Genomic DNA, 288,358 nt, shown 5'->3' with positions numbered 1-288,358 from the left:
AGTCGTTAGTGCCGATGCTAGAAATGCCAATTCGCGGGCCCGCGGGTTCGAAGCTCGATGTGCTTCATCGCGCAGTGCCAAGTGCCGATGCGCGAAATGCTAGCCGTGGGCCCGAGGAGACGACGCTCGATGTGCTTAGGCGTACAGTGCCAAGTGCCGATGCGCAAATGCCTAGCCGCGGGGCCGAAGAGTCCACGGTCGATGTGCGTAGTCACTGAATCCCAAGTGCCGATGCGCAAAATGCCTAGCCGCAGGCTCGAGGAAACGACGCTCGATGTGCTTAGTTGCACAGTCCCAAGTGGCGAAGGGCGAAATGCTAGCCGCGGGCTCGAGGAGTCGACGCTCGATGTGCTTAGTCGCACAGTCCCAAGTGCCGATGCGCGAAATGCCTATTCGTGAGCCGGAGGACTCGACGCTCGATGTGAAAAGTCGCGCAGTCCCAGGTGCCGATGCTGCGAAATGCCAAGACGCGGGCCCGAGGATTCGACGCTCGATGTGCTTAGTCGCACAGTCCCAAGTGCCGATGCGCGAAATGCCTATTCGTGAGCCGGAGGACTCGACCCTCGATGTGAAAAGTCGCGCAGTGCCAAGTGCCGATGCAGGAAATGCCAACACGCAGGCACAAGGATTCGACGCTCGATGTGCTTAGTCGCACAGTCCCAAGTGCCGATGCGCGAAATGCCTATTCGTGAGCCGGAGGACTCGACGCTCGATGTGAAAAGTCGCGCAGTCCCAGGTGCCGATGCTGCGAAATGCCAAGACGCGGGCTCGAGGATTCGACGCTCGATGTGCTTAGTCGCACAGTCCCAAGTGCCGATGCGCGAAATGCCTATTCGTGAGCCGGAGGACTCGACGCTCGATGTGAAAAGTCGCGCAGTGCCATGTGCCGATGCAGGAAATGCCAACACGCAGGCACAAGGATTCGACGCACGATGTGCTTATTCGCACAGTGCTGAGTACCGATGAGCAAAAGCCTAGCCGCGGGGATCGAGAGTCGATGCTGGATGTGCTTATTCGCCCACTCCCAAATGCCCAAGCGCGAAATGCCTAGCCGCAGGCCGGAGGATTCGACACTCAATGTGCGTAGTCGCTCAGTCCCAAGTGCCGATGTGCGAAATGTCTACTCACGAGCCCGAGGATTCGACGCTCAATGTGCTTAGTCACGCAGTCCCAAGTGTCGATGCGCGAAATGCCTAGCCGAGCGCTCGAGGACTCGACGCTTGATGTGCTAAGTCGCGCCGTCCCAAGTGCAGATGCGCGAAATGTCTAGCCGTGGGCTCGATGAGACGACGGTCGATGTGCTTAATCGCTCAGTCCCGAGTGCCTATGCGCGAAATGTATACTCACGAGCCCGAGGATTCGACGCTCAATGTGCTGAGTCGCGCAGTCCCAAGTGCCGATGCGCCAAATGCCTAGCCGCAGGCTCGAGGAAACGACGCTCGATGTGCTTAGCCGCGCAGTCCCAAGTGCCGACGCGCGAAATGCCTAGCCGTGGGTCCGAGCAGTCGACGCTCGATGTGCTTAGTCGCGCAGTCCGAAGTGCCGATGCTCGAAATGCCTACTCGTGGGCCCGAGGATTTAACGCCAGTGCCAAGTGCCGATACGCGGAGTGCTAGCCCGGCCCGAAGAGTCGACGCTCGATGTGCTTAGACGCGCACTGCCAAGTGCCGATGCGCAAATGCCTAGCCGCGGGGCCGAAAAGTCGACGTTCGATGCTCGATGTGCTTAGTTGGAGTCGAGTCGCCCAGTCCCAAATGCCGAAGCGCGAAATGCCTAGCCGCGGGCCGGAGGATTTGACACTCGATATGCTTAGTCGTTCAGTGCCAAGTGCTGATGCGCGAAAAGCTATCCGCGGGCCCGAGGAGTCAACGCTCGATGTGCTTAGTCGCGCAGTCCCGAGTGCCGATGCGCGAAATGCATAGCCGCGGGCTCGAGGAGTCGCCGTTCGATGTGCATAGCCGCGCAGTCCCAAGTGCCGATGCGCGAAATGCATAGCCGCGAGCTCGAGGAGTCTCCGCTCGATGTGCATAGCCGCGCAGTCCCAGGTGCCGATGCGCGAAATGCCTACTCGTGGGCCCGAGGATTCGATACTCAATGTGCTTAGTCGCGCAGTCCCAAGTGCCGATGCGCGAAATGCCTAGCCGAGGGCTCGAGGATTCGACACTTGATGTGCTAAGTCGCGCCGTCCCAAGTGCCGACGCGCGAAATGACTAGCCGCTGGTTCGAGGAGTCGAGACTAGATGTGCTTAATCGCTCAGTGCCAAGTGCCGATGCGCGAAATGCTAGCCGCGGGCCCGAGGAGTCGACGCTCGATGTGCTTAGTCGCGAAGTGCCAAGTGCTGATGCGCGAAATGCTAGCCGCGGGCCCGAGGAGTCGACGCTCGATGTGCTTAGTCGCGCAGTGCCAAGTGCCGATCCTCGAAATACTAGCCGCGGTCCTGAGGAGTCGACGCTCGATGTGCTTAGTCGCACAGTCCCAAGTGCCGATGCGCGAAATGCCTATTCGTGAGCCGGAGGACTCGACGCTCGATGTGAAAAGTCGCGCAGTCCCAGGTGCCGATGCTGCGAAATGCCAAGACGCGGGCCCGAGGATTCGACGCTCGATGTGCTTAGTCGCACAGTCCCAAGTGCCGATGCGCGAAATGCCTATTCGTGAGCCGGAGGACTCGACGCTCGATGTGAAAAGTCGCGCAGTGCCATGTGCCGATGCAGGAAATGCCAACACGCAGGCACAAGGATTCGACGCACGATGTGCTTATTCGCGCAGTGCCGAGTACCGATGCGCAAACGCCTAGCCGCGGGGATCGAGAGTCGATGCTGGATGTGCTTATTCGCCCACTCCCAAATGCCCAAGCGCGAAATGCCTAGCCGCAGGCCGGAGGATTCGACACTCAATGTGCGTAGTCGCGCAGTCCCAAGTGCCGATGCACGAAATGCCTAGCCCAGGGCTCGAGGACTCGACGCTTGATGTGCTAAGTGGCGCCGTCCCAAGTGCCGATGCGCGAAATGTCTAGCCGTGGGCTCGAGGAGTCTCCGCTCGATGTGCATAGCCGCGCAGTCCCAGGAGCCGATGCGCGAAATGCCTACTCGTGGGCCCGAGGATACGATGCTCAATTTGCTTAGTCGCGAAGTGCCAAGTGCTGATGCGCGAAATGCTAGCCGCGGGCCCGAGGAGTTGACGCTCGATGTGCTTAGTTGGATAGTCCCAAGTGCCGATGCGCGAAATGCTAGCCGCTGGCCCGAGGAGTCGACGCTCGATGTGCTTAATCGGATAGTCCCAAGTGCTGATGCGCGAAATGCCAACTCGCGTGCCCGATGATTCGACGCTCGATGTGCTTAGTTGCACACTACCAAGTCCAGAAGCGCGAAATGCCTAGCCGCGGGCTCGAGGATTCGACACTAGATGTGCTTAGTCACGCAGTGCCAAGCGCCGATGCGCGAAATGCTAGCTGCGGTCCCGTGGAATCGACGCTCGATGTGCTTAGTCGCACAGTCCCAAGTGTCAATGCTCGAAATGCCAACTCGCGGGCTCGAGGATTCGACGCTCGACGTGCTTAGGTGCATATTCCCAAGTGCCGATGCGCGAAATGCCAACTCCCGGGGTCGAGGAGTCGTCGCTCGATGTGCTTAGTCGCGCAGTACCAAGTGCCGATGCGGGAAATGATAACTCGCGGGCCCGAGGATTCGACGCTCGATGTTCTTAGTCGCGCAGTCCCAAGTGCCGATGCGCGAAATGCATAGCCGCGGGCTCGAGGAGTCGCCGCTCGATGTGCATAGCCGCGCAGACCCAAGTGCCGATGCGCGAAATGCATAGCCGCTCCATGTGCATAGCCGCGCAGTCCCAGGTGCCGATGCGCGAAATGCCTACTCGTGGGCCCGATGATTCGATGCTCAATGTGCTTAGTCACGCAGTCCCAAGTGCCGATGCGCGAAATGCCTAGCGGAGGGCTAGAGGATTCGACACTCGATGTGCTAAGTCGCGCCGTCCAAAGTGCCGATGCGCGAAATGCCTAGCCGAGGGCTCGAAGATTCGACACTTGATGTGCTAAGTCGCGCCGTCCCAAGTGCCGATGCAAGAAATGCTAGCCGCGGGCCCGAGGAGTCGACGCTCGATGTGCTTAGTCGCGAAGTCCCAAGTGCCGAAGCGCGAAATACTAGCCGCGGTCCTGAGGAGTCGACGCTCGATGTCCTGAGTAGCACAGTCCCAAGTGTCAAAGCTAGAAATGCCAACTCGCGGGCTCGAGGATTCGACGCTCGATGTGCTTAGTTGCACAGTACCACGTGCCGAAGCGCGAAATGCCTAGCCGCGGGCCCGAGGATTCGACACTAGATGTGCTTAGTCGCGCAGTGCCAAGTGCCGATGCGCGAAATGCCTAGCTGCGGGCTCATGGAGTCGACGCTCTATGTGCTTAGTTGCGCAGTCCCAAATGCCGATGCGCGAAATGCCAACTCCCGGGGTCGAGGAGTCGACGCTCGATGTGCTTAGTCGCGCAGTGCCAAGTGCCGATGCGGGAAATGATAACTCGCGGGCCCGAGGATTCGAGGCTCGATGGGCTTAGTCGCCCAGTCCCGAGTGCCGACGCGCGAAATGCCTAGCCGCTGGCTCGAGGAGTCGACACTAGATGTGCTTAGTCGCGCAGTGCCAAGTGCCGATGCGCGAAATGCTAGCCGCGGGCCCGAGGAGTCGACGCTCGATGTGCTTAGTTGCGAAGTCCCAAGTGCCGATGCGCGAAATACTAGCCGCTGTCCTGAGGAGTCGACGCTCGATGTGCTTAATCGCACAGTCCCAAGTGTCAATGCTAGAAATGCCAACTCGCGGGCTCGAGGATTCGACGCTCGATGTGCTTAGTCGCACAGTCCCAAGTGCCGATGCGCGAATGCCTACACGTGGGCCCGAGGACTCGACGCTCGATGTGCTTACTCGCGCAGCCCCAGGTGCCGTTGCGCAAAATGCCTGGCCGAGGGCTCGAGGATTCGACACTTGATGTGGTAAGTCGCGCCGTCCCAAGTGCCGACGCGCGAAATGCCTAGCCGCTGGCTCGAGGAGTCGACACTAGATGTGCTTAGTCGCGCAGTGCCAAGTGCCGATGCGCGAAATGCTAGCCGCAGGCCCGAGGAGTCGACGCTCAATGTGCTTAGTTTCGAAGTCCAAAATGCAGATGCGCGAAATACAAGCCGGTTTCCTGAGGAGTCGACGCTCGATGTGCCAACCGATGCGCGAAATGCCTACTCTTGGACCCGAGGATTCGACACTTGATGTGCTAAGTCGCGCCGTCCCAAGTACCGACGCGCGAAATGCCTAGCCGCTGGTTCGAGGAGTCGAGACTAGATGTGCTTAATCGCCCATTGCCCAAGCGCGAAATGCCTAGCCGCGGGCACGAGGATTCGACACTAGATGTGCTTAGTCGCGCAATGCCAAATGCCGATGCGCGAAATGCTAGCTGCGGTCCCATGGAGTCGACGCTCGATGTGCTTAGTCGCAAAGTCCCAAGTGTCAATGTTCGAAACGCCAACTCGCGGGCTCTAGGATTCGACGCTCGACGTGCTTAGTTGCACAGTCCCAAGTGCCGATGCTAGAAATGCCAATTCGCGGGCCCGCGGGTTTGAAGCTCGATTTGCTTCATCGCGCAGTGCCAAGTGCCGATGCGCGAAATGCTAGCCGCGGGCCCGAGGAGACGACGCTCGATGTGCTTAGGCGTGCAGTGCCAAGTGCCGATGCGCAAATGCCTAGCCGCGGGGCCGAAGAGTCGACGGTCGATGTGCGTAGTCGCTCAATCCCAAGTGCCGATGCGCGAAATGTCTACTCACGAGCCCGAGGATTTGACGCTCAATGTGCTAAGTCGCGCAGTCTCAAGTGCCGATGCGCAAAATGCCTAGCCGCAGGCTCGAGGAAACGACGCTCGATGTGCTTAGTTGCACAGTCCCAAGCGGCGAAGCGCGAAATGCCTAGCCGCGGGCTCGAGGATTCGACGCTCGATGTGCTTAGTCGCACAGTCCCAAGTGCCGATGCGCGAAATGCCTATTCGTGAGCCGGAGGACTCGACGCTCGATGTGAAAAGTCGCGCAGTGCCAAGTGCCGATGCAGGAAATGCCAACACGCAGGCACTAGGATTCGACGCTCGATGTGCTTAGTCGCGCAGTGCCAAGTACCGATGCGCAAACGCCTAGCCGCGGGGCCCAAGAGTCGACGCTGGATGTGCTTATTCGCCCACTCCCAAATGCCCAAGCGCGAAATGCCTAGCCGCAGGCCGGAGGATTCGACACTCAATCTGCGTAGTCGCGCAGTCCCAAGTGCCGATGCTAGCTGCGGGCTCACGGAGTCGACGCTCTATGTGCTTAGTTGCGCAGTCCCAAGTGCCGATGCGCGAAATGCCTACTCGCGGGCCTGAGGATTCGACACTCAATGTGCGTAGTCGCGCAGTCCCAAGTGCCGATGCACGAAATGCCTAGCCCAGGGCTCGAGGACTCGACGCCTGATGTGCTAAGTGGCGCCGTCCCAAGTGCCGATGCGCGAAATGTCTAGCCGTGTGCTCGAGGAGTCTCCGCTCGATGTGCATAGCCGCGCAGTCCCAGGTGCCGATGCGCGAAATGCCTACTCGTGGGCCCGAGGATTCGATGCTCAATGTGCTTAGTCGCGAAGTGCCAAGTGCTGATGCGCGAAATGCTAGCCGCGGGCCCGAGGAGTCGACGCTCGATGTGCTTAGTCGGATAGTCCCAAGTGCCGATGCGCGAAATGCTAGCCGCGGGCCCGAGGAGTCGACGCTCGATGTGCTTAATCGGATAGTCCCAAATGCCGATGCGCGAAATGCCAACTCGCGTGCCCGATGATTCGACGCTCGATGTGCTTAGTTGCACAGTACCAAGTCCCGAAGCGCGAAATGCCTAGCCGCGGGCTCGAGGATTCGACACTAGATGTGCTTAGTCACGCAGTGCCAAGTGCCGATGCGCGAAATGCTAGCTGCGGTCCCGTGGAGTCGACGCTCGATGTGCTTAGTCGCACAGTCCCAAGTGTCAATGCTCGAAATGCCAACTCGCGGGCTCGAGGATTCGACGCTCGACGTGCTTAGGTGCATAGTCCCAAGTGCCGATGCTCAAAATGCCAACTCGCGGGCCCGAGGATTCGACGCTCGATGTACTTAATCGCGCATTGCCAAGTGCCGATGCGCGAAATGCTAGCCACGCGCCTGAGGAGTCGACGCTGCATGTGCTTAGGCGTACAGTGCCAAGTGCCGATGCGCGAAATGCCTAGCTGCGGGCTCACGGAGTCGACGCTCTATGTGCTTAGTTGCGCAGTCCCAAGTGCCGATGCGCGAAATGCCTACTCGCGGGCCTGAGGATTCGACACTCAATGTGCGAAGTCGCAAAGTCCCTAGTGCCGATTGCACGAAATGTCTAGCCCAGGGCTCGAGGACTCGACGCTTGATGTGCTAAGTGGCGCCGTCCCAAGTGCCGATGCGCGAAATGTCTAGCCGTAGGCTCGAGGAGTCGACGGTCGATGTGCTTAGTCGCTCAGTCCCAAGTGCCGATGCGCGAAATGTATACTCACGAGCCCGAGGATTCGACGCTCAATGTGCTGAGTCGCGCAGTCCCAAGTGCCGATGCGCAAAATGCCTATCTGCAGGCTCGAGGAAACGACGCTCGATGTGCTTAGTTGCACAGTCCCAAGTGCCGAAGCGCGAAATGCCTAGCCGCGGGCTCGAGGAGTCGACGCTCGATGTGCCAAGTCGCACAGTTCCAAGTGCCGATGCGCGAAATGCCTAGCCGCAGGCCCGAGGATTCGTCACTAGATGCGCTTAGTCGCGTAGTGCCAAGTGCCGATGCGCGAAATGCCAACTCCCGGGGTCGAGGAGTCGACGCTCGATGTGTTGCTCATCAACCGCCTAGTACGCCTATTCCACTTACGTACGCTGCCGTTGTCGCGAATCCAAGGCCCCCGTCTGCAGCTATTCAATCGCGACCTACCAGCACCTTTCGCTCCCCTCCGCATTTAGCTGCAACATATGCCCCTACAAGCAGCTACTGGCCGCCTCAGCAGCCTGTGCGTCCACCTCGCCAATATCTCCATCAGTCTCAGCCCGCTGCGGTCAATCCATGGCGCACCCACGACAACTGCTCGTGCGGCCTGCCTGGGCATGTAGCACGGTTTTGCCGCCGGCGCGGATGGTATCCTTCGGATTCTCCGAGGGCGCAAAGCAGCGGTTTCGACTTTCCGTTCCGCTCCTGCCGCTCAGCACTTCGAAGCCTCACCTCCTGCTTCCCGCACCTTCAATACCCGTTGGTCTCCATCACCCCGTCGGCGTTCTCTGTCGCCGCTTTTCCGTCGCCCTGGAGCTATCCGAGAGGAAAACTAAGGAACGCAGTTCCGGAGGCAAGAACTGCGATCTCAACGAACTCCACAAGCCCTAATTTATTTCCTGCGAACGTCCTTGAAGTTTGTGCAGAAGATATTGCCGTTCATGCGCTTGTAGACACGGGAGCAGCGATATCAGTGATTTCGAACCAGCTTCATCTTCAACTAAGAAAGCTTCGTCTTCAACCTACTGAGCACACATCGGTCTAGAAGCCGTCTTCAACACGTCTTGACAAGATAAGCAGGACGTCTTGAAAACCATTGTAAACGTTTACAAGACGTCTTGAAGACGTGTTGGCAAGATATTGAATACTTCTTCAAGGCATCTTACCGAGATTCTGTCGGACGTCTTAAAACGTCTTGTAGCCGTCTCTAAGACCGTCTAATCCACCGCCAAATTTGGGATATCAGACGTCTTACAAGACGTCTTGTAGACGTCTCAAAGACGGCTAGGAGACGTCTTGCAAGACATCTTGGGAACGTTTTGAAAACGGCTACAAAACGTTCTGCTGGACGTTTTGAGGATGCCTTAAAAACGTTTTTAAATGATTTAAACCGTTTCCTCCTGTCTACTGGTCAACTACGGCATGGCCTTTTCTAGTCGCTCGTATTTAGCTAATTAAGCCCTAAATGTTGTTTTACAGTATTTATAGTATGTACAAAAGATAGTGACAGTGAAAATATACTTAGTCTAAAGTGGAGAGGATGTGACATCTGAACACGACGTATGTCTTTCAACAGAAAATGTATTCCATAAAGTTACAAAGTCTTCACTTCGAGAAAAAAAGTTAAGAAACAAATAAGCAATAAACATGCTATGAATATATATATATATATATATATATATATATATATATATATATATAGAAAGTACAACGGACTTGACCTCTAAACTTTAGTTCAACGCCCGATCTATTGTCAGCTAGGGGAAGCACTAGCACAAATATGACATTTTAAATAGCCTCCAGAAGCTAAAATTAGCTCATATTGCAATCCAGATGGTCTGTCTCCTTCCGTTGTCAACTATCCAACGAAATGTTGCCTAGCTTCAGTGATCTGGCTAGAAACAGCATACACTGCCCATTACGTCCAGGAAGGCCCAATATCATTTTACTTACCTTGTCAATACTGATATAACTTTGCAGATGGAATAATATCAAAGACACCATTACAGAAGTTTTCCTTGCGTGGATGTTTGGCACGTACACGAATTTAGATACACAGAACACCCTTCCATTATAACATTAATTATAAAAGAATTGAGTGCATCCCTGTTATCTGCTACATAGAGAAATCAGTGAGGATGCTCCTCGCAATATTGCTCCTATCCTCGCAGCTCGGCTTTACCGACAGCACCAATCGCCATGGCCCATTAACCCACCATAGCATCACTGAAATATTGGCAAAGCCACAAAAGCGATAAACACGTGTGAAAGCCACGTACGCTTAATAAAGCATGATTATTCCCACAAATGAAGCGCTAAAGTAGCCAAAGGTTTCAACGAATGTTTAATAAATCAGTAACACGCCACTACATAAGCAAAATGTTTCTAATGCACCTCCTAGGGTTTTGCATTGTGGCTGTCTGTTATCACAAATTGGTCACTTCACGATTCAGGGAGCTGGCTTAGACAGTTCCCCAGTCTGATGCACCCGCAGAAAATTGAGCGTGTTCCAATGATGCTTGACCTCAGATTTGGCACCTGCAATTCGAAGATAATACAAAAGATTAACAAATATGTTACAGTGAAACTTCGTTATAACGAAACTTGATATCACAAATTATTGTATACAACAAAATGACATTTCCGCTGAAATCTCCGAAGATATCCATGTTTTTATAACCTCGTTTCAAGGAAGCAAAATTATCCTGCCAGTAGATACACCAAACTTCAGTTTTCCCCGAAAAAATAAATGCCCAACCCTTGCAGGCTCGCTTCTGCTTTTCGCATGGTGGAGCACACATTCGTTGCCGATGTTTAAAACGTTTACGTATTTGCGTTGAATCCACTCTCGAACACTGGTCCTTGTCACCACTACGCGTAGTTGCGCATAAGCAGACTCTAGATCGCCATTACAATACTGCGGCACCGCACAGGCTAGTTAGTGCAGCTATAGGCGTGGCCTCGGAGATTGCGCCGGTGCAATTTCAGAGGCCACGCCTCCCTGTGTGTACCACGTGCGGCTCGCACACGACGAACATTGTTGGTATCGCAGCGTGCAACCTATTCAACCGCGTCGCCGTTTCGCGATGCTAGAGACAACCCAACTAAGAGCGGTAACGAAAGATCATCACATTGAAACATAAGGCAGCTATCGTAAAGGCAATCGTGTTAGATGCTAAGAAGTGGTGTGTTAAGGACGCCGAAGTTTCTTTTGCTGTTTTATTAGAAGTTCAGCGAGCACGTGGCCATGTAGTGGATCTGCTGGCCGAAAAGCCGACTTCTTCTATACAAGTTCAAACTTGTGCGCGATATCGCGCACATATTGCAGTGAACGGCAGTAATGAATATAATGACGTAATTTTGGCTCCCCCTTCAAGTGCGCTATAAAAAGATTTTATTGCATATGACTGAAGAGTTCCCACTCATTTATACCACATCCATGTTTGCAAACAGTAACTGTCAGAAATCCGACCTAGGTATCTTCCGTGTGCAGATGCAATAATGCCATCGCTGCGATTCGGTCTCATCTGTAGCCTCGGTAACAAGCCCCCGAGATACTACCGTGAAATCCGGATTACTGGCGATAACGACAGCCTTGTCCAAGAAATCCAGTGCCATGGTTGGAGGCTGCCACGTGCACGTCCTCCGCAACTACGTCGCAAGCGACATTTTTCGTTTTCAAACCATACACATGCTGCAAGCCCTTTCTCTAAATTGCATCTTTTGTGTATTAAACGTAGTAGCAGTTTGCGCCGAAAAACTATTCTACACCGTGTCCTTCACATGTACCAGTTCGCGATGCAACGTGCAGGCAGGAACATATATGCGCCGCGCGTTATAGGTTTTCAGAACACGTGACAAGGCCTCCTTTTGGGGACATGTTGAATGGCAGCGTCGACTCAACGATGCGCGGACAATCGAGGTTACTCGTCAACTTGAACGATGTTCTACGCAACGAATGAAACACTTCCGGGGTAACCGCACTCAGAATGTTCGCGACGTAATTTGAGCCAGGCGCGTAGCCCGGATATTTTTTTCGGGGGTGGAGGTGGGGGAGCTAAAGCACCGCGATCGTCCTGACTGCGGTGCTTCGTTCTTTTAAGCTCCCAGGCTTCGGAGAAGCGTTGAGACGCGAATGCCCATAATATCCGCACGTTCGAAGGATACGCGCCTTTGTTAATAGGCGACGTGCCAGACACAAAATGGAGCAGGGCGCAGGCCGCAAAAAAAAAACGACAAAATTTGGAGGGGGCGGGGGGCGGAAGCCCGGTCACCCACCCCCACCTGATAAGCCACTGCCCTGAGCGTCCTGACTGAGAGCAAACTTGCCGGGATCGCTGTAAAATGTTTGCTTTAATCCTGGCGACCAGATTTCTGACAATGACTTGCAAAGATTACGCCTGAGTGAGCCTAACCGGAAATGTTCATTCGTTCCATGAGATATCGTTGAGGCCTGCCACGTTGCCGGCCACACGCGCCCTCGAGCTCGCACGACCCTCGCCTATGTCCCTTGAGTAAGCAGGGCCATCGCAATTGTTCTGAAACCCTATGAAGTCAATGTCCCACGTTTCGGCCCACTAGTTGCAGCATGAACAGGCAGATGTGAAGATTTAGAAGATATGTTCCAAGCATTGCATACAGAACAGCCTGCGCGAATCGCGACTATCTTTACATCAGCGAGAGCAGTCATTCTGAAAGCGCTTCAAGCGTGAAGTCAAAGATATCAATCAGAAGTGAAGAAACAATGTCATTGCACTGCCGGCTGCACCGACGAGACTATCAAGGAAACTGGATTTGAAGGGAGTTTCTGGAACACCTTGCTATACAGACTACAAAAAACTACAGAAAAAACGCTGTATCGCAACGATGGCAATATCCCGCCTGCATACACAGAATATGTCATTTCGAGCAGTTCGTGTTGTGAACAAGGCTTCCGTGTGTCCAATTCTTATTACCACTTTTTCATCGGCGTCCTCTGTTTCTTTCTTCTTGTAACATCAACTCCAGAACCAAGAGAAAGCATAAGCCAGATGCAGCATTGAATTTGAATTTATTATCCTAGCTGTTGCAAAGTATGGAAGTCAATGTGAGCAAAAAAATTGAAGACGGCGAAATTCTACGTATTAATCATTCTTGTGGTTTAAATTAGGACAAATAGATTTGTCCTACTTTAAACAAATAGATAGCACAAAAAAATTCGGTCCAAACTATCAGGACACAGAAATACATATGCCGCACATACAGGCCACACTTAGAATTTATTTATTTAAAGGCGCAAACGATCGGACATTACATCCGTGTGTTATTCTGAAGGCCAACATCTTGTTCTGTCATTACTGAGGCCGCAATGAAGTATTCGCCTTCTTCTGTCATCCTCTCCTCAGTGGTAAGCTCAAACTACTCAGCGGTTGGTTCAGCTTACCGATAACAACATACTCAATAAAATGTCAATTAAATGACAAACGCCAAGGGCTAGTCATATCACTACTTCAAACCATTACGTTATTAAGTACCTGGAATAGCATGTCAGGCGAATAGCCAAGCTAACATCTCCAGCATCTCATTAAAGAATGTTTCTTTCTCTCTATGTGACACAGAAAGCAGATTAATAACGTAATTAATGGTTTGAAGCATGTGATATGACTGGGCCATTGCGCTTCTGCCAAGTGCTATCTGCCACATGCAATGTTTTTTTGTTTTTTTTTATCGTTCAGTCTAAAAAAAACCTTGTAAAATGAGAATATACGATATGTTCTCAAACTACATGGTCCTTTTTATTTTAGCTGAACTAAATTTTAAGAACATGTGGCAGACAGCACAATTGTGCTGTCCAAATTGTTCTAAATTACTCGATGAGGTAGCCTATTACTTCTACGAAAAATCAACTTTTAATTGAACAATTGACAGTTACACTAATCAATTTTTATTAATTACCTCACTGCACACATATTTTAATTCTAGCTAGTGCCAGGCATATCAACTTGGAACAAATTCTAAGGATGGCAACGGTTTCGAGATATGCGGTATCAAAGTTGCAGTAAAAATGCACAGTTTCTTAGCTTAGTTTTTAAGAAAACACTGTTTCATACATTGAAGCACACACTAACTGGAACGCCAATGATTTCGGTGGACACATTCAAAATTATTATATCGAAACTAGCGTAGTCATCAAATCTCGGTCTAAGTCGATATGCATTGCATGCCCACTAGCTCCAATTCGTAGATTAAAATATGTGCTGCAAAGTAGTTTGTTTATTAGCGCAATTAAGTAAATTATTCGAAAAGCATATTGGTTTCTCGTAACGTAATGGCCGCCTTATCGAGTAATTTTGATCAAGGTTTATAATTGTGCTATCTGCCACAGGCAATTTTTTAAAAATTGGTGCAGCTAAAAGAAGACACCACGTACATGGACACATAATCCGCTCTGGAAGAATAATGCGGCCTGACTTGTAGACTATATTTCCGCATGTCTATGGCACAAGAGGAATAAGAAATAACCTTTCAGCGTTGCAAATAATTAGTCTTGCGATAACAAAGGCCCATTGTTATGTGGATCACAGGAAACCACTCTTTCGTGCATCGTTCTGTTTTCCAGCGCTTCAGCTTGCTGATAGAACGCTGCAAGTGTCTGATTTTGCTCATAGCTTGACGCTACGCGCGAGTAGGTACACATACCTCAATTTATTTATATATCCAGGTACCTCACGGGTTCCCACTGGAACATTAAATGAACAAGCATTTACCATATGCCGCTCTACCATTGTCGCTACCGTATCCACCAGCTACCGGTTGGTTTGCTTGCATTGCCTAAAGCACGCCACGCGTACAACTGGCGCAGCTTAGCGAGCATGCGCCAACCAGACTTGTGCCTGAGACCATAGCGGCAACGGTATAAATCGATATATAGCGCTACGCTAAACGTTGGTTACAACCCTAAAATAATTTCTCTTCCAGAGAAGTGCGTTGGAGGAAATAGCTACCAGCGATCCCATAAGGCTCCGATAAAATAACGGGTAAACAAGAAACAATGCAACAATTCACAACAGCGTCACCCGCCGCGGTGGCTCAGTCGCGTTTTGCGCTGCCGAGCGAGCACGTCGATGGAGGCGAAATGCAAAAACGCCCGTGTGCTTGTATTGCACGTTAAAGAACCCCAGGTGGTCAAAATTAATCCGGAGCCCTCCACTACGGCGTGCCTCATAATCAGAAGAGGTTTTGGCTCGTAAAACCCCAGAAAGAAGAACACAACAGCGTGGAAACGCGTAGATAGCCTGGCGATATTTCTTTAACCAGAGAAACAAACAAGGAAACAAGATATGGGACGTGCTGTAGGTGCGCAAATCCCGTCTGCGGCGGCCGCATTCGAATGGGGGCGAAATGCAAAAATGTCCATGTGCTGTGCATTGGGTGCACGCTAGAGAGCCACAGGTGGTAAAAACTCATCCCAAGTCCCCTACTAAGGCGTACTTCATAACCATGCATACCGCGCTTCCGGCACGTAAAGCCCCAGATTTGCATGAATTTTAATTACAAGTTCACCTAAAGTTTCGTTTTCAGCCCGCGAGATTTAGCATATTCAGATTATGACTTGCGGAAGGAACGCCGATGCGAATTTAAGCCATGCACAATTTATGGGTTAAATTGATAGCGCGAAAGAAAATTATGCGCAAAGCGGCGTGTTCCCGAGTCTGCATCCAAGAGCAGGCACCCACAAAGATCGCAATATTTTAGAAGTGCCAACCAGCAATCAATAGATTCGAAGCGTGGGTGAGTGTAGCTCGACCGAATGCGCAGTACACAGTTACATCCCCGTCACTAAACGCAAATGAAAAGAATAAAACAGGTGGGTCCAGGACAATACGAGTTGAAACATAACACGTTGCAAGCAAGCGCAGTAACACGCAACAGCAAGCGCGCGATTTTACGTGAGAACAATGGGGATCAAGACTCGAGGCGGGAATATTTTTGAACGGCGCTACCGCGTCAGCCAGGAATTTAATAACAATAAACATGCCAAACAAATTATGTCGGCTACGCAAGTTTGCCTGATCGCGTTCGTGATCGCCAACAATGCGGAAATGGTGGGCCACTGGAAGAGCAAGCAACGTAGTTCTCAGTAGCGCACCCAGGATCTTTGCCAGGGGGGTTGACAGTTTGCCAATACCATCTAAACAGCATTAATTTCGATTTACTCACTGGAAATTGTCAAAAAATGCGCTTTTTGCGAGTGTGCAGACGATTGCGCGTCTTAGTTGCAGTACTCAAATGCGTAAGGAAAGGGGTTAAACAAAAGGGGGGGGGGGGGCGGTTAAGTCGGCCTCAGGGTGGGGTTACAACCCCCGAATACCCCCCCCCCCCCCCCGTCGGTGCGCCACTGGTAGTTCTGTATCGCCAAACGAGCGACACTATAAGCCGTAAAGTTTCGGCATGCGTACAGCAGCAGCTGTGATAAGCCTGTCATGAGTAATTAACTCTCCTTAACGTTCAAAAATTATGGGGTTTTACGCACCAAAACCACGATCTGCATTATGAGGCACGCCAAATTGAGGGATTCCGGAATAATTTGGACCAACTGGGATTCCTTAGCGTGCACCTAAATCTAAGTACACGGGTGTTTTAGCATTTCGCCCCCACAGGGACACTAACTGTCCCGAACGCATTCCACGGACCATGGATGACTGCAATATAATTAGGAATTAAATTTGTAAGTGCCGCGCTATATCTCGCACGTTGTCAGGATCATCGAGAAAAACACGAAAACGCGTCATGAAATAGTTATTCACAATGTGGAAAAAGCAAGCATTATTTTATCTGTGACAAACATGTATCAACGTTCAATTTAAGACGGCGGCAAGCTCACAGTATACTTTTCGAGCCCGTCGCGCAAACGTGACATGCCCATACAAAGGGCAATTGGGGGTAACAATTCTCAGAAATTATGCACTTTCGTGCGGTACTCACTTTTTTTGTCCGTATCGACGAGGCAGGATCCGCTTTCCGAGTCAAAGAAGCGACGCCGCGTACTCCGAGGGTCAACAAGGGTCCTTGGTTAACGCATCGAAGACACAAAATAGAGAGCACGCTCTGCCAGTTTTCAAAGTCGAAAGCAAAGGCGCGAACCGACTTGCCCGAGCAACCGGCGCCGCTTCCCACCGTGAAAGATGTGAAAGGGAAAAGATTGAAAGGGTAGGTCGCGAGAGAGAACGGCCAAGGGAGGTTGAGCTCACGCGACCAAACCAACGCCCTCGCGCATGGCTTTCGTCTAGAGTGTACTTTCGTCACGTGATAGTTGGAGGCGTCGAGAGAGAGTGGTTGTGAAGAGGAAGAGGCGCTATGCAGCCAGGGCCGCCGGGCATGGGGGGAGGTCGAAAATACCAATCTCATCCTCCTTCCACGTCTGCCAGTCGCGGCGCCGTTAGCTTTTCGTTAGTAAAACCCCTTGATGTTAGAAAGTAGCGACACTCTCCCCCGCGCGCGCGCTTTCCTCCTCAATTCTCCTCGGATTTCTCCCCCTCACCGGGCCGGCGCGACTCTGAACCCTCCAGTGGCTCGCTGCAGCCGCATTAGAATCAATGCGCGCGCTTGTTTATTCGGCCCTTTGAAGCGTTGTATGAGAATTTATCCCTTGTGAAACTGTCATGACGAAAGTACGTTTCCGATAGAACGTCGTCGTGCCATTTTTTTAGGACGCTTCGATAAATACAAGCGGAAGCGCTCCGAAAAAATGAGTACCAAGCAGTGGCTGAGCTGTTTACCTCTACGTCGCCACTTGGGTTGTCCGTAACGCGTAGGTGTATTGGGTGCATACAATATTGTCACGGTAATAACAACACAAGCAACAACCGGTCACACGGCAGAACAGCTCCGATCGAGCAGAACGTCTTCGTCGTCGTCTTTGTCTCTCTCGCCCGAATCCTTCACGGCGCGCAAAATAAAGCGCAAGCAAACTACAACTGCACAACACACGGAAATGTACTGAATTGACGTGTCATTATTCCCCCCCTGGAAAAGCATCGTCTCGATGCCTTCGAAGTAGGGAAGGTAGGTGGTCAGCGTGCGTAATATGGCTTCATCCTAGCCACATGGACGATGTCCGGTTGTGGTGTACGGCGGGAGCTTCGCGTGGTGCTCTCTGGAACAACTGTGTAGTTGACGTCGTTGAGGCGTTGAAGAACCCGGTAAGGCCCGAAATAACGCCGGAGAAGTTTCTCCGACCTCCCGCGCTGGCGGACGGGACTCCAGATCCATACTTTATCTCCGGGGTGGTAGGTAACGTCTGTGTCGGAGGTTGTACCTGTGAGCATCGTAGTGTTGCTGAGAGCGAATGCGCAGGCGAGCTAGCTGACGAGCTTCCTCGGCACACTGAGCATATTGGGCAGCATTCACTGTGGTAGATGCGAAGGCGTCGGGCAGGAGCATTACGTCTAACATTGTGGTAACCTCGCGGCCGTGAAGCAAGCGGAAAGGAGTAAATCCTGTGGTTTCTTGAACGGCGGTATTATAGGCGAAGGTTACGAAAGGAAGGACGCTGTCCCAGTTCTTATGATCCACGTCGACATACATTGAGAGCATGTCAGCGATGGTCTTGTTGAGCCGTTCGGTTAGGCCGTTCGTCTGTGGATGATAAGCTGTTGCCCGACGATGAACAGTGCCGCTGAGGGTCATCACTTCATCCAGGAGTTGGGCTGTGAAAGCAGTCCCTCTGTCGGTAATAACCACTGCTGGTGCGCCATGGCGGAGGACGATATCATGCATGAAGAAATTGGCGACGTCGTTAGCAGTAGCTCGTTGAAGTGGTCTTGTTTCACAGTAACGAGTGAGATAATCTGTCGCAACTATTATCCATCGGTTGCCAGCCGAAGATTTAGGAAATGGTCCAAGCAAGTCCATTCCGACTTGTTGAAAGGGTGCCCGAGGTGGTTCGACAGGTTGTAACAAGCCAGCTGGTTTTATAGGCGGCGTCTTGCGCCGCTGGCAGTCTCGGCAAGTCTTCACGTATTGCTTAACGGTACGGGACAGTTTAGGCCAGTAGTACTTGTGGCGGATACGCCCGAGAGTACGCGTGAACCCCAAATGGCCAGAGGACGGTTCGTCGTGACAAGCATGCAGGATCTCTTCTCGCATCGCAGATGGTACCACCAGAAGATCGGCTTGAGAGCTGGAGTCAAAGCTTTGCTTGTATAAGACGTCGTTGCGGAGAAAGAACGACGAAATTATGCGTCGGAATGGACGTGGTGGCTGTGTAAGTTGGCCCTCAAGGTAGTCGATGAGCGGGCGAAGCTCCAGGTCATCACGCTGTTGCTGAGCCAAGTCAGACGCTGTGACGACGCCGAGGAAACTGTCGTCTTCAGCTAGCTCAGGCGAAGTCGTTTCTACAGGAGCGCGGGACAGACAGTCGGCATCTGTGTGCTTGCGTCCCGACTTATAGACAACCGTAACGTCGAACTCCTGAAGGCGAAGACTCCATCGAGCAAGGCGGCCTGAGGGGTCTTTGAGACCGGCAAGCCAACACAACGAATGGTGGTCACTGACTACTTTGAAAGGTCTTCCGTACAAATATGGTCGGAACTTGGATATCGCCCACACAACAGCTAGACATTCTTTTTCTGTAGTCGAGTAGTTGGATTCGGCCGATGACAAGGCACGACTAGCGTAGGCGATCACTCTTTCTATACCTTCTTGCCGCTGCACAAGGACGGCGCCGAGACCGACATTGCTCGCGTCTGTGTGTACTTCAGTGTCGGCGTCTTCGTCGAAGTGACCGAGGATTGGAGGAGTTTGAAGTCGTTGTTGTAGGTCACAAAAAGCGCGATGTTGCTCGGAGTTCCAAACGAAAGCGACATTGTCTCGTGTGAGGTAATGCAAGGGCTCAGCTATTTTCGAAAAATTTGGTACGAAGCGACGGTAATACGCGCAAAGTCCCAAAAAACGGCGAACCTCGCGTTTGTTCGTAGGCGTTGGAAAGGCTGCAACAGCTCGCGTCTTTTCAGGATCCGGGCGAATTCCATCGCAGCTTATGACATGACCAAGGAATTTCAGCTCCTCGTAACCGAAGTGGCATTTTTCGGGCTTGAGTGACAGGCCTGCAGTTCGGAGCGCATCAAGCACTGCACGAAGACGCTGAAGATGCTGCTCGAAAGTCTCCGAAAAAACGACGACGTCGTCCAAATAAACAAGACACGTTTGCCACTTAAGACCGGATAAAACAGTGTCCATCATTCTTTGAAAAGTCGCAGGAGCAGAGCACAGACCAAAAGGAAGAACCTTGAATTCAAAGAGTCCGTCAGGAGTAATAAATGCGGTCTTTTCCCGGTCACGGTCATCGACCTCTATTTGCCAATAACCACTACGCAGATCCATGGATGAAAAATATCTGGAGTGTCGAAGTCGGTCCAGTGAGTCGTCGATGCGAGGTAGCGGATAGACGTCTTTCTTTGTAACGTTGTTGAGTTTGCGATAATCAACGCAGAAACGCAGTGTGCCGTCTTTCTTTTTAACTAGCACCACTGGTGACGCCCATGGACTTGTAGATGGCTGAATGATGTCGTCAGCAAGCATTTGCTTGACTTGTTCACGAATGGCGTCTTGTTCTCTTCGAGACACACGGTAGGCATGCTGTCGGATGGGTCTTTCGGTGGGTTCGGTTATAATTCTGTGCTTCGCAACGGCTGTCTGCTTGATTTTTGACGTCGTGGCAAAACAGTCGCTAAAGGAAAGCAAAAGAGAGCGAAGACTATCTTGTTGTTGAGCCAATAGTTTAGAATTCACATCGAGTTGAATAGTAAACTGGTTCTCATCGTGTTGGGCGGAGGAAAGTTCTGCGAGTGATAGGCTGGTTCTCGCGTCGCCGATTTCTTCGAAGTAAGCGACAACAGCGTGCCTCGTGAAGTGCTGGTATTCGCGACTGAAGTTCGTGATTAGGATTTCAGCAGGTTGTTTGGTCAGTTCGAGGAGGCCGCGGGCGACGCATACTTGACGAGAGAAGAGGATGGACACATTGGTTTCAACAACTCCAAGGGCATTTCGGTCCTTGTCGCTCACTACGGTAACCAGTACACTGGAACGAGGTGGTATGGTCACGGAATCATCAGAGACACGCAAAGCTATCTTGTGCAATTTGCATTCGTGCGAGATTGCGTTACGAGAAAATGTTACCAACAGCTCTCGAAGATTTATAATGGCCCCATATTCTCTAAGAAAGTCCATTCCTAAGATGAGCTGCCTGGAGCATTCCCGCAGAATGACGAAGGATCCAATGAAGGCAGAGCCGCAGATATGCACTCGGGCAGTGCACCTTCCAACCGGCGTCACGAGATGACCACCCGCAGTACGGAGTTGGGGACCATTCCATGGTGTGGTCACCTTTCGGAGAGTAGCCACCAATTCACCACTCATAACGGAGTAGTCGGCGCCGGTATCAACGAGGGCGGTGACCTGGTAATTGTCGACGGTTACTGTAATATCGGCGGAAAGTACTGCGTCGTTATCAGAACATGGCGTGGCGGATAAATCGTCGTCGTGAACTTTTTGTGTCGGAGGGTGTTTGTCAGGACGATCAGCAGCGGCCCCACCCCCGGAGGTCGCTGTCCTCAGCTTTCCTGGCGTGGGCATGGACTTGGGGACCTGTTGCGAACATCAGAAAACGTAGAGTAACGGCTAGGCGAGATGATGCGCCGAGGAGAAGGTGAACGTGATTGGCGTCTTTGTGCGGGAGAACATGGCTGTTGAGAGGCCAGGAACTGCTCAATCTCGCGTGGGCGCTCACCATTACTTGGTCGAGGCGCGTTAGGGTGAAATCCCTGAAGGCCCATCCTCCGATAAGGGCACTGACGATACAGATGGTCCGCTTCGCCGCAGTGGTACCAAAGTGGCCGATTATCCGAGGTGCGCCACACGTTTGATTTCCGTGTGATATCTCGCGGGCCTACGTACTCATACGAGTTTACATTTGTAGCGGGAAATTGACGTGGCGGCAGAGCTGAAACAGGGGAAGGCAAACGTCGTACCGTAGATGGTTGAGGGCCCCGTAAGGCTTCGGCATATGTCAGGACTGGAGCTTCCGCTCGCGTTGGTGCCAATGGTTGGGTCACGGTCCTGATTTCGTCACGAATGATGTCACCAAGCGCAGTAACAGTCGGCTGACAAGCAGTTTTGCGAACTTCCTCAAGCTCTTCGCGCACAACGCTTCGCACAAGCTCTCGGAGTGCTGCTAAATCATGTCCGCAGGTGAAACATGACACGGCGGCGACGGTGCTTTGGCGATCGTACTGTTGGGATCGTTGCTGCAGCGCTCGCTCCATTGTCGTCGCTTCAGTCATGAACTCGGCGACGGTAGCTGGAGGGTTGCGCATGAGCCCAGCGAAGAGTTGTTCTTTCACCCCTCGCATTAAGAGGCGAACTTTCTTTGTCTCGGCCATACCTGGATCAGCACGTCGGAACAAGCGGGACATGTCCTCGACAAACATGGCCACTCTTTCATTTGGCTTCTGAAACCGACTCTGCGGAGCCTGTTCGGCCTTTTCTTTCCTTTCGGGGCTGCTGTACGTCTCGCGAAGCTGTCGTCGGAAATCTTGCCAGCTAGTGATGGAGCCCTCATGATTCTCGAACCATGTGCGAGCGTAGACTTCAAGGGCAAAGTAAACGTAGCGCAGTTTCTTAGAGTCGTCCCATTCATTGACTGCGGCGACTCGATCGAAGTGCTCAAGCCAATCCTCCACGTCCTCGAACACGTCACCATGAAATGACTTCGGAACGTGCGCTGGATAGACGACACTCGGGGTAGAAGTGGATTGGACTGTGTCGCTCTCTTGCGTCTGACTCGTACTTGCCCCTGTGGTTGACATTCTTACTGGGCTCAATGGGCCGTATTCAGGAGGTAGTCCCTGCAAGCGGCGGCTGTGGCGAAGTTCCCGGTTTTCCTCCGGAATCGCGGGAATGGTGGTTGGGACTTGAAGCGTCGGGAGGTCAAATTAGGGCATAGGATGATACCCAGCACCTCCACCAATTTGTCACGGTAATAACAACACAAGCAACAACCGGTCACACGGCAGAACAGCTCCGATCGAGCAGAACATCTTCTTCGTCGTCTTTGTCTCTCTCGCCCGAATCCTTCACGGCGCGCAAAATAAAGCGCAAGCAAACTACAACTCAGTGGCGCACCGACGGGGGGGGGGGGGGGGGGGATTCGGGGGTTGTAACCCCCCCTGAGGCCGACTTAACCCCCCCTTTTGTTTAACCCCTTTTCTTTCCTTACGCATTTGAGTACTGCAACTAAGATGTAAGACGCGCAATCGTTTGCACACTTGCAAAAAGTGCATTTTTTGACAATTTCCCGTGAAGAAATTGAAATTAGTGCTGTTTAGATGGTATTGGCAAACTGTCAACCCCCCCCCCCCCCCCCCTGGCAGAGATCCTGGGTGCGCTACTGCTACAACTGCACAACACACGGAAATGTACTGAATTGACGTGTCAATATAAGCAGCGTAGAGTATAAACGAGAATTTGGTTCACAATCTTCGCTGTAAAAAGGCTCAGAGAAGGTAACCAAGAAGAAATGTGATAGTTTACTTAAAGTGAATTCGCCAAAATGAGTGGGCCAAAAGCCTTTGTACCAATGCCACTGTGCGAAATACGTACTGTATTTGCGAAACAGCCAACATAGAACTTTACACACGCGCCTGTATTCCGTCACTACGAAACGACGAGAAATTACATTCCATCACCTCTGGGAGTAACCTAAGTCTCTCTCTCTCTCTAAAAAAAGGCTGATTGCTTACACGGAAACTGCTAAGACTGGCACTTGATAATTAACTTACAGACTTCAAGATGTCAAGTTTATCGGAATTGAGGGAGATTATCAGAAGCGCGTGGCTTGTACTTAATGAGCATGCGCGAATGATACATAATACATAATACCACTTATATACCTATATATTGCGGTTCATGCCTTCGCAAAATAAAGTACATAAAGAAAAAAAATGTTCGCAGTATTGAAACCTTGCAAAGATACAATAAGCACGCAATAAGAGTAAAATAGTTCCTTGGCTTCACAAGTATCAGGCGCAAGGATTGCACGCACACACACACGCGCGCACACACGTACATGCACACACATACACGCAAACATGCACGCACATACACAAACACGCACACACACACACGCACACAACTACAAAATATGAGTTACAGGCATTAACTCACAAATTGCATACATTTGAAAACTAACGCACGCGCGCAAACACAAAAAGCTTTGTCACGGCTCGAAGAGTCAACGAAAATTTCAGCCGACTCACTTTAAAAAAACTATATGCACAGTTATCGGTGCTCTGTATTAAACTGAACGAAGAGTCCGGCTATGCGAAGAGCATTAAAATCTCCATGCAGCTTCATCCACAAATATGAGAAAAGCTGCAACATTCACCTCGCAAAGAACGGCGTGCTTAGAAGGGGCGAAATCCCTTCTCCCGATGTTATGGAGCCACTGCTTCCGACGCACGACATTCCGTTCACCTCGGGGGATATAAAATAAGGCTTGCCCTTTCTCTGGCCTGCTGCTGCATTGAAACGCGCAGCAGCAAGGCATTTTATCGGAGAACGAATCTCAGATTCCTACGAAAGGATGGAAAAACTTGGGAAACACACGTTCGGAGCGGCAGGGCGACCACCACTTGGACTGCTCATGGCGAGCGGGAGAAACTAAAGGCGCGCGAAAGCAAGTTTCGCGCCGTTTTCGTGACGTCAGGGTCACCTGACGGGGTAGTCTCGAGCGCCGCAGCCATTCAGCGTGGCGGATGCGCTGCCTCCGCGAAAGAGGGGGAGAAAAAGAGGAGGTTGACCGCGCCGGCGAGGGTGTTGCGGCGTAGATCAAAGCGTGTCGCTACTTTCTAACATCAAGGGGTTTTATTCGTTAGTACAGAGAAAGGAAATTCCGCAAACGCGCTCGCGTAGAGCGCCCGCACGGAAATGCGCAATGCTTGCAGCGTTAGCTACGGATACTTAGGAATGGTGAAATCGACATTCTCGGCAATCGCTACACCGATTTCGATTACTTTTCTTGCGTTTAAAATAAAATGTAAAATTAAGTATGGGCTGGAAGCAGATGTTGATTTAATGTCGGCGCTGTCTTTCGAAAGAGTCTCGAAAATTGGAAAGTATCAAGTTTACAACTCTGCGACATAACAATACTAAGCGATACCGCAATTTTGTAATGCGCACCTAATAACACCTCCGAAGCAGAAAAAAAGATGTAGTATACGCGGCTCTGAAAGATACCGCTAATTATCGAACGTGATTTTTTTTGCAAAGCCCTTGTAAACGTGGTGAGAAGTGCACGTCGACTGCAAACTTACTTCCAAAGCAAATTTGCCCGCCTTAAGCAGTCTAGGTCGACGCAGGCATAATACCCCCCCGCCATGCAACGGCTGCGTATGGCTGTACTGACCTGCTGACCAACCGTGTTCAGTCCTGATGACTGCAATATCCGTTTTGGTGCAGTGTTACGAGTTTGTTAAGTTCGCGCTTCTATTGTGAAAAATATTCCAAGTAAATATACAAAGCAAGGTCATTCAAAACATTTCAAATATGTCGCAAATAAACGTTGCAGTATTAAAATTTCTGGAACGCTTACTATAATATGTGGTGCACTTCTAAAATCGCCGTCCTGTGGTTACAAATAATTGGGCAAAACGAGCACGTCTAGATGAAATGCCATGATATGCTGCTCTCCCCCCAAAGTGCACATCATTATTTATAGCGCCAATTTTAGCTATAGCTTTTGAGTGTATACAGATATTTAATTTGAAAGAGAGATGAAATGAACGATTCAGTCTCAACTTCGGAGTACACGACGATGAAAAGCGTTATAAGGAATTGATGAACTTGCGATACTATAGTTTTTTACTACTTGATTGAACAGCTGACAGCGGAATTGTGATGCAGCTCAATGGGCAGATTTCGGTAGGAGCGAGAAACTGTCAAATAACGCGCTGGCGTGGAGGTTGAACTAGCATCGTGCGAAAAATGCCAATTGTGACAGCCTGCAGAAAACCGCACAGGTAAAAACCCGAGCGATCTTCTGCCACAAAAATATATCATCGGACTCACCTATTCATCTATCTGAAACTAACGCTCACATTAAATTTGCGCAGCAGCTCAGCGTAGGCTCAAGTTTTTCTGTTACCCGCCACGGTAGCTAAGTGGCTATAGCATCGCGCTGCTGAGCTCGAGATCGCGGGTACGATAGGATCGATACGCAACAACGATCGTGTACTTAGATTGATGTGTATTTAAAGATCCCGGGTGGTCAGAATTAATCCGGAGTCTCCATCTACGGTCTGCTTCATAGTTTAGGCACGTACAACCCTTGGATTTATTTTTCACTTTTTCTGTTTTCTCAATTAACGTGGTTAAAGGCCTTAGGTCTTGCATGTATGCTGCCTTCAATCTAGCACAGTTTTTTAACGTTTACTTCAAGTTCTTTTTCTTCGCGAAATACTTATCGACGCTACGACTGGACGTACAGCGCAACAACACATGTGCAGCTAATGGAAACGTACACCTTACAAGGTGGTAAAATGACAGACCAAAGGAAAGGCAGTGCATGTACATGTTTTTAAGAACAAGCTGTGTGACCAGTATGGGTGGTAGATATCGAACAACCGTATAAGCAACCGTATATCTAGCAACCGTATAAAGACGTCTTGTAGCCGTCTTGAATAGTTGTAGACGTTCTAGTTCATTTTGGATGGTCCAAGACGGCTACAAAACGTCTTGTGTTCAGTGGGATATTTTGCCGTTTCATTACGCACCACAAGCGCTGCGCCGATTGAACCCTTAGGGAAGTGTACCGTGCGTGTTGTTATAAGTGGAACTTTATACCGTGTCGAGTTCGTTATTCTGCCTCGCTGCTCCCATGCCATGATTTAAGGATGGGACTTTCTGTCATCTCATCGTGCCGTTATTGATTGTGCCCGTGCTGAACTCGCTCTGTCGCCATTTGGCACCAACGTTTTTGAAGATACTGATGACGCTTCCGGTCGTGTGTTCGTCACCGCCGACACCGAGATTCCTCCATACTCTGCCGCACTTCTACCCGTTTTCTGCGTTGGGTTTTCCGACTCTACTGTTCTTTTCACGCCGTCTAAACTTGTTGCTCGCCGTCACCCCTTCTTACTCCGCCCTTTTGCCCTTCTTGCCGTTCGACAAGGTTCCAGTGCACTCTATGTCTCGAACCTGTTTCCTTGCCCTGCTAGCCTGCTCCACGATGAGTGTTTTGGTAATGCTGATGCAATCGAGCCAAGCTTCCTTTATGATGTGCCTGACGACCCGGCTTCTCCTCAGGTTGACGCTATGGCCTATCAAGTTTCTCCTCCGACACTGCCGTGTGACCCAACATTTTCTCAATGTATTGATCCCAACCTCAGTCCACGTCAGCACGCCCAGATCTTTGATCTCCTTGACCACTTTCGCACGTCATTCGACCTACAACCATCTCGCTTAGGCCGTACTTCCACTGTTGTGCATCCATCGACACCGGCAACCATGCGCCTTTACGCCAGAGGCCGTATCGTGTACCCGCCACGAAGCGTAGCGTCATCGCTGAGCACGTTGGAGACATGCTCCAACGCGGTGTCATACAACCTTCGCACGGTCCATGGGCTTCTCCTGTAGTGCTTGTCAAAAATAAAGATGGCACAATTCGCTTTTGTGTGGACTACCGGCGCCTCAATAAGATCACCAGAAAGGACGTTTTTCCACTACCCCGCATTGACGACGCGCTAGACTGCCTCCAGGGCGCTGAATTCTTCTCATCTTTGGACTTACGATCCGGGTACTGCCAAGTGCCAGTGGATGAGTCAGACCGTCCAAAAACGGCCTTCATCACACCCGACGGTTTATTTGAATTCACCGTGATGCCATTTCGCCTGTGTAACGCGCCTGCCACATTTGAAAGAATGATGGACAACATCTTGCGCGGCCTCAAATGGCAGATATGCCTGTGTTATCTCGACGACATCGTTATCTTTTCACCGGACTTCTCATTTACTTCGACTTGAACGCGTCCTCAAATGCGTCGCTGATGCTGGCGTCCAGCTTAACTTGAAGAAGTGTCGCTTCGCTGCCCGGCAGCTGGTCATCCTCGGCCATGTCGTGTCGAAAGAAGGTGTACTCCCTGATCCGGCGAAACTACAAGCTGTTGCCCAGTTTCCACGACCTTGAAAGACCTGCGCAGCTTCATTGGGTTAGCGTCATGCTTCCGCCGTTTCATCCGCAATTTCGCCACCATAATAGCACATTTAACGCAGATTCTTGGTGGTGACCACAACCTTTCGACCTGGTCACCGGATTTCGATGCCGCATTCACGAAGCTGCGTCGTCTCTTGACGTCTCCCCCAATCCTGCGCTATTTCGACCCAAGCGCTCCAACAGAAATCCACACGGATGCCAGTGGCGTCGACCTTAGTGTCATTCTCGCTCAGAGAAAGGCTGGCTTCGATGAGTACGTCGTCGCGTTCGCCAGTCGTGCACTCACTAAACCTGAATCAAACTATTCTGTAACTGAAAAAGAGTGCCTGGCTATAATTTGGGCCATAAACAAATTCCACCCGTATCTGTAAGGCCGCCCATTTGACGTGATTACTGATCACGATTCGCTGTGCTGGCTGTCATCCTTAAAAGAACCATCCGGTCGTCTTGCTCGATGGGCGCTTCGACTGCAGGAGTACGACATTCGAGTGCTGTACCGTTCTGGCCTAAAACACTCGGATGCGGATGCCTTGTCTCGTTCGCCACTAACAGACGACGTTACCTCCCCGAAGGCCCCATTGTCCGAGTCTTCCCTTGCTGCCACGGATATCCTTCTGGAGCAGAAGAAAGACCCTTGGATTTTGTCAATGCTCAGTTTCTTGTCCACCCCATCGACAACCACTACAAATCGCGCCTTACGTCGCCAAGCACATCACTTCTCCATTCGTGACGGGTTCTTGTACCGTCGTAACTACCTCCCGGACGGCCGCAAATGGTTGCTTGTCATCCCTCGGCATCTACGTTCGGATATTTGTGCAGCGTTCCACGACGATCCCCAGTGCGCACATGCAGGTGTACTAAAGACATACGCGCGTCTACGCCTTCGTTACTACTGGCGAGGGATGTATCGATTCATCCGTCATTATGTCCGCTCCTGTCTCGTTTGCCAACGCCGCAAAGATCCCCCTCGTAGTTCAACCGCTCCATTGCAGCCTTTGCCTTGCCCAGCACGTGCCTTTGATCGAGTAGGTATCGACATTTATGGACCTCTGCCTACCACATCAGACGGCAACCGCTGGGTAATCGTGACCATCGACCATCTTACGCGCTATGCAGAAACTTCCCCTTTGTCCAGCGCTTCTGCACGTGACGTCGCCTGGTTTCTCCTGCGCCACATCATCCTTCGCCACGGAGCTCCCAGGGAATTACTCAGTGACAGAGGCCGCGTCTTCCTCTCCGACATCATCGAAGCTCTTCTCAAAGAATGCCGCACCATTCATCGCACCACTACTGCATACCATCCGCAGACCAATGGCATGACCGAGCGATTTAATCGAACTCTTGGTGACATGCTGGCCATGTACGTTGCATCGGACCAAACCAAATGGGACCATGTTCTACCATTTCTGACCTACGCTTATAATACCGCCACGCAGACTACCACGGGATTTTCGCCCTTCTTTCTCCTGTACGGACGTCAACCTTTTTCCACAATGAACACTATCCTTCCGTACCGCACTGACAACACAGAAACCACTACCTTGTCTGAAGCTGCAGCACACGCAGAAGAATGTCGCAAGTTATCACGTATATTTACGTCCGAAGACCAGCAACGCCAGAAGCACCTTCGAGAAACTTCCCATGCTCCTGCATCCTATGCTCCTGGCTCGTTAGTGTGGCTTTGGGTTCCAGCCCCTACCCCTGGACTGTAACCGAAACTCGCGTCGAAGTACCAGGGCCCATACCGCGTGATCAGCCAAACGTCTCCAGTCAATTATATCGTCGAACCCCTCTAGCTATCTTTGGATCATCGCCGTCGAGGACGCGACATTGTGCATGTCCAGCGTCTCAAGCCATACTATGATCCGCCTGTGTTGTGCTACCCCTAGGTCGCCGGGACGGCTTCCTTTCCCGCGGGGGAGATAACTGTACTGTGAAATAGGGACCAGTGGGGATGTGGCTACGGGAGCGAGAGCGACGACGAGGAAGATAAACCTTGTTTCGGTGCTCGATCGGCTGTGTTATCTCTCGCTGCTCTATCGTGCTAGTCGCGAACGCTTACTTCCAAAGTGCTTCGTGACATTATATATATATATATATATATATATATATATATATATATATTGCTTTGCCTGCAATGAATATTATATCTGCGAATGTGAGTTTTATGTGCAGTATTCACTAATAAGTGTGTGTAAGCACGTGCGCTTATTCCGGTCAGGAGTTCTCACTTTTTCAGTTAGCGCATTTAGAATCGTTGTTATTTTTTCCCTTACACATATATCGTGAATATATAAGTTCCTTTGATTTAATTGCCTAGAAATATATTCGCCATTCTTCGCGCCACGCAGTTAATAAACCTGGTTTATTTCACTCTAATATTGTTTTCTTCGATCATTGTCCCTGATTAATATCCACCAACAAGAAGCGCGTGTAAAATGACACGATATCAACAATAAAATGTTCTAACGTAGCTTCATGTTGCAGAGATACCAGTTACTTTTAGAAAACAGTGGTAAAAACAGCAGTTCATTTGGCTAAAACTACATTTGGTACCGGCCGTCAAGAGTCATGGGCGCACCAAAGCAACTAAAACATTAAAAAAATGTACTGCCCAAACGTTCTGCGAGAAAAACTTGGCGTACGCCAGTGTCCGCGTGGCGAACGCGCGCTCGCTAGCAGACGATGCGCTTGACAACGACAGAAAAATTGAAGACCTCGCGTTGTGTACTCAATGCCTCAAATATATATATATATATATTTGGCAAAATGGTGTAAACATAATTTTGCAGTTGAAATAAAGCACTATATTAAGAGCGTCCTATGCGCAATCGGCCTCGGCGCCCGCAGTGAAAGTACGTTGAATATGCCGCGGAGTGCGTCTCCACCCCAATCCAGTTAAATCCAGTTCGCTCGCAGCGCCCTCGCACAATTTTTCCACACGCGGCTGATGATGATTTATTGGCATCCCCTTTGAAACGGGGCGGCGACAAATAGTCACCTGCCTGCTGAACAGGTATACTGTACATGTTCTTTATCTAGCATTTTTGTATACCTCTCATTATTATTTTTCTTTTTCAAAAATTTACCTTGTACCGCTGCCTATGATTTTAAGAGATCAGGTCGTATCCATCTTTTCCCTGCTCTTTTTCCACCAGTACTCTAATCGTCTCTTGCTGATCTCTACGGCTGATCTGTTGATGTTTCCTTCCACTTTGAAACCAAGCGCTTCTGGGACTCGTGTAACAGCGCGAAAAATAACAAGGAAGGGACGACGATAGAGATAGAGTCGTCGTCCCTTCCTTGATATTTTTCGCGCTGTTACACGAGTTGCAATGAACCAACTAGCCCAGCAAGCTACTATTCCGCTTCTGGGAGCTGCACGTTACCTACGGTTCTCGCTGGGTGGATCCCGTCGCATTCCATCAGGATGTGCTTTGTGGTCTTTACTGTAGCACACACATGTCTCATCTAGTTCCGAATATTTGTTCCGATATGCTTTCGTCCTTAGGCAACCGGCTCGACCCTCAAATAGCAAGACAGTGCCCTTTGTGTTATCGTACTGATTTTCCCTTCTAATTTATTTCTTCTCATTCTTGTAAATCTCCATTGTCCTTTTTGTTTCCATTCTTTGCATCCAATTCACGGTCTCTATTTCTCTCACCTTCTTTCTGATGACTCCTGGTTGTCTATTTACCGTTTAGATTATCCTGTAAGGTTGTCAACTTCCTTGACCTCTTCCTCCATTCTGTGTCCACGCCTTTCATGTAGAGATACTTGTGCACTTTAGCCGCCCATTTATTTTCATCCATGTTCCTGAGCCTATTCTTCAAAGCTAATTTGGCTTTGTGCTTCTCTGACTTCAAAAGAGGCCCAACCCATGTCACCCTGCACTGCCTCATTTGTGGTATTACCACGGGCTCCCAAAGCCAACCGGCCTACTGATCTTTGGTTAACTTACAAACCCGCCAATATATCCGATTTTACGCATATAATGGCATTTGCGAATGTTAGCGCTGGCACCATTACTCCTTTTCAGATTCCACGCACCACCTCATACTTATTGTGGCCCCACAGTGCTCTGTGTTTCATTATTGCTGCATTCCGGTTCCCCTTTATTTTGAGATTATCTTGGTGGTTGCTTGAGTAATTCTTTCCTTCGTTTATGTGTACGCCGAGGTACTTATATTGCTTCACTATGGGTATTACTTGCTGTTGAATTGACACCACGAAGTTACTCGTGTGTTCATTAAAGAATATAATTCCTGATTTCTCTGTGCTAAACTTAAGGCCTAGATTTGTCGCTGCATTCCCACAGTTATTAGCAAGTTACTACGCTTTTTCTCGTGCTGAAGTTATCCCTAAGAATGTCTGTGATGTACCGCACCGCATCATCTCCTTCGTAGATGTTACCGTCTTCACCCCTTATAGCCGTTTGCGAGTTTTAGTTGGAGCTCCGAGTGCTTTTATATGGTTCCAGAATATTTTTGGAGCGCCTTTGTCTCTTTTGTGAATGTTATGCACCCAACATTCACTTGCGCATTTAATTTTCTCTTGCACGAGCTCACTTGCAACCCTTTTCTTTTCTCGGTATGTATACCATCTAAGGAGCACCTCTTCTTCTTGTAATCCCAATTTTTTGGCTTCTCGATGAGCCCTAGATGCAGGCGCGGATCCAGGGGGGATGTCCGGGTGTCCTGACCCCCCCCCCCCCCTCAGATTTCTGTATCGCCCCCTCGCTGATAGGGGGATGGCCCTGTCACAAAAAAATATGGCCACCAGCACTCTTCAAAATTATTTTTCGTGGGTACCAGTGGTAATAGCCATGTAGAAGTAAAGTTAGCTCGCTCACAAGCTTAGTTGTACTCCGTAGGGGTGTGGTGTCGCGAAGTTGCCGTAGTTAATTTTTCTCATGAACACCTTGGACCTCCTGGCGCCGGCCGTGCCTTACTCGTCCCGTCGGTGGCGTCGAATGAACGAGGGGACGTCCCTTTTGCTAAGCACGCCGATGTCCGCGCGAACGCCTTCGCGCCTGATCAACTTAGTTCCACATTGGGATGTCATCGGTTGCCTCATTTGCTGTCATCGGTCCTGCGACCAACCTCCTTAATGAAAGAGATCTCTCGCTGAAGTGTTCATATATAAATAATAACAACTAACAGGTAAACTAAGAACTACGCATAGGCAACTTTATTTTAAACTGTAGCACTCATTGTGATCACAGTTACACGTTGACAATATCCAGTACGAGCACAATACCGTTCGTACGCTACAAGTTTTTTATTGTAACTTCGCAATTTTATTGTCGTACATTAAGCATAGGAAGCTCAAAGCCGCCGGATCCGTTTATCTGAGTGGGCGTTCTCGCGGAGCGGGGCGAAGCCTCGAGCAGCGGCTGCGAAGTGGGGGAGCGTGACGTCAACGGCCAACGCCAGCGCACGGGCCTAGGATGGCGTCGCGTGGTTAGGGAAACGGGAGCAGATACGCGCCTTGTGTAAAAGGATGACGTCGCGTGGGAAACAAAACATGAAGACGCTGGCTAGTGCTCTCGGCTACTACGCCACATCGTTCTTATTGTAGGTGGCGTCGTGAGTTTTCATTCGCATATCGTAAACAACCAGCGTAGTGGTTGCCGCGTTGGAGCGGAGCGTTACGCCCGTATTCAAGAACGTTCCTCTAGTAACACAACACCTCGACTCAAGAGGAGAGATAGCACCGCCATGCCTCCAAAGAAGTGGTCACTGAGGTTAGAAGATAATCTAATAATAAGAGATAATAATCTAATAATCTAATAAGAAGAGGTTAGAAGGTTAGAAGATAATCTGTTCTCATTGACACAGTGTATTGAAATAGCAGAAAAGGAACACAGGCCCCTATGGCTTGCCTTTCTGGATATCAAGGGAGCCTATGATACTGTAATCCAAAAGGATTTGTGGGACATACTGGGCACTCTAGAGGTGGAAGATGGAGTAAGAAATCTTTTAAAAGATATCTATAAAAGTAACAGGGTGCTTATAAAATGGGAAAACAAGGTATCTGGGCCTATAGAGATACAGCAGGGGCTTAGGCAGGGGTGCCCTCTGTCACCTCTGTTGTTCATGCTGTATTTGCAAGGATTAGAGAAAAAATTAGAGAGGAGCGGACTTGGCTTCAACCTTTCCTATTTCAAGCAGGGAGAATGGATTAAACAGTCATTACCAGGACTGATGTATGCAGATGACATTGTACTTATGGCTGACAGCAAGGAAGACTTGCAGAGATTAATGGACATCTGTGGTAGAGAGGGAGATAGCTTAGGTTTGAAGTTTAGTAAAGAAAAATCGGCAGTCATGACTTTTAATGATAATCAGGGCAGCGAGCATAGGATACAGGAGGTTACGCTAGAGGTGGTGGATAAGTACAAATATCTTGGAGTGTGGATAAACAATGGGGCTGAGTACCTAACAGAACATGAAAAATATGTGACGGCTAAAGGTAGCAGAAATGCAGCTGTGATGAAAAATAGGGCACTGTGGAATTACAATAGGTACGAAGTGGTGAGAGGGATTTGGAAAGGGGTGATGGTCCCTAGTTTGACTTTCGGCAATGCGGTCCTGTGCATGAGATCAGAGGTTCGAGCAAGGTTGGAAGTTAAGCAGCGAGGGGTAGGTAGACTGGCTCTGGGAGCACACGGAAATACACCAAATCAGGGGGTACAGGGTGACATGGGATGGACGTCATTCGAGTGCAGGGAAGCCAGCAGCAAGATAGAATTTGAGGAGCGATTGAGAGAGATGGCAGAAAAGCGGTGGGCAAGGAGAGTTTTCAGTTATTTGTACATGATGAATGTTGATACAAAATGGAGGAAGCTGACCAGAAAACTGTCAATCAAATATTTGGACTGCAGGAGGGGTGCAAACCAGGAAACAGCGGTTAAGAAAAAGGTTAAGGAAACAGAGAGGGGTCTGTGGAAAACAGGGATGCAGACGAAATCAGCACTGGGCACATACCGAACTTTCAAGCAAGAAATTGCCAAAGAAAATATCTACGATAATTCTAGGGGAAGCTCTTTGTTGTTTGAAGCCAGGACGGGAGTATTACGGACTAAGATGTACCGAGTCAAGTACCAAGGTATAGACACGTTGTGCTGTGCGTGTGGAGAAGAAGAGGAAACGGCTGAACACCTCATACTTTTCTGTAAGGGGCTTAACCCTACAGTGCAAGGCAACGGGGCTGATTTTTTCAAAGCATTGGGGTTTAGGGACAGTGAAGGCAAAATAGACTTTAAGCGGGTAGAAATAACCAAACAGAGGTTATCTGATTGGTGGATAAAATTAAGGCAGGGGTGAAATTTCACCCACCACAAAGTACAAATTATGTTAATAGCCATGGCTAGGTGGCGTATGCCACCGCCCGATTTAAAGGGTTCAGCCTCATCCATCCATCCATCCATCCATCCATGGTAGGGTGCCTCGATGCCCAGCGCCGCCGTCCAGGGTGGAGACAACCCCGCTGGCGCCGCCATATTGTGTCACACGAGCTGAGACTCAGCTACGCTTGCGTTCATAGAGTGTTACTCGCGGCGCGCTTCCAAGTGCTTTGCCTTGATGAGGATTTTTTTATCGGTGTCCCATCTGCATATCTTTATAACCAATAGCCGTTAACTCGTCGAAGGTCGAAGACGTAAATGTATGGCGCCGGGAACATGCCCCAAGTTGCCTAATTCAATCACATTTAATATGCCGTGTGTATGTTTAAAATACGCACTATTTTTTTTGCGCTTCGATGCTTGGTATATAAGGTTTGCGACCCCCTGTGTGTGGAAGTTTTTCTTTTTCGCTGTTGTATTTTGGTTTACACGTCACGCCTCCTTTACCGCAGCCAGCCACTCGCGCACGGCGGTTAGTTTCCCTTGCGTTGCGCGTGCTCTTCGCGTTCGTTGCAATTATTTGACGATATCTACGTGCAATTTTTGCTTTTTTTGCCCACAAAACTGTGTGCTGACAGGATTAAGCTGGTGTAAAAATAACTGCGATGTGAAAATAAGGTTTAGTTAGTGCTGTAGAGAAAAATGTAACGTAACTTGTCTGTGTCAATCTTGCGTAGTACACACAAGAAATCAAACGATGCACAAAATACATTTACTTATAATGGCTAGTACAATCAATCATGAAAGAGATATGTACATGAAAAATTATATGTACTGTGTGGCGCCTGAAGGTTATGTTGAAAGACGAGATAAAAAAATTAATTCGCAAGGTAGGCTCGACACATAATTCGGGATAGAGTTTTTTTTAATTCATTACATGGGGGGGGGGGGTTCAAGTGAGTACATCAACCTTATTACACACAATATAAATCGAAAACAAGAATGCAAACAAGAAAACGCAACCGCGGGTAATATTAATCAAGATATCCAGCCAGATATCCAGCCAGAATACATACATCAGCTACCATCGAATACGTCGCATCAGCCAAACACATCGATGGCGAGTACAGAACATTTCATAAATAACCATTAGAACACTGATAACTACATTGAAAAAATAAACAACACTGCATACATATCACGTACAAAAACCGTAAATGAAACTAAGACAGTCAAATACAGATTAGCAATGTTCTTCACTTCGAAAATATAGTCCATGATGATGTAGGGCTGTTGACTTTAACAGACGGCGCCCATCCTGTCGATTTCCCTCGTACTGGTCCTCTTGAAAGTTTTTCTAAGTACAGGTAAACAACAAAAGTGATTATTGATATGAAAAGTTGCCTTGTAAATACAGAGAACCCATTACAGTGCTGAAAAATAAATTTTAGCAGAAGCAATGCTGTATTACCTCGCTTCACACGTTTCGAAGAAATGCACAGGCTACAACAGACACCATGCCAGAAAGCGCCGAAACATTTTGGTCCCATGATGCCCCTTAACTCTACCACACCTGGGCATACCGTGCACAGGCATTTAAAGACCGTCACAGTACCCACTACGATCGGGAATGAGCACGAATGACCATCGGTTTACGATCACCACGCTACAAATATGTACAAGTCTAAAAACTCAGCTATGTAACGTAACACCCTGAGGTCCGCAAGATATCTCCTGAGAAATCAGAGAAAATCACAATGTTTCGCTTACCACGTACAAAACAGCCGCTCTCCCCAGACGAAGCACTGCGTTCTTTAGTCCCAAATAACCAGTACCGAAAAAAAAAAAGAAACAAGAGACACACACGATGTGTGCTTCCCGTGAAAAAGGAAAATAGGTGGCTTACGTGAGGATTCGTAGCTAATGTAAGACTATTTCGCGGCTAAGCATCTTCGTCAGTCCTTAAAATAAGGGTACAGACTGCGCCCATCAAAACGAAAAAAGCCTATGCGACGCGCGCTCGCAAACCATACGCTACTCAGACAGCATCAGTGCAGTGCTTACTTAGTTAGTGAGCGAACGTAGGTACGTGAGCGAGGATCAGAGAATACTTTCTTATTTAAATGGAAAACACGGTGCGGTAGTCTAAACATTCTTGACACTTACCTCGCAAATGCAGGAGTTATCCGTTGCCTTCCAGTGATCGCGCTTTACTTGGGCTTCCCATCTCTTCCGTCGCTCTGGGTCCCGGGGGAAGCGAAAACAACGCAGTCCTTTACGCGTCGATCCGGCGCACTTGGGAACACAACAGCCCGTCATGTCGACACGATGTACTTGATAGCTTGTCAGTCATGCGGCTGAACACTGTCTAGCAAGTAGAAGCGTCCGCGAAGCATCCGCGCGCACTGTGCCTCGAACTCAGCACCGGCACCAAGCAATCGCAACGGCTCGCTGTGACACAATATGGCGTCGCAGCGAGAAAGCGGCGGCGCGGGGGCGGTCAAAGGTTGGCACCACCCTGAACGGCGGCGCTGGCATCGAGGCACCCTACAAGGTGGAGTGGAGGAAGAGCTTCGGGTCGGAGGGCTGTTTGAGAATTAGGAACTTAGTCCTCCAAAGCAAACGAAGGTGTCTCAGCCGAACACAAAGAATCTTCTTAAGGAAATCAAGGTGTCCCAACAGAACTCCAAAGACGGACCCGGGGTTACGCATTTATAACGAACCTGCGACATATCATCCCAAATTTTATTTTAAGAAACAAAACAGGCTAGATATACCGGGTGTTCAAAATTAAGCTTTATGGATTTCTTAAAATTAGGCCCTGGGAGGCACGTGTAGACCACCTGCGCAAATAAGTTGTGTGGCCAGGGGGACACAAAGTGAGATAATTATCGCTGTCAGCAGCCGAATGAACTAAAATTGAATAATTAACTTTTTATTGACTGCAGTAAGTGTGTATGTTTGTATTCAAAAATTAGAGGCAGTCGTGTTTCTACACAGTTTCACTTGGAAGAATTCTTCTAGCATGTCTATGCTCCGAGATATACAACTCCAAATTTTAATTGTCGTTCGCATGATTAAGCATGCAAGAGAGTGAGGATCGGCGCAAAGCTCCTCCCTGATGTGACGCGGCTGTTGGGTGAGGCGTTTAGTCTGACAACGCGGCGGAGGCATTGGCAAAAATAATAACTGCCCCCCTTCCCCTCACGGCTGGCGAAATAAAGAAAATCGAAGAACCCGTAACCGCTGTCGTAACACGCGACCGCGCAGCCTGTAAAGATGGCGGCAGCTGCCATGCCGAGATAATGGCGCGAGCGGAGAAGCCGGAGGGCAGTGCGCGTGCGTAAGGGTGACTAGACGATCGGGCATGGTCCTTGTTTGGGCTACGCAAATAAAGTGACTGCTGATTTCCAAGTATAGTAAGTTTTATTGAAATCAAAAGCAACAACGGTACCATGAACAGCAGAAACCTTTTTAGCTATGCTAACGAATATTTCATACTGCCGCTTTAACTTTGGTGTTGTCGTGCACAAATGTCATGACAACACTTCACCCATCCTAGATGTGAATGCCCTAATAATGTTCAAAATGCCTCCCTTCCGCAGCAACGCAAAGCATAAACTGCTCTCGCGTCGAGTCGATAACTGTGCGCAGTACAATTGAAATTTGGAGTCAGATATATCTCGGAGCACGAACACGCTAGAATAATTCTTCCGACTGATACTGATACACGACTGCCTCTAAGTTTTCAATACAAACATACCTACTTACTGCAGTCGACAAAAATAATTGTTCAATTTTAGTTAATTGGGCTGCTCACAGCGTAATTATCACCTCACTTTGTGCCCCCCTAGCCACATAACTTATTTGCACAGGTGGTCTTCGCGTGCCTCCCAGTGCCTAATTTTAAGAAAACCATAAAGCTTAGTTTTGAACAACCTGTATTATCAGGCACAGCCACCAAGCACATGGCTGTATTGGGTAACGTCCTTTTCCTATAAGCGCGGAGAAACCGATACCTGGCTTCGCTATACGGCTTCTTCCTCTTTCTGGGGTTTTACGTGCCAAAACCAGTTCTGATTATGAGGCACGCCGTAGTGGAAGACTCCGGATTAATTTTGACCACCTGGGATTCTTTAACGTGCACTACAACGCAAGCACACGGGCGTTTTTGCATTTCGCCTACATCGAAATGCGGCCGCCGCGGCAGGGATTCGGTCGCGCGATCTCGTGCTCAGCAGCGCTGAGCACGAGATCGCGCGACCGAATCTCGTGCTCAGCAGCTGAGCTGACTGAGCCACCACGGCGGGCTACAGGTGTTGCTCTAGCCGTATAAAACGCGGGTTTATCGTGAGCAGAAACGATGAATTTCGGTAAATTATAAAGGCTACTATCATCATCATCATCATCATTGACAGAAGCTGACCCCCCCCCCCCCCCCCCCCTCAGAAAAAACCTGGATCCGCCCCTGCCTAGATGCCTCTTTACGCTCCTCTATAGCTTGTTTTATTTCCTTGTTCCACCACTTACGTGGTTTCCTCTTGCCAATCCAACAACTGTTTTGCCGTGTCCGCCTTATTTCATGCTGCATAACGTCCACCAGTTCCTTATATTCCCAGACTGCTGTAGGAGAATCCTCAATTTTCTTCTATGTTGTTTGCGATCTCTGTTATTTGCTCGTCATTCATTTTTAAAAACGCTGAGGCTATTGGTTCATGTTCTGCGCTAGTATCTCGCCCAAACTTTAATGCTAAACGTCTATATCGCTTCCCAGGCTATTTTTTCCATTTTCGTCTATTATCATTCGGTATAGTTGTTCGTAGACCATTTCTGAGACTAAGGCGTAGTCGATACATGACTGCCTGTTTCTGCATTGCCACGTTACCTGTCCATGACAGTTATTCTCCCTGTTAACTACTATAAGGTTCTGTTCATCACACAGATCCAGCACTAGAGAGCCGTTGTAATCAGTATATCCGTCTAAATCGTCCATGTGTGCGTTCGTGTCTCCCACTAATATCACCTAGCCCGATTTACTGAACTCATTAATATCGCTTCTAATGCAATCAACCAACTCCTTATTTTTTTCTCTCTGCTATATCACTACCTGTCCATAGGTAAGCTACTCCCAGCCACGTCTTTTTACCTTGCCATGTACCACTAATCCATAAATGCTCTTTACATGTCTCGTTTACCCTTCGCCACTTCATCCTTGCCTAATTAGTACGCCTCCACCTTTCCTTGACCCGGTCATTCTGTTGCACCCTTCCCATGCAAAATTGTCAATAACAGGCGGCTGCTCCAAATCTCTTAGATGCGTTTCGGTCAAGGCGTACACGCTAATCGCTTCATCATTCAGCTGCGTTTGAATTTCCAGCCATTTTTCCTGCTTGCGACCACCCGTCATGTTAATGTAGCAAAATTTTACCTTCTCTATTCTTATCCTTTCCGTGCCTTTTCCTGACTCCTGGTCGTCTAATTCTGCCCTTTACTGGTGTTTCGCTACATTCAATGCTTAATCCTGCTTCCTGATTTCCTGGGGCCCGCCTAAAAAAAGCTACAGCTCGCGCTGCGAATCGACGTCCGATCGGTGTTGCTACCCTTTCGCTAAAATGTATCCCGTCACGCACAAAAGCGCCTTCGCGGCCTGCTCGGTGCACTTCTCGGTTGATGTCAATGACCGTAAAATTCATTGCTTTAGCTAGAGTGCAAATTTCCCTGTTTACTGCAAGAATTTCCCTTTCAATTTCATAGCCCTGCCTTTCAACCTCTGGCACCGTGCACACCGCGATTTGCACTTCCTTTGAAACATTCCGCAGGTCGGTGACCCCTTTGGCTATTTGCTTTGTGATCCCTGCTCCTTGTCCCTGCAGTACGTCAATCACTCCGCCCATTATCTCCACAAGGTGTCTCTCCTCCATTGTGTCCCAGTCAATGGCATAGAAAGACGACTGGAAAACAGCGAATTAGGTTTTGATTTATCCTACATGCGTAACGGACAAATGGTGCAACAGAAGGTCCCTGGATTGATGTACGCAGACGACATTGTGCTACTAGCGGACAATAAAAAAGATTTACAGATACTTGCGAATATCTGTGGGAACGCAGCGACAAATCTAGGCCTTAAGTTTAGCACAGAGAAATCAGGGATTATGATCTTTAATGAACACACGAGTAACTTCGTGGTGTCAATTCAACAGCAAGTAATACCCGTAGTGAAGCAATATAAGTACCTCGGCGTACACATAAACGAAGGAAAGAATTACTCAAGCAACCACCAAGATAATCTGAAAATAAAGGGGAAGCGGAATGCAGCATTAATGAAACACAGAGCACTGTGGGGCCACAATAAGTATGAGGTGGTGCGTGGAATCTGGAAAGGAGTAATGGTGCCAGCGCTAACATTCGCAAATGCCATTATAGGCTTAAAATCGGATATATTGGCGGGTTTGGAAGTTAACCAAAGATCAGTAGGCCGGTTGGCTTTGGGAGCACACGGTAATACGACAAGTGAGGCAATGCATGGAGACATGGGTTGGGCCTCTTTTGAAGTCAGAGAAGCACAAAGCAAAATTAGTTTTGAAGAAAGGCTCAGGAACATGGATGAAAATAAATGGGCGGCTAAAGTGCACAAGTATCTCTACATGAAAAGCGTGGACACAGAATGGAGGAAGAGGTCAAGGAAGTTGGCAACCAAGTACAGGATAATCGAAACTGTAAATAGACAACCAGGGGTCATCAGAAAGAAAGTGAGAGAAATAGAGACCGTGAATTGGATGCAAAGAATGGAAACGAAAAGGACAATGGAGATTTACAAGAATGAGAAGAAAGAAATTAGAAGGGAAAATCTGTACGATAACACAAAGGGCAGTGCCTTGCTATTTGAGGCTCGAGCCGGTTGCCTAAGGACGAAAACATATCGGAACAAATATTCGGAACTAGGTGAGATATGTGTATGCTGCAGTAAAGATCCAGAGACCACTCAGCACATCCTAATGGAATGCGACGGGATCCACCCAGCGAGAACCGTAGGTAACGTGCAACTCCCAGAAGCGCTTGGGTTTAACGTGGAAGGAAACATAAACAGATCAGCCGTAGAGATCAGCAAGAGACGATTAGAGTACTGGTGGAAAAAAAGCAGGGAAAAGATGGATACGACCTGATCTCTTAAAATCATAGGCAGCGGTACAAGCTAAATTTTTGAAAAAGGTATACAAAAATGCTAGATAAAGAACATGTGTAGTATACCTGATTAAATCAAGCAGGCTAGGTGACTATTTGTCGCCACCCCGTTTCAAAGGGGATGCCAATAAATCATCATCATCATCATCATCATCATCACCAGTGCACAAGTATCTCTACATGAAAAGCGTGGACACAGAATGGAGGAATAGGTCAAGGAAGTTGGCAACCAAGTACAGGATAATCGAAACTGTAAATAGACAACCAGGGGTCATCAGAAAGAAAGTGAGAGAAATAGAGACCGTGAATTGGATGCAAAGAATGGAAACGAAAAGGACAATGGAGATTTACAAGAATGAGAAGAAAGAAATTAGAAGGGAAAATCTGTACGATAACATAAAGGGCAGTGCCTTGCTATTTGAGGCTCGAGCCGGTTGCCTAAGGACGAAAACATATCGGAACAAATATTCGGAACTAGATGAGACATGTGTATGCTGCAGTAAAGATCCAGAGACCACTCAGCACATCCTAATGGAATGCGACGGGATCCACCCAGCGAGAACCGTAGGTAACGTGCAACTCCCAGAAGCTCTTGGGTTTAAAGTGGAAGGAAACATAAACAGATCAGCCGTAGAGATCAGCAAGAGACGATTAGAGTACTGGTGGAAAAAAAGCAGGGAAAAGATGGATACGACCTGATCTCTTAAAATCATAGGCAGCAGTACAAGGTAAATTTTTGAAAAAGAAAAATAATGAGAGGTATACAAAAATGCTAGATAAAGAACATGTATAGTATACCTGATTAAATCAAGCAGGCTAGGTGACTATTTATCGCCACCCCGTTTCAAAGGGGATGCCAATAAATCATCATCATCATCATCAATCCACAATGGAGGAGACAGCCGCTCTCTCCTCCATAAGAGAAAGCTTATCTTATAATTCTAGGGGAAGCTCTTTGTTGTTTGAAGCCAGGACGGGAGTATTGCGGACTAAGATGTAGCGAGTCAAGTACCAAGGTACAGACACGTTGTGCTGTGCGTGTGGAGAAGAAGAGGAAACGGCTGAACACCTCATACTTTTCTGTAAAGGGCTTAACCCTACAGTGCAAAGCAACGGGGCTGATTTTCTCAAAGCATTGGGGTTTAGGGACAGTGAAGGCAGAATAGACTTTAAGCGGGTAGAAATAACCAAACAGAGGTTATCTGATTGGTGGATAAAATCAAGGCAGGGGTGAAATTTCACCCACCACAAAGTACAAAATATGTTAATAGTCATGGCTATGTGGCGTATGCCACCGCCCGGTTTAAAGGGTTCAGCCTCATCCATCCATCCATCCATCCATCCATGGAACGTGGGTGCGACGGCGCAGCTGCCTAGTGCCCGCCCAGTGCCTGATTGGAGTAGCCCAGTTGGAGTTGCTGAGCTGCGTTGTTTTTTCTGTGGATGTTTTTTTTTTCTTCGGTGTTATTTTTTTTCGCACACAGCCTGCAAGAGATTAGTATGCCTTGCAGTAACTGAGCCATGCCGCGGCATCGACAAAACCACTGTTACGCGCCTGGGTACCAAACAGGCTATGTTTATGTGAAGGATGGGCCGAAGTTGTCCTTGTTTGGCGTCCCGAAGGATAAAAATAGGCGGAAAGAGTGGGAAAAGAACCTCCATAGAACCTCCCCTGGACGACACGAGCGCAGTATGCGAGCTCCATTTCGAGCCACGTTGTCGTGCTCAACTCCAAAGCAGTTCCTGATCACTGTGAATTGTTTTTCTTTTTATGGTCTAGTTAGGTCAGTTAGCGAAGGAAACTGCGAGGAAGGTACACTGGCCTCCCTACTGGAAGTTGACTCTTCGAAGCATCATGTGACAGAAATTAGTGCAGTCAAACTGCAGCTGGCACTACTGCCACAGATGCCACACAAACGTGGTACCCCAGCATTGCACAGGCCTGCGGGTTTCAAACGACCATAACCAGCACGTGGCCAGAAGCGACTCGAGGCTCACTTACCACATTGCGGGCTACGTTGCGCGGAAGTGTATTGTCAATTCCAGCACAAAATGCCAAAAATGCATAAAGCTGCTCACTATGACGCCACCAGGCGAAAGTTTTCAACTTACCCGGCTAAGAGACTTCTGTGACCGAGGAGGCCTCCTTTATTCCTCCAGTCAGCTGTATGGCTTTGTGAAAATTCTAGAGGATCTTTTCACAGAATGCTTCTCTCAGAGTGAGCTACACTCTGACAGCGTTATGGATATGCTGGCAGTTGTTAAGAGTAAGCTTTCCCTCGAAGTTGGCTGCAATGCGCCCGCTCTTAGCCTCAGAGCTAAAATAATTACTTTTTACATTGTCACACGTCTCCATTTTTATATGAAAGAAATTAACTGTGACAAGGCAGGAAAGCGGCAGAGGCTCAAGCAGCTGAAGTTGAGCAGTTGCACATGAGTTGAAGTGCATGAAACAATGGCTTGCTGTACTTGCAAATAAAAGCTTTGTGTCAGCAACAGCCCTGTTAATTTCATTTTGCTTACCCTTATATAACTGTACATAAGCATAGGCCGGGGCCTTTGTCAAGTGAACTAGTTTTCACTTTTTGTTCAGGCCTCCCTCCATTTCTTTATGGAAAAAACAAACCTGATTTGGTTTAACAAATGTGTGCCGGTGTAATGATGGTTAATAATAAACGCAGAAGGCTACTGTGAAGCATGGAACAACTAAAGTGGAACAATGAAATATTTAAGCCATATATACATATTCATTTTGGCTAAGCAAAGGCACAAACCTGGTTAGCATGCCTGATTTGGTTTTTTTTTTTTTTTTTTTTTTTTTGAGCCCAGCTGGGAAGTATGCACGCACTGTTTTCTGTCTGACAAAATTTTACATTAGGTCGACACGGCATGAAACCGTTTTCAATTTTTTTTTACGATTGCCCGATAATTCGGAAAATTCGAAGGCCCCTTCCGCATAAGCAACATCCGTCAGCGACGAGCTCTTTGCACAAAAGGTCTGAGTTAGGATAGGCAGCCGTTTTCCTTTTCCACAAGGTACTATTATGGCAAATATCATGTGGCCTAAACAAATATAGTGCTTGCTAAAGATATGTAAAGACTGTCAAGTATGCCAAAATTAAAAAATGTCACAGTTTCGCCCTAAGGGCGAAGCAATGAATGCGATAGCAACACAGCAATGCCATACGAAGTAAGGTGAGCGGCTTTGGTAGCAATATGAATTGTAGTAAACATGAGCTGATTAAGTAAGCAGGTGTGCTGCGGCGTAAGTAGACCGACATGAAGAGAGACTCGAAGACCACGAGAAGGCGCGTGTGAAACGGTGGTGTTGATGAGAAGCGCTTCCCGTGGGCAGCGCGTGCGAAGGGACACACCTGTAGCGCTGCACTGCCGATCCGGGCAGCATTGCATGTGTAGCGTGCGTTGGAAAATGTGACCCGACTATTACTAACTGAATGAACAAGCGTGGTGTGAGCGCGCACAAACAAACACGAATGGATCACACTGAATGACTGCAGACAACGACTGTCAAAACGCTGGCAGCGAGCCCATACGCCGCAGCGGGCGAAGGTACGTGCGGTCTATCGCTTCAACGGAAACTGAGCAGCGAATGCACGGCGCATAAAGGTCAGAGCCGTGTGGAGATAAGAGACGGTGCGGACGAGCGACGAGCGCGGTTGTTGGCGGAGTAGATCTGCACGTATCTCTACGTGTATCTGAGACATGTCGTTCCTTTAATTGTTTCATTATAGTTGTGATTATAGTGCACCGGATAACTGAACGCAGCCGTTTATTATATACAAGCTGCAGAGTTGAGTGGTCATACATTTGGGAACGGCATTACATTTACGCATGAAATATAGGATAAGCGTATCGTGTTTTTCTCGGAAATCAGACTCGAGAATAATTTATGTTGTTTACACCCCCAGAAATAAGCCGAAGAACGCAGCCACCTGCTTTTTTTTTTTTTTAATATAAAGCAAATTCTTGGGTTTTACGTGGCAAAACCACGATAAGATTATGAGGCACCCGGTTTAGTTTTTGCCACCTGGGGTTCTTTAACGCGCACCTAAATAGAAGTACACGAGTCTTTTTCCATTTCGTTCCCATCGAATTCCGCGACTTGGGCCGAACCCGCGAGCTCCAGAATTAGCAGCGCAACGCCGTATCCACGATATAGGCACTAATTAGGCTATCGCGCAGGCTTTCTTTCTTGCTTTTTTTCTTTTTTGAAGTATCTAGTGGCAAAAAAAAATTCCACGTACGGCTTACGGCCAATGATTAGCTAAAATGGTTAACTAAAACCGTTTTCGGCGCTCGAGGTCCGACTGCAATGAATGACCCCGTACCAATTACTCCGAATTCTGTTACACGAGAAAGGTGGAAACTTGAATGGAATGTTGCACTGCAGTTTGCTCTTTTTTTTTTAATCTATACCAATGCTTCCCGTAAATCTAAGTACAAGGCGCCGGATGGGGCAGGTATGCTTTACTTGTTTGAAGCGGCAAGCAGGAAGGTTACATATGTCGCTTCGTCTGCGTTTCGCAAGACCTACTGATAGAAAACCATATGCGGAACAATACACACGAGAGATACATGTTGCTTGAAGAACGAGCAATATATTTTTTTCTCCAAAGCATCAAGTCCTCGACGACAAATCCCGACACACGAAGGCGATCTTGGGCCTCGATATCGAGCGCGCCTTCGATAGTGTCGCGCACTCTACTATCCTCGAACGCATCTCCCTACTAAACCTCGGCGAGCGCACCTACAACTACGTACGAGACTTTCTATCCAACCGAAGGGCGTTCCTCTCGGTTGGAGATATTCAATCGGAGAAATTCACTCTCGGATGCGCGGGAACCCCACAAGGCTCTGTCATTTCCCAAATGCTGTTCAATTTGGTCATGCTCGGATTAGCACAGGAACTACAGAAGCTCGACGGCATAGAACACACCATCTATGCCGACGACATTACCATCTGGACCACTACGGGCAGCGATGGACAAATTGAAACCGCTCTGCAAGACGCCATCGATGCCGTCGAAAATTATCTCGAAGGCACGGGACTCCGATGTTCCCCCGACAAGTCAGAGCTCCTCTTATACCACCCCACGCTCCGTGGACGCCCACCACTACGATCTACGCATAAACGCCGCTACGAGGAAATCCAACTCCACATGAGGGATGGTGGAACCATACCCGTGGTCTCCACTATCCGGGTTCTCGGCATGACCATCGAAGCCAACGGCGCAAATTCAACGGCTATATCCAAGATCCTCCGACAGACGGCCAATACATCGCGGCTGCTGAAACGGGTGACCAACCGGCGACAGGGCATGAAGGAAGAAAGCGTCATTCGCCTTGTTCAGTCGTTCGTCATCTGTCACATCACATACGTCGCCGCCTTCCATAATTGGTACAAAGCAGAAAAGACTAAATTGGACGTCATTATACGCGGCGCCTACAAGCTAGCCTTAGGACTGCCAAACAACACCAGCACTGAATTTCTACTCCAATTAGGACTCCATAACACCCTAGACGAATTAATCGAAGCACAGCGTCGGTCTCATCTGGAGCGTCTCACCCTCACAGAAACGGGCCGGCACATTCTAACTAAACTCGGCATCACCTACCACCGTCAACATGGAGACAAATACCCAATTCCACGCGACGTACAGACTTGGCTACATGCCGACCCTATTCCCAAAAACATGCATCCGGACTACAATAAAGAACGTCGGAAGGCAAGGGCTGCCTCCCTCATTAAAGCCTATGGCGACACCACGGGCGTCACCTTCGTCGACGCAGCTGAATATCAAGACGGGCACCGCTTCGCCGCGGCTACCACAGTAAGCGGCTCGCTCAAACATGCCGCCAGCATCGTAACCCAAAACGCCGAGACGGCCGAGGAAGTGGCCATCGCCCTGGCCACCCTTGATCCGGACTGCCATACCATCGTGAGCGATTCCCGCACGGCAATCAGCAATTACATCAAAGGTCGTATTTCAAAACAAGTGCTACGCATCCTAAACCAAGCCCCTCACTCACTTGAGAAGCAAATCACTCTCGTCTGGTTCCCAGCGCACGCTGGCGACGTACATCCGCACCTCACCAACCTCAACGAGGTCGCTCACTGCGTAGCACGAGGCCTTGTCAACCGTGCCGGAGACAGCGCAGGTGCACCCGCGGAACGCGATCGCCTCACCAGCTACAACGACCTCACGAAATCATTCTATCTCAACAGAAGAACCTTCCCCATCCCTCATCACAAGCTAAACAGAGCACAGGCAACCACCCTTCGCCTGTTACAGACAAACACGTACCCCTCACTAACACGTTACCACAGGATCTACCCGGACACCTACCCTAGTAACATTTGCAAGGTCTGTAAGACTGAGGCAGCATCGCTTCCCCACATGCTATGGGAATGTAAAAACCAATATCCGACAAATAATACCGTGACCCTCTCGTCGAGATGGCACGCCGCCCTGCGCAGCTCCCAACTCGACGACCAACTCTGGGCTACCCAGCAAGCCTGCGAGGCGGCGAAGAGGCAAGACCTCGATGTCCCCACGTGGGAGGCCTAGGCCCAGCCAGCTAAACTGCTGGTTTAAATAAAAGTTTGTTCCTCCTCCTCCTCCTCCTCCAAAGGGAATCGTACAATAGAGTGTTTTAGCTGAGCGCTTGCTGTCCGCTCCGCTCAGACCGGCATATGCTAGCAAATGCCACACAACCGCTTAGCGGGAACGCTATTGCGCTTGCGCACAACGCTCATACCGGCCGCGGAACGAAGACTGCATCCCTCGCTCCGCTACAAAGCCGACTGAGCGGAGCGTGACAGCGTGTTCACTTGGCCTCTTCGTCGTTTTGCAGCCGAGTTGATAGCGCGTCGCTCGCGTCTCGGCAAGACGCGCTTATCAAATACGAAATCTACGAAGTTACCTGCCGTATCTCAGAGCATGGAAGCTGACCGGAGCGGAGCGTAAGCGGCGCTCTGCTAAATCTGTCTAATAACATAGTAGAATGAAAGCCGACACTGCGGCCGCAATGCACGCGCAATCACCGAGCGGCATTAAAAATAATAAGAAATATATAAAAAGAAACGAATTTATTCTTTGGCATAAATACATGTCATATGCAATTATGAACCTTATATGACCGGTCTGAACGCAAATACCAGCGCGCGAAGTAGTACGAATGACCCTGCCGAGCAGTATCGCCAGTAGTTTCCAACGGCGCGACCTGAGGCTCTATTCTGGACATTCCGCCATTTTCTTCGAGGCGTGACGTAGGCGCGACGCTTACAAAATGGCGCTGATGGCCCCGTTTTGCTTTCGTAACGATACGCAAATTTGACGTTTCGCCTAAGAAACTGTAATGTAGGCATTGAACCTAGCATTCTTGATAAAGGAAAACTGTTTTCCTCCCCAGTAAAAATAAAGCCGTTAGCTCAAAGCGTACGATTATTCCATCAAAATCGTTTCTCGCTTCCGTCGTCTGCATGCGCGCAGGCTGTCGTCTGCTTCATTAGATAGGATGTGTGTCCTCGGGAAACTGAATGAGTCATCGTATATCGGCGCCCACGCGCTTGCTTTCTACCTTGAGACAACACACGCGACCTACCAGTGATGATGAGCGCACGCACTAGGCCGCGTTATCGCTATCTCGTGATCCGCAAGTGACTCAGCCCGACTCGTCTGGCTGAGAAGCGGCCGAATATCATCGATAGCGTTGCGCGCGCCACAGGTATCCGCTTGAGCGGCTCAAACGCCGGCACTGCCATCTCTTGTGCACTTCGCTGCTTACTCGCACCGCGAGAGGATAAAACCCCTATATTTATAAAAGTAGCGCCATCCACTTCCCTCCTCCTCCGTTCCACTATCGCGCTCGGCGCGACCAGCGCGATCGAGGCGCGATATCGACAGTGGCGCCGCCTGCGTCGGGCCTGCCGTGGCAGACGACAGCTAACGCGCTACCAGAGGAAATCCGAGGAAAACTTCGATCGCGCCCTGCGGAGGCGTTTTTGAGGCGCGATTTTGCTTCGTCAGTCAGTAACTGGTCTTAATAATGCCGTTTTGGAAGTAGCAACGCGACGATGCGAGACGGCGCGAATATCAAGTGTGCAGCAAGCGTTTGAGCACGCCGGATGGTAAACAAAAAAAGCCTTTTGCCCTCGCCTTGTCGGTTGCGGCAACTTAAGGCGCAGCAGCATGCCATCAGAACGAAGTTCTTGTCCCTAACACGTTTGATCCGTTTGTGCGTACAGAACTTTCGTCGCACAGGCCCGAGAATGGCAGTCGGAGCGCGCTGGAAAGAAAAAAATATACAAAAGCGCGACGCGAACTTCCACGTGACACGGATTGGCCAATGGGGGAGCGGAGGAGGCTGGGGCGACAGGAAGCGGCTAAGAGAGGGCGAGGAGGAAGCGCCGGGGTGAGCGCGGTGGCGGCAAGATCTAAGAATGGCGCTACTTTTATAAATATAGGGGCTTTACGAGAGGAAACTTCAAGGCGCCGTCTTGCGTACATTTCTTTTTGTAAATTAAAAAGTCACCGTTGTCATAGCCTTTGATGATGCGAAAAGTCATTAATATTGATTACAATACAAACGCAATGTGAAAAGTGCGAAATGTCGCAGAAAGTTTGCTAGTTTCAACCAATATTATTTCAAATAAACGTGTTTTTAATAAAAATGATGGTGCAAAACACAAATGCCAACACCACCCGAAAGCGATGCAAATGCTATGAACACGGGTTGTGAACAAAAGATCTTTATGGCCCGAAAGGACAGTGAAAATGCGGTGATACGCATGCCTCTCCACTGCCATTGCATATGGCCGCTCATTACCACAATTCGCGCGGCTCGTCGCACCACAAATTATGGCGGAAAATCTCTGCAATGGCGGCCCAGCGCAACGTCACGCAACGTCAAATTGACGTTTACGAAACGGCCCTTCCTGTGACGCTCCTCACGGGATATTCCTTCAGCCAATGAACAAGCTGACATGCCGGCTATCTTGGAACGCCACCACTACTGTACCACCACATATTCGCGGAATTGCAGATGCATTGTACGAGCTTCTGCACGCTACCGTCCAATTTCTTTTTAAAGCGCTAAAGTCGCAATATAGGTGCCAAGGACCACGAAAAAGTATTAGTCGATAAAACTGGCAGCTCCACGTCACGCTTCGTCATTCTGACGAAAACGCAAAATTGCATTTTGCAAAACTTCCGTTTCCCGGCACAAATTTCAAGACACGTGACCTCTGGACAGCCAATGAGACAGCCAAGATGGCGGATAATGGCGGCCGTTAGAGTGTACTAGCGGCCGTGCAGCCGCCATGCGTGTCCAGAATAGAGCCCCAGAATAGAGCCTCTTGATGCGGCCCAATCCACTTCGACCGCAGCGCCGCCCCAGTATTTTTCCACGTCGGGCGCCTCACTGCAAAGCATGCGCTGCCCCAGCCGCTCGTCCCACTCGACCATATTCTAGTACACTCCAGGCTGAACGATTGCGGCGCCATAGAAACTCTACGGCGGCGCCTGAGGTCTTTCTGGTAATTATTGTAGGAAACTAACAAAGGTGCACTGCAGTGTCGTTGTGTTTATATCTGTGTCTTTTTTATGCACCGCAATGTATGGATAAAATTAGGCGTCCCATAAAATTAAACGAGCTCACTAACGTAAAAAAAAAAAAAAGCGTTCCGAAAGGTTGACGGATTTCCTACAACTCCTTTGGGCAACAAGGGCCGCCAATGGCGGCGTCCTTAAGGCGGCGGTGTCATGGCGCCGAGCGACGAGTAGAGAAACACGGCTCGTAGACCAGCACGGCTCGTCCGCGACGATGGCCACCGTCGAGTACGACCTGAACACGTCAGGGGGCCTGATGCCCGTAAGTAGGGAGAGATGTCTTGCCGCGGGTGCTTTGCTCACCGTTTGGTGCGCGCAGCAAATCCAGGCGCTGATCGCTCCCCCCGCCAGCGAGGAGGAGCAGCAGCGCCGCAAGCCGCCCGCCGGACGCTGCCACCGTCCCGCGGGGCGCGCCGTCAACCACGACTGCTGCGACAGCTGCAAGGAAGGCGGGGACCTGATCTGCTGCGACCGCTGCCCTGCCACGTTCCACCTGCAGTGCCAGTGAGAAGACCACTCTCGATTCGGCATCGGTGGTCGATGGCGTAGCGCTCGAAAAAGACGGCGTGTCCTTTTTTAAACTCCCCAACAGATACAAAAGGGGGGCTTCGATATGGTTTTTGCGTGGGATCCCACAGGCGCTGATCGAGTGACTGCGACAAGGGCACCGTGCAACTTTTGCTAATACTAAACCATTCTGGTCGTTCTCGTACTATCTTGTGGTAGAACGCTACCTGGGCCGTGCTTTCCAACATTCATTATATTACCAGAAATTGTGATAGTTAAGGTGCACGATGCATGCTGGGATGGCAGTATTTATTGCATCTTGTTTCCATCAAAGTGCAGCCACAGAAACTGGGGATTGACCTTGTGGCATTGTGATGGGCTATATCAGCGGCAACATATGAAGGAATGGCATCTCGCCACTCATTAGTGGTAGACACATTTGCTTCTGTTTCCGTACAGAACTGGTGTGATATGCTAAACATTTAAGTTCGTAATGCATGCATGTACTGCGTTGTAGCTCTTCAGCTAGTAACCTTGATCTGCTATTTCGGTAAATCAGATATTTCACATTGTGCTGTAGTTATACTGCATTTTAGACTGATTGAAGCTAATCATGAGTGACAAAGTATATCTTTTCTCTGCCCGCATTTACAGGCAGTAAAGCTCCCGGCAAAGACTAGAGGAAACTCTGTTTCAACCGATTTTGAACTGCTCTGAGTCCAACAAATCGCAACAACACAGACAGCCGACAAGGCGAGAAAGCGAAAACTACCAACTGGTTTATTCTTGATGAAACGCTGCCCTTATGTTGGCTGCACTTAAATGAGCATGTGCACATGCTCCGCTTAGGCAAGCGCACATGCTCAGCTGACTGTAGCACATACAATGGCAACATTTCATCAACAATAAACCAGCTGCTAGTTTTCGCTTTCTCGTCTTGTCGGCTGTCTGTGTTAGTTGTTGCGATTTGTTGGACTCAGAGCAGAGAGTTGTCTGGTGTGTCTATTTGGGTTAGTTGTCGCGATTGGTCTCACTCAGGGCCAGTGGCGAAAAGGGGGGCACACTGTGCTCGTCCCCCCCCCCCCCCCCCAAATTTCGGTGTTAATATGGGGCCTGCCGAGTGCGCACTTGTTTCAACTGTAAAATGGCTAGCTTCGTTGTTGCTATGATCTGTTGCTGAAGAGGTGTGCGATGTTTTGGCACCAGTGACCCTCCGTTGGACGAAGAGAGCCTGCCCTCGGGAGAGTGGATCTGCCATCGATGCACCGTGGTGGCCTCGGGCAGCTCCACAACGGGCGACAGCAGCAGTGCACTGCACACACTTGTGGCGGCTGCTTCGCTGCTCAATGCGCAGCAGTTTGAGCTCCCACATGAGCTGTCCTGTCACATTGCACTGCCTGGGAGCAGCAAGCGTCTGCGCCCAGTTCGTGGACGGCGGCACGACCTCGAACCACCTGTGCCCCTGCCCTTGAGGGTCTGTTTCACCTGCCGCAGGTGAGCACTGGCTCGTGCGAGTCTTACCCCTGTCTCCATCAGGGTTTGTGCACCTTCTTGAAATTCTTGAAAACCCTTGAATTTGAAAAAGAGGCTTAAGGGGCCCTTAAAGCTTCTTGAAATCAAATGTGCACCTTGAATTCCCTGAGAACGGTGGCTGGGGACAATGTCTGAGCATTCAAAGCTACAAACTCAGCATTGACCTCTGGGTACTGTCGATGGACACTCTCTATTGGGAAACAATGAAGCAATCCTAAATATTTTATATTCAGAGAGTTGCAAAGCGATGCAATTGGCATGTTCACAGCCACTAATGAAAGGTTTGTTAATGCAATTTGTTAATGCTTGACACACTTTCCGGTGTCTATTTTATCAGTCCACCTATGTATCTCTCAAGATACATAAACTCAGTGTCGTGCGCAAAGAGTTGAAAGACAGTATAAAAAAAAGGAAAAGATGATTATTTTAACGTTACTTTAGAGAACTTCTTACTTTCGTCCCCAGCGAAATTCTGGCAGCACTTTTCTCGTAGAAAGAAGTGCTTCCTTAATATGTCTATAAATGGTGCTATTGTTACGAAGAAAAAAATAATTGCGGAATCATTTAATGTATTCTTTTGATGATGAAGATGGTAGAAGGCCATGCCCCAAAACAGCTCATGATATTCCACCAATAAGTGACATCTCGATATCTGAGGAAGGAATCTTGTCGCTGTTACTTAATATCGATCCAAAAAAGTCGTCTGGTATAGATGACATACCTAACACATTTCTTGCGAGGTGTTCTGAATGGTGCTCTAAGTTTTTGTGCATTATTTTTCAGAGATCATTTTTTCAACGTGAGCTTCCCAGCGATTGGAAATTTGCAGAAACACGGCTTTCGTAAAGGACTCTCAACTATCGCACAACTGCTGGAAACTGTTCATGATATTGCAGCTATTCTAGATAAACATGGTCAAATTGACATGATGTTCCTAGACTTTGAAAAAGCATTTGATCGCGTGTCCCATCCCAAATTTCTGGCAAAACTCAAACCTATACTGAAAAATTATACCTTAATTTCATGAATCGAGGCCTACCTCTTGTATCGAAATCAAACTGTCACTATCAACAATGTGTGCTCCGATTCACGAACGGTGAAGTCTGGAATCCCTCAATGTTCAGTGCTTGGGCCACTGTTCTTTTTAATATTCATAAATGACATCACCCTTGATATTCCGGTTGCTATTGAGGTTTTTGCAGATGGCATTAGCCGGTTCACTCCACAGCCATCCTGACTCCGTTTTCTAGACTCTTGAAATGCCTGGTGGACAGTAAGCTTCAGAACGGTGGCTTTGGCTGTAGCCGAAAACTGCTAACCATCATTCCGGAAGGTGATTAACATCACTGATAATAATAACAATTTTATTGCTCTTCAAAGGCAATACACATTCACTGCCACACCTAAGCACCAAGTGCTTGTGGGTCGGCAGGCTAATTAGCGAAGGAGGCCGAGTGACACTACAGAAATGTCTAAATAAAAAAAAGATTATTACTGGAAACAATACATACTACCTGTCTTTGACATCACTAAATGAAGTACAAGAGATATCAGCTGTTATTACATATTGCACACATACATACATATTTAAAACCAAGAAGAATAAATGTTGTACAGCAACAAGGTCAGTTTGAGGTTAAGAATGTTGGGTAAGGTAACAGTGAATAGGGCAATGGTAACGGCATTCACATGCATGAACATAAGCCAACAATTGCTTTATCATTAGATTTATTGGCTTTCTGAAGAAAAAGAGCACCAGTTCCTCGACACTTTTTAGTATTCCTAATGCTACCTATAATCGTTAAGTGTGTGTTCAATTAAGAACGTCGGTGCATGTCCACCGACCCCTTTTAATATTGCTGAAAAAATATATCTTGGCTATTCGAGTCTCCAGGACCACGAAACCAATCTTAATTACGGGAAACAAAATTTCGCCTTTGGCAAGAAAATGCAGAATTGCGGGAAAATGGGATTTATTTATTGTAGCTTACAGCTTCATTCAAGGACGTTGAGTAAGGGGGGATACAATCGGAAAATACAATGAAGGAAAAAAACAGGTAAAGGAAATCACACAAGTGCTATACAAGCAATACACAAACGAATGCAAGTAAAAGAAAATTATGTCGGGACACTAAGATACTGCAGTGCGAAAGCGTGAGCATAATAGAAACGCTGACATTTCTACATTGACACATTATTATACAGAGTGTGTACTTTCTCACGAAAAGCATCCCGTTAGATAATGTAGCGATATCATCGGGAAGGCAGTTCCACAGGGCGACGGCACGTGGAAAAGCCGATGAATTAAACACTTTTGATTTACGTAATGCTTTTGATTTACGTGCGTTCAGGTGTATGGAGCAGCAGACAGTGCGACGTGTCATTGTAGACATGCCGATGGAACAGACTTAACAAGGAGATGGTTTGGCGTATGTCTAGTTTCTGGAGGGAGATTTTAGCTTTAATTGGGTTGCGCTTGCATGACGGGCATAATATGGGAAATAAACCGTGCGGCCCTGTTTTGAATACTTTCTAACATACTAATTAGGTAGTCTTGATGAGGTGACCAGACAGACGAAGCAAACTATAGTTGCAGAAGAACGAATTAAAAGTAAGCTAATTTGCATGCATTAACCCTTCTTAAAACTGTGTTGCCTAGAGAAGAAAAAAATGGTTAGATTCAAGGTGTTCATAGATATGTGATGCTATAATGTGCTCAAGTAGTTTGCAGCAAATACAAGTTGGTTTTAGTTCCCCGTGTGTGTTTTTGTCGCCAGTTTTGAATATCGGTACAACTTTAGCCACCTTCCAGTCTTTAGGCAACTGTCCAGATGCCAATGATTGCCTGAAGATATGACACAAAAATTGACTGGAAATAGCAGAGGTATTTTTTAATATTAAAACGGGCAAAGATATAAGGCTAAATAGGACCATGTTTATTTTGCATAAGATATGGCTGGTACAAGTAGTATGGCGGGACATTAGGGTTAGCCCCACTACACCATCTCTTTCGTATTGTAGGTGATTGTCTTCTTTGTCCTACTCGTGGCACCGTGACATAACCCCCGGTGGCGAAAGCGCCGACCCGGTGCCCTTTAGATGGCGGCCGCATTGTATGGCTTGAGGTGACCGACGTGGACGACGGGGAAGCTATTTCATAAGTGACATCACTGAGCTGTCGGACGACGCGGTAAGGGCCAGAGTACCGAGAGAGCAGTTTTTCTGATAGGCGCACCCACCGTGAAGGAGTCCAAAGGAGGACGAGGTCGTCGGTGGAGAACCGGACATCACTATGACATCACTCCCGCTATGACATCACTCCCGCTATGACATCACATCACTATCATCAAGAAATTTCTGTTTTGCGACTCAGAGAGGCGACGGTGGACAATCTGGCATGCCTGGGCGGCTGTAGCTATGGCGTCGCGAGCGTAATCAGACGAACACTCGAGAGCAGTTGGCAGGAGGGTGTCGAAAGGCGATGTTGGGTCACGACCAAAAGAGGAGAAAGAAGGGGGAGTAGAGAGGGGTGTTGTGACGGGACGAGTTGTACGTGAACGTCACAAATGGTAGCGTGGCGTCCCAGTCACGATGATCTGAGGAGACATACATTGAGAGCATATCTGTAAGTGTTCTTTGAGGCGTTCAGTGAGGCCATTCGTTTGAGGGTAGTATGCAGTCGTGAACTTGTGTTTCATGGCACAAGAGCGAAGTAGATCTTCGATAACCCGAGATAAAAAGTAACGGCCTCTGTCTGTGAGAAGCTGGCGAGGATCTCCGTGGTGTAGGATGGCGCCTTGGAGCAGGAAGTCTGCGACGTCGGTAGCACAACTGGTCTGGATGGCTCATGTGATGGTGTAGTGGGTTAAATAATTCGTTGCAATGGCGGTGTACTTATTACCAGCTCTAGAGGTAGTTAAAGGGCCCAACAGGTCGAGGGGAACACGTTAAAATGGTTCGGTGGGTATACCGATTGGCTGGAGGGTTCCAGCCGAAAGCAATGCAGCCTTCTTATGACGTTGGCATAGGTCGCACGCATCGCCATAACGTCACACGGTACAGTAAAGTCCAGGCCAGAAAAATTGTCGCCGGACACGGTCGTAGGTCCTGGAAACACCCAGGTGGCCAGCAGAGGGGACATCATGGAGTTGTGCGAGTACAGTTGCCCAAAGATGAGAAGGAACGACTATCAGCAGTTTGTGTCCTTCTGCGCGCATACTTCGGCGGTATAAGATGCCGTCCAAAACGAGGAACAAGCTAAGCAACGGGTCTGACGGGTTAGAACGGAGGCGGCTAATGAGGTCACGCAAGGATGTATCACGTGCTTGCTCCTCGCCGATGTGGTGGAAGGCGGAGAGCGTGAACATTCCAGAAGTTGCATCACTGAAGTCTGGAGCGTCGACTGCGTGCCGAGACAAACAATCAGCATCCTGGTGTAGCCTTCTGGACTTGTACGCGACTGTGTAGGTCATGGGTTCTCAAAGTGGGTTCCGCAGGCCCCTGCTCGGGGTTCCGCGAGCCACTGATAAATTTTCCCTGGTCCCGCTCCCGACAAGTGTCTAAAACGGCGAACACGAGGTGCGCTTGATCCAAAGAACCTCCATTACCCATGCCCGAGTGTCAAAAAGCACATCACAGTGCGTAACAGCAACGCGCGAACTGCGCAATAAATACGCAAGCAGCTTGTAGCCACCCAACCTCTGAGAACGGGCTGCGCGCCTAAGCTTTCGCACTTGAATCTCGGAGGCTGTAACTTACCACCATGCGCCTTTCTCTTATTTGTAGATAGGGTAGGTGCCGATAGCGTGCGCACTGACCTATACGTTGAAGGGAAAAAAAAAAATGCGGAGCACCGCAAATGCGCACCGCAGAAGAGCAAGAACGGCGTAGCGTCCAACCGAAACGAAGCGGCGCAGTCCACATCGCCGTGGTCCTCAGCGGCAATCGTATGCGGCACGTGACTGACAGCAACGCCGAAGCGCTTCGTGCCTAATTGTGCCTTTAAAGCCTTTATTCTTGCTTTTATCGCCGCGCGTAACACCGCGTTGGCGGCTAGCCGCGTGCCTCCGTAAGTGCGTAGTCGCTATCTCTGATCGCGTCGATAACCACCGCAGTTTCGTCCGCAGCGGTTGCGGCAAATAGTAGTTTCGTTTTCACTCGATGCGTGCGTCGGCTGCGTGCCTTCACAATGCATAGTCGTCTCCCATGGCAGCATCGATAGCGACCGCTTTCGTCCGCACTTCTTGCAGCGAAAGGTAGTTTCGTTTTGACTTGGTGCGTGCGTCAGCCGCCTGCCTTCTGAACCGCAAGATCGCGTCGATAGCGGCCGCGGTTTCGTCGACAGCGGTTGCGGCAAGCAGTAGTTTCGCTTTTACTCAGTGCAAAGCTGTCAAAGATAAAAAGCACCGGCTACATCGCGATGGACGGACAATTTGTTGGCGAGCAGCTGAGTGGCGAAAAAATAATCGGGATGTGCGCCCGTTGGCGCAAAGTGCGTCTCAGATAAAAACGCGCGCCGCGAAGGATGTCGCGAGGCCTTCGCCGCTGTTAGCGCTAATCAGTCATGAGATGAAGAGAATTTCAGCTTCCGCACTAGTCTTGTGCTAAATAGAAACAAGATTTGACGATTCATTTAGTAAATAAAAGCGTGTTGACGTAGTGCAGCATTTGTTTGTTTTCTTGATACCCTCGATAAATTCGATTAAATCGGGGGGGGTTCCTTGGCACTTTATGGAGCTTAGCAGGGTTCCCTGGGATGAACGTACCTGAGAACCCCTGGTGTAGGTTAATTCTTGAAGACGTAGTGCCCAGCGACCTAGATGACCTATGGGATTCTTTAGTGTCGAGAGCCAACAGAGAGCGTGATGCTCCGTGGTAACAGTGAACGGTCAGCCGTATAAGTACAGCCGGAACTTGCTCACTGCCCATACGAGTGCAAGGCACTTGCGCTCTGTAATGGAGTAATTGCATTCAGCGTGTGAAAGCAGGCGACTTGCCTACGCAATAACTTTGTCACACCCACGTTGACACTGAGCTAAAACCACGCCAATTCCATAGCCACTAGCATCGGTACGGACCTCTGTTGGGCCAGATGGGTCGAAGTTGGCAAGAATTCACGAATCATCACGACGAGGTCTCAGAACGCCACCTGGAAAGAGCCTTCACGACAACACTTCGCCGCTGAAAGAAGACCAACCGACGCGACGTTGCAGCAGCGGCGCAAGCCGACGCAGCCGGGATCCGATGCCACGAATGAACTGTAACGCCAGACGATGTTCTACCGAGCTAGACGTGCTAATCGATGATCGTATCGTCACCGCTCTCGTTGACACTGAGCCGATTATTCCGTCTTCAGTGGCCCGTTCGTCGCCAAGTTGAAGAAGGTGAAAACGGCCTGGCAAGGACCCAACATCCAGGCAGCGGGAGGCCACCTAATAACGCCGGCTGGAATCTGCACAGCGTGAGTCACGGTAAACAACCGCACTTACTTGGCGAGCTTCGTATCCTTGCAGCACTGCTCTAAGGAGGTCATCCTAGGCATGGACTTTCTAAACCAACACGGTGCAGCCTTCGACTTAAGGTTCAAGCTTTCAACGCACAAAGCAATACTGCCGGATACAAACATCAGTTACCATGCCTTGAATGTGCTAGAAGAACAAGTCATCGTTCCGCCTCGCTCCAGCGTAATGATTTCCGTCGGTACCGAAGTGCCTGCAGACATGGAGGGCGTCATCGAGGGCAATCATCACTTACTGCTTGACCGTGAAATTTGCATCGCTAGAGGCATAGCTGAGCTCGTGAAGGGAAAGCAAGAGTGATGCTCACGAACTTCAGCCACGAATACAAGCACATCAACAAAGGCACCACGGTCACCTACATCGATGAAATAGTACAAGCCAGCAGTGCTTTTGCCTTCATGGATTCTAGTGCACCTGCAACGACAACTATAGCACCTGAAGCAACTTTTGACGTCAATCAGAACCTTCCCAGGCATAAGAAAGAACAGCTAAAAGCTCTGCTCCTGCAATACAAGGACTGCATCTCATCATCGTCAAAAATTCGACAAACCCTTGTCGCCAAGCACCGCATAATAATCGACGAATATGTCCGCCCACTCTGCCGGAGCCCGTACCGAGTTTCGGCGCACGAAGGCGATGCCATAAGGCAACAAGTTGACGAACTGCTGTGCTGCAACATCATCCAGCTGTCCAAGAGTCCGTGGGCGTCCCCCGTGGTGTTAGTGAAGAAGAAGGATGGAACCCTACGTTTCTGCGTCGATTATTGTCACCTCAGCAAAATCACGAAGAACGACTACCCCCTCCCACGGATTGACGACGCTTTGGATCGACTCTACAATGCAAAGTATTTTTCATCGAGGAACCTCAAAGCCGGCTACTGGAAAATCGAAGTCGACGAGAGGGACCAGGAGAAGACTGCCTTTATAACACGGAGTTCAAGGAGGTCATGCCGTGTGGTCTTTGCTCAGCACCTGCGACGTTCCAATGCGTCATGGATACAGTACTGGCAGGCTTCAAGTGGCAGACTTGCCTCGTCTACTTGGACGACGTCGTTGTGTTTGCCTCAAGCTTCGAAGAACACCTCCGGCTCCTTGAAACAGTTCTTCAAGCAATCAAGACCTCCGGACTCACGTTGAAGCCAAAAAAGTGCCACTTCACATATGAAGAGCTCTTGTTTTTGGGTCATGTAATCAACAAGTCTGGAGGCCCACAGAAAACTGTGGCCATCAATGACTTTTCTCTGCCCGCCAACAAGAAGGCAGTGCGAAGATTTCTTGGACTATGCGCCTATTACAGGTGCTTCGTCAAGGACTCTTCGCGAATCGCCAAGCCACTGACGTACCTCACGAAGGCCGACATCGAGTTCAAGTGGGAGACGCTGCAAGTCAAAGCACTTGAAGAACTAAGCGATGCCTGCAATCGCCGCCAATACTTGCCCATTTCGACGAAAACGCCGATACCGAAGTCCACACCGACGCAAGCAGCTAAGGACTCGGCGCGTGCTTGTGCAGACGACTGACGAACTAGAAAGGGTTGTAAGTTACGCTAGCCGGTCGCTATTGAAGGTGGAAGCAAAATATTCCACAACAGAAAAGGAGTGCCTCACCATCATCTGGGCTACATCAAAGTTTCATCCCTACCTCTATTGCAGGCCCTTCAATGTTGTCAGCGACCACCACGCCTTGTGTTGGCTAGCTAACTTGAAGGATCCTTCAGGTTGCCTTGCACAATGGAGTCTGAGACTTCAAGCATTCGACATCACTGTCGTTTACAAGTCCGGGCGAAAGCACTCTGATGCCGACTGCTTGTCTCGCGCCCCCGTCGAACTGCCGCAGCAGGACGACCAGGATTACGACACTTCCTTGGGACCCATCAGTGCCGACGAATTTGCCAAACAGCGAGCCGACCCGAAACTAAGGAGCCTTGTAGACTACCTGGATGGCAAGACCGTCATTGTGCCGAAGGTGTTCATCCGAATATTGGCGTCAGTTTTTCTTGCAAAACGACATTCTCCTAAAGAAGAACTTCTCGCCTCTCCGAGCCAACTACCTCCTTGTGATACCCTCAGCATTGCGTCCAGATGTTCTGCAAGCTCTCCATGACAACCCAACAGCCGGACACCTCGGTTTTTCCCGCACGCTCGCGAGAATACAAGAAAAATACTACTGGCCTCGCCTCTCTGCCGAAGTCGCCCATTATGTAAGGACATGCCGAGACTGTCAGTGACACAAAACACCGCCGACAAGGCCAGCCGGACTTCTACAGCCGATCGAGCCACCTCGCCGACGGTTCCGGCTGATCGGGATGGACTTACTGGGGCCTTTTCCGACGTCTACGTCCGGGAATAAATGGATCGTCGTAGCTACGGACTACCTCACCCGCTACGCCGAAACAAAAGCCTTGCCCAAAGGAAGTGCCGCCGAGGTAGCCCGATTCTTCATTGAGAACATCCTCCTGCGTCACGGTGCCCCAGAAGTCCTCATCACCGACAGAGGTAGGGCCTTTACGGCAGAACTAACTCAAGCCATCCTGCGCTACAGCCAGACAAGCCATCGCCGGACCACCGCCTACCACCAGCAGACGAATGGCCTCACTGAGCGCCTAAATAAGATCATCGCCGACATGCTGGCAATGTACGTCGACGTCTGACACAAGACATGGGATGCCATCCTTCCATATGTGACCTTTGCATACAACACGGCCGTGCAAGAAACAACGCACATGGCGCCGTTCAACCTGGTCTATGGAAGGAACACGGCAACGACGCTTGACGCCATGCTAGAAGCGTGAATTGCTGGGCTAGTTGGTTCATGTTAACAAGGCGAAAAAACCAGCGAAAAAAACCAAGACGCAGGACCAGAGGGAGGCAAACACGCACACAGTCGCCGGACTTACAACTGATTTATTCGAAGCATCCACGTACTTTAAATACAGCTCTTCCTGTTCAAGCGCACGTGCAGAAGAAGCCAATCAGCCACATGAAAGAATTCAAACTAACCCGATAAAAATCGACACTCTTTCTCCGTGATAAAAACGGAAGGATCGCTTACACAAACCCGCTCGTTCTTTTTGATAAAGAATGCTTCCAGTAGTTCACGCTCATGCTTGGACTTGCCCCTGCCGATGACGCTAGTACTGTGAAACAAGGGCGAGCAGCGGTCACAAGCCCTCACATGCAATGCCAAGTTGCTTCCTGTACCCGATCGTAGCGAGTTGGCGTGCTCTCTGAGGCGTTCGTTTAAGCATTGCCCGCCATGCTACCGGACGTCACCGATAAAGAAAATGTCGACGTTGCCACCTATTTGCAGTGTGCCGAAGAAGGTCGACAGCTCACCCAGATGCGCATCAAGAACCAGCAGAGGACCGACAGCCGGCACCTACAATCTTCGACGACGCTACGTCGCGTACCAGCCCGGCGACCGTGTTTGCGTCTGGACTCTGATACGCCGACGAGGACTTGGCTAGAAACTGTTATGTCGCTATTTTGAACCATATAAAATCATCCGACGTATTGGCACACTGGACTATGATGTCGTGCCAGACGGCATTTCGCAATCACAGCGGCGCCGCGCACGACCTGAAGTCATCCACGTGGTGCGTCTTAAGCCTTTGAACACCCGCCGACGAACTTAGGTACTTTGTTGCTTTGTTGATGTTTTTTTTTTCTTTCTGTACGTATGGTTTTGTTTTCGCTTTCGTGTTTGTAGCAACGGGATGATGCTATTTAAGGGGAGGGTATTGACACGTATACATGTTTATCTTTCACCGGTGGTCGCTTTCCACAGGCTCACAAATGTTAACCGGTATCGCTCTGCGCAGGACGCGCCGGCATGTATCGGGAAGTTTCTCGAACGTTATCTATGCTTCTATCCATTGTCTCTTGTCACCGACGCTCATGTAATCTGATTGTATGAGCGACGCGAATTGTCTAAAATTTCCCGGAAGACACGCGGGCACCAGGGATTAATCTGGAACCTTCGATGACTCGCGTATAAAAGCCGTCACGTTTTGCCACTAATCAGATTTTTTGCCGATCGCCGACTGTGTTCGCCGCTATCGTTCTGCTTTGAGTGTAGCTTGCTTTTGTGGGCACAGGTTCGCCCTATAAAGAATCAGTTTCCTTATACACAGTTTTACGACTGCTTTCTTCAACGTCACTACCACGTGACAATAGGTACACTCGAGGACGGTTGTACATTGTAGCTGAAATATTCGATGTTCACGTGAACACATTTCATGAAATGACGAAAAAAATAAATGCAATACATAGAGTAATGAAACATTCTTGATCGTGTTCGGGCAGCATATTATAAGACATAAGAAAAAAGTCAGACAAAATTCACGCATTTCTTCTTTTGGAATCGTAGAAAATTTGGCATGTTTCTCTTCATATTTATTAAGTAGGGGGGACGGCAGGTCATGCGTAAACGAGGAACAAGCCACCTCGGTGCTGCGGGTGCTTGAATTGGTGTATTGCATGCTTATGTTAGATGAATCTTTAATAAACACTCTATATTGTTTCTTAGCAATGAAATAAGCATACATTAAACAAAAATCGAACATGTGTTTGACAATGATTATCTTGTAGCGAGAAAACAATGTACTTGTAGAACTATTGCACGGGACGTTTGCAATATACCGAAATGCTCTTTTTTGCAATAGGTGAATTGTCTCTATGTTACTTAGGGTTGTGGTGCCCCAGACTAATACGCAGTAATTTATATGGGAAGAAAACAGGAAGATAAATCTGAAGTTTAGCTTTTCTGGACGAAAGTGTCTACATCTTGACAGAACACAAGGAGCACGCGATAATGATTTAGTCAGTGATTCAATATGACACGTCCATGTCATATGAGCAGAAAAAGTCACACCCAGAACTTTGTTTCACCACTACAGTTAAACCTGCTTATAACGAACCTCCATATAACGAATTCCTGGATATAACGAAGTTTTTGTATTCCCCGCCGTGACTCCATAGAAGCACATGTATTTGAGACCTCTGCGTAACGAAGTGGCAGCGGGAGACCCCCTCGAAATAACAAATTTTCCCCGCCGACAACCTAGAGATTTCGGCCCAAATTTTGTCATTTTTGCACGAGCAGCAACCGGAAGCACCTTTGCCGCGACGGAATGCGAAGTGGCGGCGTCGCACTTGGCACGCTCGAATTCACAGCGACTGCGAGGCGAGAGCGAGCGCACGTGTGCATGCGTGCGAGAGGTGGGCCTGCATCCCTCGACTCGGCGATCTTGCCGTCGCGGAGGTGACCTTTCCCCCACCCTTCATTCAAACCTGATCCCGCCGCTTCTGCAGCTGGCCCAGCCCGCCAAGCCAGCACTCTCCTTTTCCTGTTGATGTTAGCAAAGGAAAAAAAAGTTTTTTTTTTTTTCAACGCGCTGGCAGCACCACTTTTTGGTTATTGCACAAGTCTCTGCGCTTCACTTCACTAACCTGACAATAGGTGACACTATACGATGCTATGACGCCATCGTGTCGCTCGCTCTTCGTTTCCGACGCCTAGCGCTTGTGCAAAACGACACGCATCCACTCATCCAGTACCTGGTGCGACATTCCAAGGATGAGTGCTTCGATGAAGAAACGCAAGGTGTTAACCTTGTCTGCAGTTCGCTTTGAAGATAAGCCCACGCGGGCGCACACTTTTTCCACATCGCAGATTGCTTTCAAGATATGGCAGCCGCCGCCGAAGTAAACGCTTCTCTTTCTCGCCTCTACTGCCGTGCCTAGCGCGGAAGCGCGCTTCCCCCCCCCCCCTTCTCCCTCGCGCTTGCGAGATTGAATCGGCTGACCCTCGCAAGCTTTCACTCGCACACAGAGCGTACGGCGCGCGGCGACGATGTTGCTGTGTTTGGACTTTACACGGAACCTCAAAGCGACGTCCACAGTGACGGCACAAATGCGCTTCGCAATAAAATGTGCTTCTGCGCGGTTACTGCTCTGACGGCGACAGCGAATTTGCACCCCCTACCGGCAGCTTCTCCGCTTTACCGGGAACTTGCACAAAAGGCCATGCTTTTGTGCGCGGCAATCGGCAACAGCTGTACGAGCAGGAAATACGTCATGGTGGCCATGTTGTAAATTCACTATCGCTGGCGACTGTCGTCCTGCGTGTCGTCCTGCGACTGTTTGTCTGCGTGTAGAACAAGAAAAATAGTACGCACTAACCGCTTGGTGGGCAATGAGCGACTACGGCTTAAGCGGTCAGCCATGGGGTTCAATGGGGGCTGGGTGGGAGAATTTTGTGACTACCTTTAAACCACAATTACGCATTAAGCGTAACAAGGTTTGTGTTAACAAGGTTTGACTGTACTATCCTTATGTCGTATAGCTGTCTGCTAATTTGCTGTCGCAATCGATCCTTCGCCTTTCGGGCGAAACTGCGACTTTTTTGTTCATCGCAACTTTAATCTTGAGCGATAGTACATACGGTAAGCGTTTCCTTTTCGAATTTTCCTGCCGAACCTGCATATAACGAAATCCTCTTTATAACGAAGTTTTTCGTAAATTTGTCATATTTCGTTATATCCAGGTTTAACTGTATTTCAACAGGTATTCCCTCAAGCGTTAATGATTGGTTCGCATTGACTTCCGTGCCTTGGGATCTGAAAAAGACAGCTTTTTTTTTTTTCGTTTTTATTCGTAGCAGTGGACCATTGCAGCACATGTGAAAGTAGACTTTGGGTTCTGGCGACAATTTCAGTTGGATTTTGTCCAGAAACAAAAATACTGGTGTTATCCGCGTAAAGTAGGAATGAGGCATCATTGTTTATCTTAACAATACCATTTATGTAGATATTGAAGAGCATATGTCCTAAAATGCTTCCTTGAGGCACGCCACAAGAAATGGTTTTAGAAGAAGAAAAACAGTTAGCAATTGAAACTCATTGTTTCCTCTCAGACAGATAAGAACTAAACAGTGAATTAGCTACACCACGTACCCCATAAGCGCTTAACTAGCCGAGTAAAATGTAATGGTTTAGGGTATCGAAGGCCTTGCTATAGTCAATGAAAACACCCAGCGTAAGCTTCTTTTCTTCGATGTTCTTAATTATTAATTCTTTTTGAGCTATCAGTGCAGTCTGTGTAGATTTACCACGTTGAAAACCATGCTGATACTCTGAAAGTATATTGTGTTTGTTAAAGAAGCTATTTACGTAGCAGAATAATATTTTCTCTAATCCCTTAGAGAATACAAGTATTATTGAAATTGATCGGTAATTATTAGCATCATTAATATCCCGACTTTTACATATAACAGAAACTTTTGAGATTTTCATGAGATTTGGTAGGACAGTAGGACGTTCTGGTGGGCTAGTTGGTTCATAGCTTTTTGAAGTTTATAAACTGCGCAAGAAAACGAAGACACAAGAAGGAAAACACACACGACACCACGAGCGCAGACTGCCAACTGTTTATTTCTGGGATAGCAAGCAGCATATATTTCACTCATGATCCTGAACACGTGCCCCCTTTGTCATTGACACATGTGCCGATAAACACAAAAAAAACACAAAAAAATAATATATCTGCTGTGTAACCTTGTAAACAGGATTGCGACAGGCGATCACCAAACTAACCAAGAGCCGTTCTTGCTGCGTTCACAAATGAGGGAGAGAAAACCATGAGCACGTGAACGAAATGAAAATGTCAGATGTCACTTAACAAATAACCATGGTAAAAGTGTGGGATGAGGTGATAAATACGTTAGAAAAAACATAATCAACAAATAATACATCAAACAACAAATGTAGAGGAGATGATGTGATAAAAGGCATGAAGGATAAAGAAAAAGCTTTAAAAAATAATAACACGAGATGTAAAGATGAAGTCGACGAAAACTATGAATGTGGCTATGAAAAGCATAAAAACATGGTAAAAAAGGTAGCGCTGAGGCGTTGTTTCAGTGTAAAACCAACGATAAAAAAATCGCAAAATTTGAACGGCAAGAAGGATTTCTACAAGGCACATTCCAGAAAATTAACTTCTTCTGGCAATAACGAGAGAGACGGCGTGCTGATACACTTGTCGCCTGTTTTTAATATGTAAAAAGCTTCAACAATCTCCCTTTCGGTCTGGTCCCTCGATTTGAACAAGAACGTTGTGTTTTTGAGAATCGGTTTGCAAGGATTATTTCTTCCGCCCTCATCATTTCCTCTGCATCTATTACAGTGTTGGGCCAAAGTGCCTCCTGCATTGTTCTTTACATGCCACTGGTGTTCCCGTGCCCTTTCATTAAAACACCTGCCCGTTTGACCAATATAAATGCTGTCACAAGTCAAGGGAATTGAGTACACTACCCCACAAACACACTCGGTGTAGTTCGTTTCGTGCCTGGTTGAGCACTGGGGTCTAATCTTTTTCTTACCTGTCACCATTGGGCACACTCTACTAAGTTTGCATGGAGCCGAAAATACGACCTTGACCCCGTAGCGGCTTGCCACCTTTTTGATGTTGTGCGAAACTCGATGAATGTAGGGCATGACTTGCAGTTTATCTTTCTTAATATCCTCTTTCTGTTGTTTTCTACCTTTCAATTTTTGCAAGAGACTTTCACAGGCACCTGTGATTAAACTCTGAGGGTAACCAGCCGAAAGGAAGCGCCTAACTTGCTGATTGAAACTGAGATCTAATTTGTGCTCGCAGGATTTTTCCAGTGCGGATTTACAAGCTAGGGTTACGTTGGCCCTTTTAACTAGTTTGGAATGAGCACTTTCAAACGGCAGTGGGGCCTTCTTTGTCCTCGGGTTGTAATACCAACAGATGTGTTTAGCGTCAAAATGGAGGCTGAGGTCCAGAAATTGAAGGACATTATCCCTGGCTAGCTCGTGGGTGAAGGTGAGCCCTCCCGAAGCTGATTGAAATATATTCAAAATGCGATCTACGGCATCATTGAGGTTATCACTTGTGGACACGTGGAGTATGACTAAGTAATCGTCGACATAACGGAAAATCCGCACGACATGTTCCCCGGAAATTAGTTGCTGAACTCTTTGATCAAACACCAACAGATAGATATCGCAAAGAACGGGTGCGACTGCCGAACCAATGCAAATTCCAGCCTTCTGCACATAGTATTTTCCATCAAACTCGATGGCCGTGGAACTCAAATAAAAGCTTAACAGTTCAAGGAAATGTTCGGTGCTCACCCCTGCTGTGTTCTGAAAGGCTACTTCTCCAGTCTCTTGAATTTGTTGCCTAATAGCGGCGAACAAACCGTCATGCGGGATTGAGTAGAACAGGTCCTCGATGTCAATCGAAAACCCTGTGGTAGCCATCGGAAGACCTTCTTTCAGGTGTCTGACGACTTCCGTCGAAGATCGGACCAAAAAGGGGTCCTTGCCAACTATCTTTTGTAGGTTCGATTGAAGAAACTTCCCAATTGTCTTTTGCCAAGTGTCTTTCTCTGATACGATGGCACGCAGGGGGCAGTCCGGTTTATGGGTCTTACCGGAGAAGAAGATCTCGAGGTGGCACGTTACTTTGCTCTCAACAACCTTCCTTAATGAATCCAGGTTCATGCTTTTTAGTAGCTTGACGGCAAGACGTTTTTGCTTCTTCGGAAGGAAGTCAGCTTGCTTGAAATTCTTTTTTACGGCTTCAGTTGCCTTTCTGTCAAAAGTTGCGGCAGGCATAACGACGAAACCGCCTTCTTTGTCTGCCTGTAAGACGGCGAGATCGTTTTCCTTGAGGTGGCGCACCACTTTCCTTAAGGGGTTTTTATTCCCCGGCTGTTCACTAACCGTGCGTTGCAGACAGTCCAACCCGTCCCCCACAACGCGTTCCCGCTGCTTTTCCGGAACACGCTTGCTTGCTATCCCAGAAATAAACAGTTGGCAGTCTGCGCTCGTGGTGTCGTGTGTGTTTTCCTTCTTGTGTCTTCGTTTTCTTGCGCAGTTTATAAACTTCAAAAAGTCATGAGATTTGGGAAACAGCCAGACTGAAAGACTAGATTAAACAAGGAGCAAGCAGGTCAATTACGTGCCTAATCGCTTCTACCTGAAATCCATCGACATCGACAGCCTTACTGTTTTTTAGGGAAAGAAATGTGCGTACTATTTCTGCTTCATCTGTGGATGTGAGAAAAATTGTATCAGTATTATGGTGAGTAATATGGGTATGAGCAGTGCTTCCCAGTGTTTGCACAGCATTAGCAAAGTGCTCACTGAAGTGCTCGGCTAAAGGCACACTGGAAAGTTCGTTTCGGGTAATGGTTACTTCCATTAAAGTATTCTGAGCTGCATTGTGGTTCAGTGCCTGATTGATGGCTTTCAAAACTTGGTTTGGGTGCCGTCAATAGAGGTCAGAAAACATGTGATCATTGGAGGAGGCCTTTGCCTTTTCAATGCGTCAGCTAGTTTGTTTCTGTAAGTTTTAAAGGCTTCAAATTCCTTAATATCTCTTGTGCGCAAAAACTTCTTAAAAAGGCGACTTTTTTTCTTGATCATTTTGATATGCTCCCGCCCTACCCAAGGTTTTCTTCTTTTTCGGTTAGCTTTGGCGCTTACTTAAGGACAAGATTTGTTGTAATGACTAGTGAATATAGATAAGAATTCATGATAGCTCTCATTTGGGTCTAGCTTATCATAAACAGAAGACCAATCTTCCCTCAGCATGTGCGTGCGGAATAAAGCCATATTTTTGTTAGACATACATCTATGTTTAACGATATCATGGCAAGTTATTTCCTTTCCAGTAGCTTTAGAAAAAGCAGCAAAGACAGGACAGTGGTCACTTACGCCGGGGCATACCATGCCAGCTGCGCCTACATCAGTGTCTATGCTGACGATAAACAAGTCTAGTATGGACTGGAAAGTTGTCGTTATGTATGTCGGTGTAGTAATGACGTTATTATAGCCACAAGCGTAAAGTTTGTTAAGGAATTCTCAGGAGGTCAAATTATGCTTCAGAAGGTTTATGTTAAAGTCGCTGCCTATTAGAGACTGATGAAATGTGGAGTATTCTAATATTTCTTCAATAAATTCCAAGAATGCACTCATATCACCAGACGGTAGGTGGTAAAATGCCACGTACATGTTGATATTGCTCTTTATGCAAAGCACTTCATAATCAGCTGTAATGCACGTAAATTCCGGGACTATGTTGCAGAGCATGTGTTTTTTTTTACTTGCATTGCCACTCTGCCACCACGGGAGGCCACTTCGATTGATGAAATAGTGATTGTAGTTAATCATATTTAACATTCCTTCATGATACCACGTTTCAGTTGGCATCATCACGTCGAACAGGAAGTTGAATTCGTTAAAAAACGTGCTTAACTCATCTAGCTTAGGGGTGGCGGAACATACATTGAGGTGAATCGTAGTGAACATGCCCTGCGACTGTGCCGGAAGTTTAAGTTCACATGGCAGACATAATTCTTGATACAGCATCACGTGTACAAGAAAAGGTAACACAGAATATAACCACAAGCACCCTAGGCAATCTTGCCAAAGTCAGAATCTGTTTCGATGCACACCACTTGACCGGACTGTGTCTTGTGCGTGAAAATCCTTCCATTCTTCATCCACACAAACTGCCACTGATTCAACACATTTGATTAGTCCTGCGCCTACTGGCTGTCACCGCTGCCAAATGTTCCGTCGACCGCTTCCTTTTGTACTCTAACTGATGCACTGTGGGTACCTTCCGGGTGGTGCCGATGCATTGCCTGCCGTGACCCTCCGGTGGAGGGCACCGGCGCGGCAAGTCTCCGAGTTGCAGTGGGTAGCTGTCGGGCTGCTTCCAATGCTGCGCCGCTTTCAGGCTTCCAGTGAAGGACACCCTCGTGCCTAGTGGTTTCTTGCGGTGAGTCTCAGGCTATGTGCAGTACAACACGTTTGATTAGTCCTGCGCCTACTGGCTGTCACCGCTGCCAAATGTTCTGTTGACCACCTCCTTTTGTACTCTCACTGATGCACTGTGGGTAGCTTCTGGGTGGTGCCGATGCGTTGCCTGCCGTGACCCTCCGGTGGAGGGCACCGTCGTGGCAAGTCTCCGAATCGCAGTGGGTAGCTGCCGGGCTGCTTCCGATGCTGCGCCGCTTTCAGGCTTCCAGTGAAGGACACCCTCGTGCCTAGCGGTTTCTTGTGGTGAGTCTCAGGCTATGTGCAGTACAACAACACATTTGTTAGTCCTGTGCCTACTGGCTGTCACCGCTGCCAAATGTCGATGTTTGACAAGGGATGTCTGGCCCAAGAGGTAGTCATTTAGGTAAAAAATATCTCTATAAAAGAAAACAATAAGTTTCGGAGAGCTCCAGCTTCGCCAGGCAAGAGGTACTTATTTGGGGCAATCATTTTTGCAATTTCATTGTCAGAACTGGCAGACTTGCAAGGCTCACAGGAGTCATCGATGGAAAAAGTCTCAATGCAGCATTCTGTTAAAGCACTTATCTTGGCCAGGCATATTCACTATGGTAGCACTTGCTTTGTGAGGCCAAAATTCACTACAGGGAAGCATATACAGTTGCATACCTGCCAACTCTTCCAAATCTTCCGTAAAATGTATGAATTTGGACCCCTCTTATGATACTGCGAATGTCGACTCAATTTTTATGAAAAATTGGATTTATTCGCGAAATATATTTGAAATTCCTAATAAAACCACACCGTTGCTGGTGGACAGGGGCACCATTTAACATAGGGTGTTCGCATTCATTGTTTTCAGAGTAAGGACAACCTTTTTCAATCTGTAACATTGCTTGGCTTGGTGCACGTCGTTGGGTCGTCCACCGTGGACACTGGTTGTTGTTACTCTCAGCACAGTGATTTCTTGTCACTAGGCCTTCTTTCGTGAGTATACCCTGTTGTGTTTGCCTCGCTTTCTTTTTTGTGTGACCAGCTGCTGCATCCAGCTCAGTGTGGCTCTGGCACTGCGGCGTTTCGTAGCCGTAGCGGCTTACAAGTGTGATGGCGTGCTCGAAGCCTCATCAGTACTTCCAAGTGTTTTTGAGGTTGTACTCAACACAATTCCCGCGCTTCGTGCCGTCCAAGAAAGGGCCCAAGTTCGGCTTTTGCACCGCGGTTCTTGCAATGTGAACATTTGCATGGTTGCAAGGCTGACATCAATGTCCACATCGCTTCGAAAAAACACCAGGGAGACGTACGAGCCGCAGACAACCAGACAAGCCTGGTAAGTATTATACGAAGTGACAGCGACTTAGGCGGGATTCACGCCGAATACCTCTTCACAGCATGTTTAGTTGAACACAACAACCCGCTGAGTGTCAGTGATCACGCTGGACTACTTTTCCGGAGAATGTTTCCCAGGTGCGACGAAGCTAAGCGCTACGCTTGTGAACGAATGAAGACGATGTCAATTGTTCAGGAAATGGCCGCCAATGCCGTTGCATCGTTTACTGGATGCGCTAACACAACAGCCAATTTTGATCGCTGTGGATGGGAGTAGCACTAGGGATATGCACCTTTACCCCATTGTAGTCGAAAGCCGCGTTCTTTGCATCGGGACAATCCAAGGAGAAGGGACCAGTCAGGAGATCAGAAATCTGATTCTGGACGAGTTGAAGTCCCGGAATTGGCCTGTAGGAAACCTGTTGGCTATGTCTTCGGACTGCTAATGCCATGGTCGGCACGAAAAACTGCATCACTAGAGTGCTGAGAGAAGCTCAGCCAAGTTTGATTAGGGTTGGTTGCCCGTGCCATCTCATAAACTTGGCCGTCTAGAAAGCAACTTCACGTCTCCTGTTAAGGTTGATGAGATTTTGGTTGACATATTTTTTATCTCGAGAAAAGCTTGTAATCCAAAGACCGAACGAAAGAGTTCCAAAAGATGCACGACGTCAAGATAAGGAAGATCTTAAAGCATTCGCCAACGCGTTGGCTTTCTTTGGGAAAGTGCTTGAACAGGTTACTTGACCAGTGGAAATTCAGGGAAAACACGGGGAATGCGGGAGATACGATTAGCAAAACGAGAACAAGGTGAGAGCAGGAGCCAACGTTTCGACAAGTGGACTTGTCTAAACGTTTGCTCATCGTTTTGACCAGCCACTCAGCTTTTAAGAAAAAATTTTTTTGTATGAAACAAAAAAGTGTGACAAGCAGAGATCGTTTTTGGAGTCGTACCAAATCTCATAGACATCTGGACCAACCCCCAAGAGCCATGCACAAACCCCCAGGACTGCTGCGGGTCTTTGCCAAAAAAAGCACCGATGGCAATGGACCCTCACCAAAGAGGGAAGGAAGTAACTTTGTAGCTCAAGCTAAAAAGCAGAAAGTTCAGATTGAGGAATCTGAAAGTAGTCACGTGTCCCGTGAGGAGCACCTGTATTATTTCTTATCAGAGCTGAGCAGGGCGTGCTGTCTCTTCATATGAAGTTGTGGGGGATGCGCGACTCTCCCGCGTCCCCTGATGTTTTCCCCACATGGCTTTCGTCTCCTGTAATCCGGCTTTGCCGCGTAGCTTTACGGCTGCGGAGTTGCAGCGCATTACTAGAGATGGCGCTAGTGTTGCGCTGCTAACGCCAACTGACGGCGGGGGGGGGGGGGGGGGGGGGGGTTACGTGGGCGCAAAAGGGAGAAGACGGTTCCTATTTCGGGTTGTGATCGGTGAGCGATGCGGACGTCCCGCGCGTGCGCCGATCCACGCTTCGCAAGACTGCAGTGGCGCACCGACGGGGGGGGGATTCGGGGGTTGTAACCCCCCCCTGAGGCCAACCTAACCCCCCCTTTTGTTTAACCCCTTTTCTTTCCTTGCGCATTCGAGTACTGCAACTAACATGTATGACGCGCAATCGTCTGCACACTCGCAAAAAGCGCATTTTTTTGACAATTTCCCGTGAAGAAATCGTAATTAGTGCTGTTTAGATGGTATTGGCAAACTGTCAACCCCCCCCTGGCCGAGATCCTGGGTGCGCTACTGCAAGACTGTCTCGCATGGCTAGGAGCAGGGCACTGGTATGGACGAGCACGGATCGTTCGAACGCACCACCGCTCGCGTGGCCATACATGTGAACGACAACGCAATGGTGTCATAGCATGGGGCAAACATATTCGCTCGCTATCCGGTCGCGGTGAGTCGGACTTCCTTGATTTGTCACGTGCCCATGTGAATGTTCTACAGGTAGTAATTCGGCTAGCATGTATTAGTGTATGAAAGGTGCAATAAATGTCCTTTTGATTGTTTACTGTGTTGTCGTTCCTTTGTCCCAAGAGCACGTGTGAGACCCCACAAAGTATAGCACCGCTTGCTGAGTAGACGCATTGCCTTCTTCAGGCTTCTCAGATATTCATGTGCTGAGGGGCCTCTTGAACCAACTTCTCGAGGATCTCCTGACTATTTGTACGCCCAGGTGTGCTCAAGGGATGTCAGTCATTGCTCTCAGTTATCTATGGAGCCGCAGAGAATCAAAAAGGTGATGTAGACATAGTCATTGGCAGCACAACCTATTCTGTTGTTGAAACACTGAGTGCTACTGAGAGGCAGCAGTTCTTTCTGCTGTTCGTTGGGGGGGTACGCTCTGCGTGAGGCTAGGGCTGAAGGCAAGCTCCGGATCTAGCCACACACAGTCGTTCCATCGTACTCCCCAACCCGTAGCGCGTGCAATCGCAGCTACGTAAGAAATGTAGTCAAGAATTCGACGAAAGTATGTCTGGTCAGGTAACATGATGACGAAGAAATTGCGGTCACTGACCAAGTCAGTGGTGAAAATAACACAGACGTTTCGGGCCCGTACGGGTTCCGAAATTGTTGACTTCACAAGGTCACCGCTGCACCGGTTATCAGGTTACCTACACCAAGTGTTGGGCCCGCTCGCCGGCAAGACAGCAACGCACATTTAGAATTCTTCAGCCTTTGTGGAAAAAGTGCGCGACATTTCCTTCGATGAAGACGACGTTATAGTGTCATTTGACGTGAAGTCGCCCTTCACTTCAGTGCCTGTTGACCTGGTCGTAGCAACTGCAGAGATGTCCTGCTGGCCGACGACACACTCGCTGAGTGCACCCCTTTGGAGGTACAGGACATTTGCGAGCTTTTGGAGTTTTGTTTGAGCAACACCTACTTCACTTTCGGCAAACAGATTTACAGGCAGATCAACAGAACTGCCATGGGTGCTTCCATTTCCATTACTACCGCCAACTTTGTCATGGAGGTTATTGAACAGAAGGCCCTCGCTATTGAACAGAAGGCCCTCGCTGACTTCGCCCTCACGCCAGAGGTTTTCATCCGCTACGTAGATGACTGCTTCTGCATTGTGCGAAGGCAGGACGCTTCACGCCTCCCGAGTCTTCTCAACTCAGCAGAACCAGCCATACAATTTACTACAGAATACGAGTGTGACAACAGCCTCCCCTTCCTTGACGTCCTCGTACGGCGAAGTGGAACGTGACTCACATTTGCCGTGCACAGGAAGGCGACTCATACTGGCTGGTACTTAAAATTCAATTTATGTCACCCTGCTTGCCACAAGCAATCCGTTGTCTCATCTCTCGTGACGCTGGCCGCACGCATCTGCTCAAGTGACGACAAAATGCTGAAGAACGAACTGAAGACAATTCATCACGAATTATCCAGACACGGGTACCCAAAGACGTTTATTAACAAAATGGAAGCTCGTGTCCTCCATCCCAAGCCATCTCAAGGTAAGTCGTTCACAAAACGGGCTGGCGTCCCATATGTGGCTGGCGTCAGTGAAGCCCTTAGCCGCATATTCTCAAGATACGGTCTTAGAATAGCGCACATGCCATCCAACAAGCTGAGAAATCAGCTTGTTAATGTAAACGATCGGCTTGAAAGCAAGAATTACCCCAGTGTTGTTTACAAGGTGCCATGCGCAGACTGCAGCTGCAGTTACATCGGAGAAACTGGCAAATTCACAAGAAGATTAAAGGAGTACCAAAGGGACGTCTCCAACAAGAAAAAAGCCTCGAGCACCCTTGCTGAACACGTCGACAATTGCAGTCACTGCATCGATTGGGAAAACGCTGCTATAATTTCCAAGGAAAAAAATCCCATGACGCAACTTTTGTTTAAATCATTATTTATTCAAACGACGGACTACAGTATCAACAGGACTGATGGAAATCTGCCTGCCAACTACACCCGTTCTCTACGTCACATTTTGGCATAAAAACGATTTGCGGCTCTTGCCCGCTTTTAGTGTGATCAAGGAACCCGTACGGGTCCCGAAACATCTCTGTGTTATTTTCACCATCGACTTGGTCAGTGACCGCAATTTCTTCATCGTCAGCTACGTAGGGTTCGGGCGAATAAGTCAACTCGACATTTATTGCTGCGGGCAATAAAGCACACTTGCAGAGGGAAGTCCACTCTGTAATAAGTGATAAATAGGCTTGCCTTGTTGCCTGTGATAGTCACGCAAGCGAGGTCACTCACGGGTTACAGCAAGTAAAATCCGTTCCGGCAGGTTCGAGGTAGGGACACCAGACAGAGCGGGTCTCCCGCGGTGGCGCTCTTTTTACTTTTTGCAAGGAGAATGTCCTCCTCGCACGTCAGATACCTTCTTCCTCCGAGCCGGGGGGGAAGGGTATGCGCGTCGCGAGAGGCTAGGGAGAACTGGGAGAGTGCTTAGTGGCCCTCTCGCCTGTCTACCATGGCTCCCGATGTGTCCGCAATGTGCGAACGTGGCGACGTGAGTCCGCGGCAAAACATGGGCATGTGTGCTCCCCACATCCTCCTCTCCTTATGCCCCCCATATGTTGAGGCTGGCACCTAGGGACGCCCAAGGGATTCGGGCGCTTGTTTGCCTAAGTGAAGCGTGCAGTGTCGGGCTGGTGGTGCTGTAGCCCTCAGCTGGCGGACACTTGATGTCGACTCGGAGGCGGCTGGTCAACTGCACTGCTCGGGCATAGTCAGGGCTCGAAGGTGGCTCTCAGTGCTGCGCTCCAGGTGTCTGGTGCGCTAGAGGCATCTGACGGCCGCCGACTAGTGGTTCGTGCAGCAGCAAGGCCGCCAGTGCGTCAGTTTTGCCCGCGAGTACTGCAGGCAGTTCGCACGACCGTGTCTCGTCTTGCTCTGCTCCTGGAAATTGCATTTGTCAACTGCACAGAGCGACACTGTGATCAGCAGCATAGTTGTCTGGGTCCGGGAACACCGTCGACGCCCGTTATGAATGGAATGGCCGCTCGCATCATCATCAAACAGCACAAGATAATCACCGCACTGGCTCTCACAGCAGTTTTTGGTCAAACCACACACTGCATACCCACACGTCAAATGTTCACGCCACCTTCCCGTCGTGGCCTGTGAGGGTACTTTAAGACGGGAGTGTCGACTCGTCATCCATACTCGGCGCTCCGCTGTCACTAGACGTTCGCTTCCCCGGCAGGAGCTACCAAGGTGCCAGCACAACGCGGCTGTATGCTAATGCGGTATGCAACACCATTCGGACTAACGAATGTTCCTCGCAGTCGTCGGGTTATGCAACTAGCAGTCAGATTACTTCCGCCTGCTACGCAAGTTGTAGCGTGGCTGCAGGCTCGCCGTTTGGTTCTGACTGCTCCCTTTCACCGATCGCGGTTGAGGGAGGGCCTGATCGTTCTTGCGAGGCTCAGAGGAGAAGGCAGCGGCGCATGCGCAGAGTACAAGTCTTGAACGCGCAGTCACTTTATCGATAAAGCGTGCGCTTTGAAAAGGGGGGGGGACAAGCGCGGCGCGTATCTGCTAGTTTGTAGTGACTGCGGCTGTCCGTGCACCTGGGGAGTACTACATACGCGGGTCGCGCGCTTTATTTTGGCGGTAATCTGCGCGCGGTATCTTGATAGCGATCCGCAGACGGCTAATACCTTTGTACGCGCTGTGTTTTTGCCACTCAGTTTCCGTTGAAGCGATAGACAGTACAAAGATCACTGCTTGCTGCTGCTGGTGCCGCACTTTCATACGCCAGCGTTTTGACGGTTAGTGTCAGAGGTCATCGAGTGTGCTGTGTTTGCTTGGGCGCGCTGACAACATGCTTGATAATTAAATTAGTAAGCAAATGTTTGCAAGTTTATACGGCCAATAAAACTACTATCCTTACTTCATATAGCTGTCTACTAATTTTCTATTGCAATCGATGCTTTGCCGTTCGGGCGACACTGCGCCTCTTTCTTTTTTTCTTCTTTTTACGTTTAGTGCGAGTATAAGCGCTGCTGCGCATGGCGGCTATTGATTCTGATTGCGAGTGAATCCGGCTTAGCCTCACTTCGGTTACTGAGTAAATTATTTTTATTTATGACTGCTGCAGGCATGTGGGGATGTTTCCATCCCTAATAAATGTTGTAAATTATTAGAACAGTTTTTGGTTGGTTTTTTTTGTGAGTCGTTAGCATTGCCTACTGGAAACAGTAGCAATACTCAGACACACAACATTCATGTGCATTTCACACGCCGCTGATAAAAGACTCTGCTGAAGGGGCCACTGAAGACTGCAGGTTTTTCTTTTTCAGGGTCAAACAAGCACGCAAAGCAATTTGAAGAGAGGTGAACATTCTTCTTCTTTTGGGGTTTTATGTGCCAAAACCAGTTCTGATTATGAGACACGCCGTAGTGGAGGGCTCCGGATTAATTTTGATCACCTGGGGTTGTTTAACGTGCAGTAAAACGCAAGCACACGGGCATTTTTGCATTTTGCCTGCATCAAAATACGGCCGCCGCGGCCGGAATTCGATCCCGCGATCTCGTCTTCAGCAGCGCAACGCCTTAGCTGACTGAGCCACCGCGGCGGAGAAGGGAACATCATCATCATCATCAGCCTATATTTTATGTTCACTGCAGGATGAAGGCCTCTCCCTGCGATCTCCAATTATCCCTGTATTCCAAGCGTATTCCAACTTGCAGGCGCAAGTAGGAATACGCTAGCGCAAGGCAGAGGTAATTGGAGGTGAACATAGAGCAACATATTCATTCTCCAGGCATAACCTATCCTTACAATTAGAAATAATTGTTACTTGGCTAAATCCTTCTCTTTAAAAAATGTAACAAACTTATTCCTGTGTATATATTTAAATATATTGTATGTGTGTGTATAGTGTTCACAGTCGAAATTAAAAAAACCGTTGAAGTGAGAAAAAATGCTTATGAGGTAGCCGCCGCTGGCGCTTCTAATGCGCTTGTCGTCCTATGGTCAGGATTTGCAGAAATAAAGCGAAAGTGTGAATGTAAAGCCGTGCACGTCCGCGCTGATGCAGTAAGCTTTCAGCCACAATAAAATTTTTAGTGAAACGTTGAGGCAACTCTAAAGAAACCGCAAGTGATGTGGGCAACAGAACTCTGGTGATGACACTTTGGCGCGAAATGGGGGGGAGAGGGGGGGGGGGGCAGGCTTCGGATTTCCGGGGGGGGGGGGGCTCGAGCCCCAGAGCAGTCGTAGTCGGCGCCTATGCTATATATCGTCATTCTGCAGTGCGCGTGACTCCCGTGATGTTGACGACAAACGACCGATGTCGGTGTTATGATTTATGTGGTTCGTTTGCAATAAAAGCCACTTTTGGTTCGGGACTGGCTTGGAGCAAGAATGTAATGCACTGCACAACTTGTGACATTTGTGTGTAAAAAGTAAACAACCTTTATTAAGTTTGACACAATCTTGAAGAAACAGGTTGGTAAGTGCGCTCTTTTATTTTTTTTATAATCTCAGGAAACTGTTAGAGAACTGCGGAATTTTCATGTGGTAACTTTTTTACTTTAGTTCTTTCATTCAAGTTATCAAACCGTTTTGCAATCCCCCTTCGAGATAACCGGGATCAAGCTTGTTGTAATTGCTTCTGTGACTGGGTTAACTCGGTGTAGAGATAAGTGGTGGACATAATATAATGAGGCCTCATTCATTCAGTCACAGCCCACTAGATGGGACAGCCTAATTTGTGCTGCTGAACGCAGGAGCTGTCGGTGGGCCCCGCTGATCCAGTGCGACTACTGCCCACTGCTGTTTCATGCCGACTGCTTGGAGTTCCCACTTGCCTCCCTGCCCACTGGCCGATGGATGTGCCCTAACCATGCAGAGAACTTCTTGGTAAGTTTGATCACTTTTAATTGGTTAGCCTTTAACAGGTTGGTATTGACTACTAGCAGTAGGAGAGCCTCGCACAGGAGGTGGCCTCTGGAGCCTTCAGGGCAGCATCATCCAGTGCCATGTAAGGAAAGTGCTGTCAGTCACCAAAATGCCAAGGTCCAAGGATCTGGGCTTGAATTGGAGCGTCAAGTGGAGTGAGCATGACATTACAGCAGAGTACTAGAATAAAGATAAAGCAGCATTGGCAATCATGCACTTTGCATTGCAACATTGAGAGTTGAAGAATGCTAGACGGAGAGGTGGAAGCATCAGAACTTCAAAGGATAGCAGAGAGTAGGGCCGCAACGTTTACGGTCACTCATAGTGAAGCACTCATTGTTTGGTGAAATGGGAGCATGCTGATACTAATGTAGAGCAAGTGTTGGATCTAATGATGATGCATGGCAGGGCACTACTGCCACGACAAGGCACATACATTGGGCGCTCGAATGTGCTTCAGTTTTCTTTTTTTACAGACAAGCTGTGTACGGCTAGGTCCTGGCGGATTGTGTCCACGGACAAAACGCCGCGTAGAACACCAATTAGAAAAAAGTGGGCCAATCCTGGGGATAGTGCAGAAAGGGTCCAAGCTCAGTGGCACATACCCCTGTGGGCTCGGGGACGTGCCCTTGAACTACCGTATTTACTCGCATAATGATCGCACTCGCGTAATGATCGCACCCCTAAATTTTGTCGTAAAAATTCGTTTTTTTTTTCCCCCCGCGTAATGATCGCACCCCGAACTTGCCGCAGCGATATGTCGTGTGCCAAGTCTAGCTGATGATCATCATGTTTACCATCTGTCGAACGTTACGTAAATAACTCTTCAAGACTCACCAAGTGAACTGCACACACCAAACAGATTCCTATTTTTTGCCAACCCTTGGCGGAAACGTGCCGTATTAGCATAGCAGTAAACACAAATGCCGTAGTTTTCACGACATGCCTGCCATGTGTTTCTACATCTGTGGCAGCTGAACGTGCCCATCTCTGTTTCTGTCCTCTATAAGCGGACATGGCTATGCTGTTGCCGCAAATTTACCGATTTAAATGAAATAATTCGTTATTTCGACGGAAGAAACTGTGTTCACGCGCGTGACGCACTCACGACCTCCATGACTCACGAGGAAAAACGCGATCGCTTAGCTCCGTCAGCCGCCATGTTTGTTTTGATCACGTGGTTTTGATATCCCGCAGTGTTACAGCGGCAGCCGCCTGTTGGTTGACTTGTTGTCATCCCGCAGCAACAAGCTGCCGACGTGTTCCCATAATTCCTGAAAAAGCCGCGTCTTTTCATCATTCCGTAACGTGGTGGCGTGCTTTGGTGTTGCTTGTTGGAGTGCCGGTTCACGATGGGGCGATACGCGAGTTTCACTGCCGCGTTTAAGCTGAAGGCGGTTGATTACGCGCTCGAGCACGGCAACCGCGCTGCCGGCAGACATTTCGGCGTCAACGAAATCAGAATTAGGTACTGGAAAAATCAGCGTGAGAAGCTCATGGCTACCAACAGCACGCGCCGGGCTTTCCGCGGACCGAAAACTGGCAAGTTCCCTCACGTTGAGAAGGCAGTCCTAGAATACGTGAAGGACATGCGCAAAGATGGTTGTGCAGTGTCGTTAGAAATGATACAGACGCAGGCACGCACAATTTCCCGGAGGCTGGGAATTGCCACAAAGGACTTCCGCGCTAGTTCCGGCTGGACGACACGCTTCAAGCGGCGAAACGGACTATCACTGAGGCGGCGGACGTCGTTGTGCCAGCGACTCCCATCCGCGTACGAAGACAAAGTCATCGACTTCCACAGATTTGTGACGCGAATACGCGAGAAGAACAGCTTCCTGTTGTCACAAATAGGCAACGCGGACCAAACACCTTTGACATTCGACATGCCTCGAAGCACTACCGTCAACGAAAAAGGTGCTCGTAGTGTCCTTGTAAAAACGTGTGGTGCGGAGAAGCAGCGATGCACCGTGATGCTCGCAGTGACGGCAGACGGGCGGAAGCTGCCGCCATATGTTATTCTAAAGCGGAAAACTATTCCGAAGGGAAAGTTTCCACGTGGGATCCACATCCGCGCTCAAGAGAAAGGGTGGATGACGGCGGAAATCATGGTAGACTGGATTAGAACAGTCTGGGGACGAGGAGCAGGAGCGCTTCTGCTTCCTTCACTGCTTGTGCTGGATAGCTTTCGAGGCCATCTCGTCGACAGTGTCCGTGTTGAACTTAAGGAGCGGCGCACGGAGCTTGCAGTGATCCCTGGGGGTCTAACGTCGCTGCTACAGCCTCTGGACGTATCACTGAACAAACCGTTCAAGGACAACGTTCGGAGGCTGTACGCAGAGTGGATGGCGGCGGGCGACCATGATTTCACGCCAAGCGGGAAAATCAGGAGACCGTCCGTGGAAGTCCTCTGCTCATGGATTGTCGAAGCGTGGAGTAGCATCTCCGACGAGGTGGTCGCCAACAGCTTCAAGAAGACGGGCATATCAAACGCGCTCGACGGAACGGAAGATAACCTTCTGTGGGACTGCGATGACACTGCCGGTTCTGACAAGGAATCGAGCGGCGACGTCACTGACGCCAGTGATGCTTCAGACTCTGAATGAAAGTTAGGGGGTCAGTGAATGAAAAAAATTAAAGGGCAATATGCAATGCATGTAGTTCCTGCGTAATGTGTGCGTTTATTACAAAGGTAAGCCTTACTCTACTTTTATTTTTGGTTATGTTCATGATAGCTACCGTAAGAATTCTGATACGCGACTTGTTTGCGTTTTTGGTGCTCAAAATATTATTTCGCGGAAAATTTACCCCTCGTAATGATCGCACCCCGAAATTTGCGTCAATTTAAAAAAAAAAAGTGTGATCATTATGCGAGTAAATACGGTACCCTTGTCACACGTCGGACCCAAAGAGACAAAAACAATGCGCCGCGGAGCGATGAACGCTGTTGCCCAAACGCTAGTGGATATAAGGATGCGTGTCGAAACTTCAGTGATAAAACGTCTGATTGGTCTACCAACCAATAGCCGTGTCTCGTTCTCTCTTGACATAGCCGTTTCCCAAGCGACGTTATCAGTTGCCTCTTGGACTCAGTATGGGTAAGACCCATGTCGCTCGCTCCCAAGAGGAAGTGCGCCTTCAAGGAGCGCCGGTGCGCTCAACAGCACGAATGGATGCGAAAGCGACGAGGAGCCGAACGTGCAGCGGCCCAGTGTGCTGCTGCTGATGGTGCAAGGTGGTGTGAATCTAGTTGCCTAAACTCACTTTCACTCGCTCCAGCGTGTGGCGACGCATCGAAGTTATGTGTTGTCTTTTCAACCATTTAACATAACCACCAAACTAAAATATTTAAAATATAATTAAACAAAACCAACAGCTTCGCTGGTCTTCCATCTTCACATAGCGGAAGGGCTCTGATTGTTTTTTATTGCGATAGCAATTATATGGACACGTCAAGCGGATCTCTGCCGTCGCCGTGAGGTTCCGTACAAAGTCCAAGGGCGATAAAATCATCGCCACGCGCCATATCTGCGAGTGAAAGCGCTTGTGGGACGCGCGCTATCATGGAGAGCGAACTCACTGCGGAGAGCAAACGCGATGTCGCGCGAAAGGCCGTGGGGGTATGGGAGGAAGAGAAGGGGGGCGACGCTGTGCTGCAGCACCAAATGCGTAACTTGCAACTGGGCGCAAGGGGAACTGGCGACTCAGTCTCGCACGCGAAAGGTGGAAAGCAGAAAGGCAGCGCAGGAGGGAGGGGGGGGGGGGGGCAGCTTCTACTCTGCCAAGAATTGCGCTTGTACTTTGCCCGGCTGCGGCGGTCGCCCGCACTGTATCTTGAAAACGATCTCCACACGGCTCTGACCTTTGCATGCGCTATGCATTCGCCGCTCAGTTTCCGTTGAAGCGATAGACCGCACGAACCTTCGCTCGCTGCGGCGCCTGCTGCCAGCGTTTTGACAGTGGTTGTCTGCGGTCATCGAGTGTGATGACCGCAGAAAACCACTGATGATGGTTGTTGCTTGTGTGCGCTGACACCGCGCTTGTTAATTCAGTTAGTAAGCGAATGTGTCCAAGTTTATGCAACCGATAAAACTACTATCCCTACTCCGAATACAGTCCCGCTACAACGAAATTCACGGGACACACGAAACATTTCGTTGTGGCGGAACTTCGTTGACTCGAATTGGTATGTATAGACCGTATTTTGGCGATACTAAGCACCCCCCCCCCCCTCTATTTTTGCGAAAAAAATTGGGGGAAAAGTTTGCATGCGAATCTAAGCACCCGCCTATTTGTTAAGAAGAGCGCGTAGCCAAGGCCGCCTCGTGACGCCCGCGAGCCGCACGTAGCCGGAGCCGTCGCACTCCCGAGGTGGCATGGCGTCCGCAGCGCGATCTCGCCGCACAGTCGGACTGCAGAGCCGCGCGGACTCGTGACGCCCGCGCGCAGCCGGAGCCGAGCGTCCCGGTGATTTTTCGAATCTAAGCACCCCCCCCCCTCCCCCTCACTTTGGGCATCGCGATCACGAAAAAAAGGGGGTGCTTAGAATCGAGTAAATACGGTACGTATGCCAAACGGCAAAGCCGCGAACGAAACCGAAACCATCGTCAGGGAAATCTTCGCAATGGCGGTGGGCGCAAAGGTTGAGATGTACCGAAGGCAGTCGATAAAGTGTCAACTTCACGAGAGAATGCATTTTCCGCCGCTGTTACAGCATTTTTCGTACATTGCGGCTGGCGCCTAATCCAATGCGAATGTGTCCAAGTTTATGTGTCCGACTGGTTGCGAAACACTCATTTTGCGGCACACGCACCTTTGAAATGAAGCGGTTTGAATTATCGCAATTTCACTGCATATTTATGACAAAGTCGGCAGGCTTACGCTTACCGGAAGTTTTATTTCCCGAAGTCGGTCAGCCTGGATTTCTTACGCTTCACGGCAAGCAAAGGCGTTACGTGAGTCTCAAAGTCCGTTAAAAGAGCCATTGCATTGTTGTGGGTACGGATAACTTTTCTGATGAGGCGAAAATGAACCATTGCTTTCAAAGCAGTCACCGGAGTCGGTGTGTCTAGCGGATAGTCATTTTCCCAAACGACGAGACGTTAGCATCTTGTTGACAACAGCGGCTGCGGCGCGGCCGCTATCTTGAAACGCAACGTGCACAAAGTGAGCGCCCGCGCGGGCCTCATCTTCAAAGCGATCTGCGATGGGGCACTAGATGGGATCTGCGATGGGGCACTACCGGCACTAGTTGCAAAGTGCAACTAGTGCCGGTAGACTCGTGTGCGCTGTGCTTTCGACGTTTAGTTCGCGGTGAAGCGAGTGACGGCACGGAGGTCAATTCGTTCGCTGTTATTGCCGCGTCTCACTCCAGCGTGTTGACACGGAGTTTCCGCGGTCATCGAGCGAGATCTGTTCATGTTTATCTGTGTGCGTGTGACACCGTGCCCGGTAATTTAGTTAGCGAATGTTTACAAGAAAACTACTATCTTTAGTTCGTATAGCTGTGTACTAACTTGCTATCGCAACCGATGCTTCGCCTTGCGGGCGAAACTGCGAGATTTTTCCTTTTGCTTTCTGCCTCGGTGATCGTATGTGCCTTCACCTCGAGAGAGAGAAGTTTACGCTTCTTCATTGGCGTAGGCATTTCACCCGGACACACACCACAGAAAACGGCAGCGATTGTGGGGATCCCCTGCAGTGTCGCGCAGGCGCGTGGTGATCACGCGTGGCTATGGATTGCAGTGGCTTAAACCGGTACTTTGAATTTGATTTCGTTCACGAAAACCTCGTTGAAGCGGACATACGATCGTCACAGCTTTGGAAGGGCCTTCTAATTTGACTACTCGGCAGTTTCAATTTCAATTCAGTCACAGTTTCGTTCTCGAAAAGTTCGTTGAAGCGGAAATACCGAATAAAACGCCTTCGTTATGAAGGGGACTTTTTTTGTATTACTTTCTATGGGCAGCTGACGGGGAATCCGAAAATCTTCGTTGTGGCGGAAATTTCGTTGTAGCGGCATTCATTGTAGGGGGATTCGACTGTAGCTCTCTACTAATTTGCTATTGCAATTTTGCTAGGCACTCTGATGATGTGCATGTCAACTTTGTTTTTTTCTCCATTCTTCTGCTCCTGTTTAAGTTATTAGAGCTGTGTGAATATTAAGAAATTTCATATACCAGTCTAATAATTATATTTTAGTTATTCATACTCGATTAAAAAATTAGGCACTCAAAATTTTTTAAATATTCGAAACAAATTGAACACAATAATACCTTAAAGGGAAACTGAGACATCCACCCAAATGGGTGGATGTCTCAGTTTCCCTTTAATTACTTATCTCCACCTAGCGGGTTTCCGCTGAATTATTACGTCACAATAATACCTTGTTAAGTTGAACTCGCATATCTTGAAAAATCGGCTGTCGAAATTTTTTGTGGCACTGAACCATTTCTCATATGTGCCATGTACTGTATTTATTGCCCTGTATTTATTGCGACGCTTTTGCGCGAGTTCGTGACAAGTCGTGTTTTGTTTGACAGTAGTGCTTTTCTGTCAAAGCACGTTTGGTAAGTTGCATTCATTATTATTAATGTCTCTGAGGATACTTTGGAACAACTTTAAGTTTTAGGAACGTTCTGTTAGGCAGAGGGCAGTGTTGGTCTCTTCTGATCGTGGTAGAGGCAGGTAAATTTTCAAGTTAATTTGATGTTTGCTTTCAGAAAAACGTTGCAGCTGAACGCTCGAGAAAGGATGGCGTTGTAGCGCCCACCGATGCCGATAAGCGGGGATGCTTAGGTCGGCGCTCTTGGCCGGCGCTTTGGGGCCGGTTGCGAATGACGACAACAATAAAGTTGGGCGGCGCGTGCTAACGGTGCAAGCACGGCACGCGCTAGTCCGTTCTGAAAACCTGCTGAGCTGCTGCTCTTGCTCTGGCGCTCCACTGTGACCCCTCGGTTCCCGACAGCGTCAGTGTTTTTTTTTTACTGTCGATTCTAATGTTTAGACTATCACAGGCCAGCGCCTGCATTTTTGTCACATTGGAGAGCAAGCACAACACGCGCCATATGCCCCAACTGGCTGGGATGCGCGGAGGCGAACCCCATCTGTTGGTGTTGCAAGAAACCCAGCGGTGCGCGCGAGCCAGTGTACAGCAGCAGCGCAGTCGGGAGAAGAGCTTAAAAAAGCTGTTCTGCTTTGTTACACTCCAGGCAGGGACGGCTCGGCAGAGAGAGGCGCTAGTGTCTACAGGAGCTGCATGTTCAGCGTCCTTCTGGCTTTAAATGGCTTTGCAAAGTGATCATTTTGATGAAGGTCATAAATACTTCCATCGGCAGGATTCGAACACAGGACCTTTAGCACAGCAGCTCGATGTTGAAACCATTACGCCACAAACGCATGGACAAATGGAATCACTGCAATTAGCAGTGATTATGCATGCTTGAAGAGACTTATTACCCTTTGCATTTAAAAGAAAGTATAAATTTCTTTGGAATTTAGGCCAATTTAGGCCCAGATAAGGTGTAGTAAATGAAGCCACATCTCAAGTCCCAAGCACTAAGGTCACACAAATTTATGTACTACCCATCGTTCCCATATTAGCTGAACGATCGCAGTGCCAGAGTTTTCTCTAGCAATTGTAGGAAACTCGATGGTCGTCGCCAGCTAACCGCTGTGCCCCTTCTTCACCCCCTCCCCCTTCACCCCCTTTCTGGCTTGGTCCCTTTGAGAGTTGGCAACTGGAGTCCCACAGATGCTTTTTTCGAACTGTGTCATCATTAGTTCGGTCTCTAACCGTACAATCTAGAAGTGCATTGAAATTCGGGTCCCTCAGAAAGGGTTCAAAAGGTTCACCCAGTGCCTGCGCCCTCACTTGCAACACACAGCACTCATGTACAGTAAAAGCTCGATGATACGATCACGGCTAATACGAATTTCCAGATGATACGAATTTTTCTGTGGTCCCGGCCGAGCCCCATTACTTTGCAACGTGCTAGAGAACGGTTGTTATGAATCGATTTTCAGCCTGCGTCGGTTGATACGAATAAACGCCGCCCCACCGACGGCCGCGAAAGACAACAGGGCGCAGTCACGCGCTTTCTCTCCTCTTTTGGCGCGGAGGCGCGGCGCCAGACAGCGCGGACTCCGCGACTGGGCGTGAAGAGTTTGAAGCGATGGCGCTTTTGGTGCTTTTGTACTTTTCCTCCTTTTCTGCGAGCCGTCAGATGGAGTGGCTGCTGCGCTTCGGGCCGCGTTCTTCGTGTTTGCGCCATTTTGCCTAGTCGCAGCGAGCTATGTCTCGCAAGCGGAAAGCACTCTCCTTTAAAGAGAAATTAGACAGTCTTCGAAAGGTCGATGAGGATCCCAAGAGGAAGCGGACGGAGTTGGCTAAGGAGCTAGGCCTTGCAACGTCAACACTGAGCACAATTGTTGCACAGCGAGACTATCATGAAAAACGTGCTTTCGTTCAACGTCAACGCGAAGCAAGCGAATTCGAACACGCTTATTTCGAACATACCGCGCACCGACAATGCTCTTAGCAGCGCGCCAAATCACGCGGCGGCGCCTCCGACCGGCATTGCTCCGACACCGCCATAGAGCAAAAGCTCAGGAGAGACCCCTCAATGCCGCGCGCGAAGGAACGGGAAAAAAAAGAACCCGCGGCGGAAATTTCCTTCTCTCTCAAATTGCAAGGTCGCCGTTTCTGCATCGCGCCGGAACAAGCATGTACGTGCCGACTAGAGTGTTCTAGACAATCGTATTCTAGCACACACTAGTGCCGACGTCTCAGCCACGCGGATAAAATGGCAGTGAACCCTTCTCCTCTATTTTCTAGTCACATGTTGACCTTGCACGCTGCGGCAGCAGCGCAGAGGGAAGCAGCGGCGGAGGCACAGTCGGGCCAACGAAACTGCCACGCCCGCAAACGCTCGCTTCCGGATAACGGTAGAAAATGAAACTTCAGGGGGCGGCTAAAATAAGCTAGCGCCAGCACGGCGGCGGGCGCACACGGAGACGTGCGCACAGAGTCGAAGGTGAGAGAGCTACGAGGGAGTTGAGAGGGAGGGCGAGGGTATCCACCGAAGCGGCAGAGTTGACGCGGCCAAATCCGCTTCCCTGCCGCCCTCCTCCCTCACCTTCGACGGTCTCCGCGCGCACCCGTGTGCCGGCGCCGCCCGGTCGCTCCCTGAAGCTTCGTTTTCTGTCGTTATCGGGAAGCGACCGTGCCGGCGTGGGTAGTTTCGTGGCCCGCGCTTGCTATGCGCTTGCGCGCCGCGATATTTCACGACTCGCACCGTTCGTGCATCGTGCTATGGTGCACGAATACTTCAAAAATACGTCCTTTTAATTCGAACAAATTTTCTGGCCCCTTCGAGTTCGTATTATCGAGATTCGACAGTAGTTTTAATTGTGTTTCGATGATACGAATTTCGGCTAATACGAATATTTTTCGTGACCCCGTGAGATTCGTATCATCGAGCTTTTACTGTACTTAGTTGCGCACCGCAGTAGACGTGCAACTTTTGGATGACAATGCCGTAGTCGCCTTTGCTGTCTCCGTCTGCAAAACTGAACGTATTGGATATCTGAATGCCTTCTTCAACTGTGATACCGAGAAGAAGCGCTGTCGTGGATCATGCAGTTTGGGGCTTGTCGGAAGGTTCTGTTGCAGCAAGGAACCGCTCCAAGCATTGTTTGAAGGCCCATCAATTCTTGCTGATTTCGGCTGTAGCATGCAGTGGATCCATCCTGGAGCGTGTGGTGTGGCCCCTGTCATTAATTGTGAGCAGATGTCGATTCCCTGTTTGCTCCTGACACCATGTGCCATTGAGTGCCTTATGCACTACATGCCGAGCTAGGTGCAGAGGAAGAACGACCACTTGCTTATCTTTGAGAGACAGGTGAGGGTGTGTTTTTGTCACTCGGGCAGATGCATCTTTCAGCAAATACGTGTGGCACACTTTGCTGCGTGCAGTGCGATACAGTCCCCAAGCTTTTCCTACTTCGTATGTTGACCAAGTCATGGTCAAGTATCAGTTGTGATGCTGTGCAGATGGTTTCCCAAACACTGTGTTGTCTGCAGGAGGAGAAGCTGCTCAATTCGGTGAGCCTGACTGAACGGGTGCGGCTGTGGGACCGATTTGGGGGAGGCAGCCGGCTCAACCAGGATGCAGTGAAGCTGGCATTCCTGGCACGGGCACATCGGCCGCAGCCACCCTTCCGGCTCAAGCGCCAGCGGCCCCGGCTGTATCGTGCCCACATCCCGCGGGCCGTTCGCGACCACTACCGCCGCCGGCCACCGCCACTGTCCTTGTCTTCCTCTGTGGCGCAGCAGCAGCAGCAGGACGAGCAGGAGCTGTGGCTGGCCTCCCTGGTGGCTCTGCAATTGGCCCTCGCCGCACGCACGGCCACAGAGGTGTGAGGACAAGAATATTCGGCTGTGCCAGACTCTAGTTCCAAGGATTGTCCAGCTGCTACATTTTCAACTTACTGCGCCAAGCTGCGCCAAAACCATAAAAATACTTCGTATTGCGCCCGAGCTGCTCCAGAACACTGAGCACCGACGGTTCGTGTTCAGACCAATCTTAAAGGCTATGCGTGCTAACTATACTCAACAACAGCTTTCAGCATGGCCGAAGCTATGCGCATGCGTTCGCAAATTCCGCTCTTGTTTTACTGCGCGAAGTAGTTCCGACGCTTTTCTGGTGGTGTCGGTTTCAGTTTTACCAGCATGTTTAGCACATAAACATTTTTTTTATTGAAGTGGTTTCATGTGATCTCGTTTGGTTTATCATTACTATCCGTGAAATAGTGCCAAGGTAAATTGAATATGTATATCATTTTCCAAAAGCAAACTTAAGTATTGTTACGTGGTAGTGACGGTGAACAACCACTGTTGCTCAACGCAAGTCACAAGCTGTTTATTGGATCAACCTGTGCGCAGAAACACAAGTAGAACAATGGCGGTGGTGAGCCCACTTGATCATCGAAATCTCATCTGCGGGTCAAGCGCGCCGGCTTTTTTACATGACCTATCGAAGGTTCCAGCGTGGTGCTTGCATACCTTCCAAAAAGTACAGCACTATTCGTGTCGATATGCAATCTGTTCGCACAAGGTCCGGCGAGAACGCTAACAGTAAAGTAGGCTCCAAATCATGCAGGCGCATCTTGCGCTGTGCGATAACTTTGAGTCGTTAGCGGGCAAAATGCGGCTTCCGGAAAATGAATAAATAAGTACAATTATCAATATTGATATAGTTTATGAATACGACACTACAGGAACAAATACAGTGTAGACCGCTTATAACGCAAGTCGCGGGAGTCGCGAATATCCGCACTATAAGCGGTACCGCACTATAACCAAAGCAACAATTTTCAAGGCCTGCACATATGCAAAACATGTGCACCGAGCCGCCACGCGTATGCGACAGTCGAGGAATGCAGCTAGAACGTTTGCATTCAATTTACAGTCGAATCTCGTTAATTCGAACCAAATCACGCGGCGGCGACTCCGACTGGCATTGCTCCGGCACCGCCATAGAGTAAAAGCTTAGGAAAGACCCCTCAATGTCGCGCGCGAACAAAAAGAAAAAAAAAATGCAGCGGACATTTCACCCTCTCTCAAATGGCAAGGTCGCTGATTCTGCATTGCGCCGGAACATGCGTGTACGTGCCGACGTCTCAGCCACGCTACCGCAGCCACGTGTGAGAACCCTTCTTTCTCCTTTATGCTTCCTCTACTTTCTAATCACGTGTTGGCCTTGCACGCTGCGGCTATGGCCCAGAGGGAAGCAGCGGCGCTGTCCCAGGCCGGTCAACGAAACTGCCCACGCCGGCAAACTCCGCTTCCCGATAATGGCAGAAAACGAAACTTCGGGAAGCTGGCGCCGGGCCGACTGGAGCGGGCGGCGCCTGCACGGCGGCGAGCGCGCACGGTGACAGTCGAAAGTGAAGGAGCTACGGGGAGGGCGAGGGGAGCCACCGAAGCGGCGGAGTTGCCGAGGCGAAATGCGCTTCCCTGCCGCCCTCCTCCCTCACATTCCACGGTCTCCGCGTGCGCTCTTTGCCGTGCTGTGCCAGCACCGCCCGCTCCCTGAAGTTTCGTTTACTGTCGTTATCGTGAAGCGAGGGTTGGATGGCGTTGGCAGTTTCGCGGCCCTCGCTCGCTATGCGCGCCGTGATATTTCACGACTCGCACTCAAGATTCTGGTTTGAGCCTCACTGGCTGTTCGTTCACACCATGTGCCCTTCTCCTCGAGCACTCCTTGGGGCGCCTGTTTGAGGGGAGCGTTCGTCGTCTCCGCTGACTTCCGTACTGCCAGCCAGCCGCACTATAACTGGTATTTCGTTTCCCGCAACTGCACTATAAGTGATATGTGTAGACATGGAGTGCTATGGGAAAATTAACGGGAGTCTGAAAAGACTGCGCTATATCCGGTCCTGCACTATAAGCGGTTACGTTATAAGTGGTCTATACTGTAGCTGAGCTCTTTTCCAAAACAAATACAGTAGAACCCCGCTGTAACGTTTTTCACGGGACCGTAAAAAAAAAATGTAAGAGCCGGGAAACGCAAGAGCCAGGAAACAGGAAAAATTGAGAAATGGGAGTAGTGTTGAACTGCACACAATATTATTTTAATTCTTACGTGCGACAAAAACTAGTTTCGCCCGACAGCCGAAGTATCGATTGCGATGAGCTATACACAGTAAGAATAGTAGTTTTATCGTCTGTATAAACTTGTAAACATTCGGTTATTAACTAATTAACAAACACGGTGTCAGCGCCCACAGGCAAACATGAACACATCACACTCGATGAGCGCGGACACGCGCAGTTAAGCGCCGCTGCAGAAGCGAGCGAAGTGTGCTGTTGTCTATCGCTTCAACCCAAACTGAGCGCCGAGAACACGCAGCACGCACAAAGCCACGAGCCGCCGACGCACCTACACTGCGTAGAATCTGCCCCCACGCAGATCGCTTTCAAGATACGGCCCGCGGGACCGCGCGCCGCCGCGCAGTATGATGCCAGAGCACAACGCTGCCCGCTATCCCCCCCCCCCCCCCCCTTGCTGCCTCGCTGGTGCCTCGAGCGCAACGGAAGGAGGCGCGCTTCTTCCCTGCTTTTCTTTCGCGCGCGAGACGCGGTCGTCGGCTCCCCTCTCACGCTTTCACTCGCACATTCAGCATACGGCCGCGCGGCTTCCCTCTCAAGCTTTTACTCGCACATACAGCATACGGCGCGCGGCGACGTATGCTGTATGTGCGAGTGAAAGCGTGCGAGGGGAGCCGACGACTGCGTCTCGCGCGTGAAAGAAAGCATACGGCGCGCGGCGACGGCGTTATCGCACTTGGACTTTATACGGAACATCTATGAGCCAAAACCAATTTTAGGGCCGCAACGCGTCATAGACATCATCTTTAGATAGCAAAAGCAGATATCAAAGGCCATACTTTTGCTGGCGGAAACCGAAAATACGTAATAAATGTCGCCCCCAGCACTTCGGGCGGTCAATGCCATCGTCAAGCAACCAAGCCAAGCGACATGAAAAGTCAAAATGGCCGCTCGGGCCGGCGCGGTGTGGCAGTTCGCAACGTATGATGCGGGAACGGTCCCACAGTTACGTCGTAACAGCGGGGTTACCAATGCATTGGGTTCTATGGGAGCTGTGCCGGGACCGGCCGAAAACGACGTAACAGCCGGGAAAACGCAGCACCCAGGAACGTAACAGCGGGGTTCTACTGTAATGCCAAAGTCGCTTCTTATGTTACGCTAAGCCGCACACCAACGAACTCCCATGTCCTTACACAGGAAGTGCACTGCAATAATGTTATATAGCGAGCGATGCAATATACAAAGGAGCGCAGAAAGCGGTTTTATTAGAGCGAAAGTTTTATTGCGGAAAACCATGGGCCATCCAGGATCCGAGCTGTCAGAGATCCTACGTAAAGGAAACAATCCATTTCACAAATTCCATGCCATTCATTGTCCTTGGTTGTTCACTGTAGGAGATACAAAAACTTTCACGAGATTTCACGTCAAGTGCCAGGAATGCTTTAATTCATACACGCTGATACCTCCTGTGCTTCACTGCTAACAGGGGTTCTCGAGCATGTTCGTTCCAGGTAAATCTGCTAAGCTCCATGAAGCGCCAAGGAACACCCCCTGATTTAACCGAAGTAAAATGTCCTAATTAACCGAATCTCGAATTATCCAGGGTATCAAGAAAACAATAAATGAATGCTTACTTCGTCAACACGCTTTTGTTTACTGAATGAATCAACCTTGTTTCTATTTTGCACAAGAGCAGTGCGGCACCCGCCGCAGTGGCCCAGTTAGCTAAGGCGTTGCGTGGCTAAACACTAGGTCGCGGGATCGAATCCACTACTCACTACGCACTACCTGTGTTGACTCAATTTGACGATTCTACTCCCACGGAAGTCCGTACAGACGCCAGTGGCCATGGCATCGGCGCTGTTCTAGCTCATTGTCAACGTGGTCAGGATTGTGTTATTGCGTATGCCAGCCAGCTCCTTTCCACCGCTGAGCGGAATTATTCTATTACAGAGAGAGCCTCGCTCTTGTTTGGGCTGTCGCAAAATTTTGCCCTTATCTGTATGGCAGAACTTTTACCATCGTCACTGACCATAATGCTCTCTGCTGGCTATCTTCGCTCAAAGATCCCACAGGTTGCCTTAGACCCTGGGCATTACAACTTCAAGAATGTTCATATATGGTCATCTACAAATCTGGCCGTTTGCATCGAGATGCCGACTGCCTCTCCCGGTACCCTGTCAACCAACGGGAACCTGCACCGAGCGACTACAGTCCTTGTGTGCTTGCCATCTCCAAATCCTTCAACATTGCTGCTGAACAACGCCGGGACCCGGTCCTACGCAAGATTATCAACCGTCTCAACTCCCAGGTTCATGATGCCTCTCTCCGACTTTTTGTGCTACATATTGACACTTTACATCGTCGAAGTTTGCTTCCTGATGGTCCTGACCTCATACATGTGATTCCGGAACACCTCCGCTCTACTGTTTTGGCCCAGCTTCATCGCGGTAACGTGTGATTCCGGAACACCTCCGCTCTACTGTTTTGGCCCAGCTTCAACAGCGAGTCACCTCGGCTTTTCACGCACATACGATCGCACATGCCGTCGGTTCTACTGGCCAGGCATGTCCTGCTCGTTACACCATTTTGTGGCCTCTTGTGGCTTCGTCAGCACTGCAAAAAGCGGCCATTCCCGCCTGCTGGCCATCTTCAGCCTCTTGACATTCCATATCAGCTGTCTCGTCGTGTTGGCTGCGACTTACTTGGCCCGTTTCCTCGGTCTGTCTCGAAAAACAGATGGGTCACCGTCGCTAGACTATGCGACGCAATTCATGATCACCTGTGCACTTCTCACAAGCTGCGCGACCGGCGTTCCGGACTTCTTACTCCATGACGTCATTCTGCAGCATGGTGCACCTTGGCAACTCTTAAATGACCACGGCAGACATTTTCTTTCGAAGGTGATGAGACTGCTGGTTCTTCGCCTTTCTTTCCCTTATTCGACGGAAATCCTACGTTGCCCATGGACACGTTGGTGCCTTCTTCCGCTTGCCCCGGTACCGAGTATTCTGGAGAGGGCTATTGCTGAAGATGCACATCAAGTTGCCCTTGCTCGATTCAGCGAGTCGCAGATCCACCAGCAATCTCGATACAATAGCCATCGCAGGGCTACCCACTTTGCCCCTAGGTCTCTTGTCCTCGTCTGGTCCCCAGCGCGCCGTGTCAGGCTTTCTGAGAAGCTGCTGTTCCCGTACACCAGTGCAAATTGAGTGTGTCGCCAAGTGACCGGCGTAACGTACGAAATCGCTCCATTGTCTTCGTCCCCAACTGCTCAACCCCGCACCGACATCATGCACGTCGTCCGCCTGAAGCCCTACCATATCCTAGACACTGATTAACCCTGTGTATGCGGTGAACCTTTTCCGTGCCGTCGCACTTCGATTGCACCAAGTCGGTGCTCTCGCCGCCGGTGGGTGATGTCATGAGCCATGTACCTATCCTTCGAACGAAATAGAAGTGGCATACCAGACGAGAAACTGGACGAGTGGCATCCTGGCCCGCAATCTTTGTTGCTGTGGTGCCACTCGCTGTCACTTGTAAATATTGTATATAAATCCTTTTTGACATCTCCCCGTAACAATATACCACCTCATGGGTTCTAAAAGTGGGTTCCGTGGAACCCAGGGGTTCCGCTGTCCCCTCATCGGAGTTCCGCGAGCCACTAATTAATTTTTCCTGGTTCCACGCTCGCCAAATGGCTAAGATGGTGAACGCGACGTGCGCTTGATCTAGACCACCTCCATTACCCGTGCCCGAGTGTCAAAAAGCACATCACAGTGCGTAACAGAAACGTGCGATCTGCACAATAAATCCGCCAGCAGCTTGCGGCCACCCAGCTTCCCAAAACGGACAGCGCGCCTAAGCTTTTGCGCTTAAATCTCGGAGGCCGTAACTTACCACCATGCGCATTTCTTCCGTTTGTAGATCGGGGCCGATAGCGTGTGCGCGGATGTATACGTCGGAGGATTAGAAAAAGAAATGTGCGGAGCACCGCAAATGCACTACGCAAACGAGCAAAAGCGGCGCTAGCGTTCAACCGAAACGAAGCGGCGGAGTGCGCATCTGTCCGCATCGCCATTTGTCCTCAGCGAAAATCGTACGTGAAATGTGTCTGACAGCAACGCCGAAATGATTCGGGCCTAATTGTGCCCTTAAAGTCTTTATTCTTGCGTTTATCGCCGCGCATAACGCCATGTTGTCGTCTGGCCGCGTGCCTTCATCAGTGCGTAGTCACCATCTATGATTGCGTCGATAGCGACCGCGGTTTCGTCTGCACTTGTTGCAGCAAACAGTAGTTTTGTTTTGACTCGGTTACAGTGGCTAGAATGGGGAAATGTGTCGAATGCGCCGGCTCACGCGTGCCCCTTTGGGAGGAAACCGCCAGGTGGTGCTGACACACGCTTATACGTCGGCCGCGACGGCGACCGCAGTGCAAGGGCGCTGCGTGGAATGCGATCGTCCGCGCAAGCAGCCGAATAAGCAATAACAAAAAAGAAAGCTTCGTAATATATATTCTCGCTCGTGCATGGCGGCAAATGGCCATTGCCATAATTTTATTACATATATTTTTTACGCGTTTTACAGCGATTTGTTTTTAGGCCCTTTTACAGCCACGACACACCTTTCGCAATTCATTGGTCCATTGTCAGTTCATAACCACTGGCCTGGCGCTCTTTGGCCATACCTGGCCCTTGCGCCATTAAACACCATTCATCATTCATCAAATGGCGATAGAGTGGCTATGGTAGCCCTTTCGTAATTGAAAGGCGCCAAGGTAACAATCCGGTTGAGCGTGCGTCGATGGTAGAATGTAGCTTGCTTTAGACAATTTACTCCGGCTGACACCTTAACGAACGCTAAGCAAGAAAATTCCCAGTGGTAACTCGGAAGCAAACATTTTATTTTTTGACGCACTGTTTACGCAAACATCAAATTTTTTTAGGAGTGGCTCACAATCTGTTTAAAACAAACCATTCTCCGTCATCGATTACTTTTTGCTATGCGACGCACCTGAGCTGGTGCTTTTTTTCTCACAAGAAAAAAAATGTTTTAATTTTTTCACAAACAGTTGAAACAGAACGTTGTCAGCCTTATATTATTCTATGCTAAGTGACGCGACTGAGCTTCAGGTGCTTCTTTTCAGGCGAAGACTCTCTCTTTGTTGAGTGCCTTTGTGTGGATGGGAAAACGGATGACCAAAAATATTTTGGAACTTGGTTGATAAGGCTGGGGCCATACGGTGCAGAGCCCAATATAATGTTTTTGTGCAGACAGTAGACAAGCTCTTCCAAGCTGTCACTGTGCAGCTTGTTGTAACTGAACCACATCGAAAACAGTGGTTTCAAGGGCGTCTATACAAATGAGAAGAGTATCTCCGAAGGGTGAATGAGGCCCCCATTGACGCAGAACTTGGTGAACATCGCCACCTGTTCGTTGGCTTTGCCGGTGGCAACAAGGAGCTCGTCAAAACATTTCTTGCACACAGACTACAGGGTATATATTTACCCTGTCATGCAGAAGACTAGCCGCGAGTCGCTCATCTTTTCAGGGTAATCATGGTCGGGTAGCATTGCGGATTCAAAACGACAGACTGGTGGGCTGGTTGGTATGACATTATTTACATAGTAGCGCAGAACCACACGAACGGCGAAAGAAACAGACGGGACACAGCGCTAAGAACTGAGTGTTTGTCGCGTTAGGCGCCTGTGTCAGTTGAACTTGCTAGGTTGATTTGTTTGTGTGTCTTCCTTGTGTGTTGATATATATATATATATATATATATATGCTCTCTTCCAATAAACAAGCAGTTGTTAGCGCTGTGTTTCGTCTGTTGCTTTCACCGTCCGTGTGCTTCTGCGCTATATACTGCTTAAAAAACGCATTGTGGACTTCTTTATCATATGAGAAGCTTCTTCAACCTTCCCACTATCCAGCAGTGCGTGCAGTTCATGGTCTGCATCCTCAATGCTGAGGAGAAGTGTCAGATCGCCCCCTTCACAGTTGCCACTGCTGGGAGCTTTGACCAAATCGTAGAAACTACAACAGTTCACCGTGAGCAAAAATTGGGCAGCAGTACGATAGTAGCAACCAGACACGAAACAATGTTTTCGCACCATTAGTACACATATAGACTTGCTGCAGTACAAAAAGAAACGAACGGAACTTTCCACAGGTCAGGGCAGGCGGCGTCACTGAAGCAGCAGAGCCGGCGCGACTCGCATCGGGCGACGTGTCAACGACAGCGCGCGCCCCCTCGCGGTTACCTGCCGGCGGCTTCAATGCACCCCATAGGCGCTGCCTGTCACTCGGCACACTTCCCCATTCTAGCCACTGTAACTCGGTGCATGTGTCGGCCATGCGGCTTCAGAACAGCAAGGTCGCCATCTATGATGGCGTCGACAGCGGCCGCGGTTTCTTCCACAGCGGTTGCGACAAACAGTTTCGTTTTTACTCGGTGCGCGCGTCGGTCGCGTGCTTTCAAAACTGCGTAGTCGCCGTCCATGATCGCGTCAATAGCGACTGCGGTTTCGTCCGCACTTGCAGCAAACGGTAGTTTCATTTTGACTCAGTGCGCGCGTCGGCCGCGTGCCTTCAAAACTGCGTAGCTGCCATCCATGATCGCGTCGATAGCGACTGCGGTTTCGTCTGCACTTGTTGCAGCAAATGGTAGTTTTGTTTTGACTCGGTGCGTATGTCAGCCACGCGCCTTCAGAACAGCAAGGTCGCCATCTATGATAGCGTCGACAGCGGCCGCGGTTTCTTCCAGAGCGGTTGCGACAAACAGTTTCGTTTTTCGGGAATTTGTCGATTTCGTTATATCCAGGTTTAACTGTATATTGATCTGTCACGATTACTGTAAGGCTACACTGACTAAGCGTTCTCATCTTTGGCGGTATGGTAAGATGAGGCGCAAAAAATTTCACTAGACTATGACCGGCTACGTGTAGACGACAAAATATACGTATAGGATAAATTAAGCTCGCAGGTTGTCGCGCATCATAAATCCGGACCTACACGGACATCCAACTGACCCGAAACGAAAGAACTCCGAATTGTCTTGCTTAATGCAAGAAGTCTTGCCAATAAGTCCAATCAGCTTGAAGACATTCTTTTCCTTCACAACCCTCATATACTTGCCGTAACCGAAACATGCCTTACACCTAATATTAATGATGACGAAATTATTCCACCTTCCCACAAAATAATAAGACGTGATTGCGAAGGACGAGGAGGGGGCGTGGCAATAATAACAAAAAATGAAGTGCAAGCTTGAGGGCATTCGAAACCATGAAAGTGTCTGGTGTAAACTCAACTACAAAAATATTTCTACTTTGTTTGGCGTGGTTTACCGGCCACCAAAAAGCAATGTATCATACATGGAAGCACTGGCCGCTTACCTAGAGTGCATGCTCAAACCAAATCACAAGCTGGTGCTGCTCACTGGCGATTTCAACTTGCCAGGCATAGACTGGAATGCAGTCGCCATCTCAGGGCCCGATGATGTTGACACTGCACGCCTACTTCTCGATTCCTCATTTTTTTCATGACTTGAAACAAATAGTCGCTATTCCGACTCGCACCACTGCAACTGCGCAATCGATTCTCCACCTTGTATTCCTGAAAAATTTTCCTGAAGATCACTCAGTTATACTGTTGGTGGTATCTCGGACCACAAGATTGTTCAAGTTGCTTTAAAAATCAATAGCGCAAAAATGGCTCCCTCGGTGGCAACTTTTCATGACTTTTCTGCTGCAGATGATGAATCTGTCCTAGATGCAATGCATCTCGCTTTCTGATTTTGAGCATGGTGGCAATGTTTCTCATCTTTGGAACGAGTTCAAGAAATTAGTGTCATCATGCATTGACAGGTTTGTTCCTTTGCGTAGAAAGATTACAGAGAGTCGGAACCCATGGATTAGTCTGGACATAATTCATCTAAAGCAGCGCATTAAACGAAAAAGGAACAGTAAAACTATGTCAGCATTAACCACCCTTCTAGAACAGCTGGTTACTAAATTGAAGCGCAGTTAATTTTATGGCCAATCTCTTATAGCTTTCTTGAAGGAATCTCCTGAGAAATTCTGGCGCTACTTGTCAGGTTCCCAATCATGTGTGGATTATCTAAAGATTAATGGTAACATGTGTACAAACCTCACTTTAATTGTAAATGAATTCAACACTACTTTTCACCAAGCGTTTACAAGACCAAATGTTCAATACAGTTAAACCTGGATATAACGAAATTGACAAATTCCCGAAAAACTTCGTTTTAAAGAGGATTTCGTTATGTGCAGGTTCGGCACGAAAATCCTAAAAATAAACGTTTTCCGTTTTCGTCGAAGCACTCACCCTCGGAATATCATACCAGGTACCGGATGCGTGGACGCGTGTCGTTTCGCACAAGCGCGAGGCATTGGAAACGAAGAGCGAGCGTCACGATGGCGTCGTATAGTGTTACAGTAGAACCTCGCCGTTACGTTCCCGGGAGCTGCGTTTTCCTGGCTGTTACGTCATTTTCGACAGGTCCCGGCACAGCTCCCTTAGAACTCAATGCATTGGTAACACCGCTGTTGCGTCGCAACTGTGGGACCGTTACCGCATCATACGTTGCGAACTGCCACCCCGCGCCGGCCCGAGCGTCCATTTTGACTTTTTATGTCGCTTTGCTTGGTGGCTTGACGATGGCATTGGCCGCCCAAAGTGCCGGGGGCGACAACTATGATGTATTTTCGGTTTCTGCCAGCAAAAGTATGGCCCTTGAGATCCGTATTTACTATATAAAGATGGTGCCCATGACGCGTTGTGGCCCTTAAATTGTTTTTGGCTCATAGATATTCCGTATATAAGGGTACGGCCACGCTAGCGGCAAAAAACGCGCGCGTCATGTAGCGAGCGGCAAGTTGCCACGCGTCAGCGCCTTGCCGCGAGGCCACCGTGGCACGCGCGTCTCGCCGCACGGCAGCGCGATAAGATCTCCCGCGCTCTCTGACCAGGCGAGCAACACCGCGAGTGCTCGTTGTTTCATGCGAGAGACGACGATCGTTGATTGAAAACCCGGCGCGGACTGGAGGCGTTCCGGTTGTGATGGCTCCGTGACGTCACCCTCGTCGCTCTTGATTGGTTCTTCATGTCGCGGCACGTGGCATTTGCCGCAGAAATGGGTCTCGAACCCATTTCGCGCGGCACACCGCAAGACCCTCAATTCCTGCCGCTTTTGCCACGCGCGGCATGACGCATTGCCGCGCGTTTTTGCTGCGTGTTTTTGCCGCTAGCGTGGCCGTACCCTAAAGTCCAAGGGCGATTACGCAGTCGCCGCGCGCCGTATGCTGTATGTGCGAGGGGAGCCGACGACCCCGTCTAAATCTCGCGCACGCAAGAAAAGCAGGGAGGAAGCGCGCCTTCTTCCGTTGCACTCGAGGCACCGGCGAAGCAGCGAGGGGGGAGGAATAGCGGGGCGGTGCGCGGTCGCGCAGGCCGTATCTTGAAAGCGATCTGCGTTGGGGCAGAGTCTAGCAGTGTAGGTGCATCGGCGGCTCGTAGCTTTCTGCGTGCTGTGTGTTCTCGGCGCTCAGTTTGCATTGAAGCGATAGATAACAGCACGAAGGTCACTTCGCTCGCTTCTCCAGCGGCGCTTCCACACGCCGCCAGCGTTTGACAGTGCGTGTCTGCGCTTATCGAGTCTGATGTGCCACAGCGTGTACCAGCGCGTCGGCAACATCAGCTGGAAAAGGAGAGAGTGCTGGCTTGGCGGGCTAGGCCAGCTGCAGCAAGCGGCAGGATCAGATTTGAATGAAGGGAGGGGGAAAGGTCACGCCCGCGGCGGCAAGATCGCCGGGTCGAGGGATGCAGGGCCGCCTCGCACAAGCACGCACGCACACGTGCGCTCGCTTCGCATTCCATCGCGGCAGAGAAGGTGCTTGCGGTTGCTGCTCGCAAAAAAAGGACAAAATTTGGGGCGAAATTTCTAGGTGGTCGGAGGGGAAAATTCGTTATATCGAGGGGGTCTCCCGCTGCCACTTCGTTACGTAGAGGTCTCAAATACATGTGCTTCTATGGAGTAACGGCGGGGAATCGAAAAACTTCGTTATATCCAGGAATTCGTTATATGGAGGTTCGTTATAAGCAGGTTTAACTCTATGTACTAATGCAATACTCTGACCTACCGCTCGTTGCAAACTCAATGCCTGACCTAGCTCTTGCTCGTGAAGGAATACTTTCTCTTCTTTTAAATGTAAAATGAAAAAGTCAAGCGGCGCTGATGGCGTACCGAATGCCTTCCTTGTACGGTACTCACGAGATTGTGTCACATTGCCATTATGTTCTGTTTAACGCATCACTCAACCAAAGCTCCTTTCCCGCAGATTGGCTCACGGCAAGAGTAGTTCCTGTATTTAAATCTGGAAACAGGCTAACAGCTTGTAACTACAGACCAATTTCTCTAATAAACACATGCTGTAAATTGCTTGAACATGTAATAGCTCACCTTATATCTCACCACCTTGAATCGAAAAACTTCTTCGTTGAGTATCAGCATGGTTTCCGGAAGACTGTCTCAACAACCGCGCAATTAGTTTCGGTTATACATAATTTTGCTTCAGCTCTAGATAATTGTAGACAGATAGATGCGGTTTTTCTTCACATGTCAAAAGCTCTTGATCGTGTGCCATACACTTTACTCATTGACAGATTAAGGGATGTCGGGCTTCCTGAGAGATTGATATTGTGGTTGCAGGCTTATCTGAATGATCACTCACAGTTTGTGGAGTGTGCGGGTGTTAGGTCTACTGATCTACCGGTATTGTCTGGGGTTCCACAAGGGTTCCATGCCTGGTCCTCTGTTGTTTTTCATTTATATTGACACGTATACGTGTTTATCTTCCACCGGCTAAGAAATGTTAAACGTTATTGCTCGGCGCAGGACGTGCCTGCATTGGAAGCTTCTCGTACGTTTTCGATGCTTCTATCCGTCGTCTGCGGTCACCGACGCTCATGTAATCTGATTGTATGAGCGACCCGAATTGTCTAGAACTTTCTGAAAGACACGCGGGCACCAGGGATTAATCTAGAACCTTCGTTGACTTGCGTATAAAAGCCGACGCGTTTCACCACTGATCAGATTTTTTCAACGATCGCCGGCTGTGTTCGCCGCTATTGTCTACCTTCGAGTGCAACTTGCTTTTATGGGCACAGGTTCGCCCAATAAAGTCCGTTTCGTCATTCACAGTTTTGTGACTGTTTTCTTCACCGTCACTACTACGTGACATCTGGTGGAGGTGCTAGTGCATTCATGCAGCGAACGCCCCCGCAAAGCCGCGATCAAAGCCCGAAACGGGAGGACAACACCAACGTCGCCAAGGACCAGCGAGCTAGCCGTAGGCAGCAAGGACTTCTGCCGGAGTACGGACTTCTTCCCGAGAAGACCACAGTGATCAAGGCCAAGTCAATGACCCCAATGGCAGCCCCAGCGTCCCCCATCCTGCTGCAACAACCTTGGGAGCCACCGACCTTCCGTGGATCATCGGCTTAAGACCCTGAAACCAGGCTGGAGACATACGAGTGGACCGCGACATTCATGAGGACCTTCACGATTGTCATACGAAAGGAAAGGGCAGATGTTCTCTTAGAAACCAGAGTGCAATTGCCGAATGAGAGCATCGCGATCTTCACGGAGGAGATAACTCGCCTCTTCCGCCACACCGACCCCAACATGTCTGAAGAAAAGAAAGTTCGGTTCTTGATAGTGGGGTGTCAAAGAGCAACTATTCGCCAGACTGATGCGCAGCCTGCCCAAGACTGTCGCAGAATTTCTTTCGAAGGCCACTACGATCGAGAAGACGCTTGAAATGCGCGCCAGGCAATACAACCGCCGTGCCCTGACCAACTACGCCGATGCTCAAGCGCTAGGCGCCGACGACCTGCGCGAGACAATCAGAGTGGTCATTCGCGAGGAGCTGCAGAAGCTCCTCCCAGGTCGCAGCCTCAAGTGGCATGTAGCCCCGACATCGTCAAAGAAGAAGTTCAGCGCTCACTTGGAATTCCCGATGTGCAGCCGCAATCGCCGCAACCCCAGCCGGAAGCGCTGACCTACGCCGCCGTCGCCCGTCGTCAAGGCCCCCCTTCGCGCCAGAACCCCGTAACGCCGCAGTTCCTTCATCCACCACCGCCGCCATCAGCACGCCCGCCCGTCGTCCAGCGCAGCTACCAGAGGAAGACAGACATTTGGCGCGCCCCCGACCACCGCCCGCTCCGCTATCATTGCTGGGAAGCCGGCCATGTCTACCACCGATGCCCATACCGCGAGATGGGCCTACGGGGGTTTGCCGTCAACGCGCCACATCCACAGCTTGGCGAGCGACCACATGACATCGCCGACTACCTTGCCGGAGCCCAGTGGCAACCACGACGACCCTCACGTTCGCCGTCACCAGGCCGCTACATCTCGCTGCATCGCCGGCTGTATGCCGGCCCAACCCGGGGGGACGATCTCCCAGCCCTTACCCGGGAAACTAAAGGCAGCAACCGATGGAGGTGCGGTTGCTGTACGACGCAATGCCGAAGATCCTCCGCCGCCCACGAAGAAGATTCGCGAATCATCACAACGAGGTATCAGCACGCCGCCTGGAAAGAGCCTTCACGAGAACACTTCGCCACCGAAAGAAGACCTGCCGACGCGACGTAGCAGCAGCGGAGCAAGTTGATGCAGCCGTGATCCGACGCCACGACTTAACCGTACCGCCAGACGACGGTCTACCAACCTAGACGTGCTAATCGATGGTCTTAACGTCACCGCTCTCGTCGACACTAGAGCCGACTATTCCATCTTCAGTGGCCCGTTCGCCGCCAAGTTGAAGAAGGTGATAACGGCCTGGTCCGGACAGCAGGAGGCTACATAATAACTCCGGCTGGAGTCTGCACAGCGCGAGTCACGGTAAATAACCGCACTTACCCGGCGAGCTTCATAATCCTGCAGCAATGCTCCAGAGATGTCATCCTAGGCATGGACACCTCGGTTTTTCCCGCACACTCGCGAGGATACAAGAAAAATACTACTGACCTCGCTTCTCTGCCGATGTCGCCCATTACGTAAGGACATGCCGAGACTGTCAGCGACACAAAACACTGCCGACAAGGCCAGCCGGACTTCTACAGCCGATCGAGCTACCTCGCCGACCGTTCCAGCAGATCGGGATGGACTTACTGGGGCCTTTTCCGACGTCAACATCCGGGAATAAATGGATCGTCGTAGCTACGGACTACCTCACCCGCTACGCCGAAACAAAAGCCTTGCCCAAAGGAAGTGCCGCCGAGGTAGCCCGATTCTTCATTGAGAACATCCTCCTGCGTCACGGTGCCCCAGAAGTCCTCATCACCGACAGAGGTAGGGCCTTTACGGCAGAACTAACTCAAGCCATCCTGCGCTACAGCCAGACAAGCCATCGCCGGACCACCGCCTACCACCAGCAGACGAATGGCCTCACTGAGCGCCTAAATAAGATCATCGCCGACATGCTGGCAATGTACGTCGACGTCTGACACAAGACATGGGATGCCATCCTTCCATATGTGACCTTTGCATACAACACGGCCGTGCAAGAAACGACGCATATAGCTCCGCTCAACCTGGTCTACGGAAGGAACCCGGCAACGAGGCTTGACGGGATGGTTCCGCACGTCACCAACGAAGAAAATCTCGACGTTGCCACCTATTTGCAGCGTGCCGAAGAAGGTCGACAGCTCGCCCGCCTGCTCAAGAACCAGCAGAGACCAACAGCCGACACTACAATCTTCGACGACGCTATGTCGAGTACCAGCCCGGCGACCGTGTTTGGGTTTGGACTCCGATAAGCGGTCGAGGATTTAGCGAGAAACTCTTACATTGCTATTTCATAATATAAGATCATCCGGTGTATTGGCGCACTGGACTATGAGGTCGTGCCAGACAGTATTTTGCAATCACAGCAGCACCGCGCACGACCTAAAGTCATCCACGTGGTGCGTCTTAAGCCTTTCTACGCCCGCTGACGAACTTAGGTCCTTTGTTGCTTTGTTATTTTTTTCTCCTTTCTGTACGCATGGTTTTGTTTTCACTTTCATGTTCGTAGCATAGGCGCGATGCTTTTTTAAGGGGAGGGTATTGACACATATACATGTTTATCTTTCACCAGTGGCCGCTTTCCACTGGCTAACAAATGTTGAACATTATCGCTCGGCGCAGAACGCGCCTGCATTGGAAGCTTCTCGTACGTTTTCGATGCTTCTATCCGTCGTCTGTGGTCACCGATGCTCATGTAATCTGATTGTATGAGCGATGCGAATTGTCTAAAATTTCCCAGAAGACACGTGGGCACTAGGGATTAATCTGGAACCTTCGATGACTCGCGTATAAAAGCCGTCACGTTTTGCCACTAATCAGATTTTTTGCCGATCGCCGACTGTGTTCGCCGCTATCGTTCTGCTTTGAGTGTAGCTTGCTTTTGTGGGCACAGGTTCGCCCTATAAAGAATCAGTTTCCTTATACACAGTTTTACGACTGCTTTCTTCAACGTCACTACCACGTGACAATAGGTACACTCGAGGACGGTTGTACATTGTAGCTGAAATATTCGATGTTCACGTGAACACATTTCATGAAATGACGAAAAAAATAAATGCAATACATAGAGTAATGAAACATTCTTGATCGTGTTCGGGCAGCATATTATAAGACATAAGAAAAAAGTCAGACAAAATTCACGCATTTCTTCTTTTGGAATCGTAGAAAATTTGGCATGTTTCTCTTCATATTTATTAAGTAGGGGGGACGGCAGGTCATGCGTAAACGAGGAACAAGCCACCTCGGTGCTGCGGGTGCTTGAATTGTGTCTATACACACAATAGTGTCTATACACACTGGTCGGTGTCACAGGGTCCTCACTTATATTCAGAAATTCCTCTATCATGCGCCAGAGCTACACTGAAGACCCAATTATATCACGAAAAAAAAAAATGTGAGGCTATGGTAACCAACCTGCTCTAAATGTTTGACTGAAATTTATGTTTACGATCGGGTATCGTACTTTCATGATAAACAGCAGGCAGAAACAGGAATTATGCTCGAAATAACCTTCTTGCGCCTTGATACCAAGAGCTTTTCTCAATTTAAATGTATGGCACCATGCCGGGATCGAAATGCTGCCCAACTTATCTGTTAGATCCAAGTATAGGAGCTCATTAAGGACTGCACTGTACTTGGTAAACTATGAAAGCAGAACACGGGAGTCTTTTACACACTCTGAATCTTTGACTGCAGGAGTTAGTGCAAAAGGGAAGAACTAGAATAAAATTGCAGTCACCTATTTCTTTGAACTGCTCCAGATTTGGAGTGTTCTTCTCGAATAAGCTGTTCCAAATCTAAAATTTAGAGCAGCTTGCTGCAAATTAACCAGCTCCAAAACCAAGATTTTTCTGCACCAAAAGCTGTTTCCACATCTGCATCCTTCTATCAGCTCTCCTTGTTTGTCTCGACACATGTATGCTGTAACTAAACAAAGTTTGTATGCTTGTCACCAATTTCTGTCGTCATCGTGCTAATCGGTTATTTTTCCTCGTTCGTGCCCCAGTGCATGGGTGTCCGGAGTGCATGGAATCGCTATAGCAGGAAAAATGGAGCTTAACACCACAGTGTGAGGTTCACCTCTGCTTCGTGCTCTTGGCCATGGAGCAGGTGTGTTTGAGGAGGTGGAACATCGCCCACTCCAGCATCCAGCAGCACGCTCTCTCGTGCGCGGCCATCCAGGGGCCATTTGGCGCTTCTACGCATGAATGGATGCGCTCATTTCTTGCACGTCTTCACTGGGTCCAAATGCCTTGAAAGATTTACGAAACAAATGCATCATTTACAGAGCAATTCACCACACTTGAGGTGAAATAAGTTTTTATGGCTTGTTTCGGATATCCACTTCAGCGATACCAAAACTACTGGCGCAGTGTCTTGTATCATGGCTTTTGCAGACACCGAACCTTGCTTCCATAAATTTTGAACTGGTGGTACCAACACTGCAGTCTGTATACACGTTGCAAAAGCTCATCAATGCAAGCATTGTGCATACTCGTACCTTGACCTTAGCACGCTTCACGCACCACATTCAGTTGGTGTTCTCCTTCTTTTTTGTGAACGAACGACAAGTAGCTGTTTTAATGTGGAAATATTGACGGCAAGGCATCTGGCAGCAAAACAGTCTTTTCAGCTCGTCTAGTTCGCCCCCAAGTTCGCCATCTCTCTGTGTCACTCTGCAAAAAGTACATGATTAATTTGGCAAATTGGACGTGTTGTTGCATATTTGAAAAGGTGTTAACACAAGAAATACATGGACAGAGATGCTCGTCTCCGTCTCTTTTGCACTGCCGCCTTTTCAAGAAATATTTCTCGCGAACGTGGGACATTAGCTCTCGATGTTTCCTTGGGATTGCACGACCCCAGACTTCCAAGCATACCGTGTCGTTATGGGAACCTTCAAGGTAGTTATCTTTTCCTTGCAGAATGCATAACTACTGCTGCAGTTTGACTTAACACATTTCTGCCCCATCCTCAAATGGATCGATGGAAAGCACTCGCCTTTGTAGTAACAAGAAAAGCACACTTGCAATGTCTCAGAAACCAGTGATGTGGGCAGCTCGCATATATAAGAGATGCAGAAAGCCTGCAAACCACAGAGAAAACCATGACAGTTTTTGCCCGTCGGAGCACATCACTTTCCGCTCGACTACGATCTAGAGCGGTACTCTCGGCCAAAAACATTCGGAGCTACCATCATTTTCACGACATGTCGCTCGACTTGGCACTGAATGCATCGGCGTGATCGGCAGCCAGCATTTCTGGTGTTGCGTTAAGCTCGCTACGTGTGCACGGTGCCAGGAACGCTATTGGCTGACAAGTCTACGACAAGGCCAATCCAGAGTCTTGGCAAAGTTATCCTAGTATCTAAAGTGATTGCTCAAAAATATCACCTCTGTGTGATCGATATCTGTGGCCAGTTACTCAAAAATGGCGACAGCGATGCGCTGCTTAAATTATTGAGCTCATTAAAAAAATTCCCTTCTGTGAAGAAAAATTCAGCACGTCTTGTTTTTTCTGACCGCAATGCTTCACTGCATTATGAATGCCTATCAGTTGTCAGACTGCTCTTAAAATGTTTGATGCTGTCTGAGCATGAGCTCCGGCATCACAGCACGTTCCTATTTCTTGATGCAAAGTATTGCAAGAGAAAATCTTGGTGTGCAGGGCTCGGCCGTGAATGCGCACGAGGAGGAGGCAGCATGTTATACTAGCGTCACATGGGTCATTTTTGATTGCGATCGAGCCCGATTGGGATATAATTTTTCGGTCGCCATTGGCGCCTTTGCTCAAGCTACAGGAGGGAACCAATCGCGGTTGAGAATTTTAATTCAGATTGGGCTTGACCGCGATTGAAAGTGGCCGTGAAACACTGGTATTACATTCAGGTGCACCTTTATTTTGTAACTTTAATCTCGCAAAAGTTACGTGCGCATTAGAATTGGGTAAATGCAATAATCGGAGCTTTGCCTCCCAACGTCACCTATGCACACAACATCGCATGCGAGCGAGTGAATGTGTTGCGTCGGCAGACGTTGTTTGCTCAGGGCTGGTAACTTGTTTCACGGCAGCATGGCATGTAATTTGGGCAGTATTATGCAATTACTGCTGCTGAAATGTCTGTCACTTCTGTTTCTTGACAGTGTTGAATGAAATCTGGGAAAATTTACAATATATTAGACAATATTTAAAATATTCTCCATAAAATTTGTAGAAAAGTATGTAAACAATTAGAACATGCCTGTCGCATCGTCTGTCATGCTGCATTTCCTAAAACTACATTTTCTCCTCACCCGACTGTTATGCTGTCACGGCCGGGCAGATTCTTCTCCTAAAATGCTTTTTTCTCCGCCCTCTTAACACACAACTTGTTGGGAGCTTTTGTTTTGCGAGAGTACTGTGCCGCTCAGAAACAGTTTGTTTCTGAGCCCTGAACCGGAATGTAATGAAATTGAAGCACGTCAAAGTCAAACCTCAGCCAAACTGGTATTTCTACACTCTGAACGTGATATGCTGTCTTCGTTTCAATAACAAGGTGCAAGGCTTATGCAGCATCCTAACTGTAGGCATTTTGTAGCTTGGAACCCTTTAGAAAGAAGTCAGTGGGGAAATCACATAAAAAAAGGCAACTGTTTCAGCAGTGGATTGTCATTGTCCGCTTTGAGTGGAGTAATTTATTTGATCACTTTCTCACGAGTGTCGTCATGACCCAAACAGTCAAAACAGCTTGTGATTTCCTGGCTGCTAAATCAGGTGCTAAGTCAGGCGAGCAGCTTCCAGCGTACTGTATCAGGATGCACTGATATCTTTGCCGGCAAAACTGAGTGGTGGGAGATATGGAGACGCATTGCCACATGTGCACTGTTTCCCAGTGATTGCTATAGCCAGTGGTCAATGTTATCACTTTATTATCATCCTTGCATAAGATGCACTTACGCTATCCAAGAAGCTTTATGAATGTTGACACCAATTCGATAGCCAGACAGGCATGTCTACTCAGATTGCATGCACGACCTGAATTGTGTGTGAGCACCAGCTCTGGGATGCAGTCAGGCACGTGTACTAATTGAGCTGTGTGATTAGCTTCAACAACTGCCAACTATGCTCATTGCTATTGTTGTTGTTCAAGTTTGCCCAATTAAATAGTTAAATTCTTCATCCACTCTTCACTGCATTATGAATGCCTATCAGTTGTCAGACTGCTCTTAAAATGTTTGATGCTGTCTGAGCATGAGCTCCGGGATCACAGCATGTTCTTATTTCTTGATGCAAAGTATTGCAAGAGAAAATCTTGGTGTGCAGGGCTCGGCCGTGGATGCGCACGAGGAGGAGAAAGGCCCCGAAGGTAGGTAGCGGGGTGATCGCCCTTTCTTATTGGTGTCATTGACCTGCATGAAAGTGGAACGAGAAAATGCACAGTTTCCGATGGAGTGAACGAAGCTGTAGCCATTGACAGTGTGGTTGGGAGCCTTCAGGTCACCTGGATTTGCCAGGACAGTCTCTGGGGTTTACGGAAATGTCGTTCTACCAAGGTTGATACGACATTTCGAGCCCTTTGCTCACCACAATCAAATGAAAAGCTTGCCTTTGCAGCAAATACTCAGGGTGTGCGAAAATTCTCAACTTTCGAAAAATGAATCAAATGGTGTCTTCCTTGATTCATTCTGCGAATCGAATAGTCACTATTTGTACATACAAATATTTTTCTAATACATTTAGAACATTTAAAAATGCCGACTGTGCCCCAATAAACATAAACTTGGAGCAAAAGTAAGGTAAATTTTCCCCCCATGGGCATAGAATAAACATAAAACGTCACTAAGTATCCGTACTTTAAGGGCCCTGTGCATGCAAAGGATCTACTTGTTTGCTCCTAATTCATCATAACGCTTCATAACGTACTATGTAATGACAGAAACTTGCCAACTTTAAGAATACTGGGATGTGAGTGTCGTTTTATATTAATTTTGATAATGGCTATTCATTATTTGAAAGCTATTCGATTCGTATTCAATTCGGTCTCAAAAACCACTAGCAAATACAAATACTGTGCAACACCTCATCTTTTGCTTATGTTTATTTCTGTTCAAGCTCCATAGAGTTGTTAAGATGTCCCACAGATTGCCTGAATTCCTAAGGAATTCCTATATATATATATATGTAACGCAGGAGACATGGCGGTCGTGCGAAGCTCTGTTTATTCGGAACTTTCTCCTTCACCACTACTGCACCGCACCGTCCTTGTGCGGCATATGCGTTTATTGTGTACCACTCTTTTCACGGTGGGTGCCGCCATGTGACGGTGCCATCAGCTGCCTGTGTCTTTACAATGGATGTGCATGACGCCAGTGTGGCTCAGCTGTTATGGCAGATATCGTAGACGGTGGACGACACAAAGCTTCAGAGAACATGTAAGCGCTTTCGGTACACAAATAGTGCGTACAGCGCATACGGTGCTTGTATTAGAAGCGATGCTAAAAATGCGTTCCTAGCTATTCAAACTTTCCGCTTACGAATTAAATCAGGATCGGTGTGTTTTGCTGTTCGTTCTTTATTTGGCAAGCACTTTAAAGCAGCGGCTTGTGATGTCTCTGACTCAGTAAAGTTCCTCAATGTGGTCACTGTCTGATTGTTTATTTTCTACCTAATCGCTCGCGGGTGTGCTCAGTTGTGGTAGATATTTTTTTATTTGTTTGCTTATTTGTACATACTGCAGCCCTATAACAGGGCTATTGCAGGAGTGGGTTAATACAGGGGTGAACAAAAAATAAGTGAAACTGAACAAAGAATCTTACAACATTAGCAAATTCAAATATTAGTAGAACACGTAAAGCACTGGAAAATTATTTTCTTCAATACAGAAAGCAGCAAAACACTGAAATACATACACAAAGCATAAATCAAACGTAACTCAAGCAGTTACACACGCTGCTTTTCACAAAGAGCACTTTTGAATTCGCTTATCGGGAGTGAACGAAGATAGCCAGGTAAGGAATTCCATACTTCTATAGTGCAGGGAAAGAAGCTGTACTTGAAAGTATTTGTACGGGCAAAGAAAGGGAAAAGATTCAGCTCATGGAAGTTACGTGTAGAAGAAGGTTTGGCGAAAGATAAGCAAACTGTGTTCGAAGTACGATAGAACATGTTAATTATGTTGTGCAAAAATTTTAAAGATTCCACGTCACGACGCACAGAAAGTAAAGTTAGGTTCAGAAAAGGGAGGGCAGATTATGGTGAAAAATAGCGGTCATACCGGCGAAATATGAAGCGGACGGCTTTCTTTTGAACTGCTTCTAGTTTGATTATGTTGTTTTGGTTATGGGGTGACCACACTGTGGCGCCATAATCGATAATGGGGCGGACAAGTGTTTTATACATTAAGAGTTTAGTATCCTTTGGATCCAAGTTTTTTTAATGCCTTAGAACATGTTTGATCAATGTGTGCAGACCATGAGAGATTGTGAGTAAATGTTACGCCAAGGTATTTATATTGTCGAACTCTGGTTAAAGATGATCCATTCAAGCAATATGTCGCAATTACTGGTGCTGCTCTTTTTGTGAAGGTCAAAACAACGGTTTTTAAAAAATTAATGTTCATTTTCCATTTTTCGCACCAAGCACCGAAACATGCAAAGGAATCGTTTAGTCGCTTATGATTAGACGCAGAATCAATCACATCGTATAAGACGCAATCGTCGGCATAAAGACGAATGCTGGAAGAAACATTTTTTGGTAGGTCGTTCACATAAATTAAAAACAATAAAGGACCCAGGACAGACCCTTGAGGAACCCCAGAACTTGCCTCAAGAATTGATGACCTTGCAGAACTGAAGTCGACGTATTGGGACCGGTCAGAAAGGAAACTAGCAATCCAGTCGACCAGACGGGAATTCTTTAGTATGGCATTTAATTTTTGCAACAGGTGAGAATGAAGTACTGAATCGAACGCTTTAGAAAAATCTATAAAGATAGCGTCAATCTGTTTACCGAGATCTAATTGGTAAGCAATGTCATGGGTGAATTCGGTTAATTGCGTGATAGTGCTGAAACCACGTCTAAAGCCATGCTGAACATTAGTTAGAATATTATTTGACTCAAGGAAATCGATGACGTGTTTGTAAATATTATGTTCCAGCATTTTGCACGAGTGAGAAGTTAAAGAAATTGGTCTGTAATTTGTTAGGTCTGTCTTGTCGCCGGTTTTATATAAGGGTATTACTCTTGCAAGCTTCCAGGATGAAGGAACGATTCCGGTTTCAAGAGACTTATTGAATATAATTTCAAGATAGCGTGATGTCCATTGTGAATAACGAAGTAAAAACGAGTTTGGAATACCATCAGGGCCATCAGATTTTTTTGTGTCTAACTTTAAAATCAAATTGAGGATGCCATTAACATTAGCTCAAATGTCGGGAATGGAATAAACTGAATGATTATTGAAAGCCGGGCAGATGGGTGCATCGTTTGCGTAGACAGAATGGAAATGTGCATTGAATGCATTGGAGATGCGCACAGGATCATTTACACTTTTATCATTAATAGTAAAGGAAGACGAAGAATCTGTAACAGGCATGACGGAACGCCAGAATTTCCTAGGATTATTTATTAGCAATCCTGGCAGCTCGACATGACAGAAAAATTCTTTGGCTAAATTCATTTTCAGATTTAGTTCCTCTTTGGCAGATGTGAATCTAGTAATGGCATTGGGGTCGTTACTGCGTTTTGATTGTCTCAGCCGTCTAACGCGGCGTGATAATTGCAAAAGTTCTCTCGTCATCCAAGGGATGGCACGATTCTTTTTCTTACTTTTTTAACGGAACAAATCGGTTAATGCAGAGCTTTGTAATGCTTTCAAATTCTAGAACTAGTGTATTCACGTTACAATCTTTACTGAGTGTGCAAAATGATTCGAAGCCTTCTGATAAAACTTCAAGAATAGAATTATCGTCAGAACGATTAAAGTCGAAAAAAGTTTGAATTTCGGTACACGGTTTACAGATTGTGCAACTGAGCGATATAAACACGGCCTTGTGATCTGAAATTCCGTCAATAATTTCACACTCTGACAATTTATCAACAAGGTCTGAACTAATAAACACCAGGTCAAGGAGTGCGTTCTGTCTTGTTGCGCCATCAACTACTTTTGTGAGCCCAAATGATAAGGAAAAGTTAATCAGCTCGCTACCTAAAGAACTGTGGTGCGAAAGTGAGGGCCAATGAATATCTGGTGTATTAAAGTCTCCCATTAGAATTAAACTATTTGCATGAAAATTGTGCGTGTTCGTATAATCAGAAGAAAAAGGTTATCGAGGGAGGAAGCAGGTGGATGATAGAAAACGGAGACTATGATTGTTTTTTTGCCCAGGTACAATTTACACCAGACAGATTCGAGATTTGCTGGAGGAGAGATAACCAGGGTGTCTACCAACCGGGAAAACCGGGAAAACAGGGAATTCTCAGGGATTTTGAATATTCTGGAAAAACTCAGGGAATTTGTGCCTCTATCAGGGAAAATTACCGTAGGGATGGTCGAATATAGGGTATTGACGAATATTTCATTGAATAATTCTATGTTCGTTATTCGCTTCGATTCGAATTCATGGATTCAATATTTTCGAATTATTCAGCGGTCCCGAGTAGGCAGCCAAAAGCCACGGACGGTCGGTGCACATCTCGGAGGCTATGCTTCACGTCATGGCTGCCATACATCAACCATAAATCTCGAAGGCTATATGTTTTTGCATTAAAGAGCCTGAAATGTGCGACGCCGAAGAGCAGAAACGGCGCTAGCGCACAACCGAAACGAAGCGGCGGAGTCCGCACAGCTATAGTCAGCAGCGGAAATCGTACGTGAATGACAGCAACGACGGAACGCTTCGTGCCTATTTGTGCCTTTATTGCGTTTACCGTCGCGCATAACAACGCGTTGGCCGCGGGATTTCATAGTCGCCACCCATCATCGCGTCGATAGCTGCCGCGGTTTTTTTCGCAGCGGTTTCGTTTAGTTTCGTTTTGACTTAATACGCACGTCGGCCGCGTGCCTAAAGAGCTGCGTAGTGGCCATCCATGATCGCATAGATAGCGACCGCGATTTCGTCTGAAGTTGTTGCAGTGAACGGTAGTTTCGTTCTGACTCGGTGCGTGCGTCCGCCGGGTACGGCCACACTAGCGGCAAGGTGCCGCGCGTCAGCGCCTTGCCGCGAAGTCCACCGTGGCAATCGCGTCTCGCCGCGCGGAAGCGCGATATGATCTCGCGCGCTCTCGGAACGCGGAATCACCGTGAGCGAAAAGGGTGCGATGGGACAGCGTCCAGAAATCCCTCTATAGAACCGCGAGAGACGACAATCGTCGATTGATAACCCGGCGCGGAGCGGCGGAGGTCCGGTTGCCATTGGCTCCGTGACGTCACCCTCGTCGCTCTCGGCACCCTCGGCAAGCCTTTTGTAAAACCCCCGATTCCTGCCGCTTTTTCCGCGCTCGTCATGATGCGTTGCCGCTCGCGGCATGACGCGGGCGTTTTTGCCGCTATCGTGGCCATACCCTTAAGCACCGCAAAGTCGCCGTTCATAATCGTGTCGATAGCGGCCGCGGTTGCGACAAGCAGTTGTTTCGGTTTGACTCGGGTCAAAGCTGTCGAGGATGAAGCGCACCGGCTACATCACGATGGACGTGCGATCCGTTGGCGTTGAGCTTACTGGCGAAAAAATTATCGGGATGTGCGCGCGGTAGTGCAAAGCGTGTCGCAAATGATGGCGCGCGCCGCAGCCGTGCTGCGAAGGAAGTCGCGAGGCCTCGATCGCCGCTGCGAGAGCCAATCAGTCACGAGATGACGAGAATTGCAGCTTCCGCACTGCTTTTGTGCTAAATAGCGAAAGGCTCATCCATTATACTAATAAAATCGTGCTGACGTAGTAAGCATTTGCTTATTGTTTTCTGCATACCCTGATAATTCGGACATTTTTTTTTTCAATCCCGTGAAATTCGAATTAAGGGGAGACGCTCCTCAGAAATATTTCTTTTTAAATAATGATGCTGGGTGAATGAAAATTCTACCACTTGTAGAGCTTGATCTCTTCATTCGAAATCTACTTTTAGTTTTCGGATATCTCGATGGTTTCATGTCCTAAGTGCCATGCATAAGTGAGAAACAGTGCATGTTTGTGCAGCTGCTGGACATAGCAGTTAGCATGATAGAGCAGTACAAAATTATTTATCCTATCCCTAACACTCCATTGAGTGCTAATAAGCAAGATAATGTGATTCCCGTTACAGGCAACTTTTTAGGAAAATTTCGTATCTGGTGCTTCATATTCAGTGGCTGGTGCCCGAGTACATTAAAAATTTTCATCCTTAAAAAAATGAAGTGATTGTATTAAATTCTAGATAAGTGCATTCTACATATCCTAAAAATTACTCCCATCAAATATGGTCTTGATTGGAACACCATAAGTACATAAAATGTTGTGCACAAACGCCTTGTTTTGCCCAAAATATGAAGTTGAGAAAAATGTGATTGAAAGTTATAAAAGCTGTTTACTTCTGTTAATTATCATTATTACTTCCCGGGGAGATTGTAATGCGGCAAAGCTAACCTTAGAGAGAAAAAGCTTAGGCCTACCACCTTGCATGAGCCCAATGGCGTGCGACACCGCGATTTGACGCATCGCGCGCTTGACAATGTGTCATATCTGTGCATTTTCTTGCCACCTCGAGTGTTTTAACCGAGTTTATTATACTTTTCCAGATCATTTCTGGCTCTGATTTCATCATATGTGAAATAGGAGAGATCAATGTTGCTGAAACAACTAAAAACACAAAACCTGTTTCTTTAATGAAAATCGCCGTTTTTTGACCCGCCTCTCCCCTTAACTAGGTTTTGCTGTAATATGTGATATATACTGTTCAAACTATTCGATTCGAAACTATTTGACCAAATCACTATTCGCTTCGAACCTCAAATCCACTATTCGCCCGTCCCTAAATTAGCTGTAATTTAATTGAAAGGGAACGAAAGTTGCGGCAATGGAGGGAGGGAGGGGAGGCGACGTTTAGCTGCGCCACCAAGTGTGTATTAATATAAAAATGTGGTGAGGCGAGAAGGTGGTAAAGACTTCGGACGCTGCTCGACGAGTGTCCCGTTCTGATCTTGTCGAAAACTTCCGAGCCGCCCCCAGAGGCACAGGCAACAGTCACCAGCGCCGTGCGCGTTCGGTACGAACGCGGGCAAAACGTCGACGGCGTCGACAACAGTTCGGCGCATTGCTGGTGCTGCTGCATGTCTAAGTTTATACAGCTGATAAAACTACTATCCTTACTCCGTATAGCTCTCTACTAATTTGCTATCGCAATTGATGCTTAGCATTTTTTTTAACATACTTACTAAAGAGTGACAGCATCAGGCAACATGGTGTCAGCCCATCTTGATGTAAAAGAAAGTTCCGTTTCACTCAGGGAATTTAGCAAAATCACTCAGGGAAAACCTGGAAAACTTGGGGAATCTGAAAATGTCAACTTGGTAGACACCCTGGATAACCGAAAACTTCAGGTCAGACTTAAAAAAAAAGGGCAACTCCACCTCCCTTGCCAGTTTTGCGGTCTGATCGGACAGCTACATACCCGGGTGGAGTGATTTCAGAGTCATATATGTGATCGTGAAGCCAGGTTTCAGTGACGCCGATGAAATGAGGGGAATAGGATGTTACCAGAGAAAGAAACAATGGAAACTTATTCGCTAGACTTCTTCCATTCAAATTCAAGAAAGTGAGGTTGTAAGAGTTGCGGGTCTGTCAATGTGAAGATGAAGTAGCTGGGGGAGTGTTTGACAAGCCTGCAGAGAGACTGGAATTGTTCACTGGGGTGTTTGCAGCGAGACCTGAATCGTCGACTAGGGCGTTTTCCGTGTCATTCCACCAATAGCGGACATTATTTATGAAAACGTGGTCATAGCGTAACCTCACCACAGAACCACGGTTACGAAAAGAAGAGGTTGCTGTCCATAGCTTCTTGCGAATGGCACGCACGTTAGCTGAGAAATTCTCAGTAACATAAAATTTTGTCCCTTTAAGCTTTGAGGCAATTTTCATTATCTCTGTCTTATTCCTGAAGTCTAGTACTCGTAATATAACGGGGCACGATCTACCTTCACGTTTGGTGCCAATTCTATGACAGCGTTCAATTGGTGGGCATTCAATGTTAAGTTTCTCTGTGAAAAATTGGCGTACACTAGAAAAAAGCGTGTTGTTGTTTTCACCATCATTTTTGTCAAGTCCATGCAAAATTATATTGTTGCGTCTGGAACGATTTTCAAGGTCATCATTCTTTTTCATTGATTCCGAAACGGCCCGAGATAAAGAACGTACATCAGAACCACACCGATCAAACGAGGTACCAGGATCGGCAGTGTTCTTTTCAAGGGCGGCCACATGGGATTCCAGCGCGTCAAAACGCTTGCTGACAGTTTGCTGAAAATGCTAAATGTCAGCGATATCACGAGCCATCAGTTTCTGCCCAGCTAATAGTTCGGTCAGCATTCCAGAAATGCTGTTTGAGTCGTTATCGGTCTTATCAGTTTCAGATGAGCATGAAGCATCATCTGAGTTACTGGTATTACGAGTCCCCTTTCTCATAGGGCCAGGATTACATCACCGCTAAGTGCCAGCCTATTGACGCAGTACAGTGCATGTATAAAACAGGACAGAAAGCTCTGTGGGCAAGAGAACAGCAGCAAACAACGATCATCTGATCTAAAACAATGGGCGTGTTCAAAATAATGTACCTGCACGAGAAATAAGATGCGATTAAGCATCGTGTCGGTGCTGCTGCCGTCTTACCCACTGACGAGCGATGCCGGGTCCAGGCCTTTTAAGCGTTGTGTCGATGACGTCATTGTCGAAGAGCATGCCTTGATTGGGCCATCCGATGACGTCACATATAAGCAAGTGACGCGAGGATAGGACTACTATCGCACTTGCCAAAGCTGTCACACGGGGAGGTGACAGGGCAGTTCGAACGCAGACCATCATACGCGGGCACAGGCTGTAGCTTCAAATCCAGCGCATGTTCAATGGACAGTTCCATTTCGCAGCATCTCGAGGAAAATACGGCTTTGAAGATTCCAGGTAAACAGCAAAGAAACTGCACGAGAAATAAGACGCGATTAAGCATCGTGTCGGTGCTGTTGCCGTCTTGCCCACTCTTTGTTTTTGAACCTAGATATTCTGCACTTTGTCATTGACCTGCATGAAAGTGGAACGAGGAAATGCACAGTTTCCGATGGAGTGAACGAAGCTGTAGCCGTTGACAGTGTCGTTGGGAGCCTTCAGGTCACCTGGATTATCGTACTATCGCTAGTCACTTGCCTACTCTGTGGACCGTCACGAAACGTTCAGCTTTAACATTTGCGTGTAGTTGGTATAGTGGCCATCACCCGTGCTTTGACTCATTTATTCACGTGTGCACCCATTCTTTTATTCTTTATACGTTGGCAATATAGTGGGCGGAAGTTTGCATGTGAGTTGGTGTGGATGTGGGCAGATAAAGTGCAAGAAACTTACTATACGTGGAAGTGGCACTACTCTCATTGTCACTGTGTAACGAGCGGTACTCACTCTTGCCGATGTTTTGGGGTTGGTGCCCTTTATTTGGAGGATGGCGATATAATGCTGGCGGAAAATTTAATTTTTGTATCCTCGAGGAAAGCTGTGCATCGCAAAGGGCCGGCAGCACAGGCAGTGATTATGTAGCAACTTGGTTACAAATATTCATTCCACTCCTTAATATGCCAGTCACTATTTTTGCAGCCAACTGCTACACACCCATTTTGCAGCATGAATGGAGCACAGTGTGTTAGCTAATAGCCAGTGGCATTTCCGACACGGTAGCCGGGCAGAAGCAGTAATGGTGTTGCTTTTGCCTGAGGCAATGCATGGTGGCATGCCGCCGAAAGTGCCATCTCGTTCCTCTGGAGCAAACTACTCCGTGAAGAAGGACTACACGTAACTCCCCTACTGGTGTTTTTGGGCTCATAATAATGACGCGCGTGTGTGTGTGTGTGTGTGTGTGTGTGTGTGTGTGTGTGTGTGTGTGTGTGTGTGTGTGTGTGTGTGTGTGTGTGTGTGTGTGTGTGTGTGTGTGTGTGTGTGTGTGTGTGTGTGTGTGTGTGTGTGTGTGTGTGTGTGTGTGTGTGTGTGTGTGTGTGTAGGTACGTACGCTGTCCCATGTTGAGCAAGAACGTGGCAAAACACTTTGGGACCCTAAACAGTTTACTTGCATCATAGAGTACAGACCGTGTATGAATAGATTTTATCGTTTGGAAAGACAGAGAGGTCGACCTGAGGTAGTGTGCTATAGTCTGCTGCTCTGCACTGGGGAAGAGGGAGTGAAAGTGGAGGCTCCAAAAATGACCCAAGTAAATACAGACCTGTGTTGCTTTTACCTATTCTCTCTAAGGGCCTTGAGAAAATATTTGTGCGCATTTCCAGTTTTATGGAACGATTCCATCTTATCACCAAAATGCAATTTGGCTTAGGCCACAATCCCCTACAGAGTTGGCACTATTATGACAGAATGAAATAATTATAAACAACATAGAAAATGAAGGGGTTACATTAGGAATTTATGTAGACTTCCCCAAGGCCTTCGACAGAATAAGTCTCACGACATTGATTCAAAAGCTTTCTACATATGGAGTAAGATTTGAGCTGATCACTAGCTATATCAGTGACTGCATTCAGTACATCGCAATTGGTAATTAAAAATCCAGTTATAAGCGCAGCAGACATGGCATACACCAGGCAGCATCCTTTGTTATTTAATATTTATGTTAATGATTTAGTGCACATAGACAGTGAAGTTGAATATGTCAATTAGTGCGCAAATAATACAACTTTATTTATTTCAGGAACTGACGCGAACAGCCTCATAGGCAAAGTGAACGTAGTAGTAAAAAAAATACAAACGTGGTCTGTGAAGAATGCTGTTTTGGTAAACACAGGCAAAACGAAAGCACTTTTATATAGAGCAAAAAATATGCCACACACAGTCAACCAGACTCTTACTTTGGACAACAATGTAATCGATATAGCTCTTGGGGCCACTTTTAATGAATTTATGTTGTGGGACGCGCACTTTGAAAACTTGACAGGCAAACTATGCCGGACGTTAGGTATTTTAAAAAGATTTCAAAACAAACTGCCTCACAAAACTGAGCAGCTAATATATTTTGCTCTGTTTGAATCGCACATGATATACTGCCACTTGGTGTGGGAACTACCACGATAACAAATATCAGCAAATTAATGACATTGCAATGTTAAGAGCTATTACCAATTTACCTTAGCTCCCTCAGTACTGCTATGCTCAAGTTTACGTGTTATGAAAGTAAAAACTCTTTATCCCATGTGTATTCTCTACCTGTATAAGTCGGAAACTTTGAATTTACAGAGGAACCCAAATCAATATACAACAAGACACCATGAATACGACATACGTTGGAGTCCCACGTATGTTGTATGTCCCATGTCTGCGCACCAGTTATGGTATGCAAGCATTCAAATAGACTCTTTATTAACTCTAAATAACCATAATTTAAATGGTTTGACTATTAAAAACTTTTTGTATAAAACCTTACGAAAATATTCTTCCATTTTCGTTCTGCAGTTGTTGTGGTAATGTATAGTTTTTGATTTCAGTTCTGCTATTTATAGGCTGTGTTCAGTTTAGAACGACGGTGCATGTCCGCCGACCCCTTTTAATTTTGTCGAAAAAAATATGCTTTGCTGGCCGAGTCCCCAGGACCACAAAGCCATTGGTAATGTAGCGAAAACGAAGTTTGAATTTGCCAAAAAAATTTCAAAAGATTCCACGAGCTGGAACCACTTTTTCGAAATTGCGCGAAAATGGGATTTCGATGTGATCCCAGAATAAACTACGCGAACAGTTTTCCCACTGAAAAATTTTCCTGGCATAATGTGAACAGTGTGCATTGACAAAATGTTGTTAGCTCACAGTGTTAGTGTTGTCCTTTGAAAGAGAAAAATAGCAAATACGGCACATTGTTTCAATAATGCTCAAAGTTTACATTTTCTTGCTCCGTGTGTATACCAGTCAGAACTTTCAAATTTTCCCAGAGTGCTGCCACATATTAGGTTAACAAGTGCGCTAAGTACAATTGCCGAGAGTGACCTCAAACGGCAACCAAAAATGCCCAAGTGTGGGCATGTTTCTTAAAATGCAATAATTAGAAAATAAAAAAGGAAAAGGTCGTCTTGGATTTTCTTTAAACTCTCCAGAATTAAAGCCAAGCGTGTGTCCTAACTCATCTGTAAAAACACGTTGTGAGGTATGGGGCTGCAAAACTGGTGGGGCTGCAAAAGCGCCGCGTGTATCGCAGCCGCCGCGCACCGTCTGCTTTCTCAGATTACCACTATGCCACGGGCAGAGATAAAGATCCGGTAGCAGACCCTCTCCGGCCTCCTCCTTTATGTGGCGTACGCAGGCTCGAATACGTGCAAGATGTTAAAAGCGAACCCCCACAAAGTGTGCGGCTGAGCAACGCAGCATGCTCAGTTGCTGGGACCCATGTTGAAATTTTTGTGATTTTCTTGAGAAAACGTAGCAGTACAGTGGAATCTCGATGATACGATCACGGCTAATACGAATTTCCGGATGATACGAATTTTTCTGTGGTCCCGGCTGAGCCTCATTACTTTGCAGCGTGCTAGAGAACGGTTGTTACGAATCGATTTTTGATCCACGTCGGTTGATACGAATAAATGCCACCCCACCGACGGCCACGAAAGAGAACAGCGCGCAGTCACGGGCTTTCTCTCTTTCTCATTTGGTGCGGAGGCGCGGAAGCAGCGCCGGACAGCGCGGAGGTCGCGACTGGGTGCAAAGAGTTTGATGTGGTGGCGCTTTTCTTGCTTTTGCGCGCAGCCGCGGCAGCGAACGAAGGTTCGTGCGGTCTATCGCTTCAACGGAAACTGAGGGGCGTAAGCACAGCGCATACAAAGGTCAGAGTCGTGTGGAGATCGCTTTCAAGATACGGTGCGCGCGACAACCCCGACAGCTGGCACAGGCGCAAAGTACAAGAACGCATTTGTTGGCAGAATAGAAGCCCCCCCTCCCTTCTTCCCTCCCTTCTTCCCTCCCTCCTGCGCTGCCTTCCCGCTTTGCTCCTTTCGGTGGGAGATTGCGTCGCCAGTTACCCTTGCGCCCGGTTGAAGATACGCATTTGGTGCCCCGCAGCACAGCGTCGCCCCTCCCCCTCCCCCGGCCTTTCGCGCAACGGAAGCAGGGCCGGGCTCGACTGGCACACCCGGCCGTGACGGAAGTCGCGTTTGCTCTACCCTGTGCGTTCGCTCTACGTGCGTGAAGGCGCGCGTCCCCCGCGCAAAAGGCGCGCTTTCACTCGCACATACGGTGCTTGGTGACGATTTTATCGCCCTTGGACTCATGCTCCACGTCTCATGCTCCTCCTCCGCATCGCCTTCGTTGATCTCCTCTCTCGTCGGTGGGCACACCTCATTGAGAAGTGTGCTCGCTACCGCCCTTGTCGGCGAGATTGTCCAGCGGAAGCCGCATTATAACCGGTATTTCGTCTCACGCGGCTGCACTGTAAGCTGTATACGTATACATGGAGTTCTATTGGAGGGTAAACGGGAGTCGGAAAAGGCCACGTTGTAGCCAGTTCTGCACTATAAACAGTTACGTTATAAGTGATCTATACTGTAAATGCTTTTTACGTGCGCGTGCCTGAGTGAGTTCACCTCTGGCTCTTTAATTTAGCTAGTTTTAATTGTGTTTCGATGATACGAATTTCGGCTAATACGAATATTTTTCGTGACCCCGTGAGATTTGTATCATCGAGATTTCACTGTAATTTCCTCTTCAAGACCAACTCTCGTTTTTTTTTTTTTTTTCCTGTCAATTCGTCATTTCCTGACCACAACGAAACGTATTTACGGCCTAAAAATAATGAACCTGGCAACTATAGCTACATGCGCGCTCATTTCCGGGATTAGAGAGTTAACGTCAATTTGTCCACATTTCTCGCTTTATAACTCCGACCTCACAAAAATAATGCAACATGTTTTTACAGATTGAGTTAGGACACGTGCTTGGCTTTAATTCTGGAGAGTTTAAAGAAAATCGAAGATGACCTTTCTTTTATTGGATTTTCAAATTATTGTATTTTTATAGACATGCCCACAGTTGGGCATTTTTGGTTGCCGTTTGACGTCACTCTCAGCAATTGTATTTAGCGCACTTGTTAACCTAATATGTGGCAATGCTCTGGGAAAATTTGAAAGTTCTGCTGCTATACACACGGAGGAAAAAAATCTAGACTTTGAGCGTTATTGAATGTGCCGTATTTGCGATTTTTCTTCTTAAAATGACAGCACCCAACACTGTAAGCTAACAACATTTTGTCAGCGCACACTGTTCATGTTGAAACGGGCAGAGATGTAAGGTTAAAAGGGACCGAGTTTATTCTGCAGAAGACATGGCCGATACAACCAGTATGGCTGAATGTTAGGCTAGCCCCACTACGTCGTCTCTTTCATCTTGTTGGTGATGGTCTTCTTTGTCCCTCTTGTGACACCGTGACATAACCCCCCGTGACGAAAACGCCAACCCGGCGCCTTCTAGATGGCGGCCGCACGGTATGGCTTGAGATGACCCACGTGGACGATATCAGATGACGTGGACGACGGGGAAGCATCGGCTGAAGCTATTTCATAAGTGACGTCACTGAGCTGTCGGATGACGCGGTAAGGGCCAGAAAACCGGGAGGGCAGTTTTTCTGATAGGCCCACACGCCGGGAAGGAGTCCAAAGGAGGACAATGTCGCCGGCAGAGAACTGGACATCGCAAGGACTGTTGTCATTAAGCGATTTCTGGCTTGCCTGCGACCCAGGAAGGCCACGGTGGGCAATCTGGCGTGCCTTGGTGGCTATAGCTAAGGTGTCGCAAACGTACTCAGACTCGAGAGGCAGGAGGGGGGTGTTGAAAGGCGATGTCGGGTCACGACCAAAGAGGAGAAAGAAGGGGGAGTACGTGAACGTCACAAATGGGAGCGCAGCGATGATCTCGGGAGACGTACATCGAGAACATATCTCTAAGTGTTCAGTGAGGCCGTTCGTTTGAGGGTGGTATGCTGTCGTGAACTTGTGTTTCGTGGCACAAGAGCGAAGTAGATCTTCGATAACCCGAGATAGAAAGCAGCAGCCCCTGTCTGTGAGAAGCTGGCGAGGAGCTCCGTAGTGTAAGATGGCGTTTTGGAGCAGGAAGTCTGCGACGTCGGTAGCACAACTGGTCTGGATGGCTCGTATGATGGCGTAGTGGGCTGAATAATCCGTTGCAACGACGATATACTTATTGCCAGCTCTTGAGGTAGGGAAAGGGCCCAACAGGTCGAGGCTTAGACGACCTAGACGACCCGTGGGATCCTTAACCCCTTGGCTTCTGTGCTCTCTGCGGCCATTCCTGCCTGGTATTCCGTGGCAAAAGTTTCGCATCAGCAGGCGGCATAGGGCAGTGTATAGAAATTGCAATAAAGCCAGCAAATGACGTCATAGAAGAACAAATCTTGCTTTATTCTGTTCGCAATGCTTCACTGTATCAACTCATCTAGTACGGTTTTCGTGTGTGAAAAGCTGTGAAACACAGGCATGTGAAGCGCAACTGCGCATTTTTCGCACTCCCATCAGCTCTCGGACTTTTTGCCGTGTGCCTTGCAAACTAAGCACAACCTTGAGGGATTCTTCTTCACTTTGTTTGGAAGGATCTGACGAGGAAAATGAGCCCACTCAGCAGCTTGCAGGCACATTGGTGCAGCCGCGACAGGCGGATTTTTCGGCCGTGGTAAAGGGGCAGAGTGACTTCTTCAAAAATGGCCTCTGCGAGATTGCCTTCCAATCTGTATAGTGGAGCCACTTGCCGGTCGCTTTTACAAATAAAGCATAGCTAGAGCCTACGAGAACGGGGGAGTGGGTCCAGCGGACGCCTTGGCAAGCGCCGAGGGTGAAGCAAAAAACATTGAAATCGTGGCGGCGCTGCGGTCGCCTTATTCTGAATCTCCGGCCAATAAACATTGGCTCTGGCTGTTTCGGCAGCGCTCATTGGCTGAGGCGAGCTCATGGGCTGAGTACCTGTCGTCTGCTTGACGCACCGTCGTTGCGTCGTTTGCATTCTTTCTGTCGCTCTTTCTCCATTTTATTTACGATAGATTGGTGGGGAATAATATCAATGTTGCCGCCACCGAGTATCCGCCTGTCAAAGCTCCATCAGAGTCCTTCCATGCTTTTCTGGTCATGAAACTGCCACCTCAGTTTCATATAGAACCAGCGCCCGCCGCTAGAGGCGCAACCGTGCATGGGAGGGCATGCGAATGCCACTACCGGTGCTAATTTTTCATCGATAGACCTGAGCGCAGGTCTATCGATGAAAAATATGTCGCACCGTGTAGGCAGTCCAACGCGTCGTCTATGCGTGGCAGTGGATAGACATCCTTCTTTGTTATCTTGCTTGGATGTTGGTAATCTATACAGAATCGCCAGGTGTTGTCCTTTTTTACCAAAACAATAGGAGAAGCCCACAGGCTCGACGATGGTTTAATAATGCTCTTGGTAAGTATCTTATCAGCCTCAGCACCCAACGCTCAGCGAGTGACACGTGATAGGGCCGTCTGTGAATATGCGGTGCATCGCTCGTATGAATGCGATGCTGCACAAGGGAGGTTTGTCCCAAAGGCCGACCATCAAGGTAAGAATTGTTGGAATAAGATGTAAGCAGATGATGAAGATCGTCGGTTTTTGTGGGAGGAAAGGTCCGGGGCTATTATCTTGGTAATGTCCTTGTGCGCTGGAGGCGACGTTGCGGAATGAGCATTGCAGGCGGTAGAAGAGTTGGTGGAAGATGGATGAGGCAAGAGGGAAGAAAGGTCGTACTCGTTCAACGGCGACAGTGTGGTGAGTGAGGTGACAGTGTGGTGATTCTGCCCCAGGTACTAGGTAGTACCTGGGGGCAGAATCCGAAATTCAGGAGCAGAAAGTAAGTTTTGTTAGCCGATATGGTCACAACGGTGTGAGGAAACAACACACCATGCGAAAGTAAGGCACTAACACAGGGAGTGATGACATAGTCACCATCCGTTACACAGGGGTTGGGCACAACAGTGATACAGGTCAGTGCCTGCGGAGATAGACGCACAAAGTCGGCGCAACAGAGCCGAATCGGCACGGTGTTGGTAAGGTCGGTAACATCAGGGAAATCAAGTTGGACTACACCAGCCGAGCAGTCAATTATAGCTGAGTGGGCAGAGAAAAAAATCAAGGGCAAGGATGACGTCGTGAATTCAAAGGTCAAGTGCATGAAACAATACAGCTGTGCGGCGACCGGCAACGCTGACACGAGCGGCACACATTCCCAGCACAGCAATAGTACCCCCATCAGCGACTTATACTACGCAGGACTCGACAGGAGTGAGCACTTTCTGGAGCAGCTTCCGGAGATTAGCACTCATGACCGAGATGTGGGAGCGGTGTCGATCAGTGCAGTGACAGGTAGGGCATCAACTTCCACGGCGATTAGGTTCTCATCTGTCGGCAAGGTAAGGAGAGGATTTGCAGGTCGAGAGTCCAATGCAGCATCACCTCCGGGAGCTGCACCCATCAGTTTTCCGGGGATGAGCGTACAGAAGGGTGCGGCGATGAAAAACAACGGGGCAGGGGCGAGTAGGACCGACGATCGTGCGGCGACGGCGAACGGCTCGAGCGTCTGGTGGACGCAGAAGGGCCGCAATCACGGTATGTAGGGTCATTTGGAGCATCATATGGCTGGCGCTGGTTGTCATTGTGGCGGCAGTAAAATGGGGAGCGTGAAAACGAGAGCTGACGATAATGGCAATAGCGAGAAATGTGCCCCGCGCCGCTACAATGGAAGCATATGGGTTTGTCGTCAGGTGTTCGCTATTGGGCCGGATCTCGATAGCGTCGAAACGTCCGTGGAGGTCGATGAAGAGGGGCAGGGCTAAACGGAGGGCGTGTTATGGAGCACACGGGTTGAATTCCTGCGTTTGCCTGTTCTTCGCTGACAGCTGCCTGGATGAGGGAGATCGTCAATTGAGTATCCTCGGAACGGCGCGCAACAGAAGATGGCAACGCAGCCTCGATTTCACGCTGCACAATTCGGACAACACTATCCATAGTGGATGACTGAAGGCCAGAATAAGCGTCTTCGTATGACGGCGTATGGGTGAATGGGAAGCCGCACGAACTGTCTGGCGATGGCTCTTTGCGTCTTCGAAACCCCTGCACTCACGGATAATTTTGTCGACCGTCGAGCAGTCTTTAAAAACGAGCAAGTTAAACGCATCATCGGTGATGCCTTTCAGAATATGCCTCACTTTGTTAGCCACAGGCATACTGGAATCGACGCGCTGGCAAAGAGCTAGTACATTAAGGATGTATGCAATGTACGAATCTGTAGCTGGCTGAGCCCGACAGGATAGGTCTTTCGCAGCAGCGCACTTGCGACAAGCGAGCTTGCCGAAGAGGTCGCATAGTTTTTGCTTGCATACGTCCCAGCTGGTCAGCTCTTCATGTGTGTCATACCAGGTGCGTACTGGTCCCTGGAGGTAGAAGAGAAGGTTCGTGAGCATCACTGTCAGGTCCCATCGGTTAAGTGCAGTGATGCCTTCGTATATGCCAAGCCATTCTTCGACGTCGGCGTAGTCGGTGCCATTACCAGAGAAGGTGCTGAGGTCGCTCGGATGGATCAAGACGACTGACGGTTACGGCGTTGGGGATGCTGACAACCCGGTTGCGCCGGGTGCTGACGCCGTGCTTGACCCAGCGGCCTGGTCATCTTGTCAGCATGGTAGGATGGCTGACGACAAGCCCGCTACAGAATTCTGTCTTGTGCAATACCCAGCGCCTCCACCAAAAATGAAACTGTCACGTTTTCTGTGTTGTACGTTGCTGCATTCGTCACGATGGCTCAGTCGGAAGGCGTTGCGCTGCTGAGCACGGGATTCGCGGGATCGAATCCCGACCGCGGCGGCCGCATTTCAATGGAGGGCCGCATTTCGATGGAGGCGAAATGCAAGAACGCGTGTGTGCTTGCGTTGTAGTGCACGTTAAAGAACCCCAGGTGGTCAGAAATTAATCCGGAGCCTTTCACTACGGCGTGCCTCATAATCAGAACTGGTATTGGCACGTAAAACGGCAGAAAGAAGAACGTTTCTGCGCACCAGCCAAGCCAGCTGTGCGTGCGCACGCTCTTGCACCTTCTCGTTCGCATACCCAAAGGGGTATGCGAACGGACCTATATGTCAGACGATATCTCAGCACAGGAGCCCCTTGGCTCCTGTGCTGAGATATCGTCTACATTTCCTTTTCCAAAGCCTTTCACCACTGCAATATATATATATATTGCAGCGGTGCCATCAATGAACGTTGTTCCACCAGCAGCTAGCGTATCATTATGCTGCTGCCTCTTGCAACAGGTTACTACAGAAATGGGCAGAGATAGGTTAAAAGGAACTGTGTTTACTCTGCAGACAATATGGCCGGTTCAACCAGTAGGGCGGAAGGTTAGGCTAGCCCCACTACATTCTATTTTTAGTCTTCTTTGTCCCTCTAGTGGCACCGTGACAGTATTGTTACGTAGGAAGACACAGACGAAAAGCTATATACAAGTATATTGTCACGGCTCACTGGAGACAAGAGCGAAGAGCGGTATTTAATTGAGGCAATGAGGACAAAGCGCTCAGTTCAAAACTTCGTCTTCTCTAGCACCTCGCTTGCAAGCTCGAGGTCGTCGTCTTTGTCGTCAGCGTGGTTGGGCACAGATAGCGTCGCGGCATTTGCCCCCTCCATAAGGAGCATCGATCCGATGCTCGGCGGGTAGCACCCGGTGATCAGCAAACCAGAGAGTACCCATGTCATTCAGAAACAAGGTTTCATGCGCACCACGTGCACAGTCTCAGGCAGGTTCATAGGGCGCCTCGAGCAGGATGGGCTGTCAGGAACAACTTCATAGTTGACGTCGCTAAGGCGTCGTAGAACCTTGTATGGTCCGAAGTATCGGCGTAGAAGTTTCTCCGCGAGGCCCCGGCGGCGTACGGGAGTCCAAACCCAGACTCTTTGGCCGGGATGGTAGACGACGCATCGATGGTGTTGATTGTAACGTCGAGCATCTCGCTCTTGCTGGCCAGTTATGCGAACGCGCGCGAGCTGTCTTGCTTCTTCGGCGCGCGCTGTAAAATCTGCGGCGTCAGTCTCGGAATCGCTGGAATCATGAGGCAGCATAGCATCCAGCATTGTAGTCACTTCTCGACCGTGGAGGAGACTGAATGGTGTCATTTTTGTTGTTTCTTGCCGAGCCGTGTTATAAGCGAACGTGACGTAGGGTAATATTTGGTCCCAGTTCTTGTGGTCCACATCGACATACATGCACAGCATGTCTGCGAGAGTCTTGTTGAGGCGCTCCGTAAGTCCATTGCTTTGCGGGTGATAGGCTGTCGTCCTTCTATGTGCTGTGCCACTGAGCGTTAGTACAGTTCGCAAAAGTTCAGCCGTGAACGTGGTTCCCCTGTCGGTTACGATGACCGCTGGAGCACCGTGCCTCAGGACGACGTTTTCAATGAAGAACTGTGCGGCCTCGGCTGCTGTGCTGCTCGGAAGTGCCTTGGTTTCTGCATATCGCGTAAGGTAGTCTGTCGCAACTATGATCCACTTATTTCTGGCGGCAGATATTGGGAATGGGCCCAAAAGGTCCATCCCAATTTGTGCAAACGGCGTTTCCGGCACTGGAACAGGATGTAATAGTCCGGCAGGTTTCGCAGGTGGTACTTTTCGTCGCTGGCAGTCAAGGCACGTTCGAACGTAGTGCTTCACCTGTGCTGCAAGCCGTGGCCAGTAGTACTTCTCTTTGATCCGTGCTAATGTTCTTGTGTACCCTGTCGGGATATGTGGGGATTGCCGACGGCCCTCTGCCTCGACACACCGAGCCCCGCGGTTGGCGCCTGCCTGCGCATCAACCGCGGTCCGGTACAAGCTCGAGGAAACAATAGACGACAACCACGTGTACACTCGGAAAGCATTTATTACGACTGCAACTAACACTTCGAGCAGGCCAGCTAGCTATAGTTGACATCGCTGAGGGTTCCCTCGAAGAGAATAATACACTAGGTAAAGAAGGGCTTCCGACTTACCAACTGGGGAATACGGGGGGGGCCGCGGCGTTTGCCGCGGCAAGAACGCGGTTGACTAACCACGGGCGGGAATACGGGAGCGACGGCGGAGACTTCCGCCATCGCCGCTTGCTGGGGACCAAAGAGAGCCGGGCGATATCAGCGGGATCTCACGTGACCCACCCGGTGGCGCTGATAGCGCTTGCGATTCCCGCGCGCCGCCCGCGGAAGGAAAGTTTCCCCTCTCCCAACTCTCCCTGGCACGCATGCGCTTGACGCGACGTTCGCTGCCCGTGCGGCGGTTATGGGACCCTAGGATTCCCACATCCCTCCACCCTTAAATATTGCCCTACGGCGGAGAAATCGCTGGAACGACGGCATTGACAAAGTATCCGGGCAGATGCGATGGTAAACTCCGGCAGGAAATGTCCGAATCCACGTTGATAGGTAGCACAGTCCTGTGTGGCGGCCGCCCACATGTGGCAGCCGTCACAGTGGTTGACGATGACGGGGGCTGAAGATGGCTTGCCCTCAAGATGCGCGCCGCAATGTCCACCCAGGAACAGTGGGTCAGGACTTTCTCGAAGCGGCGCGCGCGCCGGCACGATGAACCTCGCACCGACGCACCCTCGTGGGAGTATGATGGTAGGCCTCCCTCCTTGTGGCTGCCATGTGCTGCTGCATCGGGCCGCGAACAGGGAGGGGCCGAGACAGCAGGCAGGGACGTGGACCATGGCCATTATAGCAAGTCGAGGCGGCTTCACTCGTTCTGCAAAGTCGCTCAAATGCACTCCACAAACACTTAGAATTAAGGCAGTAGAGGCCGCCGCAGCGTCGGCCGTCTGACACGATGCTGAACCACCCGTCTACCGCATAGCTTTATGCGGCAACGAGAAAAAAACAATCCAGTTCGTTTGAATGAAGTTATTCGCTTCGACCGAATTTTTCCGGTCCGATACAGCGCGAACGTGGACGATGCTCGTATGAACAAAGCGCTCTCTGGTCCCCCGCGATTTCGGTTATTCCGCCCGCAAAATATTGAGTTCATCTGAACAAAATAAGCTTTCTATTTCGAACGAGGTTTCTCCGCTCGGGCGAGTATAGTAGAACTAGCAAATCCGGTTGCACGCGCTAAATGTCATGGCATGGTCGTCTTCGAACATGCGACCGGCAGCTCCGCAGAGCCTTAGGCCTAATCGCGTCCATGACGGATACCAATGCCACAAAAGACCCATAAAGGGTTCCAATGAGCCGCCGCGAGGAGATGCAGGCCTAGCTAAGTGGTCCTCGCTCGCTGCTCAACCCGCAGCTTCCGAGCAGACTCCTGGGACTGCGCCCCGCTGACGTCCTAGCCAGCGTTTCCGGCGCCCGGCTCCCAGAGCCAAAGATACAGAAAGGAGGTTATTTACATATGTACAGGGGAAAATCGACCACCGCGCCGGCTGCTGCACTCACTCGCTTCGGGCGTACTCTTAAAAGAAAACTTGCTGCAAATCTCAGCGTCTACACGAGTTCGGCGACACTGGCGCAGCGTTAACTCGCCCTCAAGAAAGCACATACAGATCTAGCTAGCAATCACGCCTTCGGCTGAGGCCTAACGCTGGTCCGGACAGATCGTCGTCCCGTTTTCCAAGAGCTTGCCCCACGTTGGGAACGCCAAAATGTCGGGATATGGGGTGAATCGCCGACGGCCCTCTGCCTCGACACACCGAGCCCCGCGGTTGGCGCATGCCTGCGCATCAACCGCGGTCCGGTACAAGCTCGAGGAAACAATAGACGACAACCACGTGTACACTCGGAAAGCATTTATTACGACTGCAACTAACACTTCGAGCAGGCCAGCTAGCTATAGTTGACATCGCTGAGGGTTCCCTCGAAGAGAATAATACACTAGGTAAAGAAGGGCTTCCGACTTACCAACTGGGGAATACGGGGGGGCCGCGGCGTTTGCCGCGGCAAGAACGCGGTTGACTAACCACGTGCGGGAATACGGGAGCGACGGCGGAGACTTCCGCCGTCGCCGCTTGCTGGAGACCAAAGAGAGCCGGGCGATATCAGCGGGATCTCACGTGACCCACCCGGTGGCGCTGATAGCGCTTGCGATTCCCGCGCGCCGCCCGCGGAAGGAAAGTTTCCCCTCTCCCAACTCTCCCTGGCACGCATGCGCTTGACGCGACGTTCGCTGCCCGTGCGGCGGTTATGGGACCCTAGGATTCCCACAACCCGAGGTGGCCTGAGGTAGCTTCATCGTGACAGGCCTGCAATATTTCATTGCGGAGAGTTTGAGGGACGACTAGTAGATATCTGTTCCCTGTTGAAGAGAAGTTCTTTCTAAAGAGAACACTGTTGCGTATGCAGAATGATGACAGGTCCCTTGAGAACAATCCAGGCTTGTTTGTGGTGCGGCCTTCTAAGAAATCAATTACAGAAGTGAGCTCCTGGTCCTCTTGTTGTTGTTGAGAGATGGTGGCCGCATCAACAACTCCTATAAAGCCTATGGATTCTTCATCATCTCCGCCTGACGACTCGATCGGCGATCTGGAAAGGCAGTCAGCATCTAAGTGCTGCCGTCCCGATTTATAGACCACTGTCATGTCGTACTCTTGAAGCCGTAGGGCCCAGCGTGCCAAACGTGCAGATGGATCTTTCATGTTGGTCAACCAACAGAGAGAATGGTGGTCACTTATGACTTGAAATGGGCGGCCGTATATGTACGGGCGGAACTTGGTAACTGCCCATACTACAGCCAAGCATTCCTTCTCTGTGGTGGAGTAGTTCGATTCGGCACGTGACAGTGTTCTACTCGCGTAAGCGATGACTCGCTCAGCGCCGTCTTGCCGCTGAACAAGGACGGCGCCTAGACCCACGTTGCTGGCGTCGGTGTGGATCATTGTGGGCGCATCCACGTCAAAGTGGGCAAGAACAGGTGGAGTTTGTAGACGGTGCTGCAACTCGTTAAATGCCGCCTCCTGCTCCTCGCCCCACACAAACGCGACATCTTCTCTGGTTAGGCAAGTCAGCGGTGAGGCGATGCGTGCAAAACCCGCAATAAATCACCGGTAATATGCGCATAGGCCCAGGAAGCGTCTGACTGCCTTCTTGTCTGTAGGCCTTGAAAACTTTGCGACAGCTGCGATTTTCTCAGGATCAGGTCTGACACCTGTGTGGCTTACAACGTGACCCAAAAACTGCAGTTCTTCATAGCCAAAGTGACACTTTTCAGGTTTTAAAGTAAGGCCAGCGGACCGTATGGCTTGAAGAACTAACCGTAGCCGTCTGAGATGTTCATCAAATGTGGCAGAATAAACAATCACATCGTCTAGGTACACTAAGCAAGTCTTCCACTTAAGGTCAGAGAGAACGGTATCCATTAGCCTTTGGAACGTGGCTGGGGCGGAGCACAAACCAAAAGGGAGAACTTTGAATTCATAGAGCCCATCAGGCGTCACAAAAGCAGTCTTTTCGCGATCCCGTTCATCGACCTCTATTTGCCAGTACCCACTCTTTTAAGTCCATTGACGAGAAGTACCGAGCATGCCGTAGCCTGTCGAGGGAATCGTCGATGCGTGGTAAGGGATACACGTCTTTTTTCGTAATCCGATTGAGCTTGCGATAATCGATACAAAACCGCAGGCTACCATCCTTCTTCTTAACGAGTACCACGGGTGACGCCCAAGGACTTTTTGACGGCTGGATGACATCATCTTCTAGCATTTTCTTGACTTGCTGCTGTATTGCTTCACGCTCTTTCTCAGCCACGCGATACGGATGCTGCCGGATGGGTATTGCTGTTTCCTCCGTAATAATGCGGTGTTTCGTCAGTGGTGTTTGACGCACTCGGGACGTTGTAGAGAAGCAGTCCTTAAAATGGTCAAGGAGTTCCCTGAGACTTTGTTTCTGTTGCGGCGCTAAACCTGGGTCAACGTCGACGACGGGTGCATGTGGCATCGTATCGGTGGTTGATTCCTCTTTGACAGCAAAGCAGTATTGAACGTGGTCAATTTCGTCAAAGTATGCCACAGCGGTGCCTTTACTGATGTGCCGGCGTTCATTAGTAAAATTTGTCAGTAGTACCTCTGTGCGACCACCGATTAGGCTGACGATACCCCGAGCGATAGCAACACCTTGATGGAACAGAAGTGCAGTTAATTGTTCGGCTACACCGTCCTTGTTAAACTGTTCTCCGCAACTGACGGAGACAAGACTGCATGATAGTGGTGGTATGCAGATGTCGTCGTCGGTGACACGTAACGATGTACGTTGGCGCTCGTCGTCGTGGCTCGTGTCTATACTGTTCGATAAGGTTATCTCGCCATCCCGTATGTTAACCACGGCGCCGTACTCCCGCAAGAAGTCCATTCCAAGGATGAGTGATCTGCAGCACTCCTTTAAAATAATAAAAGAGGCGACAAAAGCTGTATTTCCTATCTGGAGTCGTGCAGTACATTTTCCTGTAGGTGTCATTATCTGGCCCCCGGCATTTCGAATATGAGGGCCCATTCATTGCGTTTTGACTTTCTTAAGCCGGTCTGCCAACTGCTCACTCATTATCGAAAAGTCTGCGCCAGTATCAACCAAAGCTGTCACGTCGTGTCCATCAATCGTTAAGAGTAGGTCGGCACTCACAAATTCGTCGGTGTTCCGTTTCTCCGGGTTGCTCTGCTCCTTGCTCAGTAATGGGGGATTTTCGGTGGTTCGACGACTTGCAACCTTCCCCCCGGAGGTCGCTGATTTCAGTTTCCCCGCCGTGGGCTTGGAGAGCGGCCTCTTACCACGTCGGCGAAACTGCGACGGTCCGGCGAAGAATAGCGTAACGGAGACGGCGAGCGCGACCGGAGATTAGCTGAGCTGCCTTGTTCCCGAGTGATGCTGTCGTCGAAGCGTGGATTTCTCTCTGGAAACTGTCGCGGAGTAGCAGGTGACATTTCCTGGATGCCACCCCGGCGATGAGGGCAAAAATGATAAATGTGCCCTGGTTCGCCACAGTGAAAACACAATGGTCGGCGATCAGCAGTGCGCCATACGTCGGTCCTGCGAAGCTGGGGTGGCCTGAAATGCTCTCTCTGTATCCAGGCAGCAGTAGGTGGCCGCTGGTGGTACTGCTGTACTGGCACGGTAGAAAGAGGGCGACGGACAGCGTCTGCGTAGCTATATGCACGTGGCTCGTAGCGTGGCTCGTAGCGTGGCTCGAAGCGTGGCTCGAAGCGCGGCTCGGGACACGGTTCAGGGAGTGGCTCAGGAGATGCAAATGCTTGCCGGATTTCTTGGCGGACAACTTCAGCGACCGAAGCAACAGTAAACTCCTTCGGTGTCGCAGTTTGCTTCGCAATCTCCTCGCGAACAATGTCTCTGATCAGTTGACGCAGCAAGGTCTCGTCGGTCACTGCCAGAACTGCGGCTCCTGCAGGTGCATCGTTAGTTAGGCGTTCGTTTTGCCGGCTACGCTGCTGGAGCGCCCGCTCAATTGCTGTGGCTTCCTTAATAAATTCTTCCACTGTTGTAGGCGAGTTTCGCACGAGACCAGCGAATAGCTGTTCTTTGACGCCGCGCATGAGATGGCTCAGCTTCTTCGAATCAGGCATGTTGGGATCCGCGCGGCGAAACAAACGAGACATGTCCTCGGCAAACATGGAGACACTTTCGTTGGGTTTCTGAATGCGCAACTCGAGAAGGCGTTGTGCATTATCTCGGCGATCAGTGCTTCCGAAGGTATCAATTAGCCGACGGCAAAATTCGTCCCACGTTGTCAAATGTGCCTCGCGGTTTTGAAACCACGTCCTTGCGCTACCGTCAAGAGCGAAGTACACATTGGAAAGCTTCTGGTCCGGACTGCACTGATTGACCCTAGCCACGCGTTCGTACTGGTCCAGCCAGTCTTCGGCGTCTTCATACGTGTCACCGCGGAAGCTTTTGGGGACTAGATTGTTCTGAACAGTCACCTGTGTTGTACTTGCAAGCGCCATTTCCTGAGTCGGTGCGGTCGCTGACAAACTTCCTTGCAAGAGACCGAATTCCGGGCACAGACCTTGCAGGCGGCGGCTTGCGCGGTGCACAGGTGTCTCGACGCGTGGATGATGTCTTGAAGGGCTGGATGCAGGGCTACTCGCCGGAGTCGTCCCAATCATTAGGCGAGGATGCGATACCCAGCACTTCCACCAGTGTCACGGCTCACTGGAGACAAGAGCGAAGAGCGGTATTTAATTGAGGCAATGAGGACAAAGCGCTCAGTTCAAAACTTCGTCTTCTCTAGCACCTCGCTTGCAAGCTCGAGGTCGTCGTCTTTGTCGTCAGTGTGGTTGGGCACAGATAGCGTCGCGGCAATATTTACAAGCAAACGCGCCGCACTTGGCTAAAAGGCAACAGCCCGCACTAACCTCTAATCTTCGTCGTCTTCACACTGCTCGCCTGTTTGTCAAGGCAAATACAGTAGAACCCCGCTGTTACGTTCCCGGGTGCTGCGTTTTCCCGGCTGTTACGTCGTTTTCGGCCGGTCCCGGCACAGCTCCCATAGAACCCAATGCATTGGTAACCCCGCTGTTACGTCGCAACTGTGGGACCGTTCCCGCATCATACGTTACGAACTGCCACACCGCGCCGGCCCGAGCGGCCATTTTGACTTTTCATGTCGCTTGGCTTGGTTGCTTGACGATGGCATTGGCCACCCAAAGTGCTGGGGGCGACATTTATTACGTATTTTCGGTTTCCGCCAGCAAAAGTATGGCCTTTGATATCCGCTTTTGCTGTCTAAAGATGATGTCTATGACGCGTTGCGGCCCTAAAATTGGTTTTGGCTCATAGATGTTCCGTATAAAGTCCAAGTGCGATAACGCCGTCGCCGCGCGCCGTATGCTGTATGTGCGAGTAAAAGCGTGCGAGGGAAGCCGCGCGGCCGTATGCTGAATGTGCGAGTGAAAGCGTGCGAGGGGAGCCGACGACCGCGTCTCGCGCGCGAAAGAAAAGCAGGGAGGAAACGCGCCTCCTTCCGTTGCGCTCCAGGCACCAGCGTGGGAGCAAGGGGGGGGGGGGGGGGGGTAGCGGGCAGCGTTGTGCTCTGGCATCATACTTCTTTACCTCCTATTCCCCCTATCCCCTACGACGCTGCGCCATGCTCCCTTATGGGCTGCAGAATTAAGCGTCTCTTCCTTATGTATAATAAACACCTCGTTCTGCGCGGCGGCGCGCGCGCGGTCCCGCGGGCCGTATCTTGAAAGCGATCTGCGTGGGGGCAGATTCTACGCAGTGTAGGTGCGTCGGCGGCTCGTGGCTTTGTGCGTGCTGCGTGTTCTCGGCGCTCAGTTTGGGTTGAAGCGATAGACAACAGCACACTTCGCTCGCTTCTGCAGCGGCGCTTAACTGCGCGTGTCCGCGCTCATCGAGTGTGATGTGTTCATGTTTGCCTGTGGGCGCTGACACCATGTTTGTTAATTAGTTAATAACCGAATGTTTACAAGTTTATACAGACGATAAATACTATTCTTACTTTGTATAGCTCATCGCAATCGATACTTCGGCTGTCGGGCGAAACTACTTTTTGTCGCACGTAAGAATTAAAATAATATTGTGTGCAGTTCAACACTACTCCCATTTCTCAATTTTTTTTGTTTCCTGGCTCTTGCGTTTCCCGGCTCTTACGTTTTTTTTTACGGTCCCGTGAAAAACGTAACAGCGGGGTTCTACTGTACTGTTCCATAGCACTACTCCCGGCGGCAAAAGCGCCGTCCCGGAGCGATTAAAAGCCTCGGAAGCAGTGTAGTAGGCCTTGAGCCAACTGACGTGCATGTGACATCACTAGATGCCAGAGTAAACGGCGAGGTCGAACTGACAGGTTCAGTTTCGTACGTCACAGGCGTCACCTGGCACAGCACACGGTAGGGCCCTGTGTATCGCGAACGGAGCTTCTCTGGAAGTCCAACGTGACGAGAAGGCGACTACGGGAGCATGAGCGCACCAGGCGAAAACTGTACGTTACGGTGGCGGGCGTTGTACTGACCCTGCTGAGTGGGTTGCGAGGCCGTCAGTCGAGTACGAGCAAGCTGGCGTGCATGGTCGGCGATGGCGTTGCGCGCATACTTGCTTGTTGAGATCGCAGCAGGAGGAAGTGCTATATCAAGGGGCAAGGTCTGTTCGCGACTGTACAGTAGATAAAATGGAGAAAATCCGGCGGTGTCATGCCGAGAAGAATTATACGCAAATGTGACGTAAGGAAGGGCAATGTCCCAGTCGCGGTGGTCCTTGGAGACGTACTTCGACAGCATATCGGTAAGGGTACCGCTCCGTCAGGCCATTGGTTTGAGGATGGTATGAGGTAGCCAGCTTGTGTTGAGTGGAGCAGGAACGCACAATGTCGGCATTAACTTTCGACAGGAAGTTACGACCACGGTCAGTAAGCAGCTGTCGTGGGGCGCCATGGAGCAAGATATTGTTACTCGAGAGAAAGTCCGCGACATCAGTGGTGCAACTGGTAGGGAGAGCCCGCGTGATAGTGTATCGGGGGTGGCATAATCAGTTGCGACGGCTACCCATTTGTTCCCAGAGGATGACGTGGGAAAGGGGCCAAGGAGGTCTAATCCAACACGAAAGAAGGGTTCCACAGGGATGGTGATCGGCTAGAGATGACCGGCAGGTAGCACCTCAGGCGTTTTACGATGCTGGCAGGGATCACAGGCAGCAACATAGCGTCGGACGGAGCGGGCGAGACAGGGCCAATAGAAGCCGTGGCGGACGCGGTCGTACATGCGGGTTACCCCAATATGTCCTGCAGTGGGTGTGTCATGCATCTCAAAGAGCACAGTCCGTCGTAGATGTTTTGGCACGACAAGATAAAGATTAGATACGTGAGGGAGGAAGTTCTTTCAGTACAGAATGCTGCTGTTGCGGGTCGGAGATTATTCCGCCACTGCTGCCAGTTTGTTGGGAACGGGTTGTTGAGACTCGGTAGCGTTTAGGCCGGTGATCCTTCAGCCAAAGGGATGAGTACGTCCGGGAGTAAGAGCGAGAGAAAAAAGGGTTTATTTTACACTATTTACAGTGGCTCCAAATATGGAAGCCCACTCCATGGGGGAGCACTTTGAAAGTCTCAGCTCACTACATGTCTGAGCGCATATCAGAACAGGTCAGGACACACCACTGCACTCATGGTGTCTCCTTATAAAACATTGGTCTTCCCTAGTTGACCCGGCTAGGGAATCAGATGACCTTGATGCAACCAATCAGAGAGGTGGTATTGTTCACCGAACTCCGCCTCTAATGTTTCACCTTCGAAGCAAGGACAAGGCAATCCGGAAACAGGGAGTTGACACTAATTCCACGAAAGTCGGCGACTTAGTTTCTTGCCCTCCACCGGTCATCTTGCCAGGGTCGGGAGAATGTCCTTCACGCTAATCCCCACTTCTAACGAGGGGTGGCGGTTTTGGTCGGTCGCTTCAAAGTGAGCTTCTTTGTCCGAACGTCACTGCCGGTGTCTGGCAGCGTCGCCAGGTAGGCGGCCGCTGATGAAGGGGGTGGAATCGGGGGAAGCACCCAAAGAATGCGCACTGCTAAGTTGGGGCGCGTGTTTGCCCGTCTCGTCGGTGTCTGGCACTGTCGCCGTCTGAGCGACGCTCATGAAAGGGCTTGCCTCGGTGGGAAACAATCAAAGAATGCGCCCGGCCTGTTCGGGACGCAACACCGCCCTGGAGGACATATCGGCGAACGGAGGCGTCGGTAGGAGTAAAGCGCAGACGCTCGATGAGGGCTCGCAGCGATAGATCCCAGTACTGCTCATAGGCGATGTTAGCGAAGGCAGACACAGAGAAAATACCGTTGGTGGTACTATTGTCGGCATCGTCAGGCTCGTTTTACCGGGTAGCGAGACAGGCAGTCAGCGTCCTTGTGTAGTCGGCCAGATTTGTAGGTTACAGAATACGAATATTCTTGGGGGCGTAAGGCCCAGCGACCAAGTCTTCCTGTAGGATCTTTCATTGAGCATAACCAGCAAAGCACGTGATGGTCTGTCACAACGGAAAAGGGTCGGCCATATAAGTATCTAGGGTCAGACACTCACGCTCAGTGATGGAATAGTTGCGCTCGGAGGGTGAAAGGAGCCTGCTGGCGTAGCAATAACATGGTCATTGCCGCACTGGTGTTGTGCCAGTACTGCGCTAATTCCGTGGCCGCTGGCATCAATACGGACTTCGGTAGGCGCAGAAGGAAATGGGCCAGAACGGGAGGCGTTGTGAGAAGGTTGATTAGATGCGAGAACGCAGAAGCCTCGTTATCGCCCCACTGGAAAGGGGCCTCTTTCTTCAAAAGGTTGGTTAGTGGTCGTGCTATGGCCGCGAAATTTTTCACGAAACGGCGGAAGTACGAACAAAGGCAGATGAAGCTGCGCACATCTTTGACACACTTCGGAACAGGGAAGTGCGTAACAGCGTGGATCTTGCCTGGGTCCGGTTGCACTCCGTTTGCGTCAACGAGATGTCCAAGGACAGTAATCTGGCGACGGCCGAATTGGCACTTTGATGCGTTGAGTTGCAGACCGGCTCGTAGAAAAATGTGCAGGACTGCTGAGAGGCGCTCGAGGTGCGTAGCGAACGTTTGGGAGAATACTATAACGTCGTCCAAGTAGCACAGGCACGTGGACCATTTGAAACCGTGAAGAAGGGAGTCCATCATGCGTTCAAAAGTGGCAGGAGTGTTACATTTTGAATTTATGAAGACCGTCGGGTGTTACAAAAGCAGTCTTGTCGCAGTCTAGATTGTCCACGGCAATCTGCCAGTAGCCGGAGCGAAGGTCAATAGAGGAGAAATAGCGAGCACCGCGGAGGCAGTCAAGGGCGTCATCAATCCGAGGTAGGGGATACACGTCCTTTTTGGTAACCCTGTTAAGGTGCTGATAATCCACGCAAAATCGCCATGAGCCATCCTTCTTTTTTACCAGTACAACAGGTGACGCCCATGGACTACACTACGGTTCAATAATGTTCTTGGCAAGCATTTTGCGAATTTCTGCGTGAATAACTTGTCGCTCAGCCGGTGACACTCGATACGGGCGGCGATGAATAGGAGGGACGTTGCCGGTATTAATGCGATGTTTAACCGCTGTAGTTTGTGCCAAGGGACGATTGTTAAAGTAAAAAATATCGTGGTAGGAAAACAGAACGCGGTAGAGCTCATGAGCATGCTCGGACGGCATGTCGGGCGCAATCATTTTAAGTCAGCGATGGTACAAGTTGCCGACTGCGATAGTAGAGGAGGATCGGCTAAATTGTCGTCTACTGCAATAGATGCTACTGAGTGATCCTCGAATGAGCAAAGCTGGGCCAGAAACATCCTGCGTGGCAGCACTTGTGTCGTCAAGTCAAAATTGACCACTGGCAGGCAGACGCAATTCACCGTAACAGATAAAACTGTATGAGGCACTGTGTGTGTAAGGAGGACGTCTTGCATGGGAGCCACGATGTAGTGACCGTCGGGCACTGGTGGGGATGACACTAAGTCAACATAAGTCACTGCTGAAGGTGGCAAGCGAACGAAGTCGACGGAACTGAGGCGACTGGGGTGTGGTTCAGCGGGATCCAGAACAGGCAGGTCAAGGCGGAGAGTACTGGCGGAACAGTCGGATGTGAGCAGAATGCGCGGAGAGGAAGTCCAAGCGGAGGATGATGCCGTGGGGACAGTGGGCGATGACTGTGAATAGCACGATAGTGGAGCGATCGGCAAAGGAGACGCGGGCGGAACACATACCAATTACGGGGGCTGTTCCGCCATTGGCGACACGGACAACTGGTGTCGTGGTGGGTGTGATTATTTTCTTCAGCCGGTTACGAAGGTCAGCGCTCATTAAGGACACATGCGCCCCAGTGTCTATAAGAGCACATACAGAAACACCATCGACTTGCACGTCAAGAAGGTTCAGATGAGTGGGCAACGTCAGTAGAGAGAGGATTTGGCAGCGTAGGGAGCAACGCAGCGTCACCTCGAGGCGCTGCATCGTCTAGTTTTCTGGCTGGGAGCGGCGTCCAAAGGGAGTCGGCGAATAGGAGCAACGAGGCTGGGGATAGCGAGATTGTCGTCGTTGGGGCGAAGGTGAACGAGAATAGAAGCGGTTCGGCGCAGGAGAATCAGTGGTGGCATTATCGGAGCGTGTGGCATAGGGTCGAGAAGGGCCACCTGGGCGAGAGTAGGCAGTATAAGTAGACCGGGTTGGGGAACTCCAGCGACTGTGACAGTGGCGAGAAATGTGCCCGATTCGACGGCAGTGAAAACAAATGGGCTTGTCGTCAGCATTGCGTCATTCAGATGGGTTGCGGAAACGTCATATGTATAAGATGTGGGACGGGGTGGAATCGAAGAAGCCGGGTGGGTATCAGGGCGATGGGCCGAGCAGACGGTGTGAAGACCCACATTTGCGAACTCCTAGCGGACAACTGCCTGGATCAGGCAAACCATGACTGCAGGTCCATTGGAGGAGCTGGAGTCGAAGGCAGCCGGACGATCCTGGTAACATCACCAGTGTTGTTGGGACGAGGAGCGTCGGCACAGGAATATGTCGCTGGAGTGTTGGGCAGACGGGCAAACTGCTGGTCGATACGTTGGCTTTTAGCGAGTTCCAACCATCGCCACATTGTTGAAAACGAGCAAGTTGAAAGCGTCATCGGCAATGCCTTTGAGGATGTGGGAAACCTTGTCTGGCTCAGTCATGTGTGCGTCAACTTTGCGGCACAGAGCCAAGACGCCCTGAGTGTACGTGACGTAGGGCTCTATTGACGTCTGCACACGGCCGGATAACGCCCTCTGCGCGGCAAGTTGGTGACTGTAGGGGTTGCCAAACATGTCTCGGAGCTTTTGCTTAAGCGAATTCCAACTGGTGAGCTCATCTTCGTGTGTCCGAAACCAAACTCGAGGTGTGCCACCGAGGTAAAAGACTTCATATGTTGGCGAGCATGATAGTAGGGTCCCACCGGTTATCGCGGCTGACGTGTTCGTACGGGCTGATGCAGTCCTCGACGTCTTCCCCATCTTTGCCCGAGAATACGCCAGGATCACGGGGAGCGGGGAGAGCGATGTAGGTCGTCGAAGTGGCAGCAGGTGTCGGAGCCAGCTGAGTCGAGCTGTCGTCGCCGGGAGCCATGACAGAAGGCTCGACGTACCGTCCACTGCGAAGCTCCGTGACGAGGTACAGGAAACGTCCACCTTCACCAGATATCTTACATAGGAAGACGCAGACGAAAAGCTATATACAAGTATATTTACAAGCAAATGCGCCGCACTTGGCCAAGAGGCAACAACCCGCACTAGCCTCTAATCTTCATCGTCATCTTCACTCTGCTCGCCTCTTCGTCAAGGCAAATACTGCTACGGAATACTGTTCCGCAGCAGTATTTTGCCAGGAAAATTTTTCAGACCCACAGCTACAATAGTTTGTTTCTGGTATCACATCGAAATCCCATTTTCGCGCAACTCACAAAAACCGGTTCTGGCTCAGTGGAATCTTCTGAAATTTTTTTGGTGAATCGAATTTTTTTTCCCCGCTACATTAACAATGGCTTTGTGGTCCTGGGGGACTTGGCCAGCAAAATATTTTTTTTTTCAACAAAATTAGGAGGGGTCGGCGGACATGCACTGTTTTTAACTGAACATAGCCTATAGTATTCGCTGAAAGTACTATTTGCACCGTTCTTATTGAGTTGATCATCCGTTGGCATGCAACTGCCTGACGTGCTTATGGGAGCTGGGAGCTTTTTCAAGCCGCGATACAGTGGCTTTCTTTCCCATCTCCTAAGCCATGGGATGTATTACATGTCTGGAACAATAAAAGACTACAAAGGGTAACTTTCAAATTAGGCGTTGGTGGAGTACAAAGTCAAGAAAAATGGCATCTGTCTGAACTTTAATGTCAAGATTAGCATGAAGATTGTGGATGAAAATAGCCAGCTAAGTTTCGCAAGAGAAAATGCTGCGAAACCCATGCTGGGAGGAATGAAAGAAATTGAGAAAGTTGATGATGCAAGAGAAAATTACATGTCCCTTGAACTTGCAAGGCACGCTGGTTAAGGTCGACCATTTAGTGGGGAGTTGCCAAGGCTGGAACAACTTTTCCCGCTTTCTAGTCATCTGGTATGGTGACTGCGTAAACAGGAGGACCAAGTAAGCTGACGGAGGTATGCTTGGTGTCCCTTTTAACACTTAAGAAATGATTTTATCGAGTCTGGCTCCTGATGATAGCTTAAGGTTATCAATGACAGATGAGATGCCATCTACAGCCAAGCTAATGGCAATCATGGAGGAAGTAATATTACTAGAAAAAAGTCTACAAGGCTACTTGAACTGCTTTGTAAAGACAAAGTAGGATGCGTTATTAAACATTTCAACACATTCTACATTGGAATGTGTTGGTGCAGAGAGCATGCTTCTTCTTGACACCATTGGTGCATTCCTTTGTTGTGATGCTGTCAGACATGCATGGCTGGTGCTCACTTCCTTCTAATTGTGGGATCAGTCATGCCTTAAGCATGTGTGCGACGATTGTGGTGTGCAGCGCAATGGGCTTTCCAAGATTTGACCCTGTTTCAACCAGTCATAGGTGAGGACCCTTGCGTGTGAGATACCCCACCAGTGTGCTTAACGACAGCCTTGCAATGATTACTGCAGTGAATCAACTCAATGATAAAACATGAGAACAAAGAAAGTATGTTTAATCGTTTAAACAGAGCCACTTCAGGATGAGGCTGCCGGTTGCGCAGTCATCATACCTGTACAGGGAAAGTGCTTCATAAAATTTTGAAAAAGTAAGCTACAGTGAAAATAACCCTACATGCCCGACTTGTTGGCTACCATGTTGTGCATGAGCACGTTTAAGCAATTCCACCAGAAATTGAGCCATCAGCTGCACAAACAAAATGTCACGTGAGTGAGGCAAGAATGAACACATGAGTGAGTGCTCGTAAAGTGCAATAAGGTTTACTAGTAGAACACTAAAACATAGGAGGTTTTTTTAGCCGCACCAAAGTTTAAAAAATTGCCTGTGGCAGATAGCACGATTCCAATCCTTGAGCACAATGAGGCAGCTATTATTTCTATCAGAAATCAAATTGCTTAATTGAATAATGAACAAAATTAAACTAATTAACTTTTTTTATTATTTATTTACGGCATATATTTCAATGTATGAATTCTAGTTGGTAAGTTCGCAAGGCATATCCACTTGGAACGAATTCTCAGGACTCCACCAGTTTCGAGATAATAATTTTCAAGGTGTCTGATGAAATACATTGGCACTCCACTTGTTTTTTACTTCTATGCATGAAACATTAAAAAGTAAGTGGAACAACAGTGCATTTTTTATCGCAAGTTTGACGGCGCATATCTAGAAACCAGTGCCATCCTCGGAATTCATTCCAAGTCGATATGCTTTGCAACCTCACTAGGTACAATTCGTAGACTGAAATGTGGGCCGAATGTAATTATTTTAAAAGTTCATTTGTTCAGTTATATCAGTTATTCAGTTAAGCATTTTCATTTTTCATAGAAGTAATGGCTGCCTAATCGGGTAATTTAGCTCAAGGGTTAGAATTGTGCTACTTGCCACAGGCAATATTTTTAAAATTTGGGGCGGCTAAATAGAACACCCTATGTATATCTGGGCACAGGAAACATCAGAAAAAGCAGAGATGCCACAACACCTTGAAACTCTTAGAGACATGCATAGTAAAGCCCCTCCATACACGTTTTGGCTGACCAGGTTAAGGACTGCCAACCTACCCTCCTACCCGCCGTGGTTGCTCAGTGGCTATGGTGTTGGGCTGCTGAGCACGAGGTCGCGGGATCAAATCCCGGCCACGGCGGCCGCATTTCGATGGGGGCGAAATGCGAAAACACCTGTGTACTTAGATTTAGGTGCACGTTAAAGAACCCCAGGTGGTCCAAATTTCCGGAGTCCCTCACTACAGCGTGCCTCATAATCAGAACTGGTTTTGGCACGTAAAACTCCATAATTTAGTTTTTAACCTACCCTCCTCCTCCGCGCTCCTCCCTCACCCGCCCCCTCAGTTTCCGACGTCAAGCAGAACTTACGTCGACCAAGCTTTTGGTTTTAAGTGGAAGCGACGTCACTGCTGCGTAGAGATGCGAGCGTGCAACAAGTGAAAATTCAGGAACTGGAAATCCCGGAAACGGTAGAACCGGAAACGGAAAGCCCGGAAGTGGAAATTGCGGGAGCGGAACTGGTTTGAGCGGCGAACATCAAAGGTTGGCGCTACTTAGCAAAAGTTGCAGTGGCTTTAATGTATAGTAGCTATATTGGCAAGGTCCATGCAGCAGAGCCATATTGATACGTGTTTAAGAAAAAATGCAGGAAAAAACATGCTAACCAGGAAAATGTATGTTCCGAAGTCACTAAAGAAATTGGCAGACTCAACAGCAGTCGACATCTATGTAATGTTGGGGGTTATATGCGAAGCATTACAGCCGTGAAACACTCGCGCATGCCAAGCTGGTGAGGTCTGCTCATCTCGGGCGGCGCATTGTTTTTGTGGCTTCGGCAAGCTTATGTTTGTGCTCCTCGGATTCGGCTTGGGTCACCAATCTTTGGGCGGATAATTTTTTGGGGAAGTTTTGACGTCGGCGAGAGACACCAACGTGTGTCAACTTGAATGCGATCGCGCCATAGTGAAACACAACTCTGACTTTGCACTGCCTGCAGCAGGAAACAACGGTGCGTTTGGGTTATTGCCTATTGAAAGTCTGTGATACACTTTCATCGGCACTAAGCCACACGTGTGATCAAACAGCTAGATAAATGAAGATGCTTATTATAATAGAATTGGCGGCGATAGCTGTGCATGCAACATGCTACAATCAGCACTTGTACCAGAAGGGAACACTGACTGCATGCTGGCATTTTCATGGGCGAGTACTGTAGGGAAGCTGCCGTGGTGGGCGCCTACTGCTTCTGATGGTGCTTGTTTCGCACCTTTTCTTCTTTACATGGGATCTAGCGACCGGGAAACGTATCATATAATCGCAGTTTAGCCATGTACTGAACTTTGGTTCTGAAAAATCGTGTTTTCTGGGAACGTATTAGTAACTGGTAAAAAAAGAAGCGTAACTGTGTTGGGTCATTTTTTGTGTTACCAATCGCCAATGGTGGCGCCGGGAAATCGTACGGAACACTAGTATATAATAGTAGAACAACAGCAGCTTGCAATAGTATCAACGAGGTTCTGCTATAGTTGAATCTCATTAATTTGAACACGCTTAATTCGAACTTCCGGTTTATTCGAATCGACGCTGTGGTCCCGTCAAAGTTCCAATGTGTGAAAATACCTGGTAATTTGAACGTGCAAGCATTTGCAACGGTTATTTCGAACATATCACGCTCCAACAATGCTCTCAGCAGCGCGCCCGACTGCTCTATGCGTACTCGTGTCTGGTTCAGCCCGACTGCTGCGTTCGCACTATCGTCGACTCACGTCAGCTCTCACTCGTGCTTGTTTTGATTGTCATGGTTTGCGATTGTTTTAGATGCGAAGCATCTTATGGTCGGCGCTATGTCACTACCTCCCTCCCTCCATTCATCCATCCATCCGCTGTGCAGCGTCCACACCCCTACTGGGTATGCGCATCCTCCTCCCCCTCCTCTCCTCTCGGCATTCCTCCTCTCCTCTCCGACGCTCCTCTCCGGATTACGCAACGAATGGCAACACCTGCGGCTCCGTGCACGATAATCCGAAGCAGCTTAGGTTAGAGGCGCGACGGTAGGCGCTGCATACTCCGCTGGGGGGCGCCACTGTAGCTTGCGGTATAATGACGCGCACGCACGCCCCGCTTCTCTCATTCTCACTCTCTTTCCGCAACGCACGGTAAATATCAACGGTAGCTACGTACCTCAACCTAACGGAAACGACGAACTGAAAACTAATGGGAACTTGAGTCGACCCCGTGGCTGCTTCGCATACTACTCAGGGTTCCCCTACGGGAAGATGGTGTAATATTTTTTTTTCAATGACGAGTCTATACTGAGACATTCCCATTTTTGGAGATGGTGCGCCATATCTGATTCTGTACGACAAGACAGACCCCAAATACAAGGACATGAAGGCGATACCCCATACCTCATTCTCCTTATCTTTTGAAGGCGGTGAGGCCACAACAGAAGGGAGCACAGCAACATGATCAGTGGCAACGACTTCATCATCGACGACCCACCCCTCATCGCAACTCTGTTGCCCACCTCCACGCTGGTGCCAGCTTAGCCTGCTCCGTGAAGTTTCGTTTTCTGCCGGGAAGCGAGTGTTGGCTGGCGTGGGCAGTTTTGTGGTCCTTGCTCGCTGTGTGCTTATGTGCCGCGATATTTCACGACTGGCATCTAGGAAAATTAAAACTGCGCTAAAACGAGACATGAGGACGAAGTGGACAGGACTGCGATCGTCCTGTCCACTTCGTCCTCGTGTCTCGTTTTTTTTAGCACAGTTTTAATTTTCCTAAATGTCTTACCAACTAGCCCCCCATCAAACGCTTCATGACTGGCATCGTTTGTGCATCGTGCTATGGTTCACGAATAATTCAAGAACAAGTCCTTCTTTTAATTCCAACACATTTTCGGGCCCATTCGAGTTTAAATTATCGAGATTTGACAGTGCATATTAGGGGTGTGCGAATACCGAATAGTATACTTCGAATCGAATATCAGAAAAACTTTCAAACAATTTAATGCTTACAAATTTTGGGTAAAAAAATACGGTGCTGTACATGCTCAGGAGTCTCCTAGTATTGCATAACAAGAATGTTGCAAGCTATCAGTAACTTAGATATATAGAAATCAAGATATACTGTACAGTCTACTCTAATTAAAGGGAACACCAAATTTCCTAACAGTCTATTGCAGACAGATTGGAGCGATGTAAGAAAATCTGTAGATGCAAACATTGCTTACGATAAATTTATTGCAATTTTCAAGCGATTGTATCATTTGAATTTTCCGCTAAAAGAGCGCAGATTAAATCGTAAAACACGAAAACCATGGATAATGCCTGAGATGGGTCATCAAATGAAAACAAGAGATCAACTTTACCAAACATTCCTACATACTCGTTTACCGGAGGACTGGCTGGCTTCAAGTGTTATTGCAACAAACTTACAAAACGCTTGCAATCCGCGAGAACTCCCTATGAATCCACATATCTTGAAGTTCCTGGCAATCGTTTTGACAGTACTGTGGTCTAGATTAAACACACTCCGTCATCGCGGCCATTTTACCACCCCTCTTTCAAAACTGGAGGTAAACGGTAAAGATATGGATGGATCAGAATTGGCTGACGCATTTAATAATTTTTTCACTGATGTGATAACGACCGGAACTCCGTCTGATGCATGCGAATACGTAAGTGTTCATAACGCTCACTCATTGTACTTGCGTCCTGTCACCGCCCACGAAGTCTTATCAACAATAAAAAGCGCCAGTTGTGATATTGACGGAATTCAAATACGTCCTGTCAAAGACGTGTCTGATGTTATCGCGCCGATTTTAGCAGATATCTTTAAAATTTGTTTAGCAAACTCTGTTTTTCCTTTAAATATGCAAATAGCAAAAGTGGCGTGCTTTATAAAAAAGGTGACCGAAATAACTTTGGCAATTATAGACCGGTGTCTATCTTGCCTGTGTTCTCAAAGGCCTTTGAAAAAATTCTGCACACTCGATTTTCAAGTTTCATTGAAAAATATAATTTATTTACACCTAATCAATTTGGTTTTCGGAAAAATAAATCGGTTGAACTGGCGCTGCTAGAGCAAAAAGAGTATATTCTTAGACAATTTGAAAACAAGGCGCTTGTTCTTGGTATTTTTATTGATTTTTCAAAGGCCTTCGATTTAGTAAACCATAAAATATTGTTAAAGAAATTGCACTGCTATGGCATTTGTGGACATGCCTTAACGCTTATTGACTCTTATTTATCAAACAGACAGCAGGTCGTTCAGATAAGCGACTCTATTTCCGGAGTGAAACCTTTGCTGTGTGGAGTGCCACAGGGAAGTATTCTAGGCCCACTATTATTTAACATATATCTTAATGACATTCTAAATATTAATTGTGAGGCCAAATATATAATATATGCTGATGATACCAGCATACTTTTTTCAGGACATGATGTTCACAAGCTTATAAGAACTTGTAATCACACAATGAAAATGCTAGAGAGATGGTCAGCAGCAAATGCTATGCGTATTAATGAAAATAAAACAAAAGCTGTTATATTCCGACCAAAAAATAAAATTATTCCACCTCATCAAGACATAGTACTCAAACCATTGAAATAGTTCAAATGTCTGGGCATATTTTTTTCCGCCAATATGTCCTGGCATTGCCACATGTTCTGCAAAAATTAGCTCAGGTGTAATTGGTCGGCTTCGATACTTACTTCCAAAAGGAATCAAGCTTCTGCTCTATCATTCGCTCTTTATCTCGTTTAAATTATTGCCAATTAGTATGGGGTACAACGACAGTCACTAATCTTAATCAAATATACTTAGTTCAGAAAAAATGTATTGGGCATATTTTCAATGCCCATTTTGCAGCACCTACTAATGCTTTATTCTGCAGTTCAGGAATAGTTAAAGTACACCAGACATACAATTATACGTTAAGCAGGAAATTCAAATTAGAAAGAACGTAACAAATTTGCGCGCTTTGGCCAATTCAAGAATTAGGCATTTAAATTATCCTACGTGTCATGGAGAAAATTGGGAGGTAGACGCAGTACGATTAAACTTCGGAAAAGAGCGCTTGGCTTACACTCTTCCCTCCCTTCTGAATCACTATTACCTTAACTATTTTGACTTGTTCATATCAGGATATCTGCAAGTGATGTATAGCTCTGAAATTTCTACTACTTAATACCTATTTTATTACAAACTTTGTCTTATTTATCAAAACCATAATCGTATCGAATTCTTTCATCTGGTCGTATGTAACTGTTTGTAACAGATTTATTTCTATACTGTCTTTTTTCCCTTTGTATGTATTTCTAGATATTTGTATTTTACATGCGTTTTCTTTAAGAAACTGTTTTGTATTTATTTTTATGACGATTGTAATAACTGCTTAAACTTTTCTGTATTAACTTTACATTTACATACCTTGGTGTGTGCCCTATTGTACTTCGCTGTCTTTTAAGTGTCAATTTTTCTTTCATTTATTTTACGGTAGTGCTGATACCGCACCGAAATTTTTCTATGGGGCTGTGACCTAGTCAACCTTTTCTGACAAACAGCTTTTTGTCACAGTCCTTCTTTCTGTATCTTCTACAGAGTGAAAATAAACTTGATTGATTGATTGAATATGTCAGCACTGATTACAGGTCAATTCTCGTATATGAGGGTCTGGAAAATATATTTCATCAATAGAATTTCTGTTGAATAGAATCAAGTGCTTTTCTTTTCCTCAAACTAATGAATTATTGACGTTCTGTTGTACAGAATACCACTGAGGTTCTCAGTTTAATAGGATACCTGTGTTTTGCAGCAAATCTTTATTTATTGCATAGAAAGTTTTGCTTTCCAGTTTTTCTCCAAAATACAGAAGCCAACTTTACGGCAGGTGGGTTATGGTTAGGACGAAAGGAGCGCGCATCACGTGACTCAATCACCGTTCCGAACATAGTCGGTGGTATAAAGCAGGTGCCGTCCGCTCCATTTTATTGTCAGGTTTGGTATTGTTTGCCACCTGTCACAGTTTCTGAAACCCCTCCCTCCCCTTTCTCTTGTTCCTCTGCCATCCGCGCAATCGGATCATGACATTGTCACGCCCTCCGTGCAAATCCAAAGCTGGTCTTGTGAGGGGTTGCTCCTTTTGTGCCGAAATCGAAGTGAATCGTTCGCCCAGGGCTCCGCATTGCACGCGACCTGTGGTACTGCGTGCAATGCGGAATATTAGAAAAATCTAATAGTAGATATTCGTAGTATTCCAGTATTCGCACAGCCCTACTATATATTCATAGTCGCTTATGGCAATGAATGGCTGGCTAACACAACCATCTTTTTCTGATATAGAAAGCATCGATCGGTTTGCGTGCAAGCTGGTATCGGTATAAGGAAAGCACCATTGTGTCTTTAAAAAATCGCGAGCAGCCAAATTTGGTGCAATAAGCGCCAAGGGTTTTGCTTCAGACAGTGAACGCTGGTGTTTTTCGAGTCTAACATTCAAACATCTCTGTCCTATATATTGTTACGTGGTGTTATTATGTCATCTGCCGAGATTTGCCAGTGGCCTGATGGAAGGTCTATGGACTCCGTGCAAGCAGTCCAAAGCGTCAATGCGCGGCAAGGGGTAGAGCGTGATTTTGTTGAGGTGTCCGTAATCAACACAAAAGCGCCAACTGCCGTCCTTCTTGACAAGGACAACAGGGGACACCCACAGACTGGAAGATAGCTCGATAACACCTTTAGTCAACATCTTATCGACTTCTCGTTGCATCACTTGTCGTTCAGCACGTGAAACACGGTACGGCCTACAGCGTAACGGATTGGCATCTCCAGTGTAAATGCGATGGCTGACCACCGATGTCTGGGCTAAAGGGCGGTTGTCAAGGTAATAAATGTTGTGGTAAGTTTCCAAGAGATGGCGGAGGTCAGCAGCTTGTGCAGGAAGAAGGTCAGGTGCAATCATTTTGCTAATTTCGCTGTGACAAGTGTCGGTGAATCAGAGGTTCTTGTAGAGGGCGATGAAATTTCGACATCAAGCACCGATATCTCGTAATCACTGACAGGCAAGATGTCGCCCAAAGGCATGTCTCTGGGAAGAGCTTGACTCGAGCCGTTAAAATTGAGGAGAGGGAGCGAAGTCTAATTGCCTGTAACAGTTAGCACGAATGACCAAATTCCTTTCAAGCAGTATGTCAGTGGTGGGACATAGCACGTAGACGCCGTCAGGAACAGTTGGCAACGACATTAGAGTGACGGCTTGGAGGGACAGGCGGATGTCTTTGGCAGAGCATAACCGTGGTGGTGTGACAGGTGGACTACAGCAGCCGTGGGGTAGCTCAAGCGGAATGACACAAGGAGGGCGCGTGATGCAACGGGTGTGATAACTTTGTTCAGGCATCGGGGCAAGTAAGCACTCGTCACTGATATGTGTGCGCCAGTGTCAATGAGTGCTGGGACACTGATGCCATCAACTACAACGTCCATGAAGTTCTGATTGGTTGGCAAAGTGATCAGAGGGTTTTGCGGGCGAGTCGTCAATGCAGCGTCACCTACGGGAGCTGCATCGCTTAGTTTTCTAGAGACAGGCTGCATCGGGGACGGTGGACGACAAGCCTGTGGCGATAGGGACGATGGTTGACAAGCTTGGGCGAACGGGACTGGTGACTTTGGAACGACGACGAGGGACGGTTCCAAGTGGCACGATCGTCATTGTTGGGCTGTTGGGCGTCAAATGCAGTAACGACAAAAGGCTGGCAACGACGCGGGCTCTGGTCCCGGTGATAATTGGTGAGTGGTGGTCGCTGAGGGGAGGAGACAGTACGGCTGTTACAATCGCAAGCGACGTGACCGATTGCTGGTAGGCAAAACAGATTGGCCGATCATCTGCAGTTCGCCACTCGGCTGAATTGTGGTAGTGTGCAGGATACCGCTGACCATTGGATGGGCGAGGAGCACTAGACAGCTGAGAAGTGGCAACAGCACATGCAGAATGAACTCCAAGATTAGCGAGTTCTTCGCCGACTATTGCCTGCACAAATGGTGCTGCAGGCAAGTTGTTAGGCTCACTGGGGCATGAAATAAGGGCTGTAATTCAAGTTCTCGCCTCACTATTTGCATCAGGTCATCAGATGATGATGGTCGCTACATTTCTAGCTTGTCGTCACAAGAGGATGTCGCAGTTTTGTTCGGCAGACGTGCGAACGGCGTTGCAATGCTGTGGTTCTTGGCCTGCTCAAAGCGTTGACACTTTTTTATGATGTCCTGTTCTGTCTCACAATTTTTGCACATGAGCAGGTTGAAAGCATCGTCACCGATCCCCTTCAGTACATGTCCAACCTTGTCTTACTCGGCCATATTGCTGTCAGCCTTGCGGCACAGAGCCAGCACGTCCTGCTTGTAGAGACGTATGATTCTGTGGACATCTGGACGTGTGTCGCTAGTTATTTCTTTGCGGCGCTCTTCTGCCCGGCGGGGAGGCCAAACAAGTCCCTCAGCTTTTGTTTGCACGTGTCTCAGTTGCTTAGTTCTTCCTCGTGGTTATCATACCACACCTTCGCCGTGCCTTGTAGGTAGAACCCCAAGTTAGCCAACATAATCGTCGGATCCCGTTTGTTGTGGGCACTTACACGCTCATACGTGGCGATCCAGTCTTCCACGTTGAGGTGCTCGGTGCCACACAATGTTCCTGAATCCCGCGGCTGAGCCAGGACAACCGTCGGGGTTGTAAGCATTGAAGTGGGCCGCGCCATTTCGGGACCTGTTTCGTCCATCATGTTGTCCTGTCCGAGGTGATGACCACTGTGGAGCTTTTTTGTTGTCTCTCATGGGTACCCCGCACCTCCACCAATTTGTTACGATGCGGAAGTCACATATAAAGATGTATTTACACTATTTACAAGGAAGGCAACGATATACAAGCAAGATGGCTGTCGAGACCGATTACACCTTGACACTTCAAATCGTCTTCTGACTTAGGCGCCACCCTTGGTTGCGCCGTAACAATATGTTTTACGGCATGATTTGGTAAACAATGCTTACCATACATTGCGCGAACTTCAACAGTGTTTCACACCAGATCCTAGGTCACCATGTTTCTCACGAGACCTGTTGTTCGTCTTCGCACAAACCCCTCGAGTTTATTGGGTGCTTAGAGACCTCTTTGGCCTGCTTGACCTTTTAGACATTGATTTAAAAGACGCGCATGTTTTCGGGGGCTTGAGCAGTCACATGCACAGGAAAACCAGCATGCTTCCGTAAGGCCATGGGCGGATAGCGTACATGCATGCCCATGTTATATGCAGACACTGCTTGTAGCGTGTGACTTGTGTGCGTTGCAGGATGGGAAGTGAACCAGTTGGACGAGAAGCTTGTGCGCCTGCTCGCCCGGCAAAGGCTGCAGCAGCTGCTACCTGCCGTCAATGGTGTCAACGGTGAGCATTGAGACCGTCGTGTTCCATGGAAAGTGCGACAAGATTTTATCACTCCCCATTATGCTGCGAGGGCGAGCCGGCAAGCATGGTGGTTTGACCATGTCATGCACTGCTAGGCGCAACGTGTCCCCTCTTCTAACCCAGCTGCTGCGCATGGCTGGCATTGAAGCGAGAGGCCAACGAAGCATGCCTCTGCCTTTGTGATGGTGCCGTCCCACTACTGGCGACTGCGGTGGCAGAGAGGACGCAAATGCTTCGCCTTGTACCACTGATCCGAAGATATCATCGACTTGTCATAAAATCATATCTTTGGTTGCCATATCTCAAATTCAACAGAATGAATTTTTTTTCTTTTTGATATTTGTTTTTTACAATTGCTTGATAATTCGGAAAATTTTATAGCTCTTCCATGGTAAGAAAAATCCGACGGCAACTGCTCTTATTTACATAACATGTAAAATTTCAACATAGCAAGATGTCGGTGTACTGAAGTAAAGGGCCAATTTTCCTGACTTGGTTATATTGAGGTTTCACCATACTTCACTTTATTTGCTTACATGCACATATGAAGTTGTCAATCGGCACCGGTCCTCCCTTCGTCCATGTCTTCCACGCTGCTTAACCGTTGGTAATGTCAACTAGCCTTAGCTTCCATCCTGGTCATAAAAGGCAGGTCATAGTTTTGAAAAATAAAAATTGAAGATGCTGAACCATGCCTAAACAGTTTTTAACTAGGCATCAACTTGTACTTTGTAAAGTAAGGCCCGATTTCTTGGTCTGTCACTGTTGAGAATTGTGCCTCTCAGCTTTCCTGAATCATTTGAGTTCTGCACAAGACAGTCTGATAGAAAAGCATTAAATTATTGCGATATAAGAATAAGAGAGGTAGTAAATACTCTGGTTACCTTCATTTGAGTGAACACCTCTGCTTCACTTAGCATGTTTATTTTAGGTGGGCCCCTTATCTCAGAGCCATGTGTCAGTAAAGGACTATTTTTGGGAGAATACGGGAAGGTTGAACAGCATATCTTCACAACTTTACTGATCATCTTGTCTATCGACTTCTCCCCCTAAGAAAGGCAACTGAGCTGCCTGACGAAAATGGCTTGGCTTGCAGTGTCTGCGGTGTCGGCCAGCGAGGTGCAGGCCCGAGCCATGGTGTGCCCCGTGGGTGGGAGCAGCAAAGGGAGCCCGGTGCCCATGCCCTACCGGACTCTGACCCTGGGCTCGGGTGCGTGCCTCTTTTCTCAGATTAGGCTCTGGTTTGTGCCTTCCTTAATTAGTACAACACAATGAAACAGTGGATAATTCAATCATACCGAGCGGAGAGAACACCAGGAAGCACGACCCAACTTTCCACATCTGGGCTTCTTACAATAACTGCCAGAGGGTGCTGCCATCATGGTTCATCCACAATGAGAAGGATGGTTAGAATCTCGGTAAAGGGAAATTGCTTAAGCAGAATTACCGGTTAAACAAAACAACAGGCTTCAGTTTTCTATTTGAATAATGCAGAAAACTCTTGTTTATTGGAACCAAAATTTTCACAACTCTCAGTAAACAGGACAACAGAAGCAGGCTCCAACATATTGCCATTGGTTGTCTTTGATAATTTCTACTGCGAATTTGATTCCTAGACCTGTTCTCGAAAGAGTTTTAGTGCATTGACCACTTTACTATTACTACTGTCCTTTTCAAGGAAGGTCAAGTAGTCATCGGTGTATCTCATTATTTTACCCGTGTATCAGGCTGCATACCATCTCATGTATATAGGAGTGGCTTCCAGCATATATATTTTGTGTTTCCTTTCAATAAATCTAGTTGTGAATTGGCACTCGTCTTCATCAAATTTCTTACGCCTGTCCTGTCTTCAACTGCGCAGTGCCGAACAGTCAAAGAGGACGAAATGAGATGACAGCAATAGACTAATCCTAGGACACTGTCGTGAGTGCCCTGTGATGCTGATGCGAGCAGTGCACATTCCGAGCACAGTGGGCATTCCTCCAAAGGCAATGCAGAGGGTTCGCGATGTGGCAGATGTGAGGACTTTGTTGAAGCAGTGGTGCAATTGGGCACTGATCGCAGATAGTCGTGCACCAGTGTTGATCAACTCCGGAATGATTTTGCCGTCGTCTATGATGCCAATCAAGTTTTGTCTGGTCGGTAAAGTGAGCAGAGGATTTCAAATCGTCAGTGCAGCATCGCCTGTGGGAGCTGCAGCAGTTCGTCTTCACGTAGTCGCTAAGTGCTCCCAGCAGGTTCGGTGATGTAGAAGCAAACTAATTGCTTATGCGCGGGAACAGAGCTCTGGAGCTAGATATAAGCTGAAGTACAACAAGATGACTTATGAGGGCAACACTTATATTTACGATGGTACAACAGATTCCGTACGGGAGTACATTCAGTAGCAAACAAAGTGTGAGTGCCGTGGCTCAGAAGAGACACGGTAGGTCACCTGTCCGTCATCGTTATCAATTGTAGGAGCCTGAAGAATAAAACAGATGAATTCTCTAGCCTACTGCGCATTTCACAACCTGATATTGTAATCATGGCTCGACCCTGCCACTTCGGATTGTGAAATGTTTCCATCCGAATACATAGCTTATCGAAAATACTGTAATCACTAGAGGCCCGATCTTTAGGCATTAAAAAAGCGCGTTTTGGGCGCCAAAAATAGGCAGGCAAAACAATGTTTTAGGCCTCCAGCGTCGTAAATATAGGCACAATAAATTTTTACATAAATGCATATAATTTCAAACGAAGACGTCCGCGACCTGTATCTACGACAGGAAAACAAGAAATGTTATTGTTTATGACGGCACAAATGCGCCAACAGTTGAACATAGCCGTGTAATTGTCCGATAAAACTGCTGGACTAATGATGATCAATTGGCTTAATTCAACAAGCACACTGCTCATATTCATGTTCAATGGCCACTGTACTCGAGCGTCACGTATAGTGAAACAGGCATGAATAATAATATTTGAGAGCTGGGACTACCGGTTAAAAAAAGCGCTACTTTATGTCTGCCTTACGCAAATAAATTATGATACCCCAAAAACAGACAAATAATAAATGCAAGAGAGACTACGATTTATTAAGAAATTAACATGTTCTTACATTAGGACTCTTAGGTACAACTCTGGCAATTTTCTGATATACAATGACATTATCCGAATTGTACAGGCAACACGTCCCGACACTGCCAAATACACTTGCGCCCATTTGAAGTGCACATGTTTGAAGAAATTTGTTTGGAGTGCACACGGAACGTAGTCTAAGAATCACTGCGAAGATTGTGGAAACAATAGCAAACTACCACCATCTCCAGATTTTTGGATTCAAAATTGTGCCTCTTGTCACTTGGCATCTTGTATGCTGAGAAGGAACGCTCGGTGGCGGTGAACACCTTACAAAGTAAATTACAAACAAAACAAAAGCCGCGTGCACATCACATTTTTCTTTCTTCGTTTGCTCTTCACTCTCCTTTCCCCTGACGGTCCTCCACGGTTTCGCATTCGCCAATCGCTCGCGCCATGTCAGCGCGGCAGCCTATACTGGCCGGGGCGTCCCATTTCACTGCTGCTAGCGGTTGTTTTCCGGGAATTGGTTGAACTAGATTACTAGGTTGAACCCCATAGAGTTCCGAACAATGTTGCCCGGTAACATGAATAACAATATCTAACTGCACTCGAAAGTGAAACTTGAAGCTAAATCATGTTCATATAGGCACCGATATGTAAAATACAGGCATTTGTAGGCATTTAGGCACAAATGCCAAAATAGGCATTTATAGGCACTATAAAAACACTATAAAGGCCCTCCTTAACCTCTAATTCATGTTCATATATCGAAGTGGGGTGATAGGAGTGCAAGGACCAAAAATGCATTTGCCTAAAATCCGGTTTCTAGTAATCACCAGGGAGGAGGCGTGTTCATCCTTGTACTTGACAGAATCAGAAGTGTACTGTGATGTTTCTTCAGAATGTATTTGGTGCAGAATATTGGTTTCTGGTGGTAACAGCCTTGTGGTGCGATCGCTTTACAGGTAGCCATCTTCAACAAGCATAGAACCATTTCGCAGCCTTGCTCGATCACTGTCGGTCTTGTGATCGGAAACTATTCTACTTGGGGGCAATTTTAACATGCCTGAAGTTGTATGGTATATTGGTTTCTGGTGGTAACAGCCTTGTGGTGCGATCGCTTTAACATACGAATACGAACAATTACTTCAAATGCATGACATCATTTTAAATGAGGCTGGAATTAGGGCTCTGTTGTGCAACAGGAATCATCATTCTGCTCATGGTCCAGATAGTATATCAAATCACGTCTTGAAGCGCTGTTCCCACAGTATTGCTCCTGTCTTGGTTGAATTATTTACCAAGTCAATAAATTCTCAAAGATTACCTACTGACTGGAAAATGGCCAATGTCACTCCTATATTTAAAAGCGGTTGTCATAATTAGGCAAGCAATTATAGACCAGTGTCTTTGACATGTTTGTTGTAAAACACTACAACATGTTATTTACTCTGGCCTTATTAAGCATCTTCATGACCATAGCTTTTTCATCCCGACCTAGCATGGATTTCGCATGGGATTATCCTGTACCACTCAACTTACTGAATTCATGCATGATGTTGCACTCGGCTTTAACAATAGTACACAGATAGATGCTGTTTTCATTGATTTTCTAAAGGCATTTGACGTCCCGCATTACTTACTTTTGCACAAACTGTCATTTCTTAGTCTTCCCGATTCACTTTACAGTTGGCCTAAAGATTATTTGTATTAACGGCAGCAAAAAGTGGTTCTGAACGGTGCGACGTTGCGAACGGTTAATGTTTTATCAGGTCTACCTCAAGGTTCAATCCTTGGGCCGTTGCTGTTCCTCATTTTTGTCAATGATCTAAGCGAGGGCTTCGTTTAGAATATCAAACTGTATGCGGATGATTGCACTGTGTACCATCCTGTGTCATGTGCCGAACGTACGAGTGTGTCGCAGTTTTATCTCGAAAAAATTTGTTCCTGGTGTGTTAAATGGATGATGGATTTGAACGTAGCAAAGTGTTATCATTCACGAACAAAAAGAAAAAGGTGTCTAGTTCCTACTTTCTAAATTATGTTTTAGTGTAATGCGTTGACGAAGTACCTGGGCGTCACTTTAACTGCGGCATTGGACTGGACATCCCACATTGACAGAACAAGCGCTAAAGCCTTTTCAGAGGAAGTATGTGCCCAAAGCTTTGAAGGAAACTTTATATCTTACTGTTAGAATACGCATGCGCAGTGTGTTCAGAAACGGGCTGCAGATTCGTCACAGGCATCTACGACTACAAAATTAGAGGTTCACAAATCGGAAAATCTGGGGTGGAAGTTGCTGTCCGGCAGGCTTTTACACAACATGATTTTCACAACATATATTTTAAACAACATCACTATCAGTCTGAGAGATGTCACAATTCCAAGAAAATAAGTCCCTACTAAGTCGTAATAATGTATTTAAGTTTTCATTCTTTCCACGAACAATTGCAGAATGGAATTTACTATCGGATGAGATAGTGTCTGCACCCAATTTTTCATCTGCCATAGAGAATTTTACAAGAATCTGTTTTAGACAATATACTTCAGTGTACCGTTTTAACAAATTTTATAATCGGACGTTTTTGGTATTGGATGTGTTGTCCTTCTCTCTAATTACGTTATTGTATTTTTAGTACCATAACTGATGTGATGCTGTTTTTCGCACAGTTCACTCTTTGGCCTTTGTGTTTGTAATTAACCCCCCTACGATAATGCCCAACTCGGGCACTGTAGGTATTTGTAATAAATAAATAAATAAAAAAGAACATTGGCGATTCATTGGGGACGGTGGGCGGCGAGCCTGAGGCTTTAGGGACGATGGCCGACAAGGTGGTGGCGAACGAGACTGGTGATGGCGGAATGACGGTGAGGGACTGTTCCATGGAGCAGTAGCACTGGCGTTGGGCCATTGCTAATCAAATGGAGGCTGGAAACGGCGTGGGCTCAGTCCGCAATGGTGATGAACATAGGTCGGTCATGGAAGGAAAGAAGTGATACGGTTGCGACAGTGCAGGCCACGGCTATGTCAGCTGTAAACGGGAATTGCGTCTCAAGCGCCAGTTCTTCCCCTGGTGCTAGGAAAACTTTTTTTAAAATTAAGCCTGTTGGTATGGCAACGGTTTTGCCAATGAGCGAGGGTGAGACAGCCATCCCGCTTGTCTGCAATGCGCTCGACGAGTGTGCGATTTTCTTGGCAGACGCAAGAGGGAACTAGCACGAGTTGCATTTGCTGCTACAGTCTGCATTATTCGAACAGCTGTCATTTTCTATTCTTTCGTTCTTTTTGTAATGACCATTTACTTTTGCATGTGCGGCCCATGTATTGAATAAACGCCAGCAGCGCATCTGTGTTTGCTGTACCCACTTCCGTTATGATACGTGAGGCAGCATGCCATAGTGCGTGGCTATTGTGCTTCGGCAGGACGATAACAGGCAGTAAAATGTGCTTTATTTTGCAATTTTATTAGCAAATTTTGTACAGCAAGAGACAGCACATTTCGCATACCAGACAAGGTGGAGTTGTCCGTGCTGGACCTGTGGTCTGGAAAAAAAAATGGTAGTAATATGTTTTATGCTTACACAACGCAATTGCAGGAACAAATTTCAGCACTCTTTCCGCAAAACAGTGCTTTCAATTCCTGTACATCAACTGTTATTATATTTTGTTGTGGGATTTATGCTTAGGCATTTATATAATGAGGCATTTATATAATAGACCACTGTCGGAGGACCTCTTGCTAGGCGCAGGGCCACAGAGTTGGCAGACAATAGAGGCAATGCATGCTTTTTCACGTTTCTTAGGCAACACGGGCCTGGACTCACGCTTGTGATAATATTTGTGCAATGTGTCCTTTCACCTAGTTCCTCCCATTATCATCCCCCATTGTGACCCTCTTTCTTCCCCACTTCCCCTTCCCTTACGTAGAGTAGCAGGCCAGAAGCTCCATATTCCGGCCGATCTCTCTACATTTTACAATCATTAAACTACTTCTTATGCTCAAATTATGGCACAAAAATTTTACAATCCAAGTTATTTTAACTGCTACTATATTGAAGTAACCGCATAAAGCCAACAGACAACGAAGCCAAGGAAAGCATCGGGGAAATTAAGTGTAGTTGAAATTGGAATGTAGAAAATAATGAAGAAAAGGGGGGGGGGAATGGGGGGGGAAAGTGGACGAAAAGATAGCTTGTCGCCGGCGGGAGCTGAACCCTCAACCTCCGCATTACGCGTGCGTTGCACTACCAATTGTGCTATAGCAACGGCCATCAATTCGTCCACTAACTTGGGTATTTATGTTTACTAGATTTAGCCCTAGGAGTGTTAGCCAGCGCCACTCAGCACCATGGTGGGCGGATGTGGAACATCCTTTTTAGCCCGATGGCTTCACGATACACATGATCTTGGGAGAGCAGGCACGTGGCTAATAAACCCTCGCATGCTACCTAATGACATCAAGGCTGCCAGATTCGAGACCCTCGTAATGAAATACGAAAGAAGAATGGGAACCGAGGGGCTCGATTTTATTAGTCATAACCACATAAAGCCAACAGACAACGAAGCCAAGGAAAGCATCGGGGAAATTAAGTATAGTTGAAATTGGAATGTAGAAAATAATGAAGAAAAGGGGGGAAATGGAAAGTGTATGAAAAGATAACTTGTCGCCGGCGGGAGCCGAACCCGCAACCTCCGCATTACGCGTGCGTTGCACTACCAATTGTCTTGCAGCGACGGCCATCAATTCGTCCACTAACTTGGGTATTTATGTTTACTAGATTTAGCCCTAGGAGTGTTAGCCAGCGCCACTCAGAACCATGGTGGGCGGATGTGGAACACCCTTTTTAGCCCGATGGCGTCACGATAGACGTATTCTTGGGAGGGCAGTCACGTGGCTAATAAGCACTCGCATGCTACCTAATGACATCAAGGCTGCCAGATTCGAGACCCTCGTAATGAAATACGAAAGAAGATTGGGAACCGAGGGGCTCGATTTTATTAGTCATAACCACATAAAGCCAACAGACAATGAAGCCAAGGAAAGCATAGGGGAAATTAAGTGTAGTTGAAATTGGAATGTAGAAAATAATGAAGAAAAGGGGGGGGGGAATGGAAAGTGGACGAAAAGATAACTTGTGAAAGCCTGTGTTGATCCCTACAAGTGTAAACTGCCTAAACTACGTGAGCTACATATGTTAGGAATCTAAGTTGCGTTACTGCTATGTATGTCTTTTTGTTTTTGTTTGACTAAAGTGTGCTGTGCTTCTTGCCACTGCTGTATGTGCTACACAAAGGTAGCTGCGGGCTCTTGTTAAGCTGCCTCTACAAAGAGCACCTTTAACCCGCAGCTTTCCTGTCAGTAAACTGATGAAAATAAAGATTATTATTATTATTATTATTATTATTATTATTATTATTATTATTACTAATTATCAACAGTAGGTGACTATAGTAAATGAGTACTTTGGGGCCCGTCCTCGACATTACCTATCCCAACGATCAAATTTTTAATAGCGAAGTTCATGTGGGAGCTACGAGAACAATTAGTTCCCCTTGGCAGGCTCCTTGAAACCAAAACTGGCTGCAAAAAGAGCGTCTGTGTTGTCGATGACGCCGCCCCCCAGCCTTTCGTCACGACTCCGAAGACACCGCCGGTCTGGCCCCGTGAGCAGCTTGCGTTATCTCCTAGCTGTCTGCGGCGTTCTCAGTCAACGCTACAGACTGATATGACACCGTGCCTACAGTATCTGAAAGCCCAAGGAGCGGGGTTGGCGCTACAGCGCAACGTGGCGCCCGACGGAATGACGAAGTAAATTTGGCGGCCCGCCGGCATTGAAGCACCAGGCCAACGCCGCAGACAGCTAGGAGATAACGCAAGCTGCTCGCGCGGCCGGACCGGTGGTGACTTAGGAGTCGTGACGAAAGGCTGGGGGGGCGGCGTCATCGCCGACACAGACGCTCTGTTTTGTGCCCAGTTTCGATTTCAAGGCGCCTGCCAAGGGTAACTAATTGTTCGCGTAGCTCCCACATGAACTTCGCTATTAAAAATTTGATCGTTGGGATAGGTAGTGTCGAGGACGGGCCCCAAAGTACTCATTTACTGTAGCCACCTATTGTTGATAATTAGAAAGTTAATTACCGTAACTTCGCTAATTACGCACGTAATTGCAGAAATTGCTTTGTATCTAGAGGCCACCAATCCGTACACTCGAATGGTAAACATAACGTGCCCAAGATTTATATTTTTCTAATTTTAAAAATTTGGTGCAGCTAAAAAAAAACACCCTGTGTATATACAGTAAAAGCTCGATGATACGATCACGGCTAATACGAATTTCCGGATGATACGAATTTTTCTGTGGTCCCAGCCAAGCCCCATTACTTTGCAACGTGCTAGAGAACGGTTGTTACGAATCGATTTTCAGCCTGCGTCGGTTGATACGAATAAACACCGCCCCACCGACGGCCGCGAAAGAGAACAGCGCGCAGTCACGCGCTTTCTCTCCTTCTCTTTTGGTGCGGAAGCGCGGCGCCGGACAGCACGGAAGCCGCGACTGAGCGCGAAGAGTTTGAAGCGGTGGCGCTTCAAGAAATAAATGCTTTTTACGTACATGTGCCTGAGTGAGTTCACCTCTGACTCTTTAATTTAGCTACAGTCGAATCTCGTTAATTTGAACACGCTTATTTCGAACATATTGCGCACCGACAATGCTCTTAGCAGTGCGCCAAATAACGCGGCGGCGCCTCCGACCGGCATTGCTCCGACACCGCCATAGAGCAAAAGCTCAGGAGAGACCCCTCAATGCCGCGCGCGAAGGAACGGGGAAAAAAAAAAGAACCCGTGGCGGAAATTTCCCCCTCTCTCAAATTGCAAGGTCGCCGTTTCTGCATCGCGCCGGAACAAGCGTGTACGTGCCGACTAGAGTGTTCTAGACAACCGTATTCTAGCACACACTAGTGCCGACGTCTCAGCCACGCGGATAAAATGGCAGTGAACCCTTCTCCTCTATTTTCTAGTCACATGTTGACCTTGCACGCTGCGGCAGCAGCGCAGAGGGAAGCAGCGGCGGAGGCACAGTCGGGCCAACGAAACTGCCACGCCCGCAAACGCTCGCTTCCCGATAACGGCAGAAAACGAAACTTCAGGGGGCGGCTAAAATAAGCTGGCGCCAGCACGGCTGCAGGCGCGCACGGAGATGTGCTGTGCGCACGGAGTCGAAGGTGAGAGAGCTACGAGGGAGTTGAGAGGGAGGGCGAGGGGAGCCACCGAAGCGGCGGAGTTGACGCGGCCAAATCCGCTTCCCTGCCGCCCTCCTCCCTCACCTTCGACGGTCTCCGCGCGTACCCGTGTGCCGGCGCCGCCCGCTCGCTCCCTGAAGCTTAGTTTTCTGTCGTTATCGGGAAGCGACCGTTAGCCGGCGTGGGCAGTTTCGTGGCCCGCGCTTGCTATGCGCTTGCGCGCCGCGATATTTCACGACTCGCACCGTTCGTGCATCGTGCTATGGTGCACGAATACTTCAAAAATACGTGCTTTTAATTCGAACAAATTTTCGGGCCCCTTCGAGTTCGAATTATCGAGATTCGACAGTATATTTAATTGTGTTTCGATGATACGAATTTCGGCTAATAGGAATATTTTTCGTGACCCCGTGAGATTCGTATCATCGAGCTTTTACTGTATATATATATTGTACTGAAGGCAATTGACCGCGCTTCGATGTCTGGGGAAAGAAGACGACGATGAGTGTGGTTGTTGTTGACGCTCTAGCTCGCGCTCGCCGGTAACCAGACCTGCCTTTCGGATAGCCTTCTGTAACGCCACATCCTGGCCCATCGCAAGCTGCTCCCGTGCCAACGACAATCCACTGTGCTGGCGTGCCCCGACAACGCGACCCACCTGTATTTAGCGGCTCCGACGACCAGGACGTCGAGGATTGGATCGCCGAGTACGAACGAGTGAGCTCTAGTAACAAATGGGATGACCGCGCCAAGCTCACGAACGTTCACTTTTACATCAGTAATGTAGCCGGCCTCTGGTTCAAAAACCATGAAACCGAAATCACGAACTGGTCTACCTTTATGGCAGCCGTCGCGCAGGTCTTCGGTCATCCCGCCGTGCGCCGGCTTCGCGCGGAACAGCGCTTGCGCAGTCGAGTCCAATGCAGGGAGGAGACGTTTACAAGCTACATCGAAGATGTTCTCTCCCTGTGCAAGCGCGTCGACCCATCTCTCACTGAAGGCGAAAAAATAAAGCAAATCATGAAAGGAGTCGACGACAACGCATTTCAGATGCTTGTCGCTAGGAACCCCCAGACGGTAGCCGACGTGATACAACTCTGCCAGACTTACGATGAGCTGCGAAAGCAGCGTGCGTCAACGCGCCGTGCTGCTTAAGATACAGCAGACATTTCCACCCTTGCCAGCGACGCCACTGCCGATCACACCGTTTTGCTGCCACACATAAAGCAGTTCATCCGCGAGGAAGTTGCATGTCAACTTTCCCTTGTCGCCCACACACCTGAGCCAGCGCCGTCATCTTTAGACCCACCTCTTCTTCATCATTTCATTGAGACGCAAGTCGCCCAGGCACTACCAACTGCCCCGCCGGCGTTGCCTGTCCCTACGCCATTAACTTACGCTGCCACTCTTGCCAGACCACAGGCCCCATCTCTTTCTGGCGCCTACCGTGCCACCGGGTCTTTCGTCTTTCTACACGTCGCCGCCACCCTCACGCCCGGTGCCCCATCCTTCTGCGCCCACCGGACCATCTGTTGTGAATCCGTGGCGTACCATTGATAACCGGCCCATATGCTTCGCATGTGGTCTTGCGGGCCATATAGCCCGCCACTGTCACCGTCGCAGCTTCCGCTCTCAACATGGTGTGGCTTCGCCAACCTATCAAGGTGCTCAGCACTCACCACAAGTTCCTTCTCCTGTCGCCGACCCGTTTTCTACACGCCGCCCGTATGACTCACGCCGGTCATCTTCTCCCCGTCGCCGATCCATCTCCCCGATGCTTCGCCGACCTAGCCCCGCACGAGAGGAAAACTAACAGCCGCAGTTCCCGAGGCAAGAACTGCGCCGTCATCGAACTCTCCAAGACCTCATTTTTACCCGCCTAACGAAATTGATTTATTGGTAGAAGGTATCGCCGTACGTGCACTTGTCGACACAGCTGTTGTTTCTGTAATTAGCGAAAAATTGTGCCGCGATCTGAGAAAAGTGACCACCCCGCTTACCGATGTTTCCCTGCGTACGGCGACCTCGCATCACGTCAAGCCTACCGCTCAGTGCACAGCCCGTGTAATTATTCAAAATGTTATGTATGCCGTTAAGTTTGTCGTCCTGCCCCGATCATCCTACGACGTAATCCTAGGATGGGATTTTCTGTCTACTCATCAAGCCCTCGTGGACTGTGCTCGTGCCGAACTCACATTGTCGACGCCGTGCCCTGACCTCGACGACCACGCTCCCCCTAAAGTGTTTGCCGCGGCTGACGTCCACATCGCCCCTTTGTCCGTTGTTCTGGTACCGGTGTTTTCGCCTGCCGCCGCCAACTCACCTGTTTTGTTTTCGCCATCTGCAGCTCCTGCTCGGCGCCGAAACTTCCTCCTCCCGTGGGCTGTCATCAACTTCTGCAATGGTTCTGCGGCTATCTACGTGTGCAATGTATCTGAATGTCCGTCACTTCTACTACGCGGCGAGTGTCTGCGAAGCTTCGAGACTTTTGACTGCCTTTTCAAGGATGCAATGCTTGGCGATAAGGCATCACTACCGATTTGTGCCATCGCTCCTGCCGCTGGCACCGACGATCCTGTCGACATATTCTTAAATGCCGTCGATTCCGCCCTCACACCTGCGCAGCACAACTTGATTGTGCAACTCCTGCAGCGTTTTCGAGCCTCCTTCGACCACAACCAGTCTTCCTTAGGTCGAACATCAGCAGTTGTTCATCGGATCGATACCGGTCAACAAGCACCATTGTGCCAGCGCCCATATCGTGTGTCGACTGCAGAACGCCGTGTCATCGATGAGCAGGTAGACGATATGCTGAAACGTGGAATAATCCAGCCCTCCAGCAGTCCCTGGGCCTCTCCAGTTGTGCTGGTAAAGAAAAAGGACGGATCCATCCGGTTCTGCGTGGATTACCGCCGTCTTAATCGAATAACCCGCAAGGATGTGTACCCTCTACCACGCATCGACGATGCCCTGGACTGCCTACAGGGAGCAGAATTCTTCTCGTCCTTAGATCTGCGCTCGGGATACTGGCAGGTGCCGATGGCGGAGGCCGATCGCGAAAAAACGGCTTTTGTGACGCCCGATGGCCTGTATGAGTTCACAGTCATGCCCTTCGGCCTCTGCAACGCGCCTGCTACTTTCGAGCGCATGATGGACACGATCCTTCGAGGCCTCAAGTGGCATATTTGCCTTTGTTATTTAGACGACATTGTGGTCTTTTCCTCCGATTTTGTGTCCCATCTAACTCGCCTCGAACAAGTTCTCGCTTGCCTCTCAGCTGCAGGACTGCAACTGAACTTGAAGAAATGCCACTTCGCCGCTCGAAAGCTTACGATTCTAGGTCATGTTGTTTCGAAGGACAGTATTCTCCCCGACCCTGCCAAACTTACAGCCGTTTCCGCGTTTCCCAAACCAAGTACCATGAAAGATCTCCGCAGCTTTATCGGCCTATGTTCTTATTTCCGACGCTTTATCCACAATTTCGCCATGATCATCAACCCTTTGACCAAGCTCCTCACTGGCAGTCATAACCTTTCGGCTTAGTCTCCTGATTGCGACGACGCTTTCAACGAATTGCACCGTCTCCTTACGTCGCCTCCTATACTGCGACACTTCGACCCCTCTCCACCCACTGAGATCCACACGGACGCCAGCGGTGTCGGGTTAGGCGCTATTCTTGCTCAACGGAAAGATGGGTTTGAAGAGTACGTCGTTGCCTATGCAAGCCGAACTCTCAACAAAGCCGAAGGCAACTATTCGGTGACTGAAGAAGAATGTCTTGCCATAATTTGGGCCATAGAGAAATTTCGTCCTTACGTGTACGGGCGCCCATTTGACGTAGTGACCGACCACCACGCCCTGTGCTGGTTGTCGTCACTGAAAGATCCAAGTGGTCGCCTCGCTCGATGGGCATTGCGCCTCCAGGAATACGACATCCGTGTCGTGTATCGCTCTGGTCGGAAACATTCGGATGCAGACGCCCTCTCCCGTTCACCCTTGCCTCCCAACCCTGTCTGCTTCACAAATACTACCTGCGATACCACCGCTCTTGCCATCTCTGACTTGCCATCTGAGCAGCGCAAGGACCCGTGGGTGGCTTCCATTCTAGACTTTCAGTCTGGCCGGACTTCTGCTCCCACTTCTCGGACATTGCGTCGGCAGGCTGAACACTTCACCACTCGGGAAGACGTGCTGTACCGCCGGAATTACACCCCCGGCGGCCGTAAGTGGCTCCTCGTCAATCCCCGCCACCTGCGCTCCGAAATCTGCTCCACTTTCCACGACGACCCACAATGTGGCCACGCAGGTTTCCTGAAGACGTATTCACGTATTAGGCTTCGGTACTACTGGCGTGGCATGTACCGTTATGTTCGCCAGTATGTTCGGTCATGTTCCACGTGCCAGCGACGCAAGACTCCTCCTCAACACGCCGCCGGCCCCTTATTACCTCTGCCATGCCCCGCCCGACCATTTGACCGCGTCGGCATTGACATCTACGGTCCCCTTCCCAGTACACCAGACGGTAACCGTTGGATAATCGTTGCCGTCGATCACCTCACACGGTATGCCGAAACTTCACCTCTTCCGTCGTCCACAGCAAAAGACGTTACCACTTTCATTCTTCACAATCTCGTCCTTCGTCATGGAGCTCCTCGAGAGTTGCTGAGTGACCGTGGTCGTGTGTTCCTCTCCGACGTTATCGCAGCATTTCTTCGTGAATGCCGTGTCGTTCACCGCACCACCAGTGCCTATCACCCACAGACCAACGGGATGACAGAACGTTTTAACCGCACCCTGGGCGACATGCTTGCTATGTACGTCTCGTCAGATCACTCCAATTGGGACCGAGTGCTACCTTTTGTTATGTATGCTTATAACACCGCCATTCAAAGCACAACTGGATTCTCCCCTTTCTTTCTCATTCACGGACGCGAACCTTCTTGTACCATGGACACTATTCTTTTATACCGACCCGACGCCTCCGAGTCCACGACTCTATCTCAAGCAGCTACATATGCTGAAGAATGCCGCCAACTTGCACGTTCATTCACATCACAAGACCAGTGGCGCCAGAAGCAACACCACGATGCCTCCGCTACTCCTACGTGCTATGCTCCTGGCTCGCTAGTCTGGCTGTGTGTCCCGTCCACTACGCCTGGCCTTTCAACGAAGCTGGTCTCCAAGTACCAGGGTCCATATCGTGTACTTCAACAAACATCTCTGGTGAACCATCTCATCGAGCCGTTAGCACCGTCTTCTGACCATCGTCGTCGCGGCCAAGAAATTGTCCACGTGTCCAGACTCAAGCAGTGCTACGATCTCCCTGTGTTTTCTTGCCCCTAGGTCGCCAGGATGGCTCCTTATTCCGCGGGGGGTAATTGTACTGAAGGCAATTGACCGCGCTTCGATGTCTGGGAAAAGAAGACGACGATGAGTGTGGTTGTTGACACTCTAGCTCGCGCTCGCCGGTAACCAGACCTGCCTTTCTGATAGCCTTCTGTAACGCCACATCCAGGCCTGCTCGAAGACCAACACCCCCATTTTAATATATATATATATATATATATATATATCAGTCAAGTAAAGAGTAACAGGAGCCGGCACAGAAGTAGTTCAAAAAATAGAAGCATGTAGGAAAAACATAACAGGACTTTACTGACATTTCGGCCGGGGTCCGGCCTTCATCAAGAGCGCGTGCACAAGCATACAGAGCTCAATTTATACCTTTCTGCTGTAAGGGTGAAAAGAGACAAGAAAAAATACAAAGTGAAAAAGAAGAAAATATAAAGTAAAAAAGAATACAATGAACACGTAAATGGAAACTTGCGCGTGCACAGAGTGGAATTATTAAAAAAAGTGAATACAACAAGGCTGTGAAAACAAGCTCGTAAATCGTGAGTAGCCCATGACCACAGGCGTGCACATATTTCGTGTCGTCATGGATGTCAACACGTACAATGACTCGCGTCAAAGTCATCAAAACGATGGTCATGTACAGTGGTGCTATACAGCGGTACAAAGTTGGGCGTGCATGGAGTGGGATTATTGAAAACGTATTAACAAAAAGCATGCGGGCGTCACTGACAGGATTTAATGGTGTCGTGAGTGTCGACACATCTAATGGCTCATGTCAAGGTACATAAAAAATGACAGGCATGTACAGTGGTGCTATAAAGGGGTACAAAGTTGCGCGTGCATACAGTGGCATTGTGAAAACATATTAACAAAAGGGATGCGAGCGCTTGCTGCTGCCAGGTGAGTATTTGACCACAAAGACGGTCAATACACCCTCACCTGGCCTAAAGGATTCCTGAACTGTGACCTCCACTAACCTCCGAGTTGAACGGACTGCGATCCATTGCATTCTTTGCACACGTGGTATTCTTTGTGTGTATTCTGAGAGAGAACTACATGTGGCCACTCTCAGTTCATACTTAGTGGCTCACGTTCCACCTAGGGGACTCAGCCTTTCCGTAACAGCAGCCACCAGTCAAATGTCTGATTATGAATACAGCTAGATGGCGTGAAACCCTTAAAACAACTTCTTTAGATCTTATCCGTATTATTCACAATCATTATCAGCGCGCTATTAAGGACTCGCTAAATACGGAATGACAATTGTGCGCCAGTAGTGATTTCAGCACTCACGAAATCGCCGAATTAGAAGCTTATAAATAAAAAAGCTAAGTGAGATTCACGAAAAAAAGTGTAAAAGTTGCTCCGTGATGGCAGTGGACCGCTCGTTGTTTCCAAGGCAGGTAATAACCGCGGTTCCGATAAAATCCTTTCCTAAGCTAGAGCACAGCCCGCCGCCTCTTTCTAACGTGGTTAACCTCTCCCATGAGAGCCTAACTGGGGATGAACTTCGCATTTTGTCACGGGGCCTAACCTTTTGTCCTGCAACCGGCGGATATGACGACTTTCAATTGGCTAAAGATTTGGAAAACTTTTCACGCAACATGCGCCTACGAGAATATTTCCACGACCGCCCATCCACTTCTGACACGCCACCAGTTATGCCTTCTAGCAAACATTGGACCCCTCCGGCTCAGCGTGATAAATGCCTAGACATGTACATTGCCGCCATCCAACGTGACGTCCTTAAAGCTTATGAAAACCAAAATTCAATTAAGGCAAATATTTCATTGGAATAAAGGAAAGCTATCACATAATTGGCCAAACGCAGTGACATTGTGATAAAACCAGCGGACAAAGGAGGTGCCGTGGTGATTATGAGCACAACGGACAATATAAACGAAGCCCAGAGACAACTTAATGATCAGACTTTCTATAAGCGTCTAGACGTGGATCCTACCACAAATTTTAAAACAATAGTCCAAGACACCATTAAAGGTCTCATAAAAGCGAAGCAATTAAGCGATAACACAGTAGAACCTACTGCGTTATTCATGCTGTTCTAGCACCATGCTGTTCACCCATAGAAACTCGTCCCACTCAGTCCCATCCCAGGCAGGTTTTACTTACTACCTAAAATACACAAAGGAAACTGTCCCGGACGCCCTATTGTTTCAGGCATTGGCACTGTCACGGAGCAACTTTCGCGCTACGTTGATGTAATAATCAGCAGCCTTCCATGTACCTTCTCATCTTGTCTTAAAGATACGAACCATTTTTTGTTGGACATCGACGACCTCCTTATACCAGAGAATTCCCTGCTCATTACATTAGATGTGGTTTCACTCTATACAAACATCCCCCATAATGATGGCATTCAGGCAGTTGTTCATGCCTATGACAGATCGTCGGATGATCAGAAAACCATTGGTAGTGACACACTGTCTACATTATTGAAATTAATTTTGCAGCTCAATAGTTTTGAATTTGATGGTTCGCACAACCTTCAAATAAGCGACACATCAATGGGCACTCCCATTGGACCTAATTATGTTAGCATTTTTATGTCTGTTCTGGAGAATGATTTTCTTGGCAAGTGCGAACTAAAACCTCTTAATTATAAGCGGTTTATAGATATTTTTCTGATCTGGCCTCATGGTGAAAATGAACTGTTATCGTTTATAGCCGATTTTAATACCGGCCACCCATCAATTTCTTTTTCGCATGAATACTCTCGTTCTACGATTAACTTTCTGGACGTTACAGTTTCCCTATCTAACAACAGACTAACCACTAAACTTTACAGAAAACCAACGGACAGGCATCATTATCTTCACTTTAAAAGTTCTCACGTAATACACTGGAAAACCAGTGTACCATATAGTCAGGTGCTCCGCTTTAAAAAACTTTGCTCAGAACAGTCGGACTTCTATGAAAACTGTGAAAAACTTCGCGAAGCTTTAATTCAGCAGGAATACCCACGTCATATTGTGGATGATGCCGTTAAAAGGGCCGATGCGCTGAATTGGAAGGATTTGTTCCTTGCAAAAAAGCAATCGCCCATTCAGACACAAAGTACCCTCGTTCTAACCCACTCAGCATCGGTTCCAAATGTCTCGTCAATCCTTAAAAAACATTTCAACATACTAGCACAGAGTGATCACCTTAAAGTTATCTTTCCAGAACCCCCACGGGTAGTCTTCAGACGGTCTAGTAATCTGCATGACATCTTAACGTCATCTAAAACGAGGATTCCTGAGACTGCGGGTTGCCAACCTTGCAAGAAAAAACGCTGCAAAGTTTGCGCACACATGACTACATCATGTATTGCCGAAAGCACTGCCTCCGATTTCCACATGAAAATTAAAGGTAATTTTACGTGTGACACTAACAACTGTATCTATTTGCTCGAATGTTCTCTTTGCAAGTTACAGTACGTTGAACAAACTGAAACGCCGTCCCGGTATCGCTTTAACAACCATAAGTGCCACGCAGCTACTCTCCCTCATCTTCCACTATCAAAACACGTGCTCATTCCAGGCCACTCATTTGATAAAATTACCGCAACAATCCTTCAATCTGGTTTTCATTCCCACCACGAAAGAGAGCTTCGAGAATCCTATCCAATTCATAAATTTAAAGCGGTTACTTGTGGAATCAATGAAAGTGCTGGCAAACTTTCTTTTTTACCCGTTTAGTGTTTTATCCGCGTTTTTACACCTTGAAGTTTCGTGGCCCCTTATCATTGCACATATACTTTTATCCCCATCACTTTTGGTTTCTTTGAGGTCAAAAAGGTGTGCACCTGCATATCCAGGTGTCATTCTTCACTGGTTCCCTTTTTGACATTTGACTGTGCGGCCGAAATGTCAGTAGAGTCATGCTATTGTATTTTTTTCTTCTTCTTTACTCCGTTCTCCTGTTCTTTGAATTATATATATATATATATATATATGGTTATACATATGAACATGCATTTCGTGACAGTTCTTAACACATATTATATCGCATGTTTATGGAGGGATATGCATATTTACGCAGCATTCATTCAAAATTATATTGATGTTTATTACTTAATCTTGTCATTAAATCTTTCATTTATTTTATATTTTATTTCATTTTTTCACACACTCATAGAATTTGTATAAAATACGCCTGTCTACAAACACGTGTGCAAAGAATGCAATGGATCGCAGTCCGTTCAACTCGGAGGTTAGTGGAGGTCACAGTTCAGGAGTCCTTTAGGCCAGGTGAGGGTGTATTGACAGTCTTTGTGGTCAAATACTCACCTGGCAGCAGCAAGCGCTCGCATCCCTTTTGTTAATATGTTTTCACAATGCCACTGTATGCACGCGCAACTTTGTACCCCTTTATAGCACCACTGTACATGCCTGTCATTTTTTATGTACCTTGACATGAGCCATTAGATGTGTCGACACTCACGACACCATTAAATCCTGTCAGTGACGCCCGCATGCTTTTTGTTAATACGTTTTCAATAATCCCACTCCATGCACGCCCAACTTTGTACCGCTGTATAGCACCACTGTACATGCCCATCATTTTGATGACTTTGACGTGAGTCATTGTACGTGTTGACATCCATGACGACACGAAATATGTGCACGCCTGTGGTCATGGGCTACTCACGATTTACGAGCTTGTTTTCACTGCCTTGTTGTATTCATTTTTTTCAATAATTCCACTCTGTGCACGCGCAAGTTTCCATTTACGTGTTCGTTGTGTTCTTTTTTACTTTATATTTTCTTCTTTTTCACTTTGTATTTTTTCTTGTCTCTTTTCACCCTTACAGCAGAAAGGTATAAATTGAGCTCTGTATGCTTGTGCACGCGCTCTTGATGAAGGCCGGACCCCGGCCAAAACATCAGTAAAGTCCTGTTATGTTTTTCCTACGTGCTTCTATTTTTTGAACTATATATATATACACACACAGTAAAACCTCGATAATTCGAACTCGCGTAATTCAAAATTTCTGTTAATTCGAAGAATTTGAGCGGTCCCATCATTTTTAATGCAAATTCTACCGGACAACTTGAATAGCTCACATGACTCTATCCGGATAATTCGCAGTTTCCGGCTGGCAGCAACATACGAGTCTTAGGTTAGGGTGCTCCATAAAGTCGCGAACCGATTTTCGGGACCTCGTGGGGAAAGAAAAATAGTCCAAAAAGGTTGTTCGGCCAAAAACAAAATTAAAAAAAATTAAACTGCTTAGTGCGGCTTAAAAAACTCGAACAATGCCCTGCCTTATACTACACTTGGAGGGGATCAGACTTTCTTGGATTTGCGCAAGAGTGACGTCTCCGTGTACAGTCGGAACGAGCGTCATCAAGCCAAGCCAGCGGAAAATCCAACATGGCGGCTTCCAAGATCAGGTAGCGTGACTCGGAATGAGTGATTTAATCCGGAAAATTGAACTTTGGGGCCTCAGTTCATCTGAAAAGTCGGTTACGAAATTGGGTGCAAAGTGGGTGCAAAATTGGTACAGCAGTGGTTAGAAGTTGTTTTTGGTTCTGCGGGGAATAGAAAATGCGACCCGGCGAGAAGTGTGGCTGCAGCGGATGGGACGCTAATGCAATTTTCCTGGAGTCCCGTGGCAACATGCCTCATACTGTAGCACTGCATGGGCCCGACCCAGGCCTATCAAGCCCAAGCTTAGTTTGGGCCTGCAGGAGGAACTTACTATATGCATGCCTTAAAATTGGCATTGCCTCTGTGGTGTAGTCTTAGATAATACAATAAAAAGTACACGCAGTGGCAATAAAACATGAGGAACAACGTTTTTCAACAAAGCATGTGTACCGCTATGAAAATGCCGACAGAAGCGAAACCTGGGTTAAAAATATGTGGCAAGGCATATTTTATAGTACACAAGTGTACAGATCTCTTGTGTACACTTTATGTTGTAAACCCCAAGAATTATGCACGGTAGTAATATATGGTTAACGGCAGGAAAAACCAGGTTACTACGCCGACCAAAGTATAGGTGTATTAGAAAGGCTCGCAGGTGGTTTTCACCTGTAACTCCGTGTGGGAGCCGAAACATCCTCTTCTGTTGAATGTATACTTTGGTCAGCGTAGTACCCCAGGTTTTCTTTCGACCCTTCATGATGTTTCATCCCGGACAGATGGGTGGGTTTCAGTCAAACCTTCACTAGTAATATTTGCCAAAAGGCCAAGCATTGACAGCAATAACAAGGTGCTCCTTGCATGCTGTTCTAGCAGTACGTGGAGGTGGCATCACGCAAAGCTGCTGCTGTGCAGTAGTGCCGCTTTGTGTGAGGCACCTCGATGGTGTGCAGGAGAGGACGGCGTTATGCAGTGCTAGATTTAGCTCGGACGTTTGCTGTTCTTCCAGCCCAGGCCAGTGTATTCATCATGGTGTGGTAAGCACACAACTTCTCAGCAGGAACGCTAATGTGTGACCGCAGAACCAGTGGCATAATGCTAACACCAGCTGTTGAAGCCAGAACGCTGCTCTGGCAGAGCTGATTAAGAGTATTCTGCTGCAGAGCGTGAAAACCGATGAAGCACTAGCTAGTCCTGTCTTATACCCTGTGATGCTTTTGCAGCTCCCTCCACGCGCGGCCATGTCTGTCGATACCGTGACAGCACGAGGTGCCCCTTTGGTGTCCCAATTGCTATCACAATAAAAAAGCTCTTGTCTCAATTTTTGAAGTCCTAAAGCAGCTAAATTTTGAAGCGTGCATACTCTAACTTAGACACGAAATATTACAGTTGTAAATGTGCTGCCATACCGACCCCATCTGAGCCCAAACAATTATCATGTGTAAATTTAAGGCTCATGAAGAGCACTTCAAATACTGTTAAGGCTGTCTATGCACACTGCTGTCACCATCAAGCATCGTCAATGATAAATGAAAAAGCAGCAAAATGACAATTGGAACAAAATATCAAGAGCAACAAACACTGCAATTTCAAAAAGCGGTGACCATACCATGAATGTTTGCAGTACAACTTTTGTCTTTCACGAGAAAAAAGGTTATTTTTTAGCGACAAGGAAACAAAAATCATTAGAAAGCTTTTTATGCAAAGAAACCATACAAAAAAGAATGATAACTAAGGTAATTAACAGGCAGTCTTTCCAGCTTGTCACTTTAGCTTTGTACAGAGTACCTGTGCAGAGTGCCCCATGTGTTTTTTCCTATAGGCTGAACAGGCCCGGCCCAAGTCATTGCAGTGCTCTCCTTCGTTGAATGCCAGGAAGGAAAGACAAGTCGTGTGGTCGCGCACGGGCACTCGATCAGTTCACTGTAGTAAGGGACCCGCAGTGGCATTTCGGCCCTGGAATTGTTTATTCGCACCTCTATTTTCAGTCACATTTCTTTTTGCCTTCTTTACAGGATAACAAATCCATGTGCATATATGAAAGAAAATTGTTTTGGTTTCATTTCATGTAAAGTCTGGAAACATGTCTTCAAAGGACATCAGGGCCCTAGGGTTGTAGTAGAGGCAAAAGTGAAGCTTTATCTGACAGTTTACTTTCCAGCTCGTAGACATAGTTTGATGCAGCAAGCTAAAACAAACGCTCTTTGGCATGTAGCGCAAGAAATAATTGTACCAAGTCTGTAGCTCATTGAAGCAAGGCTCATTTTCATCACCAATTCCACTCTAATCAGCTGGGGGTTTCTCAAAAGCTTTTCTGCACCATGACTGTTTTTAGATGCTTGTTCTTCATTTGACTCATCAGGCGTATTCGATGTATCAAGAACACAGTCACAGTTTCCTGTTCCCTTAAAAATTAAGTCATGTTCCTCGTCATCATTGTCCTCAACGTCTGCTAAGTTTCCAATATCAAGTTGTGCGGACATTTTATCCGCCTCTTCGAGTGGCAGTAATCGAGATCTATGCACCTTCGTCCCTGATTACAACAAGCGAGACTTAATTCCAGCACCTGCAATATAAATATAAGCAGCTGTGAGGGGCAAAGCCGGGGGGGGCTTCAGTCCCCCCCGAAATTTTTTTCCCCACCGACCAAAACCGCCGACCAAAACAACCACCGGCGCCTTTATTTTGTCTACAATGTTTTTTTCACACTCGAAAAGACATTTCGGGATGAACATTGCTGGATTTCATGGCCACGCCCATGCACCTGGAGTCACATAACACAAGGAGCCCCATCCGAGCACAATATTTCAAGTGCTTTTCCATAGCGAGCGGGCGCGTTGCGGCATCTTGCAGCGCCGCAGATCTACGGAGCGCATGGATTTCAATTCCGAAATTTTATGGGTATAAAGTCCACATAAACTTTTGATGCGAAAGGTGCACTGACATTTCCAATGGCATGGAACTTCTGGAACTTTATGGGTTTAATGTTCTTATAAACTTGGGCCAACATGCGTGCACTGAAGCCCTCGTGTCCAAGCCGTTAAAGAAATGGAAGCACGCGCTCGCAATCTTCCACACACAAGAAAATACTAAATATCGCCGTGACTGTCAGCTTGCAGCTGATAATTTTCTCCTAACATTTTCAGGAAGCGCACCCAATGTGATCGATCAGCTGGACCAGGGCATGCAAAGTAAAATAAGAGAAAACAGAAGAAAGTTAACGGCCTATTATTGAGACAGTTCTTTTTTGCGGGTGACAAGGTCTGGCTCTCCGTGGCCGTAGGGACAGTGGTCCTATGGTTTTAAGCAAAGCCACCGCTGGAAATACTGGTATTTTCAAAGCGCTTCTTCGCATGCGAGCTGATTTTGGAGATACGTATTTGAAGAACCATTTGGAAAGTTGCTCCAGTAATGCCTCGTATTTAAGCTCAGATGTACAAAACCAAATTATAGAAATTTGTGGTGAAATTATCAAAAAAACCCTAGTTGCAAAAGTAAACACTGCAGGCTGCTTCTTCGTAGTTGCTGATGAAACGACGTATATTGCTAGAATCGAACAGCTTACTGTTTGTGCAAGGCACCTAAACAAGGATGCCAACGGCATCGAAGAAATGTTTTTAGGTTTTCGCACCGGAATAGATGCCCTCTCTCATTGCGACTGCAGGTGCTATGTAAATGTGTACAAACTGCTGCAGATTCTAGTCACCCTTCCAGTGACCACTGCCAGCACGAAGAGAATATATTTCAACATGAGATATCTAAAGACTACTTGCGCTCCATAATGTCTGAGGAACGCATGGTTAGGCTGGCGCTTCTGTATGCCCACAGAGACGTCGGCATCAACGTGTCCGAAGTCATTGACCGCTTCGCTAAACTTTCTCACCGAGTGAAGTTTGTCCTTTAGATAGCGAAGCAGCGAAAATCAATGCAAGTAAAAAGCTCTGTTGCTTCAGGTCCATAAATTTGTAATTATGAAAACATGTGACTGTTCATTACTTTTAAAACCACAGAAATTTTCGCCCTTTATTGTAACAGTTAGCATCATGATTAAAATTATCATCGAATACGAAAATCACGAGGACATTAATAACCGATTTTGACCGACCTTGCTCATTAAAAGCCCGGCCCACGCAGTGTTTCCCAACAAACACACTCGGATATTGGGTAGTTCAGCTTGTCGCATCATCTGTGGCTTTCGTTTGTCCTGTTCTTTCCTTTTTAGCTACCTGTTTTTACTCATTTTTTGAAACGAAACACTACCCTTCTTTAATTTTGGGTGCATAATAATTGTCGCCGCTGTGCAGGCAGCTAAAATACACATTTTCGTACTGATTATTGCATCTTCCTCTATTATTCTACCCATATAGAGCAGGATGGCCCAAGTACATATCACGATTTCTGTGATCATAGTTTTGTCCTTGCCTGGATCATCTGTCTTTCTATGCGTAAAGTTGAGTATCTGTGACTGCGCAACATGTTTATTTGTCTTGTTTGACGCATTATATACAGTGACGTTTGCTTAGATACGTAGATTTATTGGAGACTTATACGTACATTTAAATGTCTTGTTGCAAGGTTTTGTTAAACAAGCAGTGAACTTTGTTTCCAGCGACACTTTTTTGTCCTTTTTAAAGTTGTATCTTTGCATTTGTATATTCCATTCTATCTTCGCATTTTTAATGTATATTGACACGTATACATGTTTATCTTTCACCGGTGGCCGCTTTCCACCGGCTAACAAATGTTAAACGTTATCGCTCGGCGCAGGACGCGCCTGTATCGGAAGTTTCTAGAACGTTATCGATGCTTCTTTCCATTGCCTGTTTTCACCGACGCTTCTGTTATCTGATTGCATGACTGACGCGAATTGTCTAGAACTTTCTGGAAGACACGCGGGCATCAGGGATTAATCTAGAACCTTCGATGACTCAGGTATAAAAGCCGACGCGTTTCGCCGCTGATCAGATTTTCGACGATCGCCGACTGTGTTCGCCGCTATCGTTGTGCTTTGAGTGTACCTTGATTTTGTGAGCACAGGTTCGCCCAATAAACAACCAGTTTCGTCGTACGCAGTTTTACGACTGTTTTCTTCAGCGTCACTACTACGTGACATCTGGTGGAGGTGCTAGTGCGTTCATGCAGCGAACGCCCCCGCAAAGCCGCGATCCAAGCCCGAAACCGGAGGACAACGCCAACGTCACCAAGCACCAGCGAGCTAGCCGTAGGCAGCAAGGACTTCTGCCGGAGTACGGACTTCTTCCCGAGAAGACCACAGCGATCAAGGCCAAGTCAACGACCTCAATGGCAGCCCCAGCGTCCCCCATCCTGCTGCAACAACCTCGGGAGCCCCCGACCTTCCGTGGATCATCGGCTGAAGACCCTGAAACCTGGCTGGAGACGTACGAGCGGACCGCGACGTTCAACAAATGGAGCGACGACGACAAGCTACGCCATGTCTATTTTTCATTGGATGACGCTGCTCGGACCTGGTTTGAGAACAGAGAGACCACCCTGGTTACGTGGGACCTTTTTCGTGAAAACTTCGTGAGGACCTTCACGAGTGTCGTACGAAAGGAGAGGGCAGAGGTTCTCTTAGAAACCAGAGTGCAATTGCCGAACGAGAACATCGCGATCTTCACAGAGGAGATGACTCGCCTCTTCCGCCACGCCGACCCCGACATGTCTGAAGAAAAGAAAGTTCGGTTCTTGATGCGGGGTGTCAAAGACCAACTATTCGCCGGATTAATGCGCAACCCGCCCAAGACTGTCGCCGAATTTCTTTCCGAGGCTACAACGATCGAGAAGACGCTTGAAATGCGCGTCAGGCAATACAACCACCGTGCCCTGACCAACTACGCCGACGCTCAAGCGCTAGGCGCCGACGACCTGCGCGAGACCATCAGAGCGGTCGTTCGCGAGGAGCTGCATAAGCTCTTTCTCAGGTCGCAGCCTCACGTGGCATCTATCGCCGACGTCGTCAAAGACGAAGTTCAGCGCTCACTTGGAGTTCCCGATGTGCAGCCGCAATCGCCGCAACCCCAGCCGGAAGCGCTGACCTACGCCGCCGTCGCCAGTCGTCAAGGCCCCCCTCCGCGCTCGCGCCAGGGCCCCATTACGCCGCAGTTCCGTCATCCACTGCCGCCGCCGCCAGCACGCCTGCCAGTCGCCCAGTGCAGCTACCAGAGGAAGACGGACATTTGGCGCGCCCCCGACCACCGCCCGCTCTGCTATCACTGCGGGGAAGCCGGCCATGTCTACCGCCGATGCCCATACCGCGAAATGGGACTACGAGGGTTCCCCGTCAACGCGCCGCGTCCCAATCGAGGTGAACGACCGCGCGACATCGCCGACTACCTCGCCGGAGCCCAGTGGCAACCACGACGATCCTCACGCTCGCCGTCACCAGGACACTACATCTCGCCGCATCGCCGTCAGTACAACGGTTCCACCCGGGGCCGATCTCCCAGCCCTTACCCGGGAAACTAAAGGCAGCAACCGATGGAGGTGCGGTTGCTGTACGACGCAATGCCGAAGATCCTCCGACGCCGCCGACGACGACGATTTGCGATTCATCACGACGAGATATCAGCACGCCGCCTAGCAACAGCCTTGACAGCACTTCGCCGCCGAAAGAAGACCTTCCGACGCGACGTAGAAGCAGCAGAGCAAGCCGACGGAGCCGTGATCCGACGCCACGAATTAACCGCAACGCCAGACGCCGGTCTACCGATCTAGACGTGCTCATCGATGGCCATAACGTCACCGCTCTCGTCGACACTGTAGCCAACTATTGCATCTTCAGTGGCCCGTTCGCCGCCAAGTTGAAGAAGGTGAAAACAGCCTGGCAAGGACCCGATATCCGGACAGCGGGAGGCCGCCTAATAACGCCGACTGGAATCTGCACAGCGCGAGTCACGGTAAACAACCGCACTTACCCGGCGAGCTTCGTAATCCTGCAGCACTGCTCCAGGGATGTCATCCTAGGCATGGACTTTCTAAATCAACACGGTGCAGTCATCGACTTAAGGTCCAAGTCGATAACGCTTTCAACGCACAACGCGATACCATCGGATACAAGCATAAGTTACCATGCCTTGAATGTGCTTGAAAAACAAGTCACCGTTCCGCCTCGCTCCAGCGTAATGATTTCCGTCGGTACCGAAGTGCCTGCAGACATGGAGGGCGTCATCGAGGGCGATCATCACTTACTGCTCGACCGTGAAATTTGCGTCGCTAGAGGCATAGCTGAGCTACGTGCAAGCAAGGGTGATGCTCACGAACTTCAGCCCCGAATACAAGCACATTAACAAAGGCACCACGGTCGCCTACATCGACGAAATAGTACAAGCCAGCAGTGCGTTCGCCTTCACGGATTCCAGTGCACCTGCAACGACGACTATAGTACCTGAACCAACTTTCGACGTCAATCAGAACCTTCCCAGGCACAAGAAAGAGCAACTAAAGGCTCTGCTCCTGCAATACGGGGACTGCTTCTCGTCGTCGTCAAAAGTTCGACAAACCCCTGTCGCCAAGCACCGCATCATAACCGACGAAAATGTCCGGCCACTCCGTCAGAGCCCGTACCGAGTTTCGGCGCGCGAACGCGAGGCCATAAGGCAACAAGTCGACGAAATGCTACGCGACGACATCATCCAGCCGTCCAAGAGTCCGTGGGCGTCCCCCGTGGTGTTAGTGAAGAAGAAGGATGGAACCCTACGTTTCTGCGTCGATTATCGTCGCCTCAACAAAATCACGAAGAAGGACGTATACCCCCTCCCACGGATTGACGACGCCTTGGATCGACTCTACAACGCAAAGTATTTTTCGTCGATGGACCTCAAAACCGGCTACTGGCAAATCGAAGTCGACGAGAGGGACCGGGAGAAGACTGCGTTTATAACACCAGACGGACTGTTCGAGTTCAAGGTCATGCCGTTTGGTCTTTGCTCGGCGCCTGCCACTTTCCAACGTGTCATGGATACAGTACTGGCAGGCTTGAAGTGGCAGACTTGCCTCGTCTATTTGGACGACGTCGTTGTGTTTGCCTCAAGCTTCGAGGAACACCTCCGGCGCCTTGAAACAGTTCTTCAAGCAATCAAGACCTCCGGACTCACGTTGAAGCCAGAAAAGTGCCGCTTCGCATATGAGGAGCTCTTGTTTTTGGGCCACGTCATCAACAAGTCTGGAGTGTGCCCCGACCCTCAGAAAACTGCGGCCATCTCCAACTTTCCTCCGCCCGCTGACAAGAAGTCAGTGCGTAGATTTCTTGGACTGTGCGCCTATTACAGGCGCTTCGTCAAGAATTTTTCACGGATCGCTGAGCCACTGACGTATCTCACAAAGGCCGACGTCGAGTTCAAGTGGGAGACGCCGCAAGTCGAAGCATTTGAAGAACTGAAGCGACGCCTGCAATCGCCGCCAATACTTGCGCATTTCGACGAAAATGCCGATACCGAAGTCCACACCGACGCAAGCAGCGTAGGACTCGGCGCCGTGCTTGTGCAGAGGACTGACGGACTAGAAAGGGTTGTAAGTTACGCTAGCCGGTCGCTATCGAAGGCGGAAGCAAATTATTCTACAACAGAAAAGGAGTGCCTCGCCATCATCTGGGCTACATCAAAGTTTCGCCCCTACCTCTATGGCAGGCCCTTTAAAGTTGTAAGCGACCACCACGCCTTGTGTTGGCTAGCTAACTTGAAGGATCCTTCAGGTCGCCTCGCACGATGGAGCCTGAGACTTCAAGCATTCGACATCACCGTCGTTTACAAATCCGGGCGAAAGCACGCTGACGCCGATTGTTTGTCTCGCGCCCCCGTCGAACCGCCGCCACAAGACGACCAGGATGACGACACTTTCTTGGGACCCATCAGTGCCGACGAATAGACCGATCCCACCGGCCAGTTTCACGACGCCACCGCTGCCGCGGTGCATGCTGGTACTTGTAGTCATCCGGCCGCTCCAGCCGCCCGGAGTGCCTGTGCGTCCTGTTTCCGAACGCTTTTTGGCAATTTTTATGGTTCGTGTAGAGCCATCGTGCGATGGGAGGATTGACCTGCTGCGTTCTTGGGTGCTAGAACAACCACACAAGGGAGAAAGGCTTCGGGTTCTATGTGTTTTCTAAAGAACGAAAGCTTCGAGAGAAGTGGATCCAACGGATTAATAGGTGGTAGTGGTACTACACAGCGCGAGAAGAAATACGGGGACGAATAACGGCCGCATTTCGATGGGGGCAAAATGCGAAAACACCCGTGTACTTAGATTTTCCGGAATTTATAGATTTATCGATTATCTATTAGCTATTGGCTATCGATTACCTATCCCAAGCTATTGACCACGTATTTGGGCTAGACAGCACTATACCAAGTCATCCCCAGCATTTCCCGAAATTTATTAATTATTGATCGATTATTGATTAGCTATTCATTGGCTGTCGCAAGGTATTGGCCATGTATTTGGGCTAAGCACTACCAAGTCATGCCCAGCATTTCCCGTAATTTATTGATTATTGATTGATTATCGATTAGGTATTGATTGCCTATCGCAAGGTATTGACCACGTATTTTGGCTAGGCTAAGCAATACCAAGTTATGTCCAGCATTTTCCGGAATTAATGATTATTGATTGATTATCGATTAGGTATTGATTGCCTATCGCAAAGTATTGACCACGTATTTTGGCTAGGCTAAGCAATACCAAGTTATGTCCAGCATTTCCCGGAATTTATTGATTATTGATTGATTATCGATTAGGTATTGATTGCCTATCGCAAAGTATTGACCACGTATTTTGGCTAGGCTAAGCAATACCAAGTTATGTCCAGCATTTTCCGGAATTTATTGATTATTGATTGATTATCGATTAGCTATTGATTGCCTATCGCAAGGTATTGGCCACGTATTTGGGCTAGGCAAAGAACTACCAAGTCATCCCCAGCATTTTCAGGAATTGATTATTCATCGATTATCGATTAGCTATTGATTGCCTATCGCAATGATTGGCCACGTTTTTGGGCTAGGCTAAGAACTACCATGTCATCCTCAGCATTTTCCGTAATTGATTATTCATCGATTATCGATTAGCTATTGATTAGCTATCGCAAGGTATTGGCCACGTATTTGGGCTAGGCGAAGCACTACCAAGTCATGCCCAGCATTTTCCGGAATTTATTGATTATTGATCGATTATTGATTAGTTATTGATTGGCTATCGATTGGCTATCCAAAGGTATTGACTACATATTTGGGTAAGGCTAAGCACTACCCAGTCATTCCGAGAATTTTCCGTAATTTATTATTATTGATCGATTATCGATTAGCTATTGCTTGACTATCGATGACTTGGCGATGATTGGCTATCGGTGTTTTTATGTTAAAAACGCCGCGTAGCTTACCCTAGAACTTCTAGATATCGCTGTTACCGAAGTCTGCAAGTCGTGCGCGAAACCCCTGTAGGTAAGCATCATTAGGGCACGAAAGTTTCAGCGCCGCGCTTCAAACCTGTCTCCAACAGGTATACAAATCCTATTATGTCCGTCGCTAAGCAAACATAACGGTGCAGTCACCGAGATGCACGCGTGCAAAAATAGTAACACAGAACGACCGCATACATCAACATGTACTACATACAATGCTCGAACAAATATGATACCCAACGCGTTATCAGCGGGTAACAACCGAAATGAAGGAGCCGCAGGCTCTTTTCAACATTCCCCTCACATACTGCAATGAACAGCTGATGTAATTTCTTAAAATACATGACGAATGTTTCTCGATGGTGGAGTCGTAGAGATGTCTGGGAAGCTCGTGCGCAGTACTCAACGAGCGCGGATTCCGGTTACAGTGGCTGTACTGCGGTTGTGTGGTTGACCAGTTGACTACAACCAAGATGGTGGCCGTGCTACTTCCGGAAAGCCGGCGCATGCGCAGATCGGTCGGTGGGATCGGTCTATTCGCCGAACAACAGCGAGCAGACCCGGAACTAAGGAGCCTTGTAGACTACCTGGAAGGCAAGACCGTCATTGTGCCGAAGGCGTTCAGGCGAGGATTGGCGTCGTTCTTCTTGCAAAACGACATTCTCCTAAAGAAGAACTTCTCGCCTCTCCGAGCCAACTACCTCCTCGTGGTACCATCAGCATTGCGTACAGAGGTTCTGCAAGCTCTCCATGACGACCCAACGGCTGGACATCTCGGTTTTTCCCGCACTCTCGCGAGGATACAAGAAAAATACTACTGGCCTCGCCTCTCTGCCGACGTCGCCCATTACGTAAGGACATGCCGAGACTGTCAGCGACGCAAAACACCGCCGACAAGGCCAGCCGGACTTCTACAGCTGATCGAGCCACCTCGCCGACCGTTCCACCAGATCGACGTCGACGTCCGGGAATAAATGGATCATCGTAGCTACGGACTACCTCACCCGCTACGCCGAAACAAAAGCCTTGCCCAAAGGCAGTGCCGACGAGGTAGCCCGATTCTTCGTTGAGAACATCCTCCTGCGTCACGGTGCCCCGGAAGTCCTCATCACCGACAGAGGTACGGCCTTCACGGCTGAACTAACTCAAGCCATCCTGCGATACAGCCAGACAAGCCATTGCCGCACCACCGCCTACCACCCGCAGACGAATGGCCTCACCGAGCGCCTAAATAAGACCATCGCCAACATGCTGGCAATGTACGTCGACGTCGAACACAAGACGTGGGATGCCATCCTTCCGTACGTGACCTTCGCATACAACACGGCCGTGCAAGAAACGACGCACATGGCGCCGTTCAACCTGGTCTACGGAAGGAACCCGGCAACGACGCTTGACGCCATGCTACCGGACGTCGCTGACAAAGAAAATCTCGACGTTGCCACTTATTTGCAGCATGCCGAAGAAGGTCGACAGCTCGCCCGCCTGCGCATCAAGAACCAGCAGAGAACCGACAGCCGACACTACAATCTTCGACGACGCTACGTCGAGTACCAGCCCGGAGATCGTGTTTGGGTCTGGACTCCGATACGCCGACGAGGACTTAGCGAGAAACTCTTACGTCGCTATTTCGGACCATATAAGATCATCCGACGTATTGGCGCACTGGACTATGAGGTCGTGCCAGACGGCATTTCGCAATCACAGCGGCGCCGCGCACGACCCGAAGTCATCCATGTGGTGCGTCTTAAGCCTTTCTACGCCCGCTGATGAACTTAGGTACATTGTTACTTTATTTTTTTTGTTTTTATTACGCGTGGTTTTGTTTACGCTTTCACATTTGTTTGTCGGGCCCCAGCCCCCCCCCCCCCCCCCCCCCCCCGGGAAAAATGAAAACTTTCCGCCTATGCTGATATGTGCAGAACACATTTCAGCAACCGCAACCATGTATCAGCGACGCGGACGGCTCGTGTGGTGGCAGGTGTTAAGACTTTCTTCAACCGTTGTCAGAGGCTGCTGTCACATGAACACCATTGATATCGACGTCAATTAGATTCTGGTCTGCAGGGAGTGAAAATAGAGAATTTAGGAACAAGGGTGTCAATGCAGCATCACCTCCAAGAGCTGCACAATTTAGTTTTTCGTCCACGGAAAGGCAGTTGGCAGTCTGAGAAAAACAGCAGCAAGGTTGGGGCGAAGGGCCCAGTGAGGACAGCGGGGATCATTCACAAGGACGTCAGCTGGCGAGGGTCAGCGAGGGGGGTACAGAGTGGTTCCCAGGACAGGTACAGCCAGCGGGAGGCAGTGGAATGAGATTGGCTTGTCATCTGGACTTCGCCACTCAGCCAGGTAGCTGTAAGTACGGAAAGTACGGATCATTGCAGGGCACACTACTCGGCGCCGGTCCAATGTCAGGTTGAAGGAGGGAACAGGCCGAAGGAAAACCCAGGTTGGCAAATTCCTGGCCCATAACTGCTTGGATAAGAGGAGAGATGGCCGGGACTGGATGGTCACTGGCATGGTCGTGTGGTTGTGGATGAAGTGGGCAGGACACGCAGCCGCAAGCTTGCCTAAAACACATTGACAGGTTATTTGGTATACAATATGCAAGATACCAATATGCATGATATCACGATACAACATGCAAGTGCGACCAGACAAGGACAGAGATAAAAGCAGATGCACACACAGTGTTACATCGAACTACAGATTTCATTTTTGCGCGTAAATATGTGCTGAATGAACGGAAACAAAAGTAACAAAATCAATATTCACTCGTAGATATCGGAAAACCGTTCACATGTCCACGGCATGATCAAAAACATACACTGCAACGGCTGTAGCGATAATCTGACAAATTGCATCTCTTTTTCTGATAGCGACACTGATGGCATTTTCACGCATTTTTTTTTCATTATTGCAATTTCATAGGCCACTACTTCAACTTCAACTTTATTTTCGCATTTTTCCTCCCTTTCTTACAAAGAAGAAAAAAGAGACAAAGAGAAGAAATGCAGGGCAAGGAACAAAAAGCTGCATAAAAGCAGCTTGATGGGATTCCTTCCCCTTTCCTTGGCATCAGTTACAGCATATATAAATAGAAAAATGGGTTACAGAAGTTCAAAACATATTCACATCTATACATATACAAACATCAATATTCAAGAAGTATAATTTACTCGCACATATGTAAGGCTCTTTATGCACAAATGTAGATACACGCTAAGATTTACGCTATACAGGTTTTATTATGAAATATCGGCATTATCCAGTGGTACACACACAAAAAAGAAGCGGAACAAAAGGGAATATAGAAAGGTTCGAGACATTGTAAACAAGATTGCAAATGTGGTTTTTATAAAACTTTACCATTATTTATGAAATTTGTTTTCGATGTATTTCTTGTAATCGTGTTCAGCTCAGTATGAGAAGCATATAACAAGTTTAGTATCCTTGGCACTTGGTTCTGCAATCGCTTCAAACCATAATTGGTTCTTGAGAAAGGCAATACCCACTGATTCCGGGTTCTAAATTCATATAACACTACCGTTGATTCCGTTAGGTTGCACAAATTTCTGAAAACCGTATTGTTAGACCAAACATATTTTTTTACTTTTCAAGACAAGGTTATATTCATAAAAGTGTTCAATAGGCAACACATTAAGAGCGCGAAATATTTCGAATGTATGTGCATCAAGTGGAGCATTAATAATATGCCAGACGGCTTTCTTTTGTAGTGCTTTTACACTATGAATGTTTGTTTGCGATGTCGTACCCCACACTAGATTACAATAGTTAACTTGTGGAAGGAAGAGACTATTATTTTAGAAGGCAGCGTGTCGTAATCGGCAAATTATACCACATGTTCTTGCCAGGCTGGACATAATACGTTCTACGTGTGCATCCCAAATTAAATGTTTGTCAAAAATCACTCCTAACGTTTTTACATTATCTACTAGTTCTATCCTTTCTACACCGAGATAAAGAGCAGAGTTACAGATTACATGCTTTTGCAGAGGTGTAAACAGTATAGCCTTAGTTTTATTCGTATTAATCACTACAATTTCCCTTGTCATCTTACTTGGGGCCTTATACAAAATAGAAGTATTTTCTAGAACGAGGACGCAGCCACAATATCAGCAATGTATGCCCAAATGGCCCGACATTATAACGATGCTCCTTTAGTGTCTGATTGAATGCATCTGCCAGTCTGACAAATTTTTTTTTTGCCCCACATTGTGTACAAAAAATCTTTTATGAATGTTTCAACTGTTTGTAAAACCTCCCCCCACCCCCCACTGTAATGCCTTTTGGCGTCTGTAGATACTGAATAAATAAAATAAATAAATAAACAAAATAAAAGTCCAATTTGAGGCACAAACTTTACAAATCCGTAATTCTCCACCAAATACAGATATTGCAGTTGCGTAAACTGCATCTGTTAGAGAGCAGGGGTCACCACACAATCTTGCACTACTATTAAGTAGTGGAAGATTCCTGGGAACCGGCTTCACTGCAGTTCAGGATCAGGCCACTTCTTCCGAGCCGTCGAATTGGGCGCCCCATCACATGAAGAGTGCTTGACACTCCGATTGGCTGGTCCCAATTCACTTCAGCCTTCTCCACTTCACCCAGGCACGAGATTTCGCCAACATTTCAGCCACAAAACTGCAGCACTTGAATAGCTGCTGTATAGCACAAAGCTCCTTTCTTCGTTCGTCACGTCCTTCCTGAGCCTGGCCTCAGGATAGCATTCTGGCTATGTCACTGCTTTTGCGTGCCTTGTTTTTAAAGCAAATAGCTTTCGTTGGCTCTTTTGGACATTCCTGTGGTTAGTGATAAGTGGTGAACGGGCTTCCACTGAGGTCGGGGGCTCGTGCCTGCACAGAAATGCGTGTCGAGGGTAGGTGGCAGCCATGAACGCACGACAAATTCAGATCACGTTTGTTGCCGCCGAGCACAAAATGTGGGGGTGGATTCGTTGCCGAATGCCAGCTCTCTCAGACGCACATGCCGTCGAAGGCACGTGCGCTGTGGTAAGTTGTGCCACGTTTGTACGTCGCCTAAGCGAAGACAAATAATAATAATAAAAAAAGTTGCAGTTTTGCCCATTGATAGCGATAGCAAGGTATTACACAACTGCATGAAGCAACATTTGTAGTTTTATGAGTTGTATGAATTGCAGTAAACATTCGCTTCTGGAATGAAAATTAGCAAACATGAACAGATCTCCTTCGACTGTGAACACTCACTGTCACAACACTGGCGTGATGAAGAGGGCTAACAGAGGAGAGCAAACACTTCTACTACCTCTCTGTTCAACACGTCTCTGAAACTTGGCATTTTCACTTTCACATGTTTAATGTTTGCTGGTACGTTCAATAAATTTCGGTGATTTACAGACTTTAAAGGGACTGACAACCGATTTTTAAGGACCTAGCTTTTATGGCGCAATGAAAAGCTCAGCCTCGGTAGTGTTTACACCTGCAGCAGTTACTTCAAGAAGTGCGTGGATATTTTGTAAGCAGAATTTTTCGATCTGAGCAGCCTCTAAAGTCCCTCTTCTAGCAACTCTGAGAAGTGAGGGAAATGCCGATAGCCTGCCTCGCAAATTGTGAAAGCCGCCCATCATTCTGCCTTCACAGGAGTGAGTGCAATTGTCGTTAACCACCTGCATTTTCACCTTTTCAACCACTCCTGAAAATAAAAAGCTGGTAAAATAAGTTTGCGTTGTTATACAGACATTTCTTGTATTTGTACTGTGTTTTTCGCTAAGTACACGCCTACGCCATGGCTGGCTGGCTTCTGTAGTCGCTATTTTGTCTATAGACGAGCCAAGCCAAGTCATCGAAAACAAAGGGGATGGCAGCGCCACTTTTCTATTCACTACAAATGAAGGCCTATCTGCACATTGTAAGTTAGAAAAAACTTTTAAGAGAAAAAAGTGTAATAAATTTTAATACTAATGAAAAGACTAGGAACAAAAGGTCATGTGATAGACCTCTTGTGCATGTTCATGTTCTTGCCGCATGGGGTGCCAAAGGTCATTTTTCGCGACTTTTAGTGAAGAATTTAAAAAAATGTCACAGTTTCGCCCTAAGGGCGAAGCAATGAATGCGATAGCAACACAGCAATGTCATACGAAGTAAGGTGAGCGGCTTTGGTAGCAATATGAATTGTAGTAAACATGAGCTGATTAAGTAAGCAGGTGTGCTGCGGCGTTAGTAGACCGACATGAAGAGAGACTCGATGACCACGAGAAAGCGCGTGTGAAACGGTGGTGTTGATGAGAAGCGCTTCCCGTGGGCAGCGCGTGCGAAGGGACACACCTGTAGTGCTGCACTGCCGATCCGGGCAGCATTGCATGTGTAGCGTGCGTTGGAAAATGTGGCCCGACTATTACTAACTGAATGAACAAGCGTGGTTTGAGCGCGCACAAACAAACATGAATAAATCACACTGAATGACGGCAGACAACGACTATCAAAACGCTGGCAGCGAGCCCATACGCCGCAGCGGGCGAAGGTACGTGCGGTCTATCGCTTCAACGGAAACTGAGCGGCGAATGCACGGCGCATAAAGGTCAGAGCCGTGTGGAGATAAGAGACGGTGCGGGCGAGCGACGAGCGCGGTTGTTGGCAGAGTAGAAGTGCCCCCCCCCCCTGCGCTCCCTCCGGCGCTGGCTTCCCGCTTCCTTGCTTGCGCGTGGTGATTGAGTGCGTTCGCTCTCCGTGATAGCGCGCGTCCCCACACGCTTCCGCTCGGGCATACGGCGCGCGGCGAAGATTTTATCTATAGGGAACTTCACGGTGACGACGACGGCGACGGCAGAAATCCGGTTGAAATGTCCATATAATTGCTATCGCAATAAAATGTAAATTCAAATTTAATAAGAAAAGCATGACTCATTTTAACGAGTACGATAGGCAATCTTTCCATCAGCAGGGTTATCTCGATTCATGTTCTGAGTAGTTGTCTGTCCCTTTAACAGATAATTACTGTATATTCTAGTGTATAAGCCATGGTTTCTTTCTGAATTTTTGTCGGTGTGTCTTATAGAACTTTTTTTTTACAGCGAAGCTGATAAGGGCTCAGTCTTCAATGATCGTGTCCGGATCTAGAAAAAAATTCATTGGCCGTATGCTGTATGTGCGAGTGAAAGCGCGCGAGGGACGCGCGCTTTCACGGAAAGCGAATGCACGGCGGAGAGCAAACGTCACTTCTTCTGTCGCGCGAAATGTCGCGGGGGGACGGGAGGGAGGGCAGGTGATGTTTAGCTGCCGCACCAAATGCGTATCTTGCGACCGGGCGCAAAGGGAACTGGCAACTCAATCTCCCACGCAAAAAGAGGACAGTGGGAAGGCAGTGCGGGAGGGAGGGGTTGCGGCTTCTGCTCAGCGAGCAATTTGTACTTTGCGCGGTGCCACGCGGTCACGCGCACCGTATCTTGAAAGCCATCTCCAACACGGATCCTACCTTTTTCTAGGTAAACTTGTCTGTGACGCGAAATGCATTTTGTGAGACGGGGACAGAAGAGAGGAGACAGTGAAGCGCCAAAAAAGAAGTTCTTTTGGAATATATTTCTCCTACCTTTGTATGTGCTGTGCTTTCGCCGCTCAGTTTCCGTTGAAGCGATAGACTGCATGAATCTTCGCTCGCTGCTGCTGGCGTGCTTGCTCACGCCAGCGTTTTGAAAGCGGTTATGTGCGGTCACACAAACAACGCGCAGAACTGTTGACAGCGGCGGCGCTTTGCCCGCGTTCGCACCGAAAGCACGCGGCGTTAGTGACGTGTTTATGAAGGACGTGCCTGTCACGTCGTTAATGCTGCGGGGGCATGGGCACGCCGAGACGGACCGACACGTACACACCGCTTGCTCAGACAGGAAAGGGCGTTCCCTTCTTTATTGGACCCAAACATATATATATACACACACAGGTTACAGGGGGCGCCACACTCTGGTGGCAGCCCAAAAAAAGGGACTAAACTGTGGCGACCTCTACATCTGCCAACCTTTGCCGTACACCCTATGGCGGTGTACCGTAGGGATCATAAGTCCACGGTCCCTGTGGTCACTAAATAAATGAAAACCACCAGATCATATATATTTATCATTTTTTAGTATTTCATTTAACCAATTACACCATCACATCTTAATAGTCATAACTGGAAATACATAATTCCCACCATAGTACAGCTTCGCTGGTCTTCTATCACCCCAGTGGAAGGGCTGACAGTTTTTTTTCCGATTGGATGCAATGGCGATGCGAAGCGCGCTAGATTGAGCTCTGGCCATTGCTACGGGTTGTGTGCATGCTATGGAGGTACCGGTTTCTTCTCGTGATCGAGTTGCTGAGCGCCGTGACTGAAGGACGTAGCAGGAATGCAAATGGCTGCAGACTAGTCGGCGAGTCGACCTACCCCAAAGTCGTCGCATCTGCAGATCACTTTCAAGATACAGCGTGCCCCGCTGCGTAAACTACGCAGTTGCCACCACAGTACAAGCCACCCCCCCCCCTCCCTTCAGCCTTTTACTCGCACATACAGCATACGGTGCGGAGGGACGATGTTATCGCCCTTGGACTTAATACGGAACATTGCGGCGACTGCGACCACCGTTACTAGATTACTTTGTCTGTTTGCAAACTCCGCCGGGATGCAGCAGCAAAACGTGGCCCCCATCGGCTCCCGCTCGCGAGGTGGCACTTCCGACGCCATTGGCCCGGTTGCATCATCATTACGGAGCCTGCGCGCAGCGTTAGACGCAATGTACAGTGTTAATTCTGTGTAAGGGAATTTATTTCCGAGATTGTGAGCAAACGTTATTTCGAGTGTGCAACTAGAGTATCGTTTGAGACACTAGAGCAATGCCACGCGGCAGAGATGTGACTGAGATGCCTCAATCTAGCTAGTGCTATGCGGGACTCTTATCCATTCAGCTGTGAAGATTAATTGGGTACCTGCTCTTTTTAGTTCAGTTCTATATAAGATTACGTGTTTAGGGTGAGCCATGGAACATAGGTATCTGACGCCGCCGAAAATATTGAAACCTAAAGCCTAGAACCACTCCTGTGTTCGAGAACACTCAGTGCTAGGACAAGCGTTTTTTTAAAGCAAGATACCAAAGTTCTTCAGTGAAAGCTCGCCGTTTTTAAGGCTATAAGCACGAAAAACGACCAGAACAAGGAAAGAAAATATTTCATTTCATTTATTTACTCTCAAGGCCGTACAGGCATTACAGAGAGGAGTGGCAATAGAAAAAGAAAAAATGGCTAAAGATGCAGCACATGGTCACAGATAGCCGACTTGAACACATTATGATCTGTGATAGCGACGATGGAGGCGGGAAGGCGATTCCAGTCTTGACTTGTTTTCGGGATGAAGGCTTCAAGGTATGCATTGCTTTTACACTGAGGCACCCCAACCTTCATTTGATGATCAATACGGGATGACAAATGGTTCGGAGGCGAAAGAAGTGTCATTTTTAGGTCATTATTAGTGTAGTATATTTTATGAAACAGGCATAAGCGTGAAATTCGACATCTAGTAGAAAGGAGAGGTAGGTCAAGGTGTTGCTTCATGCGAGAAACGCTGGCTAAGCGATAGTAGTTAGAGAGAATAAACCTGGCTGAGCGGTTTTGAACCGATTCTAAGGCCTGCGTTAACGAGCTAGTGTACGGGTCCCATATGGGTGAAGCGTACTCTAGTTTAGAATGCACGAGTGTTTTATATAGCAGTAGTTTCAATGGAACGGGAGTAAGGCGGAAATTCCGCCGAAGAAAACCAAGGGTACTGTTAGCTTTGTTAATAACATGGTGGATATGTTTCTGCCATGACAGGTTATTAGTGATATGGACGCCTAGATACTTGTAGCTGTCGACGAACTGAAGAGGGCAACCGTTAAGTTCATAGCCCTGAGAAATGGACTGGTTAATTTTTCGAGACACCCTCATTGCTTACATTTGTTAATGTTTAGTTTCATAAGCCATGTATCACACCAAGAAGAGATTTTATTTAGGTCAGATTGAAGAACGGAGGAGTCAGACTCATTAGAAATTATACGGTACAGAACGCAGTCGTCCGCAAAGAGCCTTATATTAGAAGTAACATAATCAGGCAGGTCATTAATATAAATTAGAAAAAGAAGAGGCCCTAGGACTGACCTCTCAGGAACACCGGATGTTACATTGCAGGATTTAGAGTCATGATCATTAACAGAAACATACTGTGTTCTATTCTGCAAGAAACATTCAGTCCATTTAAGCAAGCTACAATCAAGATGGAGTGCACTAAGTAGTCGATGTGAGACGGTATCAAAAGCTTTCGTGAAGTCAAGGAAAATGCAGTCAATAACTGAAGCTCGATCTAAAGCGGAAGACAAATCATTAGTAAAGGTTAATAATTGAGTCTCACAAGAATAATTTTCACGAAAACCATGCTGCTGTGACGCAAAAAAGTTATTAGACTCGAGAAAACTAATCAGGTTGCAGTAGATTATGTGCTCTAATAACTTGTATGGAATGGAAGTTAGGGAGATCAGCCGGCAGTTTAGGGGGTTATGAATATCACCAGACTTGTGGACTGGAATCACCTTCGCCATCTTCCAGTCGTCCGGCAGTGTTGGGCTCTGCAAAGACTGAGTAAAAATATATGACAAGAAAGCAGATGAATATGCTACAGTACTCTTAAGGAATTTGTAATTTGTGTTATCAACACCTGCCGATGAGGAAAGTTTAGCTTTTTTCATCAAATTGTATACGCCATCAACGTCGATCGAAATCGGCTCCATATCAAGGAACGTATGACACGTGCGGACGGTGACGTATTTATTAGAGTGTCAGAAAAAGATAGCGAAAATGCGTTGTTAAAGGCCGTTGAGCAAAGCTCACGGGGAACAGGAAATCCAGCGTCAGTTTTCAGAACAATTTCTTTAGGTTTGCGTACGTTGATAACGTTCCAAAACTTCTTAGGATTAGTTGTGAGCAGATGGGGTAGTGTTTCAGAAAAAAAGTAATTCTTGGCTGAGCGGATGGTCATTTTATATTCAGATGCGATAGCTACGTAGGCAGCTTTTGCTTTGGCTGCCCCAGTCAGCTTGAAGCGTCGAAAAATGCGTTTTTTCTTGTTAAGAAGCCGTTTTAAACTGAAGTTAAACCAAGCAGCCCAATTGCATGGAGATAATAGGCGAGTCGGAATATATTTTTCAATTAATGATTCAACCTTGTTTTTGAAAAGGAGCCAGTTTTCTGCGATAGACCTTTCCCACAACTGTGGAAAAAAGAAATCGGCAAAACTTTCCAACTCGTTATTGATCGAGGAAAAATCTGCTCTACTGTAGTCACGAATTTTCTTACAGTATTTTAGATGCTGGGGCAAGTGTAGGGGGATTGCAAAATGAATCACGGAATGATCGCTTAAACCAGGTATGATTGATAATGAAGAAATTGAATCAGGCGATGTGGTCAAGACGAGGTCAAGGATGTTGGCAGAAATTGCAGTGACACGGGTAGGCTCTAGCTGGGTGAGGCCAAAGGTCGAACATATATCAAGAAAGGATGAACATTGGGATGAAGATAGAGTCACTGATGGGAAGTCAACAGCCCAGTCAATGCCGGGGAAATTGAAATCACCGAGCAAGCATATTGGTGCTTTTGGGTATTCAACAACGATTTGGTTAAGACAGTCAAATAGTTCATTGCAAAATGTGGATGTACTATCGGGTGGTCGATAGCAAGCGGCAAATATCACATCTTTGTTATTTACGTGAATACAACAGCACAAGAATTCAATCTGCGAAGGCACGTGTATATGAAAATTGGGGATATCAGATGAAACAGCGATCAAGGTCCCACCGCCACATCGCCCTATTCAGTCATTTCTATATATATTGTAAGCCTTACTGCAGGCGAAAAGTTCCGAATTTCCAATTTTATCTGAAAGCCAGGTCTCAACTAAAACAACAATATCTGCATTACACGTGTCGATCAGCGCAGACAGGGCATCGCGCTTATTAATGATGGAGCGGATGTTAGTGAACAGCACAGAGTAATCGTTATCATGCTTATTCTGTATGGCCGCGCGATGCTAACTCGAAACAGGGGATGGGGTATTCGCAGGGAAATTTATTGTGCTGTTGCCTACATTACCGCTGGCAGTAGCAATACTGTTCTGCTGAAGCTCATAAACAGTATCGGTTTGAGAGCAATAGACGTAGCACGTTTTGTTGATGAACAATTTGTTGTACCTTCGATGATACAATTGACCGGAAGACTTCCCAAATGCAATTAACTTATTCCTAGTCATTCTAGTTGCCCGACAGAAGTCTTCTTGAATGGATACCCCAGATCCTTTCAGTTTCTTCTTTTGTGTTAATATGTTTTCCTTTACTTTACATGATTTTGACATTTTTGACAAAGGAAAATAAAATGGAATGAATGAATGAATGAATGAATGAATGAATGAATGAATGAATGATGCCAGTTTCACTACCACTGGTCGACATTTGTTTTTTACAAAGGCACCTGCTCAATGGCACCTGCTCAAAGGCACCTGCTCAATTCCCTCTTCGGGTAATTGCTGCGCAAAAAATTGCATAAGAATTGAACCAACTTTTTTTTCTGTTTCCGTCCAAGTTTCCGAGGCATCATCGGCGATACCATAAAAAATCAAGTTATCTCTCCTTGACCTGTCCTCGAAATCGTCCAGACGAGATTGCACCAATGCACTCTCACTTTTCATGGCCTCGGTAATGATGCCCTGGATATGAGCAGGTTCCTGCTGAGTTTCAAGTGCAGCAACTTTGTCCTCTACGGACGCTAATCTGGCATTCATGCTTGTAACACGCTCCTCAAGTAATTTTTGGCTGGCTTTCACTTCATTAAGACTTGAGATTAGCTCAGCGTGACGCACATCCGTTTTAGTAGCAAGAGAGCTAATGGCCTCGAGAACCAGGTTATTGCTGCAACTGGGATCAGGGCCAGGGTTACGCTCAATGTCTCCGGACATCACAAGCAACTTTGTAACATGTTCACAGTCGGTAAATAAACACCACAAAATGTCCGGGCATGGGACGAGCAGCAAAGCGCGATTGCTAGAGCGCTTACAGTAAAGGGAAGTCGAGTTACCAACCTGGATGTAAAAGAAGAACGGTCTCAGTAAGGACTGCACCATTGCTGCCATCCCATGCCCACGGACGATGGTCGTCATCGTTGGCCTCTTTATATGTGCAGCACAGGGTGACGCATGCGTTGATGCCGTTGGTTTGATGAAAGGATTCGGTGCGATGATTCCGCTGACATTTCCGTCGTGCCCAGACGAAAAAGGAAACGGCAAACCGCCGCTTCATACAAAGGCCGGGTTTTCAGCAAGGTAGGGCGCAGTACAGGCTCCGCTGGATGGGTTCCAGGCGCGAACAGGAAACGGCCCGATTAGTGCAAGAATCTGGATGTAAAAGAAGAACGGTCTCAGCAAGGACTGCGCCATTGCTGCCATCCTATGCCCACATCCCATATTAAAGCCTTACACAGCTCATGGGCCGAAAAATCCAACATTCAGCGTTATGGCCCCAAAATTAAGATAGAGTTAATACACTCGAACCCACGACCATTGGTGCTACTTAAGGCAAATTTAATTAAGACACAGTTAAGTAAAATATAATTAATTAAGGCATTCGAACCCTCTACCTTTGGTCTTAAGGCACATTTAATAAAGATAGTTAATTAAGGCACTCGAACCGAGAACCTTTGGTGTTAATTAGGGAGTTTAATGAACTCCCTAATTAACACCTAAGGTTCTCGGTTTGAGTGCCTTAATTAACTATCTTGATTGGCACACTTAATGTAAAGTTAATTAAGGCACTCGAACCCACGACCTGTGGGAAAGAACAATAGGAAGTAACGGCACGTTAAAGGTGGTCAAAATTAGCTCAGAGTCCCCCACTATGGCGCGCCTCATAACCATATCATGGTTTTGCCACATAATACGCCAGAATTAAATTCAATTTTTTTTAAATTAACAATGCATTCGAATGAGAATGCCAAGCAATTTCATGAATTTCTCATGAGTGCGCACACTTTCGCATTCATTCTCTTTAGCATATGCTAAAGTGACTGCCAACTTTTTGAACAATGCAACAAACATCAACTGGGAATCACTTTTCAAGAGACAGTTACAAAAGACGTGCTTTTTTTATTGTTACAGCCATCTTTGCTTTCTAATCGATGGTTATAATCTTGAGAGAAAAAGTGCATTCTTGTCACAAGTTGCAGCAGGAGCACACGCCGCACGAGATACGTCGATAGATCTCGCTGGGACTCACAGGGATAGCGATCACTGCGCAACACAGTTGAAGGCAACGTTACTAAATTTAATGAAGGTAATGAAGAAACACCCGGCACAAGACTACGCCTGTGTTGACTTCGCCAGCGTGGGGGCCAAGAAGCCAGAGGCATCACCGACACCGCCGTCAGACCGGTCAAACGGCGACGAACGCGCCCCCGCTCAGCGGTACAGGGAAGGGTGACATCCGCTGCACCAGAGTTTGCAAACTGAAAGAGGTAATCTAGTAACGTTGACCGTGACAGCAGACATGCGCCTGGAATGTCCATATCATTGCTATCGCAATGATGTAGGACTGGCACCCACACGCTTGCATGTGGCCTGCCCTCACAAAGTGAGACGTCACTAATTCTTTTTAAATCGCTTACCGAATGAACAGTTGCGTCTTATACACCGGTGCGACTTATATGCTTTTTTTTTTTTTACGGAATGTAGGTTTGTTTTTTGTTTTTTTCTTGAAAAACTGTTGTTTTGAGGAGGGTGTGACTTATAAAATGGCGCGACTTATAGACCAGAAAATACGGTATGTGGAATCAGAAAGCTGTTCACTTAATTTGATAGTCATCGTTGATCATCTCTGCTTAAAATTTGGTCCTTAGCGAATAGACCTACCACTGTTTAAAACGCCCAGATGGGCCGCATAGTCATAGTTGGCATTTCATGCCGCCTTCATGTTCGACAATAATGTCAATCGCCAGCAAGTTGTGTTAAAGATTTTTTAACAAAGAACAATTAATAGGTTAATTGTGCATTGCAATGGGAAAGATGAGAATTGTAATGACATATTGAGTAACTACAAGTTCTCCCTTTTCACTACTTCGAGAGTTTTAGTAATAATATTTTTTTAGTAATAATAATACCTTTATTCATGAAAACAAGTGGTACAAGGTTCCAAGGCATTAGGAAAAAAGTTGCTACGAACAGCAACTTGACTAGTCCTAATAACCAGAAGGCAGCAGACAGCAAGAAGCGAACAGATGAAACAGATGGGAGAAAAAAAAAAGAGGAGAAAAAGAAAGAACAGAAGAGAGAAAGGAAAGAGAGATTGAGAGCATTTTGCTTCACACATCAAACAATTTGGGAAAAACGAACAATATGGATACATGGATACATACAACTCTTGAACAAAAAAAGATTACATATATAGTCAAACCCAATTCTTGGGGCAGTAGAAATTATACAGTTCTCTTCCAGAACAACTAAATACATCAATGGACGCAGATCTGAGGTTATTCAGCAAAGTGGGGAGAGTGTAACAAATCATCTGGTTACCATAAGTTGAACGCACATGCGGCACGTGCCAGTATTCCGGGGACCTGGTGTTATAACATGGGATGCTGCGTTCTAATCTGGCCAGAGATGAAACAAGGTTTAAGTTCTGTTTGGTTTCGTTTAGGTATCCAAGAGCAAGGCGGTAGTTAAACATATCACTGACTTTAATTACGCCAAGTTTTTTAAATAGGGGTTCAGATGGGAAGTCGAAGGGCATATCACTAATTACGCGAACAATTTTCTTTTGTATTACAAGCAAACGGTTAGTATTTGTAACAGATGTGGTGCCCCAAACAAGGCAGCAATAATGAAGGTGGCTCGCAAATAAAGCATTATAAATTAACATTTTAATCTTCCGAGGCATGTAGCGAAGAGAGAAAACCCGTCCAGTAATTTGGGAGAGTTTGCCTGCAAGAAAATCAATGATCGCTCCAGCTCATATTTTCATCAAAAAAGACCCCGAGTGTTTTCACAGAAGAGACAAGTTCAATTTTAGAAGGCCCTAACACCACGTCCCTGCAAAGACAGATATTCTTATTCTTCGCTTGAAATAAAACTGCCTTTGTTTTATCAGTGTTAATCTTGAGACCATTTTCTAGAGACCAGGTATATATTTTTTCTAAACAAGAGTTAGCCACTGATACTAGCTCCGGAGCATTATTGGACGAAAACAGGACAGTAGTGTCGTCGGCATAGATTATGAATTTGGCATCGGGGTCAATATTAACGAGATCATTGACGTAAATATTAAACAGAAGAGGCCCAAGGATACTGCCCTGGGGAACACCTGCCGTAACAGAAGAAATTTTAGACGATTTGTTGTTAATGAACACATATTGGCATCTGTGCTGCAAGTATGACTGAAGTAATTTTAAGGCGACACCGCGGATACCGTAGTAGATAAGTTTAGTTAATAATAGTTCATGACTGATGGAGTCGAATGCCTTGCTAAAGTCAATAAATACTGCTAAAGTAAGCTGGCGATCCTCAAAATTTTGCAAAATATATTCTTTCTGCTGAAGAAGCGCAAGCTGAGTCGATCTATGTTTGCGAAAGGCATATTGCGAGTCAGTGAGGAGGTTTTTAGTTTCAAGGAAGTTAGATACACGGCTAAAAATTATTTTTTCTAAAGCTTTCGAAAAGATCGGGAGTATAGATATTGGCCTGTAGTTGGACATCGCTGTTTTGTCACCTTTCTTGAATAAAGCTAAGACTTTTGCAGTTTGCATTTTACGTGGAAAAACACCACTAGCGAGTGGTAGGTTATAAATATGCGTTAACACTGGGGCAATTACATCGATAACATATTTAACAGGTTTCATCTGTAAGTTATCTATATCGCACGTGCTGCTGTAGTTGAAAAGATACAGATAAGTTCACCTTCATCAGTCGGTCGGAGAAAAACTGTGTCCTGAGGCGCGGCTTTGATATGCCGGCAAGCAGTGCTATTAGTCGGTAACGTTGGTGAAATAATCATTGAAGACAAACATCTCATCGCTAATATCAACCCCGTCTTTCTTAATAATAACAGGAAGTAGGGCATCAGGTGAACGACCGAGTAACGAATTGACCTTCTTCCATACTTTCCTACTATCGCTTGAACAGGACCCAAAATATCCATTATTATAGCGAAGCTTCGCAAGTCGCAGCTGCTTATTAAGTTTATTACGGTATCTCTTAAACGTGTTTAGATCCGCCATGTCACGGGACATGATAAACTTGTTATACAGCCAATTTTTTTTTAATTTCTTGGAATAATTCTGCCGTGATCCATGGTTTTCTTATCTTTGAGGAGCGCTTTGTTTTAGTGCGAGTTGGAAAATGCCGGTCATAGAGCACACAAAAAATGCCCCAAAAAGTTTCATACGCGAAGTTAGCACAGTTTGACTGAAAAATTGAACTCCAGTCAATGCGTCGCAGTTCATCACAAAATTTCTGCATTCGCAATGGGGTAATTAGCCGGGTGGAAAATTCACACGGGGAAGATCTTTTAATTTTACGGTTTACACTGAAAACAATTGGCATGTGATCACTCAAAAGGAAAGAACAGACACCAGCTTTTGTATGACACTCAGGGAAGTTGGTAATAAATAAATCAATGCAGGTGGCTGTGTGGCAGGTCACTCTTGTCGGCACCGAGATAACGTTTGAAAAGCCGTAAGAATGTAATAAGAGCTTGAAGTCACGACACAAGGGGGTTGATGCAAGTAGGTCGATATTAAAGTCGCCACCCCAAATAACTCCATAGTGATTATTAGAGATATAAGTAAAGAAGTTTTCAAGGAACAGGAAAAAACGCTCAATGTTACCATCAGGAGGCCTATACCATACAGTTACCAATAAATTTGTGCATACAACTGAAAGGACCTCATAATCTTCGGTCACAGTGCAGAAATCTTCTATACGCTGCACTATTAATTCGTTTCGAACCAAAATACTAACTCCACCGCCACGTGTAATAGTCCTCGACTGCGTGAAACATCTGTAATTCGGAGGTTGCCAAACTACCGAGTTTTGGTGGTACCACGTTTCTGACAACATGATAAAGTCGAAAGAGATGCTTAGACTGCCAAAAAATGCGTCGAGCTCATCATGTTTATTACAAGCAGACTGACAATTCAAATGAACGCATTTTATACCATTTTTGTGTGTAGGCCCAAAGTAGTTAAACAAGTCAGAAGGGCACACCCAATCAGCACAAGACATGGTTGACGTATACAAATAAAGTCACCGGGAATTCCGGAAATAAGTTTGGCAAGGTCATTGGGACATTTTATCAAGTGCGCACGATCGCCCTCTTCTTTTCGGACGAAAACTTTGCCACCTCGGTGCCACGCATAACAAAAATCATGCTCATGCGCCCACTCTTTAGCCAACTTCAGTAGGGCTCTGTTTTGCGTGCTTAGGTTTTCCATCATGTACGCGCCGTTCTTAACAGTTGGCAAAACCTTACGTTTATCGAGTCATTGATCTCTAGTCGATTGATTCGAGAAGCGGATGATGATTCCAGGAATCTTGTCTGAGCGAGAGGGCAGCCGGTGGATCGCAGATATGCTTTGCTCAGTTAATGGTGCGAGCTGAAGTTTTGACGCGATAGCGTTAACCTCAGACATTAAACATTCCTTATTTGTCTTCTGGATTCCATGAAGCTCAATGTTCAGTTTCCTGCTGTGGTATTCCAGGTCGTTAATTGCACAAGAAACCTTTTTTATTTCCGCGCAGGCACCAACTTCCTCAAGCTTGGACATTCTGTTTTTCAGGTTCTTAATTTCACCATTGTGCCTCGCAACATCAGAAACAATTGTGTCATATTTCTTGGCCATCATGTTCAGGGATTCTTCCATGTCTTGAACAACTTTCTTCAGAGGAAGCAGTTCATCAAGCTTTCGGTTGATGTCAAGTAGCACGGTGGCGATAGTCGAATCATCGCTCTCTTTCTGAGTAGAGCTGCCAGCTTTGCAGAGTTTACGGGATTCCTGACACTTCCACAGTTTTCTTTGCTCTGCTCCCTTTGACTTGGACGTGGATTCGGAAATCCCTGAACATGAGCCTAAGTGATAGGTGCCGAGACATTCGCAACAAGATATTGAGCGTTCATCAGCAGTGAAGTTAGCGTTACATTTGGTACATATGGTATCTTGCAACGATGCCATGGTGTCACAAGTATACGCAAAAAAAAAGAATACAGAAAAACACGGATATCACGAACACATAGAGTAACAAATGTAAGATGGCAAGATAGCAGCAGCGAAAGCACACATCAGAAAATAGAGCTCGGGTTTGCGAAATAGGGTTGTGACACCAACCTGCAAAATAGAAGCATATAACCTGATACCCTCTTGTTTCATTACTGTCATTGCCATGGTGCCCCAGACACTTGACAGCAGTTGTTTATCATTTACAAGCTGCTCAATTGTCGGAACGTATAATTGTGAACTGTATTACATCCACATGTTGTATACTGGCCCAAGTTTTTTTTTTTCGTGAAATAGATTCTATGGAAATTTCATATTGTTACGGGAGAAAATATATGTATTTACAATATATACAGTCACAAGGTTGTAGCTCAGTGGCCAGGGTAACAACATCTACTGATCTCCAAGACACTTCAACCTCCTCTTCACCTCCCAATGTAATTTTGTCCACAGCGGCACAAACTCGTACGTGAGATTAACCCCTGGTGGCAGAAGAATCGTCTCAATGCTTCTTAGGGTGTCGAATTAGTGTTCGAGTTATAGGGCTTTAGTCGCGAAACGTGCACATCAGTTCCTGGTGAGGTATAGATGTCGAATTCACAGGTGATATCTCATTTGTGAGATTGGTGACTTGGCGAAGAACTTGGTATATCCCGACATATCACGGCAGCAGTTTTTCACAAAGGCCGACGTGACGGGAGGGTAACCAAAGCAGGACAAGGGACCCGGGGCTGAAATGAGCATCCTGACGACGACTGTCGGAACAGTGCTATTGGATAGTCTGAGACGCCAGAAGGCGGTCACAGTCAATGCGACGTGCTGTAGCCGCGGGAACAGTGGTGTCGTGAGCATAGAACGTGGTAGTGTTGGTATCAGCAGGCAGCAGCGAGTCAAGAGGCAGGAGTGGGTCACGGCCATATAGTAGATAGAACGGGGAATACCCAGTAATATCGTGACACGATGAATTGTATGCAAACGTCACGAAGGCTAAAGTGCAGTCCCAATCCCGGTGATCATCAGACACATACATGGAGAGCATGTTCGTGAGTGTACAGTTGAGACGCGCGGTAAGCCCGTTTGTCTGTGGGTGGTAAGCCGTCGTGAACTTGTGGGATGTTGAGCAAGAGCGAAGAAGGTCGTCGACAACCTTAGAAAGAAAACAGCGGCCTCTATCAGTGAGTAGCTGACGTGGGGCACCATGATAGAGGATCACTGCATGGAGGAGAAAATCAGCCACATCAGTTGTGCAGCTCATAGGGAGGGCTCGTGTTATGACATAACATGACATAACGCGTGGTATAGTCAGTCGCAACGGCCACCCACTGGTTGCCCAAGGATGAGGTTGGAAAAGAGCCAAGGAGGTCCAAGCTGACGGGGAAAAATGGCTCACTAGTGATATCTATAGGCTGAAGGTGCCCAGCGAGGGACAATGGAGGCTTCTTGCGGCGTTGGCAAAGTTCGCAGGCAGACAGGTAGCTTCAAACTAAGCGATATAGCCCAGGCCACAAAAATCTTCTGTACGTACGGGAGACACCCAAATGACCAGTGGTGGGCACATCGTGTAACTGCGAGAGAATTGTCAAGCGCAGATGCTGGGGAACGACGAGAAGCAGTTCAGCACTATGTTGATTCGTATTGCATCGGTATAAGGTCTCGTCCTGGAGAACAAACATACGGAGAGAAACGTCCTGTTGCTCCAAGGTAAGGCATACGATGATAGATCACGAATATGGGTCACGATGCTGCTCGTCAGCGATGCGTGAGAAGTCGGAGATCAACAAAACACAAGTACCGGTTTCGGTGCCATCGTGTGGGTGAACAGGGTAGTGGGAAAGGCAGTCGGCGTCCTTATCTAGCCACCCAGATTTGTAGGACACAGAAAATGTGTACTCTTGCAGGCATAAAGCCCAGCGGCCAAGATGGCCTGTCGGGTCTCTGAGTGAGGATAGCCAACATAAGGTATGATGATCTGTCGCGACGGTGAAATGTCGACCAAACAGGTAAGGGCAGAACTTAGCACTGGACCAAACAAGGGCCAAGCATTCACATTCTGTTATGGAGTAGTTTTGCTCTGGTGCTGAAAGAAGACAACTAGCATACACGATCATGCAACTGGTGTCCCGCTGTTGTTGGGACAAGATAGCGCCAATGCCATGGCCGCTTGCATCAGTGCAAACTTCTGTGTAGGCATGCGGATCAAAATGACCCAACATGGGTGGATTGATAAGGCGACTGATAAGCGTTGAAAATGCTTCAGCCTGGTCGGGTCCCCAACTAAAAGTGGCGTCATTTTTAAGGAGGTCTGTGAGAGGGCGAGCGATTTCCCCAAAGTTCTGGATAAAGCGCCGAAAATAGGAACACAGCCCTAGGAAACTGCAGATATCGGTAGAAGAATGCGGAAGTGGAAACTCACCAACTGCACAAACTTTGTCAGGATCAGGCTGTACGCCAGCAGCGTCAACCAAGTGACCAAGTACTCATATTTGGCGGCGGCCGAAATGTCATTTTGCAGAATTGAGTTGTAGGCTGGCTCGTCGAAAAACATTAAGGATAGCTGAGAGTCGGTGGAGGTGGCTCTGAAACGTCGGTGAAAAAACAATGACGTCATCAAGGTAGCAGAGGCATGTGGTCCATTTGAATCCACGCAGAAGAGAGTCCATCATGCGCTCGAAGGTAGCAGAGGCATTACACAGTCCGAAAGGCATCACTTTAAATTAGTAGAGACCGTCTGGGGTGACAAAGGCAGTCTTTTCGCGATCTTGTTCATCCACTGCAATTTGCCTATAGTCAGAGCGCAAATCAATCGACAAAAAATAACTGGCTCCGTGTAAGCAGTCCAGCACGTCATCAATACGGGGAAGCGGATACACGTCCTTTTTGGTAATCTTACTGAGGTGACGATAATCGATACAAAATCTCCAGGTATTGCCCTTCTTTTTCACCAAAACAACAGGAGATGCCTACGGACTGCAGGAAGGTTCGATAATATCTTTGGAGAGCATTTTGTCCACCTCCATTTCGATCACCTGGTGTTCAGCCGCTGACACACAGTAGGGCCTCATGTGTGTAGGAGGAGCATCACCAGTGTGGTGGATTGGATGGGTGTCGACACGAATTCAACCTAGCGGGCGATTTCTAAAATCAAAGATGTCTTCATAGGACATCAGAATGTGGAGAAGGGCGTCGGCATACGCAGGTCGTAGGTCAGTAGCTGTCATTGTCGTAAACTAGTTGTTGCGTTTAGTAGGAGGGTTTGAAGCTGCAGCAGTGTCGAATCATTGTTCGGGCAAGAGATACACCCTCAGGAAGCACTTGCATACATGAACCAAAGTCCAGAAGAGGAAGCCACGTCCGATTATTGACAAGAGTTACAATTGAGCTTGGTAGTGCTGTTTGGCGTGCCAAGAGGACGTCGCAAAGTGGGGACACCACGTAAGAACCAGCTCGAAGTGGTGGACAAGGCGACATGAGGACGTAGGTCGCAGCATGAAGTTGCAGTCGAACAAATTCAATAGAACAAAGTCGGGACTTGTGGGCATCAGTCGTGTCGGCAAAGTAATGGGGCAGCTCAAGGCGAAGGGTGCCGGTTTCACAGTCAATAAGTGCTGAATGGGCAGTCAGAAAGTCAATTCCAAGAATCACCTCGTGGGAACATTCGTCCAGCACAGTGAACAGGACTAACACAGGACGACCGGCAATGGTAACACGGGCGGCGCACATTCCCATCACGGCTGTTGTACTGCCATTAGCCACTCGGACGGCAGGCGACTCGGCAGGTGTCAGGACCTTGCGGAGACGGCTACGAAGATCTGATAACATAACCGACTCCTGAGAGACGGCTATGAAGATCTGATCACATAACCGACACCTGAGCGCCAGTATCAATGAGGGCTTGAACGGGTACATCATCAACAAAATTTTCAACAAGGTTCGGTCCAGCAGCAGGAGTCAGCAGAGGTTTAGCAGTCCAAGTCGTAAATGCATCCTCACCTCTGGGGGCTGCATTGCTTAGTTTCCCGAGAAGCGGCCCGTGTAGGATGGGGACGAGGGACGTCGAGGTGTAAACGAATGGAACTGTCAGTGTTGCGGCGAGGGTGAGCGGCTAGTACTGTTTCCCTGAGAGGGAAGGCCGGCACTGTATGGTTCAGAGAGGGGCGACAGAGGCCGAGAGTCTAGATCGAAGCGGCAATCGGCATATGGTCGAGGCGAGGAGTACCAGCGGCTACTATGGTAGTGACGGTAGATGTGATCGACCCGGGAGCAAGCAAAGCAAATTGGCCTGTCATCCGGTGTTCGCCACTCAGAGGGGTTCCGATATTGAGTCGGGAACGACCGTCAAGGTGCAGCAGAATCAGTGACAGGAGCGGTAGGGGTGGGACGTGGGCGGACAGCAGACTGGATGTCCATGTTTGCAATTTCTTGACGGACAGCAGCTTGAATGAGCGAGGTGGTCATTTTGTTGTGTGTCTGGGGACAGTGAAAACTTGGAGCCATAGCCTGAAGTTCACGACGGATGACCTGTGTCAAGCTTGGCATTGTTGGCAGATGTGATGCCGGAGGGTTGTTGCTGGAGGAAGTGGCAGCCATATTCAGAAGTTGGTTGAAGCATTGTACGATGTGTTTGCCCTTTGCTTGCTTTTTTCAAAATTCCGGCATTCCTTAATGATGAACTCAACCGTAGAGCAGTTCCTGCAAAGCAGGAGGTTGAATGCATCGTCCGCGATGCCTTTCAAGATGTGTCCAACCCTATTGGCCTCCAGCATGTCCGCATCCGCTTTACGGCAGAGAGCTAGAACATCTTGAATATGCGTGACGTACGATTCGGTTGATGTCTTGGCACGATATGCTAGCTCTTGCTTGGCCTCCATTTGACGTGCCACAGGTCTTCCAAAAAGATTGCGTAGCTTGTGGGGGTCTTCCCCCACCCGTAGCGCGTGTAATTGCAGCTACGTAGGGTTCGGGCGAATAGGGCAACAAGCGAGTCAACTCAACAACGTTTATTGCTGTTGGCAATAAAACACTCTTGCAGAGGGAAGTCCGCTCTGTATAATAAGTAATAAAATAGGCTTGCCTCGTCGCGTGTAGTAGTCGCGCAAACGAGGTCACTCACTGGTTTCAGCGGGTAAATCCGTATCGGCAGGTAGGTCAAGCGAGGTCAGAGAGCCCGGGGGTCTCTCGGTCGCGCTCTTTTATTGCGATAGCAATTATATGGACACTTCAACCAGATTTCTGCCGTCGGCGTCGTCGTCGCCGTGAGGTTCCCTATAGATAAAATCTTCGCCGCTTCCCGTATGCCCGAGCGGAAGCGTGCGGGGACGCGCGCTTTCACGGAGAGCGAACGCACTCAATCTCCCACGCGCAAGCGAGGAAGCGGGAAGCCAGTGCCAGAGGGGGGGGGGGGGGGGGGGCGCACTTCCACTCTGCCAACAACCGCGCTCGTCGCTCGCTCGCACCGTCTCTTATCTCCACACGGCTCTGACCTTTATGCGCCGTGAATTCGCCGCTCAGTTTCCGTTGAAGCGATAGACCGCACGTACCTTCGCCGCTGCGGCGTATCCGCTTGCTGCCAGAGTTTTGACGGTCGTTGTTTGCAGTCATTCAGTGGGATCTATTCATGTTTGTTTGTGCGCGCTCACACCACGCTTGTTCATTCAGTTAGTAATAGTCGGGCCACATTTTCCAACGCATGCTACACATGCAATGCTGCCCGGATCGGCAGTGCAGCGCTACAGGTGTGTCCCTTCGCACGCGCTGCCCACGGGAAGCGCTTCTCATCAACACCACCGTTTCACACGCGCCCTCTCGTGGTCATCGAGTCTCTCTTCATGTCGGTCTACTTACGCCGCAGCACACCTGCTTACTTAATCAGCTCATGTTTACTACAATTCATATTGCTACCAAAGCCGCTCACCTTACTTCGTATGACATTGCTGTGTTGCTATCGCATTCATTGCTTCGCCCTTATGGCGAAACTGTGACATTTTTTATATCGTTTTACCTTTCCGCGAGGGGAGTGTCCTCCTCGCCCGCCGGACACTTTCCCTCTTCCCGCGCGGTCGCGCGCGTCGCGAGAGGCGAGCGAGAACCGGGAGAGGGCAAAGTGCATTTCTCCCGTGTCCGCCTGGCTCCCGCGGCGCGCGTTGTGCGCGCACGAGATGCCCGCCTGGCTACCGCCGCGTGCGCTCCGTTCGCAAGCGATGGGCGAGCGCCCGCGGGAGAAGGTGGCAGCGTGTGCTCCCCACATCCTGGATGGATGGATGGATGAGGCTGAACCCTTTAAATCGGGCGGTGGCATACGCCACCTAGCCATGGCTATTAACATAATTTGTACTTTGTGGTGGGTGAAATTTCACCCCTGCCTTAATTTTATCCACCAATCAGATAACCTCTGTTTGGTTATTTCTACCCGCTTAAAGTCTATTTTGCCTTCACTGTCCCTAAACCCCAATGCTTTGAAAAAATCAGCCCCGTTGCCTTGCACTGTAGGGTTAAGCCCCTTACAGAAAAGTATGAGGTGTTCAGCCGTTTCCTCTTCTTCTCCACACGCACAGCACAACGTATCTATACCTTGGTACTTGACTCGGTACATCTTAGTCCGCAATACTCCCGTCCTGGCTTCAAACAACAAAGAGCTTCCCCTAGAATTATCGTAGATATTTTCTTTGGCAATTTCTTGCTTGAAAGTTCGGTATGTGCCCAGTGCTGATTTCGTCTGCATCCCTGTTTTCCACAGACCCCTCTCTGTTTCCTTAACCTTTTTCTTAACCGCTGTTTCCTGGTTTGCACCCCTCCTGCAGTCCAAATATTTGATTGACAGTTTTCTGGTCAGCTTCCTCCATTTTGTATCAACATTCCTCATGTACAAATAACTGAAAACTCTCCTTGCCCACCGCTTTTCTGCCATCTCTCTCAATCGCTCCTCAAATTCTATCTTGCTGCTGGCTTCCCTGCACTCGAATGACGTCCATCCCATGTCACCCTGTACCCCCTGATTTGGTGTATTTCCGTGTGCTCCCAGAGCCAGTCTACCTACCCCTCGCTGCTTAACTTCCAACCTTGCTCGAACCTCTGATCTCATGCACAGGACCGCATTGCCAAAAGTCAAACTAGGGACCATCACCCCTTTCCAAATCCCTCTCACCACTTCGTACCTATTGTAATTCCACAGTGCCCTATTTTTCATCACAGCTGCATTTCTGCTACCTTTAGCCGTCACATATTTTTCATGTTCCGTTAGGTACTCAGCCCCATTGTTTATCCACACTCCAAGATATTTGTACTTATCCACCACCTCCAGCGTAACCTCCTGTATCCTATGCTCGCTGCCCTGATTATCATTAAAAGTCATGACTGCCGATTTTTCTTTACTAAACTTCAAACCTAAGCTATCTCCCTCTTTACCACAGATGTCCATTAATCTCTGCAAGTCTTCCTTGCTGTCAGCCATAAGTACAATGTCATCTGCATACATCAGTCCTGGTAATGACTGTTTAATCCATTCTCCCTGCTTGAAATAGGAAAGGTTGAAGCCAAGTCCGCTCCTCTCTAATTTTTTCTCTAATCCTTGTAAATACAGCATGAACAACAGAGGTGACAGAGGGCACCCCTGCCTAAGCCCCTGCTGTATCTCTATAGGCCCAGATATCTTGTTTTCCCATTTTATAAGCACCCTGTTACTTTTATAGATATCTTTTAAAAGATTTCTTACTCCATCTTCCACCTCTAGAGTGCCCAGTATGTCCCACAAATCCTTTTGGATTACACTGTCATAGGCTCCCTTGATATCCAGAAAGGCAAGCCATAGGGGCCTGTGTTCCTTTTCTGCTATTTCAATACACTGTGTCAATGAGAACAGATTATCTTCTAACCTTCTTTGTTTCCGGAACCCATTTTGTAGTTCCCCCAGCACCTCCTCGCTCTCCACCCATGCCTGCAGTCTGTCCTTTATAATCTGCATCACCACCCTGTAAACCACTGACGTCACTGTTATGGGACGGTAGTTGTTTATGTCGGCTTTGTCCCCCTTTCCCTTATATATCATGCTCATCCTGCTCAGTCTCCACCCGTCGGGGGCTTTACCGTCCATTATCATTTTGCTCACTGCCTCTCTTAATGCTTTCTTAGATTTTGGGCCCAATGTCTTTATCAACATAATTGGGATGCCATCAGGACCTGTCGACGTGCTACTAGGAACCCTCTTCTCTGCCCTTTCCCACTCGCTTTGTGCCAGTGGAGCCACTGCACTGACTAGTCTATCCTCACCTGATTGAGCACATGCTATGTTTCGTTCTTTAAATTTTTCTGCCATCATTGTTCTTATATGTTCCATTGCCTCATCTCCCTCTAGTCGAACACCTTGAGCTGTAACTATAAACCTCTGCTCTAGGCTAGTCTTATTACTCAAGGAGTTGAGATGTTTCCAAAATTTCTTCGCTGCTTTTCTATCCTTTTTGTTTACTTCTGACAACCATTGGCTCCCCTTTCTTCTGATCTTCTCATTGATCAAATTGGATGCTTCCCTTCTACAGCTTAAGAAGTTGTTCCATTTTCTGCCTACATCAGCTTCTGGTTCACCCCTCTGCTTTGAATATCTGTGTTCCCTGGATGCTTCCTGGCGTTTCTCTATGGCCTTCTTAACCTCCTCATCCCACCAGCTCTTGGGTTTACGTCTTCTGTTCCCTTTTGTCCTGACTCGTACCTTAGTAAGCTCTAGCTCAAATAGTCCTGTTAAATTTGCATATGTCCATTCTGTTTTTGTATCCTCTGAAATTACTTCCTCAATTTGCTGGGTTGCTATTTCAAGCTGCTTTTCCGAGTAAAATATCCCACCTGGTTGTTCATCTTGCCTCCTACCTACTTTCATTTCCCTTCTAAAACTCACCTTAATACGTTTGTGATCACTACCTAGACTTCTGGAGCCATATTCATCTATGCTCATTACATTTAGCCTATCGTGCATCCTATGTGACATTAGTGCATAATCTATCGTCGACTGCAGGCTCCCTACCTCCCATGTTATGTGCCCTTCACACTTCTCGGTACTGTTGCATACAACTAAGTCATGCATTTCACACATATCCAGCATCATGTTGCCTGTTGAGTCTGTGTACCCGTCCATGTCTTCTATGTGTGCGTTCATATCTCCTAGTATAATAATCTCGCACCCTTCTCCTAGCTCATTAATGTCACTTGATATGCATTCCAGCATTTTTTTGTTTTCCTCTTTGGCATTTGCTCCTGTCCACAGGTATACAAAGCCAAGGAGTGTCTGCTCTCCTGCAACTTTCCCTTTTAGCCATAAATGCTCCTTGCATTCCTGTTTAACCCTTTGCCAGTTCATACTTTTATGAATAAATGCACCAATTCCACCCCCTTTTCTGCTGCCCTCTGTTCTATTGCAATATTCCCATGCATAGTCAGGGTTACAGGGAGGTTGCTCCATGTCCCTAAGATGTGTCTCCACAAACCCGTATACCATCAGCTTTTCTTGCCTTAGTTGCTCGTCTATCTCCTCCCACTTCAGCCTATTCCTGCCACCTTGCATGTTAATGTAACCTATGTCAGAATGACCTTGCCCCTGGTGCTTACGTCTATTTCTTCTACCGATTCTCCGTTTCTTGAATCTTGGAGCCTCTCTGGGTCCGTCTTCGTCTACACTGGTGGTCTTAGGGCTCTGGGTCCCCCCAAAAAAGCCGTAGCTTGGCGCCCTATCCTACTACCTACGCTCCCGCCCGTGGCACCACTGTAGTGAATGCCATCCTGTGCAAAAGGCTGGGAGCCAGACTCGTACACTTCCCGGTTTACCTCCATTACACCGTACCCAAGTGGTCTGCTCAGACCCCTAATGACCCGGTTTGCCTCACGCACCCTCCATTCCATCGCGCTAGCCTGGCCCCGGACATGTGGGATTGTGCATATGGTCACATGCACTTTCACAGAGGTTTCTCTGAGTTTACGCAACCCAACCTCTAACTGTCCGTTTAGGTTCTGGCTCCTTCCCTTCAGCACATCGTTGAGACCAGCATGGATAACGACCAGATGTTCATGCTCGAGGTTGTCCGATACCACCTTCTGAGCTTCTGCCATTGCGTCAACCATGCACTTCCCTGACTGGGCCTCCACCCTCACCCGCCCGTCTGCCTTCACTGTTGTAAGGACGCCCTCCTTAACCCTAGCTACGTTGGAGTCCCCCACCACTAGGACCCTTCGCTCTACACGTTTGCCTCCCGCCTGCGATTGTCGTCCTCCAGTTCGCGCTAGCTGGTTCTCCACCCGCCCTGCGCCACTGACACGTGACGATGTGCTCCCTGCCGTTCGTCCCTTCCCACCCGAAGCCTGCCGCACTACCTCGCTGTAGAGTTGTGGAACCGCCGTGTTGCCGCCGGCTCTCGCCTGCTGTTCAACGGCCCCTAGGCGTCCCTCCCTGCTCTCATGGCATGCCTCTGCCTGAGTCTCCGCGCTGTCCCCGCCGCCCGCCTGAGCTGACCCGGGATTACGCGCCGCCTGTACCATTAGCGCCTCCACCCGCTCTTCCAGCACGGCCCGCTTTTCCCGTTCTTCTTGTAGCTCGCCAGCTATTCGCTTTACCAGGACGGCCTCGGCCCCCTCCCTGTTAAGCAACTCGCCGATCCGAGTTTCGAGCTCAATTCGCCGCTCTCGCTCCACCTTCAGCTCCCCTTTGAGCTCTTCCACACTGGCTGCCCATTCCCCTTCCATCCGCCGCACAGCTCCCTTAAATCCTTCACACGACCTGCACGCGAAGCTAGCCTCCTCAGCGTCGGCTAAACTGGCGAAGTGCGTCTCGTCCAAATAACACCAACGTTTGCACTCCTCGCACTGCACCAGCTCGTCATCACCCCTGTCCTTCCTAGCCTGCCGCGCCATTGTCCACCCGTCCACCTATCGAGAAAGCTCAATAAAATACCTGAACAAGGCCCCACGGTAAGCCGTACGGCAAACTCGCTATCCGGCTACCTCCGCTAGCTTCCCTAACGCGGTTTAAAACTGCCGCTTTACACTGCTTTCACCATGCAACACGTGCGCCACAACCCGCTTCCAAAAAAAAAAAAAAAAAAAAATTAAACAAATTGAACTATTCGCTACCTACTAACGTCCTACCAAACTAACCAAGAAACTAAAAAAGCATGAAAAACAATATATATAGATAGCTCGGGTACCCTAACACTTCTATCAACCAAATAAGAATAAACAAAAATTGAACTTATTCACTGCTCCTGCTGCGCTGAGCTCCACTCGGCCACGACCGTCCTGTTCGGCTTCACTCGAGAGAGTGAAGCCGATCCTCCCCCCCTTAAGAAGGCCCCCGTGCGTTGAGGCTGGCACCTAGGGACGTCCGTTTGCCTGAGTGCCCGCCGAGGTTGGCGACCGAGGAAGCGTTGTGGTGATGTGGCCCTCAGCTGGCGGACGCTTGATGCCGACTAGGAGGCGGCTGATCAGCTGCACTGCTCGGGCTTGCGAGACGGGATCGTTGTCGGGGCTCGAAGGTGGCTCTCAGTGCTGCGCCCTAGGTGTCGGCTGCGCTGGAGGGGGTGGCCGTCTGCCGGCCGCCGGCTAGCGGTTCGTGCGGCTCCAAGGCCGGCGTAGCGCCGTCAGTACTGCAAGGGCGTCAGTTGTTCCAGCGCGTACTGCAGGCAACTCGCACGGCCGTATCTCGTCTTGCTCTGCTCCTGGAAATTATTAGCAAACTGCACGAAGCGGCACTGTGATCAGCAGCAAAGTTCGCCGTATCCGGGAACCCCGTCGACGTCTGTTACGAAGGGAATGTTCGCAAGAATCATCACCAATTCGAGTCGCAGCACAAGATAATCACCGCACTGTCCCTCACAGCAGTCTTTGGTGAAACCGCACACCCACGCGTCGAACGTTCACGCCACATTCCCGTCGTGGCCTCGACGACTCGTCGTCCATACTCGGCGCTCCGTGGTCACTAGACGTTCGCTTCCCCGGCAGGAACTACCAAGGTGCCAGCCCGGCGCGGCTGTATGCTCACGCGGTACGCAACGCCACCCGGACTTACGAATGTTCCTCGCAGTCGTCGGGTTACGCAACTAGCAGTCAGATTACTTTCGCCTGCTACGCAAATTGTTGCGCGGCTGCGGGCTCGCCGTTCTGTTCTGACTGCTCTCTCTCACCGATCGCGGTTGAGGGAGGGCCTGATCGTCATCCCACTGCTCATCACGCGGCACGTAGCATTTCAGGTCGCATACGTGTACCGGTCCGCCGATCGGCTTTCCTTTCTTGTTCTCGAGCCGGTAAACAAGCGAGGAAACCGTCTCTCTCACTTGATACGGCCCGGTCCACTTCGGCGCCAGCGAGGCAGCGAACTGTTTGGTAGCATCGCTGAGAACGTGCTGGCGTCGAAGCACCAGATCGCCCACTTCGTAGTGGACGTTCCGATGCGAGCGGTCGTACTGCGCCTTCTGCTGTGCCCTTGCAGTGCGAAGATTACAGCGTGCTCTATGTAAAGCTTCCATCATCTTGGCACGTAGATGCGTCGCGTATTCAGCTCTTGCTGACGGCGCGACTGGCATTCCACTGTGATCTGCGAGAACCCTATCCATCGGATTCGGCAGCTCTCTCCCCAGGTTGAGAGAAGAAGGCGCATACCCAGCCGAGCGGTTCACTGTCGATCGCAATGCAAACCCGATCTCTGGAAGGTAGGTATCCCAGTCCTTATGCCTTTCAGAGAACGCGACAAGCATGTGCTTGATGTTGCGATTGACTCGTTCATTGGGGTTCGACTGAGCTTGGTAGGTTGTCGTTTTCTTATGCTTAATGCCCAGTGCGGCGCATGAGTCAATGAATACCTTTGCAGTGAAGTAGGACGCATTGTCCGTTATCAACTGCTCCGGAAAACCAAACCTGGTGAAAACCTCCATCAACTTATCCATGATCACCCGTGCCGTCAGTTTTCGTAGGGGGAAAAGTTCTACCCATTTACTGAAGTGATCCGTGACCACCAGCAATAATTTGTTCCTGCTCGGTGTTGTGGGATACGGTCCCATGACGTCACATGTCGCGATTTGCCAAGGAGTCTGGCTGTCGATAGGCTGCATGAAGCCGGGCGGTCGTCCGCCTCGGGGCTTCACGCTTTGGCACACATGACACGAGCGGGCGTAATGAATCATGTCCCGTTTCATGCCAAGCCAGGTAGCGAAGTGACACAACTTAATGGAAGTCTTGGTTCCGCTCGCGTGCCCAGCGATGCACGAGTCATGAAAGTAGCGTAGCAGTGCTCCTCTCAACGCGCGCGGTATCACCACTTTAAACGCCTCACTTGTATCGTTCTCGGTGGGAATATACCTCAGCAGGACGCCGTCTGAATTCAGCAGATAGGAATCCAGCGCGCTCACAGCATTACCAGCTGTTCCTGAGCGCTCCGCACCGGCAGCAATACCAGCTGCCTCCATGTGCGCGCCGCCCGGCTCCCGGAGCCCGTCGAGCACTTTTCGACAAAACGGATCCTTCTGCTGAGCCTCGAACAGCTCTTTTCTGCTGAAGACAACAACTGCGGAACCGACAACATCTACGTGGTTCACGCTCTCGCCCAGGATCGACGGTTGTTCTGCGTCCCTTACTCGGGCTACGGCCAGGGTTTCTCCCTCGCCTCGGACTGGCGCTCGCGAAAGTGCGTCCGCTGCGGCATTGCTTTTTCCTTTGCGGTAGCGCACGGTGAAGTCGTAACGCTGCAGCAGCAGTGCCAAACGCGCCAGGCGGCCACTCGGCTCACTCAAGCGCCTCAACCAAGTGAGAGCCATGTGGTCAGTCTCAATCGTGAATGCCACTCCGTCGACATAATAGTCAAACTTTCGCAGAGCGAAAACTATCGCGAGACACTCCTTCTCTGTCACCGAGTAGTCCCTTTCTGCCGGCGTCAACGAACGGCTCGCGAACGCAACCGGTCGGAGAATGCCTCCGTGCTCCTGAAGCAAAATTGCACCTAGACCCAGGTCGCTTGCGTCTGTTTGAATCACAAACTCCCTGTTCAAGTCGGGCAGCTGCAACTCTGCCGTGTCCGCGAGCACCTTTGTGAGGCCGCGCAGTGCCGCCTCCTGCTCTGGACCCCAAGTCCAACGCTCGTCTTTCCTCAAGAGCTTCGTTAAAGGCGCTTGCACTGCCGCGCAGTCTGGAATGAATTGGCGATAAAAGTTCACCAATCCCAGAAAGCGTCTCAGTTCGCCGATGTCTTTCGGCGAAGGGTAGCTAAGTATAGCCTCGAGCTTATCCTCACTCGGCAGAATGCGGCCGTTGTCCAACGTGAATCCCAACAGCGTTATTCTGTTCGCAGCTATCTGAGCTTTACTCGGGTTCAACGTGATACCCGCGGACCTCAGCCTGTCTAGGACGTCTCTCAAGTGGCGCAAGTGCTCGTCGAATGTTTTCGAATAAACCACTATGTCGTCGAGATATGCGAGAGCATGTTGCCACTTCGCATCTCCTAGAACTCGGTCCATCAACCTCTGATAGGTAGCGGGAGCTCCGACTAAGCCAAAAGACATTCTTTTGAACTGAAAGAGCCCGCGGTGACAAGTGAAAGCCGTTTTCTCTTTGTCACGCTCGTCCATTTCGAGCTGAAAATATCCCCGACTAGCATCGAGAGTTGTAAAGTTGTAAAGTGTAAATATCCCCGCCTAGGTTAGATACCAGAGAGGAAATGGAGGGTAGAGGGTATGCATCCTTCTTCGTAACCTCGTTCAGCCTGCGGTAGTCTACACAAAGGCGATAAGTATCGTCCTTCTTCGGGACTAGAACTACCGGGAAGCCCCATGATCTGTTGGACCTTTCCACAACGCCTGTGTCGATGAGTTCGTCTAAGGCGCTGTCAAGTGCTTTCCGTTTAGTCAAGCCTATCGGCCGAGGATTACATTTCCACGGCGCAGCGTCACCCGTGTCTATCCTGTGCCTGACTAACGTAGTGAGGCCCGGCCGGTCCGTGAAAATCGCGTCGTATTCGTACAACAGCGATGACAGTCGTGCCCTTTCTCTCTCCGGCAGGCTGTTGACCTCTGATAAAAGTGGGTGCGCTGCCCCTTGCAACGTCGCGGCACAATCATAGAGAAAGAAATTCAACAAGAGGGGACACTCGGCAAAAACTGGCAACAGGAAACACGTCACCATACGTCACGCTATACTTTTGACACCGAACGTTAGCTGCCGTGAGCATAGAAAAAAAAAGAAAGTGAACTTAAGTTAACAAGCATTCGTTTATTTTTTAAATTCTTTGCTGGCGAAAACTAAAACGTTTTGCGTATAAATGAACTTAAGCTTTGCGACTTATTTTCCTTGCCTTACTTAGCCACAGGTCATGACGCGCCACATACATGCGTCACCCGGCGTATTCTTGCGTTCCTTCTGCACTGAGACAAGACACCACTGCACTATTGGACTACGGCAAGGTGAGAAATCTTGTTTCACAGTCTACAACGCAATTAGGCTTACGGCACGGGACCGAGACTTAAGACGCAGTTAGCGAAAAACAGCTCGGCCGTCCTGGCGCAGTTAATTTGAGTAAATGAATCGTGCTGAGACATGTTTCCGACGCTTCCTAGGGGATTATGGTAACTTATTTCGGTTTTTGAGCCACACTGGCCGCACAGGGCGCAGTTAGCGAGAACTAACTCGACCGTGGTGCGTAGTCTAGTGCATCTTGCTAGGAGAATTGTTTGTGTAGCTTTCTCTGACGCCAGACATTACTGAAAAGTAATTTCGTTACTTTCTGGGGTACTTTTGAGGCACGCTGGCCGCACAGCGCGCTGCGACGCAGTTAGCGATAAGCAGCTCGGCCGTGGTGATAAAGTTAGTTTGGCGTGTAATGAATCTATAGAGGGACAAGTCTGTGACGTTTTTTTGTGGCTCCGCAACAACATATACCTTCTTTCGGTACTCACGCCTGTTGAAAACGCGATGGGCGACTGCCAAGAGTGATGACATGGGGTGTGCTGCTGGCGCCGATAGAACGCGCGAAAGATAACGCTGACGAACATATCAGAAACTTGTAATTTGAAAATTCCGTCTTCTAAAGGACTGAAAAAAGGCATTGCACCCACGCATTTGTCTTGAGTGCCTGTTGCGTCCGCCTCTATGTATGTAGCGTACCGTCGCGTCGCCCGAGGCCAAGTTGTGGAAACGCGAAGTCGCCCGTGTATTTGTGCTGTCAAAGTGCAGGAAATGCCCGGAAATGGGGGAACGCTTGGAAATCAGATGTTTTCATATTTTTGTTTGGGATGAGTCGGGTATTTTCTACGCCATGTATGTAAAAGCGAATTTCTTTTGTTTTTAATGCCGCCCATTCACCGCTTTCGCAACGTTTCGCCTCTACACGCAGTATTGCTATGTCTAAATACCAAAATGACACATGCTTGTAACATGCTGTTACATGCTTGCAAATGTAACATGCTTGTAATTTACTTTTTTTCAGCTGGTGCCGTCCGGTGGAGCTTCATACAGGAATTACGGCCTTACCTGCTGGGGTCACAACGTTGGATGAACGCACAAAAAGCGCGGAACGAGCTTTTATATAGAGCAAAATAAATATTTCCTCATTGCACAAAAGGTCTTGCGTCTACTTGGTGAAATTGCACGTGGCACAGATTCGATCGGACTTTACGAGATCGTTCGCAATCATTTTTACTAAATAATAAACCGATTCTGCACGAAGAGCAAAAAAAAATAGGAAAAGGGGGGGGGGGGGGGGGGCGCAGCCGGCGTGCTAGTTGCGTTCAAAATACGCGCGCCCAAAACCGAAACCGGAAGTGATTGACGCCGACCGCTTGGCACGCTGCAGTGAATTCGGCCGCTGGGCCCTATGGGAGTGTCCCCTCTTTCTCTATGTTGAATTCCTTTCTCTATGGCACAATGTTGTGCCACCGTCTCTCCGTTGCTTTGATCGTCTTTACCGATTACGGTTTGCTCGCTCGGCTGCGGCTGGGTGTGGCCCGCTCGCGCCGCCCCCGGAGACTGGCGTGTCGCCGCAGGCACGGGCGCTTTTGCGAAACGCTTCAAAACACCCGTTCCGTTCTCTCGGTAACCTCCGCTGGCGATGTCTATCAAAATACCCGACTTGAGGAGAAAGTCTCGACCTAAAATAACAGGCACTGACAGACCGGGAAGATGTAAGAGGCGTTGTCGCCTGACGCGTCTCTCCCAACGAATAACTAGTCTAGCTGCACCGCTCGATTGTGCTGTGCCGGAAGCAAGGCGGAAAGTGATGTCACTATCTCTTAAGCGGATATTGTTCTCGCGGAGATGCTGCAACACCTCGTCACCAAATAAAGAAGCGCTTGCCCCAGTATCCAATAATGCGGCAAACTTCTTTCGGGCTATCGTTAGCTCGATGAACGGCGCCTGCGAGTCCGCGACATCTCCTACGCGACAAGCCAAAGGCGCAAGTAAATCGAAATCGCCAGTTGTGTTCGAGATCGCCTCCGGGACCCAAGGTGGATCACCGGCGGCCTCGCCCGTTTCCCGAACCACGTGCTCGACCTTGGCCCGGCGTGCTTGCGCAGTCACGGGCGATGTGCCCCAGTCCGCCGCATTGGTAGCAACGGCCACCGAAGCCTCGGTGGCGTGGGCGCCCGTCGCTCCAATCCGGCGGGCCGTAGCTTCCACGCTCGGCATGTGCCGCTCCTCAGTTCTCGCAGTCGCAAGTTCCTGCCGCGGCGCACTGCGTGCCGCGTTATGCTGTGCTGTTTTCAGCGCGTAGGCGTACGGGTCCAAGGCGCGGTCTGATAATTCCCAACCACGCTGGACCTGCTCGTCGGCGAACGATGCCGACGCGTCGACCCTCGGGGAATGTGAAGCGATCCCGCTGCCGTTCCACGCGCAGCGAGGCTCGAGTGACAGCGCGGCGGGTGGAGGCGGACGGTATGCTCGCGCCGCGAGGATGTCCCCTTGGATGCGCTTTGCTTCGGTGGCGAGCTCGTCTAAGTCTCGGTACCTACATCCCCTGAAGTAGGCCGCGAAAGTCGGGTGCGCTTGCCGTGTGACGCGCTCGACTTTATCGGCGTCGGTGGCGAGAGGGCTTGCGAGACGTTAAAGTTCGTCCATCGCTCGAACGTACTCCAGCAGGGACTCGTCCGGATGCTGGGTACGCAACTCCAACTCTCTCCTCAAACGCCACTCGTAGTTGGCCGGAAGAAATTCCTCGCGGAAGTTCGCGCGGAACTCTTCTACTGTGCGGGCTCTGTGTCCGGCCAGTCGGAACCAACGAGCCGCCTGTTCAGTCAGTGAAGCAGGGACCACGCGCGCGAGAAGTTCGGCGTCTGAAAGCCCTGTTGCTTGCTGATAATACTGCAGACGGTCGAGGTACTCGTTTGCACTAGTGCGATCGTGGTACCCACTATAGGTAGGCATGTCTACCTTAATTCGTGGTCGCTCGCTCTGCGACGGGGCCCGCGTTGTGTTCTGCAGGGCGCCGGCTAAGCTCTGCATGACTTGCAGCGCATTCTGCAGCATTATTTCGCTTGACGGAATACTACCGCCCAAAGGTTCGGACGCATCCGCAGCTTGCGTCGAACTAGTTAGAGGCATAGGTGGCTCTGAGTCCGCGGGACGAAGCGGCGAGGTGTTAGGCGTGTTAGGCCTACTTTCAGGCCTAAACCCTGCCAACGTGGCGTTTCCGTGATCCCGACTGTTCCGCGTGAAACACTCAAAATCAAAGCTACCGGTTTGTTCGGAAGCTGCCGCCGCGTTAGCACTAGGCCTCTGATTATCTGCCGCGACATCCGACAACATGTACAAATCTGGAAAGTCAGACAAGCCCGTCGCCATTGTTAGCTGTAACTTCAGTAGTCCCAGCTCCAAAAAACAGAAAAAAAAACCTGGCCGTGTTGCCGAATTCGAACCAGGTTGGTAGCGCCAAATGTGGGGGTCTTCCCCAACCCGTAGCGCGTGTAATTGCAGCTACGTAGGGTTCGGGCGAATAAGGCAACAAGCGAGTCAACTCAACAACGTTTATTGCTGTTGGCAATAAAACACTCTTGCAGAGGGAAGTCCGCTCTGTATAATAAGTAATAAAATAGGCTTGCCTCGTTGCGTGTAGTAGTCGCGCAAACGAGGTCACTCACGGGTTTCAGCGGGTAAATCCGTATCGGCAGGTAGGTCAAGCGAGGTCAGAGAGACCGGGGGTCTCTTGGTCGCGCTCTTTTATATCTTTTTACCTTTCCGCGAGGGGAGTGTCCTCCTCGCCCGCCGGATACTTTCCCTCTTCCCGCGCGGGCGCGCGCGTCGCGAGAGGCGAGCGAGAACCGGGAGAGGGCAAAGTGCATTTCTCCCGTGTCCGCCCGGCTAGCCCGGCTCCCGCGGCGCTTGTGCGCGCGACGCCCGCCCGGCTACCGCCGCGTGCGCTCCGTTCGCAAGCGACGGGCGAGCGCCCGCGGGAGAAGGTGGCAGCGTGTGCTCCCCACTGGGCCCACAAGCTTTTCCTTGCAGGAGTCTCAGCTGGTAATGTCGGCTTCATGCGTCTCAAACCATACCTTCGCGGTTCCTCCCAAGTAAAAGATCACGTTGGCCAGCAAAAGTGTGGCATCCCACTTGTTGCGCTTACCGACGCTCTCATACGACGTCAGCCAGTCTCTGACGTCGACCTTGCCAGTGCTGATAAAGATTCTCGGGTGATGTAGCTGGGTTAGCACTACTGCTGGCATCTGAGCGGCGGAGGCAGCGTCAGTAGCCATAACAGCGGAATCGATGTGATGCCTGCTGCGAAGATCCAGGGCCGGCTTGTGGCAAGATTACCCCGCACCTCCATCAAAATGTTACGGGGAGAAAATACGTGTATTTACAATATATACAGTTACAAGGTTGTAGCTCAGTGGCCAGGGTAACACCATCTACCGATGCTAGAGACACTTCAACCTCCTCTTCAGCTCCCAACGTCCACAGCGGCACAAACTCGTTGCTGATTTAGAAATTGGCCAATATTCCATATTCAATATTCGGTGGACGTTCTTCTCAAATGTTCATATTCTCTTAGATTTGGAAGGTTTCCTATTTGAACACTCCTAGTTTCTTTCCCTTCTCATCCACATTACGCTTTGTGCCTTATTTCACTGCCATGGCACATTGTCATGTGTGCTATCATGTGCTGTTATCTTTACATATTGCGAGGCTCTAGAAGGTCTTGGTGCCGAAACATACCATGTACATCCCAAATAAATCATTTGTAACCAGCTGCCTGAGATTCTTTTTAACCCCATTTGAAAGCTGTGATGAAAGGCTTACGTTTTAGGGCCGGACAACACAATTCAGTCGAACAACTGTCAGGTAGTTAATTCGTGGCTCAGCTGAGGTTAACTTTTCGGCCAAATTAATCAGTTGAAATACACAAGAAAATTTGTTTAGTGTGCCATACAAAGATGCTACTGCACGCCTGAATATATTTTTTGTGTGTAAATCGTCTTATGAAGTAAGCAATCCAGTACGGCAATGACTATTGCTTGTACCCGCAATATTCAGGCTGCATGATTGCGATCACAGAGAGTAGAAAGAAAATAAATATGGAGGGGGCTTGTCGCACACTAAGTCGTGTGACATTTTGTAGGTTTAGTTTTATTTAAATAAGTCTACACTACAACTTACAGGAGTAGTCTTTTCTGGCATCTGTTATAACACGAACATTGTCATAAACAGGACAGAGCAAGACTAAACAACATGAGTGCGCTCTCTTTCCTGTGTATTGCGCTATTTTATTTTTGACTATGTTAAACAAACTGACGTACACTTCTACACTACATAAACATTATGCGCAACAGTCAACGCGATTTTGTAGAAATACCAAAGTTACGGTGATGGGTCACTAGCAAAACTTTGTAAAGAATGGTGGCTCTTTCCAGACCACCTCAACGTCTTGTATGTATAAGCTATCTGCAGGTAGAATGACTGTGAACAAGCAAAAAAAAAAAAACAAAGCTGTGTGCTAACCAAAAAATGGGAACAGGGTTGTTTACCACCATCAGTGGTCAATATTACAGTATAGACCACTTATAACGTAACCGCTTATAGTGCAGGACCGGATATAGTGCGGTCTTTTCAGACTCCCGTTAAATTTCTCATAACACTCCATGTATACACATATCGCTTATAGTGCAGTTGCGGGAGACGAAATACCGGTTACAGTGCGGCTGCCTGGGAGTACGGAAGTCAGCGGAGATGGCGAACGCTCCCCTCAAACGGGCGCCCCAAGGAGTGATCGAGGAAGAAAGAGACGAAGTGGAGGAGAAGGGAACGTGGTGCGAACGAACAGCCAGTGAGGCTGAAACCAGAATCTTGAGTGCGAGTCGTGAAAAAATGTCACAGTTTCGCCCTAAGGGCGAAGCAATGAATGCGATAGCAACACAGCATGTCATACGAAGTAAGGTGAGCGGCTTTGGTAGCAATATGAATTGTAGTAAACATGAGCTGATTAAGTAAGCAGGTGTGCTGCGGCGTAAGTAGACCGACATGAAGAGAGACTCGATGACCACGAGAAGGCGCGTGTGAAACGGTGGTGTTGATGAGAAGCGCTTCCCGTGGGCAGCGCGTGCGAAGGGACACACCTGTAGCGCTGCACTGCCGATCCGGGCAGCATTGCGTGTGTAGCGTGCGTTGGAAAATGTGGCCCGACTATTACGAACTGAATGAACAAGCGTGGTGTGAGCGCGCACAAACACGAAGAGATCACACTGAATGACAGCAGACAACGACTGTCAAAACGCTGGCAGCAAGCATACGCCGCAGCGGGCGAAGGTACGTGCGGTCTATCGCTTCAACGGAAACTGAGCGGCGAATGCACTTAAAGGTCAGAGCCGTGTGGAGATAAGAGACGGTGCGAGCGAGCGACGAGCGCGGTTGTTGGCAGAGAAGTGCGCTCCCCCCCCCCCCCCCCCCCCCTTGCTCCCTCCGGCGCTGGCTTCCTGCTTCCTTGCTTGCGCGTGGGAGATTGAGTGCGTTCGCTCTCCGTGATAGCGCGCGTCTCCGCACGCTTCCTCTCGGGCATACGGCGCGCGGCGAAGATTTTATCTATAGGGAACGTCACGGCGACGACGACGACGACGCCGACGGCAGAAATCCGGTTCAAGTGTCCATATAATTGCTATCGCAATAATATCACGGCGCGCATAGCGAGCGAGGGCGACGAAACTGCCAACGCCGGCCAGCGCTCGCTTCACGATAACGACAGTAAACGAAACTTCGGGGAGCGGGCGGCGCCTGCACGGCTCGGCGAAAAGCGCACGCGGAGACCGTGGAGGAATGTGAGGGAGGAGGGTGGCAGGGAAGCGGATTTCGCCTCGGCAACTCCGCCGCTTCGGTGGCTCCCCTCGCCCTCCCTCGTTTCGACTGTCACCGTGCGCGTCCGCCGCCCTGCAGGCGCCGCCGCTCCAGCCGGCCCGGCGCCAGCTCCCCGAAGTTTCGTTTTCTGCCGTTATCGGGAAGCGGGCGTTTGCCGGCGTGGGCAGTTTCGTTGGCCGGCCTGGGACAGCGCCGCTGCTTCCCTTTGCGCCGTAGCCGCAGCGTGCAAGGTCAACACGTGATTAGAAAGGAAAGGAGATAGAAGGGTTCGCTGCCATTTTCTACGCGTGGCTACGGTAGCGTGGCTGAGACGTCGGCACGTTCCGGCGCAACGCAGAATCGGCGACCTTGCATTTGAGAGAGGGTGAATTTTTTTTTTTTTTTTTTTTTGTTCGCGCGCGACATTGAGGGGTCTCTCCTAAGCTTTATGGCGGTGCCGGAGCAACGCCGGTCGGAGGCGCCGCCGCGTGAAATATTTCGAATTGACGAGATTCGACTGTAAATTGAATGCAAACCTTCTAGCCGCATTCCTCGACTGTCGCATACGTGTGGCGGCTCGGTGCACATGTTTTGCATATGTGCGGGCCTTGAAAATTGTTGCTTTGGTTATAGTGCGGTACCGCTTATAGTGCGGATATTCGCGACTCCGGCGACTTACGCCATAAGCGGTCTGCACTGTATTTCAAATCGATAAACCCGTGGCGACTTGGTGGTGAATACAAAATTCTAATCCTGATATAATGGATTCGCTCCTTTTCTGGATGTTATGCCAGAAAGGCAACATAACTAATTAAAATAAGAAAGAAATCATTTCAATAAAGCACATCGAATAAATGAAAAGGTTATATATATTTATCCACACGCAGTACCGTTACTAAGGTTTGATAATTTATTTTGAGTAATATTTGTTTCGTTTTTTTTATTATCCTGCCCTCTGCTCAAAAGATTTAGAGTGCATCTTAAGCAGACAAATTTCATATATAAATTTGCAGTCTTATGGGAAACAGTATTTATGAGGGCAAAATTTTTACTCGCAAGTTAGTATGGTGAAATAAAACAATACACAGACCTCAGAAATTTAGTAAGGATTACGTTGTGGCTTCCTTATGGGAGCCTTGTTCACAAATTCGATAAAACAGTTGCTTGAGTGTGCCATATACTAAATCTTTCGGGGTGTGTCACGAGGTTCCATCTAGACCCTGTCACTTCCTCAATTTCATCACAATCTAGTAGTACTTTTCAGAGCGGTGTATACATCAATTTCGCTCACTTTAGATGGATCATCAGGGGCAGGTCACAAAATCTTGATAACATTTTTTCATTGCCGAGTTAAACAATGGGAAGCTTGATACATGGTTTTTTTTTTTCAGTTTTGCAATTTTCGAGCAATTTCTGCAAAAAAATTAACGCCTTAAACAAAACATCCACTTCCTCAGTCACTATATTTTAACTTTTAAATGCAACAAACCTCATCAAAGTGAGTAATGGTTGCCCAGAAAAGTGATTTCTCCTTTTTCATGTATTTAGATGGGAAGTAAATAGAAAGATTATGCTTACCACTAGCAATAAGGTGGTCGAAGGATTTCCAGTAGAATAGCTTTGGGTATCATATCGAGTAAAGTTGAAGTGAAAAATGGTTGTTTGGCCTAAGTGAGCCAGAGAAAAAGTTTTTTCGTGCGCAGCATATCTCTCAAGTGCATGGTTTGTCCACTATTTTTGCGTATCAAGATTGTCATTCAATTTTGTTATTAACATATTTTAATGTTGCATTAAACCATGGGGAATGGTATTCAGTTACTGTTATGGTAGGGACACATGCTTTAATGAAGTTCTGGAGCTTGTGTTTAAAAAAAATCTGTTAATTTCAACACAATGTAGAAATAAAGCAAGTGAAGAACTAGTTACAGTAAGTAGAAAGCTTGTTGTTGATAGCTGTGGTGTAGTTGCCTATACTGTAAAGCATCAGCATATTTTCTTTTTTTCGTTTATTTTTTTTCTTGTTAGTTTTTTGTAATCGACAATTAAAAAAAGGGGTGAGTGTTATGCTGTGAGGTATGAAAGGGATGCAACGACCGTATTCAGTAGCAGTGTGTGCAGTCATACAACAAGTCTCAGTGTCAATAAGTGAACCAGATATTCACCAAAAAATGGTAAGCTTCAAGTGAAAAAATTTTCCCCCAAAAGGTCACCGAAAGGTCATCTAGAAAAATATATTCACCAAAAATCAAATTTTCATGCCGTAATAAAAACCGAAAAAAAGTGCGTAAAATTTTGGGAAGATAAAAATTTAGAGCACTAAACCCTATTTACATAGTAAGAAGTTATATTTTTGTGCGAGTATGCCTTTGAATAGAATTTACGTGCCAACTGAGAGGTGGAATGCAGGTGCTGACATGGATCTGTGCCTCAGAGACTTTGGCCACTGCGACTTTGTCTCTGCGAAGCATGCGTGCATCTTCTTCGATGAGGTGAGTCACTACTTGTGTGCTGGCCTGGCTTGTCTTCTGATCTGGCATTAAAAATGAAGTATGATGTCATTATGCATAATTTGTACATTTTGTATATGAAGCATTTTTTAAGTGTGCCGTACTGATGAATGTTGTATGCATGAGCATTTCGCACAGAGTGCACGATCTGGACGGTTTCATCCAAAGTAAATCGCAAGAAAATCTTGTGTCTTGCATTATTTTTTTTCTTTATTAGGTAGGTTTCAATTTCATAATTGCAAGGTGAAGCCTCACTTCCTTTAGTGTACAAACAAATAATTAATTGTGCAAGCTTTTAATGGGACCATAGTTTACGCGACGATCAGCCAGGGCAAGTTAACTGGGAAACTACAGCACAGCCATTCATTTGCGGGTCTGCAAGGGATCAAAGTTGGGGGTGCTATAATTATACGAGTATATACGGTACTAAAAATTCTCCAATTTGTGGCTTGTACGTCAGTGGCAGATAACAGTTATTGATACGACATGGGTAGTCAGCCAATCCTAACTTTTCAGAAGCCGGAACAATATTATGCAGATGCCACACACTGTGACACTGCCACACACAATCTTACAGGCTATCCAGCATTGTTTCTACAAAGCACCATCAGATAAGCCAATATGTTTGTGTGTGAAGGCAATGACAATAGTGACGGCATTTATATTGTACTGTGGGGAGGAAACAACCTTGCTGAAAAAGAAACGCAAGCTGGCTGGTCTTTCTGCGGGTGCCTGGTATTTCATAAGCGTGCTTATGCATAACACCAGATGTATTATGCATAAGCACTACGCATATTATGCATAAGCACTACGTGCATAAGCAAAGGTTGATTTGCACATCCCATTCCTGCATGTATTGGCCCAATTCAAACTGTCACGAGAGAAATATGCACGTAGCCTAATAGCCTATCCTGGGACACCCATTGGCATTAATGGAAGAAGCCCAAAATGAGGCAGGCACAAAGCGGCATTAGTTGCATCAATAAGAATCCCAGAGCATTTTTTGTCGGCTGATGGCATGTGTGTGTGCAGATTGGCAAGCACTATGAGCTGCTCAACTACAGTGAGCACGGCACCACTGTGGACAACGTGCTCTACTCATGCGACTTCTCAGACAAGCGGCGGCTGCTGGCCGCCACCGCTCAGCCTGCTGCTGCACTGGCCGCCCCTCGACACACGGTTTGTGTTGTTACATTCTTTAGTTGCAGCAGGTGGCGTCGCCGATTCAGGTATGCATTTATGGAAAGGGCAGACATTACTTGTGCAACAAATTCCAGGCAGCTAATGAAAATAGTTCACTTCAGGGGCACACTTGCAAGGTTGAAGCCAAGTCGAGTCCTGTTTGCTTAGCAGAAATCCACTTAAGGCATATGAGGCCTTAAAGTGTCCTGCAAAATACTTGGGCATTTGAGCCAACACTTTCCTAAAAATGTGCGTTTAGAAGTTTGGTATGATCTTGTGTGTAACACCCATGCATTATTTAAAGGGGCCCTTAAACACTTCTTGAACACAGTAAGAAAATGTTACCCATCTGTAGACAAGGCTCCTCTGAGCATGCGAGCCAAATATTGCACGGCATGCAGCAAAGAATTTACCAATCTTGTGTTAAAAATGGCGAAAGATCGCTTTGTCTTTCGTTATGTCAGCAGCTACGTTGAAAGTGGGATCAAGCAGGCCCAACAGCTATTAGCAGATTTTATGATTGTGAGTACATTCTCAGTAATAGCATTATTGTTAACTTTTAAATGAAAAATAATATATATGTCTGCAATCTAAATAGAGCAAAAAAGCATTCCATATTTGCACTTCCAGTCTCTAGCAACGGTCACCTGCTCAAAGTTGCGTTTTCTCCTTCACTGCTCGCAGCGTTTCTCCTTCTTCTATGACATAGTAATCGTGGAGAAGGTTCCTGTGGCTTCGGTAATCTTGCCCTGTACTGATCTAGGATGGCAGTGCTCACCACTGTCATGTTTTTCTGCGCTGTCCTGTCTATAGTCCTCTACTGCTTGGCTTCAGTTTCTTAAATAGAACGTGGAATCATTAAAGGTTGATTAGTTAACTTTTTTAATTAGCCAGATTTGTCACTCAAGAAATGTCAGCCCCCTTCAGGTAAACCACCTCATCAGGCCACATTGCACTACAGTATTTGGATTTCATGGGACCGAAAAAAATGACCGAGTTACCCGAATGTCTTATTATAGAGGGTATCAAGAAAGTAAATGAATGCTTGGTACACCAATTGACCTTTATTTGCTGAATAAATCCGCAACCATTGCTTCTATTCAGCACAAACTTAGTGCGGAAATTGTGTCACAGATCTCGGGGGCGCGGATGTTTAGGAGATGGACTGACACAATGACGGCACAGCACACATGATTTAATGAAAGCAAACGAAACGAAAGAATCTCCAGAAAACCAAACTAATAATGATAAACATATCATTATGTGTAACACATACACGCGGCTCTGCTGTGCTTGCGGTTTACCTGAGCTGACGACCATGGAAGATGGGCCCCTGCAGACGAACAGCCGCGTGCCGCACGAAAGCAGGGTCCTCCATTGAAAAACCAAAATTAGCCGGGAAAAGGAAAAAAATTTCCACCTCCCTTCTACCCTGTGAAAGTGGATGAAGCTGATGATTTAATGGCATCCCCTTTGAAACGAGGCGGTGACGAATAGTCACCTAGCCTGCTTGATTTAATCAGGTATGCTATAGAAGATTTTCTTCTGGCATTTTTGTATACATTTCATTAATATTTTTCCTTTTTTTCTTCTCAAAATCTACCTTGTACCGCTACTTATGAATGCAAGATCAAATCAGGTCTTATCAATCTCTTCCCTGCTCACCAATACTATTAAACGTCTCTTGCTTATCTCGACTGCTGACCGGTTGATGCTTCCGTCCGCTTTAAACCCAAGCGCTTCTGGAAGGTGTACGTTACCAACGGTTTTAACTGGGTGAATCCTTTCGCATTTCATTAGGATGTGCTGAGTGGTCTCTGCATCTTTACTGCAGCATACACATGCCTCATCTAGTTCTGAATATTTGCTCCGGTATGTTTTGGTGCTTAGGCAACCGGCTCGAGCCTCATATAGTAGCAAGGCATTGCCCTTTGTGTTATTGTACAGATTCTCCCTTCTAATTTCTTTTTTCTCATTCTTGTAAATCTCCATGGTCCTTTTTGTATCCATTTTTTGCATCCATTTTACTGTCTCTATTTCTCACTTTCTTTCTGATGACTCCTGGTTGTCTATTTACAGAATAGTAAAAACCAGTCAAAAGACGAAAGACAGAGAAGAGATGTGGCACACACGACGACTGGTCGTCGTGTGTGCCACGTTTCTTCTCTGTCCTTCGTCTTTTGACTGGTTTTTACTATTCAGTATGTACCAACTGACCCAGACAGCTACTATACTGTCTATTTACAGTTTCGACTATGCTGTATTTGGTTGCCAACTTTCTTGACCTCTTCCTCCATTCTGTGTTCACGCTTTTCAGGTACATACATCTGTCAACTTAGGCCATTGTAAACGTGTTTATTGCACGCTAGCGTTAGGGTCGACCGTTGGATCAGTTCAGGGAACCCCGAGCGGCGTTGTCCGAGCAATGTGCTGGAGAGAGTGACCCACTAGACAGCGCTGGTGAGGAAGCCCCACTATATCGTCCCTCCTGTTCGCTACAATTACCCCGGGGACGAAAAGGGAGCCGTCTGGCGACCTAGCAGCTCGTTGCTATTAGTGGATCATAATACGGCTTAAGGCACTCAATGTTGACAATGTCTCGTCCATGACGGCGCATGTCCGAAGACGATTCAACGGGCTCAATCACATAAGTGGGCGCAGAAGTGGTGTCACCACGAGTGCTCGTCTAGCACTCTTGGTCATTGGAGGTGAAGGCCTGGATGAGGTTGTGGCACTCTTCGGCATGTCTCACCGTATCAGAAATGGGTGCACATTCAGACGTATCCGGCCTGTATGGTAGCATTGTTCGATGAGTGCTCACCGTACAGTAAGAAATATGGCAAAAAGCCAGTAGTGCTCTGCGTAGTGGCATTGTACACGTAAGTTACGGAGGGCAGAATGGCGTCCCAGGTCGTGTGGTCAGAGGCAACAAACATTGAGAGCACGTCGCCGAGCGTACCTCATCGAAGCCCATCCAATGTGATAGAAGTGTTTGTTGACGGTGTCAGCGTGTCTGCACTCGTGGACACAGGAGCAGATGTATGTATTATGGACGCCAAACTTTGCCGCTTACTTCGGAAAGTCACAACGCCCCTTTCCGGACTATCCCTTCACACAGCCAGTGCTCAGCATATTCGCCCTTGGCGTCTTGCACTGCTCGTGTTGACATTCAGGACGTTGTATAAATAAGCCTTAGAATTCATCATCTCCTCCTGCTCTCACGATGTCGTCCTCGGCTTGGATTTTCTTTCACGCCACAATGGCGTTATTGATTGCGCACGGGCCGAAATAGAACTCTCGTTGCTGCCAGACTTGACCGACACTCCGTCGCTTTCCAGGAAACTGATCATTGAAGCCGACACTGAGGTTCCTCCCAACGCCCCAACGGTCGTGTCCATGCACTGCAGTGGCCTCTCTGACGCTGTCACACACCCCATGAACAAGGCGCCAACACCGGGCCAAATTCCAAAGCCGATTTATCAGCTTCCGAAAATAGCGCCACGAAAGCAAGGAGAATCAATAAGGGGCCCTCTGGTGCGCCAGTGAACGCTGGTTGTGGTCCAAAGACGGAGTCAGAGCCCAGAGTTGTCAAAACGCAACAAATTATGTTCTTAAAACAAGGCACTTACATACAGACATGCACACTTCGGCTAGACATGTCACAATACAATTCAGATGGGTATTAACAAAACACTGGAAAATAATTAACGACAAGCACTAAGAGTTCAACACGTAAAGTACAGAATGAATAGGAACACAAAGTGTCCAATCGTATTCACCCATGCTGCTCTTGAGCTGAACGATCTCGGCGTAGCTCGAGGCAAATCTTGAAGAAGGAACTTTTTCCAGAAGTGCAGACGCTCGATGAACCCGTCGTTAGCTTGCTAGGGAATCCCCGTCTTCTGCAGACGGTCAGTCTTCACGTCACATCTCTTCACCGGCGTGGTCTGATGGCCCTTCGAATTCCTGCACAGCACTTTTATTGCCTTCGCCGGCGCTTCTAAAACCTTCCGAAGGAGTCGTGATCCCGTAGCATGAACAAAACCTGGGAATGTTCTAGAGATTTCTCGCTTTTTCAACCGCGTACGTCGAGGAGGGCGGTGACTCATCCGTAGGCACAAGCCGGGTTGTCGTCCTCCCTCTCTCTCTCTGCTCGCCGGGTAAGAGGGTCTTTCGGTGCACCCACTCACTCCTCTCTCTCGTTACCGTAACCTTCGCGTATCTTGTCGAAGCTTCTAGTCTCCGTTGATCGCGTCGGCTGTCTGTGGCGTATGCGCTCTCTCCCTGTCGAAGCTGCGCGGGGCCAGCTTTCTTCGCTGGCTTGAGCAACGCGCGCCTTGATTTAGTGTACTTTTTTGACAGATGTCGTTGCATTACTTTTGCCATCTGGCCGCTTCCTTGCGAGGAAGGGCCTGTTGCTACCTTTCGCGACGGTGGACATCACAAAGGGCACTAGTGCAACTTTCGTTTGCAACCCTTGCCCATACACTGCCATGGTGCTCCGAAGAGAATGTGTTGGTATCGTGGAAGCCATCGACAACATGCAAGTTATCAACATGCAGCTGCTGTCTTTTTTTGGAAAAATTTCGTTCGTCTTTTGACGTGGGGCAAGCTTCCTTGGGTCGGGCTTCAACTGTAACGCACCACATTGACAATGGCTCTCACCCACCATTGCGACAACGCCCGTATCACATTTCTGTCAGCAAGCGTTATGTGATTAACGAGCAAGTCAACGACATGCTTCGGCGCGAAGTAATTCGACCCTCGAAAAGTCCATGGGCATCTCCTGTCGTCCTTCTTACAAAGAAGGACAGCTCCGTAAGGTTTTGCGTCGATTATAGCCGGCTCAACAAGATCACTCGCAAGGACGTCTATCCCCTGCCACGCATAGAAGACGAAATTGACTGCCTGCAAGGAGCCGAGTTCTTTTCATCTCTGGATTAGCACTCCGGGTATTGGCAAGTGCCTCTGGAAGAAGTTGATCGGCCGAAAACAGCCTTTATCACGCCAGACGGCTTGTACGAGTACATCATGCCTTTTGGACTGCACCCGCGACATTCGAGCGCATGATGGACACAGTTCTGCGAGGCTTAAAGTGGCACACATGTTTGTGTTATCTTGACGATATTGTCAAGATAGCACAAGATGTCAAGATACGGCGCCTCCGTAATAGTGGCGGTCTGGCCTTTTGTTTTGTGCTCCTGGTGTTACTGCTGTGCTTGCTGTTTACCTTACCTGACCACCATAGACGATGGGGTCAGCTTCCATGGTGGTCAGCCCCTAGTCTAGGCTGTCGGGTTAATACAGGCCCCCGGCGTTTATAAGTGTTACAATTCTAACTTGGGTGATTCTGCCAAATGATAAAATAATATTGATCTGGTAATGGCACTCTGAGAATCGCTTTACTGTATATGTATAGAAGACTGCATGCTAAATAAAGTGTAAGTACGATGACGCAGTTGTTTAGCAGTTCAGTCCCTAGTGACTCAACAGCAAAAACCACCTCTTTACATTTTGTTCGTTTTATGTGTAACAGGGTAGGAGAGTGCAAGCAAAGGCAAAAAGTGTAGCTATGACGAGTGAGCCACTACTGATAACGTCATGCAACGCAGTAACAGTAAGCACTTATCACTCTAGGATAACCATTTGGTTTCATGTGCCTGACACCTTTGCATAAACAGCCCATCTCACGGTATGTGACTTCCCGTGAAAAACCACGAGCACCCAGTCACAATCTGAAAATCATTTCTTTTGAAATGCATTTTGGCAGTTTAGAAGAGTGCATGCTTGAGTACAACCGTGGTGACGTCGCGTGAGTTACTAGTGATCATGTCATGTTAATGAGTGATAGTGAGCTGCTACCTGCCCTTTCAAAACCATTTCTTTTGCTGAGTGTCGACACGTTATAAGAATATATGCTTCAGCAAGACCATGACAACGGTGCATGAGTCACTAGTGACCTAATACTGGTACTAAATAACGCCAACCAACTAGTTACAATTTGAAAGCCATTTGGTTGTATATGCATGTCAGCAGATGAGGAGAGTGGATGCTCGGATACGACCGTGGTGACTTCACGTGAGTCACTACTGATATCATGTTACTGAGTGATACTGAATAGCTACCTGCCTTTTGAAAACCATTTCGTTTGATATGCATGCCAGCCGGTAAAGGGAGTTGATGCTCAGGTGCAACTGTGGTGACGTCCCGTAAGTCATTAACGGTCACGTAATGGGACTGAGTGATAGTGAGGAGGTTGAAAAACATTTCGTTTGATGTGCATGTTGGCAGGTTAGGAGCGTGCATGGTTGGGTAAAAAATGTGATGTCATCAGGAGAGTCACTAGTGATCATGTCATTTCACTGGGTGATAGTGAGCAGGTTGTTAACCTTTGAAAGCCATTTTGTTTTATATGCATTTCGGCAGGCTGGAGAGTGCATGGTTGGGTAAAAACTGTGATGACGTCACATGTGTCACTAGTGGTCATGTCATTTGACTTAGCAGGGGTGCGCTGCCCAAAGTTATATTGGAGCAAGTAAAATTGCATTTTGGAGCAGTTTAGTGAAGAGAAAATTTCATTTTGGAGCAATTTGGAGAAGATAAAATTTCATTTTGAAGCAGTTTGGAGAAAGCCAATCTGAATTTTAGTGGAATAATGAAATATGGCAGCGAACTTCGAAACCACAACGAAACACAAAATTAAACAACACGAAGCGCGCTTCGTAGCTATAGCGTACTAGTATATGGAAGAGGGGGCCGAGCAGCGCCACTGCGCATGCTTTCCACCTGTAAATCCGAAAACATCTGTGGCACTATGATCGAACTACAGTAAAACCTCGATAATTCGAAGGTCGCCGGACCGCGAAAATTCTTCGAATTAAGCGGATTTTCGAATTAACCGAAATGAATAATAAAAAAAGAAAACAAGCAAGAACTTGCCGCAAAAAGAAATCACCTTTATTTTCCATGTCCGAGAAAAATTACTCAAAGTAATTACCGATGCGGGATTACTTGGCGCGCTGGTTCGCCGCCCTTAGTGCCATGCTCTCCAGCTGGCTCAAAAAACGTAGCATACAAATATCACCCGCACTGCACTCAACAAAGTTGCGGACGATGTTCACGGAATTGATAACTGCCGCGAAAGCGGGCGTGGTGGTGCCTGACTCCAAAAATTTGGACTTGCTGGATATTCCGGACTTCAAAAATGCACCATCAGGGTTCCCATTGAGTTCATGCATTTTCGCACCCAATTTTTCGGACGAACTGAGACCCCAAAGTTCGATTTTGCGGACTAAGTCGCTCTTTCCGAGCCGCGCTACCCAATCTTGGAGGCCGCCATGTTGGATTTTGCACTGGCTTGAATTCCAGTGGCTCGCTGTATAGCCTCCGAGATTGGAACGCGCGCTATCAATAGAGAGCTCGCGCAATTTTCCCGTCTCGGAGGCCATGCCATCGTTGTAACCATTTATTGTGGGATTTTTTTTTTTTTTTATTGCGACAGCAATTATATGGACACTTCAAGCGGATTTTCGCCGTCGGCGTCGCCGCCCTGAGGATCCATACAAAGTCCAAGGGCGATAAAATCATCACCGCGCGCCCGCCGTATGTGCGAGTGACAGCGCGCGCGGGGGACGCGCGCTTTCATGGAGAGCACGGCGGAGCGTGAACGCGACTTCCTCCCTCGTGCGAAAAGCCGTGGGGGTATGGGAGAGGGGGGGGGGGGGGGGCGACTTCTCTTCTTCCAACAACTGCGTACTTAGCGCCGGGGCGGTTTCTCGCGCAGCGTGTATCTTGAAAGCGATCTCCAGACGGCTCTGACCTTTCGTATCGGCTGTGCTCTCGCCGCTCAGTTTCCGTTGCAGCGATAGACCGCACGAACCTTCGCTCGCTGCGGGCTGCGGCGGCCGCGCTCGCTCGTGCGTGCTGACACCACGCGTGTTAATTCAGTGAGTTTTTTTTTTTTTTTTCTCAAGTTTCGGTTGCTATTTTGAACGTGGCGTGTACACCGAGCAGGTGTCTCGGAGACCCATGTCTCAGTGATCGGCGCTATCTCCTGCACCTTCGCGAGAGCTAAGCGGTGCGAAGCTCGTTTCTTGGATCTCCATGGCGAACTCCGTTGGCGGAGATCGCCAACGCGGTGACGTTCGTGTCGACTGTACACGGAGACGACGTCATTGCTGCGCAAATGCAAGCAAGTCGATCCTCTCCAAGCGTAGTATGAGGCAGGGCATTATTAAAGATTTTTTTTAAGCCGCACTAATGATTTTTTTTTTCGGCCGAAAGAGTTCTCCGGACTATTTTTCAGTCCCCACGAGCTCGGAAAATCGGTTGGCGACTGTACGGAGCGCCCTAACCTAACCGCCGCACATTGCTACTAGCCGGAAACTTCGAATTATCCGAATAGAGCCGCATGGGCCATTCAAATTATCTGGTAGAATTTGCATTGATAATGACGGGACCGCTCAAATTCTTCGAATTAACCGAAATATCGAATTAACCGAGTTCGAATTATCGAGGTTTTACTGCATATATTCCCACGCCGAGGGTCATGATGATAGCCGCAAATGTTATCAAATTATGCGGTCCAATCGACGCCGTAACATAATTTTTGGCTCACCATTTGTCACTGCAGACCCAGAGAGCCGCAGTCAACCCTGGGCTGGTATACGTAAAACTATTCCAATCTGTCTCGGAATTTTCGGAGCAAGTAAGATCCGAGCAGTGATTCCACTCCTGCGCCAACTGCGCCAAAGTGCGCCAATTGGGATTTACTGTGCCATCCTGATACAATCGACGAAAATTGTGCCTAACTGCGCCAAACAGTCTCGGATTTGACGACGTCTATTGCCAATTGCACCACCGGGGAATTAAAACGTTCAACGTGACGATAGGGCGAGCCTTAGTTGCAACCTTAGCTGCAAACAGGAGACGAGAAAGCTCTAGCGCGTACGTCCTAATTAAGGTAACTGGAACCTGGAACGTACCGCAGCCCTTTTCTCTTAGCCGCCGCGCCGCCGATTGGTCAGTTGCCGTCAGGTGATCACTTTCCACTATAGATGGCGGATCTAAGTCGTGCCGGAGGAGATAAGCAGACAGACATCGCTCGCACACACCGCGCGTACGAGTCATCAACGAGGTCAGATTTTGCATATTGTATAATTTAGTGTATATGTAACTTTCGTAGACTTAAAACAAAACGAAAGGAAATGCCCGGGTGCTGCACGTTCGGGTGCAGCAACCGCCGGGAGTCCGGGAAAGCGCTTTTCGCGATACCAGTTAAGCCGAAAGAGCGACAGCAAGCGCCGTGCTATCTCTGGCTGCACCGGATAAAGAGCGGCAAGTTCACTCCCACTTGGTGAACTTGTTGATATCGCAAAGCTTAGAAGCTCCTTGCGGTATTTCATCGAACTCCCTAAATGCCATAATGTGATGGAAAAGCTTCTTCGCCCATTTGCTTTGAAGACTGCGGTTTGCCTTGAGTAAACAAAGCGAGGAGATGCTCAGAAATATGCAGAACCGAGCAAAATGTGGCTCGAAGAGCGACAGAATACGGGCGGCTGTGTCAAAAATAACAAAGTGTAGTGAGAAAACCACTGCAATAAAGATCGATCGACCTGTCAATGTTGAAAATTAAAATATAGATTTTCTCGTGTGTTGTTTAACACACTATGAACATGACCTGGTTAATTCTGTATTATCATCCCTTTTCTTGTAGAGCAGTCAGGGACCGTTTATTTTCGTAGAAATAGATCTGTATGAAACATTTCGTGCACGGTTAAATCAGTAACCACGTTAGAAAGCGATAATATCCACGCGTGTAAGCGATTTTGTGGCAGCGCTTGATACCTAGTCAACCGAAAAAAAAAATCCTGTGTGACACACGAGCATCGGGATCGCTTTGCATTTAGAACGGGTGGCGCACAGTTGAATGCTTCACTTTCCGAGTGCAGTAGCCGACCGATTTATCGGACTTCGCGTGGACTGAAAAACCGAGCAGTCCGAACCCCCCCCCCACACACACACACACAGAGAAAAAAATTATGCGGCTTAGAGCGGCTTAAGAAAAATGTCGCACTTTCGCCCAAAAGGCGGAGCATCGATTGCGATAGCCAATTAATAGACAGCGATACGAAGTAAGGATCTTAGTTTTATCGGCCGTATAAAGTTGTAAATATGCGCTTACTAACTAAATAAGCACGGTGTCACGCGCGCACCGGTTACATGAACACATCTCGCTCGATGACCGCGGGCATATTGACCTTTGCGCTGTCTATTCTCTCGCTTCAACGCGAACGTCGAAAAAAAAAAAACGGCGCATACGAAGCTAGGGGCACTCGGCGCACGCCCTTTGTACTAGAGTGTACTAGAATATGGTCGAGTAGGACGAGCGGCTGGGGCTGCGCATGCTTTGCACTGTGAGGCGCCCGACTTGGAAAAATACTGGGGCGGCGCTGCGGTCGAAGTGGATTGGGCCGCATCAAGGTCGCGCCGTTGGAAACTGCTGGCGATACTGCTCAGCAGGGTCATTCGTACTACTTCGCGCGCTGGTATTTGCGTTCAGACCGATCAAATGGACTTCTTAATTGCATATGACATGTATTTATGCCTTAAGAATAAATTCCTTTTCTTTCTCTTATTTATTTATTTTATTGCGATAGCAATTATATGGACACTTCTACCGGATTTCTGCCGTCGCCGTCATCGTCGCCGTCGCCGTGAGGTTCCCTATAGATAAAATCTTCGCCGCGCGCCGTATGCCCGAGCGGAAGCGTGCGGGGACGCGCGCTATCACGGAGAGCGAACGCACTCCATCACCCACGCGCAAGCAAGGAAGCGGGAAGCCAGCGCCGGAGGGAACCCCGGGGGGGGGGGGGGGGGGGGGGGCGCACTTCTAGGCTGCCAACAACCGCGCTCGTCGCTCGTCCGCACCGTCTCTTATCTCCACACGGCTCTGACCTTTATGCTGCATTCGCCGCTCAGTTTCCGTTGAAGCGATAGACCGCACGTACCTTCGCCCGCTGCTGCGGCGTATATATGCGCTTGCTGCCAGCGTTTTGACAGTCGTTGTCTGCGGTCATTCAGTGTGATCTATTCATGTTTGTTTGTGCGCGCTCACACCACGCTTGTTCATTCAGTTAGTAATAGTCGGGCCACATTTTCCAACGCACGCTACACATGCAATGCTGCCCGGATCGGCAGTGCAGCGCTACAGGTGTGTCCCTTCGCACGCGCTGCCCACGTACGGGAAGCGCTTCTCATCAACACCACCGTTTCACACGCGCCTTCTCGTGGTCATCGAGTCTCTCTTCATGTCGGTCTACTTACGCCGCAGCACACCTGCTTACTTAATCAGCTCATGTTTACTAAAATTCATATTGCTACCAAAGCCGCTCACCTTACTTCGTATGACATTGCTGTGTTGCTATCGCATTCATTGCTTCGCCCTTAGGGCGAAACTGTGACATTTTTTTTTTTTTTTTTATTGTTTTCTAATGCCGCTCGGTGATTGCGCGTGCATTGCGGCCGCAGTGTTGGCTTTCATTCCACTATGTTCTTGTACTGTTCCCTTTGGAGAAAAATATGTTTCTCGTTCTTCAAGCACCATGTATCTCTCGTGTGTATTGTTGCACATATAGTTTTCTGTCAGTAGGTCTTGCGAAACGCAGACTAAGCAACATATATCTAACTTTCCTGCTTGCCGCTTCAAACAAGTAAAGCATATCTGCCCCATCCGGCGCCTTGTACTTAGATTTATGGGAAGCATTGGTATAGATTAAAAAAAAAGAAGAAGAGTAAACTGCAGTGCAACATTCCATTTAAGTTTCCGCCTTTCTCGCGTAACAGAATGTGGAGTAATTGGTACGGTGTTTTTTATTGCAGTCGGACCTCGAGCGCCGAAAACGGTTTTAGTTAGCCATTCTATATGCTAATCTTTGGCTGTATGCCGTACGTGGAATTTTTTTTTCCAGTCGATACTTCAAAAAAGAAAAAAAAAAAGAGAAAGAAAGCCTGCGCTGTATCCTAATTATATAGTGCCTATATCGTGAATGTAAACATGTTGCGCTGCTAAACTGGATCTCGCGGCTTCAATCCAGGTCGCGGAATTCGATGGGAACGAAATGGAAAAAGACTCGTGTACTTCTATTTAGGTGCGCGTTAAAGAACCCCAGGTGGCAAAAACTAGACCGGGTGCCTCATAATCATATCGTGGTTTTGCTACGTAAAACCGAAGAATTTGCTTATATTAAAAAAAAAGAAAAAAGCAGGTGGCTGCATTCTTCTGCTTATTTCTGGGGGTGTAAACAACATAAATTATTCTCGAGTCTGATTTCCGAGAGAAACATGTTACGCTTATCCTATATTTCATACATAAATGTAATGCCGTTCTCAAATGTATGACCGCTCAACTCATGCAGCTTGTATATTATAAACGGCTGCGTTCAGTTATCCGGTGCACTATCATAACGACCATAATGAAACAGTTAAAGGAACGGCATGTCTCACATACACGCAGAGAAATGTGCAGATCTGTTGCGTTCGTTGAAGAAGATAAGTGTACGTACCACATGGGGCACCCAGTTTTAATGGGTTGCAATTGCAAACATGGTGAGGCTGTCAAACAAAGTTTTCCTTGTCGGAATCAAGTTAGCAGATTTACAGGCTGCCCCAAAACGGGGCGTTTATTTTAAATGCCAGCTAGGAACTTGTTAAGTAGGACTGAACACCCGGCCGTGCGTTAATTCTCTCAGGAACTGCGCCTGAGATTCTCCGGCAGCACAATCATTCGGAACAGTGCTCAGTTGCATCGTTCACTCACATTTGAGACTTCCACTGTGTTGTTATGCGTTACATTCGAACGGAAATGACTATTCGGCGTCGTACAGTATATCAATTACACTTGCGCGCGCGCGCGCGCGCACACACACACACACACACACACACACACACACACACACACACACACACACACACACACATATATATATATATAGATAGATAGATAGATAGATAGATATAAGATGGTTTTGCCTGCTATGAATATTATTGTTGTGAATGAGAGTTTTATTTCCAGTATTCACTAATAAGTGTGTTTGTTACTGCAAACACGTGCGCTTATTCCGGTCCGGAGTTCTCACTTTTTCAATTATTGCATTTAGAATATTTGTTATTTTTCCCTTAGATATATATATCGTAAATATATATGTCTATGTACCCTTTGATTTAATTACCTAGAAATGCATTGGTCATTCTTCACGCCACGCAGTTAATAAACCTGGTTTATTTCACTCTAATATTGTTTTCATCGATCATTGTCCCTGATCAATATACAGCAACAAGAAGTGCGTGTAAAATGACACGATATCAATAATAAATTTTTCTTACGTAGCTTTCATGGTGCGGAGATACCATTTACTTTTAGAAGACAGTGGTAAAAACAGCAGTTCACCTGGCTAAAACTACATTTGGCACCGGCCGTCGAGAGTCATGGGCGCACCGAAGCAACTACACCATTAAAAAAATGTACCGCACAGAGGTTCTGCGAGAAAAACTGGGCGTCCGCCAGCGTCCGCGTAGCGAACGCGCGCTCGCTAGCAGACGACGTGCTTGACAAGGACAGCAAAATTGAAGACGTCGCGTTGTATAATCTATGCCTCAAATATATATGTTTGGCAAAATGGTGTAAACATAAATTTGTAGTTGAAATAAAGCGCTATTTTAAGGGCGTACTATGCGCAATCGGCCTCGCCGCCCGCGGCGAAAGTACGTTGAATATGCCACGGAGCGCGTCTCCGCCCCAATGATGATGATGATGATGATTTATTGGCATCCCCTTTGAAACGGGGTGGCGACAAATAGTCACCTAGCCTGCTTGATTTAATCAGGTATACTACACATGTTCTTTATCTAGCATTTTTGTATACCTCTCATTATCTTTCTTTTTCAAAAATTTAGCTTGTACCGCTGCCTATGATTTTAAGAGATCAGAGCCGCTATTCTGGACATTCCGCCATTTTCTTCAAGGCGTGACGTAGGCGCGACGCTTACAAAATGGCGCTCATGACCCCGTTTTGCTTTCGTAACGTGACGCAAATTTGACGTTTCGCCTAAGAAACTGTAATGTAGGGATTTAAACTAGCGTGGTTGATAAAGGAAAACAGTTTTCCTCCCCAGTAAAAATAAAGCAGCTAGCTCAAAGCGTACGATTATTCGATCAAAATGGTTTCTCGCTTCCGTCGTCTGCATGCGCGCAGGCTGTCGTCTGCTTCATTAGCTAGGATGCGTGTCCTCGGGAAACGGAATGAGTCATCGTATATTGGCGCGCACGCGCTTGCTTTCTACCTTGAGACAATATACGCGACCTGCCAGTGATGAACTGCGCCCGCTCTAGGCCGCGTTATCGCTATCTCGTGATCCGCAAGTGACTCAGCCCGACTGGTCTGGCTGAGAAGCGGCCGAATATCATCGATAGCGTTGCGCGCGCCACAGGTATCCGCTTGAGCGACGCAAACGCCGGCACTGCCATCTCTTGTGCACTTCGCCGCTTACTCGCACCGCGAGAGGAAACTTCAAGGCGCCGTCTTGCGTACATTTCTTTTTGTAAATTAAGAAGTCACCGTTGTCATAGCCTTTGATGACGCGAAAAGTCATTAATATTGATTACAACACAAACACAATAGTGAAAAGTGCGAAATGTCGCAGAAAGTTTGCTAGTTTCAACCAATATTATTTCAAATAAACGTGTTTTTAATAGAAATGATGGTTCAAAACACAAAGGCCAACACCACCCGAGAGGGATGCAAATGCTATGAGCACGCGTTGTGAACAAAATATTTTCATGGCCCCAAATGACAGGGAAAAGGCGGCGATACGCATGCCTCTCGACTGACACTGCATATGGCCGCTCATTACCATAATTCGCGCGGCTCGTCGCACCACAAATTATGGCGGAAAATCTGTGCAATGGCAGCCCAGCGCAACGTCACGCAACGTCAAATTGACGTTTACGAAACAGCCCTTCCTGTGACGCTCTTCACGGGATATTCTTTCAGCCAATCAACAACTGACATGCCGGCTATCTTGAAACGCCACCACATATTCGCGAAATTGCAGATGCATTCCACGGGCTTCTGCACGCTACCGTACACTTTCTTTTTAAAGCGCTAAAGTCGCAATATAGGTGCTAAGGACCACACAAAAGTATTAGTCGATAAAATTTGCATCTCCACGTCACGTTTCGTCATTCTGACGAAAACGCAAAATAGCATTTTGCAAAACTTCCGTTTCCCGGCACAAATTTCAAAACACGTGACCTCTGGACAGCCAATGAGACAGCCAAGATGGCGGATAATGGCGGCCGTGCAGCCGCCATGCGTGTCCAGAATAGAGCCCCAGGTCGTATCCATCTTTTCCCTGCTTTCCAGTTCGCTTGCAGCGCCCTCGCACTATTTTTCCACACGCCGCGCCTCAGCGGCAGAGCGCCGTTCGGCCCACTCGACCATTGTCTAGTACACTCTACTTTGTACCCATCGCAGATCGCGGGCGCACACTTCGGCCGCATAGCAGATCGCTTTCAAGATACGGTGCCTGTGCGGCAGCTCCGTCGGCAGCCGCAAGAGCAGAATACAACTCCCCACCGTCTCCGCCGCCTTCTCCCCGTGCCCCGCGAGCGAACGAAGTCCGCGCGCGCCTCCGGCCGCCTTCCTTTCTCGCGTGCGTGAGAATAAATTGCGGTTGCTGGCTGACCCTCGCAGGCTTTCACCCGCACACAGCGTACGGACCGAACAAAAAAGAAAAGAAAAGCAAGTGCAGCTTTTTAGAACGTTTTGTCGGCCAAGGAAGAGCGGGCACGGCCTCGGAGACCAGGGGATACCGTGCGTGTACTGATCTTGAAGGCTATACAGGGGGGTACTGGAAGCCAAGCCAGCGGAAAATCAAACATGGCGGCCTCCAAGATCGGGTAGCGTGGCTCAAAGCGAGCGATTTAGTCCGGAAAATCGAATATTGGCTCCTAGATTCGTCCGAAAAATCGCTCGCGAAAATTCATTAGCTCTATGGGAATCCTGCCGGTACATCTATGAAGTCCGGAATATCCAACAAGTCCGAATTTTTGGAGTCCGAAAAATCTGTCGGCTACTGTACATGTAATTTACATCGTATCTAGCTAAACGAAATGCAGTTTTGTTTGTGGATTTCACAGGGCCCACTGCGGCAGCCATCGTGCTGTTCTTCACTGTAGCAAGCCTAGAAAACCCGAGGAAGAGCTGCTCGTCTTTTCCGCGCAGTGTTGCCTGCGCTCGCTCCGGCGGTTGCGGTACTTTCAAATTTCCAGGTTCCAGTGACTTTAGCAGTGCCACGCACGGGCGCCGACGCGGCGTCTGCCTTGCAAGGCGGCTCGACGGCAAAGTGCGGTTTCTACCGAGGCTCACGGCTTCAAGGTTAATTGGCGATTCATCGGCGGACGTTATCTACTCCGGAAACGCAGCTAGTAGCTTGTTTGAAGCGCAGCATGACGTCGTTACAATAACTGCATGCCGCCAATGTGTCCATCATTTCTGTTTCTGGATATTACCGATGACATCTGGGAAAACTAGCAATATACGAAATGATATCAATTTGTGTCTGTGTGTGTCGCATGCACACAAATCCTTTTTTTTCTCCACGAGATCTGCAATAGATGGAAATGTTTACGAAGCTTCTCGTGAGAACATAAGAATTATTCAGGTAATTGAATGTAAATTGCAACTCGCTTTTTCTAAATACTTCAGGACAGGGGCGTAGCCAGAAATTTTTTTCGGGGGGGGGGTTCACCGCTCCAACCGGGGGGGGGGGGGGGGGGGCAAGCTTCTGCTTTCCTCTAGGTCACGTGATCGATAATAAATAGCGTTAGTGTAAGCAGACTATACATGTATATCAAAGACATGGACCCCCCCCCCCCTCGCGTGTGCGTGTGCTTGTGAAGAAATTAAGTAAAAAGTAAAGTAAGCTCAGTAAATACAGTAAGTACGACAGGTACAGTGGGCGTTTGGAGCAACGGTCTCTCATCGCGCCACTGAATGGACCAGTCTTCAAAAACGCATCATTGAGACGACCCGTGCGATCGAAGAAGACATCATTAATTGTTAATTTCCGTTAAGCGTAAATGGCGTCGTCCTCGTCGGGGCGAAGTGCGTTTCACAAGTCAAGGACGGCTATGCGCGTGAAAATGCACGTGTGACCAGGCTATACCTACTCCCATAGCAATAGCTTGTTCGCTGCGTCTTTGCGCTAGAAAACTTAAATACGCACAAAAACGCGTAAGGCGTTTTTTTTTCTCGAAGCTTTCGTCGCCCTGCTCCCTCATACGAGAGGGTTGCATTTCGTGCAGCAAGTGCATGGGCCGCTGTACGTGTCTTCCGCTGTGTGCGAGCGTGTAGCCATCATTTGCCTTTACGTCAACAGATTCAGAACCCCTTCGTGTGTACATTGCTGGTTTGGGATTCCACAACAAAACAGCAACTACCAGCCTTCCGTAATTGCTGGTTTGGAATTCAACAACACAACAGTAATTGCCAGCCTTCCGTAGGGGCGCAATCGCAAACAAGAGACGTTTCTCGCGCAGACTAAGCCTACGTTCACCCTTGGCAAGCGGGCGGAAAGGCCAAAGCGGCCGGAAAATTTTTTCCGCGCCTGTCCAAGTTCACATTTGTTTTGCTACCGCCGCGGCCGCCGCTGCCGTTTTCGTCCAGATCCATCTAGCCTGCGTACGTTTGTCGGCGTGGTGGCGCTCATTATCGCATTATTTCGAGCGGTATGTTCATTCTTTGACCCTTGTGCCGTCATCAAAAGTGATCATTTTACGCAACTTTGCGTGTCATCTGTGACCTTCGGTAAATTCCTCGTTGGCATTCCGTAATTCTCCGCACACGGGCGCGGTAGCGCTGAGTCACAGGTTGGTGCCTAGTCGTGATAATATTTCTTTAATAGCTTGTATTCACAAGTTGTAATAACATTTCATCATTTCGTATTGTCGGCGCCTCCAGGACACCAAAGGGGCAACGGGAACACCACAGCTAAAACCCGGGCTGGCCCTAGTGTTGGGGCTCGCCAAAGCCTGCGCGTCCTACGTGAGACCTACGCTCCCAATCTATCGTCGCGACGAGAAAAGCACCCCGCGACTTCTGCAACATACCGTACACGTGCGAGGAGAATTTTGGAGCGCCAACGAGGAATCTGTCTAACTATTGTTTGCCATAGAAGTGGAAGAAGAAATGGCTTTCATACTTCTACCTACTTGTTTTCTAGAAATGGACAATAAATAAACGGAAGACGCGGACACCTCGGAAACGGCGGTGGTGGGTCCGCCTGGCCTTGCAAAAGCGCGAGAAGTTGGGTCACGCCAAGGCTTCGTTGCCGCACCTCCGGTCGCGCGACGTTGAATACTATCGCGAGTATTGCTGACAGTACGTTTTAGTGCCACTCTTGTCGTAGAGCAAGAGCTGGTTCTTGATCGCGTCGATCAGCATTACAGCCTACACTTTTGGTGCCATGGTTTTGGTGCCCGGTGCCATTTTACGACCGGTTGTTTACATGCTAGTGTAGCTTCCAGTGAAGCAGAACGACTTTCCGCCGCGTTTCCGCTTCGCCATGGCAAAAAAATCGGCCCGAGACCGATTTGGCTCACAGCCTGTTTTTCTGCCTGTTTTGCCGCCTAGGCGGGCGGATTTTTGCAAGATTTTGCCGCTTCCTACAGCTTTGAGACCAAGTGTGAACGTAGCCTAAAATCCTGCGCGAGCGCGGCCTAACCGGCACCTGAAGGGAAGCGGCGGAAATGTATACCGGAGATTTCGACCACCTGGGGTTTTTAACGTGCAACCTAAATCTAAGTAAACGGGCGTCGAGCGTTTTCGCCATCATCTAAAATGCGGCTGCCGCATTTGTTGCTTCATTTGTTGCGCATTGTTGCTTCAGAATGCGGCCGCCACATTCTCGCCCAAAACTTCACAGAGTGTGAAAGCCTTGACAAACACCGTGACAGTTTTTTCCATATGCAGACATGATTTGTTGTAAATTACCAACCCAAACGGAAACGCCCAGGAATTAAATTGTGATAGTAGCACCGGTTTCATGAATTATGTCAGCGCGAAGCGACGAAAACAAAGGGTGGGTAAGTAAGGGGGGGGGGGGGGTTGCGGAAAAAATTTCGGGGGGGGGGGGTTTGAACCCCCCCTGCTTCAGGATGTGAAAAATCAGCTGCTCCAAGCTGCTCCAAAATGCCAAATTGCCTGCTGCAATTGCTCCAAAATGAAATTTCTGATGCTCCAAAAATTGCTCCAAATCATAAGTCCGCAGTAGCATCACTGAGATCGCAATTGATTAATTGTGATAGCAGTTCTGTGGACACTCCAGGCACATTTCTGCCGTCACCGTGATCTTCCGTGTAAAGTCCAAGGGCGATAAGATCGTCACCGTGCGCCGCATGCTGTCTGTGCGAATGAAAGCGTGCGAGGATGAGCCTACGATGGTGGATCAATCTCGCGTACGCAAGGGAGGCAAGCGGGGAAGAAGCGTGCTGTCTTCATTCGCGCGCAATGCGCCGGGAGGAGGGGTAGATTGGGGGGCGGGGGGGCTGCGTTCAACGCAGGCGGCTGCTGCGTAAGGTGCGGCCTCGTGGGCTTTATCTTGAAAGCGATCTGCGAATGGGACGACGTGCTGATAGCTTCGTGTGCGCTGTTTTCGCCGCTTAGTTCGCATTGAAGTGAGAGGCAGAACGAAGGTCAATTCGCTCGCTGCTGCTGCTGCGCTTCCTCACTCCAGCGTTTTGACAGCGAGTTTCCGCAGTTCTCGAGCGAGATGTGTTGTTTGCCTGTGCTTGCGTGACACCATGTTTGTTAATTTAGTTAGTAAGCGAATGGTTACGAGTTTGTACAGCCTATCAAACTTGGTATAGCTGTCTACAAATTTGCTATTGCAATCGATGCTTCTCCTTTCGGGCGAAACTGCGACTTTTTTGTTCCGAATCCACCATTAGCCCTCCATGATAGGTCAAAATGGCTCAGGCCTTACCCCTGTTAGCATAAAAACAGATTGGAATAGTTTTACGTTATACCGGCTCCGTGGACAAAGACGCCCACCTGCTGAACCCGCTGCAGCGCACGCCTCCCTAATATCTAGTTCACTTGCAGTGCCCTCAGCTTACTTTTTGACGTTTTGTACCTCAGCTGGAGAGCGCTGTATTCTCAACCGTATTCTAGTACACTCTAAATACAGTTGCCCTGGCCATTCCCACAGCAGCGACAACAGCCCGGAGTGGACGCGTGCGCACGGCCAAGTCCAGTGGTTTAAGCGCGAAAATTATGAGACACTGTGCGGGAGGCGCCGGTGTGCGGAATGTGGATAGCTGCTCGCTGTTTGTGGCCACTGCCGGAGCCCACATGCCGAAGCCGTTCTGGCGCAGCGTAGCGCAGGAATGTGCGTTTGTATCAAAATGGTGCAATTGGCACAGGAGTCCCACCCGTGACTTAGTGATAGTGAACAAGTTCTTACCCTTTGAAAGCCATTTCGTTTGATATGCATGTCAGCAGGTTAGGTGAGTGCATAGTTGGGTAAAAACCATGACGACGCACGCGAATTACTAGTGATCACGTCATTTGACTGACGGTGATGAGGTCGAGTGAGTCACTAGTGTCCTAATCATGACTCAAGAATAAGCGGTTACACTCTCAGAACCATTTTGTTTGATATGCATGTCGGGAGCATAGGAGTGCATGCTAAAGTACAAGCTTAGTGAGCTATCATGAGTCGCTTAGTGATTATGTCAAGTTGCTGAGTAATGGTGACCAATGTGCATCACTATTGTGAATTGCTTATGTGAGTCCCTCTTGTTACTCAGAAACGTGATTCAAAAAGGAGGAAATGATTGATATACTTCATGTAAGTGTGTGTGAAGCAGCCATGACAACGCTGGCAGCGTGGAGACTGAGCTACCTTAATGCTGATGTAAAAACACCCTTGTACTTAGATTTAGGTGCACGTTAAAGAACCCCAGGTGGTCCAAATTTCTGGAGTCCCCCACTACGGCGTGCCTCATAATCAGATCGTGGTTTTGGCACGTAAAACCCCATAATTTAATTTTTTCTTTTTACCTTAGTGCTGACACCAATACAGGGATGACGTCAATAAATGGACGGCATTTGCGATGCCTGTTATGATCTTTTGCAAGAATTATTCGTTCCTCAATCAATTTCCAAGAGGATTAAATTGACTAGCACCGGGATTAAAATAGCTGGCGCAAGGATTAAATCAGTTGGCACATGGATTAATTCAGATAGCACTGGGATTAAATGTGGTGGCACTTGGATTAAAAATGCTGGTGCTAAGATTAAATTGGCTGGCACCTGGATTATTTTCAATGGCGCTTCGATTAAACTGAGCGGGAAAACTTGCAGATGTTCTCGCAACCGTATGAGCATGTTGTGCATGAATGCCTGAGTCACAATCTTTCATGGTCCCCCCACATTACTGCTATCTGTGCTAAAGCGTCCCAAACGCTTGGGTAAACTTGTCGCAATCTGCATAAATCACCATCTAACATTCGCAAGTTAGTGTACCTAACATTCATTCGCCCACAGTTGGAATTCATGTCATCGATCTGATCCCTCCATGAAAATTAATCACTAACTTAGAATGCATACAAAACTGGGCCGCCCGGTTCCTTTCTGGAAATTATGGCCTGAAGTCTAGCATTACGAAAATGAAACTTGAGGATTCACTGCACCCTCTTCAAGTTCGCCGTTCCACTTCCCTTTTATGTTTACTTCATGGATGCATTAACCACACCAGGCCGTCTGTCCTACCCTTGGAAACCCCACTGCACATGTTACGTTAGCATCAAGCGTATCTTCGGTAAGGCACAAGCGTTTAATTCATCAGCATTGCCGCATGCCATTTCACTTTGGAACAATCTTCCCGGCGATATCGTCTCCATTACAAATTGCGAAGCATTCCATGACCATCTGCATGAACATTTCTAGCCTAAATAGCGTTCTAACTGTTCAGTACTTGCCAAATGCCCAATTTACTTGTTCGGTCGTGTTCTCTCGCATTTTTGTTTAAGTTAAATTTATGTTAACCATAGTATAACTTGTTTTAATCTACTGTATTCTCGCTTGACCATGAGCATTGTGATTACAATAAGCATTTTTTCGTACACAGTTTAGCGCATGTTCTTAGTTATTTTTCGCGTCTTATGATGACTTGCATTTTCACTGTCACTTTGCTATTTACCGCACATATGTATAATATTTTTTTCTGTATTTGTCACCCATATTTATCACCATATTTTATTGTATTTGTTATAATTAATCATGTTAAGCCCCCTTACACTGTGCTCCGATGAGAAGCCTGTAAGGTACTGTGAATAAATGAATAAAATTGTTTTAAGATTTCTCAAGAAATTAGGGCATCAGTTGCACAAATCTATTGAGACTAAATGCTAGATGAACGAGACAAGAACAGCTTTAGGCCTTTCACATTTACAATTCAGCCTGTTTAAGGTTTTTTTCCCCCATGCTGCTTCCATGCACTATAAAGCAATACATGCTGGCCATATGGTTACAACTCCAGGTACTGCACATTATGATGCAAGTGAATCTGCAGAATACAAAAAAAAGCTAACATTTTATTTTTGCGTGCAAATTTCACAAGTCATTTGTGCTTTGAAATTATCTTCGATATACGGATCAAAATGCTGCCTCACCATGTAGTGCGCATGAAAGTGCTCGAGTAATGTTTGAACGGAATGCAATCTGTATAATATGGAAAGTGCACCTGTACCATAAATTACATGCCCTGTTACAATATGTCATTTAAGTGACCAGCTGTCGTGTGGTAACCACACGAATGCTGCTAGATTTGAATGTGGCTCTCAGCACATCCCTACCTGCACTTACCGTGAATTGCACTGCGATTACATGCTGCTGTGGTGGTTTTAATAAATCTGAATTGTCTGATAAAGCATGTCTTCTTTGCCCAGTTTAAATATTTAGCTGAATGCTGAAGGGGAGGTGGGATTCAGACCCCTTGTTCTAGAGCTTTGTAGGGTAAAGAAATTGGTACCTAGGGAGGTGAAATGGTGAGATAAAGTTTGCAGTCGGCTGACACACGGCACCCTGCTATAGAAATAGTAATTCTAGGCTGCTGCTGACTTTTATGGCAGCCTGTCAAAAATTTGGCTGAGCAGTTGCATGTAAGATGATGCTGCTGTATACCAATGATGACATTACATTTAACAGGGCACAAGAAGGACATGCGGCTGCCGTGTGAATCCCATTGGTGCTGCTGGCTGGGAGGGCACGGCATTATTACACCACGGCTCCCTCATCAAGCTGGGCTGTCTCCAGTTTGTCTTCAGTGTCACCAAGAACGTTAATTAGGCGAGGAGGACCTTGTACAGAATGTCACCTTTTCAATAAACTCCATGCAGCAGCAGTCCTTTCAGTTGGATGCTTGGGCAATTTTACAGTGAAGCTGTTTATGACTAGGATCCCGGGGTTTCTTCGTCTCCACTCCCAAAAACTCGACCAATCGCAGCGGGAGGCGAGTGCTCCGCTGGGTTCCTTGCAGCACCACCAGATGGCGCTCGCATGCGGCGGCGCTTAAAGCCCCTTGATGTTAGAAAGTAGCGACACTCTCCCCCACGCGCGCGCTTTCCTCCTCAATTCTCCTCGGATTTCTCCCCTCACCGGGCCGGCGCGGCGCTGAACCCTCCAGTGGCTCGCTGCAGCCGCATTAGAATCAATGCGCGCGCTTGTTTATTCGGCCCTTTGAAGCGTTGTATGGGAATTTATCCCTTGTGAAACTGTCCTGACGAAAGTACGTTTCCGATAGACCGTCGTGCCATTTTTTTAGGACTCTTCGATAAATACAAGCGGAACCGCTCCGAAAAAATGAGTACCAAGCAGTGGCTGAGCTGTTTACCTCTACGTCGCCACTTGGGTTGTCCGTAACGCGGAGGTGTATTGGGTGCATACAATATAAGCAGCGTAGAGTATAAACGAGAATATGGTTCACTATCTTCGCTCTTAAAAGGCTCAGAGAAGGTAACCAAGAAGAAATGTGATAGTTTACTTAAAGTGAATTCGCCAAAATGAGTGGGCCAAAAGCCTTTGTACCAATGCCACTGTGCGAAATGCGTGCGGTGTTTGCGAAACAGCCAACATAGAACTTTGCACACGTGCCTGTATTCCGTCACTATGAAACGACGAGAAATTACATTCCATCACCTCTGGGAGTAACCTAAGTCTCTCTCTCAAAAAAAAACAAAAAAAAAAACAAAGGCTGATTGCTTACACGGCAGCTGCTAAGACTGGCACTTGATAATTAACTTACAGACTTCAAGATGTCAAGTTTATCAGAATTGAGGGAGATTATCAGAAGCGTGTGGCTTGTACTTAATGAGCATGCGCGAATAATACATAATACCACTTATCTACCTATATATTGCGGTTCATGCCTTCGCAACATAATGTGCATAAAGAAAAAAAAATGCTCGCAGTATTGAAACTTTGCAAAGATACAATAAGCACGCAATAAGAGTAAAATACTTCCTTGGCTTCACAAGTATCAGGCGCAAGGATCACACACACACGCACACACATACATGCACACACATACACGCACACAAACACGCACACAACTACAAAATATGAGTTACAGGCATTAACTCACAAATTACATACATTTTAAAGCTAACGCACGCGCGCAAACACAAAAAGCTTTGTCACGGCTCGAAGAGTCAACGAAAATTTCAGCCGACTCACTTTAAAAAAACTATATGCACAGTTATCGGTGCTCTGTATTAAACTGAACGAAGAGTCCGGCTATGCGAAGAGCATTAAAATCTCCATGCAACTTCATCCACAAATATGAGAAAAGCTGCAACATTCACCTCGCAAAGAACGGCGTGCTTAGAAGGGGCGAAATCCCTTCTCCCGATGTTATGGAGCCACTGCTTCCGACGCACGACATTCCGTTCACCTCGGGGGATATAAAATATGGCTTGCCCTTTCTCTGGCCTGCTGCTGCATTGAAACGCCCAGCAGCAAGGCATTTTCACGGAGAACGAATCTCAGATTCCTACGAAAGGATGGAAAAACTTGGGAAACACACGTTCGGAGCGGCAGGGCGACCACCACTTGGACTGCTCATGGCGAGCGGGAGAAACTAAAGGCGCGCGAAAGCAATTTTCGCGCCGTTTTCGTGACGTCAGGGTCACCTGACGGGTTAGTCTCGAGCGCCGCAGCCATTCAGCGTGGCGGATGCGCTGCCTCCGCGAAAGAGGGGGAGAAAAAGAGGAGGATGACCGCGCCGGCGAGGGTGTTGCGGCGTAGATCAAAGCGTGTCGCTACTTTCTAACATCAAGGGGTTTTAGCGGCGCCTACATTCAAGCGCTGTTTTAGGGTGGTGACATTTTGACCACTATTTACCGTCAAATTTGGTCCCCCGTCTTTCTGCCTTTTTTGTCACGCTCTGATGTACTCATGTTGGCACGCGATCTATTAAATTTCTTTAATTTAGTTTTGCGCGAGTGCGCACAAGAAACCTGCATACATCTTTAATATACTAGTTGTCTTTCCCTTTTATTTTAACACATCAAACTTACCTTTCTATTGCACATTGTTCGACACATATAAAGCAACAAGTTATAAGGCACGATGGCGTGCTCGTGGTAGGATTATCTCACGCCAAGAATGTGAACTACAATAAGCATTGTCGTTGCCTTCCAGTTGTACATAATATATAAAGGGTGCTTTTCGAAGTGTGCTGTAATAAAGACTGTCCTTACTAGTCTGTTTAACTAAAACGTAGACGTGCCGTGTACGGCGCTCAGACGCGCCATTTGTCTCTGGCTGCTGAGGCCAAAGTTTATTAAAAGAAGTTAATTAATTTCACGTCACCAAGGGTTGCGGGAAATGTGGTCTATCGGCTGGTCTTTCGCCATTTTGTGTCCCAGATTTAACCCACCCTTACAAAGGCTGTCACCACCCTAAAACGGCGTTGCATGTAGGCTCCCTATGGTTGCCGGGAAGTGGCAACTGTAGCATATGAAGCAAGGAGTGACGTAACTACATTTTCATATGTAAAAGAACCCGTCTAGCAAGTGTGTTCTGATAGCGCTATGGAAAGCCCACGCATAGTTAGGACTCCCGAAGAGTAGCGCGCATACGATGAGCTATGACAGGAACAGCAACGTCAATATGCACAGCGGCGTCGCGCTGATGTTCTCCAGGAACCAGTTCACCCGCTGCGGTGGCTTAGCAGCTATAGCACGATGTGGCGGGATCAAATTCCGGCTGCATTCTGATGGGGGCGAAATGCAAAAACGCTCGTATCCCGTTCATTGGGGGCACGTTAAAGATATCCTGGTGGTCAAAATGAATCTGCCGTTCCCCACTACAGCGTGTCTCAATCAAATCGTGCTTTTGGCTCGTAAAACCACAGAATTCAATTCAGGACCCAGTTCAAGGCTACGTCACATTGGTCTATCGGATCAGGTGATACCACAGCTTCGCTGGCTTCTTTTTGAGACGTTTGTGTGTACAACTATTAAGGGGGGGGGGGGGGGGCGATGCGGAGTAAAGGGCCCGCGTGCTTGCGGACGCCTGCATGGCAGGTTGTGTCGCACAATTTGATGTAAAGTAAAATCTCGTTAATTCGGATTTCACGGGACCAAAAAAAAAATGCCCGAATTATCCGGGTATCCAAAAAACAATAAACAAATGCCTACTACGTCAACACGCTTTTATTTACTGAATGGATCTGCAAATGCTGCTTCTATTTGCACAAAAGCAGTGCGAAAGCTGCAGTTCTCGTCATCTCGTGACTAATTGGCGCTCGCAGAGGCAAAGGCCTCGTGACTTCCTTCGCAGCGCAGCCGCGGTGCACGTCGTCACGTCACGCTTTTCACTACCGCGTGTACATCCCGATTATTTTTTCTCCAGTGAGCTGGTCGCCAACAAATTGTCCATCCATCGCGACGCAGACGGTGCTATTCATCCTCGGCAGCTTTGCACTGAGTTTAAACGAAATTGCTGTTTGCCTCAACCGCTGCAGACGAAACCACGGCCGCTATGGACGGCTACTTCGCGGTTCTGAATGCACGTGGCCGATGCACGTACCCTCCGAGTTAAAACTAAACTACCGTTTGCTGCAACCACTGTGAACGAAACTGCGGTCGCTATCATGGATGGCGACTACGCAATTATGAAGGCACGCAGCTGACGCGTTGAATCTGCACGTGTATTCCAATTGGACGACGCGAAGTCAGAGCTCACAACCGTTCGCCGGAGCAAAGGTGTTCGCATCTAACGTACGGATGCGTGACTCTCACGCGTCCCCTGATGTTATTTTCCCCGCATAGCTCGCGTCTCCTGTAGTCTGGCTTCTCCGCGTGGCTAAGCGCCGGTGGCGGTCGTGGTGGTTGCGGCGCATTGCGAGAGAAGGCGCGAGTGTCGCGATGCTAACGCCACCGAACGGCGGGGTGCCTCGGGAGAAAAAGGTCGCAGGCGCTTCCTCCAGGCCCCGGAAACTCTCGAGTTCACGAAATGGGCACAGAGGGCGAAAAATCAACCGCGGCGCGTTCCAGCATAAGCGCGCAAGTGGAGCTACTGTAATTTGGTCGAATACTTTAGTTAGTATTTTTTCTGCTAGGGGCGCTCAACACGACTCAATATTTGAGCTATTAATGTACATATAATAACCGACAAACACAGTAACAGTGTCATTTTTTTACAAAATAAGCAGTCTATTGTTTTTATTGGACTTCTGTTATTAAAGTCCGTGCTTTGTTACTTGAATAAAGGTTTTGAGGCCTCACTGACATGTGATCAGCGGCAGCCCACTGGTATCGATTGCAGTCCGTGCCGTTTATCGATTCAAATTGTACGGCGGTTATATTTGCGAACGGGGTGGTCGTTTCCTTCGAGCAGCATCACGCAGGTTCATTTTAATTAGATATCAATAATACCTCAGCCAGTTTATGCGTCCAACATTCGATAGCTGCTACCAAGCGAACGTGTTTAAAGACGGTGAACTTTATCAGCTGCGGCGTTTCACTGGCGGCTGCATGCACGGCTTCCGCCGTTTGTGATCTGCCGCGTCTGGCCGCGTTGCGTCTGGTTGCTCGAAAAAAAATTGCTGGCCAGCACGAAAATTCATCGCTGGAACCGAGCACAGTCTGCTTGAAGACTACCCACGAAAGCGGATTAACCTTGCAGCCCCTGGGCTTGTGCGCCGGTGAGTAAAAAAGCAGTGCTTCGCATTTTCAACTTTGAATTTCTTTGCGTGCGAGGCGGATAGAGCAGATTCCTGTCGTCATTTCTTAAAAGTATAAAATAGTAATAATTATAAAGTCATTGCCCTTCCAAAGCAATTAAAACGAGGCTCTTGCTACTTTGCCAAGTTGCTAAAATTGCTAACATGAGTACAGCATAAATAATAAAGTTTTGGCTGTTTCTGCATAAATGATACACCGCGATAAATTCACTGCACATTAGTGACAAGTGTACTTCTGGTGATACAGTTAGATTAACTGCATTTGAGACATAACAAAATGACTGTGTTTATTACTAGTATCTGGCAGAAACAATTGTCACCTAATCGAGACTTGACTAAGCACAGCCCGCACGAGGACACCACTGAAAGAAATGCACTCAAAACAGTGTTGTGTGTGTGTGTGTGTTTGTGCGTTTTTCTGTCATGGAGCGTTTCGTGCACTGTTCTCTGTCATACATGAATCACAAACTCACGCACACTTCCACCGTAGTAATTGAGGTGCTTTTTTCTTTCGACTCCAGCCTCCAAGACGCTGCTCATATTTGGAGTCATCGCTTTGGACTCTATTGTCTCTGGACATAGAAGTCAACTGTGAACGTGTCTCCACTGGAAGTAACATCAAGGGCCAGAATCCTCACAGGGTATGTTTCTGAACACTTCAACTAGAACCGTGATTTTTCTTCATTTATGGGACTAACTTTTGTTTCACCATTTCTTGCTTGCATGTGTGTCATGGCTTTGTCATTTCTCTTTTCAGGAAGACGGACAAAAGAGAGATTATTAGTCTGCAAGCTGCCCACGCTAAGCCACAAGATGCTCAACCGTCACCATAATGACAACAGGTCCTCTTGAACTACGTGCCTCACTATGAAATGTTTGGAAGTTTACCAGATAGAGAGGTGTGAGCCCTATTAGGAAAACAGCAGTCTACAGTTCTGTATCATACTGAGCGGGAATGAGAAATTTGACATACAAGCTTAGTTGCTTTTAAGGGCGTTTTATGACAATCGGGGAAGTAACATGTTGAGTCCCAACTTGTTTCTTTTCCAGTCATTATAGCCGTGACGACCACAACAGAAACAATGTAGCAAGCTCCTACTTGCTAATGCACAAACTCTGTCATGTGCTCTTTGCAAATCAATTTGACGAGCATTAATTAGTACCAGAAAGTATCACATGCTCCCTCACAACGATAATTTGATACATGAAAATGCAAAGAATTTTAAAATGATCAAAAGCGCTTAGTGCAATTTTAAGGAAATGACACTTCATGTTGATTGAAACTCATTTTATTTTTTGCTTAAAGTACCCTCAGGGCCACAGGCATTAAAGAGAGGAGTGGTTACAAAGTAGTAGAGTAAAACAAACAAGTGCAGTGAGTTCTTGTAACATAATGATTCTCCTGATTATACAATGTTAGCTAATGTTTTGCAAAAAAAGTTTGTTATCTGTGATGGCTACGATACTTGGTGGTTCCATTTCTGAGATGTACGGGGCATGAAAGAAAGACTTCGTGTTACATGAATCAATTCCTACCTTACTGCGATGATCGACTCAGTTTGAAATGCACTGAGGCCGCAGTATGAAGTCGTCATGAAGTGTGGTGTGACAAAAAATTTTATGAAATAGCGAAAGATGGCCGACTTTCCGGCGATTAGCTAGTGGAATGAGTGCTAGGCCAGTTTACATTGAAGTTATACTTGCGGTACGGTTATAATTAGAAATAATGAAACGGAGTAGAGTTACTGTGTACTAGTTCAAGTGAAGTAATAAGATTAACGCGACTGGCATCCCATATTGCAGATGCATATTCAAGTTTCCAGCGAATTAGTCTTCTAAAGCTGTAGTTCTAAAGTAGACAGTGCTTTGAAAAAGTTGCGCCATAAGTACCCGAGCATGTGATTAGCACTGCTAATGACGTACTCTATATTATTGGTCCAATTTAAGTTATTTGTAATGTGTACACTGAGATATTTATATAACATGACAAAATCTAAGGGAACGTTAGCATGGCAAGCGCTAGGATTAGAATTAGATCTGGAAATGCGCATGATTTTACATTTGTTTACTACAAAAGGCTCATATACAGTTTGCATGAAATTAATAACTAGGCTAGTACTGCACCATAAGAGATAGCTAGAAAAGGCAAGCTCACACAACCGGCCAGCCTATTTCACACTTCACAAACTTGAGAAATCACTAAAAGCAAATTTTCTTTCTCTTCAAACAGCAGATGACAAAACCTGCGCACAGTGTGCTCCCAAAAATATTTTGAAATGTACTCGCAGAATAAGTTCAGCTTAACATTCAGCTAATCAACTGTGAACGAGCAAGGGAAACCTCAGCGTGGGAACTTGTCTTCGTCTCGGCCCTCACAAATATGTTTGCTTGGTGAAACGCTGGCTCCAAGCTGAGGCTTCCCCTACTCACCTGTTACTCAACTGAAGTGTTCATCTCCTTGCAACCTCTTTGCTGTGTTTGAATACATATACCGAGATTCTTTTTCAACATGAAACCACAAATTCCATTTTCCAAGGATGTGTGAGTATTAATTGGGCTTGCTTATATGTTGATTTAGTGTCCTTGTTTATTCACACAATATTTCCAGAAGTCCTTGTAAGCACTGCTGTCTCCATAACGTTCCTTGGTTTCCTTACAAGTACTCCACTTGTGTCAAAGCCTTTGCTGCCGCACCTGAACACTATATGTGCAGCAGAAAAATATCAAGAGCAGAAAATGTGATGTAAAATTTAGCATAACGCCCCCCCTCCTCCTACACTTCGTGCCTCTCGCCAATGTGTTATAAGAGCAATGAGACATTGCAGCTCGAGCTTATCTTGCTGACAGTACATTTTTGCCGAGCAATTTTTTGTGTTCCTTCCTTTATTCTAGCTGAAATCGTCGAACGCAGAGAATATAAAACGTCAAGCAGCACTGTACGCAATACAAGTACGAGGGTAGCTACGTATAAATATCACTGTCTGAACCTTCGTTCTCCCTGCTTTACGGCACGTCGAACACGATGAGAAAACTTCGCTCGATTTCAGCTTTGGGTCCCGATAAATAGATGGTTATCTGTGTTTCTGTATGTTGTAAACTCAGTGACGGACAACATTAAGTCCACCTGAGCTGTACGAAAATTGTGAGCATGTACTGCCTCATTCACCATTGACAATAAACAATGTGAGCTTACTTGTTTGAAGTGTTTTATTGCCAGTTGAGGCCTCTCGGTCACCTGGCGACATAATGAAAAGATCTGTAGTCATGTTAGAGTACAGTACACACGAATACCGCCCCGAAAGCGGTAACAAAACGCCCAAAACCAGCGAGCGAGCAGCGCGACGAGCCCTACGAACCGCTACCGTAGCGGCCATATTGCTCACTGCGTAATGATGATGATATTAGTTTCGGTTCTGCCAACGCCATCTCTCGGTCGCATACTTTAGTTCACAACGCCACCGCTACGCTTATTTCCGTTGCACTGTGGAAGGTACAGTTTCCCTTCTCTAAGTTTGTATGGGTGTTCTGTGCTTCCTCTTTGGCTTGGGATCGGCGACCAACACGCACGAACGCTTCGCGCGTGCGCCGGCCCGCTTCGCGGGACCGTCTCGCGAGGCTAAAAGCAGGACACCGGTATGGACGAACACGGATCGTTCGAACCGTGCCACCGTTCGCGTGACCGTACACGTGAACGACTAGGCGATGGTGTCGTAGCATGGGGCGAACATATTCGCTCGCTACCCGGTCGCGGTGAGTCGGACTTCCTCGATTTGTCGCGCGCCCATGTGAATGTTCTATGCATAGTAATTCGGCTAGCGTGCATTGGTGTATGAAAGGTGCAATAAATGCCCTTTTGATTGTTTGCACTACTGTGTTGTCGTTCCTTTGTCCCAAGAGCATGTGTGAGACCCACATCTGGCGCCCAACGTGGGGCTCTTGGGGCATTGGACAATAATTTTGACAGTTTTGCTCGGTTCGAGACAAGCTTTGTTTCAACGGAAGCGTATTCCTAGCGTGGATTTTGATCGCTAGTGTCGGCGGCGTGCTTTCTTGAGCGAGGCGACGGTTGCTGTAGGGTGTTTGAACTTTTCAACATGCTAAGCCTTTTCGCGAGTTTTTTGAAGTACACTTGTCGGTATGAGAGCCATGTGGTCTGCATCCTGGGAAAGCGAGGGCTAGCGCCCGCGGAGCATTGGCAAGCCTGAAGCTAGTGAGTACGGAAGCCTCGTGGGTGGTCCGAATTTCTTATGTAAATATCTTCTATCTCTGACTTCGGAAGTCGCGGCTCAGGGAGCCGGGTGGCCACGGGTGCCGCTACGGGCTGACTGCTCTTGCGGCCTGGTGATGATGATGATGATGATTTTTGGCATAGTAGTAAACATAGTATACATGTTCTTCAAATTTTAAAAAATTTACCTTGTACCGCTGCCTATGATTTTAAGAGATCAGGTCGTATCCATCTTTTCCCTGCTTTTTTTCCACCAGTACTCTAATCGTCTCTTGCTGATCTCTACGGCTGATCTGTTTGTTTCCTTCCACTTTAAACCCAAGCGCTTCTGGGAGTTTGCACGTTACCTACGGTTCTCGCTGGGTGGATCCCGTCGCATTCCATTAGGATGTGCTGAGTGGTCTCTGGATCTTTACTGCAGCATACACATGTCTCATCTAGTTCCGAATATTTGTTCCGATATGTTTTCGTCCTTAGGCAACCGGCTCGAGCCTCAAATAGCAAGGCACTGCCCTTTGTGTTATCGTACAGATTTTCCCTTCTTATTTCTTTCTTCTCATTCTTGTAAATCTCCATTGTCCTTTTCGTTTCCATTCTTTAATTGCATCCAATTCGCGGTCTCTATTTCTTTCATTTTCTTTCTGATGACCCCTGGTTGTCTATTTACAGTTTCGATTATCCTGTACTTGGTTGCCAACTTCCTTGACCTCTTCCTCCATTCTGTGTCCACGCTTTTCATGTAGAGATACTTGTGCACTTTAGCCGCCCATTTATTTTCATCCATGTTCCTGAACCTTTCTTCAAAACTAATTTTGCTTTGTGCTTCTCTGACTTCAAAAGAGGCCCAACCCATGTCACCATGCACTGCCTCATTTGTCGTATTACCGAGTGCTCCCAAAGCCAACCGGCCTACTGATCTTTGGTTAACTTCCAAACCCGCCAATATATCCGATTTTAAGCATATAATGGCATTTGCGAATGTTAGCGCTGGCACCATTACTCCTTTCCAGATTCCACGCACCACCTCATACTTATTGTGGCCCCACAGTGCTCCGTGTTTCATTATTGCTGCATTCCGCTTCCCCTTTATTTTCAGATTATCTTGGTGGTTGCTTGAGTAATTCTTTCCTTCGTTTATGTGTACGCCGAGGTACTTATATTGCTTCACTATGGGTATTACTTGCTGTTGAATTGACACTACGAAGTTACTCGTGTGTTCATTAAAGATCATAATCCCTGATTTCTCTGTGCTAAACTTAAGGCCTAGATTTGTCGCTGCGTTCCCACAGATATTCGCAAGTATCTGTAAATCTTTTTTATTGTCCGCTAGTAGCACAATGTCTTCTGCGTACATCAGTCCAGGGACCTGTTGCACCATTTGTCCATTACGCATGTAGGATAAATCAAAACCTAATTCGCTGTTTTCCAGTCTTTCTATGCCCTTGACGTAAAGCGTGAACAACATTGGTGACAGAGGGCATCCTTGCTTCAATCCTAGGTGAATTCCCACCATTTCATTTCCTTTTCGGCCTTCCCATGCCACTTGTACTTGGTTGTCTCGAAATAGCGCTATCTCCCTCAGCATGCTCCACGAAATCGTCATTTATGCCTTCGTATTGAAGAATATTCCACAACAATTCCCTGTCTACGTTGTCATAAGCTCCTTTAATATCTAGAAATGCTATCCATAAAGGTCTTTTCTGAGCTACTGAAATCTCTGGCACCGGGTGCTCCGACACCGTCTGGGACGGTGGGCGCCGTCAACTCGGATGCTGTGTGCACCGAGCGGGGTAGGACCACCTGACAGAGCTAATGTCTCCTCGCGGCTGCCTGTTGTGCCCATTTTGGGTGATCTTTTTTTTTTTTGATGCCGGTTGTTGTCAAGGTAGCGACGCATTAGGCCTAAGGCTTTACAAAGCCGCCTGTCGCACGTTGAGGGACACAACCTGGTGGACCGTTGTATTGAGGTGTCGCACATTGCTTCCCTCATTAGTTCGCCTCGCACGATTGAAAATTACTCGTTCGACTCAAGAAAGTAAGCTTTGTTCACGTGAACTTAGCATTTGAAATGCCGCCCGAAATTTTGCTGGCCGAATTGAACATCGTACCACGTGGGCGATGCGTATGCCGAATTCCTCTCCCTTGCTCTACTTTAGTGTTTGTCGAGTGCGTGGAGTGTACGCAGCGTGAGCGGAGTCATCCCTGGTTTGCTGTCCCCTGCACATCGTCAGCGCTGCAGCCCCGGACTACAATCGAGCTACCCCAGGCGATGCAGATGCCTGTGGCCAGTTCGGCGCAGCGATTTCGGGCGCCACCTATGTCCGGCTCGCAACCCTCGGCGGCTGGGAAAGGAGCCGGCAGTCACCAACAGCTACTGCGGCTCTCGCCAGCAGGGTGCGTTGGCGTGAGCGACGCTTGCTGCGAGGTAGTGCGGCAGGCTTCGGGTGGGAAGGGACGAACGGCAGGGAGCACATCGTCACGTGTCAGTGGCGCACGGCGGGTGGAGAACCAGCTAGCGCGAACTGGAGGACGACAATCGCAGGCGGGAGGCAAACGTGTAGAGCGAAGGGTCCTAGTGGTGGGGGACTCCAACGTAGCTAGGGTTAAGGAGGGCGTCCTTACAACAGTGAAGGCAGACGGGCGGGTGAGGGTGGAGGCCCAGTCAGGGAAGTGCATGGTTGACGCAATGGCAAAAGCTCAGAAGGTGGTATCGGACAACCTCGAGCATGAACATCTGGTCGTTATCCATGCTGGTCTCAACGATGTGCTGAAGGGAGGGAGCCAGAACCTAAACAGACAGTTAAAGGTTGGGTTGCGTAAACTCAGAGAAGCCTCTGCAAATGTGCATGTGACCATATGCACAATCCCAGAGGTCCAGCTTATAGGACCTGGCTAGCGGGATGGAACAGAGTGTGGTTGAGGCTAAGGGGGTCATTAGGGGTCTGAGCCGACCACTTGGGTACGGCGTAATGGAAGTAAAACGGGAAGTGTACAAGTCTGGCTCCCACCCTTTTGCACAGGATGGCATTCACTACAGTGGTGCCACGGTCGGGAGCGTAGGTAGTAGGATAGGGCGCCAAGCTACGGCTTTCTTAGGGGGACCCAGAGCCCTAAGACCACCAGTGTAGACGAAGACGGACCCAGAGAGGCCCCAAGATTCAAGAAACGTAGAATCTGTAGGAGAAGAAATAGACGTAAACACCAGGGGCAAGGTCATTCTGACATAGGGTACATTAACATGCAAGGTGGCAGGAATAGGCTGAAGTGGGAGGAGATAGACGAGCAACTAAGGCAAGAAAAGCTGATGGTAAACGGGTTTGTGGAGACACATCTTAGGAACATGGAGCAACCTCCCTGTAATCCTGACTATGCATGGGAATATTGCAATAGAACAGAGGGCAGCAGAAAAGGGGGTGGAATTGGTGCATTCATTCATAAAAGTATCAACTGGCAAAGGGTCAAACAGGAATACAAGGAGCATTTATGGCTAAAAGGGAAAGTTGCAGGAGAGCAGACACTCCTTGGCTTTGTATACCTATGAACAGGAGCAAATGCCAAAGAGGAAAACAAAAAAATGCTGGAATGCATATGAAGTGACATTAATGAGCTAGGAAAAGGGTGCGAGATTATTATACTAGGAGATATGAACGCACACATAGAAGACATGGACGGGTACACAGACTCAACAGGCAACATGATGCTGGATATGTGTGAAATGCATGACTTAGTTGTATGCAACAGTACTGAGAAGTGTGAAGGGCACATAACATGGGAGGTAGGGAGCCTGCAGTCGCCGATAGATTATGCACTAATGTCACATAGGATGCACGATAGGCTAAATGTAATGAGCATAGATGAATATGGCTCCAGAAGTCTAGGTAGTGATCACAAACGTATTAAGGTGAGTTTTGGAAGGGAAATGAAAGTAGGTAGGAGGCAAGATGAACAACCAGGTGGGATATTTTACTCGGAAAAGCAGCTTGAAATAGCAACCCAGCAAATTGAGGAAGTAATTTCAGAGGATACAAAAACAGAATGGACATATGCAAATTTAACAGGACTATTTGAGCTAGAGCTTACTAAGGTACGAGTCAGGACAAAAGGGAACAGAAGACGTAAACCCAAGAGCTGGTGGGATGAGGAGGTTAAGAAGGTCATAGAGAAACGTCAGGAAGCATCCAGGGAACACAGATATTCAAAGCAGAGGGGTGAACCAGAAGCTGATGTAGGCAGAAAATGGAATAACTTTTTAAACTGTAGAAGGGAAGCATCCCATTTGATCAATGAGAAGATCAGAAGAAAGGGGAGCCAATGGTTGTCAGAAGTAAACAAAAAGGATAGAGAAGCAGCGAAGAAATTTTGGAAACATCTCAACTCCTTGAGTAATAAGACTAGCCTAGAGCAGAGGTTTATAGTTAAAGCTCAAGGTGTTCGACTAGAGGGAGATGAGGCAATGGAACATATAAGAACAATGATGACAGAAAAATTTAAAGAACGAAACATAGCATGTGCTCAATCAGGTGAGGATGAACTGGTCAGTGCAGTGGCTCCACTGGCACAAAGCGAGTGGGAAGGCAGAGAAGAGGGTTCCTAGTAGCACGTCGATAGGTCCTGATGGCATCCCAATTATGTTGATAAAGACATTGGGCCCAAAATCTACGAAAGCATTAAGAGAGGCAGTGAGCAAAATGATAATGGACGGAAAAGCCCCCGACGGGTGGAGACTGAGCAGGATGAGCATGATATATAAGGGAAAGGGGGACAAAGCCGACATAAACAACTACCGTCCCATAACAGTGACGTCAGTGGTTTACAGGGTGGTGATGCAGATTATAAAGGACAGACTGCAGGCATGGGTGGAGAGCGAGGAGGTGCTGGGGGGAACTACAAAATGGGTTCCGAAAACAAAGAAGGTTAGAAGATAATCTGTTCTCATTGACGCAGTGTATTGAAATAGCAGAAAAGGAACACAGGCCCCTATGGCTTGCATTTCTGGATATCAAGGGAGCCTATGACAGTGTAGTCCAAAAGGATTTGTGGGACATACTGGGCACTCTAGATGTGGAAGATGGAGTAAGAAATCTTTTAAAAGATATCTATAAAAGTAACAAGGTGCTTATAAAATGGGAAAACAAGGTATCTGGGCCTATAGAGATACAGCAGGGGCTTAGGCAGGGGTGCCCTCTGTCACCTCTGTTGTTCATGCTGTATTTACAAGGATTAGAGAAAAAATTTGAGAGGAGCGGACTTGGCTTCAACCTTTCCTATTTCAAGCAAGGAGAATGGATTAAACAGTCATTACCAGGACTGATGTATGCAGATGACATTGTACTTATGGCTGACAGCAAGGAAGACTTGCAGAGATTAATGGACATCTGTGGTAAAGAGGGAGATAGCTTAGGTTTGAAGTTTAGTAAAGAAAAATCGGCAGTCATGACTTTTAATGATAATCAGGGCAGCGAGCATAGGATACAGGAGGTTACGCTGGAGGTGGTGGATAAGTACAAATATCTTGGAGTGTGGATAAACAATGGGGCTGAGTACCTAACGGAACATGAAAAATATGTGACGGCTAAAGGTAGCAGAAATGCAGCTGTGATGAAAAATAGGGCACTGTGGAATTACAATAGGTACGAAGTGGTGAGAGGGATTTGGAAAGGGGTGATGGTCCCTAGTTTGACTTTCGGCAATGCGGTCCTGTGCATGAGATCAGAGGTTCGAGCAAGGTTGGAAGTTAAGCAGCGAGGGGTAGGTAGACTGGCTCTGGGAGCACACGGAAATACACCAAATCAGGGGGTACAGGGTGACATGGGATGGACGTCATTCGAGGGCAGGGAAGCCAGCAGCAAGATAGAATTTGAGGAGCGATTGAGAGAAATGGCAGAAAAGCGGTGGGCAAGGAGAGTTTTCAGTTATTTGTACTGTGGGGATGCGCGACTCACGCGTCCCCTGATGTTTTCCCCGCATGTCTCCTGTAGTCCGGCTTCTCTGCGTGGCTAAGCCCGGCTGTGGTTGCGGCGCGTTGCGAGAGATGGCGCTAGTGTCGCGATGCTAACGCCACCGAACGGCGAGGTCACTTGGGAGAAAAAGGTCGGAGGCGCTCTCTCTTTGGCTGGGGATCGGCGACCAACACGCACGAACGCTTCGCGCGTGCGCCGGCCCGCTTCGCGCGACCGTCGCGCGAGGCTTAGAGCGGGACACCGGTATGGACGAACACGGATCGTTCGAGCGCGCCACCGTTCGCGTGACTGTACACGTGAACGACTAAGCGATGGTGTCATAGCATGGGGCGAACGTATTCGCTCGCTATCGGGTCGCGGTGAGTCAGACTTCCTGGATTTGTCGCGCGCCCGTGTGAATGTTCTATTGGTTGTAATTCGGCTAGTGTGTATTAGTGTATGAAAGGTGCAATAAATGCCCTTTTGATTGTCTGCACTACTGCGTTGTCGTTCCTTTGTCCCAAGAGCACACATGTGTGAGACCCCACAGTACATGAGGAATGTTGATACAAAATGGAGGAAGCTGACCAGAAAACTGTCAATCAAATATTTGGACTGCAGGAGGGGTGCAAACCAGGAAACAGCGGTTAAGAAAAAGGTAAGGAAACAGAGAGGGGTCTGTGGGAAACGGGGATGCAGACGAAATCAGCACTGGGAACATACCGAACTTTGTGGGGATGCGCGACTCTCACGCGTCCCCTGATGTTGTTTTCCCCGCATGTCTCCTGTAGTGCGTGGCTAAGCCCGGCGGTGGTTGCGAGAGATGGCGCTAGTGTCGCGATGCTAACGCCACCGATAGGCGGGGTCACTTGGGAGAAAAAGGTCGGAGGCGCTCTCTCTTTGGGTTGGGATCGGCGGCCAACACGCACGAACGCTTCGCGCGTGCGCCGGCCCGCTTCGCGCGAGGCTTAGAGCGGGACACCGGTATGGACGAACACGGATCGTTCGAGCGCGCCACCGTTCGCGTGACTGTAGGGTGCCTCGATGCCCACCGCCGCCGTCCAGGGTGGAGACAACCCCGCTGGCGCCGCCATATTGTGTCACACGAGCTGAGACTCAGCTACGCTTGCGTTTATAAAGTGTTACTCGCGGCGCGCTTCCAAGTGCTTTGCCTTGATGAGGATTTTTTTATCGGTGTCCCATCTGCATATCTTTATAACCAATAGCCGTTAACTCGTCGAAGGTCGAAGACGTAAATGTATGGCGCCGGGAACATGCCCCAAGTTGCCTAATTCAATCACATTTAATATGCCGTGTGTATATTTAAAATACGCACTTTTTTGCGCTTCGATGGTTGGTATATAAGGTTTGCGACCCCCTGTGTGTGGAAGTTTTTCTTTTTCGCTGTTGTATTTTGGTTTACACGTCACGCCTCCTTTACCGTAGCCAGCCACTCGCGCACGTCGGTTAGTTTCCCTTGCGTTGCGCGTGCTCTTCGCGTTCGTTGCAATCACTTGACGATATCTACGCGCAATTTTTGCTTTTTTTGCCCACAAAACTGTGTGCTGACAGGATTAAGCTGGTGTAAAAATAACTGCGATGTGAAAATAAGGTTTAGTTAGTGCTGTAGACAAAAATGTAACGTAACTTGTCTGTGTCAATCTTGCGTAGTACACACAAGAAATCAAACGATGCAGAAAATACATTTACTTATAATGTCTAGTACAATCAATCATGAAAGACACATGTACATGAAAAATTAATTGTATTGTGTGGCGCCTGAAGGTTCCGTTGAAAGACGAGATAAAAAAATTAATTCGCAAGGTAGGCTCGACACACAATTCGGGATAGAGTTTTTTTTTTATTTATTCATTACATTGGGGGGGGGGGGGGGGTTCAAGTGAGTACATCAACCTTATTACACACAATATAAATCGAAAACAAGAATGCAAACAAGAAAACGCAACCGCGGGTAATATTAATCAAGATATCCAGCCAGAATACATACATCAGCTACCATCGAATACGTCGCATCAGCCAAACACATCGATGGCGAGTACAGAACATTTCATAAATAACCATTAGAACACTGATAACTACATTGAAAAAATAAACAACACTGCATACATATCACGTACAAAAACCGTAAATGAAACTAAGGCAGTCAAATACAGATTAGCAATGTTTTTCACTTCGAAAATATAGTCCATGATGATGTAGGGCTGTTGACTTTAACAGACGGCGCCCATCCTGTCGATTTCCCTCGTACTGGTCCTCTTCAAAGTGTTTCTAAGTACAGGTAAAACAACAAAAGTGATTATTGATATGAAAAGTTGCCTTGTAAATACAGAGAACCCATTACAGTGCTTAAAAATAAATTTTAGCAGAAGCAATGCTGTATTACCTCGCTTCACACGTTTCGAAGAAATGCACAGGCCACAACAGACACCATGCCAGAAAGCGCCGAAACATTTTGGTCCCATGATGCCCCTTAACTCTACTACACCTGGGCATACCGTGCACAGGCATTTAAAGACCGTCACAGTACCCACTACGATCGGGAATGAGCACGAATGACCATCGGCTTACGATCACCACGCTACAAATATGTACAAGTCTAAAAAATCAGCTATGTAACGCAACACCCTGAGGTCCGCAAGATATCTCCTGAGAAGTCAGAGAAAATCACAATGTTTCGCTTACCACGTACAAAACAGCCGCTCTCCCCAGACGAAGCACTGCGTTCTTTAGTCCCAAATAACCAGTACCGAAAAAAGAAAAAAAAAGAAACAAGAGACACACACGATGTGTGCTTCCCGTGAAAAAGGAAAATAGGTGGCTTACGTGACGATTCGTAGCTAATGTAAGACTATTTCGCGGCTAAGCATCTTCGTCAGTCCTTAAAATAAGGGTACAGACTGCGCCCATAAAAACGAAAAAAGCCTATGCGACGCGCGCTCGCAAACCATACGCTACTCAGACAGCATCGGTGCAGTGCTTACTTAGTTCGTGAGCGAACGTAGGTACGTGAGCGAGGATCAGAGAATACTTTCTTATTTAAATGAAAAACACGGTGCGGTATTCTAAACATTCTTGACACTTACCTCGCAAATGCAGGAGTTATCCGTTGCCTTCCAGTGATCGCGCTTTACTTGGGCTTCCCATCTCTTCCGTCGCTCTGGGTCCCGGGGAAAGCGAAAACAACGCAGTCCTTTACGCGTCTATCCGGCGCACTTGGGAACACAACAGCCCGTCATGTCGACACGATGCACTTGATAGCTTGTCAGTCATGCGGCTGAACACTGTCTAGCAAGTAGAAGCGTCAGCGAAGCATCCGCGCGCACTGTGTCTCGAACTCAGCACCGGCACCAAGCAATCGCAACGGCTCGCTGTGATACAATATGGCGTCGCAGCAAGAAAGCGGCGGCGCGGGGGCGGTCAAAGGTTGGCACCACCCTGAACGGCGGCGCTGGCATCGAGGCACCCTACGTGACTGTACACGTGAACGACTAGGCGATGGTGTCATAGCATGGGGCGAACGTATTCGCTCGCTATCGGGTCGCGGTGAGTCGGACTTCCTTGATTTGTCGCGCGCCCGTGTGAATGTTCAATGGGTAGTAATTCGGCTAGTGTGTATTAGTGTATGAAAAGCGCAATAAATGCCCTTTTGATTGTTTGCACTACTGTGTTGTCGCTCCTTTGTCCCAAGAGCCCGTGTGAGACCCCACAACTTTCAAGCAAGAAATTGCCAAAGAAAATATCTACGATAATTCTAGGCGAAGCTCTTTGTTGTTTGAAGCCAGGACAGGAGTATTGCGGACTAAGATGTACCGAGTCAAGTACCAAGGTATAGACACGTTGTGCTGTGCGTGTGGAGAAGAAGAGGAAACGGCTGAACACCTCATACTTTTCTGTAAAGGGCTTAACCCTACAGTGCAAGGCAACGAGGCTGATTTTTTCAAAGCATTGGGGTTTAGGGACAGTGAAGGCAAAATAGATTTTAAGCGGGTAGAAATAACCAAACAGAGGTTATCTGATTGGTGGAGAAAATCAAGGCAGGGGTGAAATTTCACCCACCACAAAGTACAAAATAGGTTAATAGTCATGGCTAGGTGGCGTATGCCACTGCCCGGTTTAAAGGGTTCAGCCTCATCCATCCATCCTTGCTCGTGCCGACTTCTGCGTCGCCGTTTCCGCAGTCCTGGGATGGAGTCGTGCCGTCGAATCTGCAGAGCTGGTGCTGTGACCATCGGAGGCGAGCGGTGAACCCAAGAGACAATGTCGGCTCGGATGTTGTGGATAACGTGTGGACATTTCCTCGGCGCGGCAACTGTCGCATGTACTAACTTTTGTTCGCGACGCGCGCATTGATAGACCGTGTGACATGTTTCGCCGGAGTATGTGTAGTGATTTAAGGTTGGAGGGGTGTAGGGATGCGCGACTCTCACGCGTCCCCTAGCTGATGTTATTTTCCCCGCATATCTCGCGTCTCCTGTAGTCCGGCTTCTCCGCGTGGCTAAGCGCCCGGGTAGAGCACTGCACGGGCCTAATTTTTCGGCCCGAGCCCGACCCGGGCCCGCTTTACGAGGCCCGAGCCCAGCCCGGGCCCGTAATACAGAGCCGGGCCCGGGCGTACATGACCAAGACCAGCCCGGGCCCGTGTTACTGAGCCCGGGCCCGGGCGTTCATTACTAAGCTTAGCTAGGGCCCGCGTGTGCATGGCCAGGCCCGGCCTGTAAGAAAAAAAGCTTTTTTTTTTCTTACATCGCACTTATCGACATCTGCAGTGGTCCCAATGAACCCTGCGTCATGATGCCCGCTCCAATGCCAACGTCGATTACGTCATGTCACGTGGTCCATTCTCCGGCTATAAGAAACCCATCGAGCCAGCTCTTCATCAGTGGGCTTGGCAACAGCGCTGGCGGCAACATGCTTAGAAACCCGCTTTGCTTCGCTATCCAGGTTTTCCTCGGAATCCTGCAAACGGCGCATGACGGTTCCCCGGCGGCGACACACGTGGACTACGCTCCTGGGCACGACACGGCAACATCGGCACTTATCGACATCTGCAGTGGTCCCAATGAACCCTGCGTCATGATGCCCGCTCCAATGCCAACGTCGATTACGTCATGTCACGTGGTCCATTCTCCGGCTAGTAAGAAACCCATCGAGCCAGCTCTTCATCAGTGGGCTTGGCAACAGCGCTGGCGGCAACATGCTTAGAAACCCGCTTTGCTTCGCTATCTAGGTTAGTGGCTATTTGCCTATGAGTTGTTACCGAAGCGGCAACCGTTTCCTGGTGCTGTTGCCTTGCCCACTGTGCGTCAAAAGGTTTTTGTAAATTGTGTTTTGCCGGCCAACAATGATCTGTTATCTTGTGGTGACATCGAGGCCAATCCTGGTCCTTCTGAGCTGGAAAAAATGTTATCCGAATTATTGCAAGGTCAAAAAATTATCAGTTCGACTGTTGAGGGCATTGAGTGTGCGCAGAAGGAAATAGAAAAGAAGCTTACGGGAATAAATGAACGCATTGATGGTATTGATGAGCAGTTACAAAAATTGAATGGTCTAGCCGGGAGGGTTCAGAATATGGAATCAATAGTCCCGAAACTTGAATCTCAGGTGTTGGCGCTTCGGGACCAGATGGATGACATAGAGAACAGAGGTCGCAGAAACAATTTAGTAATATATGGTCTTGACGAGCGAAATACTGAGTCAAACGATGAACTAGTTAAAAAAAGTACAAGACGACATTTTTGTGAAACATTTCGGCAGGGAGGTAGTTGGCATTGAAAGATGTCATAGAATAGGAAAAAGAGAAACAGGCAGGTCACGTCCTGTTATATTAGAAATTCTCGACTATCGCGAAAAAAATGGCCATATTGAAATCGGCGCATAAACTAAAGGGGACACATATATCCTTATCTGAAGACTTTTCCAAACGGCTTCGAGACATAAGGCAGAAGTTATGGAAGAGTGCGGCAGGAGAGAAAGCAAATGGCGCGAAAGTAAAACTTGTTTATGATAAGTTGAGCATCAATAATATCTTGTTCGGTTGGGATGAAGGGGAAAATGTACGATTTCAGATAACCAAGGCAAGGACTGACTGACACCAGAACCCTAACATCCGGTCTCTAAAGATAATAAATATTAATTGTAGGAGCGTAATTAACAAGGTCGCGGAGTTGGAGGCTCTTGTCCTTTCACATGATCCTTCCGTCACAATTCTAACAGAGACCTGGCTAAATGACTCGATATATGATAGCGAGCTTGTCCCATCTGGATACAATGCGTTTAGGAAAGATCGAGACGGTAGAGGTGGAGGCGTCAGTATCCTTTTCAAGTCGTCACTTAACATCCTGCGAATGCCGAATATACCCAATGTTGAAGGTATCTTTTGTAAAGCGTATTACAATGGCATCAGGCACATTATAGGTGCTATATACAGACCACCGAACACTCCAGTTTCCATGTTTGATGACCTAGATAAATATTTGCGAGCAAATATAAAGACTATAATGACCGAATTATCCTTTCAGGGGATTTTAATCTGCCTAACATATACTGGCCAACATTCACGCTCACAAAGCACGATCTTGTTGGAGAAGCCATGCTAAACATTTGCTATACATATGATCTGCTTCAAGTTGTGCAGGACTATACCAGAATTCAGGGACCTTCTAAGTCTGTTTTAGACTTATTCTTTGTCAGCGGATCCATTGATGCTCGAACAAGCTGTGAGGTATTTTCAGGAATTTCTGACCACCAAGCCGTGCTACTAACCCTAAACAATACTGCACTTGATAAAAAATTGCAACGTTTATCTTTCCCCGATTTCTCTCGGGCAGATGACGTTTCAATTATTGATACTCTTGCGTTTCATTTTAATGAGTTTGAAAACAGCAGATGCGATGTAAATGAGCTTTGGATCAGGTTTAAAAATATTATAAATGACTGTATTAACTCTTTCGTACCGCGAATTACAAAAAAGAAGGAACATAAAAACCCCTGGATTTCTCGTAAAGCGCTCCAGTTGAAAAGACGGCTAAAACGATTAAAGAAAACAATGAAGAACACAAATTTGCATTGCAATGGTAACGAAGTCAGTGAATTAACTTCAAAGCTTAAGCACCAAGTCAGTAGCGATAGGCAGCGCTATTATGGCGACTTATTGCCAAGTTACATCGCATCGGCTCCTGAGAAATGTTGGAGGAGCATTAGTCCTAAATCAGAAGAGTGTGATGTCTTTGACGTGAATGGCAAGTTGACTCATGATAACAAGGAAATTGCAAACCTATTTAATGCACACTTTAAGTCTGTCTTCACTCGAGATAATAACATTTTACCGTATTACGACGCAGTCCTGCCTCCTATACCTGATGTTAAGATAACTGAACAGGGCATTTTTAATATGCTACTTAATCTAGTTATTAGAAAATCTTCTGGCCCAGATGACATTCCGAATGGTTTTCTTAAACGCTATGCGGAATGGGTGTCCAAATATTTACATGTTTTGTTTGTGAAATCCTTGCAATTAGGCCAAGTGCCGAGCGACTGGAAGACCGCCAGAGTTAAGCCACTCCACAAAACCGGGAAGAAGCAGCACATTCAGAACTACCGCCCTATTTCATTAACTTCAACTGCATGCAAACTCTTGGAACCAGGGGCGTAGCCAGGGGGGGTTGGGGGGGGCTTCAACCCCCCCCCCCCCCCGAATTTTTTTGCGCCCCCCCCCCTCACTTACCCACCCTTTGTTCTCGTCACTTCGCGCTGACCTAATGCAAGAAACCGGTGCTACTATCACTATTTCATTCCTGGGTGCTTCCGTTTGGGTTGGTAATTTACAGCGAATCATGTCTGCATATGGAAAAAACTGTCATGGTGTTTGTCAAGGCTTTGACACTCTGTGAGGTTTTGGGCGAGAATGTGACGGCCGCTTTGCGGCGGCCGCATTCTGAAGCAACAAATGCGCAACAAATGAATCAACAAATGCGGCAGCCGCATTTTAGATGAAGGCGAAAATGCTCGAGGCCCGTTTACTTATTTAGGTGCACGTTACACCCCAGATGGTCGAAATTTCCGGTATACATTTGCGCCGCTTTCCTTCAGGTGCCGGTTAGGCCGCGCCCTCGCGCGCGCGAAACGTCTCTTGTTTGCGATTGCGCCCCTACGGAAGGCTGGTAGTTACTGTTGTGTTGTTGAATCCCAAACCAGCAATTACGGAAGGCTGGTAGTTGCTGCTGTGTTGTGGAATCCCAAACCAGCAATGTATGCACGAAGGGGTTGATGCCAGCAGTGAAATTCCACCGACTCGCAACAGAATGCACGAAACAGACAGCCGACAAGCATGGATCACAGCTGTGCGCAGTACAGCGCAAGTAAACTCTTGTTGCAGGCGCTTACAGTTCTCGTCGGAGTTCACGCGTCCTGAAAAATTGATTATGTGCACTATGCACTGAACAAGACCGGAGTTCAGTCCTGCATCACTAGTACACCAATCAGTCAAGATTCTGTGAGGTACAAGGCCGCTTCCTGTTTGCACCGGCGTAAGTGAAGCAGAAATGAGTTGCACGCACTACTGCGTACACATGCCATATCTATACTGTGCGGTGAAATATTCTGTACAATTCTGAATCTGTTGACGTAAAGGCAAACGACGGCTGCACGCTCGCACACAGCGGACGACACAGCGGCCCATGCACTTGCCGCAGGAAATGTAACCCTCTCGTATGAGGGAGCAGGGCGACGAAAACTTCGAAAGAAAGCATTACGCGTTTTTGCGCGTTTTGAGCATTTTCGCCTTCATCTAAAATGCGCATCTAAATGCGCTGCCGCATTTGTTGCTGCAGAATGCGGCCGCCACATTCTCGCCCAAAACCTCACAGAGTGTCAAAGCCTTGACAAACACCGTGACAGTTTTGTTTCGATATGCAGACATGATTCGCTGTAAATTATCGACCCAAACGGAAGCGCCTAGGAATAAAATTGTGATAGTAGCACCGGTTTCTTGACTTATGTCAGCGCTAAGCGACGAGAAGAAAGGGTGGGTAAGTGGGGGGGGGGGGTGTTGAACCCCCCCCCCCCCTGGCTACGCCCCTGACCCGTACCGAGTGGCTCCAAAAGAAAGGGAAGCGATAAGAAGTCAAGTACAGGAAATGCTCAAGGACGACGTAATACGCAGCCATCCAATAGCCCGTGGGCATCTCTGGTAGTTCTGGTGAAAAAGAAGGATAAAGCGCGAGACACACGGTGCGATTTTGCGTGTGATCCGATCGTGCGACGCGTCGGAGTACGACTTGCCACATACGACGATTCGGGGCACATGGTACGAACGACGTGCGATGCGTAGCTCCGCCCACAACCGGCGGCCCTGCATGGACGCTCGGAATACTGCGGAACTTCGCAAAGTGAAAACAAACGTATTTGCACAGTTCTCTAGTTTTGCACAAACGATCACAATAAAAACGAGTCTGTGCGAGCAGCGTAGACGTGTTTCCGCAAGGCCGCGTCCTCAGTGTGGGCTCCGTCGACAGCCGCCGTTGGCTAGGAGCTGCCAGGCCTAGCTCGCTGGGCCGTCGAATCCGAGACCGGTGTCGCTTGCGACACGACCCCTTGTAGCTCGTAATAAACCTCCTACGTTGGTCAGCACAACGTGTACACAGTTATGTCGCGCTTAAACTGCGATACATTTGATTTTATCGGCGCGGACGGAAGCGAACGATCAAGCCAGGCGAGCTTGCGATCGCTGGGAGACGGTACATAGGCCTAGCTATGGTACATAGCTAGGCCGGTGATTCGCATATGGTACATAGACATAGCTATGGTACATAGACGGTACATAGACCCCGGCCGTCGGATCCGGGGTCGACAGCCCTTGCGATCCGTCCGCAGCTCGTTATAAAGCACCCATATTCGTCAACACAATCAACGTCTGAACATTTATGTCGCTCATAAATGGCAATACAATTAGTTTTCCCGACGCCGTTGGTAGCGATGAGAAAACACGTCAGTCAGGCGAGCCGCTTCGCATAGAAGACTGCTGCGGCGTCTGCGCTGACCAGGCGCGGATGCAGGGGGGATGTCCGGATGTCCTGACCCCCCCCCCCCCCCTCCGATTTCTGCATCGCCCCCTCACTGACAGGGGGATGGCCCTGTCGCAAAAAAAATGGCCACCAGCATTCTTAAAAAGTATTTTTCGCGAGTACCAGTGGTATCAGCCATGTAGAAGTAAAGCTAGCTCGCTCACAAGCTTAGTTGTATTCCGTACGTAGGAGTGTGGTGTCGCGAAGTTGCCGTAGTTACTTTTTCTCATGAACACCTTGGACCTCCTGGCGCCTGCCGTGCCTTACTCGTCCCGTCGGTGCCGTCGAATGAACGAGGGGACGTCCCTTTTGCCAAACACGCCGAGGTCCGCTCGAGCGCCTTCGCGCCTGATTAACTTAGTTTCCCCTTGGGGTGTCAACGGTTGCCTCATTGGCTGTCATCAGTTCCGCGACCAACCTGCTTAATGAAAGAGATATCTTGCTGAAGTGTTCATATATAAATAATAACTAACAGCTAAACTAAGAACTACGCATAGGCAACTTTATTTAACTGTAGCACTCATTGTGATCACAGTTACACGTTGACAATATCCAGTACGAGCACAGTACCGTTCGTACGCTACAAGTTTTTCATTGTAACTTCGCAGTTTTATTGTCGTACATTAAGCATAGGAGGCTAAAGCCCAGCGGATCCGTTTATCTGAGTGGGCGTTCTCGCGGAGCGGGGCGAAGCCTCGAGCCGCGGCTGCGAAGTGGGGGAGCGTGACGTCAGCGGCCAACGCCAGCGCGCGGGCCTAGGATGGCGTCGCGTGGTTAGAGAAACGGGAGCAGATGCGCGCCTTGTGTAAAAGGATGACGTCGCGTGGAAAACAAAACATGAAGACGCTGGCTCGCGATCTCGCCTACTACGCCACATCGTTATTCTTGTAGGTGGCGTCGTGAGTCTTCATACGCGGTGATTCGCATATCGTAAACAACCAGCGTAGTGGTTGCTGCGTTGGAGCGGACCGTTACGCCCGTATTCAAGAACGTTCCTCTAGTCAACACACCACCACGACTCAAGAGAGAAGATGGCACCGCCATCCCTCCACAGAAGTGGTCACTGAGCTTCATGATCATTCACGGGAATTCATGAGAATTGTCGCGTCTTTATTCTCGGTTATTCTGCGCAGTACGACAATTGAAGTTTGGAGTCTGATATCTCGGAGCACGGACACGCTAGAATAATTCTTCCGGCTGATACTCTGTAGAAACTCGACTGTCTCTAAGTTTTCAATACAAACATACCCACTTACTGCAATCAACAAAAAAGAATTGTTCAATTTTAGTTAATTGGGCTGCTCACAGCGATAATTATCATCTCACTTTGTGCCCCCTTAGCCACATAACTTATTTGCACAGGTGGTCTTCGCATGCCTCCCAGTGCCTAACTTTAAGAAAACCATAAAGCTTAGTTTTGAACACCCTGTATTATCAGGCGCAGCCGCCAAGCACATGGCTGTATTGGGTAACGCCCTTTTCCTATAAGCTCGGAGAAACCGATACCTGGCTTCGCTACAGGTCTTCTTCCTCTTTCTGGGGTTTTACGTGCCAAAACCAGTTCTGATTATGAGGCACGCCGTAGTGGAAGGCTCCGGATTAATTTTGGCCACCTGGGGTTCTTTGACCTGCACTACAACGCAAGAACACGGGCGTTTTTGCATTTCGCCTCCATCGAAATGCGGCCGCCGCGGCCGGGATTTGATCCCGCGATCTCGTGCTCAACGCCTGAGCTGACTGAGCCACCACGGAGGGCTACAGGTGTTGCTTTAGCCGTATAAAACGCGGGTTTATCGTGAGCAAAAACGGCAAATTTCGGTAAATAAGAAAGGCTACTATCATCATCATCGTCATCATTGACAGAAGCTTACCCCCCCCCCCCCCCCTCAGAAAAAAACCTGGATCCGTCCCTGGCGCTGACCGCTTCCGAATCGATACCACGTCAAAGATTTACTACTTCGCGCAACGTTTTATAACATGCACAACTTTGAGTTCACTTCATTCTATAGGTTATTTCGTGTCAGAAACAAAGCGTACCCGATTTTTGTGACGCCGTCAGCGGCAGAGGCCAGCGCCTCGACCAGGAAAAAAAAAAAAAAAGCACCGGGACGATCGGAGCGCTTGCTCGCCGGCCCCGCCACGCTGGCGGCGCTGTCATTGGCCGCGGCCGTCCGAGAAGAGGTTATAGTTGGAAAGGGTGAAAGATTGGGTTAAAGTGCAGCGTGATAGCTGTCTCTCAATAGAGGACACCTCAACCGCGCTGCACAGGAGGATGGGGACTGAAAGAAAAGAGAAGGGAAGGAGGTCGCAGAAGCGGAAGCAGCAGCAGCATCTAAGGCGCCGCAGGCGCCTGGGGTTTACGTCGCACACTGTCGGAAACGAGAACAGGTCGGAAGGGAAAAAAATATTTAAAAATAAAAAATAACAACAACAACAATAAAAACAATAACAACAACAACAAACAAACAGAGGAAGGTCGTAGCCGCCGAGAGACACCCGCCAGACCCCAACGCCAACGCAGCACCCCGGGCGGCCCCGAAAGAGCCGCCGGGAGCCCACACGGGAGGCCTACAGGCGGTCGACCAAACCCACGTCGTCGGCAAAGTTCAGCAGTGCGCGGAAGAGTTTGCCGTGGCTCGATGTGCAGCACGAGGGGTGCAAGACGTCCTCCACCGTCAAGCAGGGGAGGTTCTGCGCGCGGTAAACGCGGGCAAGAGTAGCGCGCGCCGTCGACAAAGCACTGCACTCGCACATCAGATGTTGCAGCGTCTCGACAGCACAGCAGTCCTGGCAGAGGGGCGAGGAGGCACCGCGGAGGCGGTGCTTGCGCTCAGCGGGCCAGACGGAACCGGTCCGGAGTGCGAGGAGGAAGGCTCGCTCTCTCCTTGTGAAGCCGGATTCCGGAAGCAGGCGTGGCGGGCGACCGCGCGCGACGCGGCTGTCGGGGTGGCGCAGCGCGAGCTGCCGTTTGAAGTGAAGCCGCGCCACGTCGAACGAGTTGATTCGCGTCGACAGCGGGGATAGGGGATCGTGGGCGCGCCTTGCCAGGTCATCAGCTGCCTCGTTCCCGGCGACACCGACGTGCGACGGTATCCACTGGAGGCACAGGTCGCACCCCTGTCGCTGTAGAGAATGCAGCCTGCAGGCAACGCGCTGTGCCAGTGGCGGCGCACGCTCGTCGAGCAGCAGCTGGCGCAAAGCGGACCTCTAGTCGCAAAGAATCGCCACTCGGTTCAGGAACGGCGACTCTTCGAGGATGTCGGCCGCCAGATGTAGTCCCACAAGCTCCGCTGTGGTGGAGGAAGCTCGGTAGGACAGGCGGCACTGTCTCGCGACATCGAGGTGCGGCACAACGCAGGCGACGGCCGCGGAACCATCCTGGCGGACAGAACCGTCAGTGTACAGGTGTGCCCTCCCCACCAGGTCGTCGTGTATCCGTGCAGCAGCCTCCTGCACCACAGCGCAACGAGGCGTGCGGTGCTTGGAGCGGACGCCCGGCAGGTCGAGGCACACTCGCAACGGCACACGCTGGTTTGGTGGCGGCCAGGCAGCAGGGGAGGCCGGGGCGTCGACCACCAGGCTGTCAAAGAGCTCGAGGAGCATCCCCACACGCGACTTGGGCAGCTCGCGCAGGTATGACAGCATGGCGCCGGCACCGGGGGCACGGGAGAGGCGCTCCAAGTGGCCAAGGGTGCGCAGATCGGCAGTGAGGGAGACGGGCCAGGCGCCGGTTTCCGCGAGCGTCTCCGCGACACGGGAAGCACTGGGCAGGCTGTGGCACATGCGAAGCACTCGTCGGTGGTCGCCGTCGATGCGTCGCCACAGATGCGGTCGCAGGTTTCACAGTGGGAGCGCGTACAGGACCTTGGACAGCGCCACTGCACCGTATACATGCCAACCACGAGCGAGGGGGGGGGGGGGGGGGGACAGCCGTCACCACGCGCGAGGAGCGCGCGCACCGCGCCCTCAACTTGGCGCATGGCAGCGCGAAGCCGCTTCACGGCGGGGAGCCATGTCAGGCGATGGTCGATGGCGAGCCCGAGGTAGCGCACCGTCAG

The 288,358-nt window shown here is 48.4% G+C and overlaps 1 protein-coding gene across 2 annotated transcripts; it reads left to right on the top strand.

Moving 5' to 3' along the window:
• Positions 1-52,028: 52,028 nt before the first annotated feature.
• On the top strand, positions 52,029-259,206 carry LOC119445389 (PHD finger protein 12). Of its 2 annotated transcripts, XM_037709696.2 has the most exons (11): positions 52,029-52,186; positions 52,244-52,428; positions 53,638-53,925; positions 81,334-81,466; positions 91,590-91,922; positions 113,017-113,059; positions 158,929-159,021; positions 160,139-160,252; positions 234,458-234,540; positions 235,591-235,737; positions 259,011-259,206. In XM_037709696.2, exons 1-11 carry the CDS (start codon positions 52,139-52,141, stop codon positions 259,149-259,151), a joined length of 1,608 nt encoding a protein of 535 aa, XP_037565624.1. In that variant the 5' UTR covers positions 52,029-52,138; the 3' UTR covers positions 259,152-259,206. The 2 variants fall into 2 exon arrangements, with proteins under 2 accessions (XP_037565624.1, XP_049519208.1); XM_049663251.1 differs by lacking the exon at positions 91,590-91,922.
• The last annotated feature ends 29,152 nt before the right edge of the window (positions 259,207-288,358 follow it).

Source organism: Dermacentor silvarum, chromosome 3 (assembly GCF_013339745.2).
Source record: "Dermacentor silvarum isolate Dsil-2018 chromosome 3, BIME_Dsil_1.4, whole genome shotgun sequence".
Lineage (NCBI taxonomy): Eukaryota > Metazoa > Arthropoda > Arachnida > Ixodida > Ixodidae > Dermacentor > Dermacentor silvarum.
The sequence above is the reverse complement of the archived record's forward strand: the minus strand, read 5'-3'. Positions and strand labels throughout refer to the sequence as shown.

Bases quoted from the DNA above. Each gene is read 5' to 3' on its own strand.
- LOC119445389 (XM_037709696.2), top strand. From the start codon at position 52,139: ATGGCCACCGTCGAGTACGACCTGAACACGTCAGGGGGCCTGATGCCC. The intron at 52,187-52,243 runs GTAAGTAGGGAG...TGGTGCGCGCAG, and splicing joins CGTCAGGGGGCCTGATGCCC to CAAATCCAGGCGCTGATCGC. The intron at 52,429-53,637 runs GTGAGAAGACCA...TTTTGGCACCAG, and splicing joins ACGTTCCACCTGCAGTGCCA to TGACCCTCCGTTGGACGAAG.